This window comes from Cupressus sempervirens, chromosome 11, assembly GCF_028749045.1.
Source record: "Cupressus sempervirens isolate cs-2001-9-10 chromosome 11, ASM2874904v1, whole genome shotgun sequence".
NCBI classification, from domain to species: domain Eukaryota; kingdom Viridiplantae; phylum Streptophyta; class Pinopsida; order Cupressales; family Cupressaceae; genus Cupressus; species Cupressus sempervirens.
The window spans coordinates 72,760,112-73,048,469 of record NC_143128.1 but is presented as its reverse complement, the minus strand read 5'-3'; the positions used below and the strand labels follow the sequence as shown (position 1 = coordinate 73,048,469).

The window sequence follows — 288,358 nt, the reverse complement described above, 5'->3', positions numbered from 1 at the left end:
CCTATGCCTCCTTTGAACTTGTTGTAGATAACTTCAAAGTTCTGTCTTGAATTAGAACTATAAATCTAGAGCTATCTTTTTCTTTTGCAAGTTGTATTTGGGCAATATTGACTAAGGAGTAGACTTTATTGTTTTCTTGTGTGCTCTTAGACTTCAACCATACCCTTAATAAATATAGTGATCAAGGGATATGTCCCTTCCAAATTCTACTTTTCCTCATCTCTAGAAGTCGACGACTTTCCATGTAATTAACACGTTTAACCATAAACTAAATCAAATGAGTTTAGTTAGATCTAAACTAACAGACAAGGATTGGTATCAATATCCTTAAGAGGACGATGCAATGACTTTAGATCAATATGTATCATGCAAGATCAAATCAAATCGATCTGTTATCAGATCAACATGATTGCAAGTTACAGAATTAACACTCCCTCTTAACTTGATAATCATACTAAGAGATATCATATCTAGCAACACCAATAAAGATGAACACGCAAGAATTGATACTCTATATCTATCTAAATCTTCTTAGAATGTAGTATCATAGAAGACATGATACAATGTCATATTACTAAACCTGTGATATGACATATCACTGCTACTAGTGATAATAGTATTGCAAAGAATACAATATACAGGATAAATCTGGAGAATAATTAAATTCTTCATTTATCCAAGTTGTGACTAATAGATATTGGTATTCCTATATCACAACAAGATCCTAAGTTAAGATCTACCAGAACACAAGATAAACTCTAGAGAATAATAAAATTCTTCCTTTATCCAAAATTTTGACTTATAGACATAACAATGTCTTCATCACGATGTGATCTTGAACTCATCTAGATCCTACAATAGAACTCTACTATTTAGCACATTATCTAAGAGATCACCATCTCTCATAATGTCTTTTATACAAGTGTTCATTATCTCAGAAATTATCACCTCTTAAATAATGAATACAAATGATGGAGCCCATAACAGTCAATAGCTTGACAATAAAATTATTTTATTAATAATTTAAAGAATAAAAATGAATTACAATTCAACCATACCAAATATTTTCCTGAAGTGATCTATCTTCACTCTAAAGAGAGGTTTGGTGAGAATATCTGGTATCTGATCTGTAGTGCAAATATATTCTAATTTTATAGTATTCCTATCTACCATATCTCTTACATAATGGTAAGGAATTTCAATATGCTTGGACCTATCATGGAAAACTGGATTCATAGAAAGCTTGATGGAACTTTGATTATCACAATGAGTAATTGTAGGATTCATATATTTCCCAAGTAATCCCACGAGTAACTTTCTAAGCCAAACTACTTCTTGAGAGGCCATCACAGCTGCAATATATTTGATTTATGTGGAACTTTATGCTACTGAAGTCTTCTTTCTACATATCCAATATATCATTGCTGATCCTAAACTAAAACAACATCTTGAAGTACTTTTTCTATCTTTAACACTTCGAGCCCAATCTGAGTCAGTGAATCCATGCAAATCTAAATCAACTTTTTCATATTTGAGCCAAAGATTAAGAGTGCCTTATAAGTATCTCATAATGTGTTTGACTACAACTAGGTGAATCTCCTTTGGCTCACACATAAACTGACTTAAGACATTAACATCATAGCAAATATTAGGTGTTGTATTTACCAAATATATAAAGGACAAAATCATCTATCTGTAGAGAGTAGAATCTTTGGAAGGTGATTTTGCTGCTGCTTCTTTAATTTTATGTAGATTAGTCTCCATTGAAGAAGACATAGACTTGTAATTCTACATTCCAAATCTCTTCAAAATATCTGATGTATATTTCCCTTGATTAAGTATAATGCTGTTAGAATTCTATCATATTTCTAGTCCTAAGAAGTAATGAAGGAGTACCAACTCTTTCATCTCAAATTCTCTAATTAAATCTTTCTTGCATTGATCTATGAGATGATAATCACCTTTTATTAGTAAATCATCAACATATTGTATCAGAATTACCATATCATCTTTATCCCTTTTATAATATAAATTTGGATTGACTTTATTTTTAGAGAATCCTAAGCTGGTGAGATACTTATCAATTCTTTCATACCAAGCCCTTGGAGCTTACTTAAGCCCATAGAGAGCTTTCTTGAGCCTACAAACAAAAATGTTAAGATTATGAGTTTCAAATCCTTTGGGTTGCTCCAAATATACTTCTTCTGTAATCTTTCCATTTAGGAGTGTTGTTTTTACATCCATATAATGTACTTTCCATCCCTTCAATGATGCAATGGCTAGAACTGCTCTTACAAAGGTGTATTTGGCAATAGGAGCAAAAGTTTCTTCATAATCAATCCCTTCTTTCTGAGAGAATCCTCTGGCTACAAATCTGGCTTTATATTTTTAAAATGCTACTATCAACAACATGCTTTATTTTAAATATCTAGTTGGAAGAAACAATGGATTTTACTTTAGGTCTTGGAACAATTTCCCAAACATCATTCTTCATAATAGATTGGTATTCTTTTGTCATATCTTCTTTCCAAGCTATATGTTTAATAACATATGAAGGATTGGTTGGTTTTGTTTTGGACAAATCATTCATGTTTGCTATATAACTAAAAAATCTTTTGGGTCTTTTGCTTTCTTTGACTATTCCAGAAGGTGCAACAAAGTCTTGTGCTTCCTTGATTGTTTCAATGGCCCAAAGTGGTCTTTTCTTAGAATTATGAGTTCCTCCAAGATTAAAATTTTGAATTTCATCTTCAATTTCTTCCATGTTCTCCATCTGAGACTCAGACTTAGTATTTCTTTTAGAACTAGGTAAAGGAAATGGTTCTTTAGAACTTAGGGCTCTTTTGAATACTAGATCTTCTTCAAAAATTACATCCCTACTAAGTTCAATACTTTTCTATCCAGGTATAGAAATCCTATATGCTTTAGATGTTTCACTATACCCTACAAAACTAACTTTCCTCTTGGAGGGTTCTAACTTAGTTCTCTTTTCTTTTGGAACATGGTTATATATAGGACACCCAAAAATCCTAAGATGACTTATATTGGGTTTAACCTTAGTAAAGACTTCTTTAGGAGTTTTATCTCTAAGGTAGGAGTGAGGGATTCTATTTTGAATATAGACATAAGTACAAGAGGCTTCTGCCAAAAGATAATATTCTAGATTTTGATCAAATATCATAGCTCTAGCAACTTCTATAATTATTCTATTCTTTCTTTTTGCCACCCCATTTTGTTATGGATTATAAGGAATAGTATACTCCCTCTTAATTCTCATTTCTTTACAGAACCTTTTAAAAAAAATGAGGTGTATTGCTCTCATTATTAGCTCTAAGAGTTTTAATTTTATGTCCTAATAAGTTTTTAGTTAATGTTTTGAATTCTTTAAATCTTCTTAGGATTTCTTTTGATTCTTTGCACTTTAAGAAGTAAATCTATGTTTTTCTAGAGAAGTCATCTATGAACAAAATATAGTACTAGAATCCTCCAAGAGAAGGAACAAACATAGGTCCACATAAATATGAATGAATTAATTCCAAAACATCGTTGGTTTTTTTAGTGCTATCATGGAGTGGACTTTTGGTGTTCTTACCCAGAGCACACCCTCTTCATATGCTTGAGTGGTCTTTATTTAGTTTAGGTAAACCAATAACCATCTTCTCCATAGTTGATAAGGTTTTGAAATTTAGATGTCCTAACCTTCTATGCCATATTTTATTTATGTCTACAACTTCATGAATTAAAGCTTGAATAGGTTGACTAGGTTCTAAATTTAATTCATTCAGGTACCCTTTTCTCTGACCAATCAACTTCACTTTCTTAATTGAGGAGTTCTTAGCCCAGGTTATTACTTTACCATCCATGAATGCAAAATTATGTCTATCATATTCAAGTGCTGTAATCAAGATTAGATTTCTTTTTATTCCTAGTACGTAGAGTACTTTGAGAAGAAGAGAATTGTTTGATTTTAGTTTCAAGGTGCAATTTCCAATTCCTTCGACAGAATGTGCTGAATTATCACCAATGGTGACTTCACCATTAACCCTTTTTGATATAGAGTCTAGTGCTTCTTTGTATCCTATTATATGTCTAGACGATCCACTATCAATTAACCATGCTTTACTTGAGACTTCATCTGATAGTGATGAATACAATGCACAATTCTCGGGATCATAGTTATCTTCTTCCCTAGTAACATTTGTATAGTTCGCTTGTTGTTTAGAGTACTTAGGGAAATTAGATCTATAGTGTCCAAAATTTTCACATTTGAAGAACTTTATTTTGGATAGATCTTTCTTAGATTTTTCATTATTTTGATTACCCCTTTTCTTCTTGAAATGCTTCTTCTTGCCTTTATAGGAGTTTGTATTAAGAACACTAAGTTCTTCATCTTCCATTTTCAGTTTCCCTCCTTTCTTTAGTTTTGTAGATTCTTCCTGAAGACGATCTCCCTTAAGTCTATTGAAGTCAGGAAGTTTATCTTTGGCACTTACTTCTTGAGCAAAAGTTTCCCATGAATATGGTAATCTGTCTATAGCCATTAGTCTTAGTTCTGTGTCACTAATGATGGTTCCTATACTTGCGAGTTCATCTCTTAGGCTGAAAACTCTTAGGAAGTAAAAATTCATTGATTCTCCCTTTTTTATTTGTATGTGATTTAGTTTCCTTTTTAGTGCTAGAACTATGGTTACATTGTTAACCTCATATACATTTAGTAGTGCATTCATCATAGCAAATGTTGTCTGATGTTTTGTTAGCATAGGTACAGAATCATTTTTCACTCCATCTAATATGATTTGAATGAATTTCCTATTTCCTTTACTCTAGATAGATTTATGAGGTTCAATTGGGGTTGTTCGGATGCTGAATGAACAAATTGTTTTACATCATTTTCTTCAAGAATAATCATGATTCTGGATTTCCAGGCATCAAAGTGTTCTTTCCCATCAAACCTTCCCTCGGGTCTGATTTTGTATGCCATTGAAGATAGCAGAATGATGCTAGATATATATACATATATAAGGTCTGATTACTTAATTTGTAGAGGCTAGGTTTGACTGCCAGAGCTTTGATACCATGTAAAGTTTCTGCAAATTGTTTAACTAAATAAAATTTAGATTATACCTCCTATGCGTCCTTTGAATTTTTTGTAGATAACTTCAAAGTTTTGTCTTGAATAAATTTAGAAATATAAATTTGGAACTTCCTTTTTCTTCTATAAGTTGTATTTGGGCAATATTGACTAAGGAGCAAAATTTATTGTTTTCTTGTGTGCTCTTACACTTCAACCATACCCTTAATAAATATAGAGATCAAGGGACATGTCCTTAGAAAGGACATGTCCCTTCCAAAGTCTACTTTGCCTCATCTCTAGAAGTTGATGACTTTCCATGTAATTAACAAGTTTAACCATAAAATAAATCAAACGAGTTTAGTTAGATCTAAACTAACATACAAGCATTGTCACTAATATCCTTAAGAAGATAATGCAATGACTTTAGATTAGTATTTATCATGCAAGATTAGATCAGACCAATTTTTTAGTAGATCAACATGATTGCAAGTTACAGAATTAACACTTTGTAAGGTTGAAATTCATATATCTATATGTGTTGGAAATTTGTTCAGCACTCCCCTTAGGATTTGTGACAAGGGCTTAATTGCCTCTTGTGTACTATAAGTTGAGTGGTTGTATCAGACGTTGAAAGATTTTTCTTTTGGTGTAATGAAAACCCCACTACAACAAGTGGTATCAGAGCTTGGTCATAGGTTTGAATCCTCAAACCCTCGGGTAACACTGAGGGGGAGATTATTGGAAATTTGTTTAGCGCTCCTCTCAGGATTCGTGACAAGGGCTTAACCACCTCCTGTGTACTATAAGTTGAGTGGTTGTATCAGACGTTCATAAATTGGTCTTTTAGTGTAATGACAACCCCACTCTAACAATATGTCATTTCATTAGTGTTGTGTACATCCTATATTGACAAATGATAGAAATTTTGTATAAGGTTGGATCTCCTCTTTTGTTTCCTATCAATCTATTATGTATATTGCTATATATTTATCTTTTATTTGAATTAAAAAGTAAATGTCTTCCATACATATTGTTTATTTTTATATATGCATCTTTATATATGTTTGGTCATTTGTCATATTTAATTATTTATCACTCTTATTTCATATACATGATTTAATCTCTTTAATGCTTTTTAGACAAGCTAGTGGTTACTTAACTAAAATTCCAAATTAGTTGACTCTTGTCTAATTTATTTTTACCTAAGATTAATTAAACATAAATTTGTGTGATATTTTGTTGTCCTCATCTTTTAATATGACACGAATAAGAACAATTTGCATTACACATAAAAATTAGAGTAGAAAAAAGAATTTAAATTTGCATTAAGCTTTCCTTGTAGCTCATATTTTGAATTGATTTTTTTTTGTGTGTACACTTGTGAGAATGTGTCACTTGGTGACACAATGTTAATCCAAGGTATTTTAAAAATATTGTAATCCTTTAAAGATATTATAAGTAAAAGATAGACATACACATTAATGATGAGCACAAGTTTGACAATTCTATAACACAAGTTTATAGGTGCAAGTCAAATATATAATCACAAATTTATCTTTGATATCCTTGATTAATTCTAAATAGAGTATATGACTTCTTGCTATATTTTTTAGGAGAGTATAAGACTATAATTTGTTTATTTGTTTATTTTGAGACGTACAAAATTTAGATGTACATCAAAGATAATACACTCAATGATCATATGGCATTTGTTTTTGTCAATAATAATTGCACTTTCATATTTAATTTTTGCAAATGATATAAATTACCAATTTGATTTACATCATTAACAAGTTTATATCATTTCTGAGCTTAGCTAGGCTTTAGTGAAATATTATTTTCCTTTACGTGATAGGTGAACAACCTAGCTTTTGTACTAAGATCTCCTTTCACAAACATTAGCTTTTCATATCTAGTAAATTTTGTTTTTCAAATTTTAAGTTTATCTAGGATTTGATTTGTCTTGTTTTGTATTTTACTTAGGATTTGAGAATATACCAATATTTATCTATTATTCCACACTTTGAATCTATGTTATTCCTATTATAATGATAGCTTTAAAGGTTTGTTCCTTGACTGATTTACATTTATTTATTTTTAAATATTGATGTGCTTGTTTCCTTTACCTGATCTTATTCCTATCATCATGATAGCTTTAAAGGTTTGTTCCTTGATTGATCTACATTTATATATTTTGAATATTGATGTGCTTGTTTCCTTTATATACTTATGACCCATGCCATGGATATGCATGTTCTATAGATATAGTTTTCTATTGATCTCGTCTTACATTGAATTAATTTAGTAAAAATCTTATCTAATTCGAGATGCTTAGTTTTCTTTTCTATAGATTTGAATATGATTTCATGACTTATAGAAATAAAGATCATACATAAGAAATAATCTATTGTGTGATTAACCCACGCATGTCACTTGTGCACCTGGTAATAATAATCTCCATAGTGTTGCCTCTATAGAATCATACATAAGAAATGGTCTATTGTGTGATTCACCCACACATGTCACTAGTGTACCTGTTAATAATGTCTCTTGCATGTTATGGTAGTGATGCCTTTATAGATCCATGTGCTTTGAATAAACCATCTTTCTTATTCAAGATGATGCAATAGGGGAGACAAACCAGTTTTCGCCCATGTTTGAATGACTGCCACGTCTACTCTTACATATCCCTCCCCAATTATTGCTCATAACAAGCCCCAAAAAATGATAGCACATGTACTAATAGTCAATCACACATGTACTAATAATTGATCATTTTTTAGCTTTCTTGATTTCCGATTGGTCCATTTGTGCAAAAAATACTATTTTTTGGCAAGTGGCTATTGAAAGGTGAACATAATGGGTTCCAGACGAACTTTTTAAAATGACGATTTTAGACCACCTTGCACTCTACTAGTTCTACAAGAACTTTGTACATGTGGAAAAGCTGAAAGGTTAGCTTTAAGCCCTTCACTCACCTATGGAGATTCACAAAAAAAAAAAGCAAATTTTGACACACAGATTAGAAATTATAGATGTCTTAAGTTGACTTAAACGGCTACTAAGTCATTTCCCCTGTAATGATGATCAATTAGATCTATAGATATTTTCATTTTTCATAATGATAACTTATGTTTTGACAATACTTTTTTAGTTTAGCAGATCTCATTATTTCTGCTTATCGTACACTGTACAATGACATTATAAATCTTGTTGAATAAATTCTACAGAATTAAGACGTGTCTATTAAAATAACGTTACACATAAAATATTCTTGTTGATCACCTACAGATGGACGATGATATTCTTTTGGTTAATAACACAGCTTTATACTAATTTAACTCATCTTACTTGCTCCACTTCTTTTAGTAATTTGAAACACCTTTACTTAATATCTTCTAGTCCTTATCCACGGGCTTAATATGAATAATATTTTGATTCTTTTAACCATCTATCAACATACATATACATTGTATACCTTACTTTCATGACTGTGATCTTGTCGGGCATACACACCATCAGATTCATAAATAATCTTAGATCACCCCAAGACATAAAAGAAAGTTTTGACTGCATATAAAAAATAACATAATAATTGAATCACAAAGATCAAGGAATACTTGTAATTAATTAGATCACAATCATACAAGTTGGGTATATCTTCATGGATAGCGACATCACTTTGACAATATCAGATGGCTTAAATATCACATATTAAGACTTGATTCTTAAGTTAAAAGAGTTAAATACTCAAAATTGACTTATTCTCCAAACTTAATTTATTCATTAATATGTAATATTTAAGAATGGTCCGCAACGCCTTATAAATATATGGTGCATCTTTAGATATGTAGCATCTTCGGTTACATTGTCATCTCAGATTTGAAGTTTCATGGACATATTTCAGATTTTGTTGAAGGTGAGATTTGTGTAGTTGTTATTTTGGGATGACTAATGGTTGAATTCCATTTTTTATAGGCAAGAAAGCGAGGAGGACAGTCGGCAGTTTCATGAGTGATTTCAAAGGAAAACCAAAAGGTCATATAGTGATATCACAAGCAGAGGATTGGTAGAAAATATGGTGACAATTGAGGAGAATCTGCTATTGAAGGATATTATCCATCTTGGGCATATTCAATCTTGTGTCCATTTTTACATTTCAGAGTAGATTCTGTTTTTTTCCTAAGGTTATGAATGAAGATCATGTTAAAAAGAATGGCATCAATTTTTCTAATCATATTCTATAATCTGTTATGAGAATGGAAGATAATATAAAATTTAATGTAGATTACTAATATAATAGAATTAGCTTTGAAATCACCTTCCTAAAGGATTGAATATGACATTATGTAAGAAATACAAAGAGTTAACTCTAGTTATAATGCATGTCACTAACTCACAATTACTTGCATCTTTGGTAGTCTATTGACGACATGGACAATGTTAAATAATATTATGGTGAAATATGATGATTTATTAGTTCAATGAATTTGAGTTGATACTAGATTCCACTTTTTATTTGTAAAATTATGTTTTTATAAATATATGTAATATATTCTAGTTTAATCAACAATTATTATTATTCTCTAATTCACTTATTCTATAATTTTTTAAATTTATTTTTTATAAAACATATTTATATGAATTACTTTAGTGTTCTATAGGACCACTTTTTGCGAAGTCCCACTTTTTGCGGAGTATATTTCCATATTACTTTTTTAAACCAAAATTTTCAAAATGCATTAAAATAAATACTTTTTAACTTTTCAAACAAATATAAGTTAATTTTTTAAAAAAGATTTCAAGGTTAGTAATATTGATAGAGAATGGGAAGTTGATCTCCACTCCCAATCAAATGTGAAATAGTCATATATTTAAATTGTTCTTCCTTGGATCATATGGTTTGCAGTCGTACATACATTGCTTTGGTCTTTACATGTACAAAGCTTATCCCACCTTTCTTATGTTGGTTTTGTCTTCTCTCCTACGGTTCTCTTTCTTTCCCTCACTTATGGGTGAGCTTTTCTTCCCAATTATGGTATTTTTAGGGTTAGGTTTAGTCACTTTTCCATTTATTTATTATTACTTTTATGTATATTTTAAGGTCACCTCTCGTATCTAGTTTCTTTTGTCTATTTAACATGTAGTCTTTACCTCCTGACTCCACTCCCAACACATTAATTCATAAAACCCATTGTCTCTTTTTATAACTTTTCATCTTTGATCCATTTAATGGGCCTGCTAGAGGATTATTATCTCGTGTAGATAATTTTACTACTCCATTTTCTCTAGCTTTCCTCATTTTGTAAGGTCCTAACTAATGAATTCTAAACTTTCCTGGTCAGAGTTCATTACAACCATTATTTTTAAGTGCCAATTGCCCTCACTCAAAAATATTCTTTGCAAGTGTTCATCATGCCAAAACATTCTCCTCCTTTGGGCCACTTCAGTAGCCCATTGTTTTTCCATCATTCTTTCATCAAGTTTTAGTAGTGTGTTGATTTTCTATTTTCAAGCTTTCAACATCTTTGAATCTGTGTTCAATTGCAAGCCTTAGGCTTGGAACACTGTATGCTATTGACATTACTACTTCCTACCTATACATCAATTGGAACAAAGTTTTTCCTATTGTGAATTTATAAATAGTACATTATGTTCACAACACTATCAAAAGTATCTCTTCCTAGTCACCTTGTTCCACACTACGTGTCTTATATAGGAAAAATACCAACACCTTTTTTGTGGCCTTCGCCTATCCATTAGCCCATGGATAGTATAGAATAGCGAGCGCATGAAAAAAAATCCTAAATTCTATAACCATTGTTTAGATGACTTGGTTTAAAAATGTACTCCTTTTTTAGTAGTCATATGGAGATGTATCTATTGGTTCATATAAAAATATTTCTGTGCTTAGCATTGTATTATTTGGAAAAGCCCTTTCTTCCTCCACTTTAAATGTAAGATATTTAGTGGCCACTATTACATATCTACATCTATGCATGTTACTCATTTTATAGGGTCCCACAAAATCTAATCTGACCTCTCAAATAATTTCTGCATGAACTATCAAAATCTAACCCCTCTCACTGGGCTAATTACTATATATTTTATAAATATATATAACTAGTTTAGAGGCTCATGAAAAAAATAACTAGAAAGAAAACTTTGAATCCCAACCTAATTACAATATAGAAGTAGAGAAAGAAGAGAAGAGAAGAGAAGAGAAGGGGAAATATAATCATCAAGATTTAATACAATAACCCCCTTAAGAGAGTCAATACAAAATGTGGTAATTAACCTCCAAGGAAAACTATAAAAAAAATACAATAAATCATACTTCATTATGAGGCCCACTTCACCAAGAAAAAATGTGATGTGTTGGATGAACTTTCAAGTAGGCAATTGAAAAGCATGACCAAGGAGTTGAGATTCCACCAACAACATCTCATCGAGCCAACCAAGGATTAATCCTGCAAAGGGAGAAAAATGGTGGAATGAAAAAATTAAGGCTCGACTAGAAGAATAGTGATGCACCATGGAACTAATCAAAAACCACGAATTTGAGCATCCAAGTCATAGGTGAAGAACGTGAGCCTTCTATAATGTGCCAATTTTTGTCAATCAAAAAATATCCAATATACCATAAGATGGGAACATAAGCTCATGTTTTGATGTGTTGAGTTCCCACTTAAAAGTTGTGACTTTAATTTTTAATGAACAAACTAATGGCCCAATGTTGATGTATTAGCATAAGCATCATCAAATACAAGTCTTTACTGACTATTAGTCAATTGAGGTTTTTCCAATAAAAATGGTTATTCATTTGATTCGAAAATAATCTAGGGTTAAAGTGTAAATTTTACTATTTTATAATTCTAAAATTACTTTCTTCTAAAATTTTATTAGATTAAAACATTTTGGGTTAAAATAGGAATGAATTTGGTTGAAACTAAAAATAAATAGATATTATTTTTAATATATTTTTCAATTCATTAAGCTATAACTATAGTTTTCATGAATTTTTCTCTACATATTTTATTAATCACAAATTATGCAAATATACAATGTATATTATGTTATATAATATTTTCATTATTAAGAGGCAAGAGCCTACAATACAACAGTAAATTGCGAGCCTCTTATTCTAGAGGTCTTCGATTCAACTCTACACAAGCTTAATTAATAATAATTAATCACACCAAATAATGATAATGAATATTGGCTTCGACATCTTACCGATAAAGAAAACAAACATTTTCATTATTAAGTAAATTAATTAAATTTTAGATAACAACACACTTTGGCTCAAAACCTACAAATAGGGGGCCACATCCATGTTAGCCCCAATTTATCATGTTGAAGATAAAGGAGATTATGATGTATGTGAAGTAGTCATATGAGTTGTTATGTTGTCATTGATGTCAAGCCTGGAAAAGTAAGAAATAATGCTAATTTAGTAAGGTGCCAAATTATCTACAAGATGTAGTGTTGATTGATGAAGAGGATTTGTAAAGATAACAACGAAGAAGAAAATGGAGTAAGTATGTGGATTTCAGTGGGTACTTGATGAGTTAGAATTTGGAAATATAATGTTGATTTGATTGTTTTACACAATTTGATTAAGCATTGAAATGATACACATGCAAGATACTTTGGTTGGAAAGAAAGGAAAGAAGTTATGAAGTGAAAAGGAAAATAAACAATGAGTTTCACTGAGCTAGATACTGAGGTCGATAAATGAAAGACCAGTGGTCACCGAGGGATTACAGTAGTCATCGAGCATATGTTAAGTGAATTAAGAAAGAATAGTGTTAACTGAACAAGGGAAATATGATTTTTTTCTAGAAGAATCAATTAGAGGCCAACATTTGATATAAATATAGATTAGTTGAGAAGTTTATAAGATAAGGATGAAGCTTTTTGGGAGATATATGGATGGAGAAATTCAAAGATCTGATGCAAGAGATTTGATGGTCATAAGAGGAGTTCAAAGTTTGAGGTCAACATGTGATACCCAAGTGTCTAGATTCAATGTATCCAAGCTAGAAAATGATTGAATGGTTGTGATTAAGATGCAAAACATGAAAGAATCTAGTTTAGTGGAAATAATCTGTCTATTTAAAGGATGAACATGATGTTCATAGTTGTTGATCAAAATCATTCATGAAGGTGAACATAGAAGGTGAAATCAAGTAGAGCAACATTGTGAAATCCAATAGAAGAAGTGCACAGTTATTGTGTGTGTGTGGATCAACCAAAAGAGAAAGAACTATGACAAAGATGAGAAAACTAGAGATCTAAAACTAAAAGGTAGTTGCATTACTTAACATATCATTTCGCTATTACTCTCTAGCAATTGTACCAAAAAATCTTTTAACTGAGTGGAGTTAACAGTCTTATTTGTAAATCCTTTTAAGGTAACATTTCATTAAATGTTTATAAGTCTTTTTGAGAAAATCACTCAATTGAGAAGTGATAGGGTCTAGATAATCTTTGGTGTAAATCCCCTAATAGGGTCATATTAAAAATGTGCATGTAACCTTTATCCAGGTTGGCTCCTATTTTAGCTCACTTTAGAGGAGTAAAATTTTTGGGTTACTGTTTCCCAGGTGTTTTGACCTTAACAGGGTTTCCACGTTAAAAATCATTGTGTCAAAATGCGCAATAATTGCATTTCATGTTATTTCACATTTATTTAAGGTTTACTATCTAGTGTTGCATATTGGTTAATGAATAATACAATTAATAGGATAAGCTAACAGTTTACTAGTAAAGATCAAATTGGTTATGATTGTGAAAATTGAATCAAGTTATCGAGTTTTCATATTGAAAGTTTAAGTTATTAAGTTACTACAAATTGTAAAAGGACATGTGGATAACTGATTCACCCCCCACTCAATTATCCAACAACCCCCTTATACACAACTAATCACCAAACCTTCAAGCACATTGAATTAATGAAGGTTTAAGCTTGCAAACACAATGTCCCAAAAAAGGTTTGAAATTGGGTTGTACCAACAATGCAAACACTTAATCGACACACTAAGGGGTGTGACCCAATCTTATTATATAATTAGATAGAATATGATCAAAATTGTTAAAAGCATATATTTTGACTATAATAGTGTTTTATATGGATTTTGACTATAATTTTATTAATTTTAAAAATATATAATATAGTCTTAAAATAATAATTTAAAATCAAATTTTACTTTTTCTATCTCTAAATTCATAACAAATACTTTTATTTCAATACATACAATACTATGATGATAAGTATTGGCCACCATGCAATGGAACTAGTTAATAAAAATGTTGACTGTTCACGATCGATTTTTCAAACATCTTGATATAAACCAGTCAACATATGACATAAATGTGGCTACTATTCTTAGATTTTATAGTTTTTTTAGTTGCGATTTGGATGTTCTTTGTAAGGTTGAGATTTATATATCTATATGTGTTGGAAATTTGTTTAGCACTCCCCTTGGGATTCATGATAAGGGCTTAATCGCCTCTTGTGTACTATAGCTTGAGTGGTTGTATCAAACATTGACAAATCAATCTTTTGGTGTAATGAAAACCCCTCTCTAACAAGTGGTATCAAAGCTTGGTCATGGGTTTGAATTCTCAAACCCTCGGGTAACCCTGAGGGGGAGATTTTTGGAAATTTGTTCAGTGCTCCCCTTAGGATTTGTGATAAGGGCTTAACCACCTCATATGTACTATAAGTTGAGTGGTTATATCAGATGTTGATAGATCAATCTTTTGGTGTAACAACAACCCCACTCCAACAATATGTCATTTCATTAGTGTTGTGTACATCCTATATTGACAAATGATAGAAATTTTGTATAAGGTTGGATCTCTTCTCTTTTGTTTCCTATCCATCCATTATGTATATTTCTATATATTTATCTTTTATCTGAATTAAAAACTAAATATCTCCTATACATATCATTTATTTTCATATACGAATCTTTCCATATGTTTGGTCATTTGTCATATTTAATTGTTTATCACTCTTATTTCATATACATGATTTAATCTCTTTAATGCTTTTTAGACAGGCTAGTGGTTACTTAACTAAAATTCCAAATTAGTTGACTCTTGTCTATTTTTTTATACCTAAGATGAATTAAACATAATTTATGTGATATTTTGTTTTCCTCGTCTTTTAATATGACATGAATAAGAATAATTTGTATTAGACATTTAAATTAGAGTAGTACAAATAATTTAAATTTGCATTAAGCTTTCCTTGGAGCACACATTTCAAAGTGATTTTGTTTTTGTGTATACTTGTGAGAATGTGTCACCTAGTGACACAATGCTAACCCAAGGTATTTAAAAAATATTATAATCCTTTAAAGATATTATAAGTAAAAGATAGAAATACACATTAATGATGAGCACAAGTTTGACAATTCTACAACACAAGTTTATAGGTGCAAGTCAAATATATAATCACAAATTTATCCTTGATTAATTATAAATAGAGTATATGACTTCTTGTTATATTTTTTAGGAGAGTATAATACTATTATTTATTTATTTATCTATTTTGAGGCCTACAAAATTTAGTAGTACATCAAATACTGATGCAGGAGCAATCCTAGGTGTAAGAGAACTCTTGCATCACCCAAAAAAATTGTATTTTAGTCTTTTCTATTTTAATAAGGACTAGTAGACAGGGTGGTTACTATTTATGGGAACTTGATATTTTTAGTAAGTTTGTCATATGAGCTTGGAATGTTCTCATTTTCTACATGAAAGTTCATTTTAAAGTTGTAAGCCTATCATAAAAATCTCATTGCTCAAGCATAGGTATCGAAGAAGTTATTGTAGATTTTTGGTTGAAAAATTTGCTGAAAAATTTTCAAGCTCATTATTGGAGGCCTTAGAGTGCTCAGATGAGGTCCGAAAACTTGACGGAAGGGTGCTAGCATAGTCTTGAGCTTGTAGATCAGAAGCTGACATTTTTGAAAAGTGGTTATAATAGCCAATTAGAGCAACGGTTTGTGAGTTATGGCCTTTAGAAGTTGGGCTACCAAAATTATTAAAATAATTTGTCAAAGATGTATTTGGCTGACTCTATGTGTATTGTTAGGGTCTGTCAGCCCTAGGTATGAAGTTTGAGGATCTAGAACCTTCCCGGGTGGCATATAATTGCCTATTTAAGAAAGGCACAAACATTGTCTAGGACAACTTTCGGTGATAGTTGGCAGCTTGTTTTGTAGATTGTGGTAATGAAGGCGCTCATGTGGGTTAGCATATTGTACTTATGAATTCTGTAATTTTGCATTTGTGGTGCAAATAAGAAGTCCACATTTTGTTCTCGCATTTTCTATTATTTCTATGTTTCTATTATAAGTTTATGGTATTAAGGGGAGCAACCTTGCATCAAATACAATACACTCAATGATCATATAGTAAATTTTTTTTGTTAATAATAATTGCACTCTCACATTTAATTTTTGCAAATGATATACATTACTAGTTTGACTTACATGATTAATAAGTTTATATCATTTTTGAGCTTAGCTAGGCTTTAGTGAAATATTATTTTCCTTTACATTATAGGTAAACAACCTAGCTTTTATACTAAGATTTCCTTTCACAAACACTAGCTTTTCATATCTAGTACTTTTTTTTCTTCATAGTTTAAGTTTATCTAGGATTTGATTTGTCTTGTTTTGTCTTTTACTTATGATTTGAGAATATACCAATATTTATCTATTATTCCACACTTTGAACCTATATTATTCCTATAATTGTGATAGCTTTAAAGGTTTGTTCCTTGATTGATCTACGTTTATTTATTTTTAAATATTGATGTGCCTATTTCCTTTAACCTATATTATTCCTATCATCATGATAGTTTTAAAGGCTTGTTCCTTGATTTATTTATTTTAAATATTGATGTGCTTGTTCCTATATATACTTATGACCCATGCCATGGATATGCATGTTCTATATAGATATAGTTTTCTATTAATCTTGTCTTACATTGAATTAGTTTACTAAAAATCTTATCTAATTCAAAATGCGTAGTTTACTTTTCTATAGATTTGGTTATGATTACATGACTTGTAGAAATAAAGATCACACATAAGAAATAATCTATTGCATGATTAACCCACGCATGTCACTAGTACACCTAGTAATAATAATCTCCATAGTGTTGCCTCTATAGAGTCATACATAAGAATGGATCTGTTGTGTGATTCACCCACACATGTTACTAGTGTACTTGGTAATAATATATCTGTTGCATGCTATGATAGTGATGCCTCCATAGATCTGTGATCTTTGAATAAACCATCTTCCTTATTCAAGATGATGCATTAGGGGAGATGAGCTAGTTTTTGCTCATGTTTGAATGACCGCCACGTCTAATGTTACCTATCCCTCTCCAATTATTGCTCATAAAAAGCCCCAAAAAATGATAGCACATGTACTAATAGTCGATCACACATGTACTAATAGTTAATCATTTTTTAGCTTTCTTGGTTCTTGATTAGTCCATTTGTGCAAAAAAGTACTATTTTTTTTTGCGAGTAGCTATTGTAGGGTGAACATAATGGGTTCCAGGAAAACATTTAAAAATGACACATTTAGACCACCTCGCACTCTACAAGTTCTACAGAGAGCTTTGTACATGTGGAAAAGTTGAAAGATCGGCTTTAAGCTCATCACTCACCTTTAAGCTCATCACTCACCTATGGAGGTTCATAGAAAAAATCAGCAAATTTTGACTTACGAATTAAGAGTTCTAGGTGTCCAGAGAGCAAAGGGCTAGTGAGTAGTCTCCCCTATATGAGATCAATCTTTTATGTCTCATGTAGATCTATAGATATTTTCATTCACATAGTTTTCATAATGATTACTTATGTTTTGACAAAAGTTTTTTAGTTTAGCAAACCTCATTATTTGCTGCTTATCGTACAATGTACAATGACATTATAAATCTTGTTGAATAAATTCTACAGAATTAAGACGTGTCTATTGAAATATCCTTACACGTACAATTGTTCTTGCTAATCACCCACACATGGACGATGATATTATTTTGATTAATAACAAAGCTTTATACCGATTCAACTTATCTTACTTGCTCCACTTCTACTTAATATTTTCTAGTCCTCATCCATGGGCTTAATATGAATAATATTTTGATTCTTTTAACCATCTATCAACATACATATATATTGTATACCTTACTTTCATGAGTGTGATCTTGTCAGGCATACAAACCAAAGTTGAAGATAGGGACAATATGTGGATCTACCACCCAGCCTACCTACTTGATGTAGGACCATCACATTCATAAATAATCTTAGATCGCCCCAAGACATATAAAAGAAAGGTTTGATTGCATATAAAAATAACATAATAATTGAATCATAGAGACCAAGTAATACTTGTAACTGATTAGGTCACAATCATACAATTTGGGTATATCTTTATGGGTAGCGACTTCACTTTGGCAATATCAGATGGCTTAAACATCATACATTGAGACTTGATTCGTAAGCTAAAAGAGTTAAATAATCAAAATTAAATTATTTTCCAAACTTAATTTATTCCTTAATATGTAAATAGCCTCCAACAACTTATAAACATATGGTGCATCTTTAGATATGTAGCATCTTCGATCACATTGTCATCTTCAACACTACCCACCTATGATACTTAGTCAACAACTTTGACAGCAAGGAATGAATGAAAGTTGGAGGCAAAGATTTAGAGTTACATGTTTCTCAAATGACTTGAGCGTTACATTTTCAACAAGTTAGTCAATATTACCTTGTCTGCCTACTGTTATGAGTTGCATGTTTCCTTTACTTGGGCATATTCAATCTTGTGTCCATTTTTACATTTCAGAGTAGATTCTATTTTTTTTAAAGGTTATGAATGAAGATCATGTTAAAAAGAATGGCATCAATTTTTCTAATCATACTCTATTTAATCTATTATGAGAATGGAAGATAATATAAAATTTAATGAAGATTAATAATATAATAGAATTAGCTTTGAAATCACCTTCCTAAAGAATTGAATATGACATTATGTAAGAAATACAAAGAGTTAACTCTAGTTATAATGCATGTCACTAACTCAAAATTACTCACATCTTTGGTAGTCTATTGACCACATGGACAATGTTAAATAATATTATAGTGAAATATGATGATCTAATAGTTCAATGAATTTGAGTTGATACTAGATTCCACTTTTTATTTGTAAAATTATGTTTTTATAAATATATGTAATATATTCTAGTTTAATCAACAATTATTATTATTCTCTAATTCACTTATTCTATAATTTTTAAAATTTATTTGTTCAATTTATTTTTTATAAAACATATTTATATGAATTACTTTAGTGTTATAGGACCACTTTTTGCGAAATCACACTTTTTGTGGAGTATATTTCCATTTTACTTTTTTTAACCAAAATTTTGGGAATGCATTAAAATAAATATTTTCTAACTTTTCAAAAAAATATTAGTTAATTTTTAAAAAAAGGTTTCAAAATTAGTAATATTGATAGAGAATGGAGAGTTGATCTCCACTCCCAATCAAATGTAAAATAGTCATATATTTAATTTGTACTTAATATTTTTTATTTAAAATATTTTCATTTTTAAGTTTTCAATGTTTAAATTTCAAAACTTAATTTTTACTTGTATGAGATGGATTTTAACCATATTAATTACATTTAAAAATGTTTCAATTTTACAGTCTCATTTCTCCTTAATCTTAATTGGTTGATGAAATATTTAATTTATAAATAATAATTAAAATGTTAAAACTAACTATTTTATATTATATCAATAATAATTGAAAATGAACATTGATACAATTCTTATATGTATAGTCACTTTTTAACAATATCATCAAACAAATTATGATTTGTTTATCTCAATATTTACTAATTTCTTAAAATTGTTCACTATATTTTAATCTCTACCTAATAATAATATTTGTGAGACATTAATATATCTATACTATTTCTAAAAGAATATATATTAGTCAATTGGTTAATTACCAATAGTCATTCTCACATTTTATAATTCAATTGATACATCATAATTTAAATCAATTTAGATATATACAATAAGATTTCTAATTTAATTTAATTTATTAATTATTATTATCAACTATATGAATTAAATTAATTGTAACTAATCTGATATTGTTAACAATACTCTAATCATTTTTAATATCTCAAACAAAACTAAAATGATATTATAAATTATTTTAAAACTATAATGACAAATACACTTGTTTACATTACAATAGTTTCATCTTCCAAAGAGTTTTTTAAGAGTTATTTCCATTAATAGTGTATTGTTTCCAATCTAGAACAAAAAGTTAAAATGAATTTAATGAATATCTATTTAATTAGAGAAAATATACATTTGACATTTTTTTGTAGAAGAATTATTTTTGTTAATGTTAGTCAAACTTTGTAATAGAGTTTAAATACACACAATAGGATATGTGAATCTACAAGAGAATGTTTGTTAAGCACATATATGTATGTGTGTGTGTGTGTGTGTAACATATATATGTGTGTGTGTGTGTGTGTGTATACATACATACATACATACATACATACATATATATCTATACATATCTACACACACACACACACACACACACACACACACACACACACACACACACACACACACACATGTATATATACACATTTGTGTGTGTGTGTGTGTGTGTGTGTGTGTGTGTGTGTGTGTGTGTGTGTGTGTGTGTGTGTGTTTGTAGCATTTAACTAAAACACACATTGCTAAATATCTAGTTTTACCATTTTCTTTACAGAATGCTTATTTCTAAAACTTCACAAAGTCTTATTTCAAGAGTAAAAGTTTGTTAGTTTGTGGCCCTATTTTATCAGGATTTTGGGCTGACATGTAATTATTAATTATAACCCTAAAGTAACAAAAATATTTGTATAAAAGGGCTCAGGGTTAGAGATTGTTTCAGTGTTGTGATGCAAAAATTGGATCTTGCGATGGTTTTGAGCTGTAAGGGATTACATATTGTAATCAAGTTGTAATCACTAGATTGTAATAATATCAGACTTTTTGTTTGGTGGATGTAGCCCAGGGATTGGGTGAACCACGTTAAATCTTGGTGTCTTGTTTTCTTTTCTGTGTGATCTATTATTTTCTGATATTGTTTATATTTGCATGTAATTGTTATTTCTGTCCTTTTTTTAATCCTAACAAAGTTTCCATATGATGAAGCTAATACTATTTGTATTAATGAAAATATAAATAAGATTTAAAATATAATTCTAATCAATGCAAGTGTAAACAAAATTTGTTAAAGAAAATAGTCATGTATGGTTTGATTGTTGTCAAAAAGTTAATAAAACACAAAATATCAATCACCAAGCAAATATTAAAATAAGTTAGCTACATGTTCATCTCCTTACATAAAGATCAAAAGATGAAATTGAATAAATATGCATCAAGATAAGTGTGACACAACTCAACTCACCTTAAATGCTGACAATAATAAAATCTCTCTAGTTGCTAATATGTCTCTATTACAAAAGTAAGCCTTCTCTTGGGATTAATAATTTTTAACATCATTTTAATATCCATCCTTATGACACTAAAATAAATAAACTAACAATAAAACAAATTAATCTAAAACACATTGAACCATGAATTCATCATTCTTTGAAATAAATTATAAACCATGTGAAACTCCATCAAACTACTTTGTACCCTTGTAGAGGTGTAGCTCTTGAGCTTAATTCTTCACTTGAGACTACCACCTTCTTAAACTCTCAAACAAGGTAATCTTTAAGAAACTATCTTCCAAAAAAAGATATAAATTATTGGTGAATTTTTCATTATTTTTGAGAAAAAAATTCTATTCATGAATCTTTCAATTTTTCAATTTAAATATTATTTATATTGGTGATTATTTTGGAATCATAATTTTCATATAGAGAATATTGGTGAATCTCAATAATAATAATTTTTTTTATTAATCACCATAGAATATTACAAATTATGAAAAATGATTTTTTTAAACTCATGGAATATTATGAAGATCATTACATTATACTTAAAAGCAATAGTAAAACTAAATATTGGTGATATATCCCTAAAGTAACTAATAATTATGATAATTATTGGTGAATTAATTTTAATTTCTTCAATAATATATAATATTTAAGTGAATCAAAGCTAATCATATATCAAATATAATGGCGAATGTTTGAATATAATTTTTTTAATAAAATAAATTATTGAGCAATTTTAAATATTTTAGAGCTAAAATTTATAAAAATATGGCTACTTAGGTTGCATTAAATCTTAAATCATTAGCCAAATTACTAGCCAAAAATTTCTAAAATTAGCCAATTCATGAATATTAGTCACTAAAAAATACCTTGCTCTCAAATCATAAATCTTTTAAGCAAATGAATAGTAATCCATTTTAGGCAACTCTTTGTTAGAAAAATAATCCAAGCACTAGCACATTGAATGCAATTGCATGTAATGTAGGTAAATATACCAAGTTGATGGTAAAAAATTAACCATGAATGATAAAACAAATACAAAGTTTTACAAAAATACACAAATACATCGGATTACTTTTGAAGAACAAAAAGTACTTTTTAAGCTTTCATATTTCATACTGGTTCTTTTGTGTGACCACAACCAAACTCATTTTCAACATTGAGAATGGCTTGACAATGACTTTTAGCATCCAAAATTCCATAGAACTTGGTCATGTTTCACTCTATTTGACATTTTTTTAGTGTTTGAACCTATTTCTAATTTAATGTCACATTGTTGAAGAGGTAAGATTTTTATTTTTATCTTTTTGTTTGAATTTGAACTCGAGTAGGAGTTTTTCAATGAGTCTAAATTTTTCTATTAATTTTAAGTCAAACTGTCAAAACAATCCTCGACAAAAAAAAAAGAATGATCTCTTCCTAAAAAATCACCACAAGCAAACCCTTAAAGCATTGCACATGAAGAACAACAAAAATCTAAAAATGCTACTCCACAACAAAAAAAATGCCACAAATATTTCTCCTTAAAAACCACTACCACCCCAAACCTTTGCCTCCTCCAATAGGACTTGTAAATACCACACAGGAGGATTTAATAAATTGCATGTCACTAAATACTACTCAAATTCACATGATAGTGAATAGGTTGAGGTTCTCTACTCATGAGAACCAATGATACCTCACCACAACCCTAGAATCAATGGACAATAGTGCAAGAGAGGTATCTAGATATGTTACAAGTTGGAGTTCTTATGGATATATATGTAGTATTGAATAGAAATGACATAAATAAAGATGACATATATATTATTTTTATTGAACATAAAACAAATTAGACCCTACTTAGTAATTCAAGGAGATCTCCTATAGATTTGTGTAACCATATTGCAGGGATGGAAAACACCTTTTGGGATAGGTGGTATATGGTCTTTGACCAACCACCTGGTAATAATTTAGAGGTAATATTATGAGTTTATCCTCATATTACAACCAAATTACCCTGACATGTGGTAGTTCTAGGGTAGATGGAGAGGCACTACATAGGATAGACCTAAAGTTTAGAGGGTGATAGACTCCCAACATAAGATTTCTTTAGCTCATAAAACCATGGTTCACATCATGATCCCAATAGCTCTTAAGGAATCTATGGAGGTACAAAATCTTCAAGAGTATACATCATTAATCAATGTCATTGTTCGACATGGAAATCAGTTGGTTAGACCAGAGGATCGATCAATATGTGTGTCACCTGCCTCATCATCAAATGGACCACTTGGCTTAGTTGAGCATGTTGATTGAATGTGTGTCACATATAGAAATATATATTTTGGAAGATATTGACATAAATGAGGATTTTTCCACATACCATTCATGTACACATTAAGAGAGTAGATTTCACAATTCCATTTTATAAGAAGAGGTCCTCACTAACGACTTGATGAGCATTACATTTTTTGATGGAGAGAAGAAGTAGGTGTATTTATTTGTGTTTATTTATGGGGATAAGGGAGATGCTTTAATAAGATTTAGATCTCCACCTTTTGAGCCACTAAGACATTCAAAAGGATAGGATGGGATAACTTGGGAAATAGATAATCCCCAAATATGATTCCTCTTTATGATCCAAATTAGATTAGGAAGGACCTAAAAGAGAAATGGAAAAAATTCTAAATTTGAATTATAAAGGAGAATGTAATATAAGTAAATACACTCTTTGGCCCTTATAGGATAATGTGCATGCAAAATTAAACTAATTGATTGAAAAATGTAGATGTAGTTGCGAAGTGTATACAATTAACCAAATTAAGATATAGATCTGGGATAAAGATATATGAAAGGAAAAAAAGAGACTCACCTTGAAATATGAGTAGAAGATATATTTTAGGCCCAAAAATTGTGGATCTAAGCCATTTTTTGAATATCTAACTATGGATCTTAGAATAAAATGATGAAATGGATGAAACCCATAAATTATTTTTCTAGAAAAGCAATATGGTTCAAGTCAATCTGGATGGTTAGATTGCCATGGGGTTGATGTGTACAAGGGGAACTATATGTTGGAATATTCAAATATGGAAAGAATACTTATGAGAGGGGTGGGGGGTGAATCAGAAGTATCACACTTTAAGCAATAAAACTTTTAACTGAAAGTAAATTGCATGCATGTAAACACATCAAATAAACATGAAACTAATACATGCATCAACAACACATAATACTGGAATTTGATAACCCAGAAACCCTCCAAAAATAAGAAGGTAAAACTGGGGTGGGGATGATACCCACAAAAATCACTGTAGTAATATTGTTCAACCACTTCTGATGGTTTGCTCTGTTAAAGGCCTACCCTGTTAAAGGCTTTACATTGTGTCAATAGTGACCTGGTTAAAGGATTTACAAACACTTAAGATGAAGTGTCACCCTGTTAAAGGATTTAATCACCTTTTGATAAGGATCTACAAATAGTTGTTAAGCCAACCTATCTACATAGGGTTTCCTTTCTAATACAATGGTAAAAGAGTATTAGGTATTATAAACCTGATAGTTTGCAATCCTTGATTGCTGAATGCAGGCACTTGTTCTAGCTCTCTCTCTAATTTTGATCCTCTAAGATCTGATTTCTATTCATCTCCTTTGCTTTGTTCTGATCAATTGAATACTAAATTGCTGCTCTTACTCTCTATGTCTCCTTTCACTAAATTCCATTATGTTTTTCCCTTAACACTATTCTACTTCTCTCATCCCTATTAAAAAGAAACTTTCATCTTCCTTAAAAAGACTTCGAAGACTTAGGGTTGGATATGGATCTACGATCCACATTAAATCTCAATTTCCTGCTCAATACTTCCCTTTTTGCTGATTGGTTGCATGCCTTTCCAATTTTCCAATTGGTTGCATGCAGATTGCATAGGAATGTAAAAGATTCATTCTTATCTCTAGATCTTTCAAGATTTACCTTGTGTCAGCTACAAAGATGGTTTACATCATAGTTTGTGCAATTACAAACTCTTATGTTGATATTCTAAGTTACTCGGCTCATGAAGCATTACTGATGCTCAACACATGCTGTTTCTTGGATAGCTCGGCACCTAAACAAAATTGTATCACTCGGCACCTTATGTTACTTGGCACTTGATATTACTTGGCACTTGATATCACTTGGCACTTGATATCACTCCGCACTTGATCTTTGCTTGGCATGTATAGTGAAAAATGGTTAAGTGTATTGACACTCAGCTATCAAAATTATTCTTTAAACCAACACTATAGTAGAGTCACACCTACTTTTCTAAAAATCTCTCACAGAGTCATTTCCAAATCTATGTGAGAAATGCTCCTATCATTTTCCTACACACAGAAAGAAAAAGGTTTTTTTTTGTTTGGTGGGTGAGGGCTTTCCTTGGTCAAGCACAAGATTGAGAAATCAAGCTTGAAAATGATAAATGTAAATGACTAAAACAAGATGAATTTTAGAATTCACCTTGCTTAAAGCCCTTGTCAATATGATTTTGTTTTGTAGTGTGTTGTAGACCTCGAGTTTGATGTATGCACTTAGGGGAATACAGAGACACTTTAATAGGATTGTAGATTTGCACTTTTTAGAACACTAAGTCATTCAGATATGTATGTGAGAGAAAGAGGGAAAATCTCCATATATGATTCCCATTATAATCTAAATTAGATTATCTAGGACCCAAAGGAAGAAGGTCACCAATACCAAATTCAAATTGCAAGGGAGAATACAATAAATGGAAATGCACTCTTTGGCCCTTATAAGATTACGTGTGTACAAAATTGAACCAATTGCTTAAATAATGTAGATCTAGATGCTAAGTGTATATAATCACCCCAATTAAGATATAGATCTAAGATATGGATGTCAAATAAAATAAAATATAATAAAATATAAAAGACTCACCTTGAAATATTAAGTACAAGATGCATTTTAGCTCTGAAGTCATGGATCCAAGCTTGTTTCTGAATATCCGATTGTGAATTCTTGAATGAAATGACAAAAGGAACAAAATCTAGAAATCATTCATCTAGAAAAGTAGTAAGGACTAGGTCGATATGGAAGGACTGATTCCTACAGAGTTGATGTAGTCTGATGGTATTGTAGACAAGTCAAACTAACTTCTCTAGAAATCTCCCAAAGAATTATTTCTAGATTCACATACAAAATTCTACTCCCCTACTACACACAAAATGTGAAGGATTTTTTTGTTTGTTGGATGAGGGATTGCCTTGGCCAAGCCCTAATTGAGGAATCAACCTTGTAAATGATTTAAAACAAGATAAATGTTAGGATTCACCTTGCTAAAAGCTCTTTTCAATAATGATTTTTCTAGTAATGTGTTGTAGATCTTAAATTAGGTATAGGAATGCAGGGTATCTCTATGATTTAATCTCATCATGGTTCCATGGATGCATGTATGGATCAATGTAGAATATAATGAATGCTTCAATGTAGATATCCCCCCTTCATGGTCAACAATAAACTATATCTTAAAGATGAAATTATCACAAAGGATTCTTCAATGCTTGATAGAAATCTCCCTTTCTTGAATGCTTTAACTCCTTGAATATCTTGCTTGTCATTAAAAAGTGTGGATACTTAATGTGTGTAAATTGAGATATGAATTATGAAAATGAAGCCTCCAAGACTCCTTATATATGAGTTTTCCAATGAAAAAAAAATACAAGCGGATGCAAGAACGAAGTAAAACCAATTAAACTCCTAAGGCCTCTTAAGCCCTAAGCCTTGGAATTTATAAGAACTAGGTTGACTTGGGTCAACCTAGTCCAGTCCAAGTTGACATGGTCCCAAAGATCAGGACAGGGGAGCCATAGAGAGATTAGGAAGTTACTAAAAGGAATATACAATAAAGTGGAAGAAGATGGGGAAAAGAGGATATCAAGCATAGGTTCATCAATGGTCCAAGAAAGATATTTTTAGAAGTACAATTGGAATAATTGTTATGTTGTTATTGATGTCAAACCTTATTAGTGAGACAATTTTTACCTCAGTAGAGTGTCATACCAAGATGATTTGAAAAGAAGAGATAATAGAAGGACCTAGAGGAAAGTTTTATTTATGAGGAACTATAATGGGCATTTGATTAGTTAGAACTTGAAAAGATAATGTAATTGTTTAATCATAACCTAAGTGGAGAAGAAAAGTTATATTAAAGCCTAGAAGGAATGATCAAAGGAAGACCAAATTCTTAGGCTTGGCCAAGAAAAAGAGTAGAAGATTAAGGAACTAGAAGTATATGTTGAGTGATGCTAGTGTTGATCAAGTGACAGTATAAACCAAGTAATTCAACGATGATCGAGCGTCAGAAGACAGTTATGATTGAGTGTCATCATTTGACAATTTGTGAGGAAATCTTGATTTCTACCAACACAATTGAATTCTTGGAATATGTAAAATGTGTTGAAGATAAGGATGGATGACCTGGAGCATTTAATGCATGATAAACCATGTTTAGGAACTCCTAGGCATGGATTCAAAGAAATTTTTGAAGAAGTATCTATAATGGGAGAAGAAGATCAAAATAGTGGAATGTATTGATGAATCTAATGAATCCCTAAGATCTACAGTGGTGTTTGAGCATAAAAAGATCAAAGCTACCTATTTAAGGAGGCATAAGAGCTATTCTAAATGAAGTTAGAAAAGTTGGTGAAGATCTTAGCAAGGTTGTAGATTTTTATTTATTCTATTGACCGAAAAAATTAAGCAAGAGGTTGAGAAGAGTTGTGAAGAGGTGAAGTGTGATCACTTGGAGGCTATTTAATGATTAATTTTGAAGCATTTGAAGCGATTAGAAGTTGAATTGGTACATCTAGACCTAAGGATAACTAATTCACCCACCCTCTTAGTTAATATAAATCACTCTAATAATTGGTATCAGAGATATTGGTGCTTGTAAAGAAAAGTTTGAAGGTACCTGAAGCTAAAGATCAAGATGTACAAAAAGAAATTTATGAGGTTGAACAAGGAAAAATTCTCTACATGGAAAAGTATCATGAACTTACATCTAGAAGGAATTGGAGAAGGATCAATACACTATGGGGAACATGAGTACATAGAGATACCAAGACCTCTGACAACTCAATAGATGAAAGAGAAGCAAGAACACAATTAGGGAATGTTGGAGATTGCATCAGACCTAAGTTATACCAAGTTTGATGATATAAAGGAATGCACTACTACCAAGAAAGTGTGGGATACACTACAAACTATCTATGGAGGAGACAAGTGTTTTAAGAGAAAAAATAGAAAACTTGAGAGGCAAGTTTGATGAGATGAGAATGAGAGAAGGTGAAACTATTGCTCAATACTATGGATGAGTCAAAGAGGTGGAAAATTCTATAAGAGGATCCAATAGAAATATCGATGATGAAATTTTCATTAACAAGGTACTGAGAAGCCTATTTCCTATTTATGCTATTATATTTTATGCAATATAAAAACTAAGATGTACTCCTGGTAACAATTTGACTTTGGAAGGATTAGTTGGTAGTCTTACTACTTTTGAATTGTCAAATTTTGATAATTTTACTCCTACTATTGAATCGGCTTTCAAATCTCAATTAGATCTTAATAAGAATGGAAAAGGAAAGTGTGTGAATAGTGATAGTAATATCTTTAATGATGATCTTGATAAGCTTGAAGCAATAGTGGCCAAGATACTTCAAAGAGGGAAACAAATTCAAAGGTAAACTTCATATAAAATGTTTTCCATTGTAAAAAATTTGGTCACATTACTACAAGTTTCCTGACAAAGAAGACAAGGATGAAAGAAGAGAAAGCAACTATAAAAAAAGAAGAGACGATAAAGAAAGTAGAAGAAACAAGGACTATAAAGATAAAGGCAAGAAATCTTGTTATATTGTTGAAGAACAAATTGACAATGAATTTAATATTAATGTTGAAGAAGTTTCTTGTGTGGCTATGATACAAGGTTATGATGAAGATGAGAAAACTATATTAATTTCATATGTGAGTAAAGGTGATAGATGGATAATTGATAGTGGATGCTCACATCACATGACTAGTGATAAAAGTAAGTTTGAAATTCTAGAACAATATAAGGGAAGCTATGTCAATTTTGGTAATGATGCACCATGTCTTGTGAAAGGTAAAGGATCAACAAAACTAACTAATAAGATTGTGTGTGACAATGCTTATTAGGTTAAAGGACTTAACTATAATTTTTTGAGTGTTGTATAGTTGAAAAAATCAGGATACAGAGTTGAATTCTAGCACAAGAAGGCCAATATATTTTATGCTATTAGTGAAGTAATTAGAAGTGGAGAACAAACAAGAGGTAACTTTTTCTATCTAGATTTATCCGATCAGACATGTTTGTTTACACAATTTGATGATAAATGGTTATGGCATAAGAGGTTATGTCATGTGAACTTTGATAATTTGGTAAGCATTAGCAAGATGAAAAAAGTAAGAGGATTACCAAAATTGAGGAAACATGATAATGTGATGTGTAAACAATGTCAGTTGGGTAAAATGACAAAGTCTAGTTTAAAGAGAAAGACCTACTCATCTAATGATATTTTGGAATTGGTTCATACTGACCTTTGTGGACCTATTGGAGTGAAAAACTATCATGGTGATAAATATTTCATTTTATTTGTTGATGACTATTCTAGAATGATGGTTGTGATGTTTCTAAAAGAAAAATATGACATTTTTCAATTGTTTAAGTAGTATTTGGATAGAGTTGAAAATGAAACATGTAAAAGTTTGAAGTGCTTGATATATGAAAATGGAGGTGAGTTTACCTCTAATAAACTCAACATATTATGAAATGATAGAGGAATCAAGAGATAAATGTCAGCACCCAGATGAAAGAAGAAACATATCAATCATGGATTGTGGTGCTAGAACACTAATGAAGGTGAAGGATGTATCACAAAAATATTGGAGAAAAGATGTAAGTAAAAAAATTTATACTTTGAACTAAATATAAGTCAAGAAAGGTACAAAAATTACACCCTTTGAGTTATGGTATGGGTATGCACCTAATGTGAAATACTTTAATATTTTGAGAAGAAAATGTTATAAACTAAATGATAATAGAAATGGAAAATTTGATGCTAAAAGTGATGAATTTATATTCCTAGAATATTCTACTAAGAGAAAAGCTGATAAGTGTTTAAATTCTAACATTAACAAAGTTGTGGAAAGTGCAAATGTGAGAGTTGAAGAATATGCAGAAAAGAACAAAGTTGAATGCAAGAAAGAACATGCATATTACAAAATATATATATATGCCACTAAAGGTGTTCCTTGTATCTTACCTGAGCCAAAGATCAAGGCTACCGAATGACAACAAATTGTGAATTCATGTTGTAGCAGCAGGCTACTAAGAAATAAACTATACAAGCTGAGAATTAGTAGAATGATGCCGAGAAACAAATAGAGGCTACAAGATTTAGGGAGCCAGTGTTGAGAGGCCAAAAGAACAGGTTGAGATTCATGAATTACTACCTGATAATAATGTACAAGATGAACTTGAACAAGAAGAAAGAAGAAAATATCCTACATTAGCAAAATATGCAAGAAGTCATCATGCACCTAAGAAAATCATTGGAAAAAAAGACTCTCGAGTTATGACAAGAAAAGATTGAGAAGTGACACATGCTTACTTTTTTTTTTTGAGCCTAAATCTATGAAGGATGCTTTGGATAATGAAGATTGGATTCAAGCAATGAAAGAAGAGATTGAACAAATAGAGAAGCACAAAACCTGGTCACTTGTGCCTAGACCAAAAGACATGAATGTTATTAGAACTAAGTGGGTATTTAGGAACAAGCTGAATGAGAAAGGAGAAGTTGCAAGAAATAAAGCTAGATTGGTATGCAAAGGATATGCACAAGAAGAAGGTATTGATAATGGAGAAACATTTTCTCTAGCTGCAAGATTGGAAGGAGTTAGAACTTTGCTTGCACATTATGCTTACACAAGATTTATAGTTTAACAAATGTATGTGAAATTTACATTTTTGAATGGAATAATGGAAGAAGAGGTTTACATTGAACAACCAAAAGAAGTTGTTGATCCAAGTAGGAAGAACATAGTATGTAAACTTCACAAGGAACTATGTGGATTGAAACAAGCCCCTAGAGCATGGTATAAAAGGTTGCACAACTATTTGGTAAAGATTTATTTTTCAAGAACCAATGACAATAGTAATCTATACTTGAAAAATGAAGGTTTTAAAGGTATACTATTAGATGAAATATTTGTGGATGATATCATATTTGGAGGACAAGATGCATTATGCAAATCATTTTCTAATGAGATGCAGAAGGAATTTGAAATGTCTATGTTTGGGGAGATCAAATTCTTTGTTGTTATGCAAGTATATCAGATGAAGAAAGGTATTTACATTACACAATAAAAATATATCAAGGAGATACTGAAAAAATTTGGGATGGAAGATTCAAGGTGAGTCACTATGCCTATGGATACTATACATAAACTATCTAAGAATGATGATTCTATTGATGTGAACTAGACATTGTATAGATCAATGATTGGGAACCTCAATACGTTGTTCATAGTAGACTAGATATTGTATTAGCAGTTGGTTTGTTGCAATATTTTTTGCAAATCCTAAGAAGAATCACATGATGGTAGTGAAAATAATACCGAGATATCTGAAAGGAACAAAAGATTATATGACAAGTTTGAACTAAAAGTGTACATAGATGTCGATTGGGCAAGAAATGTTGATGATAGAAAATGTACAAGTGGTGGAACTTTCTTTCTAAGAAAGATATTGGTTTCATGGACAAGCAAGAAGGAGAATTGCCTTTTACAATCAACAACAGAAGTTGAATATGTAGTGACACTAGTTAAGTGTTCTAACATTGTGTGGATCAAGTAATTATTGAAAGGAATGAATGAAGAGATCATCAATCCAATTGTTATCTATTGTTACAACATAACTACTATAAATATATCAAAGAAACCTATGATGCACACAAATACCAAGCATATTGTTATCAAGTATCATTACTTGACGAAAATCATTCAAGACAAAGAAGTGAGATTGGAGTATGTGAACACTAAGTAGAAAATATATGATGCTTTCACTAAGCCCTTACCTAAGTATGCACATGAGTATCTATGAGGTAAATTAGGGGTGATTTCGCTAGCAGAGGATACTTAAGCTAAGATGGATCTCTGCATCAAATGCATTGATCAAAATAATAGACCAGTTGATGCAGAAAGTCATATTTTAGGAGGTACCTAAAGTAGTGAAGAGAGAAGCACAATATGTTAAATTGGTCATAAGAAAATATGACAGATGGAGAATAAAAAATAGAGCACTAACATGAAGATATCTACATGGTGAAGATGTATGAGAAAGATCAAGTTTCTTTGACATTTTTGTCAAAGAGAGATATTATGCAATTACCATCTAGAGGGAGATGTCATACAATTACCATCAACTATGGAGAGAGAGAGAGAGAAAGAGAGAGAGAGAGAGAGAGAGAGAGAGAGAGAGAGAGAGAGAGAGAGAGAGAGAGAGAGAGAGAGAGAGAGAGAGAGAGAGAGAGAGAGAGAGAGAGAGTAATGTTGCAAAGAGGAAGAGTGCATAAAAGAGACAAATTAGTAAAAAGTGTTTCTAGCAATCAAGGAACTCAAAAGTTGTATATCAAAGAGGGAGTTGATTGATTTTATGATATGATATGATGGAGGGAGTCTATGCATTGCATATCAGAGCTGCATGGATGAGAATCCAAATGAATCTAATAGGGAGATTGTTGGACACTGAGATGTGATTTAGAATGAGAATAAGGATATTAATGAAGATCTAATACTGAACAAAGAGGGAGCTACTTGACGAAATTACATATTTTTTGATTGCATGATAACTAGAGGTCTTGTAATTAATGCCAATGAGGGAGATTATTGTAACTACAATGGGAATAATTGGTATGCTATCAAACCTTATTGGTGAGATAGTTGCTACCTAAGTAGAGTGAAATATCAAGATGATTGATGAAGAGGATTCAAGAATCTAATAGATAACAAAAGGACCTAGAGGAAAGGTTGAGTATTGAGGAATTGCAATGGGCATTTGATCAATTAGACCTTGACAAGATAATGTGATTGTTTAATCGTAACCTAAGTTGAGAAGACAATTCATATTGAAGCCTAGAAGGAATGATCAAAGGATGACCAAATGCATAGACCTGACAGAGAAAAAGAGAAGAAGATTAAGTAACTAGAAGTATATGTTGAGTGATGCTAGTGTTGACAAACTGACAGTATAGGCTGAGTAGAATAAAATGTCAACCAAGCATTAGTATCAACCAAGTATCAGAAATCATGATGAACAAAATAGTTAGTACTGACTGAGTAATTCAGCAATGACCTAGTGTCAGAAGATAGTGATGACTGAGTGTCATCATTTGACAATTAGTGAGGAAATCTTGATTTCAAGCTGACACAATTGAATTCTTAGAATATGTAAAACATGTTGAAGATAAGGATTGATGACCTTGAGCATTTAATGCATGATAAGTTGTCTTTGTGCACTCCTATGCAAGGATTCAAAGAGAAGTTTGAAGAAGTATCTAAAAGGGGAGAATAAGAACAAAACGGTGGAAGAATTTGACGAATCTAACAAAAACTTAAGATCTACAATGGTGTTTAAGTAGAAAAAGATAAATGTTACTTACTTAAGGAGGTGTAAGGGCTAAGCTAAATGAGGTTAGAAGAGTTGGTGAAGACCTTAGCAAGGTTATAGATATTTGTTGATGCTATTGATTGGAAAACTTAAGAAGGAGGTTGGGAAGATTTTTGAAGAGGTGAAGTGTGATCGCTTGAAGGATTTCCAATCATATCAAAGATATAGATGATAACGAAGGTCAATTAGTGGATCAAAATATGATCTACATTATGATCTTTATTTGCAAAGTAAGTTGTATTTATCATATCAACCTATCATTACTTTCTAACCATTGTATGAGTTTCAAATTTTGTAATCAAGGTGATGTCCTCATGGAATTTTCTAAATCACTCTTACCAGGTCACTCCTAATAGGGTGATTAAATCCTTTAACACTGTCACACCTAATAGTGTGTATTATTTGACCTTTAATAGGGTTGGCTCTTCATAGAGCTCACATGATGAAAAAATGGTAGCATGTTACTTGTAGTTTTTCCCCAAATTGTTTTTTCACATTAAATTTAGTGTCATACTTGTGTGGATGTTATTTGAGATTTTTTACTATTAATGTTTTGCATTCTACAAGTTTGTTACTATTAGGACAATGGATTGCAAGTTTTATATTACCAATTATTTTCTATAGAGACCAAGTTACTTAATGATTAGATCTACTGTATTTTAAGTGATTAGAAGTTGAATTGGTGCATCTAGAATTGATGATAGTTGCCCCTCCCCCCCGAGCAAATTATTCTAAATTATTCTAACAATGGAAAGGATGGTAAAAGGTATTAAAAGGAAAGTGCATACATTTTAAGATGACACGTTTAGCCCCCACTTTAGTGGGAGTATGAGTTTCCTCAAAATCAACACAAAGTAGATCATGAGAAAGAGTCAATCTTATCACAATCTAGGAGACAAAGAAATCATCAAGCCCCCAAGAGACTTGAGTCTTCATTACATTTGAAATCACAATAAGAGAGATAAGCACTAAAAAGGAGTTTAGTTACTCACCCAATAAGGTTTGTGTGTCTTATTATGAACCACACAAGAAAAGGGAAATGTATTTGCAAGAGGGGATGGCATTGAAAGTTATATAAAGTGCATGTGTCATGCTAGTTAACCCATAAAAGATGAACTAAATGGTCTAGAAAGTGTGTGTGGCATTCTAGTTAGTCCATCAAAGGGTCCAACTGCAAGGGAGCTCCATGTCCCAAACAAAAGAATGAAAAAAGTTGAACCAAGCATAAGGATGCATGTGTGGCCCTAAGGGATCAAAACAAATTTGGACTTCATAGATTATCAGTAGTCAAAATAGTGGTCCAAAAATAAGGATTGAGCCTCGCAAACTGTCAATAATTTAGAGAGAGATCCAAAAGAGACCAAACCCCTAGGAACTATCAAGAATTCCAAGAAAATAGAAGGAGACTAAGAGGGGGGGACAAGCAAAAATGAGGTGACAATACATAGATTTAGTAATAACTTAGAAATCATACCAAGTGCTTAAAATATGAAGTAATCTAAGCGTATTTGCAACTCCATGATCAAAGGATGAGTGGAGTGTATGCCCCCACGTTAAAGTGATTACAAACACCTTAACATGAGCAATAACTTTAACAGAAAAATACATGCATTCACTAAAGAAAATTTCCACTATGAGATGGCCCCCAAGAAGAGAAACATATCAAGGTAAACGAGCACATTAAAAAAAACACAGATAGATCTACTAACTTTAGGGTCACTATGATCATATGATAATATGTAATATTATATCAAGTCTGAAATATCATCATTCCCTAAAAGAAGTAGAATTACAACACAATGGAGGAAAAGACATATAAGAGTTACAAATAAGAGTCATTTTGGACCAATAACATGGAGACCAACAAGAATCAGTGCTACCATATCACAAGCAACCAAGAAGACTATACAAGATGACTGGTACAAACAATAGCACAAGTATGATATAACATGTAACCACATTTATAAGAAAAAAGATATAAATATAATAATGTATGCAATACAATGATCACCTTATCCTTTTCTACTCAACAAAAAAGAAGGATTATTTAAAGAAATCAACTTTGAACATATAACAAAAGCACAAAGTGTGGGAGAGAACACAACATAAGTATACATAGACTAGCATGCTAAATAAAGTCCATATCAAGCCTTCTGCATGCACCCCCACCCATGCCCCCTCTTGCCCCATCTTGGTCAAAAATTATAGGGGAAGGATGGAGACTGACACAAGGAATGACATCCATCACACTAGAAATCACAACCACTTCTAAGAAAGGACTTTGGGAGTCACTATGCTCATTACTAGAGGTGATTGTAAGATTCACAAAAAGAATGTTAGGTAAATCATTATCCATATCAAGTAATTCTTCATCACTACTAACATGTTCATCACCCAAATTATCTTCCATATTGAGATTAATAGAATCTAAAATATGAATAGAATCATCATGTTTATCCATATGCATAGGGTTACCTTATTTATCTTCCTCCAAAGACTCAGCTATGGTTTGATCAAAGGAAGGTAAAGATTGAGATTAAAATGTAGGTTAAGAAGTAATAGAATGAGCTTTAGCCTTAGCTTAGCTTGACTGCTCTTGCAATGTTGAAGAGCATGTTGGTTATGAATAGTCTTACAAGATATACTAGAAGGATTAAGATTGAAAACCATACATTCTAAAGAGAGAACAACAATGGGTTTAGATATAATAGTTGAAGCAATAGATGTAGAAGGTAAACGAGTTTAGAAGTAAAAGGAATTGACAGAGTAGGCAAGATAGGCACACGAGAATAACCCTTACAAAGATTAAGTTTCACAATCTTGGCTACCTTATATTTTTGATACTTTCTATAAAGATGATTGAGATGAGTAGGCATATTTTTAGGATGAGATGGACAATAAAAATATCTCAATATAATCTCTAGGAAGCGACGACTTATAAAGGGAGTGATTAATGGTGATGATTTCTCCATCACGAAGAAATTTAAGGAATTCATGGATAGGAGAAGCTACATCTTGCATGGAAGAAATCCATAGAATACCAAGCTTAACTTGAAATTGATTAGAAGTAAGAATAACAACAAAGTTAGTATAAAAAACCTTCCCTAAAAGAGTAATAGGTAAAGTGTTAGAACCTTGAGGATGATAAAGAAAACCATGACAAGTTCAAATCCATACATGAGTTGTATTATATGTATCTCTATGGAGACCTTTATTAAAAAAAATTCTCCAGTAATAACGTTAACAATAGAACAAGGACCAAATGAAGTACCATGGAAAGGAATTTGAAAAACTATATTAGTGACATAAAGAGGACCATTAGGTGCCTTAAACATATAAGACTGACTAAAGCTAATAAAAGGTATTTGTTTACGTTTAGGTAGAGAGGAAATCAAAGGTTGAGGTTCTAACTCAACATGATTAACCACATGATTCTCTTCTTCTATCTTATCATCATAGTTAATATGGTGGTCCAAAGAAGAAGGTTAATTAATAACATTCACTAAGTGTGAAGGTAGAGGCTTAGTATAAATCTATAAATTCTGATTAGGTGATGCAAAATATTTATTCATATTATTAACTTGAGCATCAATAGATACAACATTAGATTCAATAAGGTCCTATATAACACTCTTCAAATCATAACACCTTTGAGTATCATGACTAGATTGATAGTGATATTAACAGAAAACATTTGAATCAAAATATTTAGTCATCAATTTACTAGTATCAATAGGACAAATAGGATGAAGTTTAAGAATTTCATCATGAATTTACTTAGTCATCACCTCAGAAAATAGTTAAAATAATTTATTGTACTTATGATTAGGCTGATATACAAAGGAAAAAGTAGCCAAACTTTATATGTAATATCCCCTTGATCAACAACTATATTTGTTGACTTAATTTTGATGAAATTGTTTGGTTTAGAGAACTCTGAGAGAACTTGTTTGAATTTATTGTGGCATCACTCTTATCACTAGAAACAAGAGCTATTGAAGTAAATCTCTCAAGTTGACCCACTTGTAATTGGTAATGGTGAAACACTACACATGGATGTGAAAAGGAGGTATACTTAGTAAGGAGAATCTTGTCTCTAATATCTTTTTGTAAATTAAAAATAAAGATAAATTGAATAGTATGATCAAGCACATGATAATAAATCTGAGCATACAAATGTTTAAATATGCCAATAAAATCAGTAACTTTCTCTTTAACATTTTTCTTACAATGCATTAAATCAATTAAAGAAATTTGTGGACCAAGATTATTCTAAAGTTGTTGAATGAAAAAATTAGCAAGGTTTTCAAAGGAATTAATATAATAAGTAGGTAGAGAGAAGTACCATTACTAGGATCTATCCCTAAAACTACATAGAAACAACTTAGCCATAAGCCTATAGTCGTGAGAAAAATCACTACCTATAGTTGAAAAGTTTTAACATGAATCATTGGATCTCTCTTACCATTATAAGTCTCAAGATGAGGTACCTCAACATGTTGTGTTATAACAAAATGAACAATATCTAAGGAAAGGGGATTAGTAATGTCACATGTAGGAATGTTGTACTTAGTTTGAGTCAAGTGATCCATTTGTTGTTGCAACACAATGATAGTTTGTAAAAAGCTACTAATGGTAGGACCAAAAGATGCGATGGTAGGCATAGGTATAATAGATATATTAAGAAAGTTATAAGAAGTGGAAGGAATATGTAAAGATGTTCACAGATGATTAAACAGAATGTTTAAAGAGTTTCAATAAGTAAAAAGTAACCACATTATATGAAGGAAGTGAATAAGGGGTGGAAGTAGGAGGAACACTCACATGAATTGAAAGGGAAGGAAGACCAACACTTAGAGGAGTGGAAACTTGTGTAGAAGTAGTGATAAGAGGTGGAGCATATAGAAGAAAATTAGGATAGAAAATTCAATGGTTGTGGAAGGAAGAGGATATCCTAACTCTTGAGAAAATTTTGTCAAAGACTTAGCATGATAATTAAAAAGGTAAGATATACCATAGAAGATAGAAATGTTCTTATAACCATTATTAACTATTTTCTTAAGAGCCTCAATAGTAGTAACACTATCAAGATTCTGACTTTCTTGCACAAGCCAAGTTTCCAATTTATCAAATTCATGAGAAAGCTTATCAACTTCTGAAGGAGGAACTCTTAAACCATCATCTTCATAATGAGATGAGTGAGAAGAGTTATGCTCCATTATACGATTAAGATCACGAAAAAAATGTTAGTGTTATCCGCAACTCATAATAGTGTTATTGTATGTAAAAGAGTCATATCAATTGTTATGTTGTCATTGACATCAAGCCTTAGTTGGTTAGACATTATGCTAATTCCGTAGAGTACTTGATCATTTGATTGATTAAGAGGATTTGAAGAAAGTATGATGATGAAAGAGTTGATAAGGATGGTACTCAATAGGTACTTTAATGAGTTGGACTATGAAAATACAATCTTGGTTTGATTGTTTTACAATCATGTAATGTTGTAATTAAGTGACAAAGATCATGTACATGCAAGATAGTTTGGTTGGTGAAAGAAAAGATGTTGTATTAGCCAATGTACTATAGTTTTCACTGAGTACCTAACAAGATGAGTTAAATTTTAGTGTTGACCATGTAAGTTCAGTGTTAACTGAGTGATATATTGCCTGAGTAAATTTTTAATTTTTATCAAGCCTGAACAAAAAAAAGGTTAAGAAAAGGCTAACATTTTATGAAAATTAATAACATTTGAGAAGTTCAAACTAAAGTCAAAGTTAATAATGAGATCTATAGTTGGAGAAATATAATGAAGATCTGATCGAGGATATTTAACAAAATGGAGATGAGCACAAAGTTCAATGTATGACTATTTTTTGAGTGATTATATTCATTGAATATGAGATCTATGATCATGATTGGGAGGCAAAATCTTGAAGAGGTTGGAAGGAAGAAGTTGCCTATTTAAGGAGATGAATGAGACTATTTTTGGTTGTTGATTGTTTGTTGATTACTAGAATTGAAGAAGGAAGAAGAAGATAGAAGGTAAACCAAGTAGAACAAAAAGATGAAGTGCTAAGTTATAGTGTGAGTGTTTGAATTGGACAATAAGAGATCAAAAGGAAAAGATAGAGAGAACCAAAGATCCAAACAAGCAAGGTAGTGCTAAAACTAAGTAGACCATTTGATTGTTACTTTTTGACCATTGTAGTAGATAAATCTCTTAACTAAGTTAGCCTAACGAGTCTTTGATATTATATATAATAGTATCAATTAGTGATGTTTATAAGTCCTTTGGAGCAAGCTACTCTTTAGAAATGTCAAGGAGTGATAAGGTCTAGATGATATTTGGTTAAAATCCTCTAACCAAGTCACACTACAAATGTGCATGTAACCTTTAACAAGGTTGGCTCCTACAAGAGCCCACTTCATAAGAGTGAAATATTTGGGTTGCCAGTTTTCAAGTGGTTTTTCCCTTTATAGGGTTTCCACATTAAATATATGTGTCAAATGTGTGATGCTTATGTGTTGCAAAAAAAAAAAAATCACCTTATTTGCATAATGCTACAACTTAATAAAAGCTAAGTTATTACTTTGATACTTGGTATAAGTAAGAATAGTGAGATAACAGTTTGAAGTGAAGTTGTTATAAGTTTAATTCTAAAAGTTGAATGAGGTCATCAAGTTATTAATATGATTTTTTTTGAAGATTGAATTGGTAATAAATTGTTCTATAGGCCTACAGGATAACTAGATATAAATGATTTAGCCCCTCTTAGTTATCTAACAATTGGTATCAAAGTTGAGTGCTTGAAGTAAAATTATTGAAGGGACTAGAGCTAAAGACTTGAAAATGTATAAGAGAGAGACACCAAAGTTGAACAAGGAGAACTTCTCCTCACAAAAAAAGATGATGAGGATACATTTATCTAGAATTAGAGACAATGCTAAACACTGGCTAGAACATGCATATGTTTATGCTACACCTCCTATGTGTGTGGAAGAGATCACACAAAAGAAAAAGCATAATAGTCTAATGATTGAGATTGCATCTATCTTGAATGATACTCAGTTTGATGATATCAAGAGATGTACCAATGCTAATGAAATGTGGGACAAGTTGGTATTTGTACATGGCAGAGATGAGAATGTACTAAGAGCAAGTGAAAAAGGTTTAAGAGGTAAATATGATGACATGAGAATGAAAGAGTGTGAAGATGTTGTGTAGTATGTGAATCAAATCAAGAAAGTTGTGAGTGCAATGAAAGATACCAGAGAAGCCAACAATGATACTAAATTTGTAAGTAAGGTTCTTAGAACTCTCTTTCCTATCTATGCTATTAATTTTTTTACAACTTGGGAAGTCAGAGCTATGCCTAATAATGCCCTTATCCTTGATGGTTTGGTTGGTCATTTGAATGCATTTGAATTAAGTAATTTTTCCAATAGTGTGCCTACACTTGGGAATTCTTTCAAGAATTCACTAGCCATTGGTAGTTCAAAGAATGAAACAAGTAGTAAAGATGAACCTGGGTTGGAATCTAAAGATGATATGGATGATATTGAAGCATTGCTTGCAAGGAGGTTGTTGAAAGGTAAAGGTAAAATATCTTTGATATATTTTAAATGCAATAAAACAGGTCATATTGTTGCAAGATGTCCTAACAAAAGCAAGAGTGATAGAAATGATAAGAATGATCACAAATTTATAGAAATAAAAAAGGCTACAAGGACAAAGGAAAAAAATTATGCTATATTGTTGAGGAAGAGAACACCGAGTCAGGCACTAAAGATGAGAAAGATGGAGTTGAAGTGGTGTATGTTACTATTAAAGAAGACCCTAATGAGGAAAGGTATGAGGGTGGTAAAGATCTCATTTCATATGTTAGTAATAATGACACATAGATCATTGATAGTGGATGCTCACATCACATGAATGGAAACATTAGTAAGTTTGATAAACTTGAAGAATATTATGGTCGAACTATTAAGTTAGGGAATGATTACTCATAGCTAGTAAAAGGTAGAGGTTCATTAATGTTGAATGATAAAATCAAATTTAATGATGCCTATTGTGTGCAAGGACTAAAATATAATCTGTTGAGTGTTGCCAAATTGAATAACATAGGTCACAAGCTAGAATTTTAGAACAAGAAAGTCAAGATGGAAATCTGATTGGCATTAGAGAGAAAAAAAAAGGTGATCTATTTTAGCTTGATCCTACAAATTATACATGTTTGTTTCAAAAATTTGAAGATGTAAGGTTGTGACACAAAATACTATGTCATGCCAAATTTGAGAACATGGTCAAGGTTGGTAGAAAGAGGAGAGTTAGAGGCTTATTGAATTTGCATAAACCAAAAAATTTATGTGCAAACAATTTCAATTTGGTAAGATGACACATACTTCTAATGACATTCTAGAATTAATGAATGTTGGCCCCAACTGATAATGTAATTGATGATGCTATGGATGTATGTAAAAGAGTCATACCAGTTGTTATGTTTTCATTGATATGAAAGTCCTAGTTGGCTAGACATTATTCTAACTTAGTAAAGTGCTATATCAAGATGATTGATGAAGAGGATTTCATCAATGAAGATGTTTTGAAGAAAGCATGATGAAGACAGAGTTGATAAGTATGGTATTCAATGGGAACTTGAATGAATTGGATAGTGAGAATATAATGTTGGTTTATTTTTTCACAATCATGTAATATTATAATGTATTGAGATACACAAGTCAAATAGGGTGACAAGGTTAAAGAAGGAAGACTGTTAGAAATAGGAATTACTGAGGTGGGGGGTGGGGGGGAAATTTTAGTTGCCAAATGGATATTATTACTTACTTTAAACCATGCATAACGAAGCAATAAAGTAATGATGAACAGTAACAATAGCAATGGACAGAGATAACTCATAACATCATATTTTGTTAACTAGGGAAAAATTTTGTGGGGATGATACCCACTAGATAATATAACAATATATATATTCCTTGCTAAGGATGGACCTTGTTAGGAGTTAATGAGAAAATTCAGTATAAGCAATCCTTGTTAGGAGATCGCAAGTAATCTACAAAATTTAATCAATAATCTAAAAACTAGTTGTCAACTGGATATCATTAATTACTTTAAACCATGCATAACAAAGCAATAAAGTAATGGGGGGTGAATCAGTAATCTACAAACTTTAGTTGCCAACTGGATATTATTACTTACTTTAAACCATGCATAACAAAGAAATAAAGTAAAGTTGAACAGTAATAATAGTAATGCACAAAGATAACACATAACACCATATTTTTTTAACTAGGGAAACCCTAGCCAAGGGAAAATTCTGGTGGGGATGATACCCACTAGATAATATACCGATATATATGTTCCTTGTTAGAGGATGGAACCTATTAGTAGTTAATGAGAAAACTCAATATAACCAATCCCTGTTAGGAGACTTTGAATCCCTATTAGGAGATTCAAACCTTGTTAGGAGTTGTAGTATAATGTATGCAATAAGAGCCCATTACCCAAACATGCAATTTCAACTACAAGAAGAGCTCACTGCTCAAACAAGTAATTAACTGTTATTTTCCCTCCTTCACTAATATTTGATCTTTAGCTTGATCTTGGATCACCAGATAGCTCATATAAAACTTTGCATATATCGCTTTCACAAAAGTTCGCTCACTTCGTAATCTTACAAGATAGCTCTTACAAGCACACTTGTACACTTTCTTATCACAAGATGTCCTTTGCATATACACCATGCCTCTACACAAATTACTACTGGGTCAGCTAAGATCACAATTCACTTTTCAAAGTTAGAGTAAACATCTAGGATGTTGATCCTAATTGGACAAGTAATTGTTTTGTAAACAAAACAATTCTTTTCTTCAGTTTTGCTGTCCTGCTTCATCAAAACATGATTATCTTTGTTCCATATAGTTTGTACAAACTTCTGAGGTTATACACATCCTCACCAACATGTATACTATCTCCATTTAACTTTGTTAGTCATAATATGACGTCTGCAACAAGTTATAAACAAAACAATACACTGTTGTAAACCAAATTCTATATTCAAACAATTTTTTGATTACGAAACACTAAGTATCTTTTTTTCTGAGGTTTCCTATGAACATGTACATCATGTTTTTCCATAAATGACAAAAATTACATATCACTATTAGCCAATTGTCAATAAAGACAATATTCATCAAGTTACTACAATGTTCACTAAGTAGTTAGCTAAGCATGATTATGTTCAATATTTCTTGAGTAAGTTCAATATTGACTTAGTGTTATATTTACCCAAGTGAAATGTTGTTTTTACCAAGTAATAGTAAGAGGAATAAATTTAAAAAATGGAATCTAAGGCAACCTTTTGATGGAATTCAAAAATGTTTGAGAAGTTCAAAGACATGAGTTAAATCTTGTTGCAACTTCAACAACTGGGAAAATGCAAGGAAGATTTGATGATGGGGATTGAAGAAGAATAAGGATGGACATGAAGTTTTATTCTTTGAGTGTTTAGATTCATTGTATTTGGTATAAACCTAAGATCAAAAATTATGATTAAGCGACATTAATTGGAAGAATATGGAATCACATCGACTATTATTTAAGGAGAAGTTGGGAAACTTTTTAATTTTTCGATATTGTTGGATGGATGTTGATACTAACAAAAGAGATCAAAGTGCAAAGTTCATGTAGAGAAAAGTTTAGTTAAGTGAACCAAAGAGAGTTGAAGGAAGAAAGAGAGGAGTGAATCACCCAATCAAGAGAACATAGTAAAGAGATCAGAGGATAGAGATTGGAAAGAGATCAAGGTAGTGTTATACTTAACAGATCATTTGTATTGTTACTTTGTAATCATTGTAGTAGAAAAAATCTCTTAATCAAATGGACCTAACAAGTCTATGAAATAATATATGGTAAAATTGATTAGTGGTGTTTATAATTCCTTTAGAGAAGGTCACTCTCTAGAAAATATCAAGGAGTGATGGGGTCTAGATTATCTTTTGGTGTAAATACTCTAACAAGATCACAATAACAATGTCTATGTAAACCTTCTACAAGGTTGGCTCCTAGAAATGATCACTTTAGAAGAGAGAAAAATTTAGGTTTCTGGTTCAAGGTGGTTCTTCCCATTACAAGGTTTCCACTGTAAAATCTTGGTGTCAAATGTGTGAATATCGTTATGTTGAAAGTTTATTTTCATGTTATTTTCATTTTACTACAACTCGGTAACAACTAAGTTAATGGTTAGTATTAACTAAGTTATATTACTATCATTCAATTATAACATAATAGTAAATGAATAGTTTAGACTTAAGTGATTGAATGAGTTAGTAGATAAGTTGAATGAGTATACTAAGTGAATACTTATGATGACTATGAAGTTTGTTTGGCATTGAAATTTTTGAAGAGAATATAGGATAACTAAACATAATTGATTCACCCTCCCCCCCACCACTCTCAATTATCTAAAAATTGATATCAGAGTACAGTGGTTGGAGAAAGATGTTTAAATGAACTTGATCTAAAGATCAAAAGATGTATAAGAGATAGGTACAAAAGATGAACAAGAAGAATTTTTTATCATGGAAAGATAGAATGCAGCTACACTTATATGGAATTGGAGATATATCACTCACTGGTTCGATCATGAATATTTTGCACCTCCTACTCCTATGACAGTGGAGTGAATGACTAAGAAGAGGAACCATAATAGTTTGATGATTGAGATTGCATCTACTCTTAATGATGTCAAGTTTGATGATATAAAGAACTGTACTAATGCTAAAGAAATGTAAGAAAAATTAGCACCATTACATGATGAAGATCCAAATGTGTTGAGAGTTAAATATGAAATTTTGAGAGGCAAGTATGATGACATGATAATGAAAGAAGGTGAAATTGTTGCACAGTATGTGAACCAAATCAAAGAAGTTGTAAGCACAATCATAACTGTTGGTGGAATTATCAACAATTGTGAAATTGTAAGTGAAGTTCTTAGAACTCTTATGCCTATTTATGCTATCAAATTTTCTATAATTCAAGAAGTGAGAGCCATGTCTAGTAATGTTTTGACATTTGACAGTATAGTTGGTCAGTTGACTGCATTTGACTTGAACAATTTTGACAATAGTATGGTTATAATTAGAAATGATTTAAAACCTCTACTAACCATTGGAAGTTTCATTAAAGAAAACAAAATTAAGGAAGAAAGTGAACTTGAATTAGAGGATGATCTGAATGAGCTTCAAGCATTTTTGACAAGAAGATTGTGAAGAGGTAAAGGTAAACACAAAGGTAATATGCCCTTGATTTTTTGCAAGTGCAATGAAGTTGGCCATTTTGCTACTAAGTGTCCTAACAAAAGTAAGAGTGATAGAAATGACAAGAAATATTACAATTATAGGAAGAACAAGGATTACAAAGACAAAAGGAAGAAGCCATGTTACATTGCCAAAGAAGAGCACACTAAGTCTAGCAGTGATCAAGATAAAGACGTTTTTGAGATGATATATATTTCTATCAAGGAAGGTCCTAATGGTGAAAGGTATGAAAGTGATAATGCCCTTATTTCATATGTTAGCAAGAATGATTCATAGATTATAGATGGAGGATTCTCACATCACATGATTGATGATCTTAGTAAATTTGATGTTGTGATGTGGAGCCTGATCAGACTTGGAGGTTTATTCGGCATGGTTTCCTCCTAGATTATTTCTATGGGGGTTTGAGGGCAACACCCCCAAGATGGGGTCAAGGGGTAGTGCCCCTTGCAGGGTCCTACTATAAGGAGCTTAACATATGCTATGGTATGTACCAGGCTAGATATTGCACATGCAATGAAAGTTGTTAGCAGTTATATGAGTCATCTAGGGGATTGAGCATTGGAATAAAGTTAAATGGATTCTCAGGTTTTTAAGAGGAACATCTAATCATTGTTTACATTTTGGAGGCTCTACTACTTATTTACATGGTTATGTTGACTCAAATTTGGTAGGGGATATTGATACCAGACAAAGTACTATAGGTTATGTATTTAGTATTGGTGGGACAACAATGAGTTAGATTTTTGAGTTGCAAATGTTAATGTTTTATCCACTACAGAGGCAAATATGTTGTTGCTATGGAGGTAGCCAAGGAGATGGTATGATTTCATTTCTTCATGGAATAATTGGGACACCCACAAAGGGATAATTATTTATTTATAAATAGCTAGAGTGCCCTATATTCAAAGACAACACACATATATTTGTTGTACCATTTGATTCAGTTAGTTTTAGATTATGGACAACTAAAGATGGAGAATATACATATAGATGATAATCCAACAAACATGTTTACTAAGGTAGTAACAATGGAGAAGTTGAACTCCTCTTCAACTTTGGTCGGTCTTCTAGACTGAATAGAATAAAAGAACAATAGAGTCCAAGGAGGTTAGATATTCCAGTGGGAGCTACAAGTTTAGCAGTGCTATGACCAGTCTCCAAGTGGGAGGTTATCGTTGTGGAGTTTGATCAGTTTTCAAGTGGGAGATTATTGTGATGTGGATCCTAATTAGATTTAGAGGTTTACCCCTAGATTATTTCTACGAGGGTTTGGGGGTAGCAACCCCAAGACAGGGTCAAGGAGCAATGCACCAGGTGTGCTCCTTGTCACAATATAGGGTGGGGTTGAGGGACAATGCCCCTATAGGGGTTTTTAGGGGTACAAAGACAAAAATGACTCTACTATTGTGCAATGTGTTGACTATTATTTTTCTATTGGATGATGTATTCTAGCCCTAATTTTGTGAGCTTAAAAAGCTTGTATAAAATGGCTTAGGGTTAGGGATTTCAATATGTATGATGATATTGTAGCTTGTTGCGGTGGTATTGAGTTGTAAGGAATTGTAGATTATAATCACTGTATAATAATAATATTAGACTTTCTACTAGTGGACGTAGCCTAGGGATTGGGTGAACCATGTTAAATCTATTTGTATTGTGTTCTCTTCTATGTGATTTATTATTTTTTGATATTAGTTATATTTGCATGTAATTTTTATTTCTCTCTGTGGTTAATCTTAACATTTGATCATTTGAGAAAATTGATGATGGTGGAATTGTTAACCTAGGCAATGGTGTTCCATGTCTGGTGAAAGGTAAATGGTTACTAATGTTGAATGATAAGATCAAATGTGATGATGCATAATGGGTAGAAGGACTAAAGTATAATATTTTGAGTGTTTCTCAGTTGAATAATTTGGGTAACAAGTTGGAATTTCAAAACAAAAAAGTCAAGATCTTTGATGATGAATGTAATCTAATTGAAACTGGAATACAAATAAGAAGTAAATTATTCTACCTCAATCCTATTGTTGAGTCATGCTTATTTTTTAAAGTTGAGGATGTATGGTTATGACATAAAAGGTTGTGTCATGTAAATTGTGAGAACATGGTCAATGTCATTAGAAAGAAAAGAGTTAGAGGCTTACTGAATCTGCAAAAAACTAAGAATGCTATGTGTAAAGAATGTCAACTCGATAAGATGACAAAATCTAGTTTTTCAATCAAAACATACACTTCAAATGATATCCTGGAATTAGTGCACATTGATCTTTGTGGATCAATACGTGTTGATAGTTATTATGGAGACATATACTTTATATTGTTTTTTGATGACTCTTATATTCACGAAGGTCAAATCACATGCTTTTGATATGTTCAAACAATATAAAGATGAAGTTCAAAAATAAATTGATAAATCTTTGAAATGTTTAAGATTTGATAGAGCTTATGAGTTTATGTCTATTGAATTCACTAACTTTTCTACTGAGAATGGTATTAAGAGATAATTATATGCACCGAGGACACTAAAACATAATGGTATTGCTAAGAGAAGAAATAGACCAACTATGGATTGTACAAGGACATTGATGATTGACAAAGAGGTTTCTCAAATATTCTAGAGAGAAGAAATTAACATTGTTGTTAATACTCTCAACCAAGTTTAGTTGAAGAAAGGAACAAACAAGACACACTATGAACTCTACTATGGTCATATACCAAATGCAAGTTATTTCAAAATATTTGGAAATAGGTGTTATATGCATAAGGATGTAAGGAATGGAAAATTTGATTTTAAAGGTGATGAAGGTTTATCCCTTGGCTACTCATCTAAGAGAAAATCTTATAAATATTTGAACAAAGCTACTAACAAGATGATTGAAAGTGCAAATGAAATGATTGATGAGTTTACAAATAAGAATGATATGGAAAGAAAGAAGGAACTAAAGACTACAACAAGTTTGTGTATATGTATGAAGAGACACCAAACACACTACCTGAATTGCAATAGAGAGTGATTGAGCAGCAGATTGTATCACCTGAGTTACAAAATGCTTTACCTGAGCATCAAACAACACTACTCAAGCATGAAGTTGAACCCTTGCCAAGTGGAGAAAATGTTGAAAATCAAAGAATTGAACCTGTATTGGAAAAATATGTGTGAAAGAATCATTCCAAACATATTATTGGTGACAGAAGTGGTGGAGTATAGACAAGAAGTAAGTTGAGAGACAATAACTATTTGATTGTTGATTTTGAACCAATAAAAGTTAAGAATGCACTAGAAAATGAGGATTGGATAAATCCTATGAATGAAAGATTGATTAGATAAATAAAAATAATACATGGATGTTAGTACCATGACCTATAGACAACAATGTGATTGGAACCAAATGAATTTTCATAAATAAGTTGAATGAAAATGGATAAGTAGTAAGAAATAAGGCAAGATTGGTTTGTAAAGGTTCTGCACAAGAAGAGTGAATAGATTATGGTGAGACTTTTGCACATGTGACTAGATTGGAAGGTGTAAGAACATTGTTACCGTATGCTACATACAAGAAATTCAAAGTTTATCAAGTGGATATCAAATCTGCATTTTTGAATGAAATACTTGAAGCGGAAGTCTATATTGAACAACTTGAATGATTCTTTGAACTTGAATAGAGGAACATGGCTTGTGAATTGAACAAAGCATTATATAGACTGAAACAAGCACCGAGAGCCTAGCATGAAAGATAAAATTCTTATTTGAATAATATTGGTTTTTCTAGAACAAGTGAGAACAATAATCTATATATGAAATGTGAATATGAAGATATGGTATTGATTGCTAAAATATTTGTTGAATACATTATATTTGGAGGTAATGACATTTTATGTAAGATATTTGTTGATCAAATGAGTAAAAAATGTGAGATGTCAATGTTTGGTGAGATCAAATTTTTCATTGGATTAGAAGTCCATCGAACAAGGAAATGCATATATGTGACTCAATCTAAATATGTGAAAGAAATCTTGAAGAATTTTGGGATGAATGAGTCTAAGACAGTCGGTACACCTATGGTGATTGGAGTTAAATTTTCAAAGGAAGACACTACTAGAGAGGTAAATGAAACAAAATACAAATCCATGATTGACAAACTACTATATGTTGTACATAGTAGACTAGACATTGCACTTGTTGTTGGTATGGTTGCAAGGTTTTCCTCTAATTCTAGGGAGACATACATGACTGTTGTGAAGATGATATTTAGATATCTTAAAGGAACTGAAGATTATGGGCTATGGCACAAACAAGATGATGACTTTAATTTAAAGTCTATACGATGCTAATTGGGCTGGTAATGTTGATGACATAAAAAGAACAAGTGGTGGAGCTTTCTTTTTAGGAGAAATATTGATAACATGGATAAGTAAGAAATAGAGTTGTGTTTCCTAATCTAATGTTGAAGATGAGTATGTTATTGTTGTAATCAATTGTTCAAATATTGTATGAATTAAGAAACTGTTGGAAGGTATGAAAGAAGAGATAACCAAGCATGTTACTATTTATTGTGATAATACTAGTGTAATAAATATATCAAAGAATCTAATGCTGCATGCAAAAGAAAAACACTTGTCAATCAAGTATCATTATTTGAGGGAGAAAATACAAGAGAAACAAGTGAGGCTTGAATATGTAAAATCTAAAGAACAAATTGCAAGTATATTTACAAAGCAATTGCCTAAGGATTCTTTTGAGTATATAAGAGGTAAACAGGGGGTCATGTCCCTATTCAAAATTCACTAAGATGAAGATGGATGATGCATCAATTCATGGATGAAGATAAATATCTTTGTGGAGTTAATGCAAGAGTTCACACTTTAGGAACTTTTCTAAAGTTGTAAAGAAAATTGTGATGAAATCAATGTATACTATACATGCAAAGTACAAGGATAACTACAAGGTTTTTAAAGTTTCCTATTGAAATTTATAATAACCTTTGGCATTGATGTCAAAGGGGGAGAATATCAGTAGCATACAAAGGGAGAAGATTAAAAAAGGAAGAGATATATCCCAAAGGGGGAGAGAAATAGTAAAGGAGAAAATCAGTAAAAGGAGGAGTTGAGATCTATCAAAGAGATAAAGATGAAGAATACTAGAGAATTCTATGCAAAGGGGGAGCAATTCTAAAAGTCTGCAATGTAAATTTGAACATAAAAATTTCATATCCTAAGGGGGAGAAATGTTGAAGATGATTGTTGTTGCTAAAGACACAAACTGAGTTACAAAGAACTTGGTGATGAAGGAAAATATATGAAAAGTTATATTATTGTCAATGCATACATTTGATTATCTTGTTACAAGCTAGGGTTGTCGTTGCACCAAAAGGTTGACCTATCAATGTTTGATACAACTACTAGATTTGTTAAACACAAGAGGCAGTTAAGCCATGTCACAAATCTTGAAGGGGAACATTGGCAATTAGTCCAACATATCTTATGTAATGTTTTGTAATGTAAAATTATATGTTATGTGTTTCCATCAATGCCAAAGGGGGTGAATGTTATGCCCAATTAATAATGTAACTAATGATGCTATGAATGTATGTAAACGAGTCGTATGAGTTTTTATGTTGTCATTGATGTCAAAGTCTTAGTTGGCTAGACATTATTGGTAACTCAGCAGAGTGCTATGTCAAGTTGATTGATGAAGAGGATTTGAAGAAAGTATGTTGAGATAAAGTTGATAAACATGGTATTCAATAGGCACTTGAATGAGTTGGACAGTGATAATGTAATATTATTTTGATTATTTTACAATCATGTAATATTGTAATGTATTAAGATACACGAGCTAAACTAAATGACAAGGTTAAAGAAGGAATACAATATTCATCGAGTGACTACAATGTTCACCAAGTAGTTGTCAAAGTAAAGTTGGATGTTTAATATTGCTCAAGTAATTTATGTTTTGCCTGAGTGTCATATTACTCGAGTGAAATGTTATGCTCACTGAGTAACAATAAGAAGAAGAAAAAATGGTAAATATGGAATTTGAGGTTTTTGATGGAATTCAAGAATGTTCAAGAAGTTCAAAGGCACGAATCAAAGTTGGTTACAAGATCAACGATTAGAAAATGCAAGCAAGATTTGATGATGGTGTATGATTAAGTAGTAATAATTGGAAGAATCTAGAAGCATCAAGACTACTATTTAAGGAGAAGTTGGATAAGTGTTTTGGTCACTAATTGTGTTGTTGGTTGGATGTTGGTCAAATGCTAAAGAAAAGAAGATAAAAGTGTGAAGTTGATGTAGAGAAAAGTTGAGCCATGTGAATCGAGTAGAGTTGAAGAGGAAGAAAGAGATAAGGAGTGAATTAACCTATCAAGAGAACATAGTAAAGAGATAAGAAAGGGATTGATTAGAAAGGAGATCTGAACAAGCAAGGTAGTGTTATAGCTAATAGATCATTTGTACTATTACTTTTAAATCATTGTAGCAGAAAAATCTCTTAACTGGGTGAACTTAACACCTCTATGAAATCCTATATGGTAACATTGATTAGTGGTGTTTATAAGTCCTTTAAAGCAAGCCACTCTTTAGACAAGATCAAGGAGTGATAAGGTCTAGATGATCTTTTGGTGTAAATCCTCTAACAAGATCACATTAGCAATGTGTATGTAAGCCTTTACCAATGTTGGCTCCATCAGAGCTCACTTCAAAAGAGTGAATTTTTGGGTTGTCAGTCTTAGGTGGTTTTTCCCTTTATAGGGTTTCCATGTTAAAAATCTTGGTGTCAAACATGTGAATGTTATTATGTTGCAAGTTACTTTATATGACATTTTTCATTTTACTGCAAGTCTATATCAACTAACTATGTTATATTATCGTTAATTGGTTATAACTAAACAATGAATGAACAATTTGGAGTTAAGTGATTGAATGAGGTAATCATAAAGTTGAATGAGTATATCGAGTGAATGCTTATGATGATTATGAAGTTTGTTTGGTATTGAAATTGTTTGAAGGGACCCTATGTTATCTAACAGTGCTTACAATCAATAATCATATGACGATGCTTAGTGAATCTTTGGTAGTAGATGGATGCATTTTCATAGACAATGGCTCGAGTCCAAACTCCCCATTTGGATTTTAGAGAGATGAAGTTGAAAAGGGAATTATTAACAACAACATCGACACAGAGCTAGCATACACTAGTTAGATTTTCTGCACTGTAACAAAAATAACAAAGTGTCCAAACATGTTGCCAATCCATTGTAGAATCATGTCATCCTAGAATTCTAAAGGGGGGCCTAGTAAAAAGACCCAGATCAAAGCAAGGTGGTGTAGCTTAGTATTTGGGTTGAAACTAAGTTTCCATTTTGACAAGGCATGATTGTGTTTCTCGTAGTGTTGTCTACCAGAGAAAACATAAACTAGGTGCATTTTTGCGATGAATTTGAAGGAGCAGAGACAACTCATAGTAGTGACCCACACACAAACTTTGACTTTCCAAAGATTAGACCCCCATTTCCTAATCATATCCATAGTAGGTCAGAAGGCCAATATTTTCGCACTACGCATAGGTTTAGGGAAGAAGCAATATTATCCATGATGGCATCACGAAGGCAAATTTACGAACCATTTGCATCCTCAAATATTTTTGGTGGGAAGAGAACCTTAGCAGATTTAGCCTGACCCAACAAAACACCTCTCCAACCACCATCGAGTGGATTGCCTGCAAGCTTCAAGGTTTCCACAACATTAGGACCTGGATTAATATTGATTTCTATTGGTAGCGAAGTAGATATAGTGGGGTCAAAAATGAGGCTAGAACAAGAACCTTGTGGCAAGGGGGCCAAAGAAACATTACCAACTGATTTTTTGGGTCCCAAGACTAGTGCTAAGTTAGAACAAACGTCCTCAAGGGAGTGAGTGGGAGGTGGGTGGGGTTTGGAGGGTTGGGCCCTCCCTTGAAAGCACCACCAATATGTATTATGTATAACAAATGTCTTCAAAGGAGAGAATTGTTATATCATATATATTATGTAAAACATAAAACACAAATTTAACTGAATAACTATTGGACTTTGAGCAAGAGCCATCATTTTCATGTCAATGCAAGTCTAGATTTCCAGTAGATTTTAACTATAAATACACATCAAAACGCTAGCCTTCAATCAAATTTGATTTGATTGGGCCTTCGTCATATAAATGATCAGTTGCTTTTAAATTTATAGAATTGTATAAAAGAACTGACATTCCAAAGGCTTAGTTTTGGAAAGCCTACATGTTTTAAAATTCAAATAACACATGAGTTATGAGAAAATGATTTTTAAAAAAAATGTAGTAATATATTTTTCTTCTACACAACATATAATTCAACTTGCCCTGTTTGTAAAATAAATCATTTCCTATATCCATTGAATAAATCATTTTCTAAGAATGCCTTAAATTCTCATAGACATGATTTTATCTCTTACTTAGATGTATTTCAAACTATCCCAACGAAAAAAAGAGTCCATTATGTAAATCATTTTCTAAGAAATCCCTAACTTTTCCGTAGAATTATTATTCTCACAAATTTATGATGAAGACACGCTTTTCGAACCGCTACAACAAGAATGTAACGTGGTTTCATCTTTCATTCTTGCATCAGTTATCTGACATTGACATCCTTCTTCTCTTGTATTAAATTGTGGGCAATTCATGGTTGCCAAAAAACACAGAAAAATAAATAAAAAAATGATACCAAATATGACTTGACTTGCAATTTAAGATTGGCCAGTGGAGTAGGGTCATTGGTTTCTCCCGTTCTAAGCCATAAATGATAGCAAATTCCTTATAATTCATGCCAACCATTATACAACATCCTCTCAACAGTAATCAAAACCATAATAATCAAATTCTTATATACACCGCAAGACAAATGGAATCATTCGTTGAATTGTTTTGAGAGAGACATTTATAAACATGTCTAAAGCGAGGTTTGCGTATGACAGTGCAACGGCTAAAATATTTGAATAAAACCAACATATTAGGGGTGACACTGAACGCACAACTTAATTCTAGATTGTGCAGGAGTGATTATCTTGAATCCCTCGCACCTAATTTGTTTTTATCAAACAATTGGTTGGAGGGTTGTAATTTTTAGCTTTTGTCTAGCCGATTGAGCTACCCAGTCCCTACCCTACGCAAAACCGTGATTTTGCCATTTCATCTTCCGGGACAGTAACTTGGGCCTTTATAAAATCAATGATCAGTACAACCATTTTAGTGTCCTGTTGTGGGTATTGACTACCCAGAACACATAAGCTTTGCAGCATTCTAGTAGCTTGGATTGAGTGGTTCCAGAGCAATCTAGATTGAAATGATTGGTTTCAGAGAATTCTAGCTTGTAGCTTACTGCACTTTGGTAGTAGAGCTTATAAAGCACAAGATCTCTGAACCTTTTGGAGTGCACTGTTGTGGGCATTGTCTATGAAAGCTCAATAGACATTCTTAGTTGTAAAGCCCATCCAATTTATTGACTTGCCCAATTAATTGTAGAGCAATCTGATTTGAGGGTATTTGAGCTTAGATTCATCGGCTTATTCTAGCATATTGTAGCTAATTACACTGCTCTTTTGTGATTCCCTAGTCAAGCCTATCCAATACATTGCAACATCTATCCAATTCATCAGATTGGAACATACCAGCTTGAGTTATATCAAACCCTGTCCTATACATTTTTTCACAATATCAAACCCTATCTTAACTCAGTAGAGTTAACATGGAGTTTGTGGTGCCAATCTGTATCCTCTTTATGTTGGCCAATGTGGGTACTTGCACACACATTGTTTCTCTGGCCAATGCACCAGTGAGTCCTTCTTCCCTATCTCCTTCCCCTGCCCCTGCTCCTCCCCCTGCGCCACACTACGTCAATATAACAGATGTTCTGCAACAAGCAGGGCAATTTAAGACCTTTCTGAGCCTCTTGAAGGGCAGCCAGGTGGAGAACCAGTTGCAGACACAGGCCAACAATACACAACAGGGCCTTACTCTCTTTGCGCCTTCTGATGCGGCCTTTGCTGCTCTTAGGCCGGAATACAAAGCCATGCTCAGAAAGCTCACTGACCAGAAGAAAACTTCTCTTTTGGAGTATCATGCAGTCCCTACATTTTACAGTTTAGGGCAATTTCAAAGCTTGAGCAGCCCTATTTCCACGATGGGTCCTTATAAGTTCAATGTCAGTGCTTTTGGAGCTCAAGTGAACATGTCTACAGGCTTGGTTAATGCTCCTATAAGTAGCAGCATTTTCTCTCAGAGTCCAGTGGCAGTGTATGAGGTTGATAAGGTGTTGCTTCCTGAAGAAATATTTGGCCTTCCAATTCCTACTCCTGCTCCAAGCCCAGAGCCAGTCTCTGCTCCTGAATCTGCCATGGCTCCTACTGACGAAACATCTGCAAAATCCCCCGACTCTAGTTCTGATCAATCAGATGCTGCTAATGCAAATGCATTTTTCGTTCACTCCATGCTCCTTGTGTTTGGAGTATTTCAAGTTCTACTTGGATAATTCATCATAGTGATTGTTCACCGCCCATTTTTCAGCTGTTGAAAGTTATCCATGTTTGATTTGAACAGCTTAGATGATGACAAGACACCATATAGTTGGAGGAAATATAGGGCACTATCAGTGATGGTGGGAATCAACTATAGATTTATCATGCTTGGCAGCTCTGAATAAAACAATCATTAAACGTACAGAACAATTTGTTTATTTTAATAACTTAATTTATGCATGTGCAGCTTTACACATTTCAAGCATAATCTGTCATACTTGCTATGGTGTAGTTTATACCCATAGTTATTTTAGAAAAAGTGTTTTTAGTAGAATAGAAGAGCATCCAGTTGAATGAGAAACCTCGGGTCACTCCTACTCATCCCAACAAAAGGTTGAACACCAGAATCATAAATATCTCTAAAGAAAAAGTTTAGTGAAAAGAAAACATTAAGAAACAAGGTAGCCTGATAAAGATTAAATAACTACAATAGCAGTTGACGACTAAGTGTGTTACATCAAACTCAAATGCATTATGGAACTCTTGCACTAGATCAATCAAAGACAAGATTCCTCCAACCTCATCAAATTTTACAGCTAAAGAATAGCACATTGTGACCATAAACGGTAGTCACCGTCGCCAACTATAAAGGACTTGGTCTTAGTAGTTTATCCCTAGCACTATATGAACGGATAGATAAGGAAAAGTCCTTTTGAGATCCACATAATTTGGTGCCAGGTGCACCATGGCAACTCACTGTGCTTAGACTGCAGGGTAGCCTATTGACCAGCTAGCCCTATAGACAACTTGATGCATATCCAATATCCCATGCCTTCGCATTTGAAGTGACTCTATTCCTAGCTTGTTAAATGTATAACTTCCATAGGAATTGCTGTGCGTACCAATCTTGAACTGCTTCAATAACCAAAACTACTGCCTCATTTGTATGAAATAACTGTGATTTCTTAAAACGTTTGAAATTGAAACAGTTTCAAAAAAAACTCATTAAATTTGTAGTGTAGTATTTGATTCATTCAATTGTTTAAGAACGTTATTTTTTTTCTATTTAATTCAATTTTTTTAATATATTACATCAAACCAGCATTTCTTATCAGACAATATATGGGTGGGCGTTACTTCATCATTGTGAGAGTCTTGTGCTATAAAATTGTTGTTGACCATTTCATTCTTAATGATAATTTCCAATTTATTTTTCATTATCATTCAGTGGCATTTCCTCTTATTGGTAATCATATACAATTTTAACTAAAATGTGATTGGGTACATGATCATAAAAGTAGTACTCGATGCAAGTAAAAAAGAGGAATAATGTATCTTACTCATTCCGAAGGCAAGTTCCACTCCACACAGTTAAGAATGACCCCACTGCATTCACTTTTGGTTAAATAAAAGCATGGGGAATCAATTAAGCTAGATAACCATTCCTGAGAATTTGTCCTTTGTTGACTTGGTTGAAATAGATGTTGTTGGGATGCCCCTGTTACTGATATTTAGTTTTGGTTTGATGAACTTTTGTTCACACCCCAGCTTACCAGTAGACTACTGACTGTCTGATGGATCGATAATTGTCTCTTTAATACATATTAGAACAAGGTTCACATTATCCATGGATTTCTGTTCATTCTAATGCATATAGCTGTGTGTATATAAAAAATATAATTTTACAAATGATACAAGAAGTATCTAATTTTTAAGAACTGCAAACACCATGCACCAATCGTTACTGTACTATACTAACATATAAGAAGAGATGCTATACAACAATGTGCTCCCTCTAGTCAGGGGTAAAAGGAATATTGACTATTTAACTCTGCATCATATTTGAACATTCTCATAAAGGAAGCCCGACTTGAATTTTTGATAGCATGATGTTTCCAAACAATTTTATCTCCTTTGGAAATTCAAGCTTGTAATAGAGTACGCAAATAATATCGCAAAAAATGCAGGGAAAATTACAAGGACTGTACCAACAACATTTAAAAAATCATGGTCATATCCAAAGTAATCTTTCAAGTATGTATGAATGGGCTTATCTATGCCATCAACTGTAATATTTTTGTCTAGATCTCCATATTGTGAAGTGGTGAGCGCAGTCAATGTCCATGATGTTGGGCAGATCCAGTAGTACCACTGCCACCATTTCGGGAGATCCTGAATAACAAAACAACTTTACATAATGAAATTTTTTGACAGAAGACACTTACCGAATCACTCTTTTTGATGACGACTTTGGTAGCTAACTCAAAATGTTGGACCAAAACTAATATTTATGTTATGTGGAAAAGCTTGTGCAAGGCAACTTTTCTTTTCAAAGATCAATGATATTTCTTATGCAACAGATTATATGATGAGATATATATTTCTACAAGCCTAAATTCAAAGGGGAACAACTGTAATGTTCATTTAAAGCAAAATAGGGAAAGCGACTAAAATTACATTAACCACCAAAACTTACCGGTCTTGGAATGAGGAACCCAGAGAAGAGATTGAAAAGATTGTAGAAAGCTGATGCAACAACTGCAGCAACTTGGAAATTCGGAGTGATCGAGACAGCTAGCATTCCATAAAATGTGAAGTACAAGAAGGTGAAAAACATGGTGAATATGTACCAGAAAAATTTCGCCACAGACAAGTGAAATCCAATCATGAAATAAGTGATCAGTCCATACATCACCGTTTGAAAGAATATGTAGGGAATTTCAATGACAATCTGAAACACACAAAGTGATGCTGCTTAGATTCCATTGTGGTTATTGACCTAACTAAGAAATCAGATATAAAAACTTTATTGGATTGAATATGCTTTCAGTTTCATCATTGTTAGTTTTCGTATAGGTGATGTCATTCGCTGAACCAAACAGGATATTGATTTCCATTTCAAATGCAAAAGACTACTTGCAGTTACTTGCCTGTGACAGAGCATAGGGTAAAGGAGAGTACATTCCAGCTGCTTTCTCCCTATAAAACACAGTACGTTCTACAGCTACGATGGGTTGCACTACAGTGGAATTAGTTATGCCAAGAAACAAAGTTGCACCATATAAAGCTCCCATGACAGTTAATAAGTCATCTCGATCATGTCTGTAACAATGCAGTCATAAACATTAATAGTTTTGTTTAGATCATGTCTGTAACTTTTAAAGCTTTCTAATTTAATATCATGCCCGATAACTGAATACTAATGGTATAATGTATTCATAAAGGGGCCTGTATTCATATACAAACGAATATTTACATACATTTTTGTCCCAAGCTGCCAGTAGATGGTACCGAAAAATACTGCTGATATAAATGTAAAGAATAAGCGTACTAAATTATAATCAGGGCTCCTCCAATATGTCCAGTGTTGCTTCCATAGACATGCAATGAATTGCGCCCAAGGAGGTTGTGAAAACTGAGTTGGGAAGTGAAGATCTCTGGCCCCTTCGACTGGCATGGATAATTGCTTCACTAGGTCTAAATTATGCCTGATAGATTTACCATTAAGACATCAAAAATCAATACATTGATAGATCAAAATTAGAACATACAGGGTTCTTGAAATATGTGCAATCTGTGAAAGGTCAAGTTCCCATAAGGATGTTGTAACTGTAAATGAGACTTCTATTTGGACATAAAAGTGTCAGCTAAAAATGTACTAAATAGTTATAATCCCTTACAGTAGAACAAATCCAACTGGCAACCTCTCATCAAAACAAATCTTGAGGCTTGAATGCTAAAGATCTTGGACTGGATTGAGTTTGTACTTACTCATGAAGAGATGACTTCATATAGATTTCAGCAAAATCTATACCAAGTCGCTGTTCAGCAGATGGTGAGCTAATCTCTAACATCCATGTTGCAGGGTTACACTTATCCTTGATCCTTGCTACACCAGGAATAGCCTGAACAAACAATTAGATAATTGGGGTTGCGAAACAGAAATAAAATGGGAAGATTGATATAGCTTAGACAGCAGCATACTGAACAAATTCATACCTGGAAATATTCTATCACGTTGATCGAATGGCGACCTAAGGGACCGGCATATATGATTTGGCCCCCTTGTTTCATCAACAGCAACTGAATACAAGGTAACAACTTAAGATTGTTAGGGAAAGTAAATTCCAGAAGACGTTTCCGTTAGTGATCTGTTGCACTTCAACCAAAAAAACATATGCTTGCACCGATGATTTTGAAGAATCAAAAAGGTAAAAACCCATTTATTGATGTGAAATTTGTTTTCCTTAGTCTGTATGCTCTGGTAACATGCCCATATTTTCTTTACAGACTAATGTTAGTCTGGATGTAACTAATGATAAAATGGTTTATAACTCAGAAACAACATAACTAAATATACAAGGAAGGCAGGAGGCCCGGAGGTCTAAGATCATGGATTAAAAGTAGGAACTTCATATATAGATTCTGTTCACAACCAACCATGATAATCTGCATAGTGGCTTATTGTTATGTATTTATAACTTGTATGTAGTGGAGTGTGATCCAAAATGCTGATGAAAAAACTCCAATACAGTCAAATCCAGATTCAGTATTGAACAACTTGTACATAGTTTGATATTATAGAGGAAAACAAAATCTTTGACAACTAGGATATAACACTTTGTTTTGAACAAACTTGAAACATTTTGAATGATAGAAATATTTACATCCATCAAACTGTCCAATTAATATAACTCACCTCATCAAATGCCTCAAAAATGTCAATGCTTGGCTGATGGATCGTACAGACAACAGTTCTTCCTGTGTCCACAGTATTCCTAACTGCACGCATCACTATTGCCGCTGCTCGAGCATCTAGGCCAGATGTTGGCTCATCCATAAATATGATAGAAGGATTGGCAACAAGCTCCACAGCAATGGTTAGTCTCTTCCTTTGCTCTGTTGATAGACCACTCACTCCAGGAAGACCCACCATTGTGTCTTTCAAGGTATCCAGCTCTACAAGCTCCATCACTTCATCTACAAACATCTGCCAAAACTGACTACATGTTAGAATTGTGAGTTTTTATCTGCAATGTAGTATCATTGTAGGGTTATTTTTGGATTCAACAGCAAAAGGATTTCTGTTCTGACACTTGGAATCCACAATTAGGCTTATAATCAGGAATAAGAAGCCTATGCTTCAGTTAATGCAATCACAATGTTGGAACAACTACCCGTAATGCAGTTACATGGAAAATAAATGTACCAAAATATCGTTCTATCACGCATCACTTTTTAATTCCTTTCTTACCTGTTTACTCTTGTCGTCTATTTCTGGAGAGAGGCGCATATAGGCAGAAAATAGTACAGATTCTCTTACAGTAATCTGAGGAGAGTGAATGTCAGTTTGTTCACAGTAACCTGAAACTCGAGCAAATGTCTCCTGAACCTTTGGGAAGCCAGAGATGCAAATGTCTCCTTCGATATACCCTCCTGTCTTCCTTCCAGATAGCACATCCATGAGTGTCGTCTTCCCAGCTCCACTGACACCCATCAAGGCAGTGAGAACACCTGGCCTAAAAGCTCCTGTTATGTCTTTCAAGAGTTGAAGTCTCTTCTCTGTAGCTCCAGACGCTTTCATTTCCTTTTACACAAGAACAAAGATCAGAACAGTATTCCATCCAAGAGAAGTTACTATGACTTGCTTAGCTTGTATAATAGAGCCTGTGACTCTTTAAACTTATCCATTGCAAGGTCACATTAAACAATCATCCATAGAAGTTTTCATACCGATGTCATGTCAACAAAGTATTGCACGTCTCTAAAGGATATGGTAAGTGGGTGGAAAGGCAAGACCATCCCTTGCTTGGCTTTCTTTGTACATATATCATGAACCGCATTGTGTCTTCTTGATTCACTTGAGAGGTTATCTACTTGGATGTCCGCTGTTAACGCATAAATTCATTTAAATGGGCACCATTTTAGTCTTTGAATAGCTAATCAAATATAATTCTTAATGCGGGCATATATTGAATTAGCAGGAGGCATTTTGATTCAGCAATAGAGGTAGTATTCTAGACAAGTACAGTTAAAAGAAAATGTACCCTCTGTACAGCTCAGTTGCATGTTTTGATCAGTTGAAACATCTCCCTCTGCCTTTTGTATTTCTGAAAGTTTTTCTTCTGTAATCACTACATGTGCCTTCCCAATAGCTGTATAGGAATAGAAGTTTCAGCTCCATTTATAAGTCACGGGAAATCTAAATTATATATGGTTTCCAGCAGGGATTTTAATTTTGCAGAGTAGAGGACTTACGATTCAAATACGTCAGGGCAATTGTCAACAAAACATTGAAGAGAATTGTGAAGCCAACCAAAGCGCCCACTGAAATCCAATACAGATGAGCTTTGTCCAGGAGACCTCTACTCTCTAGCACATGGAGCCCTATAGTTGTGTTTGAAGAGTATGGCTGTGAACAGCAAGCAACATAGGTATAATAAATTAACTAGCATTGAAGTGGATTGGGGCAAACGAGATCAAGATATATATACTAAATACTGCAATGGACCGGTGGAAGCTAATAAACCCGAAAAAATTATCAGAACAGCAGCATACTATATCTACCTTTTGCCATCGGGGAGCAAGAAATTCATTGACTGAGATTGCTGTTTCTGCATAGGCTAATGGTGAGACCCAGTAACCCCATATCCACCATTTTGGAACGCTATCTGTAAATAAATACTCACAATTCTTAACTACTTCACTACTTCTTCCTTAAAATTATGTAGAAATTTCTTAAATTTTTGAAACTCAATCAAACAATAGAAATCATAAACCAGCTTTACTTTTTGGAACGATAAATCCACTAAGAATGAAAATGATCAATAGACAGAATGAGCCTCCGGTATTAGATATGACCATGGTGCGACAGATCCCCGCGATAAGACGAAATAGTGATGTTGACACTTGATGCAGACAAAAGAGGACTAAGAATTGCCTAAAAAACCTGTGGCAGCCAACATGGTCAATTAATATACGTATATAGCATTGGCTTTGAATCACTTAGCGTGAAGAACAGAGTTTCCCTTAAACTTCTACGCTAAAATCTTTTACCCAAATATTTTGTTAGGCCCTCCAATAGTATCAGGCTGCTCTCCTCAAGTAAATTGAGCCAAACCTTATACAAGGCCTTGGGCGGCTTTGATTTGGTTCGCTAGGAATTTGTATAGAGGATAAAAATGCCATCCATGTAGACATACATCAGAAAACAATTTAGAAATGTTTACACTACCTGCTAGCCTCAGGGGAAAAACCAATAACATAGTAAGATAAGGCAGTCCAAACAAAAGATTCGAACACTGCGAGAGGAATTTTCAGCAAACATGTTGGAATGGTATATGTCCATGCTGGGTAGAGTAGGTGGTCTCTTTGCTTGAAGAAAACAGGAAGCCTAGCCATAGTCATTGCAATCTCAGCATAGCCGTTGAACATGATAATAATGAGTGAGAAGAACAGAGCACCCAAGTAATAATTTCCATGTAGTACATCAATTTTCATTCTCGTTCGAATGAAAACCGACATCGTAATAAAGGCCATCACAACCATCTGCAAATCAAGTGGGGATATGATAGTTGGTTTCTACCTTTCTACAAGAGTAAGAGGAAAACAACTTGAGAATACCAGTTGTGCAAGGGAGGGATAAATCACCTGAACGAACATGAAGACATAAAGGAAAGAGTTTCTCTTCATAAGTAGCCATTCACGGTTAAAACATGCTTTCAGAAGCTCAAACTTGCTTATTGAATACGTTTTGAAGGACAACGCAGCCTTGTGACATGAAGTCTTATCATAGGGTATTGAAAGCTCTTCAACGAGATTTTTTCCTATATAAAACTGGTTAAATTTCTCCGAAAATTGTTTCACATTAACATATTGATATGTCTGTCCCATCTCAGCAATCCAGAACTGTTCTTGGTCCTTTCGGGATGTAACCTGAAATGAAAACAGACATTTAAGCTAAAAGAACAATGTTGTCACAGATTTAATATTTCCAAAGGACACAAGGTTAAGTGATTTTTAACCTCTTGCAGGAAATCTGCAATAGATTTTCGTTCAGGACATCTAAAACCACAGCCCTCAAAGAATTGAAGAACATCTTGTCGAGGCCCTTGATATACTATTCGCCCTTCTGATAGTAAAACAATGTCATCAAAGAGTTCAAAGGTCTCTGGTGCAGGCTGAAGAAGTGACATCAAAACAGTGCCTTCCATTATATGCGCAAACTGCTGAAGGCATTTGACAACCTGAAAGGTCGTTGAGCTATCCAGACCAGTTGATATCTCATCCATAAACAATGTCTTCATTGGACCCACCAGCATTTCACCTATGACACACAAATGAGGATCAGCTACAAGACCAATAATGGAAGACATGGTATATAGGATCTAGAAAATAGTAGTTAGATTTCCTCAACTTCCAACTTCCAAATTTTTCTGATTAGGATGCCAATTCTAAATGGAGCTGTGTCTGAGCATTTTTGAATCACCTCACACGATTCATCATAATGAACAGAACTAGTTTGAGAGTTTTGGCTACTTGTTCAGTCCTGCTAGACTTTAAAAATTCTTTACGGTAAATGATTTTGTAATATTGTTTTCTTTTGATGGTGACGTATTTATTTGACACCTATTTACAGGACAGCGTGCTTAACGCCTAGCCATACTAAAAATTCAACTATTAAATATCCTATTCAAGATAATAAAGCAATTGTTACAGGAAAAGCAATGCTTTAGTCCTACCTGTTGTGACTCTCTTTTTCTGTCCGCCAGAAATTCCCCTTTGCATGGCAGAACCAACTAGGGTGTCTGCGCAGATATCCAAGCCCAGAACCTACAAAATTAATAATATTAGAAAAAGAAACAGTGAAAGCATTCTTTTGAGAAATGTGTAAAGTGCTTAAAATGTTCCTGCTTCTTGTAACTATTCTATGGCAAATTCAATTTACAAAAAGAGGATCGCTTAATTGTTTATGGTTCTTACCTTTAAGATATAGTCTGTTTGAAGGCTTCCTTTCAAACCTTCAATTGAAGTCCCCTACATAAAACTACCAATCAGCTTAAGGTAATCATATACTTCCAATAAAACTGAAAGAAATACTAAAGAAATAAGAGGTTTGTGTTCCCCTACTTTTAAAAATGTGTCAATATCTGCCTCTGGAAGGATGCCTGCTTCTTTCTCTCTTTCAATGAGTTCTAATAGAAGGTCTGCATAAGAATGATAAAAAATTATATTGTTTGTAGAGACAGCCAACAAACTGTCAGAAATATTTATTGTGTTCATGTACTCAAGTTTGCAAGATGAGAAATAAAAGCATAACAAACTTACAGCAAAGAATTACACACCATATCTGGTGCCAACTCCTTGACAGTAAGCTGAGAAATTAAGTGTTTCTCTGGTTGTCATCTCCGGAATATGTTCATCATTCTGACTTATATATGCTGATGTCTTCTGAGGAATAAATTCATGAAGTCGGTATCCATTATAAGTAATATAGCCTTCACACTGTGTAAGCAGATAGTTGTAGTCAGGAAAACCTCTGGGGGTTACTTTGCACAAAATTTTCAGAGCACTAGAATTCCACGTTCGTAGAGATCCCAATGCTACCCCTTACTTTTAGAACTTATCTTTTCTTTATACCACAATGAAACACCCTAGTATTACCATGTTTAAAAGCTAGTGGCGAGCCATTGATTACTTCTATATTTATCAGTGTAACACCGGTACTACAGTACGTCAGGACACTGGGATGAGTTTTTAGGATGGGGGACAAAGGGCCTTAATTTTGGGATGGTGGGGGGATGGTGGCGGGGGGCGGGGGATGTTGTATATTATACATGTAGAACTTGAAACACTAGTGATGAAATGATGTATTCCAAATTGAAATACTTGAACATAGCGAAAACACAACACTAACTAAACCCATTGAACATTTAACATTATAAAATAGTACATACCCAAAAGCAACATTCAAAAATCAAAATTCAAGCAGAAATTCAAGTTCCTGTTCCGGCTGCGGCATGGTTGCAGAATGGTGGAAGTGGAGGTACTTGGGTACACCAAGTACCCAGTGCGGGGATATCCTGGGGATGGGTACTTCAAGGTTTTGAGGGGAATGCGAGTCCTCGTGTTTCATTGATATTTATACCATTTCAAGATTGAAGGAACTAGTTGATAATATAACTGACCTTGAGTGATCTATCCAAATTCCCAGAGAGTGCCTGCAATAAGGTTGACTTTCCAGCACCTGGTGGACCTAGCAAAAGTGCCATTCTGCATAAAACATCACAAATAGTTTTCAGGGGTTCATAAAAGGATCTTTGTTATTTGTATCAATAAATTGTAAATGTTATAATCTTAGAAAAAACTGTATGGCTGATACTTTACTGGTGTATGAATGAAGTGACTTTAACAATGTCTACAGACCAGGCTGTCTAAGAGACCAAGAGCTCAGGAACAACAGTATTTCTTGTACATATATAAAAAAACAGGAACATATGTATACTTCCAGAGGGCTTAAACATTGCACACTAAGGCTTGATTCTTAGGTCAAAAGTGTTAAATAATAGAAGTCGACTTACTTTTACCAAGCTTAATTTTTTTCTTTAGTGTGTGATGTTTAAGGATAGTCATGTACTTGTACCCATGGCCATATTGAATTCGCAAACATTGGCTCCACTCACCTGGAAGGCTTGATGATGCCATTTATGTTTTTCAAAATCGTCAAATTAGTCCTCTTTGTTGGAGAAAAGTATAAAAGTTCCAACAATGTCTGATAACAGAGCATAGAGAAACACAGTTTAGACTACTAGAGGATATATAAACAGTTACTCGCAAAAGTTGTGTTTTGGGTCTAATGTGATCCCAGAGTAAAGAAAGGGGCTTACATCAATAGCATTTCTAGCAGCATTCCAAAGCGTTGGAAGAGCTCTTCCACCAACATAGCACACAGCTTCTACTTTGAGGTTTTCAAACCGGACTTCCACTGCAGGGAGAGAGAGACCTACTCTGAAAACAATATTATACAGGCTTCAGAGAAAAAATCGTATGTGAAGTGCACTGTGCAGGATTACCGATGTACAAAACTGTTGGAAAAAAATATCAAACTAGAAGTTTAGGGACATGAATACAAACCTTGGTGAAATTGATTGAACTCAGTAAGACTATTGAATACAAGTTTTCTTAAACATAGGTTTCGAGAAAAAAAAAGTACAAATAATCTCAAACATTCAATAAATAACTATAAACAATTCTCAGCAATTGCATCTATATTATTGCATTATTTCTTCTTAGAAATTCCAGGGTTCTATATCTTGGGATCGATTGTGTAAATATATTTTGTGGAAATCTCATAGACTTAGTCCTATATCTTTTCAAGATGACGAATGGCTAGTTGAAACTTTAGGACACATGGAGTATAGAAGTACAATGCACACAATTTCTAACTCAAACTAGTGTTTCAGTAGTCCTCGGACTCAATCACTATTTTAGTGTAAACCTCATTGAAAGAGAAATAAACGGAGACATAATATCACCGAAGGAAAGCAGAAGTTACTTAACATTATAATGTACAATAAGTACTATCAAAATGTATCAAAAGAAATTCAATGAAAGATACACCAACAACAGGAACACTCAACACAGAGACCTGTCAATCCGTCTTCTAAGTTTCTGCAGCAACTTCTCATTGTCTTCTTCAGGAAATTGAATCAACCTATCCATTAATCTCTGCCTTTCTTGCGGTTCTAAATCAGAGACATCAACCCTTGAATAAGCCGCACCTCCTTCCCTCTTATTTTCCTCCAAAATGGCAGTTCTCAGGAGGTCACAAGCTGGGAGCTTCTGAATGGCAAATGTTTCATTCACAACTCCGCCATTAACATCATTAACACCAGAATAAATGTCTCCGGATTCATCACAAAGGTGAGGCGCATTTTGTTCAACACTTGCCATGCTTTAACCAAATATTTGACCAATAAATGAACGAAGATCGAAATTGAATCCAGAAAATTTCTTTCACTGTTAATGCATACTATTGAATGGTTCCTTCAGCGTTGGACAAAGATTCTTGATGAAATCCTTGCAGAGCTTAAACTTGATTTATAAAACTATAAAACATTTCAACTAGCGTCTGATCAACACATGCTGGCATGATTCTTCACACTATCGATCAAAATCAACATTAAAACTGGTTTGAATCCTACGCTGAGATACCCAATAACAACAACGACGTTGCGTTCTTTCACTGCAAGTGTGTCTATCAACAAGGCTCATATTTGATAATCCTAATTGATATAGCCATTCTTTCAATATAACTGTATCCTAATTGGTAGTCAATGTTGGGCAAAGCTTCTCAATGGGGATACTGTAAAACTGGATTCCACCCAATTCATATAGCTTTTGATCACTAGAATGATCAAAATCCACTGAATTCGCATAACTTCTAAATACCAGAATGATCAACAAACACTCAATTCATATAACACTTAAAGACTGGAATGATCAACACCTCCATTGTTGGACAAAGCTTACCATTGGGGTGTTCTAATAAACATCTACCCAAATCACAATAACTCTATAAAGCTGAATCAGAACCTTCTGTTTTAACTGCTGGCCATCAAGATTATCATGGAGACTTCCATCTGGTTTGGACAAAGCAGTTGAAATGAAAAGCTCTTATAATGTTGAAATAGACCAAGCTTCAGTGATTTGACTTTTACAGTTTCAGTTTCTATATGCTTTAGGCTTCGATCATATTGCTGAATATATAGTGGATGAAGGTCCAACTGATTTACTCTGTAAATCTTCATTGTTTATTACTTTCAAAATATTTTATTGGAAAGATTTTTTTTGTCTTTTGGTTTTTACTAGTTTTTTCTGTTCATATTATTATTATTATAATTTTTGATTTATTGGGAATCCATTGAATATGTTTTGTTTCTTGTTTCTTATAATAGATGGCATTGAATATAATCTAAAATATCAATGCAAAAATGTAGACATTTAATTTTGAAAATAGTATATTAAATTTTATATAAATTCTGAAAATATTATATTTTGGTTTTTTTTGAAAATTATTTATACTACAGTAATTTCGAACTTAAAAAGGCAGTTCTAATCTATCAAATTTACTGTTTGATTAACAGATTATTATTATAAATGTTTCGAAGTCTTAAAACTGAAGTCATTGTCCTGTTAGAAAGAAAATAATATAAACAGAGCTGTTAGTAGTCCTGTCTACCTGCTAGATTCAAATTATAGTGAAAATGCCAAAAATGTATACTCACATATATTTTTCTAGTATCTCACTTTTTGTTCCTGATTGAATGTCTTGAAGTAATGTGGGATTATATATTCTACACACCTAATCATGGATATATATTATTATTGTAATAAATGGACTCTCCTATGCAAAATAGACAATTAGTTACTTTAGATAAGTAAGGTGGATTAAATAATTCTAATTTTGGAAATTTTTCAAATAATATGAATAAATTTATTGAGTTGGTATTAATTGTTCAAAGATGCTTGTGTTTTGTTTGTTTGATGTTGTTCTGTTTGGCTTTGTCATTTATCATGATTGTGAAGTGTCTGGTTCTTATATTTTAGCTTTCCTAATTTATAGTAATCAAATGTTAATAGAAGTTTTATATTTATTTTAGCTTTCCTAATTTATTGTAATCAAATGTTAATAGAGATCAAATATGTTGATATGAACTGTATAAAAAGAAAGATATTTATTATTATTGAAAGGATACTGATCTAGGTATTTTAAAGACCCAATAATTTATAATGTATAAGAAAACCTATTAAGAATGAATGGAGTAAAATCAAAAACATATCGAAAATAAAATTAGCATCTCTTAATATTAAACTATGCAGTTATACTAAAATTGTTTTGAAAATTATTTAAAACTAATCAACATATCTAGATTCATACTTCATGATCTTAAATCAGAGTGTATGTGAATTCAAAGAGACCTAAGATTACAAATACAGTTGATCTAGATTTCATCATTATAAATATAAATCTTCAATAGAACTTGATATTTATATATTCATAGATATATTGTCAAAGTATTTGATCAATCTGATCACACTCCATGATCCATCAAAAGATAATTCAAGATTATAAATATAATTAAAAGCTCCCCATAACAGATGCAAACTACAATGAAGCTTAATATTTACACATTCTCATATATTACACCAATATTAAATATGTTTCTCACTCTCAACAAATTGAATGGTAAGCCAAGTGCCTGCAATTTTTTTTGGTGAAAAGGCATAAAAAAGTTCATGGAGTATTTATATGTATTGCACCTCCATTCATTAATCATGCTGTAAATGAGAGGATATGAGAATCATGATGTGACAACGTGTATGATACGTGAAAATATTTATGGTCACAGGTTCTTTCTCCATAGAATACTTTATGACAGCAAATAATGCTGGCCTGAGCAGATACATTGAATTTGTTGGGGGGTGGGGAATTGATTATCATTTGATTTATTGGAATGGTTGGTTTGTTTAGTATTTTTAGGTTCCCATATTTCTTGGCAGGATCTGTGGGGGATCCCCCAATCCATGCCACGAGTTATCAGGATTGCCATTAATTTATATGACAAATCCCATCCAGTCGTAAGCTTTGTCCAGTTGACCTTGTGTTCTATATCATTGTATTACGCTTTTTTGGCCTGTGATTGATAGATATTCATGGGCACAGGTTATGGGGATTTTGCTTTCAGTAACCTTTGTTCAATATATGTTATTTCTACAGTATTTTAGGCACTTATTTGTTTAATGATATCTAACTTTCTATTATTTATGATTGTTGTTTTGTAAAACTTTTGAATTTTATTGTGATAGATAGATACACAATTTTTAATGTTCACCAGAGTAAAATTAGTCTGTGGGACATTCTACTCACTAAATCAACTTTACTGATTCGATTTTCTTTTTGGGCAAGTCGATGACGAACCCACCTAAGTGCTCAATGTTCTTCTTATTGAATAGATCGTATCAAGAGATGCCAGATAAAGTGTATAAGTATTTTTAATATCAATATATTTATCATAATGAAGAGTATTCTTCTGATAGTATATCATATAATTTAATCTAAAAATGTTGATATAAAAATATTTATATACTCAAATTTGAAAATTCTGTAAAATAAGAATTATCCAATCAAAAGCTATTTAAAAATTATAGAAAACAATACCTACTAAATTTAAGAGAAAAAAATAAAAGGAGATGCATTAGAATCTATATTTGTTAAAAGATAATGTTTATAATTTTAAATATATCAAGATTAAATAAAGTATAGATACAAACAATTCTAGCAACATAATGTAGATATAAAAACAGAAATATGATAGACAGTAAGACAACAAAAATTATATAAAATTGTTCACAAGCATCATTTTTTTTGTGTTTCCCAAAACTATAGTAGTTGCAGCAATAGGATCAAAAGAATTGTACAAATGTATATATATTTATTTCTCTATTTGTATGAAGTAAAAATTATTTATTTCAAAAATTATAGAAAATAATACCCACTAAGTTTAAGAGATACTAAGAGGAGATGCATTGGAATCCATATTTATTAAAAGATGGTATTTTATAGTTTTAAATAAATCAAAGTTTAAATAAAATATAGATACAACCAACTCTAAAAACATAATGTAGATTTAAAGATATAAATGTGGTGGGTAGTAAGGTAACAAAAAATTATATAAAATAGTTCACAAGCATCATTTTTTGTTCTTCTCAAACCTATAATAGTTGTAGCAATAGGATCATCATTATTATGGTGCAATCTAAAGTAATATGGCTTAAATTAATTGATAGTTTAAAATAAATGTCATTTGATTTAATTAAATTCATTTTTTAAAAAATGAGTTATATTTAATACTTATTTATTATAGTTGTGAAAATTATATTTTTATTAAAGCATCTTTAATATGATTTTATATATATTTAAAATAGATTTAAATTATAATTTAATTTATTTTTAGTATTCAAGTATTTTCTTTTTTTAAAAATAATTTTATATCTATTTATTTCTACATCTAGTTGTTCAACCAAGATTATCATATTTCTTTTGTTAGTAAGAAAAGGAGGAACATATAAACCAAAGGTTTGAGCTCCAAGTAATTTTATGTGTTGTATTTAAAATGGACAAAAAAGGAGGTAGTATATTGCCTAAATAGGGGGGAGGGGGGTTTTCAAGGGTGGGGGATAAGGTTTATATATAACAAGAGGTGTGAAAAGTATTATATGTGTATTGGAGGGAGGCGATACAAGAGGAGTTTGGGTTGATATTTTTTGAAAATAAGAGGATTCTTAGCATGCCACAAATGCATGTCCTATTATTCAGGCTCACTACGTGAATCCCCCATGACTATAAGAAGGACAAGGAGTTAGTATGAAGTGTGCACTTGAAAAACCATAATGCACAATAAACATAACTATAAGTATGTATATAATTTATTTCTTAGGGACTTACCCTTCTTAAACTTCCTTTTTTTCTTCTATATCTATTTACCCATATTCTTTGTATAATTATTTCATCTTGTCCATCCTTATCTCCATTACATTTATATATTGGGCCAACTTATGTTCATCCTTAAGGAGTCTATGATATGTGTGAACCACATATTAACCACCTCCATGGGGTGTCACAATGTATACCTCATTTACTCCCTTTGATCCTATAACTATTGAAATTACTATACAAAAAAGATGTCTACTAGTGCACAGGTATGTCAATCAACATTTGTCAATGCGTCATAAGATGTAGCTATCTAAAGGATATGTAGCTTAGTTTGGACCATATATGCTTTGATATTTGTAGTGATTGGGCAATTGGAGGTAGAAATTTTATACTACACTTATGTCTCCTTCTATGTTCATCAAGGTATTAATGTGTGATTCTAAGGTAAAGTGGGCAATTACACACTCAATTAATTCTTCAACAATCTCACTCTTAGGTATCTCTATATGTATACTCTTGTTAGGTGGGATATAGGGCTTGCTAGTCAATAAATGTACAAACTAGGAATCTTAGCTCTATTTTCTCTCACACTTGAATGATAATGATCCTCTTGGTTCAGTATTGTTTGGGTACAAAGTGGATTTTGTGGTCCTTTATCAGAAGTCAAAAATTATTATGCAATAATGAAAAAATATAATGCAAAATATAGGGCAGAGTATGAAAAAGTGATAGTTTTCAGCATACATAACAATACATAGAAAAAAAAAAGCATATTTAAACAATAAATTTGAAAATTCAGGACAAAGAGGAGCCTTTAGTTGAAATTTGGAGAAAAATGAAGGGGACACAATTGAACAAATTATCATAGTCTCGAGATTTTTCCAATTAGATCAAAATAAACATAACCTTTTTGGATATACAAAATAGGATTTTGTAGGTTTTCTAGAGTAACCTTTTCTCAATATATGTTATTTCTATAGTATTTTAAGCACTTGTTTCTTAATGATATCTAACTTTCTATTATTTATATTATTATTTTTGCGAAACTTTTAAATTTTATTGTGATAGATAGATAGACATTTTTTAACATCCATAGGGTTAAAAATAGTCCATGGGACATCCTACTCACTAAATTCGCTTTATTAATTTGGTTCTCATTTCGTGCAAGCTAATGAGGATCCCACCTAACTGTTCAATGTTCTTGTAAAATAAAATATTTTTAATTATTTTTAATATCAATCTATTTATCAAAATGAAGAGTATAAGTATTTTCAATATCAATGTATTTATGAGAATGAAGAGTATTCTTCTAAGATGAATCATATAATGTAATCTAAAATGTTGATATTAAAACATATATACACATAACCATTTTGTAAATCATATTTTTATGGAATAGTGAATATGGCAGATAAAGCAAAAGTAGAAAATTTTGTGAATAACAAGAAGTTTACATACAATAGCGATCATAGTAACCCTAAATCATGAAGGCCATTCCTAGCAAAGAAACAAAGTTATATAGAAAAATAAGCAAACATTGCAATATAGAAGAAACCTGAATCCGAGAAGCTCCCACTTAAAAACCACTTTGATATCTTAGTAGAGAAACACGATGAACATATCAAATAATTAGTAGAACATTGCTAATATTACAAAAAACTAATCCTCAAATGCATGAATCGATTAATCATGGAAAAAAAATTTGTTGTAGACAAAGGATGGATGCAAGTTCACCTTGAAGATAGAAAGATCTAAAGAAAAACACCAACAAAGGTGACCAAGGTAGAATCTTTCAGAATCATGGCAAAAGAGAGAAAGATAGACAGAAAAAATAAGGCCTTTTCTTTGAGAAGACTAGGTATGCAAAGCAGTCTCAATCTATGAGTATCCTAGCCTTCAAATTACCCACCGAGCCAACATACAATATAAATTTTAGCAATGCATCTAAGGAGAGGCAAACTCTAAATTACTTTGTCTCTCTAGTTTTCCCTAAACCCCCTAAAATCTCAAAAGAAAATAACATCCCTATAAATCCTAACCCTGGTATCAGTTCAAAACCTTCAACAAAGTTTATCCCTACGGATAAATCAATAGCATCTTATCAACCAAAATTTCAATTTGGAAAATTTTATAAATGTCAAACCAGACATTCAGCCACATTCGAACCAAAAAATAGAAACAAAATTGGATAATACTTATTATCATCAACAACAAAAATAGTGAAGATATATTGTTTTAATGTGAAAGAAATAGTTTGTATGTTATATGGACATGACCAAAATTAGAAAGATCAAAAATGGTGAAATGGCTCAAATCAGTGGATTCTAAATAGGTAAGTATATCTTTCCTTTCAAATTCTTTAGTGTATATGAATTGTATAGATTTAAATTTTAGGGTTGTTTTAGTTAAAAATGCTCTAAAACTTATAAATGGATATAATTTAAACTTTTTGAAATGGAAGCCCAATTTTAATGAAATAGCGGTTAGATCACTTAATTTACCAATATGGGTAACATTGAATAACAACCCAGCTTATGTGACGTTAATATCTTCATTTAGATTGGAGAGAAACTAGGAGGAATAAAGGGTTATGAACCACATCATTCCAAATCCTCAACTATTAAACTACTAGTTTTAACCTAATACTAGAACTCTATGATCAAGAACAAATAATAATTATTACAAATAGGTCATTAAATAAAATCAACTTCACCATATACTCAAGAAAAATCAGATATGTAAAATATATAAAAGCAGGAAGAAGGGTGGCTTCAAACAGTTCTAATTTTGAGGAAATCAGGTTGGATAATAACACTGAAGAACATAATATAGAAATGGTTATAAGGGAACATGACAACAACAATAGAAAGTTCAGAATGCAGAACAAAATAGACAACATTGTATTAGTAAATAACAAGGAGGTTGAAGAAGGTGAGATAACATGACTAGAAATCATACATAGTGTACTTAGAAGCATTGAAAATAAATCTAGAAAATTAGGGGAAGAAGATATTAATCAGATTACACAGAGGAGATAAAGGGAAGAAATCAAACTCCTCAATGCATTAAGTAAAAAAGTAGAAAGTTTAAAAGAAGATTCAAAACAACCAAAAATAGAAGTTCTAGAACTAGAGGAGAATATTACAAGTATTAAGAAACTTAATGAAGAGATTACACTCAAAATCAATGATGCCATAGATTAGATAGAGATCCTAAAGTCAACAGAGGATCAGGAAAGATCAAACAAGGAAAAATCTACATCAAAAAGAATAAAGGATAAAAAGAAGAAGTAAGCAAACAGAGCAAAGAAAAGGCAAGACAACAACTACAAAAGGATCATGTCAAGACAAAAGATACCAAGATAGGGTAGAATAAAAATTCAAAGGACTTGGAACAAGAGTAGACAAGGATACATAAAATTTTATGGTTCTTCAATACAAAGGAACTTCAAAAAATGGATGAGAGCACACCAATATAGAATAAAGGGATATCTAGAGTAGCATCATTAGCAGAAGAAAATTGGGAATCAAATATAGAAGTTAATGGTGAATAGAACAAGGAAGGATTAATCCCTCCATCATCTTCAACACAATGGAGCAACATCACCATAAATAAAAGAGCTAAAAAATAGAGTTATAAATTTTGGGAAACTCCAAGAAATGGGTTAGCCCCTTTTGAAGTACAAGATAACACAGAAACAAAAGAGGCAGAAGATCATACAAACAAAGAAATAGACTTGATTTCAGTAGGAATAGGTACATTATCAAAAACTCCAAAATAGATTAATTGTCAGAATACAATAGAATATAATGAGAAAGGTATATGGTAGAATTGGGAAGAATATGGAATCCTGTTGGATACATAATAGAGGAAATTAGATGGAATAGAAAATGAAGAGAATATACAAGTTGAGGATAATATAGAACAATATGAAACATAAATAGATCTAGCAGAATAGATAATAAAAGAGCTAGAAAAAGAAAAAGAAGATGAGGAAGGATAAAACCAAATAGAAAGCATCAACAATGTCCAAGACAATCTAGAACAATTGGGCATATCAATCAATTAGGAAGGCATAAAGACTTCGAAATGTGGTAAGAGAAAACCAAAACAAGGAAGAAAATCACTTAAAGAATTAAGAGAAGTAGATGGTCAAGAAAAAGAACAACAAAAGATTAACCAAATTCTAAAAGCAGGGAAGGGAAAGAGCCTTCCCAGGTTGGCATGAGGATAACAACTTGGAATGCTAGGGTTCTTAATGCTTCTAGTAAAAAATTCTTGCTGAAGCAAAATTCAACACTATTTGAATTAGAAATCATATTATTACAAGAAACTAAACTGAATAGAGAAGAAGGAATAAAATTAGAAAAAAAACTAGGTAGTTGGAATATAATCCTACATGAATCAAGAGGAGCGTCAAGAGGGTTAGGCATGAAATGGAATTCGAGAAAGATAAACCTTGATTTAATAAACTCTAATCATAACTAGATGATTTGCAAAATCAAGAGTGTCAGAAACAATCTCCAAATCATATTAATAAATGCATACATGAGGCAACATAGAATGCATATAAGAAACACTTATGGGAAGAAATTAGTATATTCATTAGTGATTATAGAAATGAATACATAATAATAGGTGGGGATTTTAATGTTATTCTAAGTCTAGATGAAAAATGCAGGGGCATGCAGAAAATTTCACAAGTTACTGTAGACTTCAAAAGTTGGATAGATCTTAACAAATTACTAGATATTCCTAATAAAAATAGAACTTACACATGGAACAACAGAAGGAATTTTTTTACCTATATAGAAAAAAAAATTGGATAGATTTTTTCTTCAAAGGGGAGTTAAGAGATATAGATATGGAACTACAATCAACAATCTTACCAATAGCGGGATTAGACCGTAATCTGGTAAGAGTTGAATTAACTGAATCAAAAAAACCTCTAAGAAATCCCTTTAAATGTGAAAAAATGTGGTTCTTAGATAATAATTTCATGGATCATATTAAATTATGGTGGTCACAAGGTAACTTCCAAGGGTCAAAAATATATTGCTTTGTGTTTAAGATGAAAATGATCAAAGAAAATATACTTAAATGGAACAAAACACACTTTGACAATATATTTAAAGAAAAAATAGATAACGAAGAAAACCTAAAAAAAATAAGTAAAGAAGTAATAAAAAATGGAATGGATACTGAAAAATACATAAAAGGAAAAGAGTTTCTTGCAAAATAGGAGGAGATATTGGCAAAAGAAGAAATCTTTTGGAGACAAAAAATATGAGAAACATGGTTATCAGAAGGAGATCGTAACACAATTTTTTTTTCATAATAGCACTATTTTTAACAAAACTAGAAAGAAAATTTAAAAAATCAAACATACAGTAGATAACATTATTGAAAATTCTTCAAATATAGAAGTATTTGTAGATTATTTCAAAAACATATTAAACAACTTTGATAGTTCAAACAGGTCCACCCAAAATAAAATGTTAGAATCTATTCCAAAATTGGTTTCTATAGAAGACAACAAATTTCTTAATAAACCTATATCCTTAGAAGAGGTTAAGTTAGCACTCTTCAGTATGAATCAAGATAAATCTCTAGGACCAGAGGGATTTCATGCTTTTTTCTATCAAAAGTGTTGGGATATTATCGGGATAGATTTATGGAGACCTATAGAAGCATCTAGAAATGGTGGATCTTTATTAGTGGAAATTAACCATACTTTCTTAATGCTTATACCCAAGAAAGAAGATTTAGAAGCTCTAAAGGATTTTAGACCTATAGCTCTTTGTAATATAGTATATAAAATCCTCTCTAAAACTTTATCTAAACATCTAAAATTGATTCTTCCTAAACTTATATCGGAACAAATAGGTTTTGTACTTGGAAGATGCATTTTAGATGGTATAATTATTATACAAGAAATGATGCATTTAGAAAACAAGAATAAAGAGGCAAGTATGTTTATGAAATTGGATATACAAAAAGCATATGATATGGTGGATTGGAGATTTTTATGCAAAATATTAGAAGCCTTTGGGTTCCCATCTATGGATCAATTTCATTTTCAAATGTATATCAACCCCTAAAATATCAATCCTCATTAATGAGACCCCAGAAGGATAGTTTGATATCTTGAGAGGTATAAGACAAGGAGATCCGTTGTGTCCTTTTCTATTCATAATTATGGTAGAAGCTTTCTGTAGGTTTATAAAAAATCCATAGACTGAAGGTAACATTAAAGGAATCATTGTGACAAATAGCATCCCAAGTATTACGCATCAACAATTTGTTGATGACACAATTGTGCTAGGAGAAAGCTCATTAGAGGAAGCCCATAACTTCAAAACTATAATTTGTCAATATATGGAAGCATCAGGCCAAAAAGTAAATGCTGACAAATCCTGGAAATTTTCTTTATTAATACCAAAGCTAAATTAGAAAACTAGATTTACAATATTATGGGTTACAAAAAAGGATCATTCCCATGTAAATATCTAGGTATAGAGTTCGAAAAAGGTATGGGACATAATAAAGGCTAGAGTAATATACTAGAAAGAATGGATAAGAAAATTGGAAGTTGGAAAGGAAAGTGGCTAACAAAAGTAGGTAATGTAACAAAAATCAAAGTAATACCTTCAGCTCTTCCTACTTATCAACTATCATGCCTTCCACTCACTAAAAAGGTGAATAAAAGGCTTGAAGCAAATCTCAGAAGCTTCTTCTAGAACGATATGGAAGATCATAAGAAAATGGCACTCATAAAATGGGATAATATTTTCAAACCCAAGGAGCAAAGGGGTTTAGGTATAAAAAATTTGAATTGGCATAATGAAGCTCTAGGAGCAAAATTGGTATGGAGAATATATCAAGAAACAGATAAAAAATGGGCGAAAATTCTTTATAAAAATTCTTAAATGTAGCAGATCCCACTTCCCTTTTCAAAATTTACTTAAAGGATTAGAAAGTTGGAATTTCATAGTAAAATGTCGATCTCTAATCAATAAATATATTACATGGGATACAAGTAGGGCAGAAGAAGCACTTTTCTGGGAGGATTCGTGGGATGGTCATCCCTCCCTAGATAGCTTATGTATTCCAGTAAATGTTAAAAATGTATTGGTAAACTTATGGGGGGTTAAAGTAAGTGATTATAAATACTTGAAGGAAGAAAATGAGAAAGAAATATGGTCATGGAAATCTCTAAGAAATATAGATCTGGAATCTAAAGAAAAGGAGACATTTGAGAGTATCCTTTGATAGAAAAAATTAAATCAAATAGAAAGAGGAGATAGACTCATATGGGGAGCCTCCAAAGAGGGTACATACAGTGTCAAAAATAGACACAACCTAATTATTCAATCACAAAGATGGGAAGTTGTTAACATGCCTCTTAAACTATGCTGGGATACTGTTTGCCTTCGTAAAGAGGAAATTTTCCTCTAGGAAGTTCTCCAAAGAGGATATTAACAACAAAAGGACTTAGGAACATAGGTTTTGAGGGACCTTCAAGATGCAATTTATGAAAAAAAGAAAGTGAATCTATAAAACATTTATTATTCCAATATACGTATGCAAAGGAATGTTTAGAATGGCTATAGAAAAAGCTTTCCTAGACACCCCCTCTACCTGGTAGCCTTGTTAGCAACTTGATAGGTTGGCCTAATGGTAACACTCTTAACATTTATAGAAAACTTTGGAACATTTGTCCATCCATCCTTATGTGGGAGATATGGAAAGAAAGAAAGAAAGAAAATTTCTATAAGGAGGAGATGAATATTTCTACATTAATTAACAAAATAGAAGCATGTATAATAGAAGTCATGAATACTCATTTAAGGAAAACAGTAAAAGAGGAAGGTACTTTCACTTTTTGGGATAGGAAGAAGAAAAGAAATTGGAGCAAAGTGATCAATCCTCCACTGGTATATAAGAAGAACAATTAGGAGGCAAGGAATAAGCGCAAATGGAACTGCCTCCACGAGGATGGTCAAAATTGAACTTTGATGGTGCTTCTAGGGGTAATCTAGGAAAATCAGGAATAGGATGCATCATAAATAAGGATGTTGAAAAATGGATCATTAAAAGAGAAAAATTTATGAGAAATATAATAAATAATTTAGCAGAATTAGAAGCCCTACAAGAGGGACTCCAATTAAGTTTAAATCTAGGTATTAGAGAACTTATAATAGAAGGGGATTCTCAAATTGTGCTCAACGCCTTAAGGAAAAGGAATACCCCAAATTGGGTATTGAATTCAAAACTAGAGGAAGTTTTATAATTATTCAATTTCATTAAAGAAACAAAGATTCAACATATATTTCGAGAAGGAAACCAAAAAGAAGATTATTTGGAAAAGAATAGGGTAGATGGTGAGGATATATTAATATATAATAATTAAAATTTTCAACTAATATTAGCATATTTATTTTTTAAGGAAATGGGGAATATATAAACTAAAGATTTGAGCTCCAAGTAATTTTATGTGTTGTATTTATATCTCAAACTCGAAAAAACAAGCATGGGTTCTTCACCATATAGGCAATAGAATACCAGATGCTTCATATTTAGAGTTTTAAAATGGACAAAAAGGGAGGTAGTATATTGCCTAAATAGGGGGAGGGGCTGTTTTAAAGGTTTATATAGAACAAGAGGTGTGAAAAGTATTATATGTGTATTGGAGAAGGTGATAAAAAATGATTTTGGCTTGATATTTTTTGAGAGTAAGAGGATTCTTAGTATGCCACAAACACATGTCCTATTATTCAGGCTCACTAAGTGAATTCCCTATGAATATAACAAGGACAAGGAGTTAGTATGAAGTGTGCACTTAAAAAACCATAATGCACAATAAAAAAAACTGTAAGTATGTATATAATTTATTTCTTAGGGACTTAACCTTCTTAAATTTCCTTTTTTCTTCTGTATCTATCTATCTATATTCTAATTTGTATAATTATTTCATCTTGTCCATCCCTATCTTCGTTACATTTAATATATTGAGCCAACTTGTGCTCATCCTTAAGGAGTCTATGATGTGTGTGAACCACATACTAACCACCTTCCTAGGGTGTCACAATGTATACCTCATTTACTCCCTATGATCCTATAACTATTGAAATTATTACACAAAAAAGACATCTACTAGTGCACATGTATGTTGATTGATGTTTATCAATGCATCATAAGATGTACAACTATCTAAAGGATGTTTGGCTCAATTTGGATCATTTATGCTTTGATATTTGTAGTGATTGGGCAATTGGAGACAGAACTTCTATACTACATTTATGTCTCCTCATATGTTCATCAAGGTATTAATGTGTGATTCTAAGGTAAAGTGGGCAGTTACACACTCATTTAATTCTTCAACAACCTCGCTCTTCTATATCTCTATATGTATACTCTTGTTAGGTGGGATATAGGGCTTTCTAGTTTATAAATGTACAAACTAGGAATCTTATCTCTATTTTCTCTCACATTTTAAGAATAGTGATCCTCTTGGTTCAATATTATTTGGGTACAAAGTGGATTTCGTGGTCCTTTATCATAAGTAAAAAATTATTATGCAATCATGAAAGAATAATGCAAAATATAGGGCAATGTATGAAAAAATGATAGTTTTCAACACACATAACAATGTAGAAAACAAATATGCATATTTAAACAGTAAATTTGAAAATTCAGGACAAAGAGGAACCTTTGGTTGAAACATGGAGAAAAATGAAGGGGACACAAGTGAACAAATTATCATAGTCTAGAGATTTTTCCAATAAGGTCAAAATAAACCTAACCTTTTTGGATCTACAAAATAGGATTTTGTAGGTTTTCTAGAGTAACCTTTGCTCTTGAAATATGTTATTTCTACAATATTTTGAGCGCGTCTTTCTTAATGATATCTAACATTCTATTATTTATGATTTTTGTTTTTGTGAAACTTTTGAATTTTATGGTGATAAATAGATAGACAATTTTTAATGTCCACGAGGTTAAAAATAGTCTATGGGACATCCTACTCACTAAACCAACTTTAGTAATTTTGTTATCTTTTTGTGCAAGCTGATGAGGAGCCCACCTAACTGCTCAATGTTCTTGTCAAATAAAATATTCTTAAGTATTTTTAATATCAATGTATTTATTGGAATGAAGAGTATAAGTATTTTTTAATATCAATGTATTTATGAGAATGAAGAGTATTCTTCTGATGATAAATCATATAATGTAATCTAAAATGTTGATATAAAAACATTTATAGTTGTACTCAAATTTAACAATTCTATAAAATAACAATTATTCAATTAAAATTTATTAAAAATATTATAGTAAACAATACCTACTAAATTTAAGAGACAAAAATAAAAGGAGGTGCATAAGAATGCATATTTGTTAAAAGATAATGAGCTTACAATTTTAAATATACCATGCTTAAATAAAGTATAGATACAAACAATTCCAGAAACATAATGTAGATATAAAAACATAAATGTGGTAGGCAACAAGACAACAAAAATTTATATAAAATTGTGAACACAAGCATCATTTTTTTGTGTTTACAAAAACTATAGTAGTTGCAGCAATAGAATCAAATGAATTTTACAAGTGTATACCTATTTATTTCCCTATTTGTATGAAGTAAAATTTTTTTACTCCAAAAATTATAGGAAAAAATACAATACTAAGAGGAGATGCATTGGAATCCATATTTATTAAAAGATAGGATTTTATAGTTTTAAATATAACAAAGCTTGAATAAAGTATAGATACAAACAACTTCAAACACATCTAGATTTAAAATATAAATGTAGTAGGCAATAAGGCAACAAAAAATTATATAAAATAGTTCACAAGCATCATTTTTGGTTCTTCCCAAAACTATAATAGTTGTAAAAGTAGGATCATCATTATCATGGTACAACCTAAAGTGGCATCCCTTAAATTAATTGATAATTTGAAATAATATTAATTTAATTTAATTTAATTCAATTTTAAAAAATGAAATGCATTTAATAATTAACCAATTATAATTGTGAAAATTATATTTGTACTTTTAGTTTATTTTCATTGGGCTTTCTTATATCTTCAAAAAAAACTCCCCTTTTGTTTGATTTTTCTTTATTTTTTTTCTTTTTTACACTTAATGTTGTATTTGGTAATTCCATTTTGTTATTTTTTAGCTCCCTTTGGATTAAGTGGATTATATCGGCAATGCCCCTATGTGCAATATTCCTAACTTTTTGGGAGCATGCATTTTATTCCTCTAATTATTTCTTAGGCATTAAGTTGAATCTCACATTTTTTTCCATAGCCTCCTTAAAATTCTTCTCTACAATGTTATCCATGTACTTCTAGTAAGTGGCAATTTCTTTTTCTTTTAGATCTTTGGGGAAGATAGGAAATGTTGTTTCAATTGAGTTAACTTCCATATTTGTGAATTCATATGGCAATTTAAGGATGTATGATATTTTTACTTCAATGATTTCCATGAAATTATAGTCTTTATCTACTGGTCAAAAGATTAATATGATCGCTATATCTTTAGACAATCTTGTATGAGAGGCACAACATTCTCTATTTTTCATATTTTGTTGAAGGGTTTTTAAAGAAACCTTAGTGAGTTGCTATGCAGTATGTGACATCTTACAAGTTTTGTGATCCTAAATTTTTGTGGTGACTACCTAGTATTATGCCAAACATTTTTAGCAAACATCAATGATTTATTCAATATAGAGTTTTAGGCAAATGATCAAGGTTCTATACCTAAATTGATATTTTGTGTACTCAATATTTTCTACTAATTCTTATCATGGTACTTCATAGAGGTCAAGATCTTTTCCCTCCACAATTGTTTAATATGCCACATGAATGGAAGTTGTGAAAAACAAATGCTCATGGTAACATATTCTACTATGAAGTTGTTAATTTTTGCATCATATGTGGCCCCCACAAGCTTAGCTTTCTAAACAATTTTTTATTGCATTTTTTGATAGAACAATCCCCTATGCATATAAGGTGGTTATAATTTGAATGACCATTATTATTTTGTAGAGTTGGCTAGTATACTTATTCATCATTTATACGACTTTAAAAGATGATCCATACATACCCCTCCTTTTTAACAAACCCTAGGAACACCTTGCAAACCTCCAAGTATTTTTTTACTATGTAGTTGTATTGGAGAAGATGAAGTTATGTTCCAAACTTTAACAAAGTCATCCTTAGGGCTTCAAATTTTGTGTGATTGATTCCTAATAATGGGGTGCGCATGCGCGCACACACACATATTTCCTTGTATCTTTTGTATATATTACATTCATATATATTTTAAAAAGTCACCCTCAATTGTCTTTATTTTCTTGTAGAGAAACTTTATATACTTTGATCTAAACTTTTACAAAATGTCTACAAGTTTCTTCAAAAAAACTATCTATACTTAATATAAATAATCATAATTATTAATTTATTAAGCAAAAAATTAATTAAAAAAATTAACATGGTACATTATAAACTCCTTTTAAACATCAACTAATCCATCCATAACTCCTATTATATTTGTATGCATTAAAAATATAAATTCTTCACAATACATTATAAGAAATTACAATTTCTAAATATGATGCCAATCTAAGTAATGATTAAAACTCCAAGACTAATAACCATTCAAAATCTTTAAATAATAGCAATATAATGTTCATTTGTAACTTAACTTAGACTATAAACTTGTTATAAACATTAACTAATCCATTCACACATACATTTTTTACGTATTTGTCATTAATAGTAGTTTTACATTATATTATAGGGAAAAAAATGCATTTTGAATGAAAAGATTGTACTAGAAAATGTAAAGTATTTTGTAATGCATATTTAAATCTATTTTAGAATATTAAATTATTTTATTTTATTACATATAAATCAAATAATAATATTATTTATATATATTAAATTACAATAGTTATAGCATGCATATATTAAAGTTAAATTTAAAAAGTATTTAAAAATATATAATTGTTATTTATTATAAATATAAAATAATATGTAATAAAAATATATAAATATAGATAGTAAAATTTGTTATAATATATGAATTTTAATAGATTAGTTTATATATATATATATATATATATGGCAAAACATTATATTTATATTAATAATAAATAGTTCAAAATAGCTATTGGAGAAATGAACCAGAAAGGAAAAACTTTGGTCATTGCCTGATACAAAAAAGATGTAGAAGAAGAAATACTACATCAAGATAGAGTATCTATCAATACTAATGAATCTTGTCCTAAAGATTCCCAAATCGAGAATATAGTGATTACAAAGAACCCAAAACTCATATGAATACAATTCATTGTTTGGTGCCAGAGAAAAAACCAAGAACCTAGCCAAAAACTATCATAAAGATTACCAAAACTCCAATTGAGGCCATGATATTAGAAAGCCATCTAATGCAAGTGCAATCCAAGACCCTGACTTACATACAATATCTCAAAAGAACAAGTGAGATCCATAAAAGAAAAAACATGTGAAATCATAGAGAAGCCATGATTTACTATCAAATAAAATATGAGAGGGACTCAACCCTATTCTAAACATATTGTTTTATCACAATCTTAACCAAGTTGGGGAGATCAAGGAGGTTAAGTGGGAAATGTAAAGAGTTAATATAAACCTCATTAGTACCTAAATTAGCCTTGGGAACAATCAGCTAAAAGATTGCCTTCTCTATAAGTATGCATGATGTAACATTCAGAGATTGAATCAAGAAGAGACCATACTTGATGTAATATATACTATATAGACCAATTATATACATGAAATTTAATACATGCATTAATAATAATGAATGAATCCCCTTCAACATGTAACTTAGATATAGAAAGTGATTTTGCGAGTTCCAAACCAAAAAGCAAGGCCAAGGCCTCAGATTTGTTATTAGTACATTGAGGGAGAGAAGATGATTTTGCTACAACCACATGACCTTTAAAATCTCTAATGACTATGCCATAGCCAGAGTTGCTTGAATTTTCTCTAGAGGCCCCATCAAAACTGAGTTGAAATAACCCTCACTTGGAGGAATCCACTTGGTTTGCGCTTGGATAAGAGGAATCTTGGATGGACACAATGGTGCAAGAAGATGAGGAAAAAGTAAACCCTTCCACCAGTGAATAACATAGCCATCCCAAAGAGAAAAAACATGTTTACCCTTATATTTACTTATTGGAGCATTAAAAAGCTCAACAATTGATCTCTCTAATCCTTCCAAAAATTGAGGGGTTGGAGATGACGTCTGCCAAAATTCTCTTGTTTCTTTCTCACCAAATTTCCCATACTATAGATGCAAGGATGCACTTCCAAAGACATGAAAACATTGATTTAGATTATAATATTGGCCATGCTTGGAATAAATCCCATAGAGAATTAGGTAATGGATATGGAAATTAAGCTTATTAAGGACAAAATGCCAACAATATTGGGCAAAAGGACAGTTTAAGAGGAGGTAATTTTTTGTTTCTACAACTTGTAGACAAAGCACACAGTTAAAGGGATCATAAATGTTCAATCTGTGAAGATGATCACTAGTTAAAATTTGGTTATTTAGTGCAAGCCATGCAAATCATCTTGCTTTTGGCAAAAATGGGTTATTCCAATAGTATTCAAAAGCATGATATGTGGTACGATTAAATTGATTGTGTTGGAGAGCCAAGTATCCTATTTTAATAGAGTATAATTGGAACTTAAAAGAGGCAATCTAGTTGATTAGACATAAAAACATTCCTTTTAGCTAGTACTTGTTTGAAAGAAGCAGCCTGATTGTGGGATATAGGAAGAATTGAGGGGTCTTGCCAAATGACTAGCCTTGTGAATCTATGAATAGCTAAGACATAAGTAGAAAAAGATGTCCCCTAAGATCACTATGTTTGAAAAATCCTTTACAAAATCAATAGTGGCAAGGGGGGGGAGGGGGGGGGGGGGGGGGCGGGGGGGAACCTATTCCATGAATCAAACCAAAAATTGACACTATCCCTGTTGTTCACTTGCCATAATATGAATGAAGTAATAACTTCTCAAGAAGTCATCATGAAATCCCAAATGATAGACCCCTTTGGTGGGTCTAGCACAATAATAACTCTGGAAGGTTCCAAGTTATCTAAATATTTCTCTTGTAAAAGGTGACACCATTTGGTAGAGGATTTTTTGTACATTTTCCAAACAAGTTTAACACCAAAAACCCTATTCCTATTGGTAATGTTGAGAAGTCTAACACCTCCTCTTCTATAAGAGGTTGACATGGCATGAATAGAAATTAGTGATATTTTCTTCTGACCATTCATATTATCTAACCTAAGAAAGGTGTGGATTAAAGTTTCAATTTGATAGATGATACCTTTGGGGACTTGTAGAATGGATAAGTAATAATTAGGAATGGCAGAAAGAACAATTTTGATAAGAAAAATTCTACCTAAGAGGGATAACCAATGAACCTTCCAAGCACTAATTCTATTATTGATACGATCAATCACAGATTTCCAATAAGAGGGTTTTCTTAATCTCGTTAAAAGGGGATACCAAGATAAGTAGAAGGTACATGATCATAGGGAAACCAATAACATAGATTATTCTTTGAGCAACCAATTGGGATGTATTAAAAACACAAATTTTAGATTTAGTTGCATTGATACATTGACCTGAAACTCGTGTATATAGGTCAATGGATTTCTTCATACTTTGTGCTTCTTGATATGAAGATGATCCAAAGAGTAAAGTATCATCAACAAAAAGAGAATGGGTTATGGAAAAAGATGTACCTACAATATTGATACCTTTCCACAACCCTTTTTGATTAGAAGAGTTAATAATTCTGTTGAAGGCCTCTGCCATAATGATATAAACAAGAATTGAGAAAGAGGGTCACCTCGACGAACTCCTTGGGAAGATGCAAAGAAACTTGTTGGTGCACCATTAATGAGAATAGAAAAATGTGCACTTGAAATGCAAGCTTTAATCCATTTACACCACCTAGAAGAAAAACCAAACTAATGAAGGACTAGAAGAAGAAAAGACCAATTCAGTTTATCGTAAGCCTTCATCGTATCTAATTTGGAAACAAAGGCTGAAATATTATGTTCTTTGATGGAATGAAGGGTCTCATGGGCTATTATAGCTCCCTCATTTGTTTCTCAACTAGGAACAAAACCCCCTTGTTCTGACAATAATTTTTTTGGAATAATGGGCTTAACTCACAAATAAATAACCTTTGTGATAATCTTATAGATGGTGTTACATAAAGAAATAGGACGAAAATCAGAATAAGAATATGGATCATTAACTTTTGGGATGAGAGCAATATTGGTGGTATTAAATTTCTTCAAAATGGAAACATTTTTCTTAGATTCTTCAAGAACGTCAAGCAATTCAAAAAAAATGGCATCCCAACATTTTTGAAAAAATAATGTAGTGAACCCATCAGGGCTCGGTGCCTTATCAACAAGCATAGAAAAGACTACAACATAAATCTTAAAAAGAGTAAATGGGGCCATAAGAATTAGATTGTTTTTTTGTGTAATCAAAGAAGGAATGGAATCCAAGATCTCATCCATAAGGTGAGAGGAGGGGGGATCCTATAGTGGAGGGGAAGGTAGATTAGAGAAGAACCTTACACTCTCAATTTGAATTCCCTTAGTGTTAGAAATCAAATTTCCTAGATGGTCATGAATTGTAAAGATTGTGTTATTAGCCTTCTTTTGTTTGGTAGATGCATGAAAAAACTTACTATTTTGATCCCCTCGTTGAAGCCACAATTCTCTAGACTTTTGTCTCCAATACTCTTGTTCTCACTTACATAATTTAGACCATTCCTCTTGCAAATTCTTTTGTCTTGAATGAATTTTGGCATTTAAACCATGGATTAAAATATGTTCATTAATCTCAGTTAGCTTTTCTTCTACCACCTTTTTCTCCTCAAAAATATTTTTAAAAACATTTTTATTCTAGATCTTGATAATCCCTTTGACATACTGCATTTTCTTGTGAAACTGAAACATTTTGGTTCTTGGCTCTAGTGGAGCATTCTTCCAACATTATTTTAAGAAGTTTTCAAAGTGGGGATGATTATATCATACATTTTCAAACTTAAAAGATGGTCTACAAAAACTAGTAAGAGGGGAATCTAATGGAAGAATGGACAATTGAATAGGGAAATGATCGGATTTTGAATATGGTAGTATATCCAATTGGATAGTATAATTCCCCAATTTCCAACATTGTGAACACAAAATTCTATCCAATCTAACTGCAGTCTGGTGGAACCCAAATCTTCTATTAGTCCAAGTGAAAGATCCAGCTTGTGGGGGAACATCAAATAGAGCATTATTGTCAACAAAGTCATTAAAGTACTGGGTAGCTCTAGGAGGGGGAATAATACCTCCATGCTTATCCCTGGGATGAAGAATGACATTAAATTCACTGGAAGTAATAAATTTGGCACCTACTAATTGCTAGATAAAATCTGTAAGAGTAAGCCATAAAATTTGTGTATCTGACGTAGGGGTAGGGCCATAAACATTAATAAAATGGAATGGAAGTTCATAGTGTTGAATGGATATCATTTACCAATTATTTCCTTGATGAAGATGTTGAGCCTTGATAGTCTTAGGATTCCATAATATAGCAAGGCTCCCAGAAGCACCTAAGCTAGGAAGATGTGAGGAATTCCATGTTGACCAACATCCAATAGATTTCTGGAAGTTATTTGTTGATAGTTTAGTCTCCTGAAGCAATACTAGATCACATTGGATAGAATCAAGAAACTTCTTGATTCTATTACATTTTTTAGGGTCATTAATGCCCCTAACATTACATGAGAGGATCTTCATAACTGACAAGGAGCACTCTTAGCACTCCTTGTTGATTGTTTAGAGGTAGGAAAATTACCATCCAAAGTTGACTGGATCCTTGCATCAACTTCTTTTTTAGCTTTTGATTCTTTTGATGGCCTACCCGTAGGCTTAGAAGATTTCTTAGTTATAGGAGATGATGAGAGGGGGGTTTGCAGCACTAACATTAGTAAGAAGTGGATCAACAAAGTGGGACGTAGTCTAACCAGAACTATCTATTTGAGCAGGAGACTTTTTGACTGCCAAACTAAGATCTAGAAACCATTCATAAAGCCCTCATCAAAGAATTTGGGAGGAATTAGTACACTACACTCTATTGCTAAAATTTGGGCATATTCTAAAGATAATGAATGTCGTTAGGAAACTAATGCAACTTCTAATCTAGACAAGAAAGAAATAGATTGATCATTTAAAATGAGTTTATTAACAATAGCATCCATCTGAAAGGGATAAATAACATCTTCTTCATTGGAAACTAGATATGTAATTGCAAGTTTAGAAGATGGTGATGATGTAAAAAGAGACAGACCAAGACTTATACTTATCTTGATGAGTATTCCATTTAGAGAAAAGATGGGTCAAAAATAACATTTTTTTTTTAGCAAAATCAAAGGAAAAAGACCCTAAACTGGGAAAAATGCATAAGAGAAAAATAATTCCCCAAAAATGAACATTGGGAGTTATTAGGACCCAAACAGTCTCCGTGGGATTGATCTTTTTGTGTATAACAATGACCCTTTGGTGAATGGTAAACAATTGGATTTACAAATGAGAAATGATCTGGGTCATTTGATAGTTTATCTTGAGATACACAAGCATCATCAAGGGCAAAAGGAACAAATTATGTCCTAAAAATGCACTTCAATGGGTTAGAGTTATGGTTACTACAAGCTATCAGATTAGAGCAACTTGGATCTTGACATTGATTAGTAAAATGACCCAACCAACCTGCCATCTTAGCCACAGTCTATGCATCTTGAATAATAATTGTTTGGTTCCAACGTCCATATTTAGATGACATAATTAAGGAATAAGGCAATGGTTTATTCATATTTGACAAGGCACACAACCTTATAGAAAGAGATGGTTCATCAAAAGGCACCAGATCATGTCGGATGAATACCCCAAATTTATTTTCTATTAATTCAATAATTTGTAGATCTCTATATTTAGTTGGTAAAGTAGGAAGCTCAATCCAAAATGGCATAAATCATAGGCTGTATGACTAGGTTTAATGTTTGGAGACCAAGTGTTGGTATATATTCCCAACCCTTTACAAAACCAACTCTTAATTCAAAGAACATTATCTTGAGCAAGCTTAGAATCGAATATAGAAATAAAAGAAAAGACTCATGATCAATGTAGAATAAATTAGTAACATCATACCAGTAATGCTTTGCCCAAGAAAGAAGATCTATAGTTGGGAGGAAGGACCAAATCTTACCGATGATTGTTGTGTTGAGCATATAAGAGATCTATGGTTCGAGAAGTCCATCTTCAATCACAAGAAGCTAGGCATCATCATCTATGAGTGTGGCATTTGAACTAACGAGATTATTATTGTGAGCAATTGATCTTAGTGAAGATGTAGACCCCAATTTTTCCTTCCAAACTTTGGTAGGCTAATTTCCCACAAATTTTTTACCTCCAAGTGAAATATTATTGAGATAAAACAAAAGTTTTGGATTAGTAATGGAGATGTTATTTGGCCATGACACATAAGAAGGGAGTTGATAGTTGAAATGTTCGATCTTCTCACCAATTTTTTAAAAAATAGGCATGGGCCATTGAAGTGGCACATGAAAAATGTCAAAAATTGGCTGGATTTGGGATTTGGTAGCCTTGAGACCATATTTCTTCTTCTTTGCACCATGTCCACTATGGCTAGACCCATATGATATGTTGAAATCTCTTACAGCTACTTTTCCACCATAACGAGGAAGAAGAGGAAGACAAGCTTGGTTTGAAAACATCCCACACACATCAAGAGCTCTAGTCCTTCCACCTTGCTCATGCTCAATAGAAAACTCAACCAATTCTCCTACTACCAGAGATCTAAATCCATTATAGCGAATCCATAACCCTTCTGCAAATCAAACCACTTGACCTTTCTGGTCCTTTTCCCACTCTACACCATATTTGTGTTTCAATAATCCAATTACAGACCTTAGTAAATGTATACAAAAGCATAGATTTGTTGAAGGTTGTAGGTTTTGATTTCCTTTCATGTAAATATAGTAGCAAATTAATGATTGATGAAAGTCACAATTTGGTATCTTAGGCTGCAAATCTGATTCTAACTTTCCTTGATCCAACTTAATTTTCTGATGCAATTTTTCAGAAGTTGATATCCAGTGCAAGAAATGGCATGATTTGATTGGAATTGTATCTAACTAAAATCAATGTTAATTTTGCACCTCTGACTCTGCTTCCCAATCTTAAATTATGAAAACCTGTTGAATCCTTCCTAAAACCTACTTCTACAAATATTACAATCCTTTTGTGTGGGGTTTAGAAACCCTTACAATCATTTTATTTTGAGGTGAAAGATCTATTGTTTCAACTCCCACATCTTTACTCAAACATGCTTCCCAATCTAAATTAACCCACTGCTTAGTATTCTAATGCTGACATTGATTGATTAAGGCTTGAATTTCATTAAAAACATAAACTTGACCAGATGGCATAATAATTTTAATTGCAATATTGAAGATCATTGTGATGTGAAATGTGGATGGATCAAAATATGATCAAATGCAACCTTTGCAAATGGTATTCGCATGTCTCTTTCCGAGTTTAGGCTTAAGCTAATAATTTACAACTCATGTGTTGTTGTAAATGGAGGCCATGACAAATTGGAGCGAATTGGAGGCACTTTGTTGAAAATTGTTGTCAATGTTGGAGTTCATTGCCCTTGTTGGAGTTTGTTGCTCCAAATCCATTCGCTTTTTTTGTTTGCTACTGGAGTTTGCTTTTTCCATTCAAATTCTATAGGTAGGCGTTAACTATTTAGATTTTTTTATATTATTGTATAGTTTTATTGAGTTTATTACATATTTGTAATTTCATTATAACAAATTGATAGCAAAAATTTAGAAGGAAAAAGGGTAATCTTTGAAAAAAGGGTCATGATATTGAAAATTAGCAAATAAATATAAAACTTTAGAAATATTAATTTTATAAAAAGAAAAATTATTAGTGATTGGCTGAAAATACATAACTATTGTAGGAATTGTAAAAGTGAATGCAAATAGTATATTGCTTATGACAAGTACAATAACCCTTAAATAATGGTAACGTAATGGTTTATAAGTTTTAAGCAAATAATTTTCGTAACTTAATTATTAATAGAAGAACAATTCAAGTAATCTTAATGTAAGACAAACACTACGATTTCACACTAGACATAAGATAAAATGTGTTTTGGGCTACCTTCATATATATAAAAATCATTTAAACCAATACTCCCCACCAAAACTTGCACTAAAATTAATTTGTTTGAAGATTTCAAATCCCATGAGATATTGTAAACGCTAATACTATTGTAATCACTTGTGCCTAATTATTCATTATGTTTTAATTTTTATGTCATATTTTTATTTTTAAAATTATAAATTTTACTTTAGTTTGATTGGGTCATAAATTTTGGGTCTTAGGAGAGGATTTTTAGGAACCACTACTCATATCCTAAGGTTAATATTTGAGGATGAAATATATATAAAAGTACAAAACTCATAAAATATAATGAACACTTTTTCATTTATAATAGAAACATATGGTAAATTGAAAATTAATTTTAATTATATATAGCTATTTGCATTCTTGCAATGTTTCATAAAGGTTTTATTATTATTATTGTACTTGTCATAGGCAATGTACTATTGTATTCAGTTTGCATAATTACTGAATTAGTTCAAAATCTATCTACCAATCACAAGTAATGATTTTTGAATAATTAAAATATTTCTAATTTTTTTAATTCATTTACAAATTTAATATTTCATACAAATTATATGATTCGGTGCACTTATTTTTTGTTATAGGAGCCTTTTTTTTGGAGGGTCTCCATAATGCAATATTTTTGGCTAGATTCAAGGTTAATGCAAGTTTTAGTTTCTCCCTCAATATGTTTTGGTTAATGTCACAAAATCAAATACTACAACAAATGTTTAATACTTAATAAATTTAATAACATGGTCATTTTTTTTTTACCTGGTAAAGATTATTTTATGAGTATATATAAGTGAAATAGTACAAATGAACTTATAGTTAACCAATGAGGTAATGCGAATATAATGATTTTTTACACTATTTTATTTATTCATTTATAATTATAGTTAAGAATTTATGTATTGTAATTTTTCTTCCACTTTTCACAAAAATATTTTATTGAATTAGATTAAATTAAATTTATTAAAAAAATTATAATTTGTATTTGATGCTTACAAATACAATTAATAACAATAAGGCAAGTACATGCCACTACGTGGCACTTCTTGTATTATTGAATCACTTGCTCTTAGCTCCTAATCAATATTTTCTATTTCAACCAATCAAATGTAATTATTTTTATTTTTTATTTTTTATTTTTCATTTTACTAATGTTTAAATATGAAATTTTTAAGTTCTAAAATCATTAAAATTATTTTGCGTTAATTTGATTGGTTCATATATATGGGGTGGAGTGGATTTCAAGGAAGCACTACCCATGTTGTACAAAAATATTTTAGGATGCACAAATATATATATAAATATCAAACATATAAAACATGTTTAATAATTTCTCAATATAAATAAAAAATTATACACTAAAATACAATTAAATTATAATAGAAACTAATGTGTTTGAAAAGGTCTTGAGATATATAATTTGTATGAATTCAACTTATTATAACTACATGCTTAGTTTTCAAGAATAGAAAATTCAAATCTAGTTCTTCCTCATTTTGAGGGTTACCAAGTTTATCCACCTTAACATTTTATAAAAAACTTACCAACTATTGACTTTTATTCCAATTTCTTTGAAGCATAATGATTGAATAGTGGAACTATTTAACAAGTTGTCTACTATTAGTAATTCAAGGTTTTTAATTGACATTTTGAATTTAAGGTTGTAAGGTATTAAGATTTCAATGTTATGATTTCATAGGATAGTAATGGTGACAAATGCAAATCTTCAATTTTAATGTAAAAATTAATGAATATTTTTTTTATTAATATTATTTATAAATTCTTTTCATTTTTAGTTCATTTATTTTTATGTAGGTTAAATTTATATAAGTAAGAAAGATGATTCTATAATTAAAAAATCGTTACTTGGTTTTTAATATTAAACTTTTTCAACAAGACTATTCAATTGACAATAGCAATTTGACCAAGAGAGGACATGTTATGCCAAATAAAATATCTTTGTATATCAAAACTATAAGTCTTTGACACATGTACTAGATATCAAAAAAACTATAATCCTTGAGAACTTCTCTCTACACAATTTACTTCCATGTGAAGTTTTCAAACCTTCCCCTTGAAATCTCATTATTTTAATCTATCATTTTTACACATAGATTTTACCATAGTCAACATTTGAGAATAACTAAATTTAGACTTTGTACTTGATACTTCTAACACATTATAGAATTAAAATTCAAAATATTATAATCAAAATAGTGAAAAAAGTATCTATGCATAGAAACTAAGTACTTTTACTTTATATTTTCTTTTTCAACCAATCAAATGCAATTATTTTTGTTTCTATTATTCAAAAATTTTTTAAAACTCTTTTTAAAGAAAATTACTATTCATGTTAATTAAACTATATGGCTAATACAACCAATACATGGCACTTGCTATTTTATATGACATTGTTCAAATTCATTAAAATAATTAGAATACAACCAATACAAAAACTTTTGATGTCATATCAATTTAGGATAATCACTTGTGTTTAAATTAGTGATTAGTTTTTGCTACTTCAATGAATCAAATGTGTATATTTTTACTTTTAATTTTTCTAATGTTTACTTTAGTTTGATTAATTAAAAATAAATTTTAATTTTTAATTCCTTACTTTCTCCACTTCATCCTCGTCTTCCCTGATTTGGTTAATATTATCACAAAAGAACATCTTTAGAACCTTTCTAGCTCGGGTCTTCATTTTGGCTCCTCATTATGCTTATTTTGGCGATTGCTAGCATTAAAGGATTTCACAACAATTTTTTTTGGATTTCTCTTTGGTTACATATGTTTTTTTTTATGGGTCTCGCCTATTCTTTTGAGATTTCATATAGAGTTTAGGAACGTAGCAGGCTTGTATCTACATTGGATGAGCTTCTTTCTATCATCACAATCTCATTGTTGTATCGCAGATGAAGAACATTGATGGTAATTTTTGGGCTCTACTTTGTGACATTTACTCTTGCACCAGTTAATTATGACTGGGTTTACTTTTTTCTTCATATGATCTTTGGGCTTTTGAGAAATCATAATGTAATCAACATGTACTCTTTTTAATGTTGTCACTGTTCTATGGGTTAGGTCTTAGCCATGCTTTTGGCATCTTTTTTATCAACTCTCTCCTCTTAGAACATTGATTTAAGGGTTTTTCAAATTTAGATTTGGCGCTCATAGTGTTTAATACTTTCTTGTAATGTAGAATTTTTTCTTCTACATTCCTTTTTTATATCAGTCAATGACCTAAGTTTTTCTTCACTGGTTCTTTTCTTCAGGAGCCCTTTTTGAACTAGTTCATATATATAAAGTTTCATCAAAAAATATATATATTAAAATATTAATAAATGACTTAATTTATTCTCTTATAACTATTAAATTTTTTAATCTTTATACTATACATTACAACTTGTGACAAATACAAGCCAGTACATTACTTGTTAGATCTTGCTTAAAGATACATTAATTTGTATATTGATTCTAAAAGATAGCTTTTAGTTAGCTGGGATAATCTACAATTTAAGATATACTTTGAAAGTTGTTATATACATTATCATTCTAAAAGTATCTTCTTAATATAATATTAATATTGATTATGTGTATTTTATTTTTATTTTATGTATTATTAATTGTTATTATTATTTTTTAAATTGAAGTATAAATATAATCAATGGAGAATATATTTGATTTATATTAAAAAATAGTAAAAAATAGGTTGTTGTTTCTCTTATAATCAATCTAAAACACAAGCAATAAGAGAAAATTAGGAACATGTTAACAACACACTAGAAATATAATAAAGTATCCAAACTATTGCACCATGACAACGTCCAAGTATTAGTACTTGTCGATAGACTAAGTACTATTGTATCATTTTTTGAGTTGCTTATGTTAACTAGTAATTTAAATGGAGTGCAATGTACCATATAAAATTAATTTAATTTGCTACTTTTATATAAATATTATATTTCTTAAAATTACATGCAAATTTTTTAACTTTATAATTTTTATATATTATTTTTCTATGAATTGATTGGATGAATAAATTCGAGTCTTACATATGAATATGTGAGTTATTATTTTTTATAAAATATTTTTTTAGCCCATACTCCATTGTTCTCGCCGTCATTTGTTGAGGACTCCCTAATTTTTTGTACACTTCTTCACCTAGTTTTATGTATCATGGCCATATTGCCACTATGTTATCTATTTCTAGATATTATAAATTTATTGTATGTTTTTACTTCTTTGAACTTTAGTTTGAAACATATTTTTTTATAATAATGATCTATTTGAAATGTGTAACAAAAATTAACTATCATTATTATGTAGCATGCATTACAATTTTTCAATTATAAAAACACTATAATTTTTATATTTATACAAAATATTATAATAATTTAAAAATTACACATTTAATGAAATTATAAATAAACAATACATGACACTTGTTTAATAAAATATATAAAAAAATCCTCTTGAATTTTATATAATAAAGATAAATAATGAAATGAATGAAATTCAAACATTAAAAAATGTAAACTAAGTTCAAATTTATGGATACATAAATTACCTTGAACAAAGCACAACTTAATAACATTTGTTCAATAGAATCGATGGCTTTGATGTAATGGTGAATCAATTAATAACATTTTTCTTTATTAAATCAAGATTAATCTTGGGATAAGTACCTTTATTCTATGCTACTCATTTTTTTCATTTTTGCAATTATTTATGGTCATGTTTCAATAGTATTGGTAGTCTTAGGTTGCTAGAGTAGTTTGATTTTCATATTTTTTAATTATTTATATTTCAATAGTTTTGTAGAAGCATTCCTTTTTTATATATAAATTTGTAAACTTCATATGAATTCAATAGATCAATACAAAGTCACAACTTATTCTTGAGTGGATTTCAATGTTTCAAATTATTAATATAAAATAGTTTCATAGTTTTAAATAATTCTAATTCAATTGATTTTTTTAAATTTTAGATAAAATTTATTTTTGTAGACAATTGAATTTGATTAATTGAATTAACTAAATTTAGACAACCTAGCTATATTTCTTGATTAAATAATTACATCTTATTTAATTAATTCATGTTATCTCTTAGTTTAGTTAATCTAATTAAGTAAGATGTACATTTATTATGAATTAATAGAAAATCATAGTCCAACTAATTAATTGATTATTGTTAGTTGGTGTTTTGAACCCCTAATTTTGAACTCAAGTGAAAATCTAGTCTTCCCAATGGCCTTGCCTTGGTTCTCTTGAATTCTCCTCTGATTTATATTGAAAATGCTTTGTAAAGTTATATTTTGAAAGACTCGGGTTCAAACAAAAGGTCAGGTCAGCTCACCAGTTTTATAGCAATCTTGAACTAATATGAAGTGGTTTTGAACCACTTTGTAATAGTTGAGCTAGTTCAAAGGTTCAACAAGTTCAAGAAGTTTAGTAGTTCTTCAATGCAGTTTTAGATTGTAAGTTTGAGGCTCATATCTAGAATCGATTGATTTCAGACATGGATATCAGCTCATTTGGGTATATTTAGGTTCAAAGAGATCATTAAAAGCTCTATCAATTTTGAACTGGTTAAAGGTTTAGGTGCTCTATTGTGATAGCTTTGAACCCATGACTACAGATTCTCTACAACTAAATTTTTTTCTCTTATTGTGGGGGTCATAACTGTCAATCCAAGCATTGGATTGAGCTAATTTTTGGATGTGTTGTACAAACCCCAGTTATCTACATGATGTTAAAATGGTTTTACAAACTATAATGCGGATAAAAACTTACAGCCTTCTAAGTGGAGAACTGTCAAAATTGCCTAGGATATTTTTGGTGAGGCATGTGACATGTATCTTCAAATAAAATTGCAAGTGGTGAGAGGAAGGAGATAAATAAATGTTATAATATTTGTTAAACATTATAGTGGTCTTCAATTTATTTTTTTATCTTTGAATGATAAAATATCTAATGACATTTAATTAGTCATATAAGGGAAATAAATGTAGAGAAATGGAAATTCATTTCTAAGATTCAGTTATGAAAACTGAATAGTGACATGTCAGACATATTTATTGTAGAGATTTTAGAGGGAGAGGGGAGACACTATTTTGATAGACTAGGTACTACAAATTAGGAAATGGATAGATTGTATAGGGCTTGGCAATTTTTTTATTAACTAGTAACAGGTTTTTGGTGACTCTGTCAAGGAACTAGTAATGAGGATCAGTATCTAATAATTATTTCTTTAGTTTTATGATTATCTCTAGATGCTAGAGATTGGTGACTCTATAGTATAAAAACCATGATGAAAATGAAGTCATGAGAAGACTAAGGAAAAATCCCTCTCTCATGGGGCTTTATTCAATGGAGGATAAAGTGTTATGTAAGTTTGTGGACAGTTATAAAGAAAACATTTCTCAAGCTGTCAAGAATAACATGAGCATAGATGATGACTCCACATCGTGGCTATTTTGGAGAATCCTTTATGCCAAAATCCACAAGTTGAAAGAGATAGAAGAAAAGAATAGAGTGTTGCAAATTAGGAAAAGGGTAGATTGTATAGGGCTAGGTAGTTTGTTCTTGTAATCAAGCTGTTAGCTTTGTTTTGGATTTCATTTTGAGTTTCCTATATGATTTGGATTGTGAGTAATATTCAAAAATTGAATAATTTTTTGTCGAATGAAAATTTTATTGTGTCAAAGATTGTATGCTTTGAATCTCTTTCTTGGTTTCTATGTGTTACCTAGGGATTGGAAACCCTAATTATTTCCCTCCCATTCAACTATGTGAGAAAATATAAAAGGTAAGCTTTTAAAGATAATCTATAAATTATTTTGTATTATATAGTATTTAATTCTTTAAAGAATTAAATATTCAAATATTCAAATGCAAAATAATCAAATACCAAATGAATTTAAATAAATCGCTCAAATAATTAATTCTATAAGAATTATTTATTATTATAATGGAAAAAGAGATAAGAGAGGTAAGATAAAAGTGAAAAAATAATTTAAAAGAATTAATTATTATTGTAACATGAGACATTTGTGGGAAAGTTTGTATGGGTAGAAGCTCTTGGGAAATGGGTTAAATTTGAAAAAAGATGTAAAATAATTAATTCTAAATAGAAGTAATTATTGTTGTAGTATGTTCAAAAGGATAAAAATTTGTGAAAGGGAGATATGGTAGTTGAGAAACTACTCGGGTAGGATTTCTTTAAAAGTAGGAAATTCTATTGTAAATGGGTTCTCCCATTTCATAGGTCTGCACTTCTAAAGGAAAGGGAAAATGATTTTAGGTTTTCAAATTTGTAAGGAGAAATGATTCATCCCTCCATAGATACAAAATCAGAACTACTTTTGTTTTAGTATTTATGCTTTAAACTTTGAATATGTTTTTCATAAGCTACGACAAAGCAATATAAAATTATGCAGTTTTATATGTTGAACATTCTGGAGTAGATACTATAGTTTACTCTGTAGTGATTCATATTCTTGTGGATATCCATCACTTCTGAAAGTTTTGGCTTTTCTTTTGTTGCACATTGGAAACTTGTTTTTTTTGGAGTTTAAAAGTTTCGAGGGAGGAAGTCAAACTATTAATTTACTCCTCATTTTTATATATTCAGTCATGTTGATAAATGGGTGTTAGTGTTCCTTCATTGTCTTCTAGGCTAAAGGCATATCATAAAATCCTTTATTTTTAATCAAAAGGAGGAAGCTTTACCTTTATTTCAAAATATAGAGAGCACCTGACAAGATAATTGCATGTGACTCTATTGTTGGTGTTAGAGTTTGTCTTTCTTTTTTGGGTATTCGAGAGTCATTTGTGAAGGTGTTTTTTAGAGGACAAACTTGTTCACTAACAATTTTTGGTGACTCTATTAGGGAAATCAAAGTGCCTTGTGCAGTCAATTTCTAAAATTTTGAGGTACCTCCCTAAGGATGGAGGTTAATGGGTATATTGAAGATGAATACCGGAAGTTATTTCAGAGATATCTAGTAATCTTGAAGAATTGGATCCCTACAAGAAATGAAGATGGTGTTGATATGTTTATTTTTATTCCTCCATTTAGAAAAAATCAAATCCAAGAAATCATAGAGGATTTGGCAAAGTGAGTAGCATTTTTAAAATCTTTTTATGGTGCTATCCTCATCCAAAGAAAATCTCCTCCGAAAGAGCTAAAAAAAGAAGAGAAAATGTTTGAAGTAAAAGAAATTTGTGAAGTGATACATGAACAAGAAAATGCTCTTGAAAAGGAATCAAGGGAAAATCAAGAAGAAGAAAAGGATTCATGCATCTTTTAGCCCACTACAAATATTTTCCACTATCTTCCTTTGGAGGAATCAATGCAACATTTACGGTAGAAAAATTACATGAGAAATCAAAAGTTGAAGAGAATCAAGGTATGGAAACCTTTATTGGCATTTCATATGCCTTTGTGAAAGATGTTGATTTGAAAAATGTAGAAGGAGATTGCAATTCTATTTTTATTCTCTCCCCCCCCCCCCCCCCATGCATATGTCTTTCATAGATGAGATGAATTTTACTTTGGCCGTGTTACTTTCCCTTCAACCAAATATGCATTCATCTTTCCAAAAATTGATTCAAAAAAAATTCATACTTTTCCTAGCTTGTAAATGGTCACAATTAGTTTTTAGGGTTTTCCCCTCTCCATTGTAAATAACTGCCTTTTCTTTGCAATTTTTGGGTTGGTTGTTTCTATTTTGTTTGGTTTGTTGTTTCAATAAAGGCTTTGTCAGCTTTGAGCCTTCCCCCTTTCCTTGAGGTAATCCATAATCTGAGGAGTTTCAAGAAATAAAGGCCCTCCCATTGATTGGTCATATCCTGTGCTCATCAAGTTTCATTATCAAAGTTGTAAGATTCATTCCTTGTTTGAAATTCATTTTTATTTCTTGCTCGCCATATGTGGAAACATAATGATAACATAGTAAAGGACACCTGACAACATGGAAGTGCAATGGTTCTAGATATTTTTTGCACTTTTATTTCAAGAAATTAGGGTTTTCAAAAATATTCATGGTGGATGGTCTTTAAAATGGAGATGCATTTATCAACAATATTCAATGTTATGACATATGAATGGGGATTACACCCACAATCCCATCTTCTACAACTATGGCAAATAGTGGGTGGACATTTGGCAAATCTAATTTTTTTTTTAAGGGTATAAATTGATGTAAAGAGCATTATGTGCATTTAAAGGTTTGGTCAAATTATCAATATTGGTGCATAGGCAAACTATTGGATACCAAGAAATATGCATGATATCTCTTGCGAGGGTTGAACCATAGGTCTGTGCAAGAAAGGTCTGAATGTTCAAGGAGAATTGAGATCTTCTTTCTTCATCCATTGAACCAAGTTGTTCTTCAATTTGTGGATCAACTCAGGCAACAATTTCCTTGAAAAAAAAATCATTTGAAATTCAAAGAAGTAATCCCACGAGCCATTAGACAATCTCTGGTAGTTGTGTTGATGCAGCAGATGGCTTGCAGTGTGAACTCCCATTTGAATTTTGTGTATTAGATATAGCTCTGGATGTGGTTTGTACAAACATGGATACAAATGTTGCACTACTTGAGTGAGAAGCTTAGTCTTTATTGAATGAACTAGTTACAAAAGTTAGTAAGAAGAATCTTGAGAGTGTAGGAATCTTGAAAATCAATTGTACTTGTCTCGTTGGATGGGTCTAGAAGTTAAGGGATGAGCTTGAACAAATTCTAGATGATGATGAAGATATATCTACTATATATTTAACATAGAAGTATAATCAGACTCTACAACTAGAAGCTTCGGTAACATCTAGTGGTCCAAGTGGTTTAGTTGTTACCAACAAATTGTCTCGCTCAAATTCTCACCCATGAAGCACTTCTAGTTTTATTGACAGTGTTTGTGAGGATGAAAATAAGGTAGATGACCTTGAAATACTACTGGAAGCCTATTTCATTCAAGTTGATAGAACTCAAAAAAATATTTTGTTTGTACATGAATACATTGATGACACAAAAGATTTTGTGAACATTTGGTTGGATAACCATTGTAATGAACTCATTCATTTTCAACTTAGTGTTGCAAATGGAAGCATTGTGATAGTCATTGCTACTGTGTTAGCAAGAATATTTGGGATGAATGTACATATGCCACTTTATGATATTCTTGGCTTATTTTTCCCTTTGTGGGGATCTGTTCCATTAGGGTGTGTCATACTATTCTTTATAATTATAGGATTGGCCACTCTAATAGCCCGTAAACATGCAATAAAACATACAAGTAAAGGGTCCATATAGTAAGTATGGTACCTAGGCAATCAAGCATGAAAACACTTTAGATGTAAAATAACTATTATCACATGTGCAACATAGAGAGTTGCATCCCAAAACATGACATACATGCATGCAAAATATGGAAACTAGGTAAACCATCAAGATTGGTTGGTGAGTAAATGGGATCATAACTGCAAGCCATTACAATGCATATAAATAGATTTGTGAGATCACTGGAAAAGGGATGTAGTTTGGCACATTTTTAGATTGATGGTTTTGATACTTAATTACCAAAATCATGGGAATGAGCTATGTTGTTAGGTTAATGAAAGAGGAGAAATTCCACTTTGTATGGCTGCAACATTGGAGCACCTAGAAGCAATAAAATTATTGATGAAAATGAAGCTAGTTTAATGGAAATGATGAGTTTCCTTGAGCAGAGATATGATGATGGGAGTTTTGAATTTTAGTTTGTGCTATAGTTGGTCATTCCATGCACAAACAATAATTTTGAAGAAAAGTCTTGTTGTTGAAGTGCACAGGATTATGCACATGGTATGATCATTAAATGAGCACAAAGAGGTTCAATGTAGAATGGTAGTGCACCACCAATTCTGCATGTGATTTGAGGTACACATGCATCAATTTTCATTTTTAATACTTATGTCCATAACCATAAAACCATAGGTTTTTGGTTACCAGTACCCTCCAACATCACCAGACTCACTACCTATGACCTTTGTGATATATCATGATAAAATGTGAACCCTAATTTGGTTTATAAGTGCAAGATGATGATTAAATATGATGATAGGTAGTGGAGGCCCAAACCCAAGTGATGACACCAAATTGGTAGGCGCCCAAAGCTAGATTTTTAAGAGGTTTGAGCACTGGGATATGAAGAAGTTGATGCATCTCATCATAATATGGAAATTATATATATATATATATATATATGGAAGACATGTTGTTTAATAAAAAAAAATCATCTTTGATTGATGGGTGAGATTTAGCCAATGGATTTCAACTAGGCCGCGGAGGGGAATGATATCCAATTCGGGTGTTCATAGCTAAACATGTTATTGGTATGATAGTGTTCATGATTGAAATTGTAGGAGTGTGTATGTTATCTATTGATAGTTACTCTAGAAGAAGATCATCGCCTTTATGCTATTGATACTCTACAATTTTTCCCAATAGTGGCATATTTGAGTCAACATAAAATATGAAACTTTGGTAACATAGAGTAATCTAAAAAGGAAGAAGCACTACTTTTATACAAAGTCTTGTGTCATGAGGTGGAAGGATTCTCATTCCTACATTGGGTCTGGCTTCAAGAGCTTCTATTAACCTTTGACGAACATTGGGCAATGCATCAAGAGCTCCATAATATTCCCATTTGTTACACACTACTTCTTTGTTAAAAAGGCCATATAGGTGATAGATAAATGATGAAGAATTGTGTAGAGGAGATCTTATTAGAAGCATAAGGATTTGTTAAGTGGCAAACCCATGGCCCAAAGGATAAACATTGGATTACAATAGACAATAATTCTAGAGTTCTCTGCATCTTGGCACAGAATGTAGCCCCCAATTAGAGCCATTATTACCTAGGGATTGGAAACCCTAAATATTTCCCTCCCATTCAACTATGTGAGAAAATATAAAAGGTAAGATTTTAAAGATAATTTATAAATTATTCTGTATTATATAGTATTTAATTCTTTAAAGAATTAAATATTCAAATATTCAAATGTAAAATAATCAAATACCAAATGAATTTAAATAAATCTCTCAAATAATGAATTCTATAAGGACTAATTATTATTGAAATGGGAAAAGAGATAAAGGAGGTAAGATAAAAGTGAAAAAAGAATTTAAAAGAATGAATTCTTTAAAAAGAATTAACTATTATTGTAACATGAGACATTTGTGGAAAAGTTTGTATGGGTAGAAGCTCTTGGGAAATGGGTTAAATTTGGAAAAAGATGTAAAATAATTAATTCTAAATAGAATTAATTATTGTTGTAGTATGTTCAAAAGGATAAAATTTTTATGAAAGGGAGTTATGGTTGTTGAGAAACTATTTGGGTAGGATTTCTTTAGAAGTAGGAAATTCTATTGTAAAGGGGTTCTTCTCCCATTTCATAGGTTTGCACTTCTGAAGGAAAGGGAAGACAATTTTAGGTTTTCAAATATGTAAGGAGGAAGGGTTCATCCCTCCATAGATACGAAATCAAAACTACTTTTGTGTAAGTATTTATGCTTTAAGCTTTGAACATGTTTTAATTATTAATTTACTCATTAAAATTTTGAACATGTTCCGAGGGAGGAAGTTAAATTATTAATTTACCCCTCATTTTAATATTTAGTCATGTTGATAAATGGATGTTAGCGTTCCTTCATTGCCTTTTGGGTTAAAGGGATATCAAAAAAGTATTTATTTTGAATCAAAAGGAGGGGGATGTAGCTTTATTTCAAAATTCAGAGAGTACTTGACACGATAATTGCAACTGACTCTATTGCTATTTTTAGAGTTTGTGTTTCTTTTTTGGGTATTCGAGAGTCATTTGTGAAGGTGTTTTTGATTGGGCAAACCTGTTCACTAATAGTGTGAATCAAGGTTCAGTAGTGGAGTTGTGTTCTATTATGGAATTCATCTATTGTAGAATCTTTTCCTGTTTAAGTCTTTCTTATATTTTGAGAATGTATATATGAGTGGAAAGATTTTGTGTTTTCCATCATTATATGTAGTAGTTTTTTCATTTCATTTTTGTTTAAGTTAATTCATGCCCTATCCAAGAATAGTGAGGGTAGCCTTCACTTCTAGGTTAAAGTACTTGTTACTATCATTCTTTGCATATCTAATCAGGGAGTTGTACCCTATAAAATTTAGAGGGTGCTTGCACAACCCAATGGAAAAGCGACCCAGCTATTGGTGACTATTTGTGCTTTCATTTTTGGGAAAATAAGGGTTCATTTTGGAAGTTTTGTGTGAAGAAAAATCTATTTACCAACAGATTTTTGTTATCAAGAAGATCTACTACTACATTTACATCAAAATGAAAAGAATCTAGAACATAGCCTTTGTCATCAGACACACAAAAAGGACCATTATTTTTACCATCTTCCATGACATAAAAAAGATTCATATTTTGGCAGGGCATTATCAAAAAACATTTCAATAGAATCTCAAAGGAAAAGATGATCATCATAGCCTTCAAATGTGAAACTTTCTATATGAGGAGAAAAATAAATTTGGGACATCGTTTCATCATTCTTGCTTACCATTTCTCTAGTATTGTCAAGGCTATTCTCATCCTTTAAAACTAGATCAGCAGGAGGTTGAAGAAAATTTGGTTGGACTTCTTGTTCATTCATGACAAGGTGATTGAAATAAATGGATGACGTTAAGATGACCAAAGCTTCTTCTTCATCAACTTTCAGCTCTTCATTTAGCTGCGATACCCTTTTCTCATATAATTACAACCAAGAAAGATAAAATCATTATCGTAAAAATAGACCCTATGGCTAAATTATTTGAAAGTGAACATGCTAGAAGTGACATGTTTGAGAAAGATATGTAAGTGAATTTTTTTTTAAGAAGGGCCACATTTTTTCAGTCAAGTGTTGGAAATGAGGGTGAATGCTTAATATTTCCTATCATTAACTTTGTTATCCAAAAGAATGTAATGATCTGAATGTGGCACTTTCCCATTTTAATGACAAGGTAATGGTGTGTGTACTTGATAAGCGAAATGTCAGAATTTTTCAATTCCAAGGTGGCATAAGTATGTCCTATTCGAAGGACAGGGAGATGGAAAATTAAAAAAATTATACAACACAAATGGTGATAGTCATCTAAAAAATAGAATGTAAATTTTTTATACCATGCTCATTTCATGCTAATATTAATATTGATATCATTGAATATATTTTCCTTGAGCTAGTTAATCAACATGATCCCCTAGATATGATACCCTCATGTGGTTCATTTTGTTATGATGACCATCTTTTTATGAAGAAAACCACCAATGTATCCATTGAAGGGCTATACTTACAAAAAATTAGACACTACTAGTGTCATGAGTTCTATGAAAAGGAAAGGCATCAAATTTGTAGCTAGTCAAGTGAAGGGAAGTTCAATATTTGGGTCAGCAAATTGGGTACCTTACGGTGTATGTCCTGGGGCTACAAAAATAAATGCGTTGTTGTATTTGATTCAGGTATACATGTGATGTGTGTTATACCATTTGGTTTTTACCATGCTACTATTTTGTATAAATAGTTTGTAGTGACATGATATTATCTTTTTGGATGTTGGAGTATGAAACCTTTTAGTTTGAGATTGCTAATGGTGTTAAAAAATTTATGCTGGAAGACTTGGGGAATTTTGAAATTTATGATGAATTGTGGATCTTTGAGAAAACGGTATACTTTTCCAATTTCTTGCACAATATTAGTTTTACTTGCAACAACAAAAGTCTATCCGAATGAAGTGTTGTTGGGTTCTTTCATGTGGACGCAATTCATTATTCAAAAAAGGCTCCTTCTTTTGTTAGCTAGTGAATGGCTTTGTTTAAGTCATTCTTTTATTCATGTTCTTTGTGGTGAGGTATCCTTACTAGTCCATGCCTATATATAGGCTTTCCTTGTTTTGGTTCATTACCACTTTGTTGTTATTTTAGGTGTTTTGGTAATTGCCCTGCCCTCCTTGCAAGCATCCCCTTTTCTTCATTTATGTGTTCTGACTCTACTACCCAACAGACAAGGCACTAGTCTTTTGACCAAAAATATTGGATTAGGTATGTGCCTTTCATGCACATACTCCCCAGTCACAAAGAATGTTAGTTGGGGTTTTGAAACCCCAATTTTGAACTTGAAAATGTAGTCTTCCTAGTGGCCTTTCCTTGGTTCTCTTGAATTCTCCTCTGATTTTATTTGAAAATGCTTTGTAAATTTATATTTTGAAAGACTCAGGTTTAGACAAAAGTTAAAGTCAAGTTAGTCAACTCACTAGTTTTATAATAGTCATGAACTAGTATAAAGTGGTTCTAAACCACTTTGTACCATTTGAATTAGTTCAATGGTTTAGAGGTTCAACAGGTTCAATAAGTTCACTAGTTCCGTAATGCAGTTTCAGATTGTAAGTTTGAGGCTCATATCCAAAATTGATTGATTTCAGAGATGGCTACTAGCTCATTTGGGTATAGTTAGGTTCATAGAGATCATTACAAGCTCTAGAAAGTTTGAACTGGTTCAAGGTTTAGGTGCTTTGTTGTGACAAAAGTGAACCCATGACTACAAATTCTCTACAACTAAATTTTTTCCTCTTATTGTAGGGGTCATAACTTTCAATCTAACTATTGGATTGAGCTGATTTTTGGACATGTTGTACAAACTCCAATTATCTCCATGAGGTAAAAATGGTTTCAAAAAATACCATGTGGATCAAAAATTACAACCTTTTAAATGGAGCACTGTCAAAATTGCCTAGGATATTTTTGATGAGTCATGTGACATGTCTTCAAATAAATTTGCCAATGGTGAGAGGAAGCAGATAAATAAATTTTATAATGTTTGTTAAACATTATAGTGGTCTTTAATTTATTTTTTTATCTTCGAATGATAAAATATCTAATGACATTCAATTAGTCATATGAGGGACATAAATGTAGAGAAATGGAAATTTATTTCTAAGATTCAGTTATGAAAACTGAATAGTGACCTATTGAACCTATTTATTGTAGAGATTTTAGAAGAAAAGTGGAGACAATATTTTGACAAACTAGGTGTTACAAATTAGGAATAGGGGAGATTGTATAGGGCTAGGCAGTTATTGATTGTAATCAAGTTGTTAGTTTTGTTTTGGATTTCATTTTTAGTTTTTTGCAAGATTTGGTTTGTTAGTAATATTCAGAAATTAGATAATTTTTGGTCAAATGAAAATTTCATTGTTTCAAAGAATTTGTGCTTTGAATCTCTTTCTTGGTTTATGTGTGAATCAAAGTTGAGTAGTGGAGTTGTATTCTATTATGGAGTTCATCTATTGTAGAATCTTGTCATGTTTAAGTCTTTATTACATTTTTTAAATGTATTTATGAGTGGAAATATTTTGTGTTTTCCATCATTGTATATCGTAGTTTTTTCATTTCATTTCCATTTAAGTTAATTTTCCCCATATCCAAGAATAGAGAGGGTAGCCTTTTCTTTCAAGTTAAAAGAACTTGTTAATATCATTCTTTGCATATCTAATCGAGGAGTTTTACCCTATAAAATTCAGAGGGCACTTGCACAACCCAATGGCAAAGCGACCCAACTGTTGCTGACTATTTGTGTCTTCATTTCTAGGCAAATAAGGGTTAATTTTGGAAGTTTTGTGCAAAGAAAAATCTGTTTATTGAAAATTACCCAGTTCCTCTATTAAATAAAATAAATTTAATAATTTGAATTATTTAATTCATTTCATCATGTTCCTCTTTGCTCCTAAATGAATTAATTTACATAATTCATTCATTTTTCTCTCATTTCTCCTAATGTTAAGTCTACCCTCAGCTCTTCCTCTAACTAAACCCACTAACTAGCCCTTGATCCCAATTAACATTATCCCTTTAACCGCCATCTAACCTCCAACTAACCCAAGGTTCAAACTAACATTATCCTTCCAAGGTTCATATTAACCAACCCTATCCAAATGTTCCTATTTTAATTAAATAGGAAAATAATTTCTACTTTGTGTGGCTTCTCTAAAAAACTAGAGACCTATTCTTCTCTTAACATGTCATTCTTTGAAATGCCACTTGTCTTTTATAGTGATGCGTGTTACATTTTGAAGACCATTCACCTTGCACTCTTTTCCTATATAAAGTCCCATTCACCTTACACTCTTTTCCTATTTAAAGTCTCATTTCCTTTAGAATCACCCACTTTCATATTGAGTAACATCATAATGTCATTTTTCCTTTAGAATACATGATTCATTTAAATAATTTTAACATCCTTTTCACTCATTTTAGAATAGTTTTGTCATGTTTCACATTGTCAAAATCAATAGTTTCAGCTTCATTTGCATCCTTTTCATTATCAAATCATCATCATTTGTAGTCATTTTCATGATTATGGAGCACATTAAACATTTTTGAAGACCAATATGTGAGCACAAATACCAAACTATCAACTTAAAGGACAAATCTTCAACAAGGAAGATTTTAGGATTTTTAATTATCTTGATCTTATTTACTTAACTAAACTCCTTTTAGCATCCAATCTTGAGTGCTTTCTTTTAATTTGTGTGGCCTAGATTTTTATTTTGCTCTTTTACTCACATTTTATTGTACACATATTTAGCATGCTTGGCAGGACCCACTTCATGGGTCAACTAATAATTAACATTTTAAATCTTAATGTTGCTTTTCTAGACTTTGGTTTGTTTTAGTTAAAAACAAAAAGTAATTGGTTGATTTTCACTTTAGTAGAAGTCAATTTAGCTCTAGATCAAAATTTGTAAAAATGAAAAGATTGCATTCACAAATGATGGGATTGAGTAGTCTTATGGTGGGAGTGCAACTCTACTATTGTGATTATGTTAGGTATATATTTTTTTATTTTTGGAAAACAATGAGATTGTTGAAGTCTTTTCCAATTTTGGTTTTTTTCTCTTTTTTTTGGTAGAGTATTAATTATTTTTGATGAAGGGGTGGGAATGCACTAACAATTGGTAGGATTTCTCTATGTCATTTTACATTTGTTGTTACATTTATGGTCTTTGTTTTTAATCAAACTTTTTTTTTTAATAGAAAAAGGAACGAACTCTTCCAAAATTTGTGAAAATTCTTTTTGTTTAAACATGGTGGGATTGAGCTAATAAGTGGCAAGATTGCATGTTTGATTTTTTTTGGTCATATTTCGATTTCAATTTTCAATCATTCAGTAATAATCTATTAACATATTTGTTGTTGGTATATTCTTTACTAACTAGTTTTGCAGGTTTTCTTGTAGAAGACCTTGTTAATTTGTAAAATGATTATTATTTTGTGTGTAGGCTCTACTAGAGGGGTTATTTTAATTCAAACTTCACATCGTCATGTGGGTTTAAAATACAACGTGCATTTTGTTTCGTGTATTTTCTTTAATTGAGAATTTGGTTTGGACATTAAAATTTAATCCATGTCTTATGTGTTTTGTATACTTGTATAGTTGTGGAGTGGTCCTACTACTAATACCCAATATCATCTCCCCTTTGTTTTGTGGTATTGGGTGTAAGAGAAAAGTGTTAGCGACACTCACTTTTTTTGTATTAGAAGGTATTCTTTCAATAGAAAAATAAGCACTTACAACCAAGGGATAGACCCAAGTAGTAATGGACTAAGGGGAAGCTCTTCCTAATCATTAGACAGAAATGTGGTTGTTGATAAAAATTCAACCAAAGAGATATGGCATATCGTAATTTTCCTTAGTACCCTAGTTAATATAAAACCATTATTCTAAGGGTTCAAAGATCTCTTAATTTATTTTATCATTTTGACTATCAAATGTGTTGCCCTCACTATGAACCATAAGTTAGCAATCAAAATCCCCTATTTATTGGTCAACCAGGTCACACATTTTAAGCCATCCTTGGTTACACTTGTCATTGTTGAGATATAAATATTTAAAAATTATTCAAAATATAAAATCAAGCAATTTATGTGTCGTGCAAGGGGGGGGCAAAGTCATTTGATTTCTACATGCCCATGTTGTTTAATTTTTTGTATAAATCTAAATGGGGATTCAAAAAATAGTGTCCTTAACCTAAGTTGTTGCATTTTATCTTTATGCTCAATCATATATGTGTTTTATGTGTGTACACTTTATATATTTTTCAAACAAACTCTAATCAAGTCACTATTTTGTCAAAATATAAGAACCATTACAAATTTACTATGTACGTATTTTACCTTACTAGTTTAACATCTAGTAGATTTTCTATCTCAATCTACAAGAGTTCCTTTTGTCCTTTTTATATTATATTGGTCTATTATCTATTTAGTCTATTTTTTGATATATGGTGATTGATGAGGAAAACACTTTTCATAATTCTTTGGGGTTATGAAAAAATATTTTGGCCCTATTTTATTGATAATTTTGGGCCAACATATTGTAATTAGTTATAACCCTAAAGAAAAAAAATATCTGATATATAAAAGGCTTAGGGTTAGGGATTTCATAAGGTATGATGTGATAATTACTTCTTGAGGTGGTATTGAGTTGTAAGAGACTACAGATTATAATCAAGTTGTAATCACTAGATAGTAATAATATTGGACTCATTGTTTGGTGGACATAGCCTAAGGATTGGGTGAACCGCATTAAATCTTGGTGTCTTGTGTTCTCTTCTGTGTGATTTATCTTTTTTTCTCTGATATTGATTATATTTTCATGTAATTGTTATTTATGTTTGTGGTTAATCCTAACACTATTGTCACAAACTATGTGATTTCTACAAATCTATTTCATTCCTCATTATTATATCATCTAGCAAGTTCTATATTACAAACTATGGATTTCTTTGTTACATGGTTGGTTGCCATTATTCAAAGAACCTATGAGTTTTCTATCTTAAATGGTGATGTTGCATTGTACTATAGTAGGTTTTATTTTCTTACTATTATTATATCCAAATTATCTTCAAATATAACTATGTTTGATTTTTCTTACAATAGGTTTGATTTTCTTACTATTATTATATCCAAATTTGATTTTCTTACTATGTTCAGTCATCCAATGAGTTTGTGTCTATCTAAGTGGTCAATTCTTTCACTAAAAACTTCAAAAACTACATTATCTATTTCTCACTTACATGTTCCTAAATAGTATCATTATAGTCAAATCCATTCAAACTTTTATATTGTCTAATTGATCAATCCCATTCCTATTTGAATAACTCAAATATATGTTTTTGTTACAGTCAATTTTGTCTGTGATCATTTGCATTATGGAACTAATCAATTTTCATTTCCCATTTTTCCATTCCTAAATGGATTGTCATAATCCTCATTTACTCCATCATTATCACTTCCCTAATTCAATGATCAATCCATTTCATTTGGTCAAATTAAATCCAACCAACCTACCCAAATCAAATCAAATCAAACCATATAAACATCCAATCAAACATCAAACCAAAATTAATTTCAAATCAAAATACACCTTTTCATTCATGAATATTTGTTCTTGCATTATTTAGTTTTTTTAACACACATATTTAGCAACATCATCACTCTTCTTGACTATATCATTTCTAATTAGTACTTTTACATACAATTCTGACCATATTACCATAAGTTAAGGTCTTGGTTATTTTGATTCATCTCATGTTTGAGTATGTCTTCTTAAGAAATCATCCTTGTTGTATTACCTATTGAGATTCCAATCTCACATAGTCATACCAAGTCATAAAACAAATATGATCCCTTTTGATCAAGTTAATTTGCCATCAAATCATGTCGACCTCTTTTGATCAAATCATTACATCATCCAATCAACCAACCAATCAAATTAAATCAATCAAATCCATATATTGAAAGTATATATCCTTAACATAAAAATCTCATTTTCCTTCACTTGCATATCATTATTTCATGCTTATTATGATATGATGTAGTGCTTCTTGTGTTTGCAGTCTGTACCTTGTCTATTTTCTTTCAAGAGATACTTGATACTCTTATTATATGTACTTTGAGATGACATGAGGGTTGAATGTTATATTTTGATTTAGTACCATAGATGTTATACTACTATGTTGTTCAGTTTATCATATTTGCATGTTGATGCTATTTTGAGATGATAGTAGATCTATGATGATATCTAGTTATATGGTTTATTGGACATATTTGTTGATTATGTTATGTGATGGATTTTATGCTATGGTGATTTACTCCATTCTTGTATATATTTACACTTTCTAAAAATGTGAGTGGTGTAAATGGATTAATTAGTTATTTAATGCATTAATTTCTTTGACTATTATATTATATGCAATTGCACTTGATCATGTGTTTTAGTGTGCAGGAATTATATCCCTGGCAGTAGCCTATGGAGTTAGTGATTCAGCTATTCATATTTTACCAATGTTGTCCCTATATGGTCAATGTATCATTATTTCATTATTTAAATTAAACCTTTTGGTGATTAGTAAATCCAAACTCATTTTCATTATGTGACTAGACTAGTGAGCGTGTCTGTACATTTATAGGTTCGCTTTATTGTGAAAGTTGTTTAGTGATTTCCGTGATTTTGGGTTTTTATGCTTTAAATATTTTTGAATTTAATTTCTAGTAGCTTTTCCTTAGGTAAATTCCAATTATGGAGAATAACCTATTTTTTTTTGGGCCTATTCGGAGTCTAGTTGCTATAGTTGGCTATTTACCCTAATCGACTATTCACTTGAAAAGTGAATAAGTTTTGAAAGAGGAATTCAATTCCTCACTTTTTCTAATTTGGATTTTAGAATTTGGAGAACTTTTTTGAGAATCCTCTTCTGAAGGATTTGATTTCTATGTGTTTTGGCAGCTGTGAGCATGGGATCTTTGCGAGGTTGGTCTCATTGGATTCAACTCAAGTAGACCTTGTGTTGCCATGATTTTTGGTAGATTCAGCAAGCATTTTATTTTATTGTGTGAGTTTTAGATTTTTCCCCTTTTGCTGTCAAGTAGGGCTTTCATGTTTTATTGATTTTGCTCCATTTCAGCTTTTGTTTCTTGTAGCAATTTGTTAGAAGGCTAAGAACTAGTGTTCCCCTCCATTTTTGTTTGTTGGTTCTGCCTGATTGGTTGGATATGAAAGTTTTCCCTATTTTTGAGATGGGTGTTTAGGATTTTGAGTTGTTATGATGGTTTTTTTTGCATACAATGTCTAAATTCATCTATTTTTGGATTTTCAAGGTTTTTACACCCAAAGGCCAAATGGGCTTTAATTTGAAAATTTTCCAATTTTGGGGTTTTTAACTTGTTTTGCATGTCACCCTGTTTTCTCGAGTTTTCTTGGCAAAATGTGGTTCGTAGACTTGGATGATCCATTTAGATGTTAGTCAAACCACTGTTGCACTTTTATGTTGCATTGGGATGTGTGTTACATCCAACCTCTTGATTCTATTTTTGGTCGAGGGACTTTCTGCTTTGTATTCTTATCTAGTCCTTGTACTTTGATCTTCATGATGGAGGTGCACCACACACAAGTATGTGCACATACATTTATTAGGTGACCTATAGAGCTTGATCTTCCATGGTATTTCCAAAAGTTATGATCATTAGGGTTGGGTTGGGAATTTGCATGCCTATGGGCACTCATCATTGGATGAGCATGGGTAGGGTAGGGTAGCATATGGAGGGGACTTCTATCTCGTAGCCTGGTGATCATGATACCATAGGTATGGTAGAGGGAGCTTTAATTAAGTGATAAATAAAGAAAATATTGGCTTTTATTTCATCCTTGTTCTAAGGATCTCTAGTCGAGGCATTACATCTAGTATTAGAGCCTAGTTGAAACATTGGGATCTTTGTGTTATGCTTCCACTATGGTTTTATTTTATGTTGTGTATTGGTATATTATGTTTGATTATTTTGATATCTCATTGTTCATGGTTTTGAATCTTATGCTTGTGATCAAATTATTCTAACATTATCTTGTTGCTCCCATAGTGATACCTTCTACACATAGACCTAGTGGCCATGGTGGTGCCCGTAGCATTAACTGTGGAGAAGAACACTATGAAGGGGGATGTCTAGAGGGAGTGGGAGGATACTGTAATGCTAATAAAGCTATCATGGGAGCATTGATGCTAGTGCTTCAAGGGATTCTTTCTCAATTGGGCCCTCATGTTGAGGAGCACCAATGGGATCATGATTAGGAAGAGGGATCTCATCATGGAGATTCCCATCATTCAAAGCATAGAGAGGAGGAACATGAATGTGAGCATTCTTGTACTCCACCAGGTGGAAGAGGGCACCATCAAGGTGGTAGGGACTGCAATAGTGAAGATTTCATCAAATTGGATATCATGAAGTCTCTTCATCAATCCAAACTACCATTATTTGATGGCAAGGGAAGTAGCCTCAAGGCTAAGACTTGGTTGCTATACATGGAGCACTACTTCATCATGTATCCATATTCAACCAACATGATGGCCCATTGTGCCATTATGTAGTTGAGAGACCACACATCCATTTGGTGGAATATTGATAGTCAAAAGATTCAAATTAGTGTTGCTAATCTCACCTGGGAAATCTTTGAGGAGAGGTTCCAAGAGGGATTCTTATCTCCTCAATTCAAAGAGGCCCGTGCTGATGAGTTCCACACAATCCAACAAGGTAACATGACTATGGATCAACACAAAATATGATTCTTTGAGCTTAGGCAGTATGCATGCTATAAAAATGATGATTTACTCTTAGCTCATCATTTCATCTAAGGCCTTAAGGATGCCCTCATTGGAGAAGTCTATATGCATTAGGCTAGGACTCTTGTTCTTGCTGTAAAGAAGGCACATATTGTAGAGGAAAATTTGGCTAGAGGTTTCAGTAGTAGATCTGGTTCTTAGAACCAAAGTGCAAGGAATTTAGGGCAAGATGCACAGTATTATCAATCCTTAGGGAAGGCCCAAACTCAATCAACACCCTCTCAGGGTGGTCCTCACCATAAGAATAAGAGGTTTTGGGGAAAGGGTGGATAGTCTTCTAGTACCTCAGGTAAGAAAGGAGATAACTAGAACCAAGGATAGAAATCATAGTAGGATCATCCTCCATAGAGTGCTCAACACAATTCTAGTAGGGGTAGTGCACCTTATCATAGTACTACGCAGGGTGTCATGGTAGAGGTTCCAATTTTTAGGGAATTATTACTCTTGTGGGTAGTTGAGCCATAGATCTTTTGAGTGTTCTATTAAACCATCTTCAAGACCTAGAAAGGGCACAACGAGATCTAAGCCTACGGTAGGAGATGCAGGTCAGAATTATAGAGTCTTTGCAGTAGTTGACAACCATCAAGTAGATCATCAAAGTACAATAGTCAAGGCTACAGGTACATTGCATGGTATTTCAACTTCAGTTTTGTTTGACTCTAGTGCTTCTAATTCTTTCATTTCACCATCTCTTGTTCAATGATGTGGGCTAGTGGGAATGCATCAGGTTGATAGGTGGTAGGTTGAGTTAGGCATGGGTTCCAAAGTGGCTATAGACTCATTAGTCAGTGGTTGTGTTTTGAATTTGGGAACCTTCACCACCATAGTGGATCTATGCATTCTACCTCTAGGATCATATGAAATTGTGTTGGGCATGGATTGGTTAGCCACCCATCAGGAAAATATCAATTGTCATCATAAGATGGTATATTGTGTTGATGACATAGGGGAATAGGTGGAACTTTTGGGAGCCTGAGACCAATCTCACTTTGTTTGATCTTAGCTAATTAACTAATGTAGAATGTATCGAAAGGTTGCTAGTTGTTTCTTGTGTCTCTTAGTGATCTTGAGGAAACTGAGATCCGTATGATGACACTTGATGATCACCCACTCCTTCATGAGTATGTCCATGTGTTTCCTGATGAGATTCTAGGTATGCTGCCTAGTGTGACATTGACTTTTGGATTGGTCTTGTACCAGGAGTAGAGCCAATTTCATGAGATCCTTACTACATGACTACTCAAGAGTTGAGTGAGCTCAAATTGTAATTAGAGAAATTGTTGGCCAAGGGCCATATTTGTCCTAGTGTATCCTCGTGGGGTGCACCAGTTATCTTTGTGAAGAAGAAGGATGGCTCTTTGCAGTTGTACATTTATTAGTGGCAGTTGAATAAGGTGACAGTGAAGAACTATTATCCTTTTCCAAGGATAGATGACTTGTTCGATCAGATGAAGGGAGCACGAGTGTTCTTGAATATTGAACTTAAGTCAATATACCATTAGCTTTGTATCTAGGAGGTTAATATTCATTGATCAGCTTTGCGCACATGGTATGGGCATTATGAGTTCATGATTGTGCCCTTTGGGTTAACCAATGCACCATTAGTATTTATGAGTTTGATGAATGGTGTATTTTGCACTTACCTCAATCAATATGTCATTGTATTCTTGGATGACATGTTGATCTATTTGAAGAATGTGGAGGAGCATGAAGTCCATTTACATTAGGTATTGCAGTGCTTGAGGGACCATCAGTTGCATGGAAAACTTGAGTAAATGTGGATTCTTCTAGTCAAAGGTGATATATTTGGGACATATCATCACTAGTGATGGAATTGCAATTGATCTAGAGAAGATTTGTCCTATCATGGATTGGTTGATACCCACTAATGTCTCAGAAGTTCATAATTTTATTGGATTGGCAAGCTACTATTGTCGCTTCATGAAGGATTTCTCATGAGTATCTCATCCCGTCACTTTTCTTCAGAGGAAAGCAAAGAAGTTTGTTTGTTCAAACCAATGTGAGGCAACATTTAATACTCTTAAGGAGTGTTTGACTAGTGCACTAGTCCTTGCAGTGCCTAATCCTATAGGTGATTTCATGATTAGCATAGATGCTTCTTTGGAAGGTGTGGGTGTAGTGTTGATGCAGGATGGTCACATTATTGCATATGACTCTAGGAAACTCAAGGACCATGAGCTTAACTACGCCACTCATGATTTGGAACTTGCTATCATAATGCATGCCCTTTTCTGTTGGAGACATTTTCTTTTGGAACACAGGTTTGAGTTGCATAGTGATCATAGGAGTTTGCAATATATCTTTACTTAGCCAAACATGAATGTACAACAGTGTCATTGGATGGAGTTCCTATGTGAGTATGACTTTGATGTTCATTACATTAAAGGGAAGGAGAATTCCATTGTGAATGCTTGGAGTAGGAGGTGACATGAGGTATCAGTGATGTCACTGGGAGTGGATTTGTGAAGTTGTTTCTTGGAGGCCTTGCCTAGTGACACTTGGTATCAAGAGGTGAGGGTGGAGATTGAGTCTAGATGTACCCTTGAGGGGAGATTTTTAGGTTATGTGCTTGAGTCTGATGGACTACTACATCACATGGGGCGTATTGATGTACCTGTGTTAGGTGATCTTCATACCTTGGTTTTGTTTGAAGCACATCGTGTACCATATTCTACACATCCTAGAGTAAAAAAGATGCATGCTAATGTCAAATAGTTGTACAATTGGATAGGGATGAAGCGTGATGTTGCTGATTTTGTTGCTAGATGTCTTGAGTGCTAGAGAGTGAATGTAGAGGCATCAACATCTAGCAGGTCTTTTTGTAGCTACATACCATTCCAAAGTGGAAGTGGGATACAATATCCATTGATTTTATCATAGGGTTGCCTATGTCATCATAGAGACACGATTGTATCATGGTGATAGTGGAAAAATTGTCCAAGGTAGTAGATGTTTCACCCATGAGAGCATCCTATACAACTTCTTCTATAGTGAATGTTTTCTTAGCATATATTGTTTGATTGCATGGGATTCCTCGTTGGATTATTTCAGATAGAGATCCAGTGTTTACTTCTGCACTATGGATGTCTCTCCAACATGATTTGGGCATGCAACTCAATTTCAGTTCAGCTTATTACCTAGAGACAGATGGTCAGACTAAGAGAGTGAGTCAAGTTCTAGAGGATATGCTTTACATGTATGTTATGGATAGGCAGGTGAAGTGAGAGGACTATTTGTGCCTTGTTGAGTTTGCATACAACAACAAGTATCATAGTTCTCTTGGCATGTGACCTTTTTAGGCCTTGTATGGTAAACCATGTTGTACCCATTTGAGTTGGGATTATTTAGAGGACTGAGTTCTTTTGGGTCAAGAGATGCTTCTTGATATGGACCAGGAAGTTATTTGCATTAAGGAGCATTTGGTTACTGCTCAGGATAGGCAAAAGAAGTTTGTAGATGCCCATAGGTTGGATCATCACTTTTCTATTAGTGACAAGGTGGTTTTGCAAGTACATCTAAGGAAGAGCCCCATCCATTATGGGAAAGGCTCTAAGTTGGTGCCATGTTTTTTTAGACCTTTTGAGATCCTTGAGAGGATTGATCCTATTGCTTATTGACTAGCATTGCCACCTAGCCTATCAAACATCCATGATGTTTTTCATGTTTTCCTTTTGAGACAGTATATTCCAGATGTGACCCATGTTCTTGATTGGGATGATTTGTAGATAGCGGATGCGTAGCTTACTTTGGAGCCCATTCATATCCTACAATATTGGAGGCTGACCCTATGAGGTCAGGACATAGAGTAGGTAAGGGTCCAATGGGACCCAAGCAATGAGACCTCTATGACCTGGGAGGATGCTTCACAACTAAGGGGATTGTACCCCTACCTTTTTTTTGGCTTCCAAGAGTAAGCCTATGCTAGTGGGGGAGGATGTAGTGTCTCTCAATACCTTTTCTATTTTTTTTTGAGAGATAATTGATACTCTTATTATATGTACTTTGAGATGACCTGAGGGTCAAATGTTATACTTTGATTCAATACCATAGATGTTATACTGCTATGTTGTTCATTTTATCATATTTTCATGTTGATGCTATTTTGAGATGATAGTAGATATATGATGGTATCTAGTTATATGGTTAATTGGACATATTTGTTGATTATGTTATGTGATGGATTTTATGCTATGGTGATTTACTCCATTCTTGTATATATTTATGTTTTCTGTGAATGTGAGTGGTGTAAATGGATTAATTAGTTATTTAATGCATTAATTGCTTCGACTATTATATTATATTCAATTGCACTTGATCGTGTGTTTTAGTGTGTAGGAATTATATCCCTGGCAATGGCATATGGAGTTAGTGATTTAGTTATTCATATTTTACCAATGTCATCCCTGTATGGTCGATGTATCCTTATTTCATTATTTACATTAAACATTTCAGTGATTAGTAAATCCAAACTCATCTGCATTATGTGACTAGACCAGTGAGTGTGTCTATGCATTTAGAGGTCTACTTTATCACGAAGGTTGTTTAGTGATTTCCATGACTTTGGGTTTTCGAGCTTTAAATCTTTTCAGATTTAATTTATGTTAGCTTTTCCTTAAGTGAATTCCTATTATGAAGAATAACCAATTTTTGTTTGGGTCGATTCAAAGTCTAGTTATTATAGTTGGCTATTTACCCTAATCGACTATTCACTCAAAAAGTGAATAAGTTTTGAAAGAGGAATTTAATTCCTTAATTTTTCTAATTTGGATTTTAGAATTTGGAGATCTTTTTTGAGAATCTTGTTCTAAAGGATTCAATTTTTGTTCATTCAGGGAGCTGTGAGTGTGGGATCTTTATGAGGTTGGTCTCATTGGATTTAGATCAGGTAGACCTTGCTTTGTTGTGATTTTTAGTAGATTTGATAGGCATTTTATTTTATTGTGCGAGTTTCAATTTCTATCCCTTTTTCTGTCGAGTGGGGCTTTCCCATTTTTTTGTTTTCACTTTATTTCAGCTTTCATTTCTTGTAGCAATTTTTTAAGAGGCTGAGAACTAGTGTTCCCCTCCATTTTTGTTTGTTGGTTCTGCCTAGTTGGTTGGGTATGAATGTTTTCCCTATTTTTGGGATTTTGAGCCATTATGCTAGCCATTTTTGCATAGTGTCTGAATTCATTTATTTTTGGATTCATAGGGTTTTTACACCCAAAGGCCAAATGGGTTTTAATTTCAAAGTTTTCCAAATTTTGGAGTTTTTACTTCATTTTGTGTGCCACCCTATTTTCTCAAATTTCTTGGCAGAATGTGGTTCGTGGACCTGGACAATCCATTTGGATGTCATTCAGACCATTGTTGCACTTTTATGTTGCATTGGGATGTGTGTTGCATCCATCCTCTCAATTATATTTTTAGTTGAGGGACTTTCTACTTTGTGTTCTCATCTAGTCCTTGTGCTTTGATCTTCATATGGTGGTGTGCCACACACAAGTACATGTGCATACATTTGTTGGGTGACCCGTGGGGCCCCATCTTTTGTGGTATTTTCGAAAGTTATGATCATTGGAGTTGGGTTGGGAATTTGCATTCCTATGGGCACTCATCATTGGATGAGCATGGGTAGGGTAGGGTAGCATATGGAGGGGGTTTCTATCTCACATTCTAGCAATCATGACGCCACAAGTATGGTAGAGGGAGCTTTAATTAAGTGATAACTAAAGAAAATATTGGCTTGTATTTCATCCCTATTCCAAGGATCTCTAGGTAGGGCATTACATATGATCTTAATCAAGATGTCTAATGGAATAAAAAAAATCCATTATTCTCTAGATCATTTCTAATCCCATCAGACAATATCATTTCTAATATTAAAATTGATGTTTTAGTAAATGAAACCATTCATTTAGATCCACTCAATCAAGTCATTCCCAAAGAGATGATTGCAAACCAACTAAGTTTAAAATATATGTAATTCTATCCTATAGATAACTTCCTTATAGATGTAGATAATGTCCAAATGATGGAAAATATTATCAAAAGTCAAAAAAACATGTTGGAAATCTGATTGAAAAGATCATTGTTGAAGGTCAAAGAGGGAGGTTGGTTGATAAAGAATGTTTCAATCATTATTTTTTCATTGATGTCAAACCTACTATTTGTAGGAATGCAATTTCTTATAAGATCCAAGTACTATCACTTAGTTGATTGATGAAGAGGAATTGATCAACAAGATGTAACAAGAGTACCTAAGGGAAAGGTTGAGTTATGATGTTGTAATGAAGTGCAAGGATCAATCAAGATGATGGTTAAATGATGTATTGATAACATACTTGAAGATATGGAGGCTAGCCACACTTAGAAAAATTGGGAGGAATAAGTTGTAATAAGGTTACCTGCAAAGCTTAAACTAAGTTCATTTGTGGATGCCAAGCAAGCTAGTTGAAGCTGAGAAAATTCTCAGTTGGAGCCGAGAAAATGCAAAATCTAGTGTGTGCTGAGTGAACTTTAGGTGTCGAGTGAAGTTAAAGTGCTGAGTAAAGTAACAGGTGTTGACCATCAAAAAATCATAGTAGGTGTTGAGTGAACTTTAGGTGTCAAGCATTAGTAAAATGTAGTTGATGTCAAGTAACACAGTATGTGTTGAGCACCAGAATTTCAATAGTGCTGAGCTATTGCATTATTGAAAATGTCAAAGATTCACAAAATCTGAGCCAACAAAGTTGTTGCCTTGAATTTTGTGAACTAGTTGGAAGATAAGGATGATGAGCTAGTGGCATAGAATTTTATGTAAATCATTTTTGAGAAAATTCTGGAGGATTCTTCATGATGTTTCTAGAAGGAACATAATATGGGTTAGATTCAATGAATCCTACCTAATCCATATGAATTGAAACTAAAGGAGGGAAGAATCAAGTGGGAAAGGAACCCCAAGACTTCTATTTAAGAAGTCACAAACCAAGAAGCAAGAGCTATTGGAGTGCCAAAATTGTGAAGTGGTTAGAAGGGTGTCAAGGAGAAGACATCTAGGAGAAGGAAGAATAGACCACAAAGACTCTACTTCGACAAGTGGTCAGAGAGAGATGATTGCACTGGCACATTGAGCATGAAGACTCAAGGAAACAAAGCTTGAAAGGAGGGCAAGCTATTAAGAGTTGTAGAGGCTGAAAGCCAAGAAATGATATGAGCTAAGAAGTGATCTGAGATCTACAAGTTGAGTTGTATTCTGTAATCAGGTCAAAACTCCTTATTTTTACTCTCTAGCAATTGTATCAGTTAGGGTATGAGAAAATCCTATGGACTTAGGTTGGCCTAACAGCCATTTGTAAATTCCTTAACAGGGTGGCATTCCAAGTGAATGTTCTAAGGTCCTCTAACTAGGCCTACTTCTACCAAGGTGGTTAAATCTCTTAACCAGGTCACATTTAATAATGTGTTGTAAGCCTTTCATAGGGCATCACTTCATAAAAGTAAGAATTGAGTAGCATGTTACTAGTGGTTTTTCCCAAATTGGATTTCCACATAAATCATTGTGTTATGTGTTGATGTTTTCATGTGTTATGCTTGCATGTTGATTTATAGTAACTTGCTCAATAGGAAAGTTAAAGCTTGGATGAATGAATGCTTAGACAGGCACACTTTACTTACTGAAAAGTATGAATAGGATACTTGGACCTTGAATAATTGATTCACCCTCTCTCAGTTATTCTAAAGCATTTCTAACACAATCTTTATCTTTACAACTATGGTAAAACAAGGAATTACCTTGGAACCTTCCACTGCAATAATGAATCTGGTTCCAACACAACCATCTCAAGTATAAAAACCACCTCAATAACAACTATCTCAACTACAAAAACCACAAAGAGATCATCACTACCATCATTTTTGTCACCATCACCACCTCTTCATTCGTCAATACCACAACCAATATAAAATAACTCACTTCAACATTACTAACATTACCTCTTGGTGCCCTTGAATGATATTATTAAAAAAAAATTACAATAATTTGGGAGGAGCTACAAGTCATGTGCCCCTTATCACACTATCTGCACATGAAATTAAAACTTCAATGCTTATGATTTCATCTACATATATGGCTACCAATGTGGCTCATACCACCCAATTTCCTAACCCACAAACATTCTTGAAACACCTTAATCTATCTATTGCATTTTAATCACAATCATTCACTATAAGTATGACTAACTATCAATCACCTCCTCCCTCAAACTTTGTAACTAGTGGTTTTCACAACATCGTACTTATTTATTTCTCTACCTACACAATATATGACATAATGAATGATAACACATCACTATGTACCACAACTAAGTGTGACACCAATAATGCCCTAACACACTTACTTACAAGAATATTCTTCATTTAATGTGGAAAATCATGCATACAAGCCATTAGGCAATTCTTCTTACAATTCTTCCTCTTACAATAAACCTAAAAATGCTTACCATCCTACACATTTAGGGAATAAATTATCTTTCAAGTGGAAAAAATCCAACTATTCCACTACAAAATCGACCATATAAATTGCATTGCACACAACAACAATAGATAGGCATAAAATACCAAAAAGAAACATTTTCTTTCTATTGCCCTGTTAAAATAAAATTTCGATATTAAGAAAATAGCATGTTGTATCCATATGAGAATTATCATTAAAACAATCTACAATCCAAAGATATCATATGCAAGACTAGAACTATCCTAAATAACCCCTAGTTACCATTTTCATCCTAGCAAGTATAACCACCCTAGATTGTTCTGAAAGGTGTCAACTCTTTGATTTTGTACCATCTAAAAATGGAAGCACCTATCATTTAAGACCTTTTAACTCCCATTCTTTAGTAGCCTTATGGACCATGGATGGTTTTGTGCTCAATCAACTATTTCTCCTATTATATAATGCACCTTCCATTTTCATACATGTTGTATATTAGATTACCTCCTTGTGTGCCCACCTTGGAATAGGTCAACCCATGCCAAATTTTTCTAGAATAGGTCACCTAGATTGACCTATTCCAAACTAGGTCAACCTAGGTTGACTTTTTCCTCAAGGATTTTAAATCTTGAGGCCAATTTTCTCTTGAGATTGCAAATTAAAAACCAAGTGACCTCATTAGCTTTCTCTATTTTTTCACCCAAAAATTAGTATTAAAAAAAATCCTAGGCCCCTCATTTTAACACCCATCAATCACATGGATTAATTACACATGTAAGGACATTCAAGATTTCATATTTATAAGTCATTTCAGTAATTCAAAGTATTCGGGATTCAAGGATCCGTTGTGAGCATTTTCTTTCAAGATCTAGAATTTTGTTGGTCATCAAGGGAGTAGATCTATATTGATGCATTCATTATCTTCTTCATTAATGCACATTTACATACATAAATCCATGATGTGGTTTTGATGGGTCCATTGCATTTGTGGTGATTTCCTACATCCTCATTGTAAATTGAATATCGATAATGTACAAGCATTGCAAATCCTTATTGACAAGGTTCTCTACAAGCAAGGTGAGTACTTACATTTTTATTTCTTTCATTAGATGTTTTACATTTCAATTTCAAGGTTGATTTATCAATCTAGTGCATGACCAAGGTAAGCCCTCATCAAGAAAAAAAAAAAAAAAGCCAAGTTTTACTATGTGCAAGAGTAGGATAGTTGAATTGTGACCATAGATTTGGAAACTACTTGCCAAAACATTTTTGAAGAAGTTGGGTCTGGTTTTCTATTATGTCTTGGAAACATATCCATATTCATATATATTGTCTAGACACTTTACCACTAGGTTGATGTCTTCTTTAAGGTATGAGAAAAACAACATTTTTGGGGTTTTATGTTGTGATTTTGACTTTTCAATCAGAAGTTTTGCTATAGGTTCAGATCCATGATTTTGATAGAGAGAAAAGACGTATTTTCTTCAAAATTTTAAGGTGATTACTTTACCATTAATTTTACTTTTTATTCTAGACCTATTTCCATATCTTATTTGTGTTGATTGCATATTTAGCATCTAGATCTATCTTGTACTACTCATTTAATCAATTAGCTTAGTTCCACATTTAAATTTACATAACCCTAATTAATTTGCATTGAATGAAAGAGAATTTTCTTGCATACTTCATTGATGTAATTTGGGTTTAGAATTGGCATCACTTTATCCTTTTTATTTTTCTAATATAGCTTGGATTATATTAGGAATTATGTTTGGAAGCCCCTCTTTCTCTTGTATTTTGAGTGTTAGTGTGGAAGTGGTTAGTTAATGAATCTATCTCACATAGTTTATATTCTTAAATTTGTTATTCCCCCATTTCACCACTAAAACTTTTGTGAACCCAACGTGTTTCTTCCTTTTGAATTTGGAGTTAGATCCCTTTGTTAGTGTTATAGCTTCAGTCGGATTAGTAATTGATTAAAATATAATTAATCATGAATTATATATAAACTATATTGATTATTATTTGAAATGGATATGAGTATGTATGTGTGTGTGTGTGTGTGTGTGTGTGGGTGTGTGTGGAAATAGTATACATACATATACATATATAATTATAATTATAATGATAAATATAACTATAATTATAATCATAATCAATTTACATCAAAATGGGTCCCATTTTAATGAAAGGTCATTACTAATAAAGTATGCATTTTAAGTGGTTTTTGATATATGTATATATTAGTATGAGGGTTGACTTAGAAAATATATAATAGGAAACAATAGAAGTGTAGCTATTAGCCCTTAGAATAATAATTTATTATTACCAATATATTACATAAATTTAATTTATCTATTAGGGATCGTTTGGCAGCAAGAATTAGACTAGAATAGGCATCTGTAAATTCCAAAAATATCAAATCCTTTATTTGGGTATGCCAAATCATAATTGAGGACAGGAATTTGTGTATTCCAATTTTGGCCTAGAAATGAGCATTTTCTATTCCACATAAATAGGTGGAATTAGAATACTAATTCTTATTCCAATTTTGACTTTTTCATATTTGATTAAAATTTCAAATCCACTTAATCCACTGATTCTTTTGTGTTTGATTTCAAGTTCGCTTAATCCCACAGCTCCTGAACTTTTTATTTGAGACTTGCATGGAATTCATTGCTCTATAGATTCGAACAAAGTACTACCATGGATGATTGTTTAGTATAATGACTTTGTATCCAAGGATTGGACATCCTTCTTATAATGATGTTGCATCTTATCAATTCCAAGTAATGTACTATAATGACATACTTAATTCATTAAATTATCAACCAGGGACATAAACTTGAAATGTGCCCACAAAGTATATGCTCTAATTCATCTGATATGTCATTGTAACCTTGCAATAGAAATGTTGAAAGAAATACTAAGCTAGGGAATGAAATAACAATCTAACCTTGTACTTAGACATAAAGCTACAAGCATTAAATTCAACTATTTACTTATGTTGTAAGAAACCACCACCAATTCTATTACCATATGGTTGCAGAAGCAACGAAGTTCTAAATTTCTTTTATTCTATGGAAAAAAAAGATTGATTCTTACCTAGCTATGAATGAAGTTCACCTCTTGTGTGGGCCCCCATTGAAGAATTAATAAACAACAACTCATAGATTAAGAACTATAAATATCATTTCATTCAAGAGCAACTCATAAGTACATATTGCAGCAACATAGTTGTATGTATCACTACTATTGGATTACAAAAATTTTTCCCACAAATAAAAAATTAAGAATCTAAACTCCAACTTATTTATAACATTTCCATAAAATAGAACTCTTAAAATCTAGGATCCTCCAATGTCAGGGATAGGACAAGATTGAAAACACATAACAACATTTAATACATGAATAGGTTGCACTCCATTTGAACATGAATTTAGGATTTCATGGCTTCTAGATCCAATCAATAATGATTGACAACCACCTTGACTCAGCCCGTAATAATATCTAATAGCTGAAATATCATGGTATCATTATGAACTCAAAACAATCAACTATTTCCTTATCAACACTTTGTCTTCTGATGCTAACTTCTTCTTTCATTGTTGACTTGCCATTTTCCTACAAAATATTAGTGTGCATGTACAAAAATTGTAATATGTATCCAAGATAAAATTCATAATAAGTTTTCTCATATTAGCTTTTCTCTTATCACATTTCTATAGGAAAAACTACCAAACCAATGCAAGATACAAAGATACATCATTTCATTCTATGTAATCAAATAATATATAGCATATTCATCCAATCTTAGAAATATCAAAGTGTGCACATAAATAATAGTATAACTATAAGTAGACTAAATAAGTTCATAAAAAACTCATAAAGTTCTCAAGTCTTAACCATCAAAACATAGAAAAATATGAACCAAATAGGCCTTAAATTGGCTACATCATTTCCCTCAAACTTTGTGTTTTGTTGGTCCTCTAGCAAACATGAAGTTCTTTACCTTGTTCGACATTCTATAGTATTCAACATTTTTTTGTCTTATACTTACTTCTACAAAGCTCCATTAAAAACCCTTTGTGTCTCTGTACTTTTCTCATTTTCTTAATTCCTCTACCATATCATAATCATTTAGATTTTTTAGAGTTAGCCAACAAAGGAGAAATAATCATGGGTGGCTTAAGGAAGAGGAATCCAAGAACTTTTCCAAACTTTGCCTAATATTATATACCAAGGAGCTCTTTAGTTAGCCAAAATGAAGTTAACGAGTGAACGCGACTCTCTATTTCTGAGATCCTCTGTTATACTATCCTATCACCTCTTTATTGCTTTCATGTCCTCAAGTAGCTCTATCTTACATATTTTATTATACCCATTGAATGTTGCATCTCTTAGGGGATAAATTGCACAACTTCCTATATTAAATGGGATAATTTTTAATCAATCATAATATCAAGTCTTAGAATCTCTAGCTTCAAGCCTTAGGTATAGGGGAATTTCTTCCTATAATTCCCTATAAGACTTATCTTATACTTCCCTACTGATTTCATTTTGGATCCATGACATTACAGATCTCAATTAAATATCCCCAACATGCAACAAGGGATTCCATTCTCTATTATCAAGTACTACAAGGTTATGAAGGAAAAATTCACACAAAAAAAATTGTATTATTGTCAAAGAACTATGGAAGAATTGTGAAAACTCAAGGGGTTCAACCAAGGATGAAGATTTGTCCCTCATTACACAAATCATTTGATAATTTAGGAAATGTTCTCTCAAGAATAATGCATGAACAAAAAATGGAGAACAAAAACTCATATTTAGGTTACCTTGTTAAGCTTGGTTTGTAGCTTCTCTACTTCTTCCTCCTTTTCTAAAAGATCCTAATAATGACTATCAATAACTTGATTCAACCCTTTTCTATTGTTGCTTCCATTGTTCTTGTTCCAAATTCAACTAATTGGACAACTAAAAGATAACAAAGAGTAATGATGTAGAATGAGAGGCACCTAACTTGGTATTCATGCTAAGGTCTTCTCCTACTATATTTGGAAGATCAATCTCATTTTTAACTAGAATTTTAACCTCTGAAGGGTGTGTCTCCTTTACTCTCATCTTCTCATATTTGTTAAACTACTGAGCAGATGAGGCTATTGAATCTAAACCTTGCTTAAGGATTTGTTCTGCCACTTTATTCATAAAGCTCATGTCAACCCCAAAATGAGCTTCAAAAAAATTCCCTCTTGATGCTACAGGGGTTGACTCTAGAATTTCTTCTTCCATAAGGAGATCTCCCTTTAACACATTATCATTTTCTAAATTCATACAGTTGTTAAATAACTAAGGATCCTAAGAAGATGAACTCATCCTCTGAAATAAAAAGTTACGCTCATGAGAACTACAATCATCTTCAATTTGTTGATCTTAGATAGGTTTTGACTAATGAGTGTCTACACACTTAAGTCATTACTTAGTTCATGCCAAACAAGTAATACATGCCAAACACAACATGTATATAATACAACATGCCAAGTCTATAGTGAGTGTCGAGCCACCCATGTGTTGAGTCACTCAAGTGTCGAGCAAGCAGTGTATGCTAAGTAATTTAGGAGCCTAGCAAGCAGTGCATGTAGAGTGATACAAATGCCAAGTCATAGAATAGAAATTTGTATATGTCGAGCATTAGAGGCTTCAAATGCCAAGTAAGATAGCTTTTTCATAGTTATTTGTAATGGCACAAATAACTATGTAAACCATTTTTTAGCCAACTTGAAGATCCATTTATGATATTTTGGAGATAACGATGAACCTTAAGTTGGGATCCCTATGAATTGCATGCAACCAATTAGGTAAAGGGAAGGTTTAAGTGAAAATGGATGAATCACAACCGTTGATTCATACCTAACCCTAAGCCACCTAAGTCTTCTTAACGAGGAAAAACCTTAAACTTTCTAAGGTGTATGAAGGAGAAAATAGAGAAGTTTGCATGTGCAAATAGAGCATTCATGGTGGCTAAGGAGTTATGATCTAAGATTGCATTACAAAATCAGTTAAAGGAGAATAGAGGAAGAGAAGAGCATACAAAAAAAAAGACATCTAATCAAGAAGGATCATGAATACATCAATTTAGAGGTGATCTATTATCAAGAAATTAAGTGTTAATCATAGGATCATTGTTGAGTCATTCTAGTAGGGTTAGACCTATCAGTCTTTGTAAGCCTTTAACAGGATAGACCTTTCATAGGGTAGTGTTAGGATTAAACCACAAATAGAAATAAAAATTACATGAAAATATAAAAAAATATTAGAAAATAATAGATCACACAGAAAAGAACACAAGACACAAGATTTAATGTGGTTCACCCAATTCTTGGGGTACATCCACCAAAAAACAAGTTTGATATTATTATGATCTAGTGATTACAACCTGATTACAATCTATAATCCCTTACAACTCAATACCACTACAAGAACCAATTTTGCATCACAACAATAAAATAATCCTAACCCTAAGCCCTTTTATACAAGTAATTTAATGCCACTTTAGGGTTACAAAATGTTGACCATATGTACAATACTTCCCTAACCAGTTACCACAAACTAATAATCTCCCACTTGGGGACTGATCAAACTCCACACTAGACAACAATCTTCCACTTGGAGACTGATCTTGTAGCAATACTGCTACCACATGGGGCTCCCACTAGATCAAACCACCCTAGATTTTGTTGTTCTTTTATTCATATTTAGTCTAGAAGACCAACCAAAGTTGAAGAGGTGTTCAACTTCTCCCTTGTTACTACCTTTGTAAACATATCTATTGGATTGTCCTCTATATGTATCTTGTCCAGCTTTAACTATCCATCCTCCAAAACTAATCGAATGAAATGGTACTGCAACTGTATGTGTTTTGTCTTTGAATGCAGAGCTTAATTCTTTACAATATGAATGACACTTTGACTATCTGTAAACAAATAATTATCCTTTTAAGAATGTCCCAATTCTTCCAAGAAGAACTAAATCCATATCATCTCCTTTACTACCTCTGTAGCAGCAACATACTCTACCTTTGTAGTGGATAAAGCATTAACTTTCTGTAACTAAGAAACCCAGCTCACGGCTGCCCCACTAATAGTAAAGACATAACTTGTAGTACTCCGCATGGTATCAATATCCCCTACCAAATCTAAGTCAACATAGCCTTGTAAATTAGTAGTAGAGCCCCCAAAAAGTAAACACTTATTGGATGTTCCTCTCAAATACTTGAGAATCTATTTGACTACATTCTAATGCTCAATTCCTGGATGAATCATATACATGCTAATGACTGCCACTGCATGTGCAATATCTGGCCTAGTACATACCATAACATACATCAAGATTCCTACTGTTGAGGCATAGGATACCTTGGACATCTTCTCCTCCTCTTCTTGTGTCTTGGGACACATCTCCTTAGTCAATGTCAAATGACCAGGTAAAGGTGTGTTGAAAACTTTAGTATTCTCCATAGAGAAATGTTGCAACACCTTCTCAACATAATCAACTTGAGATAGCAACAATTTCCTATTCTTCCTATCTCTGCAAATCTTCATACCAAGGATTAGTTTTTCTGCCCCTAAATCTTTCATAGCAAATACATGTGATAACTGGTGTTTCAACCCCTTAATGTGATCCATGTTAGACCCAGCTACAAGCATATCATCAACATATAAACATGAAATAATGTAGCTATCATCATCCAACCTCTTAAATAAACACAATGATTTGAATGACATCTACTATATCCATGCTCATGCATAAAACTATCAAATTTTAGTTACCATTACCAAGGTTCTTACTTCAAGCCATATAAACTTTTCCTCAATCCGCACACTAAGTTCTCCTTACCTTTGACCTCAAATCCCTATGACTAAGCCATATATATCTTTTTATCCAAATCACCATGAAGGAAAGATATTTTAACATCAAGCTACTCTAAATGCAAATCTTCAATAGCCACAATACTTAAAACAGTACAGACAATAGTCATTTTAACAACAACAAAGAATATCTCATTAGAATCAATGCCCTATTTTTATGCAAATCCTTTTACATCTAACCTAGCTTTAAATATTTTCTTATCTCCATCCTCTTCTTTTAACCTATAAACCCACTTATTCTGTAAAGCTCTTTTACCTATAGGCAACTTGCATAAATCCCATGTCTTATTCTTCAACAAACAATCCATTTTGTCTTTCATTATAGACTCCCATTGAATCTTAGTATCCACCTACATAGCTTCATCATAACATGCAGGTTCACCAGCATCTTTTAATAAAATAGAATAAAAAGAGGGAGAAAATCTTTTTGGAGGTCTAATTTGCCTTGTTGACTGTCTATGATTCACTGGTGTGTGTGATATTTTTTTGTTGCAGTTGTTGTATGTCATGAGGAATGACTAGAACATCATCTTTTGAAATATGATCCAACACTACATAATCATCTTCTTTCTTCTCATGTTGCTGCAACAGATCTTTGTACAACACATTCTCATTGAATATGACATCCCTGCTTCTTACAATTTTATGATTTTCAAAATCCCAAAGCTTATAACCAAATTTATTAATGCCATATCATACAAATACACATTTCTTTGACTTAGCTTCCAACATGGTTCTATTTTTAGAATCTATGTGAAAAAATGCTTCAAAATCAAAGGTTTTGAGAAAAGAATAACTCACCTTCTTACCAGTCCATGCTTCCTCTAGAATACCACAATCCAAAGGAGTAGAGAGACCTCTATTAATCAAATATATAGTAGTATTGATAGCCTCCACCCACATGTGTAAGGGAAACCTAGCATGCAACCTAATCCTCCTTGCACGCTCCATTATAGTCCTGTTCATGTGTTCAACCTCTCCATTTTCTTGTGGAGTCCTTGGAATAGTTTTCTATCTACAAATACCATTAGTAAAGTAATAATCTTCAAATTCATGACTGCAATACTCACCACCATTATCAGATCTGAGACATTTTAATTTCTTACCAATCTCATTTTCAACCAAGCATTTCCTTTTCTTAAAATTTTGAAATACATCAAATTTCTGTCCAAGGATATAAACCCATACTTTCCTAGTTACATCATCAATAAATGTAACATAATAATGAGAGCCACCAAAAGAAGATACCTGAGTCGGTCCCCATACATCAGTATGCACAAGCTCTAATTTCTCTTTTTTATTTTCCTTCCCAATCTTCACAAAACTCACTCTCTTTTGTTTTCCATACACATTACTTTCATAGAAATCTATATTAACACATTTTAGACCTAGTAAAACTTTCTTTCAATGAAGTAATTTCATACCTTTCTCACTCATGTTCCCAAGTCTATTGTGCCATAGTGTTGTAGCAAAATCTACAACAGCTATTTGTTCTCCCTGCTCAACTGTAGCAATTGTTCTTGAACATTCATTTTTCTCTAAAATAATTAAAGTAGAAGGAACAATATGACCTATAAAAATATATAAGGTGCCTACTTTCACACCTCTTGTTACTACAAGGGAACCTTTTGAAACCTTCCAATTTTTATCATTAAAAGTAACTACACAACCCTCATCACTGAGTTTCCCTGCTAAAATTAAATTCTTACTTAGCCTTAGAACATGTCTTACCTCATGTAGTAGCCAATGATTCTCATTCTAAAACTTAATCTTAAAATTTTCAACAATCTAACAGGGTTCATTATCCCACAAATAAACAAGCCCAAAATCCCCTTGGATATAATCAATGAAATAACCTCGATGAGGTGTAGCATGAAATGAAGCACCAGAATCTAAAACCCATGAATCATCAACACTTTTTAAAGATAAAAGCAAAGCATCCTCTTCAGATTTGTTACTTACCATATTTGCCTCCTTATCTCCATCTAATTTATCTCCTTCATTTTTCTTTTGAGTTTAACAATATTTCTTTTTGTGCCCTGGTTTCCCATAGTACCAATAGTCATTCTGTCCTCTCAATTGAGACCTCCTCCCCTTTGACTTTTCTCTTGTTTTCCCATGATTTCTGAAATTACTTCCTCTCCTAGTTGTTCTGCTTTGACTTTGTGCATTCAAAGCACTTCCAGATGTAGATCCACCTGAGGATTTCCTATGATTTTCCTCACTCAAAATAACACTGATCACATCATCATATTTTAGGGTACTAGATCCAAGAATAAAATTACTCATAGGCATTACCAAGCCATTTTAGCTTTCAGGCAAATAACACAAAATCAAGAGAGCCCTAATTTCTTCATTAAAACTAATACCCACAAAAGATAATTGATTAGTAATAGTATTAAACTCATTTAAATGATCTACAATAGATCCACCTTCTACCATTTTCATATTAAATAAATTTTTGATGAGAAATACCTTGTTTCAAGCAAAGGGTTTGCAATAACTCTTTTGTCATCTTAACTTTTGTAATAGTAAATGCCACTAATGGTGTTAAGCATAATCAAATACTTCCAAGTGCCTTTCTATCCAAAAGATCACATTCATCATTTAACATAGATCCTTGATTCTTGGTTTTTCCTTCCAATGGCTTCCATAAATCCTTCTGATAAAGATAGTCTTCCATTTGGATCTTCCATAACTGAAAGTTCTACCCATTAAACCTGTCAACCCTCAGCATACCCTCATCTACCATTACTCTCACTCAAACGTGAGACCTCACTCTAATACCACTTTTTAGGATTAAACCATGGACATAAATAACAATTATATGCAAATATAAACAATATTAGAAAAGAATAGATCACACAGAAAAGAACACAAGACACCATGATTTAACATGGTTCACCCAATTCTTGGGTTATGTCCACTAAATAGCAAGTCTGATATTATTACAATGCAGTGATTACAACCTAATTACAATTTGTAATCCCTTCCAGCTCAATACCACCATAAGAACCAATTTCACATCACAATAATAAAACAATCCCTAACCATAAGCCCTTTTATACAAGTAATTTTATGCCACTTTAGGGTTACAACATGTTGACCATATGTTGGCCATACATCAACCACAATATCGGCCATGGCCCAAATTTTTTTTTTGGGTTGATGCCTCAAACCCCAAAGAATTTACAAAGTATGTATAGTACTTCCCTGATCAGTCACCATAAACTAACAAGTAGATCATGTCTCATGATCAAAACATTTTAACTTCATTGGATACACTTTATTACTACAATAGTGAAGATTTGTGGGTGTCATCCCCACCCTAGTTTTACCTTCTCATTGGATGGTTTCTAGGTAATCATATCTGGTGTCATATGTGTGTAAATTTTTATATGTTTACATGATTTAGATGTACATGGTATTTTAGTTTGCTTATTGAATGTATGAGATGGATGTGTGGTGAAAGTTTTTATGGGTTAGAGTTTAAACTATTGATTCAACCCCCCACCCCCCCGCCACAAAAAAGTTTACCTTTCCTATTGTGATTCAAACAATTAGTATTAGAGCTTTGTTCTCTAAGAGAGAAGCTTTGCAACTTTGAGGAAAGATCTTGAAAATGGAAGTCTACAAGTTGGGAAAGATAATTGAGAATGATCAAATTGAAATACAACTCATTCTACATGAACTAAATGAAGCAAGAGAAGAATTAAAGAAATCTTTGAAGAGAAGGAAGGAAATTTCTATTGAGGAGAATGACATACAATACAGAGAGATGGATACTACTAAGTTATTTGTTGATGGAGAATCCAATGAATTTGATGCAACAGTTGCAAATCTAATGGAAAAGAATAGAGCCCAAGCTGAGGAAATCAAAAATATCAAGTTAGAGCAAGAATCACAAGCCATACTACTATGTGAGATGACTGAATAGAAGAATAAAACTATGGAAGACAAAGCAATGATTGAAGATGACAAACGAGTCTTAGTGAATAGACTAAAAGAGAAATCATCAAAGCTAACCAAGATTTACAACATGCAATTGGTTACTCTAAGTCAAATGATAAATGCCAACTATGAGCTGAATGTCAAGGACATTGAGATAAAAACATTGAAGTTGTAGAATGAGCAATTGAGTAATGACCTAAAAAAGGAAAAGGAATTTGCTAAAAGTTTCAATAAACCAAGTGAATTCATCAAATAATTTGAGCAATTATTGAGATCCCCTAGATCCAATAATGATACATCTAGATAGACTAGGATACACAAGTACTAAAGAAGGAGAATCATCCAAAAGTGTTGAAGAAAGGAGAAACAAAGGTAATAACTCCAAACCTACTTGTCATAATTGTGGTAAGAAAGGACTTACTACTAATGTGTATAGGAGCAAGACTACAAATCAAAATTTCAAGCATAAGAACATGGTTCACTATCATAAGTGCAATAGAAAAGGACATTAGGCACATGAATGCAAAACCAAGACCATATACACACAAAGATTTGAAGAATATTGCTACAACTATCAAAGTATGGACATAGAGATTTTGAGTGTACATCAAAATCCATGTGGTCATCAAATAGGAAAACAAAGGTAAGGAACAATGACAACTCTTATAACTGGGATTATGATACAAGGTATAGCTATCATTATTGTTAAGAATATGGACATGTTCCTAAGAATTGTATTAGGACACACTTCAGAAGTGACTACAAAAGGTGGTTGAGTAAAACCACATGTTTTAGCTATTTGAAAACTAGTCACATCAGTCGATATTGTCCAACAAGGTAAAAGGCACCAAGTTGTGAATTTGATAAAGGCAAAGGCAAGGAAGATGTTAAAAATGTCAGAAATGAAATGAATAAGACATGAAGGAAGAAAGATGATTGAAACACATCAAATGGAGAAGGGATCACTTCACCCAATGGGTCAGGTGATCAAACCTCATCAAACTAAGCAATCAAGAGGTATGTGGGGCTGATATTCAAAAGTTATATCATACATTAGTTCCAAAGGATTTAGTGCTAAAAAGATTGCATAAGCATAAAAAAATATGCAAGATGTTATTAGGAATCAAAGAAAAATCTTTAAGTTTTTCATGTTGTTGCCAAGCATGAAATTTTTCTTGTATGTGCTAAGTGAAATGCTAGAGAATGTCAAGATAACAAATTGGCTAGTTGAAGTCGAGCTTGTAATGGTTGTCGAGTAAATAAAATGTCAATGGATGTCAAGTGGGCCTAAAATAGGTTGATGCTAAGCTTATAGCTATGTAAGCACTCAACATTAATTACAATGTTTCATAAGGGTATTTGATTCATTTCAACTCATTTTTCATCATTTTGAAATCAAGAAAGAGAAAGGAGAGCAAGAGGTGATATGGAAATTCATACAAAGTGATTGCAAAATATTTGAGCAGAGATTCAACACCATTTTATTAGATTTTGCAAGTTATTTATCAAGTTTTGAGCTATGTTGTTAATATTTTTGTAAACCCTAGTTTTGCATAATGGCATCTAGTTCAAAGAATGTAGAGGGGAAGGAGGTTTTGAATGTTCAACTGGTTAGTAATGAGGTTAAGAAACCTTTATTCAAGTCCATTCCTAATATTGCATACAAGAAAGACCCCTCCAATGTGTTATCCATGATAGCACTGAATGTTTTAATGTTCAAGATGTAAGGAAATGTTATAACTACAAAATTGGAAGCATAGGAGATATGGAGATTAGGAAAGAATATGAAAAAATTTGTGAGAGTGGTGTACTAAGGGAAGAATACAAAATTGTAGAAAAGAAAGGGTTAACACGAGCCCTAGATTTCCTCAATGCATTCAAAACATAATGGATTAGGATTGTGCTAAGAAAAATTCATGATAGTTCATTATGGTTAGACAATGGACCTATCAAAATTACCAAGAGAATAATCCATAGGGTAATAAGGTGTCCAACCCTAGATCAGCCTAAGACATTGAGGAGTGATTCAAAAGAGGTTATTAAGAAGAATACAGGAGCCATATGGAACAAGAGAGGCATGACTATTGACACCATTATTAATCCTTTGTTATACCTTGTAGTCAGGGTTATATCACATAAGTTTTACCAATGAAGTAGATTAAACAGTGTGCCCTGTATTGCAGTAGATGTGAGAGATAAGATTGTCAAGAAAGATCACACATATGATCTTGTAGAGCTATAACTATAGTAATTGATTGAGAACCTAGGAGCCATAAGAAAGAAAAAGAGTGCTCAGTGAAAATTTGGTTCTATTTTGATATGCATTTTCTTTTATGTTCAAAACACTTTTCCTACATTTAGCACAATTGCATGGAAAACAAATAGGTTAGTGGTAGTACAAATTGGTTAGTTCATTAAACAATTAGGTGAAAATTTTGAGTTAGTTATGACCAACTATTTTGAGGACTTTAAGGAATCAATGAAGAAAAGATTGAGAATTCCAATGTCACTAGTGGAAAAATATTATGATGATGTTTATTTCCTGGTGGATGCTAATTGCACATTTTTTCAAGCAACAACTCCAAGGGTAAGATGGTTGAGACCCTTAGGATATGAAATAAATGTAGATGAAGCCTCTATAGCTATTAATGCTTTACTTGCAAAAGAGGTTGATAAATGCCAATCCATTTGGAAATTATGAGATGGCAAAATTCAAAATCACTCTAGAACAAAAGACTATTTCTATTATTAAGAATAAGGAAAAGTTGGTGAAGAAGTTGAAAGAAAAATTTGGTGAAGATGCCAAGTAGGAAGAGATGAAGAGGAAGAGGATGAAGAAGAAGAAGACATCTAGGCACAAGCACCACTTGTACTAACACAAGGTCAAATTGAAGATAAGCCAAAGAAGGAGACAAAAGTTGTTGAAGGTGTTAAAGGAGAAGAAGTCATGGAAGCACCTACACTTATTGATCAAAAGAAGAGGAAGGCCAAGGCATAACCAGTGACAATGGCTAAGAAGACTACAAAACCAAGCTAGCCCAAACCAACTACACCTATTACAAGAGCTACTACATGTGTTACTACACTAAAGGGAAAAAAAAAGAGAAAACCTACAGAACAAGGAGGTGAAGTGCAAAAAAGACCAAGGAGGAAATACATTGCACAAGTTGAATCAGATGAAGAAAGAACTGAATTAGATGACAATACCCAATTTAGGGTGGTAAGTCACAATCCGCTATAAAATCTTGAAAATCTTTGTGAAAATGTCAAGAAAAGTGTAGACTTATTAGGATTTTCTCATGTTGATTTTGATAATCTTGGTAAAGTTGAGAAAAATCAAGTGGAGGAAGCTATATATGCCATTATGAAAAATTTCAAGAAAGCCCCACTAGAAATTTCTAACTCCATGCCTAAAGTTTATATGAGAGAGTTGAGTAAAGGTGGCATTGTTGTTTAAACTTGGAAAGACAAATAAGGGAATTATCACTTGTACAAGTTATGCCTAAACTTAGTAAGGCACAAATTGCTAAGGCTATGAAGAAATATGCAATTAAGTTTGTAACTAAGTATAGAGCCTTCAACATACTATAATATAATATTGAAGATGTTGTGAAGAAGTCCACACAAATGTGGAAAGTAACATATGGGATTGGTACAATGAAGGAAGATGAAAAAGAACCCACTGAGGTCAAATATGATGAGGAAGATGATAATAATGAAGACATTATTGAGGGAGGGACAAAAATGAATGTAGATGACAAAGCAACAACTGAGATAGAGTAGCAAGAAGAACAAAGTGTACAAGATACATAATTGCCTAATGTAAGCCCTCAACATGTAACAAGAGTAAATACTAAAACAATAATAGTTAAGGATGTTTCTAATGTCACAGCTTAGAACACCAATCCCCTTACAGAGGAAGATCTCAAAAAGATACTTGATCAGTTTACACTACAGGCCAAATTATGTGATAATCCTATTTTTGTGAGTGTAGATGAACTAAAGAAATTAGTGACTAAAACTCCAAGGGAAGAGGTAAATACATAAGAACCACCTACTATCACCCCTCAAGTCACTATTATAAAACCTTTGGATAATGTACCTAAAACTACATCAAATAAGGTTGATATAGTTGAAGCAGAAAAAATGGAAACTTAGGCCACTACTGAAGTATAGAGTTAAATAGGTCAAATAATCTTATTTGCAGCTACAACACAAGATCAAGGTGCAAGTCAAGGCATTATGGCAGAACAAGACAAGCCTGAATAGATCGAGTTGACACTAAAGGTGAAGGAGCAAGTAGCAATTCAAGCCCTAGTAACCTTACCAGTATCTGGCACTCTTTCTAGTCACACTCTTGAAAAGCCAAACATAGATGCAACACCATTGTAGATCTCAGTGCCAATTCCAAGCTCATCTAAGGCTAAAGAAGTGCACAATATGGAGAAATAAGACTTTATGAAGAGATTGTGTTACCAAAGTATGACTTTGACACAATGACAATTGAGTAGATGGGCATATTAAAAGAAACCCTAGCAAGAAAGAAGCATCAAGAACTACTGAAAAGGGAGAATAGGCAGAAGCAAGCATTGTTGGATATCAAAGACTTCTTCTTAGATGCATTTAATCTACCAACTCCAGATGAAACCAAGCCACTCATTGAACAACTAGAACAACTAAAAACTATAGTAGAAAAGGTTAGTGATGCAGACCTTGACACAAATGTAAAATTATTAGAATGGTCAGAAAAGAAATTTCAAAATAAAGTAAATGAGAAGATATCAGGTGATATAGCACTCACAAAAGTTGCATTGGCAACTAAAGTTGAAAGTGTGAAGAAGATACTTGAGAACATTTTCTCACTATACACTAAATTGTACAATCCAACACTCTTCACACAAGAGACCAAAAGTCACATTTTGAGTTTGGAAAGTTAGATTAATTCATCAGGTGCAAACTAACTATGAATGCAGCTCAAAGTGAGAAGCACCTTAGAACTTTGCTACAAACCTAGAGTCAGTTAGCAACATTGTCTATAGATGAGGCCAATATAAGGGCCAAACTGATTAGCATCCAAAACCATTGACCCCACACATAGAGATTTTGCACAAGGATTTAGGCTATGCTTAGACTTTTATGCAAAAAGACCCCAATCTTTCAACATTAGATGATCTAGTTCACCTCACTACTAAGCTGGCCATCCAAATCAAGTCTTTGGATGTAGCATGTGCAAATTAGGATGGAGCTCTCAAAATTATACTAGATATCCATAAATCTTTTCTAGAAAAACACACTATTAGGCTATAGCCCATTGACATAAGTGTCAAAAAGGGGAAGATATAGATTTTGGAGAAGATATAGATTTTTTGGAGAGTAATAGTGAGGAGATAGAAAATAATGGGAGAGAATAAGAAAAAGACTGAATAAGCTAAGGGGGAGCAAGCACAAATGGAATTAAGTCAAAGAGTATTAGTTGAGACACATTTACTCTATAGGAGTATAGAATTTTTGGATACAGATTAGACCTATCAACTAAGGGGGAGTTATAAAATTTTGATGTATCTAAGTTGGTGCAAAATTTTAAAATTTTGAAGTTTTTTATATAAGCCAAATAAGAGACATGTTATGCTCATAGGGATAAGGATATCAATGCATGACCAAGTTTTTTTGACACTCATGTCAAAGGGGGAGATTGTTGGTCTTAGATTGGTTTTAACTAATGAGTGTCTACACACTTCAGTCATTTACTTAGTTCATGTCAAATAAGTAATACATGCCAAGCACGACATGTATATAATAGAGCATGTTGAGTCCACAGTGAGTGCTATACTACTTATGTGTTGAGTCACTCAAGTGCCAAGAAAGAAGTGTATGCCAAGTGATTTAGGAGTCGAGAAAGTAGTGCATGTCGAGTGATATACATACTGAGTCACAAAATAGAAATTAGTATATGCCAAGCATCAGAGACTTCAGATGTCGAGTAAGATAGTTTTGTCATAGTTGTTTGTAATGGCACAAACAATAATGTAAACTATTTTTGAGCTGACTTGAAGATTAATTTATGATATTTTGGAGATAAGGATGAATCTTAAGTTGCGATCCCTATGAATTGCATGCAGCCAAAGTAGTAAAATGGATGAATCATAGTCATTGATTCATACCTAACCCTAAGTCACGTACGTCTTCTTAAGGAGGACAAACCCTAAACTTTATAAGGTGTATGATGAAGCAAATAGAGAAGTTTGAATGCACAAATCAAGAATTCATGGTGGCTAATGAGTTATGATCTGAGATTACATTGCAGAATTAGTTAAAGGAGAACAAAGGAAGAGAAAATCATATAAGAAAAAGACATCTGATCAAGAAGGATAAAGAATAGATCAGTTTAGAGTTGATCTATTATCAAGCAATCAAGTGCTAATTGTAAGATCATTGCTAAGTCATTCTAGAAGGGTGAGACCTAACAATCTTTGTAAGCCTTTAACAAGGTAGAAATTTCATAGGGTAGATCATTTCTCATGATCAAAACATTGTAACCTTCATTAGATACTCTTTATAACTATAGCAGTGAAGATTCGTGGGTGTCATCCCCACCCCAGTTTTACTTTCCCATTGGAGGGTTTCTTGGTAATCATATCTAGTGTGTGTGAATGTTTATATGTTTACATGGTATTTCAGTTTGCTTATTGAATGTATAAGGTGGATGTGTCATGAAATTTTTTATGGGTCAAAGTTTAAACTACTGAGTCACACACCCCTCCCCTCACTCATTCAGAAGTTTACCTTTCCTATTGTAATTCCAACACAATTACTATACATTCTTCACCCTTTTCATCTATAAAGGTTTTATATGTTTCAACCTTAGGTGATAAATTATATAGACTTTCTTGATGACTACTACGTTCAATTATCTCTTGCTCAATTGGCTTAGAAGATTCAAGATTAATTGAGGACCTAGTTTTTGATTTATTTGTAGACAAAATTTATTTCTCCCTAAGGCTTCTCCTTACCAATGTCTCCTTTACTTTTACAAGCTTTTTCTACTCCCTCAAAATGAGTGAGACTATAGGAAAATCTTCCTTTGTCTTTTGATAGGAACTAGAGGGCATTTCACTTCCTTTTGTTTCTTCTTCACAGAAGCCCTATTTTTTATGGAAGAGGATGTAATCTTTTCTTCAAAAAATTTAACTTTGTTCTTACCTTTAGCCTAATTTGACCTAGACATAGTGGCTCTAGGAGAATTCTTAGAACTTTTATGCCTAGAACTTCTATATCTCCCAGAGGAAGATGTTGATTCCATCTTATCAATTATCTTCTTAACCCCATGTTCAGTGTGAACCTTTTTTCCTACTTTTTTTCCTATAGGACTTAGGGTTTGATTCTCAAATTTTGCTAAAAGAAAGTCTTCCCATGACATGGTTGTATATTTTGTTAATGCATTTTCCACTATTAGCTTAATAAAACAATGTTGAGCTTACCTCCTTGTATGAATGAAGCTCTCTTCTTCAGAATATGAAATAAGAAATTGGGAACATTCACCAGCCTATTATCATGGCACAAACAACTTTAAAACTTGAAATGAAGAGAATGTAGAAACATTTATCGCCCTTCACAAGTAAAATATTTTATGATATATATCGCACAATCCTTATAGGGCTTTGGAAATGCAATATGTTTGTACCTTGTATCATGTCAATGTCCACTGGTGGGTCTGAATGCAATGTAAATTGAGCTCTAGCTATTATGGGGTCAAATTTTTTTTAAAACTCCTCCCCTTCCTACAACAATCCCATTATTTTTGCTACAATTTATTTTTTGAATGACACCCTTAACCCTTTGACCATAGCTACATTATTTCTCAACGTGCTTAAAAAATGACTAGCCACTTCATTATCCTAGCTGGTAAGCTTATTAATGTAATCAAGCCAACCTCTGGCTTGAAAAATTGGCTTGTGTGCTTGGTCCCCCAAAAAAATGTTATGAATTGTAGGCTCATGAAAAACCAAACCTCCTCCCATCTTCTCATACTATTAAATACACAAAAGAAGAAATTTGTAACAACAAGTGAAATTTAAGATCACAACAAAGGTTTGTATCATAGAAAGATTTAACACATGGAGATGAAAAAACAACAATCGTAAGAGAAAATGAAAAAGATAGAGAAGTTAAGTTTTTATGGAATCATAATTGCAACTCTTTGACACATCTCAAGTTCATTTCTCATAATTTTATCTCTTCAAACTTCATGTACCAACCACCTTAGCAAAATTTGTGAAATAAATAATTTTTTTAGAGTTGTCACATCATAGGCAAAGCTAGATATGTGGCACGATTTGCAAAGATTTGGAAATATAAATAGCATATTAAAAAAACTCTTCCCCTCAACTTAATTGAGCAATTGGTCCCACAATTACACATGTGACAAGAGTGTTTATAATAAAATAAAAAAAATGATGAAGGGCTCTCCAATGCCATTTTTGTCTTGCAATAGAAATAGTTGTAAAGAGCCCTATCGTCAATAGTATGTATGAACCTGCCAATAGTGTTGACGGTGTCAAAATGTTGTCATCTTGTGGTGGAGAATGATGCGGTGGATGAAATGAGATGAAATTTTGAGGTGGAAATGTGGAATTTATTATGAAGAAAGTACTTTTACAAAGAAAGTATATATTATGAAATGATGTGAACTTTAAAGAGAAGGATGGTCATGAGTAGAAGGCTAAGGTCAAGATGCTACATGAGGCTATTCAACATCCTTGGATTGAAACTGCTATAGGAACCCTTGTTTTCTTTGAGGCTTATGATAAAGCCTAAGCCTTTATCTATTTATGAGCAATTTGAATCACACGAGATCAATGGTAGACAATTGACCTACACCATTTGGAAAGATAGAAAGAATCTCATAAGGTCCCAACCATTGTGTTTGAAATTTATCGAGTGTGTGTTGATATCAGGAATCATAAAGAATTGCCTAATCACCAATTGTAAACTATTTATGTAATGCCCCACTTGGAGATACTTGGAACTCAAGGATAAAACATGCACATAATAATTTTTTTCTTAAGATAAGTTACTAAAAAAAGCATAAAGTAACAAAGTGCAAGAGTGAAACACCTATAAAAGGTAATAAAGCAGGGAACATGTCTAAACTCACATGTTCACTTACACTAGAGGAAGTCTTACAAACATTGCCAAAGATCTCTAAGCACTAAACCATAACTTACAAACCAAGGATCACATGAATCATGAGAATACACAAGGAGAGACATTCTTTTTAAGCCCCAAAGAACAAGTTCCTAGCATGGTTAAACATACAAGTCCATTTCCACTAATCATAACATTATCAAGAATTTCAAGCAGAGACCAACATCGGCCACACACAAGGCAAGGGCTCAATGTTACAAATAGTCATCTACTGGACACCATGCTAAAAGATAAATATTGAATCCTAAAATTTGGTTGTTTGAAATCCTAAAGCCCTAAAATTTCCTAGAATCTTTATCTTAACTCGGAGAGATCTAGAACCTATCTCAAATGAATCATCACATATATGAAAATATATCTTATCTATAAGAAACTTATACTTAAATGGTATATTTTATCCACCTTGTAACTGATCTATTTTGAACTAGGAAGGGGTGGAGCCCAATAGAGTGTCCAAAACCAACTTCCAAACTTTCTTTCACCAAGACAAAATGCCCACTATTTTTTGCGTGAGGAAGCTCTCCCTTATAGTCTCATGCGATGATTTGCATTCCTATGTACAAGGATTCACATTGTCGTGTGTGACGATTCGCATTGTCATGCGCAAGGCTTTGCTTCATTGCACATGAAGCTTTATTTCTCCATACAAGGAAGTACATGCTTACACAAGGGAGAATGTATGTCTATGTGAGACAATACATTCATGAGCAAGAAACTTCTCTTCCCATGCAAGAAATGTTGACAATGGATTAACAAGGCAAGAAGAAAATGCATAAAAACATGAAACCTCCACATTGAGGAGTACTAGATCCATGTATGTTGAGGAATTCTCACTCGAGAGCATAAAGGAGATTAAATAAAACAACCTCTAATCGATAGCATCAAATTCAATCATGTAGAAAGCAACGTCACAATGACCAAACATGTGCACAAATCAACTATCACACAAAGGAAAACACAAGTACTAAAGCCACAAAACTAAAAATAACCATGCTCATTTCCTCCCAACCATAATGGCATCATGATACCTCAAAGGCCTTAACCATCCCCTGAGCATGAATCTCAAATTTCCAACAAGATAGTTGGAGGTTTTTCATAACATCATTCTTATCAATACCCAACAAATAACATCATAAGAACAAGTACATCCAACATGTTAATCTAAAAATAGCATCACTAATCCAAAGCAATGGTAAGAAATCTCATCTATCAATATGGTACAACATCTTGAAAAATGAATGCATCAAGTAAACATAGTAAACATCATATAAAACATGATATCAATGCATTCAAAGTAAACCATAAATCACAAGAGAACATATCGTTGGCTTTTAAATTAACAACTTTTGAATAACCTACTGGAATAAAATTTATAGCTAGGGGTAGATAACTCCCATCCTCAATGCACCTATTCAGACACCAGGGCCAACTATAAAGCTATTTAACTCTCCTTCTTCTTCTTTAGGCTTACCAAGACCTAGGCGAGTGGAGATTAGATTCTTTATATGGTACTAGTGTAAAGGCATATAACTAAATCTAGATAACAGATAAAATCCCCTAAATCTTCTATGTTTGTGCAAGCATTCATGGACATGAAATAGCTAATAGTAGAGCACATGAACCTAATAAACCAAGTGAGGGAAACTCTTTCAACTCTTAAACATAAAGGGAAAATATATTTGATTAATGACTAAATCATCAGCACAACCAAAGTATGCAAAAGCAAAACATGTAATCTACAAGCCGATTAGTCCCTTTTCCAGTGGGAAAAAACTAAATCAAAACATTCACATCGACACTTGAATTATACTCATATATTTAGAAATCTAATCTATCTATCTATCTTGCAAATAGACATCAATCTTCAAATGAAATTTATGCTTATCAAATCCTCCTATGATCACTATAGTTCTCCCAATGGCATATCAAGCAAATTACTCAAGACCTTGATCAAACAATAAGACACACAAAGACATACAACTTAAAATAACAAGCCTCAAATGGATAATATGCACTTTGGGCATACATCATAGAAAACCACAAACCAATAGAAAAGGAGATAAACTTCAGAATTAAATTTCAAATAAGGCTCTATATTCATCCCTTGAAATCAATACATCATGTATAAGAAAAAAACTTAAAGAGTACAATAAGGAATGAATGTGTAATATAAATGCTTCAAAAGAAAGTACAATATTGTTGATGATCGTAACAAAGCAATAATAAGGAATGGTTTGGTTTGGAGCAGCTTCATCAAACTAGTTCTAATCTAGTTTACCATGAATTTTCTTCCATTTTCTCATCTACACCTTTTGTTCAACCAGCTCGAGATCATGATTTCAGCCAGATCTTCACCGCTACACTAGTCATAGAACCAATCGACTCCATATCAAACCCTTTCCTATTTCAGAGATGCCCTTTCAAAGATGTTAATTCCAAAAGGGTTCCAAGTACTATTGACAAGTCAATCTTCAAAGGGAAAGCAATTGTTCAACCTGCAAAACCTTTTTTCCTTAATCCTTGTTTTCATGATCGTCAGTTATAGCTAACATCTAAACGCTCTCCAGTTTCTAAACCTAGAACTTCCCCTTACTTTGAAAAGGGTGAATCATCCCATCATCATTAGCAATCTTAGCTACCAAATTCCTTTGGGTGGGACAATCTTTTTCACAATAATCCCTCAATGGTTCGTTCATTTCAGCAGTGTAACATTTCAGATTCAAATTCATTACTACCTATAAAGGTGAATGTGTGACACAAATCTACCTTTGCACAGAGGAGTCACAAAAGAAAGGTGTTCAAAAAACAACCAGTATTTGATAGGAAAATGTGTGACACAAATTTACCTTTGCACGAAGGAGTCAGAACATAAAAGTGTTAAAAAAAACTAGTATTTGATATGTGTGAAGGTGCTCCTCTTGGCTCTTATGTTCAAATGCAATCTATTCAGATCCAAAAAGGTCTGGCTCAACAGAAGTTAGTCTCAACAATTGATAGAGCCTCTTTCATACCAAAAAATATCTGGAAGAAAAAAGATCAGGGTAAGGCAGATCAAGGTCATCAACACTCTGCACATGGTCCACAATTTCAAGATAATACTCAAGAGAAATATCAAAATAATGTGGACCAAAACTTGGAGCAAGATCCTTTGAACTATTCACAAAAATAGTTGCATGTTACTTTTTCAAATCAAATGTTACAAAATTTGATCTCTACTCTTTAGCAGAAAGCTCTTATAGGTAAGTTTTCTTCTGCTTTGTTATCCTTTTTAGATATCAAGAATTGGGCTTTCAACTTCTAGTCTGGCCTGATAGATATTTTTTATCATGATTCAGAATCCAACTTCTTTATAAGAAGAAAGAGATGTTGTAAATAAGAAAAAGGGTTGGTTTTTTTAGGTGTGGGGTTATTTACCATGTTGTGGATTCCAAACTTTAACCCTGAAGATATAAATATCCAATTCTTTCCATATTGGGTTTCTTTTCCTTCTCTGCCTTTGGAATATCATGATCTTGAGATATTGGAAATTATAGCTAACAAGTTGGGAATTTTTTTGAAGCATGATTTGATTCCATATGAATGTCCTCATTTGGAAGTCAGGGTGTTTTTATTGAGTAATATGCATAAATCATTTCCTCAATCTATAGCTCTCATATCCAAATGGGGAAAATGGATACAATCAGTTAAGGTGTAGGATCCTTCTATGATTCTAAAATTCCAAGATAATCTTGGTCATTTCAGTTATATGTGCCAAACTGGTCAACAAGATGTCGTACAAGTTTGTCCAAATCATTCTTTAGACCCTAATGTTTGTTCTCAAAAAATAAAAACGATGAATTGCAATAATTTTAAGGTCAACAACATAGTCTCCATGACAGAGGGCCAAGATTATTCAAAAGATAGCTATATATATGAAGAGAATTCACATGTAGCTCAATTTATGTCAGATTCATTCATGATTTTTCTTCAACAATTTTTTTGGCTCTTCGCTTTATTCAAGAGTGTGTGCTGCAATAGTAAACTTTTTATGTTGGAGTATGCCCCTCCATTTCAAATGGATTCCTCTATAGATGTGAGCTCAAATTTGTCTCCCCTAGTAGACCTTCCATAGTGTGTATCTTCAAAGTCATTAAGTTTGATCACTTTCCAGAATAGAAGTTTTTCACTTTCAATATTAAGGCAGCCCATTTGGTGCGTTTCTATTTATCCTTCTCCTATCATATTGACTTTTATTTGTGATCAAATTTTATCTGAAATTACTACCTCTATCATTTTTGATATTGCCAAAGAGGAAGGTTTGCATGCTTAAGATTATAAGTCACCTGTGATTGATAAATTGCTTCAAGAATTTTAGTTCTGGAATAAATTGATCCCAAGTTAGGCATTTGAAAAATAGATAGTTCTTAACCAATTTGACAATCAGTCAGTTCTTAATAGTTTTCCTTAGGATTCTAGTGTAGGAATTGTAAGCTTAGTGGTAGAAGATTCCTTGGGGTTAGAGACCAATATTTATCAACTAGTGCAAAAGTCTATGGTTTTGTCTCTTCAAGAAACTCAGCCTCAAGATTTTCAAATGTAAGATAGCTTTAAAATTCAGCCTTTATCTATAGTGCAAACCCCGTCTACAATAGCTCCTCTTGCAAAAACACCAAAGGCCACAGGTAAACAAAAAGGTTCCAAAATTAAATCAGAAATTGCAGCAGGTATTCAAACTACATTGGATGATAGTTTTACTATTATCAGAAGATCGACAAGGAGAACTAGGTGTTCTCCTTGTTCCCAATGAAAATCATCTCATGGAATGTCAGAGGTTTAAATGCCTCTGACAAGAGACAAAGAATCAAACAAGCCATTGATTATTTGCAGGCATATATTATTTTATTGCAGGAAACCAAATTATCCCAAAACAATTTTGAGAAAACCATTGCAAGATGGAAAAAATGGAAGGCCTATCATATGCAAGGTTTGGGTGCCTCTGGAGGTTTAGCAATTCTTTGGAATCCCTTTATAGTTAATTCTCAGCTCTCTTGACAAGAAAGTAATTGGGAGTTGATACATATAACTGCATTTGATATTTCTTTTATCCTAATTAATGTATATGGACTTGCTTCAACTTTGGAAAAAGCATGTTTATGGGATTCTATCACACATTCTCTTCAAATGCAAGATCAACAACAAGTAGTTATTGGAGGTAATTTTAATGCTTTATTAGCCCATTTAGAAAAAATGGTGGTATTATCCCCCCCCACCCCCCTAAAATGTTGCAAGATTTTAATGTGTTTGTAGATAATAACAATATGATGGATGTTCATCCTAATAATGGATTATTTACTTGGACTAACAAGAGGTCTGGATTTGCTAATATTGTTGCTCATCTTGACAAATTTTTCTTATCTAAAGATTGGAAGTTGAGTTGCTCAAATATTTCTTCAGAAATCCTTACCTTGCCAAGATCTGATCATTTTCCTATCTTGCTAATTCAAAATTGTAATAACAAATGTTCTGACCAACACTTTCATTCTTCTTTCAAATTTGAAAGCATGTGGTTCAGGCATCCAAAAATTTTACACAATATTCATCAATGGTGGAATGAAGTTCCAATGGAAGGATGAAAAATGCATCAGTTTGCAATGAAATTGAAATATATCAAGTCTCAAATTCAAATTTGGAATCAAAAAGTTTTCAAAAATGTGTTCCAACAAAAGGTTATAGTCAAAGATCAACTAGAAGAAGTGTATAATTAGATCATCCAAAAGGGCATGAATGAAGAAACATACTCTTCTCAAAAGAATCTGCAGGAACAATGGGAGGAACTGTGTTCTAGAGAAGAGATGTACTAGAGACAAAAATCTCGAGAATTATGGCTTCAGGATGGGGATAGAAATACTAAGTTTTTCCACAATTCAGCCAAGTAAAAAAGAACTAATAGTAAAATTTTTCATATCAAAGATGCCTTTGGTAACCTTCTATCTAATGAAAATATTATCATAACTGAAGGCATCAAATTCTTTAAGAATCTTCTTGCACCTGATGTCTTGGCTTCTCCTTCTGCATCATAAGTTGTAGAACTCCTTGACTCCATTCCACAAGTGTTAACAGAATAGGATAATGATATTCTGATGGCTCCCTTTACCATTCAAGAAATTCATAAAGTTGTATTTTCTTTTCCACCTGATAAAACTCCTAGGTCAGATTACCAAAGTTGCTGGAATATAATTGGATGGGATTTATTGGCGACTGTGGAAGAATCTAGAAGATCCAAAACCATGCTGAAATATTTTAACACTACCAATATTTTCATCATTCCAAAAGTGAGGGATCCCCAAACTTTTTCAGATTTTAGGCCAATCTCCTTATGCAATTTATCCTATAAGATTATTACTAAAGCCATATATTTTAGGATTCAACATCTTATTCCACGTATTATTTCCCCAGAGCAAGGTGGATATGTCCCGAGAAGGGAAACCATGGAAAGGGCTCTTGTGGCTCATGAAGTTCTCCACTCTATTAATTTAAATAAGACTTTAAATTTTGTTATCAAACTAGATATGATGAAAACTTATGATAGATTTTGTTGGAAATTCTTGCTGCAAGTACTTGCTAAAATGGATTTTTCAAAACATTAGGGCAAATGGATTAAGGCTTGTATTTTGGGGGCTTGGTTTTCATTGGTCATTAATGGGAAGCTTGAGGGTTTTTTAACTTCCACACATGGGATTTGAGAAGGGGACCCTTTATCTCCAGTTTTGTTTATTATTATGGCTGAAGCTTTTAGTAGGGCCATCTCACATCAACATTTGTTAAATAAATGGAAAGGAGTTCTCATTTTAGGTAAAAACATATCTATCACACACTCTCTTTTTGTGGATGATACTCTCCTATTTGGTTTGTCAAATTTTTAGGAAGCTCACCATATTCTTTATACACTTGATCTTTATTCAGTAGTGTTTGGTCAGATTATCAATGCTCAAAAATCCAAGATCTATTTTTTCAACACTGTTAAAATGTTTTCCAATAAAATTAAATAGATCCTGGGTTTTTTAGAGGACTTCTTAACCTTAGTCTATTTGGGCATTCCTTTATTCATGGGTTCAAATAAATCCTTGTATTGGTCTTCAGTTATTCAGCGTATTCAGAGTCAAATTGCATCTTGGAAAGTTAGATGGTTGTCATTAGCGGGAAAAATTTTGTTGATCAAGTCAGTTTTAGCTGCAATCCCTAACTATTTTATTGTTTTCCTTAAGATCCCACCCAAAGTACTTGCTACAATTTATAAATTTATTAAAGGTTTCCTATGGTCGGGTAATATGGATGAGTCCCAAAAGATTCCACTCATCTCTTTGCAAGATATGTCATACACTCCTAATGCTGGAGGGACAGGAATCCATGATCTTTCCTATAGAAATGAAGCACTTGGTGGGAAATTGATTTGGCACATGTTTTCTAAGTCTCAGTCCACATGGTGCAAAATTATGCAGCAAAAATATTTAGATAACAATTATCTTTCTAGAATCTTAACGATTTCTAATCCTCCAAAAGGCTCAGTTATTTGGGAATTTATGATAGCTTCACGTAAAATCATAGTTGATTATATTTCATTGGAAGTCAATAATGGACTAAGTATTAATTTTTGGAATGATCCCTGGAATGGTCAAATTCCCCTATCTAAGAGTGGGATTTCTTTGAACATTATTCAAGTTGTTGAAACCCATTGGGGGACCCAGTTGAATCAATATGTTAAATATGTTTCTGAATTTTCAAAGAAAATAGTTTGTAAAGATCCAAATATTCTACCTCTTTCATCCCAATAAATTAATCAATTTCAAAATATACTGAGTTCAAGGCAAGTCTACTTCTCTAAAGTCCAAGATCGAATTTTTTGGGCTTCAGCTAAGGATGGTAATTATTCAGTGAAAGAGGGGTTCAAAATTTTGCAGTAGAATGGTTTGAATAAATCTACTTCCAAAGCTTTTTTATTTTTTTGGAATCCGGTAGTTCTTCCTAAAGCAAGTTGTTTCTCATGGCTGGCGCTAAAACACAGGATTTTAACTAGTGACAAATTAAATAGACTACAACTTGCTACACCATTTAAATGTGTTCTTTGTGGGGAATAGGATGAAACTATGGATAATTTGTTCGTTACATGTTCATTTTCTTACCAATGCTGGTGCTTTATTTTGAGTAAGCTTAAGTATTGTACTCCCTTGCCAAATAATCTTTGGGATCTCTTTCAAGCTTGGCCAGTTGTCTACCAAAAATCATTGTTTGCAAAGCTCTGGAAATGTATCCTAGCCTTGGTAGTTTGGGCTATTTGGTGGGAAATAAATAAGCACATTTTTAGAAAGGAATTCCTTCCATTAGAAATTTTTTTGAATGGTATTGAAAGATCTATCTCGAAAGTGACTAATTCCAGCTTGAAAATGATTAAATTTAATCCGATTGTGACCCATTGGGATTCTCAAATTGTCCAAGAATGGAAATTACTAGTTATTCCTAATGGATGGAAAATAAGTCCTTCACCAACACATATCTTATGCCAAAAGAACATTTGGAGACCTCCATCATTTTCTCTTTGGAAACTAAATTTTGATGGAGCCTCTAGAGGAAACCCAGGTCCTTTGGTTTTAGGGGCATGTATTAGAAGTTCTTTTGAAGAGTTTGTAGCAATCATAGTATCCCCTTTACCTATTGACAAAAATAACATTATTGAGGCTCACGCCTTGTTGGCTGGGCTTTTATTAGCTAAGCAAGGCTATGTCAATAGGCTACATATAGAAGATGACTCATCAATTATTATTGATGCTTGTATACAAAGGTGCATCATTTCTTGGAAACTCAAATATGTATTGAATCAAATTTCAAGACTCCTTGATGAATGTTCGGATGTTTTCATTTTGCATATTTATCGAGAAGGGAATAAAGTTGCATATTTTTTATCAAACTTGGGTTGTGATGGGGTTATTGTTTCTACTTTTCACTCTCTACCTTTTATTGAGCAACATAAGGAGCCTCTACTAGTAGTAATGTTTAAAGTGCCAAGCTTAGTAGGTAAAATTTGAATGTTGAGGTAAATTCCAAGTGCGGAGTTGAGACAGTTTATTAAGATGATGAGAAAAGTTCTTCAGGTGTCGAGTGTTCAGGTAGCAGGTACCGAGTTCTTTAGGTGCCGAGTGTTTCAGAATTGTCGAGTTTATAGGAGAGTTTATAAAGATGCCACTATTTCTACTTTTCACTCTCTACCTTTTATTGAGCAACATAAGGCCTTAAAAAATCTTATTCATGATGACATGGAAGCCTCTACTAGTAGTAATGTTTAAAGTACTGAGCTTAGCAGGTAAAATTTGAATGTTGAGGTACATTCCAAGTGCCAAGTTGAGCCAGTTTACTAAGATGCCAAGCAAAGTTCTTCAGGAGCCGAGTGTTTAGGCAGCAAGTACCGAGTTCTTCAGGTGTTGAGTGTTCAGGCAGTAGGTACCAAGTTCTTTAGGTGCTGAGTGTTTTAGAATTGTCAAGTTAATAGGAGATTTTTAGGTGTCGAGTAGGCATAAAGGTAATCGGTGCTAAGTCACTCTGCTTAGTACTAAGTGCCAAGTAATTGAGTCTTAAATTAGATGTTGAGTTATTTAAGGTGCCAAATCTATTAGGTGTTGAGTTGTGTAGTAGAAAGGAGTGCTTAGGCTTGTAAGGTTGGTCAAGTGTTGAGCTGAATAAGCTATTCTCTGGTGCCAAGTAAAGTAGAGGAGGTTGTCAGGTGCCGAGTTGTCCTATTGTCTTAAAGTGAATTTAATGTCGCATGTTTTTCTTAAGTGCATTTATAATGACACGCCTTCTAGAATACATTTTGTATGCTCCAAATATTTTATTCCCTGACAATATTCAATTTTGAAGTCCTATTTTTTGATTGCCTCATGTGAATAAATCCAAGTCTTTAAGGAGTATCATCTTTAGTACCATTTCCAAGCATGATAAAGACAAAATTGGTGATAGTCTACATGGAAAATGACAAGTTGCACTATGATTATTTATTGAAGTTTCCTATATGTATCTTTCATTGCACACTTTTGCAAACATCCTGCAAATGCTTAATTAGGAAAATTTATTTTGTGAGTTGAGTTTGTGCTTCAAGATGAATTGTGGGTGGGATATTGCTTTGGCTTGTAAGATGTGTCATAAAAAACATCGTCTCTTCATGCCAAAAAAATTTTGTATTTGGTTGCCACTGGCATTAGAGGAATCTGTGTTACCCAATCCTGTTACAGATGAGGTGATGACCCAAATGTTCATAATGCATTCACAAACGATCACAACAACCATCCAGCATATCATTGGTGAAGAGCTTCTCTATCCATTGGCACATGTGTTTTTCTATCCTTCTCAGGTCATATCTATATTTCTATCCAATGCCATGGATTTTTTGCAATCTTCGGATAGGCTTCAAACCTTGGCCCGAAAGGTAATCTTGCCACATTTCCTAGTGGATAATAAATTGACTATGGCTATGCAAAAGTATGATTTGTGGAATGGTATGGCTTTAGTTGGTGGTCTATTTTCACATTCTCAACTTTTGCAAAAACATGAATTTTATGTTGTTTTTGAGGCTATGAAGAAATCTATAGATACTTGCAGTTTTATTCATTTGAAGCATACTCTACCATCTGATCCAAGATTAATGGTTGTGTAATTGGTGGAAAGAGTTAAGTTAGTGGGCCTGGCCATGATTGAATTGCAAAAGGATTCTAATGTTTCAAAATCCATATAGTCAAATTCACCATCAGAAAATTTACAACCGATTGAACAGAGTTTTTGGGATTCAATTAGTGCGATTAACTTTGATTGGCTTGTAGATAGTTCAAAATTTTGATTTGGCTTGGGAATTCTTTTTTATGGACTTGGATTTTCTAGTCATGGTCTGGTATTTATTTGGGCAAGATTGAAAGGCAGTGTTTCTAAAGGTCCCTTTCAAGTTATGTCATGATCAACTGGTGTTATCTCTTGTATGTTGCAGCTTTATGTCTAAGTACTTCATGCCAAAGCCATTGTATTCAAATTTTGTAGAAGTTTAGATTTGGTTATCTTCAGGGGTATACTGTTGGGTGATAACCCTTTGTAATTGCTTTCTCATAATATCTAAATATATGTAAAAATTAGGGATGATGTTGGGTTTTCTTCACTGATTCTTTCCCAGTTGACCTCATTGAATCAAATTAATAAATATTATAGTGGATAGCCACTTTTGCCTAAAATAATAATAATAATAAGGAATGGTATCATAGTAACTAGGAAAATTCTCCAGAACTTGAACCTTATTGGTCTCACAATAGTGAGAAATTTTCAAAATTGGAACCCATACAATGAGCAAAGAAGAAAGATATATATAAAATAAAAGACTCAGATTTGTTGGTAAATAGATTTTGTTCTTTTTTAATTATGACTCTTGAATGCAAGAATTATGAACAATATCTAATTACAAGCAGTTGAAAAGCCACTTCTAAATAGATTTTCTTTTCTCTAAATTAATAGGTATAGCTCCCTATGGTAGATTTGTAATGAATTGTGTTTTATTCCTAAGCTAGTATGGGGGTGTGTTCTTGACCTGAGAATAGAAGAGGTAAAATTGGGCCAGCCCTAAATAGGATCTAACTCAGGAAAAAAAAGATTTATGAGGAAATGATTAAGTTTATGAACTCACACATCTTATGAGCTCACAAAGCTTAATAGCATAACAACTAATATTGAACTGAACTAATTAGGATTTGAACTATAGAGAAGAAGAAGTTAACTAAAGGCAAAAACATTTAAGGGATTACTCTTTGAATGTGCAATGAAACTTCTTATCACATCTATTGGCTACCTCAAAAAAGGGGAGTGAAAGTTCATTCTTTCCTTCAATCCAAACAAAAGAGAAAACATATAACTACAACTAACAGAACTGGAACAAAAAATAATTGATACAAAATACCATTCAATTGACTCTACAACATCAAGTACTTCACACAAAAAATCCATTGACCTTTTATTAATCTTTCAATTTCATACATATAAGATTCTGAGATGACCATTATAATAGAAGTTTAATCGGTTCATCTCCTCAATGAATGAAAAATGGCAAGAAACTAGTTTTTTGTATTACAATAATTATATAAGAAAGTGAAAAGGGGGCAGAATGTGAATCACTTTGTCTTCTTCCCCTTTTCTACTTTTGTTCTATAGGCCTTAGTGGAAACTATGATTGGAATTAGCTCTTCATGCCTAGGCATGTGTATGTTGGTGTATCTCAAGCGAGACTTAGAATGTTCCCTGGCCAACTCCTTCACAGTATTCAATTGACTTGGAAATTCCTCCATGACCACATGTATGCATCCACTAAGTTTCTAGAGTTCCACAACTCTTTTTTTATTACTAGAAGACACATCAGTTAGACTATCTAAGAATTTGGAGAAATTCTCTTTCATGATGTTTATCCCAATGAGTGCTTTCCCTTGGCCACTAGTCTGTGAATCTAATGTAGCCCCCTCATGAGTTCAAATCCTCTCTCTTGGGTCTTCTTCACTTTATCCTCTATTTCCTTAAGTCCTTTTTCTACTAATAGGATCATTTCTAACTTGAACTCCATGCTCTAAAGCCATTCGAACAGAGGTTCATCTCCCTTTGGAAAGATTTTTGCTTCAACAGCTGCCTTCATCTTCATTTGAATGATCATCTTCAAAAGAGATATACAATCATCGCACTTCGCTCTTTCTCTGGCCAAAGTACTACAATTTGCTAAGATATTATCCTTCTCTATTTCTAATCTTAAGATAACATTGCCAATTTGTTCTATAATAGCCACTCCCTCTAATTTAAGCTTCCCAATCTAGTCTTTACCAATTTGGCCAAAGTGCTTATCTTCCTAAAGTTGGGAGATAAGGGCTTGAACTTTGGTAGTAGTAGAATTTCTTGTTACTGATACTCTAGAGATAGTTTCCAATGGAGTGAAAATTTGTTTGATGAATCTATTCAATTCTTCTATCTCAACATTCATCCTAGCTTTTGACAACTTTAGGTTTTCCAATCGCCCCTTAATTAATTCATTGGTTGACTTCCACAAGCCAACCTTGGTGTCATGTCTAGCTTCTCCAAGGTCTACCAAGTGCAAAGTAAAATCATCAGTAGTCATATCTTCAATTCTTCCTTTATTGTTGGGCTTGGCTATCTCCATTGTTAGGTGCCCTATTTCTAGATCTTGCCCAAGTATGGACAAAGTTTTCTGCTTCTTTACCTTGGTTAATGTAGATCCATAATGAACTGTAAGGGATATGGTATCCTTGGTGGGGGCACTTTCATCTTTGCTTTTTCTCTTTCTATCCAGAGTATCCTCTAACTAGGAATCAGTGCCTATCACTTTAAAGGTCATCCCAAGTGATTCTATGCTAAACATCTTCTTCTTAACCAAAGTGATTATCATTATAGTTGAAGAGAAGGGATCCTTCAGGGCCTAAGAAATGAGCTTGGAAGAGATCTAGCCTTTCTCCACCTCTGAGGCTTTCTTTGTTGCCTCATCAAATTCAATAGATTCACTGTTGTCATTCTTTCCATCTCCCAAATCTACTATCTGTATTAGGAAGCCACTTGGTTGCAAAAGTGTAGCACTTACTAATAGAACTCAGCTATGATAAGGAGAGGGAACTAGTGTAACATGAGGAGAGGGAATTGGTGTAACATGAGGATAGGGAACTGAGGTAACATGAGTAGAGTGCATTGAGGGAATAGCACTATCCTTTGGCTCCTCCGTGTTCTTCTCCTCAATATTAGTTTAGGTCCCAATAATTGGAAGGGAGCCATCATGACATGTCTTAGCTATGGAAATATTCTTGTCTAGAGGTTTGTCACCTCCTCTTGAAGGTTGAGCTAGTCCTTGAGTGGTAGCTATTGTTAGACCTAGTGTAGTACTTTGGGAGGAAGAGGGCATTGTAGTTGCTGGAGAAGCTTGAGTGGTTGTATCCTTACTCTGGCTTCTTTTGGTTGTCCATTCAACCCACTTCCTAAATCTTTAGATGATTTGGGCCATCATAGTGTCTAAATCTCCCTCAGCATCCACATAAGGCTCTGAACTGATAGGAGTGTTCCTTAACTTAGTTAGATATGTATTACTATACATATATTTCTCATCATCCTCCAATTATTCAACATTAAGATTGATATTATATGTTTTCATTTTCTCCACTATGAGCCTAGCAAAAGCACAATCTTGACTTTCAAATTCATCTTTATAATCTGCCCAATAGTCTTCAATAGTGGTAATGTGTTCGATCACACTCCCAATCTACAACAGATTGCTAGCATATCCATTTGGATCAAACATAGGTTTCAAGACCTTATACATCTCCAATTTTTATTTCATCTCAAACACTTTGAGTATATTCTTTGCATAGAGTAGTACTCACAATTGTAAGCTGTTATTTTCATAGGGAACTCATATCCCTTCTTCTTCAAGCTTTTGCTTAGTACATTCACTTGGACCACCTGCCTCATGATCTCTATCAGCACAATCATGTCACTCGAATACCTGGGTAGCTTTAAGGGGAATCCATTGAAAGCTGCAAGACACAAATATGAGAAAGATGAGAACTAGATAAAATAGCTTCCAAACTAACTAATAACCACCATTTCCTCTAGACTAAATCTCCTCTCTAGGCATCCTTGGAGTTCCCTAAAATTTCTCATTGTGAATGCATCATTAACTTTGACATACTCTGCATAACTATTATGCAATTGCAAACATGGATAAAACTCATAACACTTCACATCATCAGGAAATTTTTCTATCCTTGGAAGGCCCAACCATAATTGTAGAGATGCTAACATGTAACTCCGAAAGGAATACATATAGAAAGTGTTGTAGAACTTCACGGTGCTGAGAGCATTGAAAATATTTTCACTTACCTTATGAGCCCAATCAATATATTGCATATCTAGAAAAATAACTTGTACCAAAAAGAAATATTGTTCAATGAAATTTAGAGCCTCTACCTCACCTTTCAGTGTGTGCAGGAGAACCAAAATGTCTATAATCTTTGGTTTGAGATTAGTACCAAATAGAGTTTTGGGGACCTTACTCTTGGCGCTTCATGGCTTTTGAAACTAAGATTGCATAATTTGTTTCCTCCACACCATCTTCTTTCCAAAGAACTCAAAGACTACTCCTCCTACTATCCAATCCAAAAACTCCTTCCATTCTGGAACCCAAAGGCAATTCACCATAATTTTCCTATCAATGGATATTAATACTATATGATCAAGTAACACTATTTTTCTAGTGTCTAGATTATAGTGATTTATGCATTCATAAATCAATTCTAGAGCTTGAACTACTACTAGGAAACCAGCTACCTCTATTAGTCCACTTCCTTAGAGCTTCTCAATTATGGGATGAGTCAGCTTTGACTTCAACCACCAATGTGGACTTGATTCCATTTAGCCCATCAAACCCCACAAATCTAGTTGTCATTTTGTCTAAGAATGAAGTAAATTGAAATTTTGAATCTAGATGAAGAATAGGATATTGAATTCACAAATATAGACTATTTGAAAGCCTTGTGCAATTTAACAAAATAAAAATTCAAGAAAAAGTGGTAGGTTGAATAACTTATATGTTTCCATCTATATAGGAGTCTCAATTCATTTGTTGATCTTCAGGATTTGTGCCACATGAATGAATTAAAGGATAAATCTATCAAAGTAGTAAATATAGGAGCTCTAACAAATATTTTAGTGTCTTTTCACTGTTTCTATTGGCCCAATGGTAACTTTCCTTTCTTTCATACTTACTTTTCCATTTCCCATTAAGTTTCAGAGAATTATGAATAGAGTACCCTGTAAGGAAATATCTGCCCAATTGATTTCTATTCAGAATACCTTTCTCAGAATGGTTATATTATTTCCATTATCATCTTAAGATGTTTTTTCTATAATTCATGTGCCCAATCCACTTATAAAGTTTATTTTCTCTTGAATGCATAAAATCATCCTAATGGGTTGAAAACCCGTTGAGGAGAAGACGATTCCCATTTTTCTGCCCAAACTTTCCTTTAAACTTTATCGTTTGAGTTAATATTTCCTTTGCGTTTGAAAAATCTTGAAAGGAATATGAAAGTCAAAAAGGGGCCCACTTTATTGTTTCTTTCCTTTACAACTGCCTTTGCCAGAAAAGAGACTTCATGGGTCAAAAGCCCATTGAGGAGAAGTCATTTTTGAATTTTTCGCTTAAGATGATTTTGAGTGTTGTGATGAATCTAGACTATTTCCCAAGTTAGAATATTGTAATGAAAACAAGTATTTCCCATAAAATATCTCATTATCTTCTTATATAGGCTTGTAAACATCATCTATTGCTCTTTGCAAAAAATCACCTTCGTGGGTTGAAAATCTGCCTAGAAGGTGATGCTCAATTTTTTGCAAGCTTCCTTCTTTCACTAAGAACATGATAAGTCACCAACAAGCTCAACTTTGTGAATAAACTTCTCATGTTGCAAGAATCCCCATCTAATTAGGTGCTAAGCTACCCATAAACTCACAACACCAAGGAAAACCACCCGGCCATGAAATGTGGGAGAAGGGAAAGATGGAAAATCTAAGGGAGACTCTTTTCACCTAAGGGGAAATAAAACTAGACCTAGACATACCTAGGCTTAACTAAGACACAAAATTTTCCACATGTACAAAATGGTTATAGGGTGAAAAGTGGGACAATAGCTAGCTCTGACTAGGGACTTGCATATACTATACCCAAGCAAGGAACTCAAAATCTCTGGTTTTACAAATATAAAAGGTGGCAACACAAAAAAACTAAAACAAGAAAAAAAATTAGGAAACAAAGGCAAGGAAGGAAAACTAACTAGGAAAATGTGGAAAGGAACTAAATGTATCTATAATACAATATAGGGGTTGCCTATTCTCAGTTTGAAATTTGATAAAGCTTCAGACCCTGACAATTATAGGTCAAAGGTAACACTTTTCCATCTTGATAAGCCAATTTGAAAGAATTATTCTTGAATGCTTGATGAATTATGAATGGACCTTTCCACAAGGTGTCAAACTTTTTATGCATACCCTTTGGAGCACTTCACTTATCCCAGACTAATGCATTATCTCTTACCATGAATTTTATTGGTCCTTCCTTCTTATTGAATAGATTCTTTACTCACATCTAGTGTTGTGTGATATGATCCATGATTTCTTCTCTTTCCTTTTCAAGCTTGCTCAAGTACAAAATCCTCTTTTCTAAACCATCTTTATAGATATCATCCTCAATCATTGTTCTAAGTTTGTTCGTAGCCAATTCCAAAGGTAATGGGAGATTAGCCTTAGTTCCATAGACTAATTCAAAAGAGATATGATAATTTCCCTCTTAGGTATTACTCTATCCGCCCACAGTGCCTCATGAATTTTCTTGTGCCAAGTCCTTTGATTATCTGACACCAATTTCTCGACAATATTTATCAAATTCTTGTTACTAGACTCGGCTTGACCATTGCCTTGTGGGAAGTAGTCAGACGAATGGTTGACTATGATTCCATGCTCAAAGAAAAAATTGGTAATCTCGATTGAAGAAAAATAGGTTGCATTGTCCATCACTAACTTGATGTGAACGCTAAACCTAACTAGTATGTTTTCTTTAATGAATTTGCATACTACTTCAGAAGTAGTTCTCTTAGTTGCTTTGGCTTTTACCCACTTAGTAAAGTAATTAGTCATAGTTATTACATACTAGTGACTGGCATTGGATGTTAGATTAATCAAACCAATGAAATCAAGACCCTGTTATTGAAAAGATCCCTTGATGTTGATAGGTCTTAATAGTAGAGTGGCTAATTGAGGACGCCCGATGAACATTTTACATTTTTTGCATTTTGTGACCTAGGAATAGGCATTGTTGAACATTCCAAGCTAGTAATGGCACTGTCTTAATATTTTGAAAGCCATGATTGAGGATGAAAAATGACCTCCACAAGCTTCATCATGAAATGTTTTCAATAGCTTTTCTTGTTGTTGTTTGTCTACACATTTGAGGAAAGTGCCATCTATGGCCCTTTAAAATAATTTGCCATCCCAAATTACATACTTAGCTGCTTTCAATTTAAGACCCCTCCTTTGTCTTGTAGTCAGGCCCTCTAGACATTCTCCATATGTTATATTTTCAAACCATAGATCATGAAGACCTACAACCAAAACTAGTTGTTTTTCTCCCAATTCTTCTGATTCTTCAACAATCTTATTTTCTACAATCGCCTTGTACAAGGCATTACCCCTTACTAGCTTGGTAGGTTTAATTTCTATGTCATGCTCTTGTGTCTTTGCTATCCATGTTCCTCTGACATTACACCCTACATCCTATTGTGTTAACACACTTTTTACTGCTACATCCAGGACATAAATGACAGAATGTGAATGCAAGATGTAAAATCAAAAAAATTTAAGTGCTTTGACTACTGCAAAAGCATGTTTCTTGATTTGTGAGTATTTCAATTCATGATTTTTTAGGGGTATTCTCATGAAAGCTATTGGGGCTTGTATCCCTTCATTATTGTCTTGCATAAATCTTGTCAATAAAGTGGATTCAGAAGCATAATAGTAGATGATGAAATCTTGTTTATAATTCAAATGAAATAATATTGGAGCATTAGCAATAGTAGTTTTTATATTCTAAAAGGCCTATTTTCCCACCTCATTCCATTTTAAATTTGAATTTCCTTTCATCATGTTCACAATACACTTTGTGGTTTCTGTAAAATCGAGTACAAACCTTCTAAGGAAATTACCCGAAGAATGATTTAACTCCTCTTTTATTTGATGGCAAGCTCAATCTTTGAATGGCTTCAACTCATTCAGAATCAATTCTAATACCTTCTTGACAAACTATATGGCCAAGGAGCTTTTCCTCTATCACATAGAAAATGGATTTTTTAGGATTAAGTGAGATTCCATGTTCCTGACACCTTTGCAATACTTTTCTCAAATCCTCTATGTGATCTTTTCTTTTTTTGAAAACACGATGAGATCATCTAGGTATATAACTATAATCCAGTCCTTTAGATCAACAAATGTTTTTCTCATACACCTTTGAAATGTAGTTCTTGCATTAATGAGTCCAAAGGGCATTCTATGATATGCAAACGTACCCCATGGGGTGGTGAATGCTATTTTATGTTGACCCTTTTCTTTCACTTCAACTTGATTATAACCTGAGAATCCATTGAGCATGGACATCATTTTGGCTCTAGCCACAATTTTTTCTAAGTAATCCATATTGGGAAGAGAAGAATTATCCTTCAGTGATGTCTAGTTCAAACTTCAAAAATCAACACAAATCCTTATTTCTCCATCTTTCTTTCTGATTGGTACTATATTAGCTACCTAGGTGGATTGATGGATGGGATAAATGATTGTTGCTTTCAAAATTTTATCTACTTCTTGAAATATGGCATCCGCTACCTTAGAATTGTAATTCCTCTATTTCTATTGAAAAGGGACTACATCAGGGTTCAGCAAAATCTAATATTTTATCTTCCCACCTTGATAGCTTTTAAAATCTTTGTAACTCTAGGAAAAAACATCCTAATATTCTATGAAGAGTTGTTTTGTAGTTTCTTTCTCTTTAGGTGAACAATATTTCCCAATATTAATCATTTTGGGATCATGAGTATCTCCAGTATTCACCCCTTTGTACTCACCAATGGTAGGTCCCTTTTCTATCCTCTTTCACTTTATGTAGGCATCATGTTTATTAGACAATTTTTCCAAAGACACAAAGTATGGGGGAATGATATTACCTCGTAACTGGATTTCCCCCATCTAATTTTCTTTTAGCTCATGATTAGAGTCTTCATTATTACCTTCATTAGACTAATTTTTGGAAGTATCCTTATCATTTTCTAAGGACAATTGCAAGCTCTTGTCATCTTCAAAAATTTAGGTTCTCCCTCTGAGGGTATCAACACTACACTTGCGCCAGATCCTAAAGAGGAATAGCTTCCATTAAATTCTAGTGTCCATGTGCTTGTTAAATCTTTTTCCTCATTGGAAATTCCTTCACTTAGATTTTCATTTCTTTGTTCATCCAGAACCTCATTGATAAATAACATGTAATTATCCTACTTTAGCTCTTGATAGAGGATCTAAGCTTTAGGATCATTTGATTTTAAGACAATAATTTTTTCTTTTCTTCAAGTTCTAGTTTGACTTTCTTATTCCCTATACATATGAAAGCTTGGGACCAGTCTAGTTTTATTTCTCCTCCAAAATCCTTGGCAAAAACTCTTACTTAAGAGAAGTCCATAGCTTGCTGGAATATCTACCACTAGAATGGTTAATAAGAGTTTCTTTTCTAGATGTGAGGCTAAGGCTACTTGAGCATCTTTAATTTTTCTGAGCAAACAAACCTGTTTGGCATCCATAGAATAACATCTTTCATGCACCTTAGTGAGATTGAGACCCAAGACCTTAGCTACAAAATAAGGCATAACATTGTCTGATGCACCTAAATCTATTATGCAATTGCCTAATTTGCATCCATTGATATATAATGAAATATATAATGGGTCAATTTTTTGCCCAAGAGAGGTTGCTAAAATAGTAGAATTCTCTTGATTAAACAAGTTAGATGTCAAGGTTTCATCCCCTTCTTCAATAGTCACATTGTGATTTAAATCTAAAGTATTCCCTTTACATCGATCTACTAGTCTTTTCAAATTAGAAGGGTGAGACTTCAAATAATCTATAGGGGAAATTTGGATTTTTGATTCTTCATAGAATTAAATGAAATCAAAATTCATTTTTTCCTTACCTATTTGAGAAGTTGATGCTCCTTGATCAACATAAATATTATTTGCTGAGGGACTAGGATCATTCTTGTGAGGATGACTAGAGGATTGATTCTTTAGCCTTTGACCTCAAGTAAGCACTGTATATAAAGTTCCATCAATGGCCGCATAACATTCACCTTTTGGTTCAGAATTTGACTCATATTCCAAAAATAAATTTCTAGAGTTTCCATTTGAGTATGAATCTGACTCTAAACAAGGAGTTGTAGTGTTCAACTCATTGGTGGATAATAACAACATCATACGAGTAGTTTCTGGATAACTCTCACCATCATGATCCATTGTCAAATAAAAGATGCACATATTTCCTTTCTTCGGAGCCACTTCAATTGGCAACCTAGATTGTGAGTCTATGAGCTACGAAAATCTCCCATCATTGTTCCTTCCTAGAAAATTTTGATAATTCCACTGGTAGGAATTATTGAATCCAGGTAATTGCCTTTGTACTACTACCAACTCATTTGACAATTTTTGAATCGTTTCATTAGATGATGTGGTGTTATTGGAACTTCCTTTAGTTTAAAGTTTTCACCCCCATTTTCCTGTGGAAATCAAGTCATCTTCAAATTCAATTGCCTTCTTTTGTGTGTCTGCTAAATTTGTCGAATGTGCCCTTCTCAAGTCATAATTGATATCTCGAGGCATTACACTTATGAAGAAGGTTTTCAAATTACCGGCCGTGGGCTTGTCAGCATTTGGAATTCTACTAATAATCTTATTGAAATTAGCAATGAAATCCCTCATACTCATGGTAGATTGCTTTTTAATAGATGTCAACTATGTTAACAAGACATGTTCATCTTTCACAATCTTAAATCTTGTCTCAAAGGCCATTCTCATTGTATCCCAATTAGTGATTGAGCCATCATCTAGATGACAGAACTAGTTTGTCACATTTTCTATCAAGGTTTCCACAAACAATCTTATGGCAACATCCTCATGTCCAACTCCTAAGATGTGAGTAGCTACAAAGATGGCCTTGATGTGTTCATCTGTAGTAAGCTTCCCATCAACTAAAAATTTAGGAAAATTCTTCCTTGAACCAGCTGGGAGTTGATGATAAGATGTTAGTGCTAATGGTCCTATTTTTGTATCCCATGGAGTAGCCATAATTGTTCTAGCAAGGTATGGTGGGAAATTGACAACTGGGGGAGCAGTAATTCCATGCAGGGCCAATACCTAGCACGTAGTATGTGAAGCACTTTGATTCCTAGCAGGGGAAGGTGATCTACTTTGGATTTTATTTTTAACTTTCCATTTCAAAATGTCTAGGATGGGAAAACCAAGCTCTATAAGTTTATCAAAAATAGGGTCTTTCCCACCCTATTCCTTGGTACTTCTGAGGAACCTTGTTTGTTCTAGGGTGCTAGGTTACTTTTATCTTTGATCTTCATGTCTCATTTGTCCTTCTAATCTTCAGATGTCCCTCCTTTGAATAGCTCTTTCTAAAGTATCAGCTCTTCTTTCTTCCTCTTCCAATACTTGGCTAGCATTCCTGTAATGTTTAGTGTTCCTCCTATGTCTCCAAACTAATGTATTAAGGGATGAAATTATGTCTTCTTGGTCATCTTGAAAATCAAGGTTAGGTTGGAGCACTGGAAAAATGTTCTCATGAGGTAGTACCATTTTTCCTTATGATATAGGCTTATTAGTCAAGTGACTTTGTATCCCTAGAAAAGTCGCCAAAAAATCTATTGGTAAAAAATTTTTGTTCTTTTTTAATTATGACTCTTGAATGCTTGAATTATGAAAAATATCTAATTACAAGTAGTTGAAAAGCCACTTCTACATAGATTGGCTTTCCTTTGAATTAATAGGTACAACTCCCTATGGTAGATTTATAATGAATTATGTTTTATTCCTAAACTAGTATGGGGGTGTGTTCTTAACCTGAGAATAGAAGAGGTAAAACTAAGCCAGACCTAAATAGGATCTAACTCAGGTAGAAAAAGATTTATGAGGAAATGATTAAGTTTATGAAATCACACATCTTATGAGCTCAGAAAGCTTAATAGCATAATAACTAATATTGCACTGAATTAATTAGGATCTAAACTATAGAGAAGAAGAAGTTAACTACAGGGAAAAATGTTTCAGGAATTCCTCTTTGAACATGCAATGACATTTCTTATCACATCAGTTCACTACCTCAAAAAAGGGGAATGAAACTTTGTTCTTTCCTTACTTCAATCTAGACCAAATACAAAACATATAACTACAACTAATAGAAATGGAACAGAAAATAGTTGATACAAAATACCATTCAAAATACCTTTTATTAATCTTTCAATTTCATACATATAGGGTTTTGAGATGACCATTACAATAGAAGTTCAATCAATTCATCTCCTCAATGAATGACTAAAAGCAAGAAACTAGTTTGTCGTATTACAATAATTACATAAGAAAGTGAAAAGGGGGTAGAATGTGAATCACTTCATCTTCTTCCCCTTTTCTACTTTTTTTCTATAGGCCTTAGAGGCAACTATGATTAGCTATTCATGCCTAGGCACATATATATTGGTGTATCTCAAGAGCCACTTAGAATGTTCCTTGGCCAACTCCTTCACAGCATTCAAATGACTTAGCAATTCCTCCATGGCCACATGTATGCATCTACTAAGTTTCTAGAGTTCCACAACTCTATTTTGATTATTGGAAGACACATCAGTCAGACTAGCTAAGAATTTGGAGAAATTCTCCTTTATGACATTTATCCCAATGAGTGCTTTCCCTTGACCACTAGTCTATAAATTTTTATGTAGGCCCCTCATTTAGTTTAAATCCTCTTTCTTGGGTTTTCTTCACTTTATCATTTATTTCCTTAAGTCTTTTTTCTACTGATAGGATCATTTCTAACTTGAATTGCATGATCTAAAGCCATTTGAATAGAGGTTCATCTCCCTTCGGCAAGATTTTTGCTTCAACAACTTTATTTGTCTTCATTTGAATGATCATCTTTAGAAGAGAGATATAATTGTCGCACTCCACTCTTTCTTTCACCAAAGTACTACTATTTGCTAAGATGTTATCCTTCTCTTTTTCTAATCTTAAGATAAGATTGCCTATTTCTTCTATAATAGTGACTCCGTCTAATTTAAGCTTCCCAATCTAGTCTTTACCAATTTGGCCAAAGTGCCTATCTTCTTGAAGTTGAGAGAGAAGGGCTTGAACTTCGACAGCAATAGGATTTCTTGTTACTAATACTCTAAAGATAGTTTCCAATGAATCTATTTAATTCTTCTATCCCAGCCTTCATCCTAGCTTTTGACAACTTTAGGTTTTCCAATTGTCCCTCAATTACTTCATTGGTTGACTTCCACAAGCCAACCTTGGTGTCATGTCTAGCTTCTCCAAGGTCCATTGAGTGTAGAGTAAAATAATTAGTAGTCATAGCTTCAATTCTTCCTTCTTTGTTGGGCTTGGCTATCTCCATTGTTAGGTGCCCTATTTCTAGTTCTTGCCTAAGTATGGACAAAGTTTTCTACTTCTTTACCTTGGTTAATGTAGATCCAAAAAAGACTACAAGGGATATGGTATCCTTGGCAGGGGCACTTTCATCTTTCCTTTTTCTCTTTCTCTCTAGAGTATCCTCTAACCAAGAATCAATACCTATCAATTTGGAGGCCATTCCAAGTGATTTATGTTAAACATCTTCTTCTTAACTAGAGTGACTATCATCACAGCTATAGAGAAGGGATTCTTCAGGGCCTAAGAAATGAGCTTGGAAGAGCTATGGCCTTTCTCCACCTCTAAGGCTTTCTTCATTGCCTCATTAGATTCAGTAGATTCACTATTGCTACTCTTTCCATCTCCCAAATCTACTATCTATATTGGGGAGCCACTTGGTTGCAAAAGTGTAGTACTTACTAGAGGAACTAGGCTATAATGAGGAGAGGGAATTGGTGTAACATGAGAAGAGGGAATTGGTGTAACATGAGGAGAGGGAATTGAGGTAACATGAGGAGAGGGCACTAAGGTAACAACACTATCCTTTGGCTCCTCTATCTTCTTCTGCTCAACATCACTTTGGGGTCCAATAACTAGGAGGGAGCCATCATAAAATGTCTTAGCTATGTGAATACTCTTGTCTAGAGGTTGGTCACCTCTACCTAAAGGTTGAGCTAGTCCTTGTGTGGTAGTTGTTATTATGCCTAGAGTAGCACTCTGGGAGGAAGACGGCATTGTAGTTATTGGAGAAGCTTGAGTGACCATGCCCTCACTTTGGCTTCTTTTGGTTGTCCATTCAACCCACTTCCCAGTTGCTACTTAGAGACTTCTCCTCCTACTATCAAGTCCAAAAAATCCTCCCATTCTGGAACTTGAAGGGAATTCACCATAGTTTTCCTATCAATGGATATTAATACTATATGATTAGGTAACACAATTTGTTTGGTGTTCAGATTGTAGTGATTTATGCATTCATAAATCAATTCTAGAGCTTGGACTACTATCAGGAAACTAGCTACCTCTAAAAGTCCACTTCCTTCGAGCTTCTTAGTTATAGGATGAATTGGCTCTGACTTCAACGTCCTTTGGAAATCTTGCATATCATAAAAATGGAGTGAAGTATCCATGAAATTTTGCAATGTGGACTTGATTCCATTTAGCCAATCAAACCCTGCAAATCTGGTTGCCATTCTGTCTGAGACTAAAGTAAATTGAAATTTTGAATCTAGATTAAGAATAGGATATTAAATTCACAAATACAGACTATTTGAAAGTGTTGTGCAATTTAATAGAATAATAGTTCAAGAAAAAGTGGTAGTTTGAATAACTATTATGTTTCCATCTATATAGGAGTCTCAATTCATTCGTTGATCTTTACAATTTGCACCACATGATTGAATTAAAGGATAAATCCATTGAAGTAGTAAATGCGGGAGATCTAATGGATATTTCAATTTCTTTTCACTATTTCCATTGCCCCAATGGTAGCTTTCCTTTCTTTCATACTTACTTTTCTATTTCCCATTAAGTTTCAGAGAATTATGAATAGTGTACCCCGTAAGGAAATATCTACCCAATTGAATTTTTCTCAGAATACCTTTCATGCAATGGTTATATTATTGCCATTATCACATTAAGATGTTTTTTCTATTATTTGTGGGCCTAGAAAATCATCCTCATGGGTTGAAAACTCATCAAGGAGAAGACGATTCCAATTTTTCTGCCTTAACTTTCCTTTAAACTTTATCCTTTGAGTTAATATTTCCTTTGGGTTTGGAAAATCTTGAAAGGACTGTGAAACTTGAAAAGGGGACCACTTCCTTGTTTCTTTCCTTTACAATTGCCTTTGGCATAAAATGGACTTCATGGGTCAAAAGCCCACCGAGGAGAAGTCATTTTTGAGTTTTCCACTTAAGATGATTTTGAGCATTGTGACGAATCTAGAATATTTCCCAAGGTAGAATATTGTAATGAAAATAATGATTTTCCATAAAATAGCTCATTATCTTCTTATATAGGTTCATAAAAATCATCCATTGCTCTTCGCACAAAATCACCTTCATGGGTTGAAAACCTTCCAAGGAGAAGGCGATGCTCAATTTTCTCAAAGCTTCCTTCTTTTATTGAAAACATGATAAGTCACGAACAAGCTCGACTTTGTGAATAACCTTTGTATGTTTCAAGAATCTCCATTGAATTAGGTACTAATCTACCCATAAACTCACAACATCAAGGAAAACCACCCAGCCATGAAATGTGGGAGAAGGGAAAGATGGAAAATCCAATGGAGACTCTTTTCACCTAAGGGGAAATAAAACTAGACCTAGACATACCTAGGCTTAACTAAGACACAAAATTTTCCACTTTTGTAAAATGGTTACAGGGTGAAAAGTGGGGCAACAAGATCATAAATCTAATTTTGAAAAGTATCATGCTGAAAACCCTTCATTCCTGTTGCTATAGAAACTGATCTCTTCTCTATCTACCAGAAAATCAAATCCTATTAATACTATTTCAGAGTATCTAATCTCTCCTAAAAAGGTAGTTAGAAAAACCCCTTTCTAAAGGAAACTAATATGTGATAAATGTGCAAAGGTTTCCATTTAGATCTTGGTTTTTCTTGTTTTGGTTTTGCAGTGAAACTCGACTGTATTTGCCAACAAAACACTATCTTCTGCATTTGCAATTACAATACATTCAATTCATCTTTTAAAGTGGCCAGTGAATTTGATCTTATCTAAATATCATCCAAATCTAATTGTATTTTATCTGCAATAGCAAATTTGCATTTATCGCTGAGGATGCCCCAAAATTTTAAAATCTCCTATAGCCTCTCCTGGTGAATACTTGTGCAAAATCTAAATATAGAAATGAAGAATTTATTTTTTGCCAGTTCTGATAGTATATTACAATACATATTTTGGGTAAAAATAATGCCTCTGAGGTCAATTTGAAATTCTAGGCCCTGAGCCATGAACAAAGCAAATAAATGGAAAATTTTAAATGACCATATAGTCAAAACTATATAAAATCATTAAATTTGTTTAAAAATTCAACATTTGAATTTCTAATGCATTAAAAATACCTTTCAACTTTTAAAAAATTTATTCCTCACCTTATCTCTCCAATCCACAATGCACCAAGTGTCAGATTCTGGCTTTCTATAACCATTTGAGTGGGCCCCACACAATTTCATACAATCATTTGAAATTTGAAAATTTCCCCATGATATGACTATATGAATCTTGTAGCATCTTAAGGCTAAATATATCTCTTTACAATCTTACAATTTGATTTTTGGCATAATATCTTAAGCCATAATGTCTTGCCTTCCGATCTCTAGACCACATTGTAGCATGTTAGGCTTACGATCTCATGACCACTTCGTAGTATCATAAGCTTTCTCTCTCTACCCTGTAATGTTGCAAACTACCTCCAACTTAAGCCACATGCCACCCTTTGTTTGGGTGGTCAAAACTTGCTCCTATTGCCTTTAGTTGGGCCCCTTTACTTGAAGGTATGGCACTTTTCAATAAGTGTCTGCTTCAGACACTTAAGACAATGTGTGATTGTGTATGTAAAATACAAAGAGAAATACTACAGGACTCATATGGGACAAACACTCTCAGAAAAATATAAAGAAGATGACTATTGTGAGACCATTTTTGTAATAGGAGCGTACATACTTTAAAATCCAGTCCAACATCCCACTTTTGACGCTCCCTCCAATGGCTAAAGGTGGTTTGAAAAGGATCCAATTATCACTTCTTAAGAGAGCATTAAAATGGGCCTTAACACTTCCAACTGCCTCCATATCCACCCTCTCTGCTATATTCATCATTCATGTTGTTGTGTCTTCTTGGCATCATGTGATGGGCTTCCTTCAAATGTCATCTTCATATATGGGTGGTGGGATGCTCCTTCCCTACCATCTTCTTGGATGTGGAAATTTCCTACACCTTTACTTGTGGTAGAAAACTATGCTCACCATCTCCTCTCCCTTTTAAGAATAGGTGCTACGACCTCCATGTGGAGCCATGTTGTGCCATAGATCTGGTGCTCCATTTACATACTATGGTTTCAAACTTCTGCATGGGGTATGATCCCTGTCATGGATTACCTCTTCTCCTATAAGATTCCCTTGCTTTCTTATGGAGCTCTTAATCATGGATTTCTTGGCCTCATGCCATGGGAAAGGGTTCTCTATCTCTCTTCCCTACGATTTTCCTTACATATGTTGAAGTTTGTTGCAGATCTTCCAATGGCGTGGGTGTCCTAATGCCTTTCTATTGACTTCTTTGGTCCCTCCAATTCTTCCATTTCCATGGAGCTCTGTTCCTTGTGGCACAATATTCTTAAGTGGGCATCAATGTATAGTCTACACTTAAAAACTTCTGCATTGAGCCTCTACACATACTTATCCTACTCTAGGCTCATATTGCTCCCTTCCACACATGTTTTTTCCATCTACCAGAGCTTGTCTCTTTGTCGTTCAAATGGGGGAGGGGCAAGATGTATGAAATTTGACAAGGGAAACAATAAAATATAGAGGAATTAATATAATGATTTGGATAGAGTTCTGGCTATGCCACTAAAATTGTACGGTAGATATACCACAGTATCATCTTGTGCAAGCCTTAGGATCCTCTAAATATATCCACTTCCCTTCATTTCTAACCACATCTTGGAAACACATATCTAATTGAGCCCAAAAAATGAAGCACTCATACTGTAGATTTAAGATTTATTTTATTATAATCATTATAACTTCTTACCTTTAAAATCTCTAAAACCTAGTATGCCTTATCCACTTGATGGAATTAGTCGGGCCCCAAAGTGTGTCTAGCTTAAAAATAAAATTGTTTTCAAACAACTACAATTCAAACTGATCCATTGAACAATTGGTACTAATTGGATTTAAATTTGACCACTAAACAATCATTTAGAACTCGTTTACCCTATTCTTGCAAATTGTGATTTTCTAATAACAAGGCCTGTTAGTTGGATTTAAAAACTAATAGAAACAGATAATAGGGCCCTAAAAGCTGATATGTCAATACTTTGTTATGCATTCTTACACCCTACTAGATCTCGTCTCATGACAACTTTGGGGTCAAAAAATATTGACCATCAAAGTTGCATAGTTAAAACTGTTTGCAACAAAACATGTTAGAAAACAATAAAGTGCATTTGGATTTGGCTTTGAAAATTGGGAATACAGATACTTGAGGACTTGAAAAGTGGGGAATTAGTTCATTTCCATGAGGATAATATAATTTTTTGATTTGGGTTCATGACAAATAACAGGGTGCATTTGGTGAGTGCACAAAGTGGGCTACTCAAAATTGTAGGACTGCAAATATCAGCAGAACAATGGTTTTATCAAAAGGAATGAACCTAGGAAAGTGTGTAGATGGATTGATCAAGACTCAAAAATTGACACTCTTAAAGTATTTTAAGAGTAGAGTGTAGTGGTACAAACCATTTGATCTTATCTATTATAGATTCATAGTTATGACACCCTGAACAAAAGTACCAATCAATCTGGATTTCTTGACACCAGTAAAAGTTATAAATTGCATTTGGAATCGCATTTGAAAACTGATCAAACTGATTTGACATAGGCTCAAATCTGAAACATAGAAAGTGTGTAACCTCTAGAATACAATGAAAAGGAATTTTCTCAATATGGTCAATTGGGTCAAAGTTACAATTAGTCAAATAGCGCTTCCTAGATTTTGTAAGAAATATGCATTAGCATGACAAAGATAAGTAACCAAATTTGAGGGATTAAAAACCTTGTCAAAACATATCAAAATGACATGAAAATTTAAATATAGGTTCATTGATATGCATACTAAATAATCCCAAAGTGATGAGTCATGAAACATTACCAGGTACAAGATATTCAAATGCAAACCAGGCCCTTTTTCGTTGTTTGACACTTAGGCAATAATGCAGAAACCAACATTGCTCAATATGGAACTTCACAAAATGACTCAGAATGACATTTTATAATTATAGGATGCATAGGCATGCTGAATGCAAGGTGTTAGAAACATTAAACACCTCTTAGACCTTTAATAAAAGTTGGGTACATAAGCATGAAAATGCGCTTATAGGGCTCAAAATGACTCAATTTTTTGGAATGGTACTCAAAATGGGAATGCAAATTTGAGTCCCATTAGTGGATTTTTCTAGGGATGCATGCCCCTTGTAGGCATGGAAATTTTTTAGATCTCTAGAGGAAGAAGACCACTCCAACAAAAACTTTCTCCGAACAACTTATTGAAAACATGGAATCTACTCTAATTGTACAAGATGGTGGCCTTGGGCCACCAAAACTTCTTAATACTTCTTACCTCTATCAAAAACATGATTATCATTTAGATCTCTTTGAGGTAATCTATAAGTATCATTTCCATCAATTTCACCACACACATCAAAATTGCTCATTAGCAGATTAGGTGAAACAAAATCATTCTCATAGTGCATACACAAACTAGAATCGCTTTGTTCATCTTGCTCACTATGAAAATGTATATCAAAATGCTCGTGAATATAAAAATCAAACTGAGAACCATTATGAACATATGATGAATGCATGCTATCAAGAGAAAACACAAAGTATTCATATTCCACTTTGTTCACAAAGTTACACATGTCAAGGAAATGCAACTCATGTTGTGTATCCAACTGTGAAGAGTACATAAAACCTAATCCCTACCTACTTGTAGTCATGTTACTCATTAAATCAAATTTACCACTTGTTGAAACTTTTTATCAATGAAAAAACTTTTTACTCACCAAATCCAAAAAATTATTCTTAAAATGTTGATCTAAAATATGTTGATCATAAGCAGTATCTTCATTACAAGATTTTTCAATATAAAAAGGAATCTTAGAATCAACAATATAACTTTCACTATTTTCCTCTTCATCTCCTGAAAGATCAAGACTCATTGTAGTACAATCACCAATATGAGAAAAAATGAGATAGTAGAAAACTTCCCTTCAATCACATCCCCTGCATTTAACAAGTCATCATGTGCACATACATCTGAGGTACTATTATATGCACCTCCAAAGTTTGACAAAGATGATTTAGATTCTATATCTTTTTCTACATCAAACATTAGGGAAGTGACTTGACTAAATGAGGAAACATCATAAGGAAAAATATGAGCATCCTTAGAAGCACTTACATACTTTTCAAAATCATGAGCCAAAAAATCTAAAATTTCATTAGGGCTCAAGAAGACTATCTCACAAATCTTCTCCTAGCTGTGATTACCATCCAAATGATATGAAGAATTTACAACAGAAAAACCATTAGTACAACAATATGAAAAATCAAAATCATCACTACACTCATTTTCAACATAGGAATCATTACCTCAACTGTTGTTATAAACTTCTTCAATCTCATACTTACAATCACAAGACTCATTTTCATTTTTATACCCATCTTCCTTATACTAGTTGCAATCCTCTAATTCACTAAAAGTTGAATCCATCTCTTCACACTCAGAAGATAGAATATCATTGTTTACAAATTCTTTATATTCATTACTACCTTGACTTTCAACACATGTACCATCATCATTAGAAGACATAATATGAACTGTGTTATTATCATTTTCCATTTTCTTAATGAATGCTTCAACTTCCATAAGCTCTTGTAATCTTATAGGGGTTAGCCAATTAACTAAATTAGGAACAATAATATCTAGGGAAACACTGGGTAGGGAAGATTCCTCAAGTCTAGAATTAAAAGGAATCATATTGATCACTGATTTAAACCTTATATAAACTTGTTCAACATTTAGACCCTTAATACTTCCAATTTCCCCTTTTACTATACTACAATCACATTATGGATTTTCTTATTCAACATAGCAATGAAACTAGCCACAACTTCCAAACTTTCAAAACTTGGTAGACTAACCTCAGATCTAATATCTGACTCCATCTTAAAATAAAAACTTCACCTCTTTTTCTAGTGTTGAAAATCATTTAATAGATATAGTAATTTGTAACATTCAACTTTCATGAAAATGAAACTCATGAAAAGTAAAATACCTTCAGTATTGATGCAAAAACTTTCCTCTATTGATTCTAGCATGAGTGCAAACTGATACTCTTTCACTTACTAATCAAAAATTTGTAGAGTGGAAACCTCCTTTAAGAGGAAAAATAAATCACAGTTGTGATTTAATTTGGACATTCAGATTTCTTATAATAGTAGAAGCAACAATACTAAACTTTAATCAAGAAACACTTCTTTTCCAAGAAACTATCAAGAGCTTCAAATCTGCGCTTACAAATTGAAAGTCCTTCAAAATTTACAACATGAAATCAACTAGGATACACTGGTATAGAGACATAGTCATCACTCACAAACATGAGAAACGTTATATAATTTGTCACTTGAAAAAATCTAAAATAGACTTTTGATGGTAGGAAAATGCAAATCATCAAACCACTTTTGTAGATTTACAATCTTGAAAATAGAGAACAAGCAATGTTGTTCATTCTTGAATCTAAACACCACAACACTTTGAAAACATTTCCTAGTTGAACTGACTAATGATGAATCACTAGTAATATTGCAATCTTCATTCAATTGTCAAAGCTATTGTTGTCCTAGCTAAAACATAAATGGGGTGACATGAAACTTCAACATGACCTTCTTGCCAATAACAAGCTTTGCATGTGTCTTTCTTGTAATTGTATTGAATCACCTTTCTAATTCAATACTCCCCAGTAGATTCACCATTTCGTTGGCTTCTAAATTAATAACTTTTAAATAACCTATTGGAAGAACATTTACACCTAGGGCAACTAACTCCCATCCTCAATGCACCTATTTAGACACCAGAGCCAACTATAAGGCTATTTAACTCTCCTCCTTCTTCTTTAGGCTCTAAAAGACCTAGGCAGGTAGACCTTAGATTCTTTATATGGTACCACTGTAAAAGCATACAAATGAATCTAGATAATAGATAAAATTCCCTAAATCTTCTATGTTTACGCAACTATTCATCAAAATGAAATAGCTAATAATAGAGCACATGAACCTGATAAACCAAGTGAGGTAAAATCTTTTAATTCTTAAACATAAAGGGAAAAGATATTCGATTAATGATTGAATCATCAACATAACCTAGGTATGCAACAACAAAACATGTAATCTTCAAGCTGATTAGACCCTTATCCATTAGGTAAAAACTAAATCAAAAAATACAAATGGACACCTGAAGTACACTCATATGTTTAGACATTTAATCTATCTATCTTGGAAATAGACATCAATCTTCAAACAAAATTTGTACTTATTGAATCCTCCTATGATCCATGTAGTTCTATCAATGGCATATCAAGCAAATTACTTAGGTCCTTGACCCAACAACAAGACACACAGTGACATACAACTTTCAATAACTGATAGAAATGCTTTAGAATAACTGAGAGGGAGGGTGAATCATTTATTTAGGGTCCAAATGTCCAATTGAAACTTTTTCATCAAGTAAAGTGAGCCTATTAAAATGTTCATGCATCCAAGCTTATACTTTTTCTACTTATCAAGTTACTATAAATCAACATGCAAGCATAACACATAAAAGATCAACACATAACACTGTGATTAATGTGAAAACCCAATTTGGAAAAAACTACTAGTAACATGCTACTCAATTCTCACTCTTCTGAAGTGATTCCCTATAAAAGGCCTACCCTATTAAAGGCTACAACACATTGTTAAATGTGACCTGGTTAAAGGATTTAACCACCATATTAGAAGTGGGCCTGGTTAGAGGACTTTAGAACATTCACTTCGAATGCCACCCTATTAAAGGATTTACAAATGGTTGTTAAACCAACCTAAGTCCATAGGATTTTACCCTAGCTGACATAATTGTTAGAGAGTAACAAAAAGGGTTTTTGACCTAATACAACTCACAACTTAACTTGCAAATTTCATATCATAGTTCAGCTCATAACATTGCCTGGCTTTTAGTCTCTACAACTCTAACAACTTGTCCTCCTTTCAAGTTTCATCTTGTTGAGTCTTCATGCTCGATATACCAGTGCAATATCCTATATAACCACTTATCGAAGCAGAGTCCCTATGCTCTATTCTTCCTTCACCTTCTCCTTAACATCCTTCAACAACTTCACATTGTGGCACCCCAGCTTACTCTTGCTTCTTAGCCTATGACTCCTTAAATAGAAATCTGTAATTTCTTTTCCTGCTTGATTCTTCCCTCCTTTAATCTTTAATTCAAATGGATTAGATAGGATTCAATGAATCTAACCCATATCTTGTTTCTTCTAGAAACATCATGAAGAATCCTCTTGAATTCACTCAAAAATGGTTTATCTAAAATTCTGTGCCACCAGCTCATCATCCTTATCCTCCATCTGGTTCACAAAATTCAAGGTAACAAACTTGTTGGCTCAGATCTGGTGAATCTTTTACATTTCAAATAATGTAGCAGTTTGACACTATTGAAATTTTGGTGCTCAACACATATTGAATTACTCGACACCAACTAAATTTTACTAATGCTAGGCACCTACTGTGGATTCACTCAGCACATACTAGATTTTTCTAATGCTCAGCACCTAAACGTACTCAGCTCCTTCTGTATCACTTGGCACACACTAGATTTTTTATTTTTACGACACTAACTAAAAATCTACTTTGCTCAAACTAGCTTGCTTGACATTCACTAATGAACTTAGTTTAAGCTTTGTAGACAACCTTGTTACAACTTATTCCTCTAGTGTTTCTAAGTGTGGCCAACCTCTATTTCTTCAAGTATATTATCAATACATCATTTTTCCATTGTCTTAACTGATCCTTGCACTTCATTTACAAACCATAACTCAACCTTTCCCTTAGGTGTTTTTGTTACATCTTGTTGATTCAATCATCTTCATCAATCAACTAAGTGATAATACTTAGATCTTAAAAGAAATTGTAATTCCAACAAGTAGTAGGTTTGACATCAATGACAAAAAAATGATTGAAAACATTCTTCATCAACAATCTTCCTCTTTGCAATCAATCTTCTTTGTTTTTCAACAATGATCTTTTCAATCAGATTTCCAACAATCTCCCTCTTTGGCATTGATGGAAAACCAAACTGATCAACCAAGTTATCAAAATCATAACTAGGTTAAATAGTAAATCAAATGCCAAAAAGAAAACTTTATTCAAAATTATTCATTTCTATCTTTTCCCCTTTTGTTCTATTATTCCTCTAATTGATTCTTGTTTGCACTATTTTCTCCCTCTAAGCTACTATTTCCCTGAACATTCTTTTTCTTTTTCTTTTCTATGGCTTCCCACTATTCACTCCGTTCACTTTTTTCTTGTGCTGCTCTTGCCTCCCTCTTACATTATTTCTCCCTCTGCATGCATTGATCATTTTTTGCTATATTAGCTACTTCTCCCTCTATCCATTTGATCTTGTATATTTGATTAGTTTCTACTATTTCTCCCTCTTTGACAACAATGCCAAAGATATATTATCTCAGCATCTTAACATGAAAGTATAGCATTTATAGGTACTCCAATTTCTCTCTATCACCTTGCGTGTGACTTTTTTGGAATTTCAATATTTTGATTACTTCAGGCATGATCCTAAAGTGAATATCCTCTGCATCAATTTGTAATATGCCAAAAATCAACTCATTTGATGTAGGGAAATCTTTCTTTTTCTCAAGTAGCCTTGGCTAGGGGTATCGCCCCTAATTTACCTTTAAGATACTCAAAAGAATCTTTAGGTAGTGCTTTTGTAAAGATGTCAACAATCTATTCCTTCGAGATGACATATTCCATCCTTACTTGTTTATCTTCCACCAATTCTCTTACATAGTGATACTTAATTGCAATATGCTTTTTTTTTGCATGCATCATAGGTTTCTTTGATATGTTGACGGCACTTGTGTTATCACAATAGAGTATCACAAGTTTAGTTACCTCTTCCTCCATACCTTGTAGCAGATGTTTGATCCATACAATATTGGTGTAGTTGATAGTAGCAGCAATATACTCAACTTTTGTTGTTGACTGTAAGGTGAAACTTTATTTTTTGCTAGTCCAAGTAACCAATCTTTTGCTTAAGAAAATTGCTCCTCCATTGGTGCTCTTTCTGTCATCAATATTACCTCCCCAATTTGCATCAGTGTAGGCTTTCAACTCAAACTTTTCACTCCTCTTGTAGTATAAGCCAAAGTCATAAGTTCCTTTTAGGTACCTTAATATTCATTTTACTACCATCAGATGATTTTCTCTTGGATTAGTAGAAGATCTTGCCACTATTCCAATAGCTAATGAAATATCTAGTCTACTATGTACAACATGATACAACTTTCCAATCATTGATCTATACATTGTCTAGTTTACTTCAGCTAACTCATCATTCTTAGATAACTTATGTCCTATTACCATTGGTGTACTGACTGGTTTTGAGTCTTCTAATCCAAATGTCTTGAGTATCTCCTTCATATATTTTGATTGGGTCACAAATATGCCATTCTTTAGTTGATGTACTTGCAATCCAACAAAGAATTTGATTTCTCCAAATATTAACATCTCAAACTCATGTTTCATTTTATTAGAAAAATCTTTGCATAGGGCATCTTTTCCTCCAAATATTATATCATCAATAAAGATTTTAGATATCAAAATGTCTTTACCTTTTTCTACTTCGATATATTGGTTGTTTTTGTCATCTATTCTCTCAAATTCTATCTTCACAAGATATTTGTGTAGTCTCTCATACCATGCTCTAGGTGCTTGCTTCAGACCATAGAGTGCTTTGTACAATTTGCAAACAATATCCTTGTTGTTGTCATCAACAAATCCCTCTGTTTGTTCTATGTAGACTTCCTCTTCCAGTATACCATTCAAAAAAGAAGACTTTACATCCATTTGGTAAACTTTGAAACCTTTGTGAGTAGCATATGCAAGTAGCGTTCTTACTCCTTCCATTCTTGCAACAGGGGAAAATGTTTCCCCATAGTCTAGTCCTTCTTCTTGTGCATAACCTTTGCAGACTAGTCTGGCCTTATTTCTTGTTATCTCACCATTCTCATCAAGCTTGTTTCTAAAGACCCATTTGCTACCAATTACATTCTTATCAGTTGGTTTAGGATCTAGAGTCCAAGTTTTGTTCTTCTCAATCTAGTCTATCTCTTCTTCCATAGCTTTATGCCAATTATCATCCTGCAGTGCATCTTTCACTATTTTGGGTTTAATCTTGCTCAGTAGACATGATTCATTCCTTAGTATGTTTCTTGTCATTGGTCTTACTTCCTTATCTCCAATGATTTGTTCTATAGGGTGATGTCTTCTCACATACCTGAATAGTCATGGTTTTGTCCTTCTTTCCATATTTGGTTCTTCAACTTTAGAGTCACTTTGTACATCACTATCTGGTATTTCATTATCTCTCCAATGTGTATTGATTTTAGAATCAAAATATGAATTATCTTCGTTATGCAACTCAACTTCTAAATGCAGCTTGGCATTCATTGGCTATGACTCGACTGATACTAAATTTTTTTGTTGATTCCTAACTTGATTGGTAACATCATCTTCAGTAAACATTCCTTCATAGAAGTATACAAAAGATCTATAATCTTTTGGTTTCTTAGATTCATCAACTTGAACTTCTTCATACTCATCAAAATTTACATTTGCACTCTCCACAATCTTTTTAGTGTTGGTATTTAGACACTTATATGCTTTGCTTCTAGTGGAATATCCAAGAAATATTCCTTCATCACTTTTTGCATCAAACTTACCATTTCTAGTATCTTTAAGAATATAGCATTTACAACCAAATACTTTGAAATTTTTTACATTGGGTGAGTGACCATACCATAGTTCAAAAGGTGTTGCAATTGTACCTTTCTTGACTTGTACTCAATTTAGGGTGTACACAATAGTACTTACAGTTTCTCTCCAATACTTCAAAGGAACATTTTTCTCAATCATTAATGTTTTGGTACAATTTATCACTGATCTACTCCTTCTTTCTACAATGCCATTTTGAGGTGGAGTTCTTGGTGTTGATGTTTGTCTCTTGATTCCTTTGTCATTGAAAAATATCTCATACTCTTTTGATGTAAACTCTCCTCCTCTATCTGATCTCAAGCACTTCAGACTCTTTCCTATTTCCTTCTCAACCCTAGCCAAATACCACTTAAACATTTGAAATGCATCAGATTTTTTCTTTAAGAACATGGCAATCATCATCCTAGAGTAGTCATCCACAAACAACATTATGTATATGTCTCCTTGGTAGCTTTGCACTTCTATTGGGCTACATAAGTTAGTATGCACCAACTCTAGTACTTCTTTGGAAGTGTAGACTTTGCTTTTGAAACTTGACTTGGTCATCTTTCCTAGTTGACATTGTTTGCACATTGTATTTTTAGGCTTCTTCAACTTAGGAAAACCTCTGACTTTCTTCTTTTTGCTGATGCTAATTAGATTATAAAAGTTAACATGACATAACCTTTTATGCCATAGCCACACATCATCAAATTTTACAATAAGATAGGTTGCATCTTCTATATTTAGGTAAAACAAGTTGCTCCTAAGTTTGTTCACCTTTTCCTATTGGATTTCCATCAGTATCATAGATTTTGGCAGTTATGTTTCCAAATTCTAATTTGCAACCTACATTTCCTAACTATGATACAGTCAGCAAATTGTAGTTCAGTCCTTCAACATAGTATGCATTGTCACATGAAATTTTCTATGTAAGTTTAATAGAACCTTTTCCTTTGATTTGGCATGGAGCATCATTTCCAAATCTAACACTATTTCCATCATACTGAGTAAAGGTAATGAACTTACTTTTGTCTCATGCATGTAATGTGAACATCCACAGTCTATGATCCACTTATCATTTTTGTTCACATAGGTTACCAATCTTGTTGCTTCATCTTCATCTGATTCATCCTTCATGGCTACATAGACTACCTCATCATCATTTTCATCAGAGTCCTCTTTTTCAACAATGAAGCACTTTTTTCCTTTCTCATTGTAATATCTGCCATCATCTTCTCTTTTGTTCTTGTTCTTATTTCCTTCTCTTTAGTTCTTCTTCTATGTGCATCTTGTAGCAATATGTCCTACTTTATTATAATTTTTTAAAATGATAGGAAGCTTACCCTTGAATTTACCTTTTCCTCTATGAAATCTTCTAGCTAGTAGTGTTTCCAATTGTTCCACATCTTCTTGATCTATGCTACTATCACTTGATGCAAATTTTTCCTTCTTCTTCTTCTTCTTTGATTTCACCTCCTTGGTGTCTTTTAATGATAGCTTGGCCTTGAAATCAGATTCAAGGTTCTCAAGTGTGTAGTTATCAAAGTTGGACAACTCAAATGCAATGAGTCTCCCTACTATTCTTTCAAAAATTAACTGATTTGTTGAGACACACCTTAGCTCTTGGATGGCTAAAACTCTAATAGCATAAATGGGGAGCAAGGTTCTTAAGCATTTTCTATTAATAGTATCATCTTCCAAATGATCACCCAAACTTCTTATTGCACTTACCACTTCTTTCATTCTAGAGGCATATAGAGTAGCATTCTCACCTTCCTCCATTTTCATGTCATCAAACTTTCCATCGAGGCTTTCTCTTTGTGCTCTTTGAACATTCTAATCTCCTCCATAGATATCATTCAAGGCTCTCCACATTTTGAATGCAGTGTCACATGCCTTGATGTCATAAAATTTAGCATAGTTGAGGGTAAAGGCAATCTCTAGCACTGCTTGATTGTGCTCGTTCTTTTTCTTCATATCATCTATAGTAGGCATAGCTAGATTAACATGTTCTACTTCAATTGAGGTTTTTGCATGATCACTTATTGATCCAAGATGCAGCTTCATCAACCTTGGCCATGCAGTGAAGTCATCTTTGTTAAGCTTGGGAACTTCTCTTTTGAACATCTTGATCTTCCTGCTTCTAGTACCTTTAAACTAAATCAATAGATGGCTCTAATATCAATTGTTAGAAATGATTTAGAATAACTAAGAGGGGGGGTTGAATCGTTATTCAGGGTCCAAATGTCCAATTAAAACTTTTTCATCAAGTAAAGTGAGCCTATTAAATTGTTCATGCATCCAAGCTTAAACTTTTCCTACTTAGCAAGTTACTATAAATCAACATGCAAGCATAACACATAAAAGATCAACACATAACATAGTGATTTACATGAAAACCAAATTTGGAAAAAACCACCAGTAACATGTTACTCAATTCTCACTCTTCTAAAGTAATGCCCTGTGAAAGGTCTACCATGTTAAAGGCTACAACACACTGTTAAATGTGACCTTGTTAAAGGATTTAACCACCCTATTAGAAGTGAGCCTGGTTAGAGGACTTTAGAACATTCACTTCGAATGCCACCCTATTAAAGGATTTACAAATGGTTGTTAAACCAACCTAAGTCCATAGGATTTTACCCTAGCTAACACAATTGTTAGAGAGTAACAACAAGGGCTTTTGACCTAATACAACTCACAACTTAACTTGTAGATTTTAGATCATAATTTAGCTCATAACATTGCCTGGCTTTCAATCTCTTCAGCTCTGACAACTTGTTCTCCTTTCAAGCTTCATCTCCTTGAGTCTTCATTCTTGATATACCAGTGCAATCTCCTATATAACCACTTATTGAAGCAGAGCCCCTATGCTTTGTTCTTCCTTCACCTTCTCCATAACATCCTTTAGCAACTTCGCATTATGGCACCCCAGCTTACTCTTTCTTCTTGGCCTATGACTCCTTAAATAGAAGTTTGTAATTATTTTTCCCAGTTGATTCTTCCCCCCTTTATCTTTAATTCAAATGGATTAGGTAGGATTCAATGAATCTAACCCATATCTTATTTCTTTTAGAAACATTATGAAGAATCCTCTTGATTTTTTTCAAAAATGGTTTATCTAAAATTCTGTGCCACCAGCTCATCATCCTTATCCTCCATTTTGTTCACAAAATTCATTGTAAAAAACTTGTTAGCTCAGATTTGGCGAATATTTCACTTTTCAAATAATGCAGCAACTCAGCACTATTGAAATTTTGGTGCTCAACATATACTGCGTTACTCGACACCAACTAAATTTTACTGATGCTCAACACCTACTATGGATTCACTTGGCACATACTAGGTTTTTTTGATGCTCGTCACCTAAACACACTCTGCTCCTTCTATATCACTCGGCACACACTAGATTTTGCATTTGCTTGGCACTAATTGAAAATCTACTTGGCTTGAACTAGCTTGCTCAGCACTCACTAATGAACTTAGTTTAAGCTTTGCAAACAACCCTTTTATAACTTATTCCTTTAGTATTTCTAAGTGTGGCCAACCTCTGTTTCTTCAAGTATATTATCAATACATCATTTTTCCATTGTCTTAATTGATCCTTGCACTTCATTACAAAACCATAACTCAACCTATCCCTTAGGTGCTTTTGTTACATCTTGTTGATTAAATCATCTTCATCAATCAACTAAGTGATAATACTTGGATCTTATAAGCAATTGTCATCCCAACAAGTAGTAGGTTTGACATCAGTGACAAAATAATGATTGAAAACATTCTTCATCGATAATCTTCATCTTTGCAATCAATCTTCTATGTTTTTCAACAATGATATTTTCAATCAGATTTCCAACAATAACAAGTTGCAAATGGACAATATGCACTTTGGGCATATATCATAGAAAAATACAGACCAATAGAAAAGGATATAAACTTTTGAATTAAATTTAAGATATGGCTTTGTATTCATCTCTTGAAATCAATACATCATGTATAAGAAAAAACTCAGAGAGTACACCAAGGAATGACTGTGTAATATAAATGCTTCAAAAGAAAGTACAATATTGTTGCTGATCATAATAGAGGAATACTAAGGAATGGTATCATAGTAACTGGGAAAATTCTCTAGAATTGGAACCCTATTGGTCTCACAATAGTGAGAAATTTTCAAAATTGAAACCTATACAATGAGCTCAAAAGAAAGATATATATAAAAGAAAAGGCTCAGATCAAAAATTTTATTCTGATAAGTGACATGTTGAAAACCCTTCATCCCTATTGTTGTATTAATTGATCTCTTCTCTATCTGCCAGAAAATCAAATCTTATTAATACTATTGCCGAGTATCTGATATCTCCTAAAAGGTAGTTAGAAAAACCTCTTTCTAAAGGAAACTGATACGTGATAGGATGTGTAAAGGTTTCAAATAAGATCTTGGTTTGTCATGTTCTACTTTTTGCCATGAAACTCAACTATATATGTCGAAAAAATACTATTTTCTTCATTTACAATTAAAACATATTCAATTCATCTTTTCAAGTGGCCATTGAATTTGATCTTGTCTAAATATCACCCGAATCTAATTGTATTTCATCTACAATAGCAAATCTGCATTTATCACTAAGGATGCTTTGAAATTATAAAATCTCTTGTAGCCTCTTCTAGTGAATATATGTGCAAAATCTACCTGTAGAAATGAAGAATTCATTTTCTCTCAGTTTTGGCAATATAGTACACTACATATTTTGGGCGAAAATAATGTGTCTAATGTCAATTTGAAATTCCAGGCCCCGGCCATGAACAAAGCAAATAAATGGAAAAATTTAAATGACCATATAGTCAAAACTATATAAAATCATTAAATTTATTTAAAAATTCAACATCTAAATTTTTGATACATTAAATAAACCTTTGAAGTTTAAAAAGTATATTCCTCACCTTATCTCTCCAATCCACAATGTACCAAGTGTCAGATTCTAATTTGCTATCACCATCTGGGTAGGTGCCGCACAATTTCATACAATCATTTGAAATTTGAAATTTTCCCCATGATATGACTATGCAAATCTTGATTTTTGGTGTAATATCTTAAGCCATAATTCCTTGCCCTCCAATCTCCTGACCACATTGTAGCATCTTATCATATAAATTTGAAATTCTTGATCACACGCCAATACCGTAACATTGTAATACTGATTTGGGTGTGATATCTTACACCTCCAATCATAGCCTTATGATCTCATGACCAATTAGTAGTAATTTTAAAATCTAAAAAAGACTACAATCTTGAAAATAGAGAACAAACAATGTTGTTCAATCTTGAATCTGAACACTACAACACTTGGAAAACATTTCCTAGTTGAACTTTTAAAAAACCTCTAAACTTTAAGAAAAATTATTCCTCACCTTATCTCTCCAATCCATAATGTGCCAAGTGTCATATTCTAATTTTCTATCACCATCTAGGTGGGCCCCACATAATTTCATACAATCATTTGAAATTTGAAATTTCCCCATGATATGACCATACAAATCTTGTAGGATCTTAAGGCTAAATACATCTCTTTACGATCTTACAATTTGATTTTTGGCATAATATCTTAAGCCTTAATGTCTTGCCCTCTAATCTCCTGACCACATCATAGCATCTTACCATATAAATTTGAATTCCCGATCACATGCTTATACTGTAACATCGTAATACTCATTTGGGCATAATATCTTATACCTCCAATCTTAGCCTTACAATCTCACAACCACTTCACAGTATTGTAAGCTTTCTCTCTTTACCCTATGATCTTATGAACTCCCTCCAATGTGTGCCATGTGGTGCCCTTTGTTTGGTTGATCAATATTTGTTCTTGCTACTTCTAGTTGGGCCCCTCTACATGAAGGTCTTGCAATTTTCAATAAGTGTCCACTTCAGTCACTTAAGATAATGTGCTATTGTGTATTTAAAATACAAAGAGAAACATAGTAGGACTCATATGGGACTAAAACACTCTGGGAGAAATGTAAAAAAGATGACCATTATGAGACTATTTCCATTATAAGATCATGCATAATTGAAAATCCAGTCCAACATCCCACTTTTGACACTCACTCAAATGGCTAAAGGTGGTTTGAAAAGGATTTAACTATCACTTCCTAAGAGAGCACAAAAATTGGCCTTAACATTTCCAACTGCCTCCATATTCGTCCTCTCTCCCATGTTCATCTTTCATCTTTTTGTGTCTTCTTGGCATCATGTTGTGGGCTTCCTTCAAATGTCATCTTTAGATATGGGTGGTGGGATGCTCCTCCCCTACCATCTTCTTGGATGTGGACATTCCCTGCACCTTTACTTGTCATGGAAAACTTTGCTCACCATCTTGTCTCCCTTTTAAGTGTAGGTGCTCAGCCCTCCATGTGGAGCCATGTTGTGCCTTGGATCTAGCACTCCCTTTACATATTGTGGTTTCAAACTTCTACCTGCACCATGATCCCCATCATGCATTACCTCCTCTCCCATGTGATTCCTTTGCTTTGTTATGGATCTCTTCATCATTGATTTCCTAGCCTCATACCATGGGCAACGGTGCTGCATCTCTCTTCCCAGCAGTTTTCCTCATGTATATTGATGTTTGTTGTAAATCTTCTAATGTTGTGGGTGTCCTAGTGCCTTTCTATTAAATTCTCTGCTCCCTAAAATTCTTCCATTTTTTTGGAGCTCCATTCCTTGTTGCACAATATTCTTAAGTGGTTATCAACATGTACTCTGCACTTAAAAACTTATGCACTGAGCCTCTACACATATTTATCCTGCTCTTGCCTAGGATTGCTCCCTTCCACATATGCTTTTTCCATCTAGTGGAGCTTGCCTCTTTGTCATTCAAATAGGGGAGAGGCAGGAAGTATGAAATTTGACAAGTAAGGAGAACAATGAAAGATAGAGGGATAAATAAAATTCTTTAGATGGAGTTTGGGCTATGCCAATGAAATGGTATAGTAGATATACCATAGTATCATCCTATTCAAGCCTCAGGATCCTTTGAATATATCCAATTCCCTTCATTTCTAACCACATCTTGTGAACACAAATCTAATTGAGCCCAAAAAATGAAGCACTCATATTGTAGATTTAAGATTTATTTGATTACAACCATTATAACTTCTTACCTGAAAAATCTCTAAAACCTAGTATGCCTTATCCACTTGATGGAATTAGTTTGGCCTCAAAATGGGAAATGGGTCTAGCTAAGAAAAATAAAATCAAATAACTAAAAATTCAAACTGATCCATTGAACAATTGGTACTAATTGGATTCAAATTCGACCACTAAACCATCATTTAGAACTCATTTACCCTGTTCTTGCAAACTATAATTTTCTAATAATAGGACATGTCATTTGGCTTAAAAAACTAACAGAAATAGATAATAGGGCCCTAAAAGCTGACATGTTGATACTCTATTTTTCATTTTTACACCCTACCAGATCTCATCTCATGAAAACTTTGGTGTCAAAAGATATTGCCCATCAAAGTTGCCCAATTAAAACTATCTACAACAAAACATGTTAGAAAACAAGAAAGTACATTTGGATTTGGCTTCAAAAACTGGGCAAACAGATACTTAAGGACTTGAAAACTAGGGAACTAGTTCATTCCCATGAAGATAATATAATTTTGTGATTTGAGCTCATGATGAATAATAGGGGGCATTTGGAAAGAATGCAAAGTGGGCTACTCTAAATTGTAGGATTGGAAACATTAGCAGAACAATGGTTTTATCAAATGAAATGGACATTTGAAAGTGTGTAGATTGATTGGTCAAGACTCAAAAACTGGCACACTTAAATTATTTTTAGAGTAGAATGCAATGGTACAAACCATTTTATCTTATCTATTATGGCTTTTTAGTTATGACATCCCAAATAGGGGTACTAATCAATTTGCATTTCTTGACACCAGTAAAAAGCTATAAATTGCATTTGGAATTGAATTTGAAAACTGATCAAATAGATTTTTCATAGGCTCAAATATGAAACATAGAAAGTGTGAAACCTCTAAATACAATTCAAAAGGAATTTTCTTAGTATGGTCAACTGGGTCAAAGTTAAAATCAATCAAATAGGGCTTTCCAGATTTCTGAGAAATATGCATCAACATGACAGATATAAGTAACCAAATTTGAGGGATCCAAAACCTAGTCAAAACACATCAAAATGACATGAAAATTGAAACATAGGTCTATTGATATGTATAATAACTAATCCCAAAGTGTTAAGTCATGAAACATTACCAGTTACAAGATATTCAAATACAAACTAGGCCTTTTGTCATTGTTTAACACTTAGGCAAAAATGTAGAAATGAATATTGCTCAATATAGAACTTCATAGAATGACATTTCATCATTATACAATGCATAGATATGCTAAATGAAAGGTTTAAGAAACATTAAACACCTCTCAGACTTTAAAATCATAGTCAAGTACATAAGTATGTGTAAGAATTTTCCTAACGGCAAAATTCACATAGGAATTAAGAACTCAAACACAAGCACACAGTAGACCAAAGAGAGAGAGAGAGTATGATCAGAATGACAATGTATTAAATTTGACATAATTTAAGAGTACACTAGGAATGCCTGTATATAAAGGCCTCTCAGGAAGCACCTAGAATGTCTCTAGAAACAACCAAAAGATAAGACAACTAAGCACCTTATCCAACATTCTAGATGAATGGATAAGAATGACAAAGTGTCATATGTGTGTAGAAGATTCATGTGTTGTAGACAACATTTTCTCAAAAAGCGGTGTGGACCCTTGTGATGTCATCATGACAATTCACAAGAGTGCACAAACTCCTAAGTGTCTCACAAATAAAATAATGCAAATTAATTAACTAATGCATTAACCTAAGTAAACTTAAGTAAGTGTAATAAGTAAATACTTATTTATGCCAACAGTATGAAAATGCACATATAGGGCTCAAAATGACTCAAAATTTTGGAATAGTACTCAAAATGGGAATGCAAATTTGAGTCCCATCACATACTTTGAATATACTGAAGTACCAAGTGAATATCTAGCACTGGCCTCAAACTTGAAGTAGACCATCTCTATACACTGGTCCCCAGTAATGGCATAGGTAGCTATGCCTCCCAACCACATGGTACTTGTAGGCCCACTCTCATTGTACTCATGGGGATAATGACCTGACCACTATCACATAAGATAATCACCCATGGCAAACACACATGCCAATCAAGAAAATGATACCATCATCTATATGGTCATGAAGATAATGCAATACATCAAGACACTAGTTAGATCCACTATGGATAACTATGTAGGAACTCTAGTGGAGTGTAATTCATTTGGCATCAGAAAGCCCAAGCTATATTGAGTGCGAAATGAATCCCTTAGGAAACCATCACATCATGCCTTTGAACACACCGTCTAGGCATTCACTTATTTGGTATTAATATTTATTACTCATTGATTAATTTAGTTATCACTTGTTAGAACTTCTTCACTCTACTTTGTTGGAATACAACTAGGGTATAAGAGAGAAGTCACTCCACAAATCTACCCTACATGCCCATGTTCATCTCATAATGAGTGCCCAGAGGCAATGCAAGTTCCCAAACTCACCCCAAATGAACAATCCCTCAAGCAACCTATTTATGGGAGTTCAGGTCTCATAAAATATCATCAAATACATATGCACATGCTCATGTTGGATGTAACCAACTACATGAAATCAATACTAAACAAGGGTTGGATGAGAGAACAAAAACCAACAACTATAAAAATAACTCAACCAAGCACATTGTTAGGAATATGGATTCAACATGAATCCCTATGCAAGAAAAATACATCTATGGCTAGATTGGATTCCTCATGGGCAATCTAGATCTATGACCAGCATCAGTGCCAAGAAACACCCAAGAAAATTGGGTGGTACACAAATTGAAGCAAAGCCAAATGCCCAAAGTCCAACGTTGACAACAATCAATGAAATTAAAACCCATTATCCAAATGGTTCCCAAACATCCAAAAATCTAATAAATTCAAGTTTCAAGCATGTATACAAAAACAACTAGCATAACAGCTCAAAACTTCAAAACTCCAAATTGCTCACATACTCCCAACCAGGGCAAATAACATGTGAAAATAGAGGTGAACACTAGTTCTCAACAAAAAACTATAAAGCAATAGAGAATAAAAGTTGAAATGGGCTAAAACTATTTAAATAGAAAAGCCCTCCCTCATAGCCAAAAGGGCCAAGATGAAGAATGGCGCTATAAAATAATATGAATTCTTACACTGACAAAAAGATCAACAAGGGAAGGTTTCCCCACTCTGATTCCAATGCACCTATCCTTGTCGCAACACCATGATCACATCTCACCCAACAAGAAAAACACAAAAAACTCACATGGGGGTTTGGAGGACTTGCTCCAATTCTTTGTTTTCAAAATGTGAGAAGTGAGAATTAACTCACTTTTTGGGATATATATTCACTTTAAAAGTGCAATATAAAATTAGGAAAAGAACTAGCTTACTAGATTAAACCCCTTCTCAACCCAGACAAAATTAGGCAATTCTGATTAAATGGAATTCAACAATGGCAAAGTTGTCAGTAATTAAAAAATAATATCAAATACCATAATACCCTTAAAACATTAACTCACAATATTCCTTAATAATTTCCTTGACCAAGCAGACATCTAAATGCACAAATAAAATATTGGTCTAGTCACAAACACAAATAAATCCAGATTTATTAAATCACCAAAGGGTTTAATTAACAATTAAATAGGATACATCACCCATACAGAGATGACATTTTCTAGGTATAAATAGTCAAATCACTAACTCTATTTGCTACTACCAACGATATAAATCATGCACACTAAACAACATGATCAAGTGCAATTGCATATAATATTATAACTAAAGTGATAAATGCATTAAATCACATAATTAACCATTTATTTAATTATATTACAATAATATATTTGCATCACTCGTTGCATCATAAAACATCTCAAAGCAAGAATGAAGTAAATATATCTAGCATCAAATTATAGTATCCAAAATCCAATAAGTCCATCATATAATCATAAACAAATTATATGTTTAAATAAAAAATAACCAGATATTTTCATAAAGCATCATGTCACATCAATAAGCATTATCATGTATATATGATCAAAATGAATAGTGTAACATCTAACATCTAGCAACTATGATATTGGCAATCAAAATAATGTCTAAACATCAAAGCATCTCAAATACACATAAACAAGAGTATCAAAGTATCCAGCGAACCAAAATAGATCTAGGTATAGAATGCAAACATGAGAGGCATTACATCCTCCCCCACTAGGTATGGGCCTACTTTTGAATGCCTACATCTTTCACAACCATGTGACATTCTCCTAAATAGGAAAAGTCTCATCACTCAGATCTCATAGGACCCTTGCTAGTTCTATGTCCCAAACCTTGAGGGTGTACCTGACAGTCACCAACAAAAAGTCCTATGGGATCTACCTGCATACCCTACTATGGGCTCTGACCTTGCCACAACTCTTCTCAAGCCTAATGATGTCTTTTGAGGACATCATACTGCCTTATGGACAAGTTCACCATAAGAGAAGCATGCACCACTACCATAACTATAACCATAATTGCACCCTCCCTAAGTTGTACTAGGTTGTTGGACACTCCCCTTACTAGAATCTTGCTATCCATACCAAGTTGGGTAACTTTTTCATGTTTTACCATCTTGATGATGATTCTCATGCTCCTTTCCCATAGTACTTGAGCATTGACCACCATGTTGATCACTTTGGAACTCCTATTGAATGTGGTTCCTCCTATTGAACTAATAGTGCCCACCTTTCAAAGGTGCTAACTAATTCTGAGGCACCTGGCCCTGTAGGTTGTGTACTCTAACCTTGTGAATCCACACTACTACTAAACCCTCTTGCCACATTTCCCTAGGAAACCCTTGCCTTCTCAGTAGCAAAGGCAAGTGTTCTTGGTCAATGCATATAGACATCTCCAATGATGGAGTCTTTAAGACCTCGGATAAAATGTTGAGTAAGGAGTACCTCACCATGGTTGCAAAATGAGTATTACTCAAGCTCAAAGAATCTCATCTTATAGTGATCCACCAACATAATCCCTTTTTAATCTCATGGAACTCATCAGCTTGAGCCTCGTAAACTAAGGCAATAGGAACCTCTTTCAAAACCTATCCTCAAAGATCTCCCAAGTGAGATCTTCTATACTAATTTGGAGCTTCTTCCCCTCAATATTCCACCAAATGGATTTGTGGTCTCTCAACTGCATGATAGCACAATGGGCTCTCAGGTTTCTTGCATAAGGATGTATAGAAAAGCAATGCCCCATATAAATTAATCAAGTCTTAGCCTTGACGCCACCTCCTTTACCATCAAAGTATGGTGGTTTAGACTAATGAAGGGCTTTCATCATCTCAATCTGGAGGAAATTCACATTATCATGGTCTCGACCTCTCTTATGGTAACCTCTTCCACCAGGTGGTGTGTGGGAACACTCACACTCATGCTCTTACTCCTCCCTATTCTTGTGCTCTAACATATGGGAGTTTGCACCCTATGATCCCTCTTTATTTCCACCATGTTGTTGAGAACCCTTGACTTGAGCTCCCAACTGAGCTATAAGATTTTGTAGCAAAGGCACCAATGCCTTAATTCCACCTAGATTGTTTCCATGTCTTTCCCTTTCTTCTTGGCGTTCCTCCTCATTGTGTTCCTTGTAGTGCCTACCCCTAGTTTACACTTTGTTATCATTGTTGAATTCTTTTAGGCCAATTTTATGCTCGATGATTAGTAGCATTATTTTTGAGATTATCAACTATTGTTTCATGTTCAGTTCATTTTATGATGAGACTACTTGGTACACTATACTTCATGTATGCATGATGATTATTATAGTGGTTTTAGTTATTGATGATGATTAGTTAGATGGATTATCACACGTGTTTTCTTATGGATACTTACCCCATATTGCATGTGTATGGTGTGCATGTATATTTTCTTTATGTATGACATTTATGATGTGGTTAAGGAAGGGAGTTGTAGTCATTTTCTAGTCGAGATCTACACGATACACCACTTCTTATCATTGTCTATTTAGCTTAGTATATATGTGTTTGTACATGCATGAATTTTATGTAGATTGTAGGTATCAGGTATCGACTTCCCTAAATTGCCAGGATGAGCGTACCCTATCACATTTTCTCAATGGTAAGAGAGTGGAGATAAATTATTAAGTTCAAATCCTAACCTTTAAACCCATTTGTCTTAGAAAATTAGGACAAGTATCTAAATTGATTACTTTCCTAATGCATTGTATGACATAAATTCATGATTATAACCCTTTAATTTGATCTTGTATGTGTTTTTCTATGATGGATTTTTCGTATTTCGTCCTATAGGTCTTTGGTGTTTTTTCTATTAATTAAGTCTAATTAAAAGATTAAATTAATGATTTAATTTAATGGAAATTACTATGATATTTTCAATATTTAAAATTATATTTAATTAATTGGGAAATTATTTAAATAAAAAGAATTAAATTTAAAGATAAAATTATAAGTTTAATTTTAGAGCATAATATTTATTTAATTTAATAATAACATATTTAGGAGATCATTTTTAAATAAGTGTTAAATATTATTATTACTTAATAAATATTTTATCAATTAACACTTCGAAAATAAATTAAAGAATGGAAAAGATATTAATTTATTAAAGAATTTTAAGATTGCATAAAGTATGCATGAGATTAAAATTTAATAAATTAATTAAAAGGAGAAGTCAATTGAATTTAATTAAAGATATTTTATATTGCAATAAAGGTACATGAAAACATAAAAGAAAGATAAAAAGGAGTTAAAGAGTTGTAAGCAAGGAGTCCTCTCGGGTGATCGCATAATTAGTGCCTTATCAACAATTGAGGGTTCATTTTAGAGGGACTGCAAATTTTAGAGAAGGAATTTTCAGAGAGAAGGTTTTGAGAGAAGAAATTTCTCTCACAAATCTTTTGGGTGTTTGTGATTTTAGCATCAGAACCAAGTAGATTTTTGTGTTTTAATTCATCCAGTTAATTACGTTATTAATTATTCATGTCTTCTGCGTGATTGTTGAAATCTTTCTTCCAAAGTTTGTTGTATAAATATTTCAATCTTCCATCTATATGTATTGGTATTCATATTGTTTCTTTGTTTATGTGAGGATCAAATTTATTACAAAATCCTCATTCTGTAGATTTAAGAATTATTAATTTATTTGGGAAAGGGTTTGAGAGGAATCAAAAATTGTAGAAAATAAACTTGGCTGGTTTGTTGTACTTGCCCTATCAAAGTATCGATGGAATTTTATTTTATATATATATATATATATATATATATAATAAAATAAATTGGAAAGGGCTTTTATTTATAAAAATATATTTTTAAAACAAAATTAAACATAAATTTAAAACAATAAATTAAAAAAAAAATGAGAGGGGGTGGGAAATCCCCACACCTCCCCCTTGTACCCTATCTAGCTTTTAAAGCCACGGTAGCAGGCCAGATTGTCGGCTGCAACAGCAGTTAATACTGTTGCTTGTGGCAGCAATCAGACATACCGTTGCAGGTCAAAGGCCAGTGGGCCTTTTAAATAAAAATGCACGCATTTTTTATTACGTGGTTTGTTTTATATTAAAGTTTTTAAATGTTATTTTATTGATATTTAATAATATTTAATATTAAATTATTAATTTTATTAAATATTTTTATTAATATTTATAAATTTAATAAATAATTAAATATTAAATTATTAATAATCATAAATTTAATAAATAATTATATTTTTTAATAATTATTAATTAATTTAATTAATTTTAATCGATAATAGAGGTAAATTAATAGAGTTGTAAATTTATTTAATTATTATTAATAATTCTGATTTTAATGAAATTGTAAATTATTCTATTTAAAATCAATGAGTATTATTTTAATAGTTTAAATAAATAATTACCCTTAAATCATTTGCAACAATGAACTTAAAATCAAATTAGGGTAATTGTACATTTATTCAAATATAAGAATGAGGTAAATTGTAAGGGTTAAATTGTAAATCATAGGTACTCGCAAACTTACATTGAAACAAATATTTAAATCCTACTATTGACTCAACTATGTGCTTTCAAAATCAAACCAAACTATGAAACTACTCTGTTGTATGTATGTTGTATGTGCTTTGGGTTTGGGTTGACTAGAGTGTTGACCAATTTTAGGACATCTACTAAAGGCTTGGGAGTTTTGTGATTGTGGTATTATGCTGATTTGATCTTGATCTTTTAAATTCAACCATGGTAATGTGTTGGTATGCTCTATGATGAGTTAGATTATATTGTTGGTTATTGCTTTCAGTGTTATTGTGGGATAATGGGATGAATGTTATGACATACTTAACTTAACCATTTTGAGTCTTCGATCAGTATTTTTGGGATACTTTAAAATTACTTATAGAGAACTGATGGGTTATTTTTTATTTATCTTTTGATAATTTCTAGTCACTTGTATAGGGCTGATGGAAATATTATGATTATTTGATTTATGATTTATGAGCCTAGGGTAGGTTATTTATATGTAATGTCGAGAAGTGGCATGCAATGGAGGTTGGGGTCATAAGTGGCTGCCACGGTAACCCATTGTTAGTTTTTTAATAAGTGAAAACACTACACTAAATGTGAGTAAAATGAACCTAATAAGAGTCTTTGTATGTTCTCGCCCATGCCTCGAGTGCTAGTACAAACTAGGATGGGAGTAGAGAGAAAACTTGGTTGTGATTATGCATTGTTGGTATGTCTTGTTAGTACAAGAGGATACTAGTGCTGCATAGAGTCACTAGGGGTCTGGGGTCAAGTTAGACTGCTAGGGGAACTCTAGCATTGATTTGTGTGATGATACTTTCTTGCTTACAAAGTAGGTTTCCTACGTGTCTATGTTTGCCTCTAGGTCTAGATGTCAATTTATCTTGGAACCTTTGAGTTAGATTACTTTTATGATTTCTTGGACTTAGAGATTACTTTTGATATTTGATTTGATATCCTATTTGGGACTTGAGACTATCTCCTTAGCATGTTGGGAGTGGGCCTTTTTGGGTTACCATGCGGTCAAGTGGTAGTGCTTTTTACTCCTACCATTGAGCTATGTCTATTGATGTCATGGCTGGAGTTCTTTGTCTGTGTTTCCTTTCATTCTATCTTTGTGTATCATGATGGATGGTTATATCTTTATGATGGATGATGTCACTTTTTGTATTGTACTTCATTTCATGGATCTAACAGGGATGATGTAACCTATTTTAAATGTATAATTTTTTAGCCTTTTATACTCTATGACATGTACAGTGCATGGTTAAGCATTTTGAATTTTATTGCCAAGTGGTATTTGGAACAAATGTATATTATTTAAATCGACTTGGACTTATAATTATTCTTTCATGTGGATGTGGTATTTATTAGACTTAGTATTATTTAAATTTAAATGTGATTCAAGGTCTTGGGATCCTTAAGGAATGTAATCTATTATGTTTGCTTATGTATGATTGTGTTGTATTGCTTCTACTACTTTATGTTTGATGTGTATGTTATTCTTTCTTTTTTTTTTTTAAATGTTTGGAAAACTTAGTTAAACTTTAGGTTAATTTTTTTGGATCCCTTGGTGGGTGTTACATTCCTCGCCATGGTTATTCTGTCAGGTATTCCTCCAACCAACTAGCCTACGTGCAGGAGGCATCCTTTAAGGGATAACATGGCAAGAATAAATACTAAAAAAAGCATACAAGAATATCAAATAAAAAACCATTAAGTATAATATCAACACATAAGTAATTCAATATCCACTATCATAGTGGGAGCATAATATAGAGATCCCAATATTGAAACTGGGCTCTGATACCAGATGTAATGCCCTGCCAAGAGATCCTTGCAACTCAAGCATAAAACATGCACCAAATAAAAGTTTTCTTAAGATAAGTTACTACAACAATATAAATTAACCAAGTGCAAGAGTGAAATATCTATACAAGATAATAAAATAGGGAACATGGCCAAACTCACATGTTCACTTACACCAAAAGAAGTCTTACAAACAATTCCAAAGATCTCCAAGCACTAAACCATAACTTACAAACCAAGGATCACACCAATCATGAGAATACACAAGGAGAGATGTTCTTTTTAAGCCCCAAAGAACAAGATTCTAACATGGTTAAATATACAAGTCCATTTCCACTAATCATGACATAATCAAGAATTACAAGCAGAGACCAACATCGGCCATAGACAAGACGAGGGCTCAAAGTTACAACCACTCATCTACTAGACACCATGCTTAAAGATAAATGTTGAATCCTAAAATTTGGCTAAGTCTAAAATCCTAAAGCCTCGAAATTCCCTAGAAACTTTATCTTAAATCAGAGAGGTATGGAACCTATCTCGAATGAATCATCACGCATATTAAAATATATCTTATATTTAACCACCTTATAATTGATCTATTTTTAACTAGGAAGGGGTGAAACCCAATAGGGTCTCCAAAACCAACTTCCAAACGTTCCTCTACCAAGCCAAAATTCCCATTGTTTTTTACATGAGGAAACTCTCCCTTATAGTCGCGTGTGAGGATTTTCATTCCTATGTGAGAGGATTCACATTGCTAAACATGAGGCTTTGCATCACTGTGTGTGAGGCTTCACTTCATTGCACATGAAGCTTTATTTCTTTATGTGAGGAATTAAATGCTTGCATGAGGAATTATATGCTTGTGCAAGGGAGAATGTATGTCTGTGTTACACAATACATTCTCGTACAAGAAATTTTCTTTCCCATGTGAGAAATGCCAACAAAAAATCAACAAGAAAAGAATAAAATGTATAAAAACATGGAACCTCCACACCAATGAGTACTAGATCCATGTATATCAAGGAATGATCACTCGAGATCATAAAGAAGATCAAATAACACAAATTCTAATCCATAGCATCAAATGTAATCATGCAGAAAGAAACATCATAGTGAACATACATGTGCATAAACCAACTATCACACAAACGAAAACACAAGCAATGAAGCCACCAAACTAAAAAAAATTGTTCTTGTTTCCTCCCAACCATAATGACATCATGAGACCTCAAAGACCCTAGCCGTCCCCTAAGTATGAATCTCAAATTGTCAACAAGATAGTTGGAGTCGTTTCATGAAATCATTCTTACCAATAACTAACAAATAACATCATAAGAACAAAAACATCAAGCATGTTAATCCACCAATTGTAATCACCTAAGAGTGGTCATCTAGACTATTAGCCCCCTTCTCAGTATTTTTTCCTAATTTAATTAATCATTTACCTAGACCAAATTGCTAATAATCAATTAATTTGATTATAACCTATAGTTTGACCATGCTATCTTAAGTTCATAATTTGATTAAAAGAACATGTCTCCTTTTAATTAAATAAGTGACCATGTTCTTCTAACCCACTTAAAGTGCACACATAAAGTCATTTTTCTATTTTACAAATTAAAAGAAAAGGCTTTGTGAGTTTTGTCTTATATGGGAAGTCAACTTATATTCTATTGGTTGACTTGTGTGTGCACATGGATCACTCCTCTTTTCAAACTCCACCATTGATCATCCATCATCTTGACCTTGATCTTTACCATTCGTATGACTTTAAAAGGGAGAGAGCTTTCCTCCTCAAAGGATCCATCCACCTTTTGAATATTTATGTGTTGTAGGTTTTCCAATGGGTTTCTTTGGAGCTTTGAGGAAAACTTCCATTTCTTATCTTCATTCTCTCATTCCACCACATACTAGCATAAGATCATATGGCATTTTTAGCATAATTTCATGTTAATGTAGTTTCTTTGCAATAGCTTAAATCACTTAGTAATTAGCTTGGATTTTGTAACACTTTCATCTTGCTTATCATAGCTGAATTTTGCATTCTCATTCTATCTTAGTCTCCATTTGCATTGCATTCTCAAGGCACCCTTTGTAGACATTTGCACTCTTGCATCTCATCTCTAAGAAAACTTCCCATTTCACGGTTTACTAACAAGAAGAGCATTCCTAAGGCTCAGTTGAGAGCCCTCACATTTGAATAATACTCTCTTGCATGGCATGGATAGGGAGCTCTAAGCCGGTATCCAAGCATTCCAAACTCATGGAATCCCTTGGATAGTAGGGTTTAGAGTGGGACACATTTCTAGTGTACATTTTTGGCGCCCACTATGGGGCAGAATGTCTTATTTTTACTCCATCATGCTGTATTTTTGCATTTTCTGCATTCTGTTAACAAATTTTCTTTTTTTACAATCACAGATTTTGGGATATAATTTTCTAGTATCATGCCATGTTTGTTAGTATTGTAGTGTGACACTTTTCCTATAAAAGTATCACATGCTAATACTAAACTCTGTCACCTTAGTATAGTACGTTTTGTCACCCATCTTAAGAAAAAATATTTCACAAGAAGATTCTGTCACGCGGATATACTTGAGAAGTATCGCACAAAAAACTTCCAACAAAAACTATCACTTGACTTGAATTTGCTTGTTGTTTGGGTGATTTTTTCAGTTTTACAGTTGTTGATGGTTGCTTGTTGGTTTTTTCAGGTCTTTAGCTTTTTTACAGAGGTTTATTTGTAGATTACATATTATTTTGAAGCTAAATTATGGGGCTAATGGTTATGATTGTAGGGTGTTACCTTGAAATATTTACCTAAATTGCCTTAAAAAGAACACATGTCAAAGCTTCAAATGCACAATGGCTACCAACGATTTTTTGTAGAGCTGCCCAACACATAAAAACCAAACTTGCTTGCTTTTTTTGCTTTTATTCCATGTGCAACATCTACTAGTTATTTCGTTTTCAATGGCACATTAAACTTGTGATTGGGGTTCTTTGGTGATAGGAGAGTATCCTCTTCACCTTTATGATGAATCAAAAATCTTGACTTGCCTTTGGATTTCAAAAGCAAGGGGATAATTGGATCTTCTTGGTGTGTTTGGGGGAAGCAATCAAGATAGGAGAGTATACTCTTCACCCTTGTGGTGAATTAGAAATCTTGACCATTGAGAGTGGATCTAATCTATGGTAGTTAGAATCCTTTAGAGGGCCTACTCTTAGACAACCTAAGAGGAACAAGCCAAGTGTGGACAAGCTAGTACCTAGCTCTTCCAACCCACTATAAACTCAAGGCTATCAAGGACACAAAACTTTGGTAGATGTAGTGTTTGTCTTCACTTAGTGTGATCGCTTATGAGATTTTTACCATAAGGAGATCACTAGGCAAGAACACTTAAGGAGCTCTTGTGGCCGTAAAGTCTATTACCTACTGCAAGGTGGGGTGTCCCTTAATTGGGTGCAAGAGGAACATGATGAATGAAATCCCTTTCTAAACACCCTAAGTTGGTAGCTACCCTATTTTTTCACTCAACTTCTTGGTGCAAGGATCAATCCTAGTGGACTACTCGGATCATCCCAAGATTTTACACTCATTATATGTGTTCCCTTGGTTGTGCTTATGGAACTTCCATGACAAAGAAAATATCTCTTGTGGGAAACCACTTGGTGTGCTGCAAATGAGCATCAAGCATGGGCTTAGTTGTTGAGTAATGAGCCGTGACTCTAAGGTAGATTGCTTGGCTATTGTTTTTTAATGTGTTGACCAGTGTTAACATTCTTACAAATCAAACATCTTGATAAACTTGGTAGGAAGGCTATTCTAGTATCATAAATGCGTGTTGGAAAATTTGTTTTTACCCTTGTTCAATTGTCTGAGACATGTTAAAGACCCCTACTATTTACAAACCTTGTTGTTACTCGATGCAAACTAAAATCTCACACTAATTAATCTAAAAACTACCTGATTGTTGAATTAAAACATAAACTTTTGGAGTCAAAAACTTGTCTTTTTGCACAAAACTAGCACTTTATTGCCTGTTCTATAGAGAAATATCACACAACAATTTTTTTGAAAAATTGTGTCACCCTGTTATTATAAATTCCATTGCCTTACTATACTGAAATCTATCGCCTTGCCTTGTACGAACTATCACCTAGGAGAAAAATGTTGCACAGATGTTGTAAACTATGTCACACAACATATTATGATATCCTCCTGTCACCTAGCTTCTGAAAAAATATCACCCAAGCCTTTTTGTTGTCAAAACTGATTTTGTGTTCCACTTTATCTGATCTAGGGTCTTGTCACTTCAGTCTTTCCTAGTCTTGGTTGTGCATTCGTATGTTAGGAGCTGCCCTAAGTTGAAAAGATGGGTTTAGTCCATCAAATGTAAGTCTCAAAAAACCATTGATGAATCATTTTTCAAAATCTGGTTACCATTATATACTAGCTACTCGCTATTGAGCTTCTTGCTCACTCACTCAGCTTGAGTCACCAATGTTGTAAGTTCTTGAGCACTGTTTGACAAGAAATCTACTATATTTTGACAAGTGACTAACTTGATTGTAAGAGCTTCAAATCTAACACACTTTTCTTGTTCTGTTAAGAAAAGATGAATCCTTACATTCCAGTTACAACTAGATTTCAAGTTGGTAACAGTAATCATACCCCTTTTATCTTCAAGCAATTGGAGACACCACCTAGCCACCCTCATGAACTACCTTGTGTGGAAGATCCTAAATCTACTCAAACACAAATAGTCAACATTTGGCATAATGTGCTTTACAGCTTTGAAAATCTATTTTCTACACCGTTTAAGATACCTAAGGGTGAAAATAGTTTGATCACTATGGTGCACACCAATGAAGTCCAATGCCACTTAGAAGAACAAGCATGTGAAAATCAAAAGACCCTGGAAGCAATGCACGCTAGGGAATATGAACATTAACAAGGTGGAACTAATAATCATGCACACTATGAAAGGAATAGAGGAACCTATTCTTGAAATCCTCTTGATGGAAATGATGGAAACAACACACTTCCAATGACTCCTAGAGTCACCATGGTCACATGCCCTTCACCACCTAGAAAATCACACCATGAAAGTGATCAAGAAGTACCTAGCAAAGATGTTGTAAAATTCCAAGAAGATGGTTTTGCTCAAAAACTAATGCTTAGAGCTTTAGAGGAAAATGGAGACCAATACTTCTAATACATGGCAGCAAGGGGATGGAAATGCCCCCAAGGTTTTGATGTTGAAAACATAATCCAAAAACAAGAGCCCACCAAGAATGAAATCTTAAGGGAAGAAATATAAGAACTAAGGAAACAATTTCCACAATTGCAAACTTAAAAAGGGCAACCTAAAACTTCATTTGTTGAATCAATATGTGCTCTTCCATTTGATATGATTTTATACATGCTACCATTTCCTAAGGATATAGAGGTTCCTAAGTATGAAAAATGCGATGGAAATGGTGACCCTCGCGATCATGTGAGGCATTTTTATGCTAATAGCATGGATTTTATGCATGAAGACACCTTTCTTATACATTTGTTTCCTAGAAGTTTAAGAGGACAATTCATGGAGTGGTTCATAAAATTGAGTCCCCCTCTTAAAACATTAGATGAGCTTACACAACACTTTATCCAAAAATACTCTTACAACATTCAACATCCTGTAACTATGGTATACTTATGAAATATCAAAAAAAAAACAAGAGAACTTTTTGCAACATACCTTCAATGATGGAGATCCTTATACTCCTTGTACCCTCAACAAGTTCCTGAGGCTTAAAAAATTAACATTTTTTGTCAACGCGCTTGTACCTAAACTATATTTTGACTTAAGAAAACAATTATTCACATCCTTCAATGCCATGGTTAAGAGTGTATATTTCATTGAATATGTTGCTATCAAAATGGGTGATATTGTTATAAACAAAGACAAAAATAATAATGGAAATGGTAAAGACAAAGGTAAACCTTGGAATAAAAACAAATATGTTGTCAATGACGGAGTAGTTGAAACTCCTAAGACCATGAAACCTACATTTAACCTTTTTAATGCTATCTATGTTACAAAAAAACAAGAGGGTTCGAAACCACAAATATCTAACAAGAGCTCTAATTTTACCAAAAAATGACGTGTTTATATACCAATGGTTGAGCCTTATGAAGTGGTCTTACAAACCTTAATTACAAACAAGCTGGTTACTTTACCAGATAATTCTCATTCCTATGATCCACCCATTCAACCTCCTTGGTGGAGAGAGGATCACATTTGTAATTATCACTGATGCAAGGGTCACAACAGTGAAAATTCTTTCAAACTCAAAGACATAATTCAAGATCTCATTGAAGTTGGTAAAGTTCTCACAGATGGCCTCGTCAAAAATGCTAACCACAAAGCTTTTAAACAACCCTTTCCAGAATATGAGAAAGGGGAGACCTCCAAAGCTACTAAATAGAATCATGATGCCAAAATCAGCTATGCATATGCTGATGCAGAAAACCTTATAGGCATGCTTGATCCCATTGAGTATCTTTGAATGGCTAGCCCTAATGATGACAAGTGACCCAATTATGTTGCTAAGGATGATTAACCTAAGGTTTTCCTAAAAACATGAAATGCTCCTCAACACCATAATGATACTAGACCTAAGGTGGTACTTTGAGTGATTGAATCTTCCTCTTTACAGAGTGAACTCCTTAACATCATCACTAGGGTGCAATCTAAGGTTGTCCTAAAAGTTGCTCATGATCCTAAGAATGCTTCATCTTCTAAACAATCAACTACTTCCAGAATCTCCAATTATGACCTTGTCAGCCAATTGCAATGTACCCCAACTCAAATTTCCATTTTTGAGTTGTTAGAATTGTCCCCTTTGCACAAGGATATCCTCAAAAAGGCTTTATGTTGTGCCAACATTCCCACAGTTATTGATGCAGAATGATTCCAAGGTATGGTCAACCATATATCTTCACCTCACTATCTCACCTTTTCTGAAGAAGATGACCAAGATCTCAGTCATCCCCACAACCTTGCTCTCCACATCAAAATCCAAATCTTCCATGCTAATGTTAATCGAGTCTTGATAGACAATGGTGCAGGGCTAAACATCATTTTATTCAATGTGATCCAACAATTGAGCATGTCTGAATTTTCCATTGACCCTAGACACAAGATCACTATAAAAGCCAATGATGAGGTTGAAAGACCTTCCAAAGGTCTAATTATGCTTCCAATTAGAGTTGGTCCAATTGAGAAGGATGTCATTTTCCAAGTCCTAGACATACCACTTGCATACAATTTTTTATTGGGATGACCATGGATTCATGACATGTAAGTAGTACCCTCTACATATCATCAATGCATCAAGTTTCCTTTTAATGGTACCAAAATAGTTGTTCTCAATGTTTATCACCATGTTATCTACTATAGAAACACTGGTTCCACATAATTGCTCTTCTCATGAGCGGATACCATCCTTTATAAAGTGTGAATAGAAATTAAAAATGATGAGCCTTTGTATGGGTGAATACACTCTAGACTCTATTGCTGCTTTATCAATTTCCCCTCAGTCTTATGGGAAACCTTCTACCAAAATGAAGCCTTCTGCTTCCACCATTACTCTTTTTGGCACTTTTGTATAGTCCTCAATTCCCCTAGAAGCAGAGAAAGAAGAACAAGCAATTAAAAATTGGATCTATAGGGAAGAGGAAGATGAGGAGAAAGTCACAGTCACTACTCCCATTTCTCCTAAACATTATGGAAAAGGATATAAAATACTTGCAAACATGGCCTATCAAGGCCATGGATCCTTAACTAGCAATAAAAAAGCTCTAGTTGAACCTTTAAGTCATACTCAAGGTCGTGATACTCAAAATACTTCTGGCCTGAGTTTTGGGTTAGAAGATGACATACCAACATTTGATTGAATGACACCCATGTCTAGTGAATTAGAGAATGATGATCCTCCCTTTGTTGTTTCCACTTTGCAAGATGAGGACTTTATGCCTATAACTTCTCTCCTTTGGGGAGAAGACACACTAATTACCAATAATGATGCTAAAGCTTCCACTTCTTAATAGCTAGAATAGGAAGAATCTTACCATGAAGACATGAATAGAGGATAGATTAGACAAAATATTGCTTGTCTAATTGCTCAAGATCAAAGTGCAGACTCTCACGAGTATGAATGGGAAAGCCTATCAGATGCATCTTGTGAGCTAGGACTAGATGTTATTCACACCTATACAACCCAACCAAATATAGTTGAAGAGTCTAGCATAAGGTTAGATGAGTTTGGCTTGCAACATGCTTTACTGGATCACATTGATCCCTCTAGGTCTATCCCTAATCTCGACTCCTTTGCAACATTGACTATAGGCTCAACTTTGCATGTCACCAGAGATGACTCTTTTCACATGAACAACCTTGAAGCTTCCACCTCACTCTCATTGATTCACCCTTATCTCATAGATTGTTCAATTCAAAATCAAAGACCTGAAATATAATCTTTCCAAAATGACAATGAGATCACTTGTTACCTAAATGCCATTGAACTTGTCACTTCTTCCACTAGAAAACCCATGGTTAACATGACAAAATTAGATATCAAGTACCTTAGTCATAAAATTTAAAGAAAAAATAAATATTCAAATGGTGAAAGCCACATTATCGCAGTATCTGAACCTCAAAGTAGTAAAAACAAAGATGTATCTAATTGTGAAAACCTCATTGAGGCACCTATGAATGAGGTACTTGGTAGTCTACCAAACTATTTTTAGGATAGATCTTTGGTTCTCATCAAACCAACTTAGCCTATCAACTTAGGGACAAAGGAATCTCCTTAAATTATCCATGTGGCTCAATCACTATCAACTAAGGAAAAGGAGCATTTTGCCAAATTCTTTCAAGAAAAGAAGATCAATTTCGCATGGATGTACTCAAATATGCCAAGGCTTATACAAATATTATCATGCACCATTTATCTATCTCTCTTGGTATAAAACCTATTAAACAAAAACTAAGAAAGATGCATCCACATATAGCATTATTGGTTAAAGAAGAGTTAGAAAAACTCTTGAGGGAAAACCTTATCAGAGTTTTTGAATATGTAAAGTGGATTTCCAACATCGTACCTATGTCTAAACATGATAAATCTATCTCAATTTATACTTATTTCAATGACCTTAACAAAGCATGCCCCAAGGATGACTTTCCACTACCAAACATAGATATGGTAGTGGATATGACTGCAGGTTATGAAATGTACTCCCTCATGGATGGGTTTTTTGTGTATAACCAAATTAAGATAGCTCCAACTAATCAAGAGAAGATAGCTTTTACATGTGCCTAGGGTACTTTTTGTTGGAATTTCATGCCTTTTGGGCTCAAAAATGCTAATACTACCTATCAAAGAGAAATGACCTCCATCTTCCATGATATGATGCATAAAAATATGGAAGACTATGTTGATGACACACTAGAAAAATCTAGAAAATGAGACACACATCTTGAAGATCGTAGTTTGATATTGGACCATACAAAATAGTTTCAACTTAGGCTGAAACTAAAAAAGTGTGCCCTTGGTGTCACATTTAGAGATTTCTTTGGCTACATTATTTCTGCAAAAGGTATTGAGGTTGATCTTGAAAAGGTTTAGGCTATCATGGAAATGCCTCCACCAAGAAATATCAGGCAACTTAGAAGTCTACAATAATGTCTGAAATTCATCAAAAGATTCATTTCCCAGTTGGTTGATAAAGCTCAATCTTTTAACAAGAATTTGCATAAAGGCTCTACTCATCTCTGGAATGACAAATGTCAACAAATTCTAGACCAAATAAAAGGGTACTTGGCTAAACCTCCAGTTTTGATCCCAACCATTCTAGGAAAACCTTTGATCTTGTATATCTAATCTATAGCTTCTTCTCTCAAAGCATTATTAGCCCAAAGTGATGAGACTAGTAAAGAATGGGCTATATATTACATCAGTCAAACTTTGGTTTCTTATGAAATGAACTACACTTGTATCAAGAAAACATGTCTTGTAGTGGTCTTTTCTTCTCAAAAACTTTGACATTACATGTTGGCACATATAGTTCACTTGATTGCTAAAATTGATCCTTTGAAATATTTGTTGAGCAAAGTTGTGCTTATTGGTCATCTAGATAAATAGATGATGATTCTTTCAAAATTTGGCATTTAGTATGTTGAACATAAAGCCATCAAAGGATAGGCTATAGCTAATCAATTGGCTAATTTTCCACTAGAGGATACAACGCCCATGCAAATTGAGTTTCTAGATGCCTCAATTATGTACATCACTGAGAGAACTTGGAAAATATTCTTTGACAGATCTCATACATAGAATGGGCCTACAGAAGGTGTTTTGTTCATTTCCCCTCATGGATATATGATCCCAAAATCCTACAAACTCTTATTCCCTTGTACAAACAACATTATAGAATATGAGGCACTAACAAATGGGATCAGAATGGTGCTTGAATAGAGAATAACTGAATTGCACATCTATGGATATTCTAAACTTGTTATAAACCAAGTGAAAAATGAATATCAAATAAAAGATGACAAGTTGATCCCTTAAAAGAAGTTGATAGATGCTCCAAGGAACTATTTCACTTTTGTGACATTCCAACAAATTCCTAGAGAAAAAAATAAAGTTGTCGATGCTATGGCCACTCTAGCATCTATCCTCCAACTACAAGAACATGAATCACAATTTGAGTTCCTTGTGGAAGAACTATGTCATCCCGCCTATGACTCCTCTGATAACCAGGTGATCTACACTATTGTAGGTCATGATTACTCCTACTACACAGCTATCTTCTCTCACCTATGTGACCAAGTTATTCTTGAAACCCTCACACATAACCAAAAATTCCAACTCCTCTACAATGCTTCACATTACACTTTGGTCTCTAATGACTTGTATAGGAAGAGTCTAGACAGAATGTTGCTTAGATGTTTAGAACTATAAGAGTCTAAAAAGGCACTCACTGAAGTCCACAATGACATTTGTGGGGCACATTCTAATGGCCTTACACTTTCTCAAAAACTACTTAGGGTGAGTTATTACTATCCAAACATGCAAATTGATGTTGTTTGTTATGCCAAGTCCTATCAACAATGTCAACTTCATGGCAACTTAATTCATGCTTCTAGATGTGAGTTGATTCTCTCTATGACATATTGGCCATTTCAAAAATGGGCCTTTGACTTGGTGGGAAAAATTCACCCAATTTCATCTAGTGGTCACAAATTCATCATTACAACAACTGGGTATCTCACCAAATAGGTTGAAACTATGTCACTATCTACTACTATAGGAAAACATGTTGCCCTATTTATATTGAACCATGTCATCCATCATTATGGTATTCCTTCCTCCATTATTATTGATAATGGAGGTTAGTTCAAGAATAAGGACCTCAAACAATTGTATGAGAAATTTTAAATCAAACAACATTGGACCTCTATCTACTAGCCTTAAGGGAATGGCCAATCTAAGGTCTCTAACAAAACATTGCTGAAAATCTTACACTGAATAGTTCATAAGTCTAGGAAAGATTGGCACCTATAGATAACTGGCACTTTGGGACTAAAAAACTACCATTCACACTCCTTCCAGGGCCATGCCCTTCTCTTTATTCTATGGCTTCGAGGTTGTTCTCCCATTAGAACTTGAGATACCTTCCTTGTGAGTCTCCTTAAATGGGTTGATAACTGATGAAGACCATAGAGCCATGTGACTATAGGAATTAGAGACTCTTAATGAATGTCATAAGGTTGATTTTGATCACATGAGGGCTTATTAGAAGCACATGTCTACTTAGTCTAACAAGAAAGTTCACCCTCATGAGTTTCAAGTGGGTGAACTTGTGCTTAGAGAGAATCCAAAAAATAAGCAGCATAGAGAGTAGAAGGGAAAGTTTGAACCTAACTAGTTAGGCCCATACATTATTATAGTAGTATTTGGGTCTAGTGCTTATCAACTATCTACTCCTAAAGGTGAAGAACTTGTAGAGCCTATCAATGTCCTACATTTGAAGAAGTTTTATGCTTAGAGGCTCACTACTCAGTTATCTTGTACATATTTATGATCCTAAAAAAGTCCTAAAAATTAGAAAATGTCTTAAAAAAATGATCGTCCTAGTGAAAACCTAGCATTAGGTGCTTTGATGTAGCACCAAAAAAATTTAAAAATATAAAAAATATAAAAAATTTGAAAAAAGTCCTAAAAAAATTTGCCAAGTGGTGAAAACCTAGAAATAGGCGCTACTTGAGACCCTTGCACCTATGTATCAGTCTCAATCACCCATTTCGCTACACATTTCCTAGCTTGGGATTGTTTCATGTCCTCATCTTAGGGGCATAGCTACTTAGCCTATTTGAGGTTTCCTTGTGCATTAGGGTTTCTTTGGAAACATACAAAACATTTTTTCTCAACACTATCCATAGCTTGACATCAAGTGTTTTTCAACACTTCTCAGATAGTTGACCTACAGTCTTCAAAGTTGCAATATTCCTTGCTATCAGATTCAAGTCTTGAAGAAATGGCCAAGTGACTTACATACATGCGCTTAAAAATTTAAATGATTGAGCTATGTTGATCTTTATTTTGTGTGTTGTCTATGATGATTTCTTTGCTATATGTTCCCTCCCTAATAGTCTTTTGAGGATGTCATTGACTAGAAGACTAGGGGCATGGGACATGTTTTCTTGATTTTTTCTTGTGCATATACTTTGTTTGTCTAAAGGTGTTTTCAAGTATTTAGGCTTGTCCTATTTGAAACTTATACTTACAAACATATCATCCTTGACTATTTTTGCAAGACCACACTCAGGGGTTATACTGGTGCTTATGCCTTGATACAGGTGTAATCTTGCTACATCAAACTTAGAGAATCTAATTGCATAGTCATCCTAACTTACATGTCTTCAATGCTTAGATTCGATCTCCACATACCTATCTGATATTGATCATATTCATAGCCTCATAGTTGTACTAGCAATGGTTGTATGATCTCATAATGTCCCTAAATAAATTCTCAATGATGAAATTAGAGTCTAAATGTTATGTGCTTCTTGTGGGTAAACCAATTTTACATTTTAGCTTGCATTATAGGTTCATCCTCTAGCATAGTGTTGCATTCCTTCATATGGGGAGAGCTCTATCTTCATCTTTTTCAAACATGTCAGCTAATTGCTTTTATATCTTTCTTTCTTTTCTTCTTTATCATGTCTTTTCACCTTCTTGATCTTTCGCTTCATCTCTATTTTGATATCCTATCGTCATAAGTGGTTAATCTAAAAATCACATTTGATCTATCCAAGTGTCACATGTTTCAAAAACATAAGTCTATATTGTACACATAACAACTAAACATCATACATGAGAGAGATACATAAGCATATCCACATAAACATCAAAGCAATGCATACATAAGCAAGAAATAGAAATAGAAACATCACATGTAAACTTAAAATTCTAGAACATCCATCAAAATGAGACAAGTACACAAATTTGTCAATAAAATCCAGTATCTCATATATATATATATATATATATATATATATATCAATGTATCATAGTGCATATACAAATATGGGATCCAAAATCTAGATATCCATCTCAAACACATCTGGAGTACAATCAAAACTATCAAAATTAGGCCTTTGACTAACTAGCACCCTCTACAGCTGGTGGTTGCCCTAGTGGTGAAACTTGTCTCCTATCTAGTGTCTATACCACACCCTCTGATCAACCTTCTCTCTCCAATTACATAAGCACCCATTGGTCTACAAGGACTGCAACAACATAAACCTCATGATAATAAGCTACTCTGGTCATCTGCCACTCCATCTCTTATCGAGGCCTCTGCTAGATCATCCCTTAAGGCTCACTCTCATCTATTTTCCTCTACTTATCCATCCACCAACTGTTGATCTTGCACCGCAAAAGTAACCCAGGCTACTTGTTTATGCTCTGCCTCTAAGGTGTGGATCCTCACATCGTGCTCATCATCTCCCCTAGCCAGTTGCTTTTCTTGCACCTCCACCCACACCACTTGTCATCACCTCAATGGCACCTCCTCCTCCTCCTACCCTCCCTAGTGGCATGTGCCCATGTCCTCCTCCTCCTAGATTGGGAACCCTCCCTAACCTCCATCTATCTCCCTCTACTACCTCTGCCCCCACCTTTGCCTCCCCCATGTCCCCCTACTATGGGTAGCACATCTAGCTCTATAAAATGAGGAAAAGAATGTCTCTACATCTCATATAAATAGGCTATGTCTACCCCTGCATTAGCTACATCTAGACGATAATCCTAGGGAGTTTGCACTAGGTCGTTGTCTCTCAAAGGGCTATCTGGTAATGTAGCATCGGTAGCCATCCTTGTGCCTCATATGAGTGGAAGTGAGCATAGGTAGTGGTCTCTACAAAAATCACATATTTCTCTACAAACTGTCGCCATACCTGGCTGATAACAAATCTCTTTATAATCTCTGAGTGCCTACCTACTAGTGGTTTGCTATATCTCATATACTCTAGCTCCTAGGGATCTGACCATCTGTGGCACTCTTGGTAGGGCCGACATGTAAAATTTGTTGGCTCATCCAAAATTTGTCAATAATAGCCAATGTCCCTTCTATGAGTCTAGGGGAAAAATCCTATATATCCAAAAATGTAAGGCTGGCTTCGCTCCCATGGCTACACCCATGGTCAAATCATAGAAAATGTGCTTCCATGCCTAGATTTATGCTAGTATTGCTCTACATGCCTAGGGATGACCCTCATTGTACATAATCTCATGTAACTCATGATATGTATTTGCTAGAATAGTTGGCCCCCATGCCATCCTATAAGGTTGTGCAATCACATTTGCCACCAGTCTATCCCATCCCAATGGGAAGCCCTTCTAGCTCCTATCAGTCACGAAGGCCTAAGCAACTAATGAACATAACAAGCTCAATAGGGGGTAATCAGCACCATATTCATCAATAGTCACTCCCAACTCAGATGGTGGTCTAGGATGGTAACATCCTAGAACATCTATTGCATTGTTGCTCACCCCTCTATCAAGGTCTGATCATAGTACACCTATGATATATAACCAAACTTGGCATCGGTATACTTCACATCAATATCAAAAAATTTCAAACATAATAGAGCAATCAAATACACAACTCAATGGATTGCCATAGCAAGGTGCTCATGGAATATTATTTACATCCTATAAACTGATTAAAGCCTCTCCAATTAGTAGATGAAATGTGTTATTCTCACTATCCCACCACTCAACAAGTGCAATCAGCAACTCATGGTTCACCCATATATGGGGCATCCGTATAACCCATCTCAAGCCCATACTAGATATAGCAGCAATCTCATCATCTGTCAAATGTTGTACAACCTGCAACCCCACCACTTTGGGGGCTCTAATGAGAAGTGCAAGAAATACTTCCTACAACACAAGACATGCAAACATCAGTAACACATCCAAACATGATCAACACACAAAATTTCATGAAAAAAATACTTCAAAAACAATCTGTGCAACATTTCCTACTATATGTAGGTAATACAACATGTTAATTAAGTATTGTGTGATAGTTTTTTATATGCTAGTGTGATACACTTTTTTTGTATGACATTTTGCACTGGTCTAGGTGACAAATGGGCAATGTCCCATATGAGATAACTTTGATTGCATGTTTGATACAATTTTTCATGCAAAGTATCGTGCAATATTTTCTAAAGTACCCATGCAATAATTTTAAAATATCACATGATATTCCATGTTTTACATCCCAAACGTGTGAAAAAAGGTAAAAAATGCTGAAAATTTTAGGAAAAAAGTACAAACTTACCGGTGCACCATAGCAGTCTAGCCGGTTGTCCAACCACTTGGACTCAAATTAATGTTGATTAGTCAAATTTTCCACTAATGCCAATTCTCTCTCTAAAGTACTCTAAGCTCTTCAAATTCACAAAAGACAAAATGAATTTTAAAATGACACTTGGACCCCTTTTATAGCCTCCAACTACAATTTGACCTAATTTTCAAACTCCTCAAAATTCTGTGAAAATTGTACCTCTGGCTAATTTCAGTATCTTGGATCCATTTTTGGGATTGAAATTGAAATCCAACTTCATCTTGATAGTCAAAATTGTATTTTAGAATTCTACCTTCTTCTGAGTAGTTAGTTGATCTTCTTTGGTCTAAACTTTGAATCATCATCGTGGCATCTTCGTTTATTCATGTCTTCATCACATCTACACTTCATATCTACTTCAGTTCACCTTTTCATGTCTAAAATCATTCTTTTACTTGATTTGACCTAATTTTTATGTTTTATCCTTTATGGTCAACTCTAGTCAAACTGGGGCATTTTATCATTCCTTAATGGTCACTCTTTGGTTCTAATAATCTTTTGGTCATCTTAGACACTGATCTATCTCAATTTTCTCATATCTGACTTGTTTTTGCATCCTCTTACCTCATTTTGATTTTGATCCTGAGGAGGCAAAAATACTCTATCATTAGTTGCTACAACTACCTATTTCTTAGGAGCATTTGTTTCAGCTTTTCATTTGCTCTTGATCTATCTACTTTGCTAAGTGTTATCATTCTTCTTGAATTCTTACATTGTCTTTCTCCTAGTGTTCAATACTACTACTATTAGGCTATTCATTTAGGATTTTCTATCTCTTTTTACATTTTTTTCTTTAGAATCAAATATATATATCTATTGCTATCTACTTAGCTTCTATTTTGTTTGATGTAATGTGTTCCCAAATCAATCACACATTATTCAAAGAGGAGCAAATGTAATCACCTAGAAATGGTCATCTAGACTATTAGCCTCCTTCTTAGTATTTTTTGCTAATTTAATTAATTATTTACCTAGACCAAATTGCTAATAATTAATTAATTTGATTATAACCTATAGTTTGACCATGCTATCCTAAGTTCATTATTTGATTAAAATAATATGTCCTTTTTTAATTAAAATAAAAGACCTCATTCTTATAACCCACTTAAAGTGCACACATAAAGTCCTTTTTTCTATTTTACAAATTAAAAGAAAAGGCTCTGTCACTTTTGTCTTATATGGGAAGTCAACTTATATTATATTAGTTGACTTGTGTGTGCACATGGATCACTCCTCTTTTCAAACTCCACCATTGATCATCCATCATCTTGACCTTGATCTTTACCATCTGTATGACTTCAAAAGGGAGAGAGCTTTCCCCCTCAAAGGATCCATCCACCTTTTGAATATTGTTGTGTTGTAGGTTTTCTAACAGGTTTCTTTGGAGCTTTGAGGAAAACTTCCATTTCTTGTCTTCATTCTCTCATTCCACAACATACTAGCATAAGATCATATGGCATTTTTAGCATAGTTACATGTTAATGTAGTTTCTTTGCAATAGGTTAAATCACTTAGTAATTAGCTTGGATTTTGTAATACTTTCATCTTTCTTATCATAGCTGAATTTTGCATTCTCATTCTATCTTAGTCTCCATTTGCATTGCATTCTTGAGGCATCCTTTGTAGACATTTGCACTCTTACATCTCATCTCTAGAAAAACCTCCTATTGCATGGTTTACTAGCAAGAAGAGAATTCCTAAGGATCAGGTGAGATCCGTTGAATTTGAATAATACTCTCTTGCACTACATGGATAGGGAGCTCTAAGATGGCATCCAAGCATTTTGAACTCATGGAATCCCTTAGATAGAAGGCTTTAGAGTGGGACACATTTCTAGTGTACACATTTAGCATCACTAATCCAAAGTAGTGGTAAGAAACTTCATCTAGAAATATGATACAACATCATGATAAAGGAATGCATCAAGTAAAAATAACAAACATCATATAAAACATGATATCTGTAGACACCTAAATTTGATTACACTATTTTAGTAATCCTATTTAGTTATCTAAAAAGGCATTATTAATTAAATTTCTATTTAATTAATCCTTTGTCATCCCCTAGTTGATTAATTTAATTAATCATCTATAGTCCTAATTGATAAATCAAATAATCTATTATTTATCAATTAAATCCTATTCTTCTATCTAATTCCAAAAATCCCCATTTATTAAATAAATCTATTTGATAAATGAAATCCTCAAATTCAAAAACCCCTAACCTATCTCTAATCCTCCATTTAGCCTAATCCACCCCATCCACCCATACTAACCAAGCTTAGCCACTAACTCACCCACCCTCATTAATGCCATCCACTTGCACATCTCTAACATCTCTAATCTAATCCTAAACCCAAGCCTAATCCACTCCCTAATGTTGTCACATTCCTTAAACAAGTTTAAGACTTTCCTAATCCAAACCAAAGTCTCCCCTCAAAAAACCCAACCACTAAGTCATGAGTGCTCTTAAAAAACATAAAAACTCTTACAAGCCCACTCATGACTCTTACACCCATCTTCCACACTCTTCCCTCTTCCACACTCATTCCTCTTACATCCCTCTTACATACTCAACCCCACTCATCATGCCTTTAACCAACCCTTTACCCTACCCTCTCACACTCATCCTCCTTGTGACAAGTGTCACCTTCCCATTGGTGCTAAAAAAGCACAATCCATGTGCTCTCCTTTGAGTGCATCCTAGCCCTCCTTAATCCTTCATCCATCCTTGCATCTAAGCCCTCCATCCCTCTACCCCTTAGCCTATAAATTGAATCCCATCCCAAGCCATTTCATCAACAATCTTTGAGCTAAAGTTACCATGCTATTTTGAGAACCAAAGCCATCAACCATACCCTTATAATGCCAAATTGAGAGCTCACAAAGCTACCAATTTGCCATTACCCATCTCCATTGAAGCAGCTTTTGAGCATCTTGAGCATACATCCACAGCAAAAGGACACATCTACAGAATTCAGAAAGCATGGAGTGTTTTCTCTTGTGAGGTTTGCACTTCTAGTTTTCTTTCTTTGTCTAAGCATATATGTGAATTTAGTTTTTGGTTTGTGAATGTTTACTTTATTTGTTAATGTTCTTTGCATACTAATTCTTCTTCTACAATATCAATGCATCCAAATTAAAACATAAATCACAAGAGAACATACTATGAATATGTTGAAGTAAAGTGAATATCTAGCACTGGCCTCAAACTAGAAGTAGATCATCTCTATACACTGGTTTCCCAACAGTAGTATAGGTAGCTCCACCTCCCAACCACATAGTACCCATAGGCCCACTCCTGACATGCTCACAGAGATAATGACCCGACCACAATCACATAAGACAATCACCCATGGGTAACACACATTCCAATCAAGAACATGATACCAAAATCTATATGGTCATGAAGATAATGCAATACATTAGATCACTAGTCAGATCCACTATGGATAACTATATAGGGACTCTAGTGGAGTGTAAGTCACTTTGCATTAGAAAGCCCAAGTAATAGTGGGTGTGGAATGAATCCCTCAGGAAACCATCACACCATGCCTTCAAATACACTATACAGGCATTCACTTATTTGATATTAATTTTTATTGCCCACTTATTAATTTAGTTATCACTTTTTAGAACATATTCATGCTACCTTGTCAGAATACAACCAGGGTATACGAGAGAAGCCACTCCATAGGTTTACCCTACATAACCATGCTCATCTCAAAATGAGTGCACAGAGGAAATACAAGTTCCCAACCCAACCCCAAATGAATAATCCCTAAACTGACCTATATCTGGGAGTTTGGGTCTCACAAGATCCCATCAAATGCATGCACATGTGCTCATGTGTGGGCACAACAACTACATGAAATCAATACTAAACAAGGGTTGGATAAGAGAGAAAAAACTAACAAGTATAAAAATCACTCAACCAAGCACATTGTTAGGAGTACGGATTCAACATGAATCCCAATGCAAGCAAAATACATCTATGGGTAGATTGGATTCTTCATAGGCAATCTAAATCCATGACTAGCATCTGTACCAAGAACACCCAAGAAAACTAAGTGAACAAAAATCAAGGCAAAGTGAAATGCCCAAAATCCAACGTTGACAAAAATTAACAAAATTAAAACCCATTATCCAAATCTTTCCCAAACATCCAAAAATCCAATAAAATTCAAGTTCAAGCACATATGCAAAAAAAACTAGCATAACGGCTCAAAAATTCAAAACCCCTAGGCCACAAACCACAAAATACTCAAACACACCCAACCAGGCCAAATAAATATGCAAAAACAAAGGGGAACACTAGTTCTCAACCTCCAACTACAAAAGCAATAAAAAATACAAGTTGAAATGGACTAAAAATATTCAAATAAAAAACCCCTACCTCATAGCCAAAAGGGTCAAAATGGAGAATGGCACTGCAAAATAATCGGAGCACCTATGCTAACAGAAAGCTCGACCAAGGAAGTGTTCCCTGTCTTGAACCCAACACACCTATCCTCACAGCAACATCACGATCACAACTCACCCAACGAGCAAAACACCAAAAACTCACTTGGGGGTTTGGAGGATTTGCTCCAATTCCTTGGTTTCAAAATGTGAGAAGTGAGAATTGATTCACTTTTTGGGATATATATTCACTTTAAAAGAGCAATATAAAATTAGCAAAATAGTTGGCTTACTAGATTGAAACCCTTCTCAACCCAGACAAAATTGGGTAATTCCAATTAAACGGAATTCAACTACAACAAAGCTGTCGGTAATTTAAAAATAAAATAAAATACCAAAATACCCTTAAAACATTAAATCACAATATTCCTTGATAAATTTCATGACCAAGTGAACATCTAAATGCACAGACAAAGTATTGGTCTAGTCACAAATACAAATGAATATGGATTTATTAAATCACTAGAGGGTTTAAGATTTATTAAATCACTAGAGGTTTTAATTAATAATTAAATAGGATATGTCACCCATAAAGGGATGACATTTGCTAGGTATAAATAGTTGAATCACTAACTGCATGTGCCACAACCGAGGATATAAATCTTGCACACTAAACAACACAATCAAGTGCAATTGTGTATAATAATATAGCCAAAGTGATAAATGCATTAAATCACATAATTAACCATTTATTTAGTTACATTAAAATAATATGTTTACATCATAAAATATCTCAAAGAAAGAATGAAGTGAATATACGAAGCATTAAATCATAGTATCCAGAATCCAATAAGTTCATCATATAATCATAAATAGAGTATATGTTTGGATACAAAATAACCAGATATCATCATAAAGTATCATGTCACATCAATAAGCTAATTTATCATGCAAATATCATCAAACTGAATAGTGTAACATCTAACATCTAGCAACTATGATATTGGAAATCAAAATAACGTCTAAACATTGAAGCACCTCAGATGCACATAAACAAGAGTATCAAAGTATCTTGCAAACCAAAACAGATCTAGGTAAAGAATGCAAACACGGGAGGCACTACAGTTTATCCTCTATAAATTTATCATGCAATTGTTTCCTTTGTTGTTGTACCATCTTCATATTATGGAAGGCAGATTTCCTCCATTCATCTAATCCATTGAGTGTTAAAATTTTCTCCCACTACACAATAGTAAGATCCAAATTCAATTTGAATGTTGTCCTTAATATCTTGTTCTCAAATTCCATAGGCATCATAGCTAGCTTACCATAGAAAAGTTGAAAAGGGGTGAATCTAGTGGTGGTTTTCCATGTAGTTCTATAAGCCCACAGTGCTTCAATAAGTGTTGTAGCCCAATCCTTTTTATGAACTGACACTATTTTAGTAAGGATTGCTTCAAGCTCTCTATTGCTGACCTCCACCTAGCCATTAGCTTGTGGATGGTATGGACAATATTTTCCATGTCGAATATTATATTCCTACATCAAATAACCAATAAGATTTGAAGTGAATTGAGCACCTTGGTTAGATATGAATTCCCTAGGAACACCAAATCTGATGAAAATGGATTCATATAAAAATTTAGCAACATTGTTATCCCTAGGGTGCTTCATAGGCTTGGCTTGTACCCACTTGGTGACATAATAAATACAAGCCATAATATAAGATTTACCTTGTGAAGTAGGTTGAATAGGTCCAACAAATTCAATCCCCCATTTGTCAAAGGGTGTTACAACAACCTATGGTTGCAAGGGAATCTAATCTAATTTAATAGGCCTTCTCATGAATTGGCATTTATTACATTTCTTGGTGTACCTAGTTGCATCTTTTTGAAGTGTTGATTAGTTGTATCTTGTGGTCAATATTTTGAAGGTTGTTCTTTTGGTGGAAAAATGACCTCCATGTAGTTTTTCATGACATTCATGAAGGATATCATATGTTTCATCTTCTCTAACACATTTACACATTACTTGATCAGGACTAGTGTAGAACATAAATCCAACTATCCAAGAAAAAATGAAATTTTTCTCTCCTAATAATTTCCTCTTCTTGGAAGAAAAATGAGCTGGTGTCCTCCCCATGACTAGATAATTTGCAATATTAGCATACCATGGATTTTATGTTGATAGTAAGAAAATATGCTCATCTAAAAAATTGTCATCAATGACTACAAGATCCTTACATGTAAATGAGATAGGAAGTCAACTACTATATTGGCTTTGCCAAGTTTTTCCATAATGGTGATATCAAATTCTTGTATGAGCAGCAACCATCTAGCTAGTATACCTAATATGGTAGGTTTATTCATTAAATATTTAATAGCTAAGTGGTTAGTATGGACAAATATCTCATAACTAGTAATGTAATGCCTAAATTTATTCAATGCATAAATAATTGTAAGCAATTCCTTTTCTGCTATTGTGTAATTAAATTATGCTCCCTACAATCTTTTACCGATGAAATAAATTGCATGTTATACCACTCCTTTTTGTCCTAGCACTACCCGTATGGCATAGTCAGAAGCATAAGTGTGAATATGAAATGGAAATCCCCAATCTGGACCTCTCAATATTGGTGTTTTTTTAAGGACCTTTTTAAGCTATAGGAAAGACTTGTTACAATCAGAGTCCCAAGAGAAGTTAGAGTCCTTTTTCAATAAGTTGTAGAGAGGTGTGGAAATTTGATTGAAATCCTCGATAAACCTTCTATAATAACTATCATGCCCCAGAAAACTCATCACATCCTTTTTCTTCTCAAGAGTAGGCAAAGTACTTATTACTTCATTTTTTGTTGGATCTACCTGAATGCCTTGTAATGAAATGAAATGGCCCAAGAAAACACCTTCCTCCATCATCATTAAAAAAATTTTCAATGTTGAGAGAAATATTGTACTCCTACCATTGTTTGAGGACCTTTTTGAAATTCATTTTAGCTTCTTTAAAAGTGGTCACATAGGCAGTAAAATCATCCATATATATTTCCATGCATTCAACAAATATGTCAGAAAAGATATTGATAATAGCTCTTTGGAATGTAGTTGGTGCATTACATAAGCCAAAAGAAAAGTCTGAGAATGTAAAGGTTCCCCATGGGTATGTGAAAGTGGTTTTCTCCTGGTCCTCTAGAACTATTTGGATCTTATTATAGCCACTAAAATCATCTAAGAAAGAAAATACTTTTTGCCAGCTAAATTGTCAAGGAATTGATCAATAAATGGTATTGCAAAATGGTGTTTTTTAGTGGCTAAATTCAATTCTCTATAATGTAAAAAAAAAAAATCTCCATTTTCCACCTTTCTTTGGGATAATTACTAGGGGGAAACCCACTGACTATCAGAGATTGGGTAGATAAAACCAACATTTAACAGTTTTTGCAATTCAATCTTGATTATATCTCTTAAGACATGATTAACCCTTCTTTGAGGTTGTCTCACAAGCTTATATTCTGGGCTAATATAGATCCTATGAGTAGAAAGCTTAGGATCTAGGCCCTTCATGTCTATGTAATTGCAAGAAAATGATTGTTGATTCTCTTGCAACAACTTTAGTATACTTTCCTAATGTGAAGGGGATAGAGCATTACTAATATTCAGTTCTTTTCTTGGACTCACTTCAACCCTATTTAATTTTCCATCATTAGATTTGAATGCATCTCATGTGGGAGTAATGAATGAAGGAATTGAGAGGATTTTGAATATTGAGGTGCATTTGGAGGTGGTAAAATAGTTTCCAAGGTACAGTCCTATTGTGAACACAACTAAGAATTGACTCTATATTCATTTGTGACAATTGATGAGATAACTTCATCATCTTCTTGAGGGATTACAAATGGATCTTTAGTTATCATCATTAGCTGGTGGATTGAATTAAGTTTTGGTTCCTCATCACCTAGATCAGGCTAGACTACTTGATCATCTTATAACAAAGGTTGAGCAGGGGAAAAGAGGGTCAAGTTCTTAGTATGCATCACATTAGATATTGTCATATTTCCAAACCTACAAGCTATATAAGCATCTACAGTAGCTAACCATGGTCTCCCTAGGATGAGAGGATACCCACACATATTGACTTTTAGGGAAAGGACAACAAAGTCTATAGGATATTCCCAAGAGTTTAGTGACACTTTAACATCCTCTACCATTCCATCTAGTTTAATAATAGAACTATCAGAAAGCTACAAAATGGTTGGTGTTTCTCAAGGGCCAATAATATGTAAGTGAGATAAGACTTCCTTTGTCATTACATTGATAGATGCACCTAAATAAACCAAGGTTTTTAGTACTTGAATTTCATGAATAGTGACAGTAACTATAGGACTCTCTAGATCAAAATAATTAGGGAATATCAACTTTCTAGCATAAGGTTCGACAATTTTCGTAAGACACGAATAGTTTTAGGATCTTTCCTTTTCCTCCCTAGTTGTTTTATGCAAGATTCTTTAATGGCCTTATTGTAAATAGTAACTTCTTTTATAGCATCTAGTAATGGTATCTTCATAGTAATATGCTTCAATTGATTAAGAAAATTTATCATAGATTGGTTTTCTATAAGCACAGTTGGGTCTTAAAGCATTTGAGGAAACAGGGGATCCTTTGTTGTAGGGGAGGATTGTTGTGTTGACAAATCCACCTTTTCAGTAGAAGGATCTTCAACCTTTGTGATTATAGGAAGTTGTAGTGAAGCAAGAGTGGTTCCTAACCTTAAATGGATGTCATTCAAAGAGATAGCATAGTTTTGTTAATGAGTTGGTGGCTTGTTATGATTAGGATTAGGATTAGGCTAAGTTGGTAGTTGGGTTTTCTTAGTCTGGTTGCTATTACTGCTTTTGAGGTGGTGGCATTAATGCCTATTGATTGGTTTGGCTAGACCATTGTTAAGGTTGCTACCAACCTTACTGAGGTTTTTACCAATTGTTATTACCACTAAAACCTAGAGGACCTATATTTTGATAATTTTTTCATTGACTATTGTTATCACAATTTTGAAGAGGGCCTTGTGGCATAGTGGTGAGTATTCCTACCTATCACATAGGTGACCTAAGTTTGATCCCTAAAAATGATGCCAAAAATGGTTGGTCAGTATAATGACTTTGTATCTAAGGATTGGACATCCTTCTTACAGTGACTCTACACTTGTCAATGCCAAGTAATGTACTAGAATAACATACTAAACTCATTAACTTATCAACTAGGGATGTAAACTTGAAATGATCCCCGCAAAGTATATGCTCTAATTCATCTAATATGTCATTTTAACCTTGCAATAGAAATACTAAGCTGGGAATGAAGTAAAAATTATAACCTAGTATTCAAAAATAAGGTTACAAGTTGTTGGTCTCAGAATGATTTTGACAATTGAGTGTCAACACACTTAACCAATTTTCACATAGAAGTCGAGTACACTATATATGTTGAGCCATAGGATGTTCCGAGTGACTTTAGGTGCTAAGCATGATATAGGTGTCGAGTGACTTCAGGTGTTAAGTGAACCACATGAGCCAAGTGAGATGTAAGTGTCAAGTCACAGTTAATGCCGAGCAAGCCAGAATGTAATAGGTGCTAAGAAAATCAAAATCATATATGTGTTGAGCACCAATAATCTAGTATGTGCCGAGTAATACAGAATCAACATATGAGTTTGTACCTTCACAAACATAGATGTAAACCATTTTTTTGAGTTGACATAGAAGGATCTCAAAGGATATTAAGGATAAGAAAGAATCTTTTATATTTCCTATGCAATCAACATGTAGCCAATAAGAAAAATGGAGAAAGCATGCAACCAATAAGAAAAGTGCAAGGAATAAGTGGGACATAAAAGATTTAATATGGATCATAGATCCATACCTAACCCTAAGTCTTCAAAATCTTTAAAAGGAGGATGAAACCCCATTGTATGTGTGGAAGAGAGCAGTATATGGGAAAACTATAGCAAAATTCAGAGGGAAGTGTGAAAGACTTAGAGGAACAAAGCAACATTGCAATATTCAGTTGATCAGAATAGAGCAAGGGCATCGAATAGATATCAGATCTCAGAGGATCAAGATCAGAGAGAGCAGATCAAGTGCCTAAATTCAGCAATCAAGAATTGTAAGCTATCAGGTTTATTAGTCTAATACTCTCTAGTAATTGTATTAGAAGGAAAATCCTATGTTGATAGGTTAGCTTAACAACTAGGTTGTAGATCCTTTAAAGAGGTGATAAAATCCTTTAATAGGGTGACACTTCATGTAAAGTGTTTGTAAATCTTTTAAATAGGTTTCTATTGATATAGTGTAAAGCCTTTAATAGGGTAGGCCTTTCACAAGGCAGATCATCAAAAGTGGTCAAACATTATTGCTAGAGTGATTTTGTGGGTATCATCCCCACCCCAGTTTTACCTTCTCATTTTGGAGGGTTTCTGGGTTACCAAATTTGGTGTTATGTGTTGTGATGCATGTTTTTACTTTATGATTGTTTGATATGTTTACATGCATGAAGTTAATTTTTCAGTTAAAATATTTTAAGGTTAAAAGTGTTATACTTTTGATTCACCCCCCCCCCCCCTTCTCAAAATTATTCTTCCCATTTGACTATTCCAACAATTGGTATCAGAGCAAGGTTCTTGCAAGGAGAAGCCTATCAGCTTAGAGAAAAGATCTGAAGATGAAAGTCTTCAAACTTGGGAAGATTATAGAGAATCAAGTGATTGATGTGCACCTTGCCCTACACAACTTGGAGGAAGTCAAAGAAGAATTAAGAAAATCCTTGAAAAGAAGGAAGGATATAACCATAGCTAAAAATGACACACACTACAAGGAGATTGATACCACAAAATTATTTTCCAATGGAGATTCCAAAGAGTTTGATGTAGCAATAGCAGAATTGATGGAGAAGAATAGAGCTCAAGTAGAAGATATCATAATACTCAAGCTTGAACAAGAATCACAAGCCATAATTCTTTGTGGTGTAACTAAATAGAAGAAGAGAGCCATTGAAGACAAGGCCATGATAGAAGATGACAAGAGAAATCTTACCAATAGACTAGAGGAAAAGACAATTGAGTTTGAAAGAATCTCAAACATGCAGTAGACACCTTAAGCCAAATGATAAATGCACATCATGAGTTGAATATGAAGGACATTAAGATCTCTATGCTGAAGATACAAAATGAACAACTACAAAATGACCTAAAAAGAGAGAAGGAAGTTACAAAAAGTTTCAACAAACCCAATGAGGCTATCAAGTACTTTGAGCACCTACAAAAATCACCAAGGGCTAGTAATGATACTTCAGGGCTTGGTTACACCAGCACTGAACAAGGAGAATCATCCAAGACTATAGAAGAAAGGAGCAACAAAGGTAAGAACACTAAACCTACTTTTCATTTATGTGGTAAAAAGGGATAGACTACTAATGTATGCAGGAGCAAGAATTCCTATTAGCATGATAAGCCTAAGAATGCAAGCTACTATCACAAGTACAAAAATCAAGGACATCAAGCACATGAATGTAGGACTAGGACTATTAGTACACCAAAATTTGAAGGTCACTGCTACAATTGCAAGAAGTATGGACATAGGGCCTTTGAGTGCAAAACAAAGCCTATGTGGACATCAAATTGGGAAACAAGAGAAGGTAACGATGGTCATCATCACAATTGGGATTACAACACTAGGTATAGCTGTCATTTCTATCAAGAATATGGACACATTCCTAGAAACTACATAAGAACACATTTCAGAGGGAACTACAGTAGGTGGCTAAGTCAAACCACATGTTTTAGTTGCTTGAAGATTGGTTATATTAGTAGGAATTGCCCAACAAAGTCAAAGGCACCCAAGTTAGAAGTCAACAAAGGAAAAGAGAAGGTAGATGTTGAACACATCAGAGGAAAAATGAACCACACTTGGAAGAAGAAATATGAGTGTAGCTCATCAAATGAAGGGATCACTTCACCTAATAGGTCAAGTGGTCACACCTCATCCAACTAAGCATGAATAGGTTTATGGACTAATATATAAAGCTACATCATACATCGGTCCCAAAACAAACAAGCACTGCAAAGAACAAATCAACATGATTAGAGATGCAAAAGTTAAAATTCAAGGTTTTCACCAGTGTTGTTGAGCTATCCTTAGATGTCGAGTAAAGTTCCAATGCATGCTGAGTAGTCAGTTGTGACCGATTTGATAGTTGATGCTGAGTTGGGAATTTCGATGGAAGCCGAGTAATGGAAATCTAGTTGAAGCCGAGTGAAGGAAAACCAATGGAAGTTGAATTGTGTGGAAATCTTAAAGAGCCAAGTGTACAGCTGTATGCACTAAGCATTTAATGTTATGCTTTGAAAGGTATAAGGTAAAAAATTTTGATCATTTCTCATCATTCAAATGCAGAGCAAACAAAAAAAAGAGCACAGAAGTGATTGAAGAGCAGTATTGAAGCCTTTTACACAAATTTTGACAAGATTCAACGTCATTTTCATCAATCTAAGGTATTCTTCAAGTACCGAGTTGTGCAGTCATAATGTTTTATATCTTTTGAAACCCTAGATTTACAAAATGACATCCAGTTCTAAAAACCCCAAGGAAAAGGAAGGTTTCAAGGTTTAGTTGGTTTTTAATGAGGTGAAACAACTAGAGTTTAGGTCAATTCCATAAGTTTCTTATAAAAATGACCCTGCCAGCACATTATCCATGATTCTACCCAAATTCGTAATGTTGCAAGATGTGAGGAAATGTTAAAACTGTAAGATAGGAGCAATAGGAGACTTGGAAATTTTTCAAGCATATGATAAACTGTGTGAAAATTGAGTGCTTAAGGAAGAATTTCAAATAGTTGAGAAAAAGGGTTTAACCCATGCCCTAGTTTACCCCACAAGTTTCAAAATAGAATGGATAAGAATTTTTCTAAGTAGTGTTTGTGGCTGGAAGGAGGACCTATCAAAATAACAAAGAGGATAGTGCATAGGGTTATAGGTTTTCCAACCCTATATTAGCACAAGACCTTGCATAGTGATCCAAAGGAAGCTATTGAAAAGAACACCGAGGCTAAATGGAATAAGAGGGGCATGACCATTAACACAATCATAGATTCCCTTCTAGACTTTGTTGTGAGAATCATTTCTCACAAGTTTTATCAATCTAGCAGATTGAATAGTCTACCATGTATTGTTGTGGATGTGGCATATAAACTTGTCAAGAAAGATCATACATATGATCTAGCAGAACTGTTATTGCAGCAAGTAATGGAGAATCTTGGAGCAATTAGAAGATCCAAAGTGCTCAATGTAAGTTTGGATCAGTTCTTGTTTGCATATTTTCTATGTTTTGGAAGAGTTTCTTTCTTTGGAAAAGTTAACTGGAAATCAAATAAGTCAGCCATTACTAAAATTAATGAGTATATTGAACAAATGGGAGACAACTTTGACTCTCTTATGACTAGTTACTTTGAGGATTTCAAGAAATCCATGAAGCAAAGACTTAGGATACTAGTTTCCCTAGTGGAATAGCACATCAATGATATTTTCTTCTTAGTTGATATTGATTACACTTATATCCAAGCAGCAATTCCAAAGGTTAGATGACTAAGACCATTAGGTTATGAGATAAACATTGATGAAGCATCAACAGCAATCATAGCATTACTTGTAGAGGAAATTGATAAGGAGGCACCTCACTTTGGAACATATGATGTTGTGCATTCCAAGGTAGATATGGAACTGAAAACTACTTCAACCTTGAAGAACAAAGATAAACTAGTGAGGAAACTAAAGAATAAATTTGGAGAAGGCATTGAAGGGGCAGTTGAGGAAGAAGAAGAAGAAGATGAGAGTGAAGAAGATGAATAGGGGCAAGGCCCATTGGAAATAACTCAAGGCTTAGGTGAGAATGAAGAACAGGAAGAAGGTGTCGAGGAAGAAGAAGCCAAGGAAGCACCATCTCAAGCCAAGTCTAAAAAAAGAAAGGCCAAAGCTCAGCCTACAGCCTATCCCAAAGCCAAGAAGGTTTCCAAGACAATGCAAGACAAGCCAACACCAGTGAAAAGGGCCACTACAAGAGCCTCAACTCAAAAGGCCAAGGGGAAAGTGAAAGAGAAGAAGAAGGCTACTGAGTAGATTGGTGCAATGCAAAAGAAACCAAGAAGAAAATATGTTGCACAACCAGAGTCTAATGATAAGGAAAGAAAAAAAATTAGAGGACATCAGCCAATTTAGAGTGGTAAGTCATCCTCCCATGTCACATATTGATAAAATTTGTGAAAATGTTAAGAATGCAAACTTCTCTGATTTGAAAAGTATTAATTTCAATAAATTAAGTAGAGAAGATCAAAATAAGATAGAAGAAGCAGTATATGCCATGATGGCAAAATTGAAGAACACACCTCTTGAATTAGATAACACTATGCCCAAGGATTTATATGAAATTATTGAAAATAAGTGGCATTATTGTTTGAAAATGGAAAAAGAAATAAGAGAATCCACTTTGGCACAAGTGATTCCAGAATTGACTAGAGACCAAATTGCTAAGGCTAACAAGAAACATGGGGGAAAGTTTGCACCAAAGTATAGAGCCTTTAGAATTTTACAAAATAAAATTGAAGAAGTAGTCAATAAGTCCACAAGATTGTGGAAGTCAATATATAACTTAATAGATGACAAGGATGGAGAAGGTGAGAAGATGCAAGAGCAAATAAGGCTAAGGCTAGTGAGAAGGAGAAGGAAGAAAAACAAAAGGAGGAAAATAAAATAGAGAAAGGAGAAGAAGAGAAGAGAGAAGAAGAGAAGAAAGAGGAAGAGGAGAAAGAAAAAGGTGAGGAGGAAATAGAGAAACAAGATGAAATGGAAACAACTGATGAGCAGCAAACAGATAAGAGTGTGCAAGACACACAATTGCCACCCCCTAGCCCTCCTCATGTCATCACCACATCTGCATACACTATAACTGTGAAAGATGTTCTTGACAAATCTTGTCAGAACATCAATCCACTAACTGTAGAGGATCTCAAGAAGATCCTTCACTAATCAACTCTACAAGCACAATTATGCACAAATCCAATATTGGTGAGTGTGGATGAGTTGAAAAAGAAATAGCATCACCAATTAGAGACAAGGTGAATCCACAAGAACCACCTTCTACAATCTCTATAGCTACTAGTGGTAAACTCCTAATGCTTCCACCACCATTTGCAATAGTTGACACATCTGGAATAGGTGATACCATGCAGCAAAAGTTGAGTGTAGAAGCATATAAAGAAACAACAATAGAGAAAATAGGACAAACACAAGGCATACCCCAAAAAATTTTAATTGATTACGGGAGATCAGATGAGGAAAAGGACACATCAAAAGAAGAGGAGCAGGTTGCCATACAGACATTGGTAAATCTGCCAACTATAGGCACTCCTACACAAGTCCTTCAGAAGCTGAGCACTGATGCAATGCCATTGCAAGTTTTTGCACTAGGCTCAAGCTCAACAAAGGTGACAAGGGTACTTCACTATGGAGACCCTGAGCTAGATGAAGAGATAGTCATACCTAGTTATGACTCAAAGACAATAAGCATTGAGCAAATTACTGAGATGCAGGAAGCCTTGAATAGGAGAAAAAGACAAGAGATACTCAGGAAGGAGTATAAACAAAAGAAAGCATTATATGAGATCAAGGACATCTTTTTGGATGCCTTTAGCTTGCAGTCACCTAATGAGACCAAGCCAGTAATGGAACAATTGTCAAAAATTGTAGAACAGGTGACAAATGAAGACCAAGAAACCAATGTAAAACTTATGGAATGGTCTGAGAAGAAATTCAAGGGAAATTCAATGAGAAAATAGCCAATGAAATAGCACTGTCATAGGTAGAATTGGCTAAAAATATTGAAAAGGTAAAAACTATACTTAAGAATGTATTCTCATTGTACAAAAAGTTGTGTGATTTTTCCTATTTCACACAAGAGACAAGCCAAAGAATATTGAGCCTGGAGCGAAATCTAAAGATTTCTGGCATGCAACTACCAAAAGACCCAATTTAGATTGAGAAGCATTTTTTCCAAATGCTTCACATACAAAAAGAATTAGTTGCACTAACAACTGAAGAGGCCAACATTAAGGCCAAACTGATGCAGATCCAATCTTCGATTACCCCACATTTGGAAGTACTCCATATAGAACAAGCCTATGCTAAGAATGTGCTAAAGAAATATCCTAATCTTTCTACTATGGAAGGGCTTGTACATATTGCTGCAGAGATTGCTATCTAGCATAAATCATTGGAAATTGCTTTGGAGAATTGGGATGCAGCTCTCAAGATGATTATGGAGGTAAATAGTACATTTTTGGCAAAATATGGTCTTAACCCTTAGCACCCTTTGACATAAGTGTCAAAAAGGGGGAGATATGAATAGAAATTGAGATTAATAGCTAAAGGGGGAGAATACTAAGTAATTATTTAAAAAGGGAGAATACTAAGTCATTACATTCTTTCATTATTTTGGAGAATAAAGAGGGAAAGATTATACATATCCCATGATAGTCAAAAAATGGGGAGACATATAAAAGGGGGAGATATGAATGATATGAATAAATCTTTGCAAGTGCAGAACAAGTGAAAATAGACAAAAAAGGTTAGCAAGAAAGCATAGGTTATAGAAATAGGGTAAAGGCAAAGAGTATCAGATACATTAGCATGAGAGAAATTTAGCACAAGAATTTTGGTTACAGAAATAGAAATGGCACATAAGCTCGGGGGGAGTTATAATAATTTTGAGGTATATTGTTCTTTACAAAATTTTGTATATATGCTGAAAAAATTGGATAATGTACTCATAAGACCAAGTATAATGCTTAGTTAAGTGTTTTTGACACTCATGTCAAAGGGGTAGATTGTTGGTCTCGAAATGGTTTTGACAATTGAGTGTCAATACACTTAACCAATTTTCACATAGAAGCCGAGTACACTATATATGTTGAGCCATAGTATGTACTGAGCTAGAATTCCAATAGGTGTTGAGTGACTTCAGGTGTCAAGCATGATATAGGTGTCGAGTTACTTTAGGTGCTGAGTGAACCATATGAGTCGAGTGATATGTAGGTGTCGAGTCACAATTGATGTCAAGCAAGCTCGAATGTAATAGGTGTCGAGCAAACTAGAATCATATATGTGCTGAGCACTAGTAATCCAATATGTGTTGAGTAACACAAAATTAGCATATGAGTTTGTGCCTTCACAAACTCAAATGTAAACCATTTTTTTGGGCTAACATAGAAGGATCTCGAGGGATATTAAGGATAAGAATGAATCTTTTATATTTCCTATACAATCAGCATGCAGCCAATAAGAAAAATGGAGAAAGCATGCAACTAATAAGAAAACTACAAGGAATGAGTGCGAAATAAAATATTTAATATGGATTGTAGATCCATACCTAACCCTAAGTCTTCAAAATCTTTAAAAGGAGGAAAAAACCCCATTGTATGTGTGGAAGAGAGCAGTGTATGGGAAAACTATAGTGAAATTCAAAGGGAAGTGTGAAAGACTTAGAGGAACAAAGCAGCATTTTAGTATTCAGTTGATCAGAACAAAGCAAGGGCATCGAATAGATATTATTCAGTAATCAAGGATTGTAAGCTATTAGGTTTATTAGTCTAATACTCTCTAGCAATTTTATTAGAAGGAAAATCCTATGTTGATAGGTTAGCTTAATAGCTAGGTTGTAGATCCTTTAAAGAGGTGATAAAATCCTTTAATAGGGTGACACTTCATGTAAAGTGTTTGTAAATCCTTTAAATAGGTCACTATTGATACAGTGTAAAGCCTTTAATAGGGTAGGTCTTTCATAGGACAGACCATCAAAAGTGGTCAAACATTATTGCTCCAGTGATTTTGTGATTATCATCCACACCCTAGTTTTACCTTCTCATTTTGGAGGGTTTATGGGTTACCAAATTTGGTGTTATGTGTTGTGATGCATGTGTTTACTTTATGATTGTTTGATATGTTTACATGCATGAAGTTTATTTTTCAGTTAAAAGTGTGACACTTCTTATTCACCCACTCACCCAACACCCCCCCTCTCAGAAGTATTCTTCCCATTTGACTATTTCAACACAGGCATGAAACTAAACTATTTACTTATGCTGCAAGAACAACCAATAGTTATGTTACCATATGGTTGTAGGAGAAATAGAGTTCTAAAATGCTTTTATTATATGGAAACAAAAGCTTGATTCTTACCTAGCTATGAACTAAGTTCACATCCCGTATGGGCCCCCATGGAAGAATGAATAAAAAACTCATAGATACAAAAACTACAAATATCATTTCATTCATGAGCAACTCATAAGTACATATTGCAACAACATAATTGTATTTATCACTACTATTGGATTACAAAAGAGTTTCCCATGGATAAAAACTCAAGAATCTAAGCTTCGGCTTATTTACAGCATTGCCATAAAATAGAACTCCTGAAATCTAGGATTCTCCAATGTCAAGGATATGAAAAAATTTAAGGCACATAACATCATTTAATACAGGAATAGGTTGTGCTCCATTTGCACATGAATTCAAGAGTTCATGGCTTCTAGATCTACTCCATAATTATTGATAACCACTCAACCTATAACAATATCGGATAACTGAAAGGTTATGGGATCATTGTAAACTCAAAACTATCAACCATTTTCTTATCAACACTTTTACTTCTGATGTTGACTTCTTCCATTGTTGACTCACCATTTTCCTACAAAATATTAGCGTGCACATGCAAAAATGACAATACATATCCAAGATAAAATTCATAATAGTTGTTCTCATATTAACTTTTCTCTTATCACATGGCTACAAGAAGAGCTACCCAACCAATGCAAGATAGAAAGATACATCATTTCATTTTATGTAGACATATGATATATAGCATATTCATCCAATCTTAGAAATGTCAAAGTCAACACATATATAATAGTATAACTATAAGCAATCAGAATAAGTTCATCAAAAAATCATAAAGTTATCAATTCTTAACCATCAAAACATATAAAAATATGAACCAAATAGGCCTCAATGAATATTAATATGACAGAGAGAAGAGAAAAGTGTTGGATAGAAGCACATAGAACACTCGAGAATCTCATGAATACAAACATTATTTTTTAGCCTTTGAATACTAGTCATGACTCTTTTTTTGCATGCTAGAAAGAGATATTCCTAGACAATACATGTTTGTTAAATGGTTAGGATAGAGTAGAGCCAAATATCATTTGAAAATAATTGAGATTAAATGTAGAGATAACCCTCAGCAATTTTCAGCAATTTTAAGATATTGAGAATAAGTTTAAAATACATATGAGTAGATGAATCTCCTAAAAATCTCAATAAGCGAAGCAAAGTATGGAAGCAAGAGGATGTATGAAATTGTAGAGATATGATGATGTCCAAGAAAATATACTTTTATACAGCTCATATTCTCTATTCATTAGCCCATGTCGAGTTCAAAGACATGAGAGACATTAGTAATAGTGTTAGAGAAGGTGTCATTTGAGATAAGCAGTAGAGAAGGCATCATTTAAGAAGAAAAACAATGTCTATATAAGGGATGAGGATGAAGGTTAAAGTGGCTAATGATTGTTCATAGATGATGAAAGTCTAGTGAAGAATAAAAGGGCATACCAAGCAGAAAAAAGTGTGAATCAAGTGAAGGAAAGAGTTGGTGTGAAGTGTGTATGTTGATCAACAAATTAAAAAAGAGAGTGAAGAAGATGATTGAAAAAAAAGGAGATCTGAATAGGAAAAGGTAGTCACTATATTCATAGATCATTTCACTGTTACTTTCTAACCATTATAGTAGAAAAACTTTTAACCAAGTGGATCTAACAATCCTATTTATAAATCCTTTGTAAGGTTTCATTCTTGCAAATGTATTAAGTCCTTTAGTAAGGCCACTCATGAATAGGGTGAATAGATCTAGGTGATCCTTGGTGAAAATCCCCTTATAGGGTCACATTTAACAAATGTGCTTGTAACCTTTAACAGGGTTCACTCTTAACTGAGCACACTTCAAAAGAGTGAATTTCTTTGTGGGTGATTATTCCAATGTTCTTTTATACCCAATTTGGGTTTCTATGTTAAATACTAGTGTGAATGTGTGATTGGATGAGTTACATGTTATTTCATGTGTTTATATGAATTAAGTTGTAAATTGTTGTTAGTCAATTGAATGTTTTACCAAGTTATATATTGATAAGTTTTAAAAGATACAAAAAAATTTTAAATGACCTATGATAACTAATTCACCCCCCCCTCCTGATTATCCAATAGTTGTAGACTCGTGTACTCTTTTGATCATGATTCTTATTTTCTTTCTAGGGCCCATGTTGATACCAATATCTTTCCTCAATATCTCAATCCTATCATGGAAAATAACTCTTCTCACTCTTCCCTTGATGAAGGTGAATCCTTAAGCGTTATCCCTTCCAAAGTTGATAAGTTCTCTCATGAGTTTTATAAGTTGGAAACTTGTCTTCTGCAAGAGAACCAAAATCTTGATACACTATTGAGGCTATTAAGAAATTCATTACTCATTGTGATAATAACATCTCCATCTTGCATGGTATATCTTGTTGGAATTCTTTAGAATAACTGAGAGTGTGGTGAATCAGTTATCCAAGGTCTAGATGTACAAATAAAACTTTTCACAACTTAGTGAACCCATATCTATAAAACATATTCATGCATGCATTCATTAGATCATAAAATCACTTAAACTTTGTAGGTTACTATCAAATCAAATTCAATAGCACATTTGACATAATGGTTTTATGTGGAAACCTAATTTGAAAAAACCACCAGTAACATGCTACTCATTCTCACTCTTCTGAAGTGATGCCCTATGAAAGACCAACCCTATTAAAGGTTACAATACACACTGTTAAATATGACCTAGTTAGAGGATTTCAATCACCTTGTTAGGAGTGAGCCTTGTTAGAGGACTTTAGATCATTCACTTGGAATGTCACCCAGTTAAAGGATTTACAAATGACTGTTAAGTCAACCTTAATCCAAAGGATTTAATATACCCTAATACAATGATTAGAAAGTAACAATAAGGCTTGATCTGATAACAAATTACACCAACTCACTTGCAGATTATAGATCTCTATTTATGTCCTCCATTTTTTTTGGCTTTCACACACTTCATCTCTGATAGCTTGCTAACCCTTCAAGCATTCATTCTCTTAGGCCTTCTTTATTTGCTTGCCAATAGCAGTCTCTTTTGTTCAGTCACTGAATGAAGTAATAACTTAGACCTCTAGTCTAACTTAGGTTCTCAAACATGACCAACCTTGCTTCTGACCAACCAACTCTATAAATAGAAAATTAAGATCTTTTGACATTCATCCTCTATCATCCATTTTAGGGTTAGGTAGGATTAGGTAGGATTCAATGAATCTAGCCATCTTTTCATTTGAGTCCCTCTAGAAACTTCTTCTTCAATCCTCTTTGAATTTTCCTCAAAATGGTTTACCATAAATTCTATGCCACCAACTCATCATAGTTATCTTCTACACAATTCACAAATATTCAAGAAAATAAAATAGTCAGCTCAGATTTGTCAAATCCATGATTTAACATGAATACTGTCACTTGGCATCAATATGATGTCACTCGGCTTCCATACTATTCTTCCACTCATCATCCACTAGATAACTTGGTAGACACTAAAGTTTATTAGTGCTTGACATCAACTAAACTTTACTCAACATACACTATATCACTCGGCATACACTAAACTTTCACTTTTCTCATCTCAAACTAATTTTCTGCTCGGCTTGCACTAAATTTTCACGACACCTACTGTCCACTCAGTCAAGTTTGGTAGACTCAATTCTTCTTTCTTGTTCTTCTAGACTTAGTCAGTGTATCCATGCTTTGTAGCCTTAAGTAGATAATTGATGCACTATAACATCATTGTCTTAACTAATCTTTGTACTTCTTTTTCATACCATAACTCAACCTTTCCTCTAGGGACTTTTGTTATCATATTTGATCAAATCTTCTTCAACAATCAAACAAATGACAATACTCAAATCAACTAAGCAGTTGTCTTACCAATAGGTAGTAGGTTTGACATTAGTGACAAAACAATGATTGAAACAAATTCTTATACTTAGGTCAATCTATTTTCAACGCACCTTATTAATACTTTGTAATATTCCCTTTTAGAAATAATATTGAATGATAAATAATAATAAAATTATAATATAAAACTAAATAAATGAATAATAATAAATCAAAAAATAATATGATTTATAACTACAAATAGTTAGAATTGTGTTAAGGAGGTAATATCTATATATATCACACATGTTAAAGAATACAATCTATATCTTGACCAAATTTGAGTTAAATGAATAAGTATCAACCTCCTAAAAAGATACAATACTATTGAAATTATAGGCCATCATTAAAGTATGATTAGATATCTTTGTGCTTAATCCTATTATATGATTCAATAGAAATAGAAATTAGTGGAGGAAAGATAATAATGTCAATCAACTATCTGTTGCCACATAAGAGGCGGTTCAAGAAGTGGAATCAATCCATTGTTAGACTAAATATCATCATTTTGCAAACATATCAATAAACAAGGGCCACATAATGGCATGTATTTGTCGTTATAGTCTTTATAGTAATTAGAAATTTAAATTTAAATAATAAATCGATTACTTTTGTTTTAGTTCAAGTAAAAATAAAACTTTTTTAATATTTGTTAATACTTTGTTAAATATTAAATTTTTTAGTGCAATTATTTATTTATTTTTAGTTTTATTATGAAAATAGAATTAGTTTATTTTAGTTGAAATTGGAATCATTCTAGTTTATTATTTTTAAATATTTTTTACAACAATGATAAGTTTTCGCCCGTTCATGGGTGTATTGGGGCTAATCCAAGCTCGAAAAGGGAGAAGGCGTTATGGATACCTCCAGAGGAGGGATGGATCAAAATTAATTTTGACAGGGCAGCAAGTGGTAACCCAGATGTATTAGGGTGTGGATCTGTGGCAAGAGATCATAAAGGGACCATAATTGTGTTTATAGCCAAACAATTTCCAAATGGTACAAATAATATTGCAAAATGTTTTGTTGCCAACGAAGCTTTGGGGTTAGGAGTAAAAATTGGATGTCAATGTATATATTTGGAAGGAGACTCAAAAATCATTATCAATGGCATTAAGAAAGGAAAGATGGAGGCATGGCATCTGGACCAAAGTATATGACAAATCAAGGAGTTGCTTCTAGACTTGGAGGATTTTAAAGTTTCACACTACTTTAGGGAAGTGAGTAAAGTGGCAGATCGGCTAGCCAATTTAGGTGCCAATTCAACATTGGGTCCTCAATATGAAATTTTTGAGGACTTCTGTCACCTTGGAGAGTAAATAAAGAGATAAAATTTGATGGCCATTAGATTTAATAATCCACTCATGGTACCTCAATTTGAAGTCTGAAAGGAATGGCATTATGATTTCAACTCACGAGGACATTAACCATCCTAGGATAAGTAGAGATTTCCATGATACCAATGTATCCCTCATACGTGTCAAAGGAGTGTTTGGTTTGCTTTGGTATCTTGTTCTAGAGAGTTCTGAGGATGTTAAATTTAGGCAAAAGGTAGGGAAAGGTCATTGTTTTTCTCTGAGATAGAAATGGAGGCAAATTTTGCACTTGGTTCAGATTTGCAAATACAGACCTATGAATGCCAGATATCTACGTGGTGCCTAAAACACATTTTTGTTATCAATGACCCAAGTTTTCTGAAAGGCGTTCAATAGTTATTCAGGCCAAAGTATCTAGATGATTTTTGGAAGAGGAGGTCAAATTTGGATGTGGCATCATTTTGTTTGGTGCTTGCTTTGATAGTGGGGGGATCAAAAGATGAGGTTCGATGGGTTGTGGCTGCAAGCGTCAACAAGCAATGGCTTCTGGGATTGGATGAAATTATTGAGCGAGTTGTTCTAGGTGTGGGAATTGAAATGGGTACTAAACCCTAGCAGCTAATTGGCAATGGGGACTCCTCCATTCAACCGTTGGTGGTGTGGTTTTCTTCAAACCTACAAGGCATTCATATCCCCAAAGCCAAACAAGGATGGGAAACAATCATGGAATACCTGGCTGAGAATATTTGGGTGGCAAAGGAGGAGAGGCGAGGTTTTATGAAGGCCATGCCGAGGAAGAGCACTTTGGCCCCTGGAAAAAAACTTTGCCATCGGATTGTGAAGAAACCTCAACTGAATGAGGGGGCATCCACAATAGAGGGAATGTGGGTTGATGCCTCTCTACTTTCAGAGGAGGGAAAAAGTAGTGGAAAGCATCGTTGGATGGGTCAGGGATTATCGATGGAGGATGATAGCACAACCCCAACCTTAACTCATGAGGGAGCGGCAAAATGGTTCTAGGAGTAGCTAAAAACAGAGGTGGCGGTGCTTCTTTTTGTTACAAAGATTGGATTATGTATGGGTGGGTGTTAGTACTATCAGAGTGTTAATACTCTATTTTTTGTTTTGTTTATCTAATGGTATATGTAAGGGCAAGGGTAGCTTAAAATGTAAGGCTTGAAGCCATATTGCCATAATGTGGTATATGTAAGGGCAAGGGTAGCTTAAAATGTAAGGCTCAAAGCCATATTGTCATAATGTTCTCTATTTATCACTATCAATACAAACAAATATTACCAATCAAAAAAAGAAAAATGATAAGTTTTCCAAAAAAATTATTAAATCTTTATATATAATCTTATTTGGAAGATTTTGATTTTCTAGCTTACATTTCTAAATAATATTAATTATAATTTATTGTTTATATTAATATAATTTATCAATTAAAATAAAAAATAATATTTTTTTAAGAAATTTTTAATTCAAGAATTTAATAAATATTTAGTTGTTTTCATTTATATTATGAAAATAAGTAGAAACTTTGAATAATATATTTGTAATGGTTATAATTGTTTTTTTTAATCTTTTTAAGAGTAGTGATAATAAGTTTATATATATATATATATATATATAATTCATAAAATCATAATTTATTATTTATGTAGATTTGATTGTTTAAATTATAATAGATTTTAGAACTTCTAGCTTCTAGTGTAAGAGTTCAATAATTTTTTATTGTATTAATATTGATTATAGGTCTTGAAGATTTTATTCACAATAAGATCTCCAACAACCTTAAAATCGAATGTTGAGAAATTGACATTACAACTCAGACATTTTTTAATGAGATGCACAAGTTTAAATTGTTAAAAATCTTTTACACTTGATATTGAAATTGTATATGTTAAATCATATTTTCATGCCATAATTGATTCTATGGAGTCAATAAGATTAAGATAAAGGCATTTTTTGAAATGTTAAACAATCAATAGCTTTAAACATATAGTAGGAATATGTGGCAATATACTAAAATGTTTTTTTGACCAATCTAAACATAACAAATAAAAATCTAAACTAATGTTTCAAAATATTTGCCAAAATAAAAAGCAATATGTAGAAAGAAAAGAGGTCCTCAGAATCCCAGGACCGTCGTTTCTTCATTGTTCTTCACGAACTTCAAATCCCTTGCTGTGATTCGAACCCTGATCACTTGTGTAAGACTCCAAATCCCCTGCTGCGACTCGAACCTTGGCCACTTGGCTAAAACTCCTCTGCTTTGGCTCAATACTGAAGAGCAGCAAACAAATTGAAAAGATAAATAGACATTATGCTCAACTCAGCTTGCAGGAGAAGTTTAGTACAAACACCCGGAAGCGGCAAAGGTGAAATTTATTCTTGGGCTATGCAAAACAGGTTTGATTAGTTTTATCAGTTTGTCTTCCAAATTTAATGACGTATTTAACTTTGGATGCCCATTTAATACCTTCATTTATTCCTGTGATGGGAGGTAGTGGGGTATGGATCTTATCGACGGCTCTAAGTTTTCCACTTGGCATGATCGTGCCTCGTGTTTTGATTGCTGTGGTAGTGGAATGCCAAAAATCATGTACATGATTAATGATACAATTATCCTTAGAGCGAACAAATTTAATAATACTAATAGAATTGAAACTTCATTAGTTGTATGAAGCCTCCACAACTTTGTTCATTGTATTCAAAAGAGAATAATAATTAGAACTGCTTTGCATAAGAGAGCAAGGTCATATACAACTACTAATAATAAACAAACATCCGAATGCACTTATTTTGTCAAATACATTTGATATTTATTAAACTTCATTACACTAATTTACAAATAAAATATTATATTTTTTTATTTAGCTATATCAAATTATTTAGAATTCGTTAAATTAATTAGCATTGAAAATGAAATAGCTAGAGGCCAAACATGTATAATGGAATGTAATTTTTTTATTAATAATTCTTAGGTTCTCAACAATTTAGTTTTAATGATATTTACTTTTAAAACTAATAAAATATATGACACTTTTGGATATTTACTTTTAATGATATTACAAATTGCAGGAGCAAGGCATTAGCAGCAAGGTACACCAAAGGCAGCATATGAAGCATCACCAAAGATAAGGTACAGTGCCATGCCCTAAAGAACAAATTCCATTAAGTTTCTGGAATATTCATTGGCCATAGAAGAGGGCTATTATAAATTGCATTCAGCATTCAATTGAAGAGAAAAAAAACCAAGAAGAAATGCATTATACAACTATGAATCTCATTTTCATATGATTTTTGAAAAATATGCTTATGATTGTATTTTTTTATTTTTTTTATTTTAGCAATATTTTTTCAATTGATTTGAGTTTATCATGTTTATTTGATTATAAAAAATAGAAAGATGTAATTAGATTTTTTCTAAAATTTAAATTCTACTTATTATTTGTTATAATATGACTTTAACAAATATAAGTTTATAATCAAATTATTATTTTTTAAAATATAATCATTTAAATGACTAACATTTAATATATATCAATAAATAAATTTGAATCATTTTAACTGATTAAAAGTTTACTTATTATAAGTTGATCTCCTATTCTTCTTACCACCATAGGTAGGGACTCTTCCTCTTAAAAGCTCTTGTTTAGAATATAATTTTAGCTTTTTTATTTAAGATTAGAAATAATTAGAATATTCTTAAAGAAATTTTAATTTTATATTACATTAATTACAATTTAAAGAATTTAATATCAATAATACTTAGAACAAAAGTTATCAAATATGTAAATCATAATATATTTAATTATACAAAAATAAAATTCATAAGTATTTGAATGAAACAATTACCATCAAATTTTATAGATTACTTATACATGTCAAAACTTATTAATAATTAATCTTAGTTACAACTTATTATGTAAAAATATACATCAATACAAATAATAATCAATGATATTATACCAATAATTAAAATAAATAATATCTATTTCTCTATCTTTTCAACTATCTATCACTCACAGTTTAAATTGTTAAAGAAACTAAAATTTACTTCTCCATTCTTATATTTATTATTTTCATCTAATTAAAAAATTAAATTTAAAACTATATTACTCAAGCTCTATATCTAATATGATTTTCTAAACTTTCCTATTATTTTTTAGACAAAGTTTTTATATGACCATATAAAAAATATTTGTTTTAATATCAATATTTTTAATTAAAATTAATATGAAAACTACAAAATCAAAGTAGTAATAAAAGATATATAAGAAGTGTGAGCCAAACTAAATCAATAAAATGAAAATATTTGATAGGAAATAAGTAGAACAACATAAAATATCTATAGAAAAAATAATAATCATCTTAATTCATTACATTTATGTTTTGTTTTGTTTTGTAAAGTTTATTCTGAAAGTTGTGGCAAAATAAGTGTAATAAGGAAATAGCCTCCGCAAAAAGGGGTCCTATAAGACCCAATAGTTTAACCAATCACGTTTTAGATAAATAATTTTTATAATATATAAATTATATCAACAAATATAAAAAGTTTAGAAATATGTGAATTAGAGAAAAATAATGAACTATGATTGGTGGAATCTAATTTAGTTTTAGGAGAAAGTGATGGCAATTACAATAACAAAAAGAGCTCTTGGCGAGCTGGAGTCCATGCCTTTTGGAAGGGAAGGGATTAGAGAGTTGCAAGAAAAGTGGGTTTAACCATGGAGGAAATGTTGTAGTTAAGCATGTTCAAGCTAGAGTAGTATTGGGATGGGTGACCTCCCAAGAAGTCCCCATGTTTGACCTCTGTGAGCATCACCTAGATCCAATGGGTGTGTTCCATTTATTATCATGAGAGATAGATTCATGTGTTGAACCACCTCTCAAGAAATATGGGTCATTGAGTTTGATTCTAGATTTGTTATCTAGTGTGGAAATGTGTGAATGATGTATTTGTAATTTTTTAAACATATATATAAATTTAGTTATGAACTTCCTATTTTTAATTTTAGAAAAATGTTTGGCCATTAAATTTTAAGAATAGCCAATGTAACTATCAATTAATTTTGGCACCTAAATCTAATTTTCAATAGTCATTATCTTATAACTAGATACATGATGATGCTAAAATATGTTCTGTCATACTATTGTCTATAATAAAAATATAAATTCCATGATAATCTAATAAATTAGAAGTTAAGAAAAATCTAAATTTTTTCATTAATAATAAATAAGTCTCCTAACTAATGATACTAGTTTAAAAAAAAAATTCTCAAAACATGTAAAAAATAATTATAATTATATAACATTTATAAAATAATAATCAAATATAATCATTGTGACCTATTTCAATATTTATTATAAAAATAATATTATTATCATATTTTAAAATATTATTATAATTACAAACAACTTATTCAAAAATAGATTAATTCCTCAATCAAAACATTATGAAATTGGTATTCTTCATCGATCTTCCAATTGGAGATGTTAGGGACCAATGAACATAGCATGCCTAGGAATTATTAGTTGGTTAAACGGCCCCACTACTCGCTCATCTACCTATTGTAAATTAAACTGAAATTTATTTTTTTTCGTATAAGTACTCACTCCAGCCTTCAAGTGTTGTTGTATGGTTTAGTTAAATGAATTGTTGTGACACTAGCTACGTTCAAATCTCCTTTTACAGACGACTGTACCTTCATACTTTCACATGACAGCAGTCATCTCATGGTAGTGGAAGGGGTGATGAGAACACATGTCCTCTACACAATGAAATGAATCACGATAATGGCAGAGCACTGCAATTTGGAACGAGCGTGTGTCAATCGTGACAGGTGCATGACTGTGCTTGGCCAAGCTCATTTTATATGTAGAGACTTTTGGAAAAATATATAAAACCTTTGGAAATTTCTAGAAACATATATATTTTTGTAATTTTTGAATTTGAAAAATAATGAAACCTCCACCAAAATTACAACTAGCCAATCAGAAAAAAGATATTGATGATAAGAAATAAATTTAAAAATAAAACAGCTTTCAAACTTTAGAAACTTAATAATTTTGATTGAAAAATTAATAGGTAGGGGCCTACTGAAAATATTAGTTCTCTGCCTATATATAGGCAGGGACTAACAATCATTTTTACAAAACAAGGAGTAGTGGTAATATTAATTAAAGGGGTAGGAAATATACCTCGCACCCTTTTGAATGGTATCTAATATGCTTGGGTTGTATTATGTGGGAGGGAAGATACAAAAAAGCAAAAAAATAAGAAGATAGAAAAAAATTGTCAGAAATAGAAGAGAGTAGATCATAGGCATTCGAATAAAATTAAATACTATACATTTCTAAGGAAGCCCCAGAATTATAGGAGTCAACACTATGTGAGGTAAATGGTGAATTTTAATATTTCTTTTTAACATTATTCATGGGTACAATCATGTATATAAAAACATATAAGTTTATATTTATTTATTCAATTTATTTATGAATATAGGAATATGTTATTCAAGTTTTAATATTTTTGATGTGTTTATGTGTGTGGGTTAGGTATAAAAGTATATATGGAAATCTATAATAACTATTTTTAATTCAATAATGATATTTAATAAATTGATATTATTAAATATAAAGGATTAATTCTTGTGTAGGAAGAGAGATTTTTTGTAGTGTAGAAATGCAACTTTTTAAGGAATTCTTATAGTGTTAATGCATGGAGTGAGATCTTTGTATGAATGGCTATCATGCCAGTGTGAAGGATGAGTAACCCTATATGAATGCCTAGATGAGAAATGGATAATAATGTGTCAGTCCATTGGAGTAACACCATCCAGATTAAGGGAATCTCTATCATGGGGTATGTGAGGCATTAGGGTCTCCATCTAACCACCATGACTAGGATTAATAGACAATCTCCATGTGCCAGAATATTATGATGAAGTCAATGTAGAAGTTGATAAAAAGACAATAGCACAAATCATGGACATAACCTGCAAGAAAATACTTGTTACTAGGAAGATGAAGCAAAGAAGAAAATATTGCTCTCAAAACATAAATAATATATTCATGTCAGTGAAAATGAGAAGTGTTCTCATGAATGAGAAATGAGTTCTTAATATATAAAATACAAGAGAGATGATCTTTATATAAAGGAGATCATGCAATCTCTAAGGATATTAAGGTGATAAGGTAATCCTTGTCATCCGGTCTTGAAGAGATAAGGGGACAATGCAATCCTATCGTGGATTTCCTAAAGTGATAAATCATAAAGGTGAAATCTTAAGAGAGGATCAAAGACAACTTTAATAAAATAATTAAAGTTAAGCCTTTTACTCTTACCGTAAACATATGCATATGTGATTGGTCTTGGATAGAGGATGTCTCTTCCAAGAAGAATCTTAAGGGTTGTGCTTTAGGTAAGACAGTGGAATAACTAAGGGTTAGGAAACTTGATCTAGAGATGCCCTTAAGGTTGGGGATGAAGATAAATGGTAGAATAGTGTAGTTAAATTTATTATCAAAGGTCTAACATTTATTTTGCATGTATTACTTGTCCCAAACTAATCCTATTAGTGGGGACATTACATACTCATGTCAAGCCTTTTAGAAAATGTTCTCAAGAGTTAGGATACACTCCTCCTTCCAAAATTGTTGAAACTTCCATTCATATTTCCACCTTTATTCCTAGCATTCTAACTTATGTTTCACCTCTCATGAGGACTTCTACACAAGTTTCTAATCATCAAGTATTGGCCCTTCTAACCCTTAACTTCATATGAGTATTCCTCCTACCTCCTTAACCTATTCATTACCTTCATATAATGTCATTCCTTTCAAATATTTCAATTGTCTTCTCATTCCTTCCAATCCTCCACCAACATCTTTACATATTCCTTCTACTTCTTACAAAAACTTTTCTAAAACATCCAATATGTCTAGAAGTACTATTGGATCTTCTAATTATACCATTAATATCTTGGTTGAAACTGACACCTCTTAACAACAATAAGTGTTTTCAATTCACTCAATCTAAGTACAACATCCCTATATTTGACATTTCTAATCCTCTTTCCTTAGACATCCCTTGTATTGTTATCCCACAACATGTTGAGATACCCCTTCATGAGACTTATAATAGTAAGGGCGATCTTGTGATTCATGTTAGGATTCTCCAAATCATATGTAGTGATTTTGGTCACGACTATAGGATCATGGCTAAGTTGTTCACGAGAACTCTTAGGGATAAATATTTTTAGTGGTATTTCTCTTTACTCCCTTATTCTATTGATTCCTTCTAAACACTTTCCAATGCTTTCATTCAACATTTTCAAAATAATATTGAACCTCAAATATATTTGACTGATTTGATGCATTGTAATAAAAATGCTAAAGAATAAGTTAATGACTTTATTGGCAGATTCAAATGTTTGTATGCTCAAATATCTTTTCCTATGCCTGATCATGATACTCAATTCATTTTTATTTATAATTTTCAAAAAGACATTGGAGATAAGATTCTCCTTAGTGAGTAAACTTTCTTTTCACATCTCTACAGTACTTCACCATTATCAATTGTAAGTGAACCAACTTGAGAGCACCACTCAAATGACTCATGTTACTATTGTTAAGAGTGATATTGTCATTCATCAAAATAAGTTCTTTGACTAATGCCTACATAAAAATATAAAAATCAAGGAAAACAATTGATAATCTAATGGCTACTACATCTAAAGGCATGACTAATTTTTCCTCCATGTATCATCCTAATCGTAAATACACTACTTTATCATAACCTTAATCTACAGTGATGATAAATTTGATTAATGCTAATAGTCTTAAACTTCCTCCTATTCATTCTATTGACACTAGCAAACCAATACCTAAGTCATTTGATTGGAATTTTTTTTTCAATAGCATCAACAATCTAGTCATGATACTCAAAAGTCTTATGCTTTGAAGAATGTTATTCAAGATCTTATTGATTGCAATGCTATATCTATTAACACTAAGGTTAATAGTATGAATAAATTTATAGCACCTCCTAATCTAAATTTGCAAATTTATACCAACCCTTTTCCTTCACATTCAACTAATTTCATTAATCAACCTTCTTCTCTTGCTACTAATATTAGTTACAATGATAAGGTAGAAGAAGCTAATCATGTGGTTAATTGTGTTGAGTCTCAACTTGAACCTTCAGTTTTACCTTTGCCAGAACCTAAGATTTTTCTTCTGATCACCTTGGATCATTCTAATATGTTCAAAGTGCCTAATGGTCCTCTTTATATCATTTCTAGGATTTATCATATCATTTATCGCAATTTTTTGATTGATCCCTCTTCATTTGTGAATGTATATTACTGAAGAGCATCCTTTTAATAAATGGTTTCATAAGGATACCTATGACACATCTTATGTTTGGATTCAAACTTGTAATGGTTTTCTTTATCGTACTCAAGGTTCTACCAATATTCTTGTGACCCTTTCTAGTAAGGTAGAAAATATGCTTGAAGTGGACTTCTCTAGCATGGTAGTATTTGTGTGTATGTGTTATTTTTTCCCCTATGTTGTGATCTTTGTTATATTTTTTCCTAGATTACTTTAGATATTTCTTGTTGCTTCATTGGCGTAAGATGATAAAGTAATCGAACATGTCATACATATTCTTCTATTTGTGTCTCTCTTCTTCTATATGTTTCTACATATTATGTTGTATATATGTTATTGTTTGTACATGTTCCCTTGTGTAGTTTTCTTGGATGCTTGCAACATGGTAGCACCAATTCTTTTTGGTCTTTGCATTTCCAACTCAAAAAGACTCTTCTTTATATCTCTTATGTGTATTTCCTCCATTTTTTTGTAGTTATACTTCCCTTGGGGAATTATGGCATGGTGAATACTTGATATATTATTACATATTATCGTATGATATTGACCCTAACGTTAGTCGATCCCTTTTGTGCTATCTTTTTTCATGTGTTTATTTCCCTTGAACTGTTCTCTCTTAGGGACACTTCACAATGGAAGCATCTCTAGTGCATTCATGTATAATTTAATTAAAGTATTTTCTTCTATTAAAGAATCTACAATCACTTTAATGTGTGGGCATACACCATGCTCACTTGTGCGCACGCACGTGCGCGCGCGCACACACACACACACACACACATTGACAATTTGATTTCCTCTATTAAAATATTGATAGTTCATGGGGCACTTGATATTTGTTTCTCTTTTGGATTTCTATAGATTGTTAACAATATGGGAGGATCAATCCATGCTTTTTATCCCTCTTTAAAATTACTAACAATCTAGGAGGCTTGGTTGTTGTTTGATCCTTCTTAGGACTATTGACAGTCTAGGATGGTTGATCTTGTTTATGATCCCTTAAGAACACACACATCCTTATGCCTAGGTCATTTTTTTAATTCTTCTTTTGGAACATGTATTTTTCTTTGGGATGAATCTTTTTGATGGATTGACTGGCATGCCACCCACACTTGCTAGAATATTCAATAGATTTCAAGAATCTTTTTGATGGATTGAATAGAATGCCACACACACTTGCTAGAACATTTCTATAGATTGTTAACAATATGGGAGGATATATCCATGATTTTGATCCCTCTTTGGATTACTAATGGTCTAGGAGGTTTGATTGTTGGTTATCCTTCTTTGGACTATTGACAATCTGGGAAGTTTGATCTTGGTTTCTATCCCTTAAGGACACAAACATCCTTATGCCTAGGTCATTTTTTTATTCTTCTTTTAGGACATGTAGTTTCCTTCAGGATGAATCTTTTTGATGGATTGAATGGCATGCCACACACACTTGCAAGAATATTAAATTCATCTTTGATGGTTGACTAGCATGCTACATACACTTACTACACCATTCAATGTCATCTTTTGTTGTTGCAAACCTTTCTTTTTCATGCAGTTCATAGTAAGGAACATAAACCTTTTTGGGCAAATTGGCTACACTTTTTCTTGTCAGTGACATATCTCTTGTTTTGATTCTATATATGATGAAGACTTGGTCTATTGGAGGTTAGATGGTTAATGTGTCTCCTTAGTCATGATAAGATCATCTTTTTCTTTCGATCTATTTTATTATGAGTTAGAGGAAACTCTTACTCCTGCTAAAGTGGGGGATAAATGTGCCATCTTAAAATGGAATCACCCATCATTCAAGAACTTTTAGCTCTCATCCTTTAGAAACTTTATGGACCATGGATGGATTTGTACTCAATCATCAAGCTTTATCATATTCTATCTCACATCTTCCATTTTCATCAATACAATATCTAAGACCTAGGGTGAGCTCCTTTTGGGCCAACCCTAGAATAGGTTGACCCAGGTCAACCTATTCCAAACTAAGCCAACCCAATTCAGCTTTTTTCCCTGGTGATTTTAAATGTCAAACAATTTTTTTCTTGGGATTGTAAATTAGAAAATCGGGTGACCCCATCAGGTTACTTTGTTTTTTTACCTAAAAACTAGTATATACAAAAGCTTAGGGATTTGATATTTATGTCCATCAATCACAAGGATTAATCACACAAGAAAGGACTTTCAAGATAACATATTTTATAAGGTATTTCAAGCATTCATCGAGAATTCAAATAATTCAAGATTCAAGGATCCTTTGAGAGAGTTATCTCTTCACGATCTAGTGTTTTGTTGGCCACCAAGGGATAATATCTACATTGAAGCATTCATCATATCATCTTCTTATTGATTCACATTTACATTAGTAGCTCCATGATGTTGTTTTGGTAGACCCATTACATTTGTAGAGATTTCCTACATCCTTCATTGCAATTTCAACATCTACAATATACAAGCATTGCAAATCCTTACTGACAAGGGTTTCTACAAGCAAGGTGAATAATTTTATTTGTCTTTCTTTCCATCCATGCTTTATATTTAAATTTTAAGGTTAATTCCTTGATCTTGGGCTTGACCAAGGAAAGCCCTCATCAAACAAAAACAAAAACTAAGTTTTATTGTGTAGGAGTAGGATAACTGAGTTGTGAGCACAAATTTGGAAACTACTCGCAAAACATTTCTAAAGAAGTTGGCTAGAATTTACTACTATTTACGAGGAACATGTTGACATCTTCCTGGAGGCCTAAGAAAAATAACATTTCTTAGGTTTTATTTTGTGATCATGTATTTGTAATCAAAAGATATGTTATAGGTTTAGATCCATAATTTTTGGAGCGAAAATACATAATCCCTTGCACATTTTGAGGTGAGTACATCATCATTAATTTCAGATTTTAGTCTAGACCTATTTTCATATCTCAATTGGGTTGATTGCATAAACTTATCGCCTAGGTCTATCTTACACTTCTCATTTAATCAATTAGCTCAATTTCACATTTACATTTACATGTCCTTAATCAAATTTACATTGCATGAAAGATAACTTTCTTACATACTTTGTTGATGTAATTTGGGTTTAACATTGGCATCCCTTTGGGTTTTGCTAATTTAACTTAACTAATATTGAGAGTTATGTTTGGAAGCTCCTCTTCCTCTTGTATTATGAGTGTTAGTGTGGAACTGGATAGTTAATGAGTCTTTCTCACATAAATTATATTGTTAAATTCATTAGTTCCCCATTTCACCACTAAACATATTAATGGTGGACCATTTTTCTCTCCTTTATTCTCTTGCCTTGGAACATACCTAGAATGGGTTATGACATCCTCTAGAGTACTTTGAATATTTCCAATTTTTTCCTTAAAGTAATACAACATCCAAAGGATATAACTCTTACATTGGAAGACCAGTGGAACCCCAATTATTTTTAATTGAATATTTTGAAAAGATATACACTAAATTTTTCTCTAATATCATATGATTATAAATCATTGAGGCCTTCTTTGATCATTTAAAGGTAAAAATTTCAAGTTGAGCATTTTATAGCATTTTCAAACTCTTAAACATTAATATATTGCAAACAATACTTGTTACTAACATAGTTCTTTTGTCTCTTCCGAGACATCCAATAAAATTGGAACGATATAGAGAAGATTAGCATGGCCCCTACACAAGGATGACATGCATAAATTGAGAAATAGTCCAATTTTTTCTATACCAATTCCATCTTGCCCTTTTCCCCCCTAGGGTGGTGGTGGTTGACAACCAGTGCCATCGTCAGAATTCACCCCCGAGCACCAGTACTGGAACCAAAAATTCATACCCCGTGACCCTCCCCTTGCCAAATAAGAAAAAGAAAAAACCTAATATGACTGGGGAACAAAAGGGTAGTAAAAAGATTAAAATGGAAAAACCTGTGGAGGTGGAAGATGAGGACTCGGAGGAGGAGGCCGAGGGAAAGGCAAGGAGAAGATCTAGGAGAATTGCCCAATCCTAGGCAAGGTACAAATAAAAATCCAACAAAGTCAAGGTTGAGGAGGTTGAAGAAGAGAGCGCAGAAAATAATGAAGAAGAAGGGGAGGAGGATTCCAAAAGAGAAGAAGGAAAGGAGAAGGTAGAAAAAAGTGTTAACTTGGTGGACAATTCTGTTGATGATGCCCAGTTGTATGCTGATGATACTCAGGTGTTAGCTGGCAATGTTGCTACCACAGAGACTACCCATGTTTCCACCAGATTCACCCTTTAGCCCATTACCTTCTGTGAGGATAGCAACAAAGTGGACACTTCCCCCATCACTATTTCCTCCCCAGCCAAGGAAAAATTTAAGGTTTTTACTAACCCAAGGGTTTTGCAAGATGATAACCAGGGGTAGAATGCTAAAGGGGAAGCTAAAAAGGTGGAAACGAATAAGAAGGAAGAGACTGAGGAGCAATCGGAGGTGTATGCCAAATTGGAAAAGAGGGTTAAAATCTTAGAAGAAGGGTTCTTCCCCTTCCCTAAATTTTCCCTAAAGGTCACCCATGCTGCTACCACCACCCTCCAACTGCTGGCACAGGAGAAGGAAGATGTTGGAATGGATATGGAGGATCATGAGCTCCTCTTTAAATTCCTTGCTGATGACTGGGCTTAGATTCTGCTGGCTATGAAGGGAAAGGAGAAAATTGAGAATTAAGTTTTTTAGTTTAAGGGGATCTTCGGATCCAATTTTTTTTATATTAAATTTATATTTCTAGGTTTTCTAGTATCCATCTGTTGCTTAGACTTGGGTTGGCCTGGTTATGCCAATAGTTTTTATGATGAACTTGCATAGTATGATAGACATAATAAACTTCTATTATAGTTTAGATGGTTTTGTTCATAGTATTATGCTATTATGTAACATGCATAAGTATTACTATGGTTAAGTGAAACTTTAATTTATTTCATTAATGTCCTCTATTGGTCTCTGCTAGTTACCAGCTTTTTGGTTGTAAGGGCTGACCCCCTTGTTTTTGGTCACTTTTTATTTCAAAAACATGGTTCTTTTGTCAATCATGGTAGTTTTCCATTCTATTCATTTAGGTCATTTTAGGCTCAAGTATGACCAAATGAAAACTTACTATAAATAGTAACCCTATCATTTTTAGACCTTCTTGAAAAAGAAATAATATATTTTGGTGATGCAAGATTACTCTTACACCTAGGATCCTCCTACATTGTTATTATAATTTAATAAATCTCTAAAGGTAATAGCCTTTACTAAGACTTAAAGTTCAAATTCAAGTATTATGTTTAGGTCTATACTCATGAATATCAAGTTAGCATTTACATAGGTGAACTAGGATTCAATCATTTTATGGACTCTTAGACATGTCATCTTTGTAAGGAATCTTAAATAATCATTTAATTAACTCTTAATATTGCAATGGTATGCAATTTATAGATTTCCCATTTCTTTAATTTTTTTTTCCTTTTTTATTATTTAACCTATTTTTTTTATGATTAAGCCATTTTCATTATATATAATTTAAATTATGTATTGTTCACAAAAAAATGTTGGGGGTATGATAGGATCCCTTCCTCTTGTAGGTACTGCTTTAGTTGCCTAGGGTAGATATAGTTTCTGGGGCTTACCCCATGTTTATTTGATGACATTGTTTCTTTCCAAGCTTTGTCCTATGTGAATTCAACCTATTTGAATTTGTTTAATATTTTACCCCAACTCGTTTACATCTAAATCAATTATTTATTTATTTATTTATTTATTTATTTATTTATTTATTTATTTATTTATTTATTTAACAACCAACTTGAATTTTAATTTATAATGAATTATTTTATTTCTTTGAAATTATTTATAATTTCAGTTTAATTCATTAGTCACTATAAAATACACATAGTATTAAGTTTTAAGAAGAGAGAAACATGTTAATATATTTTATCGCTTTATTGAATGATAGAAATCTCTGATATAACCATTTTTTAAAGTAAATTACAATCTTTATAATGAAGAAAGAATGTCAATATAAGAAATGGGAAACGAAAGGGAGAAACACAATCTTTTCTTTTAAGCATATAAAAAGAAATAATGTAAAGATGTTTTGATGATAAATTTGAAAAATAAGATCAAATTTTATATAAAATTTATGTTCAAATAAAAAGTTATATGAAATATAATGTATAATTTAAGAAATTGATAAAAAAATCATATAATTAAATATATAAATATTTTTTATTATATTTTATAACTTTCACAACAATCAATCTCACTAAAAATAATCCACACCCTTTCCTCATATTTTGTATTTTTTATATTTTCTCTCTCAAATCATATATATTTAATTAAAACTTTATTAAAGTCTAAACTTATTCATTTTTATCTATCGAAACTTAGATATGCCTTATCATAGACACTCCACTAATCTATATACTCATACTTTTTATACACATGAAAATATATGAATGTTTAGAATGCCTAATAATAAAGATAATAGTTTTAATAGCCTCTTAGAATCTTTATAGTACTTAACACTTGTTCATAAATTGGTTTTCTAAAGAAGTTTAGATTAAATCATTCTAGTATTTTAATTTAATAAGAAGAATTTAATTGACCCAACTAGGAATTTAAACTTAAATAGTTTTTTGTGCCTCTCATCATATATAAAATCTATATAAACAAGAACTAGATAAGATAAGATTGGGCGAAGGGAAATAGCTTGGAAGTTAAGCATGGTATCATTTAAATACCAAGAAGATAATATCAAATCCCAATATATGCGAATTATCGTTGAAGTGTGAAATATTATCTTTGATTTTAAATTGAAAATGAAATCTCATATGGAAAATCCTTTCCCTATAAGTCAAAACATCCATCACATGCTTCTATGAAAATTAGTCGGAGAGACAATTTCCAAATGGTAATATATAAGTATACGTTAACCCCACATTTTTGGTTGGTTTGTTTTTGAAGTAATCGTTAGTGTAGAAGTAGTATAGTTTTAGATAAAAGTTGACAATTAATTTAAATATATTTTATAATTTTAAGATCTAGATTGATTTTTATGTTCTTTCTATTTTTTAATTATAAGGTAAATATGTGGCACATGAAATAATTGAAGTAATTTAGTAGTGTTTGTTTGATTTTAAATTTATATTCAAAATTCAAAGTAATTTGTATAAGTTTCTTCGATTAGTTTTATATTATCAATTTGATCACATGAGTTGTATCAATTGATATATTTAAGTTTTGTATAAATATCATGATTCATTACAATGATCTAGAATCTAGGATATAACATGTAAGTATTGTTACACATTGCTTCATCATAAAATTACACATTGCTTTATCATAAAATATTATCAATTAGAAATATTGCATGATTGATTTATGAATTTTCAACCTTTATTCCCAAAACTTTATGTATGCATAAGGATTTAAACAAAGGAGAATATACTTGCTTAGAAACATCTTAGAGGTGTCATAAATATTTCTGGTCTTTCATAAGTAAAATCCAAATAGCAAGGTGAACATGTAAATATAAAAAGGTATATATATTGTCTACCCACATCAAATTCTTAATCTCAAACAAGGTTTAGAACAAAGGACATTAAAACAATTTGGAGCAAAGTTTAGTGATTTTTGTAAGTTAATACATGTCATTTGATATAATTTAGAGATCTAATATAACAATGAACAAATTGATAACACTTATCATTGTCAAATTAAAATTAGATCTAAAGATATGTAACTTTAAGTTACATTATTAACTTTTGCATGTGTTCATGGTCATGATTCAATGGTATTATTACTCTCAATTCATTTTTCAAGATCATCTAATGATAATTTTATAATCACACTTATTTGATTGATTCACTCTAATATATTCCTACATAAGTATTGCTTTCCTCTTAAAAAACTAGCAAACTCAACACGAATTAAGAGCACAAACATTTAATCTATAATCCATGCTTTAATCTTGAAAATTGAAGTTTATAATAGCTCTAATGGTATTTGAAGTTTCATAATTGCTATCATAATTGGCTCATAGTTTTAGATGGTTTTAGTAGCTTTTTGATATTTAGGGTGGCTTCAATTTTCACTTGTGTTGCGCAATTGAATGTTTATAGTTTTTTATTATTGTAATTTTAAAGAGATCATTATGTTTTACAAGGGAAATTTAAGATAATTTACATATTCTACATCTCATTATCTTTACCAATTAGTTGATTTTTTTCTTATGTGCGTGTATTGTTATATCATTAATCCTAGGAGACACTAGGTTCCATGTGCTTACCTAAGTTCACTATCCTTGACCTAGGTTGATCTTATACTTCAAGATCTTTCTAGAATTTACATCCATAGTACTTATTTTTGTACTTTAATTCTTTGATTATATCTTTTTTCATAATTATTATATTGCATCGTTGTAAAATATTTATATATGAAGTTGAAGATCAATCATATTTTATTTCAATTATTTGTAGTTTGTTCTTTTTCTATTGTGGCTTGTTTATATTATAAAATTTTAGGAGGATTTTCATGTCGATAATTCAAGACTTACATAACATCTTTGGTTCATACATGTAATCTCCTAAACATGGCTATTACTTTTCATCATCGCTGTCAAGGAGAATAATGAAGAATCCTTTTACACATGACTACGTGTTCCTAAATGTTTATTTATAGCTAATTATGGATTGATTATTTTCTAAAGCTAAAGATAATCTCAAAAGGAATATAAATAAAAACTAAAATATCAAAATCACATATAATAACAACACTCAAGATAACACAAGAAGATAGACCAAGATAAAAAAATAATTCCCAAGAACCCAGAATGATATTATTTACAATGCAAAGATTTTCCCTATGATGGTGAATTCAATGTGTGCTTAATAGTTTGGTAGCACAATAGTACTCTAATGTACTCAAAGATGGAGATTACAATTCTTGGTTGCACAAAAAAAAGATTTTTGTGATAATAGAAATATTGGAGAATTGGAAGGGGGAGCAAGTTGGATGGTCAAGATGGAAGGAAATAAGATTAAGGGTGGAGAGCGATTTGGTTTTCAACTTGTGATGATGGTGATGAAGGAAGATCTAGGTATTCACTAGATTATGCATTTAAACTATAGCAAATGAATCTATTATTGTCTTCTTGGTTGCATTAATGAGAATGGATCCATTTGGGTCAACCTCAAATATAATAAAAAGGGATTGAGCACAAGGTGGAGCCAAAAACCTTTACTTGGTTAAAAATGACAATAGAAAGTTATTGGTAAAGTTCTTGATCTTATAAGGAAAAACATGAGCTATTAACTATGTAATTTGATGTAGTGCGAGGCAGGAGAATCCCTAATGGAGATGTCCTAACCCCCATCAAATAACCATGTATTGGAATATAAACAAAACACGAGATCTGATACCAATTCGCAACTCTTTATTCATAAAATAGCTTATTACATGCAATGTGTCAAGTTGTAAGGCCTTCCTGATTATGGCCAAATACAAAGAAATTACAATATTTCAACAAGATCCCTCAAGATCCAACTCAAATCCTAGCTAGCCTAGATGTATAACACAACAACAATCTAGTAGAATCCTCTAAGATCTCAACTTGTGCTCACAAGCCACCAAGCAACCTCCTTGTTTCTAAACTATAGCCACTAACTCTTCTTACAAACTCCTGTTCTAGATTCCAACTCGAATCTTGCTCTCTAGCTCCCACACTAAACTGAATTTGCTTCTCCTTCTAATTATTATTTAATACACTACCCAAGCCCTCCTTAAATAGCCAGCTAAGCCACAAGTTGACTTATCAAGCATTTAATTACAATATAGGTCCACCTTGGAAGAGTAAACCAAAATTATAACTTTGAATAGGAACAAAATTTAATACAAAGTTATATTTAGGTCCACACATGACCCAATAAAATTTCCCTCTCTTAACAAGATCCCATTCCTCATACAAAATTGTGCAAGATGAAAACTCCACACGTTTCCGCAAAAACTGCCTAAAAAATTGATACGCAAGGAAAATGATGATATCTCCTCACTCTAATTGAATAAAGACTCATTCTCTTAACCACATATATTATTCTAGGTCATCTTTAATACCCCAAGTGTGGAAAGGATGATTCCTCAAGGATAACTACGCATTCATCATGAAATTCACGCACAAAAATTTGATGCGTAAACTAACAAAAAATTGATGTGCTAGGAGAATTTTCATATCTCCCAACTCATAATGAATTAGGACTTGTGCATTTGATCATAGATATTAATATAGGCCCTCTTCAATCCCTAAAGTGCACATCCTCTCATTCATTAAGGATAATTAGATACATGGCCTGCAGCAAGAACCCAGAAACTAGAAAATACAACTCCAATAGCAAGGTAAAAACGGCTCTAACTTCAACATGATAACTCCAATCTCTATGCACTCATGAGGAAAGGTTCCCAAATGTGTCTCCAAAACATCCCTAACTGTGAAAATCATAACTCCACCAAAATTCAAGCTCACTATTGCATCATAATTGTATCAGCTTAAATTTTAAGAATTGGTATGCTCTACAATTTTATGGTTTTTTAGCACCCTCCTTAGTGCATTTTCATTATACATTTACATTATAGTACTTTAAAATTATACTTAATGTACACCTAATCCAAATTAAATTTCTTTCCCTATTTAATTTATGCAAAAAATTGAGGCAATATTTAATCCCTATATATCCTCCTCCATTTTCCCTCTCTAACTTGTGCAAAAATTGAGGTACGATCAAATATTTTTGCATCCCCATTTATTTTTCATCCAATCACAAAATTCATTTCACTTCTATGCCTCATTTTACTTCAAATTTTAAACCAATTTTTAGAATCAACTATAGGTCTATATCCTCAACCATTGGATCTTTCAATGCTCAAATTTTGAGATCTAAAGGACCTTTTGGCTATAGGTGAACTTGATCATGGGTGAGATTTTGAGTGGGTTCTAAGCTTGATGTGAACGTGTTTATTTTCCCACCTAATATGGTTGGCTTTTGTGAATTTGGACTATAAAATCACTATAAAATAACTCATTTTTTTCATTTTGGCATAATGAAATCAAGTGCAAGGTGAACACACCAATTTTATTACATCAAGCAATTAGAAGTCAAAAGCCTTGCTTTCATGGCATCCATTGAAGCAAGCATTGACTATCGAATTATTCATTTAAGCATTCCAGAATATGCAATTTCAAATCAAGAATTCAAGACATCATTTTCTACATCATGGAGTTTCAAATGAAGTGTGAAGATGACAAGGTGTACTTTTTGAGATCTAAGAAAGACCTTTTGGGTATAGGTCAACTTGATCATGGGAAAATTTTTTAGTGGATTCTAAGTCTTATGTGAAGGTGTTTATTTTCCCACCTAGTATGGCTAGCTTTTGTGAATTTGGAATTTTAAATCACTATAAATTATACTTATTTGCTTCATTTTAGCATAATGAAATCAAGTGCAAGGTGAACAACCCAATTTGATTACAACAAACAAGTGCAAGGTAGAAGCCTTGGTTTGATGACTTCCATTGAAGCAAGTGTTTACAATCAAATTCTTGATTCAACCATTCCAATCAAGAATATACAACTTCAAATCAAGCATTTAAGACATCATTTTTGCTAGAAAAAGTAAATTAATTATCTCCAATGAAACATTGTCCACACAATCCAACCAACTTGTCACTAGTCTCCCCACGCTTTTCACATTCTATGCATCGTTTCACCTATCCTTCATAAATGGTACATCTAACTTTGGTTTGTGTTTTTTGGCAGAATTTAATATATTTTTCTATAAATGTAATAGACTGGGCTTTTGTGATGACCCCTAACAAGCTTCTCCTAATTTCTATCAAATTCAATGATAATATCTTTGATCTTCACCTTATATTGTTGAGATAGATAGCCAACAAAGCAAATGTTTAAAATTATAGATGAAGAATAAGTCCACTTTTTTATGATGCTTAGAATATATAATCAATTCTGATTATATATCTTTGAAAGTGGAAGAGTGTGTGCTCTTATGGTGAAGAGACGTGTCTCTTACTTAATCACTTTTCTTTTGATTAATGTAAATGGGCTTGAATATTATTAATACTAATAGTAATTAGATATATTATATTCATTAATTCTCTAATATGTATATTATTACATTATAATCTAATTATAATGTATAAATTTATATTTATAAATGTTTATATTTTAATATTATTATAATTTGTATTTAAATATTATTATTTATTTATTTCTAATATTATTATATTTTAATAATTATTTAATATTAAATATTATTTTAGTGGGGATATCACAACTTGAATTCCTCATAGCCCATATTTGGGTTTATCCTCTTTTGGTTTCATCTATGTTGTATTTTTCAAATTGGTATCAGAGCCAAATGGTAAGAGTATTAAATAATGTTTAAGAGTGAATAACATTTAGCAAAGGGACTGTGTTTGTTGTTTACTCGATTGCATTTTTATGTTGTCATTCATGTAAGATCCTCAAGATCGTAGAAAATTCAAAGGGTGTGTTGACATGAAGCTAAATCCTATTGATTACAATTTGAGGAAGAAGGAGTCGGTAGGTGTAAAAGGAGTTTAATATAAAAAATGATGTTGGAAGAAGAATATGAGTAAGTTGGCAAGTTGAGGAAGCTAAAGAAGTGGAAAATAATCACTTGTGCTAAAGATGGGTATTGTCTAGGAAAATTTTGTCATGGTTAGCATATTATCAAGTACTCATTTATAAGAAATGATTCGTGTTCCTTATTCTTCAATTTTATTTGTTATGGTTTTTAATTTTCTACATCATGGAGTTTCAAATAAATTGTGAAGATGGCTAGGTGTACTTTTTCTCTTGGTGACTTAGTATGATTTCCTTGTTATTTTCAAATCTATGCTTTGATTGTTCATATTCACTTGATCACATTTACATGCATTAAAGTGCATATTATTTTCATTTCATGCTAAAGTTTAATTATATTCACACATAGGGTCAGATATAGGCATTTACTTTCGAATACTATCTCATTTGTGTTCTAGATATATAACTAGATTAACAAACATACCACACTTTCTACATCCTAACGGTTATCGACGTGGGTAGTGTTGGGTGGTCATTTTACACTATGCTAATTGTAGAAATTCTTGCAAATCTCTCTCTCTCGAGAAGCATATCAATGACCAACTCCAAGGTTTTAGATGACTAATTTTCAACCTGGTGGGTAGCTCAATTGAAGATAAATGTGAATGTTTACAAGGTCGCAAGATACTAAGAGGGGAGAGGTAAATTATTGGGAAATAAGATACTAAGATGGGAGGGGTGAATTAGGATCTTACACTTTTACTTACAAGACCAAATTGTTTAACGCATTCCTAATTCATTGCATATCTTAAATCTATCATTAAAACTATAATGTTGAATAATAAATGAGCATATCACATCCATGAAAGATTCAACACATAACACAAATGATTTGGTAACCCAGAAACACTTCAATGTGAAGATAAAACTAGGGTGGGGATGAAACCCATAAATCTTCATTGTTGCAACAATAAAATTAACCTTTTAGGGTTCCAATGTTTGATCATAATATATGCTCTACCCTCTGAGGGGTCTTCTCTATTAACTAAAGCTTTAAGACTGTTAAGTCCTACCTTGTTAAAAGATTTTACACTTACAATTAAGTAAGGACACTGTTAGGAGATTTACATAGAACTATTAGGATCACCCAGTTAAGAGGATTTCTATAACACCCTGCCAAGGGATCCAAAAGAATTAACCTAAAATTTTACTAAATTTTCCAAACATTTTTTTTAAAAACAAGAAAAATGGATCATACACATCAAACACATAGTAGCGGAAGCAATAACATGCAATCAACTATAAGCATACGTAATAGGTTACATCCCTTAAGGATCCCAAGACATTGAGTCACATTTAAATTTAATTAATACTAAGTCTAACAACTACCACATCCAAATGAGAGAATAATTAAAAAGTCTAATGTCCATTTAAATAATATACATTTGTTCCAAATGCCTCTTGGCAAATGAAATTCAGAATGCTCAATCATCCATTGTACATGTCACAGTGTATGAAAGGCTAAAAGAATATACATATGTAGAAATAGAAATACATCATCCTCCTTAGATCCATGATACAAAATACAATAAAATAAATGAAACCAATAACATACATGATACATCCATCCATCATAAAAGATATAAACATTCATCATGAAATATAACCATCCATCAAAATGGTACATAGATAGAATGAAAGGAAATGCAAACAAGAAAGCTCCAACCATGGTGACTACAAATGGATCTCAATGGTAATAGTAAAAAGCACTACCACCTCACCACGTGGAACCCAAATGGCCTACTCCCACCGCACTGAGGTCATAGTCTCAAGTACCAAACAAGTTATCAAACCAAATATCATAAATACTCTCTAAGTCTAGGAAATCCTAAAAGTATTCTAACTCAAGTGTTCCAAAATAGATCGACATCTATACCTAGAGAGGCACACAAACACACGTAGGAAACCTACTATGTAAGCGAGCAAGTGTGATCACATGAATCATGCTAGAGTTACCTTGGAAATCTCTCAGGACCCCGGCCCCCTAGTGATCCCTATGCAACCACTAGTATCCTCTTGTACTGACAAGGCATACTATAGGTGCAAGGTCGCAACCAAGTGTTCTCTCTACTCCCATCCTAATCTATACTAGCACTCAATGCATGGGCGAGAACATACAAAAACTCTTATTAGGTTCATTTTATTCCCATTTAGTGTAGTGTTTTCACTTATTAAACAACTTACAATGGGTTACCCTGGGAACCACTTAGGGCCCCAACCCTCATTGCAAGCCACTTCTCGACATTACATTTAGATTACCTAGCCTGAGCTCATGAAATCACAAATCAAAGAATCATAGTAAAATCACCTCAGTCCTATACAAGTGACTGGAAAGCATCAAAAGTTAAATCACAATAATCACATCAATTCTCTACGAGCAACTAGAAAGCATCCCAAAAATACTGATCGAAGACTCAAAATGGTTAAGTCAAATATGTCACATCATGACATCACCAAGAACAAAGCAAACAAACACCTCAGTCCTATCAAAGCAACTAGAAAGCAAAAACAATCAATGCATCAAAACATCTCATAGAGCATACTAGACACATTACCATGGTTAAGTTTAAAAGATCGAGATCAAACATCATAACATCACAATCACATAACGCTCAAGCCTCTAGTAGACATCCTAAACTGGTCAACAATCTAGTTCAAACCCCAAACCCCAAAACATAAGATACACCTCGCATACAGAGCATATAATGGAGCTTACTCAATACATTACATTTTTGAAGACACAAGGGTGTACCTTTACTACAAATTTCAAGATTACATTTTCGTGTAAATCCAACTAGGAAGTAAAATCTCAAGTTCGCCTATTAATCATTCATATCTTTCATTTCTAATTTATTTTAATAATAATAATCTAATTAATCACTCGAATTAAATATTATTAAATTTTGGAAATCAATTCTTATTCTCTAGGCATATTTTAATAATAGATAATTAAAAGCCTTTAAATAAATACCATTCATTTCTCTAATTACTTATTTTCAAATTATTAATAAAATAACTATTATTTTATTAATAAAAATATAATGACATTAATAATAATTTAATTAATTGTTTGTAACTTTACTTTAAAATAATCTTTTTAAATTTTATTTATCATAAAAAAAAATACATTAATAATTTTCATTAATAAATATATTAATAAAATATTTATTAAATTGACTCTTAATTAAATCACATTTAAACTAAATTAAATTTTAATTAATTTAAAAATTTAATAACTTAAATATTTCAAATTTAAAATTTATTATAATAAACTAATTTTTAATAGTAATAATAAATAAATATATTAAAAAAATGCAATTGCAATGCGATTTTACATTGCAACTAAAAGGTCACAGGATTGCAGTGCACAGAACTAGTGAAAAGTGCAAAAAAATGGGTTGTGGGATAAAAAGTGACAGAGCGATCCCATGAAACAATGATCTCGTGGGTTTTTGGGGAAATGTTCTTGCAGATAGATGGGTTGGCAGGTTTGACTGAGGAGGGAAAATGTGGAGTACCAGGGTTGACTAACTAGGCTAAGCATTCCTATAGGTCTTTTCTAGTGATCTGACTGATAAAAATTGGCATTCCTATGGGAATAGGGTCGGTGGGATACAAGGGGTGTTTTTAATGACACATGATAGTGGTGGTTTGAGGCAGATAGTAATCTCGCCTTTGTGGGTTCGCATTCCCACTGGTTGATGTCTATGATCCCATAGCTACAGGTTTACAATTTCAAGGTGGCGAGCTTGTGAACAAAGCATGTAAGGAAGTGGATTAAGGTGGAAATTGATTTTATGACTAGGAGCATGTTTCCTAACAAGAGACCGGTATACCTGCAAAAATATTAGAAAACCACCTACATATGCATATAAACACAAAATGTCGGTTTGGTTAGTCTAACATATAACAAACAAAAAATGTGATTATAGTGACCCGAATGTGGGCTCCCATCGAGCGTGCCAAATGTACCACCTAATCTAGTAGAGAAAATTTAATACTAACTAATAATGAAAGCATTAACATTACTAAATAAGCTAACACTTCTAATAGGACCAAGGTTATCACCAAGAAAGAAGGCAAACCAAGAATGGTAGGCTCCTTATGGTATAACCCATGATAACGTGGATATGTCCCTAATGGATGGAGATGTGCGTTCACCATGTGCTCAAGCTTCCAATGGATGGGTGATTATCAAGTGTGTGTATAGATGAGGGTTTCAACAATGGAGCTATGGATGGATTTCAACATTATAATGGTGTAAAATAGCTATGATGGAGTAGTAAGTGGAGCATTATAAGTTTGCATAAAAGTGGATGATCAGGATGTAAGGATGAAAAAATGGTGAGGGAGAGTTAGGATGCACTCAAAGGGGAGCACATGGATTTTGCTTATTTAGGGCCAATAGGGGAGTGACACTTGTCATAAGGAGGATGAGCATGAGGGGATGGGCAAGATAGTTGGTCAAAGGGAGTTATGAGGGAGGAAGAGTGTGGAAGAGGGATGTAAGAGGCATTCAATGGCATGTAAGAGGTATTAATGGAATGTAAGAGCCATAAATGCTCTTGGATAGGGATGGAAGAGGATAAGGGAGACTTGTTGACTTGGGTTTGGGTTAGTAAGTCTTAACCTTTGCTTAAAGTTGTGCACATGTTTAGGAAGGGGATTAGACTTAGTTTAGAAAGGGGTTAGGGGGCAAGTGGCTTAGCTTTGATGGGATGGGTTAGTTAGGTGCCTAAGTGAGGTTAGTATGGGTGAATGGGTTGGATTAGGGGTAAAGGTTGAGTTTAGTGATGTTTTAGGGGTTTGGGATAATTTATTAAATGTTTTATTTAATAAATGGGGGATGTCGCATTAAATTAAATAGATTTGAGGATTTATTTAATTTAATAGAGGAATAGGGTTTTAATTGATAAATTGATTTTAGGTTATCATTTGATTTTATCAATTGGACTATAGTTAATTAAACTAATTTAATTAACTAGGGGATGACAAATTAATTAATTAAATAATAAATATTTAACTATTAATGTCCTAGGAGATTACTAAATATGATTACCTATTTGTGTAATTAGATTTAGGTGTCTACATCTATCACTTGGCGATCTGTGAACGATAATCTACCTACGGCCTCTAGGGGCCATGGATACAGTCCCCATACCATGAGTTTTCACCCATGTACCTATTTTTCATCAAACAAAGAAACAACTATGTCAGTTTTCATCCCAAGTGATTATCATAAAATAGTCTACTATCTATATCTAGCCACTTAGCTACTGGTTTTGTCTTGGACCTGTTACCTGTCCTTCTTTATCTTGAGCCAGACCTATTTTTTTCCCTACTCTATATCCTAAGCTAGGTCATGATTCTTTACCTATCTATCATCAGACTAATCCTCCAACATCACTTCATGACTACCTAATTGCTATTGTTTCCTTATTCTGATGAATCCCTCACTGACAGGCCTAGAATCTAGCCTTTTACGTTATCTTACGCTCGAGTAAGGCTTTACAATCTATTTCTCCTCTTCAAAGTTCATTTGCATTGTTTCCTATTGTGGTATTCACAACACACACCCCATTCCTCACTAGGAATGCGGACCCCCTACTTTTTTCAACTCTCGGACTCTCAATTCGAGAGTTGGAAGAAGAAAATTTGTCATTGACATTCAGAAATTGCACTGCTAAGGTGGTGAGTGACTTTTTGGAAGAACACATTGTTACCAAATTTGGAATTCCTTTTTCCCTTGTGTGTGATAATGGGTTCGCATTTGCATCTGCATTCCTGACCCAATGGGCATTTGAAAACAAAGTCATCATCAAGTTTTCTTCAAATTACTACCCACAAGGAAATGGGGTAGCTAAATCTACAAACAAGAACTTGATCACAGTAATAAAATGATTGTTGAAAGAGAATCCTAGGGATTGGCATACATAACTCAAATACACCTTGTGGACAGATCAAGTGAGAGTCAAAAATGCCTTGGGGACTTCTCCATATTTGCTTGTTTATGGACAAGAACCAGTGTTCCCACTCAATCTCATAATTCCAACTTTGAAATTCATGAGTGGGTATGTTGAAGATGCTGACAAAGTTCAAATTAGATTGATGAATCTCCTAGAAATGGATGAGAAACAAATAGTTGCATTGGAGCACATGGCTAAACATCAAGTTGTTGTGAAAAGATGGTTCGACAAGAGGGCCATGATCAAATCATTCAGGATTTTTGAATTTATTCTACTCTAGGATAAGGCAAAAGAAAAGCTAGGCAGTCATACCAAGTTTCAACACTTGTGGATGGGTCCTTATCAAATAGCAAAAATCTTGGGAGAAAACACTTTTAGGCTCAGTTCCTTATAGGGGGAATTACTTCCCTTGCCCATAAATGGGCAGTTTCTGAACAATTATTTTGAAGCATAAAAGACACAAAAAAAAAAAAAAAAATAGTTAGATTTCATTTCCACATTTAGCTTAAATTTTCATTCCTACAAGTATGTTTATTTTTGCAAGTGTTCTTGCTTTCATGTTGTGTGCTTTCTTTCAGCCGTGTTTTTTCCTTTCAAAATTTGCACCAGTCCTGGGGGGTAAGGTGTATTTGACATTTTTTTTCTCTTAGTCACTAACCACTCTTCGGTTCTAATTTCTGGAAGAGGTATTTCTTTGTTAAAACATTTAGACGATTGTGTGTTTCATACCAACTAAGTGATGGATATTTCTCATGGAAATAGAAGATTTTTAGTCTGAAAATCAGAGGCCTAGACCACCAAGTTCTTAACACTTTGCAAATTTAAAGGTTTGATTTTTTTGGGTGTGGTTGATGTGAAGTCAAAGATGGCAAGAGACTATCCAAATTTCAACTAGTTCAAACAAGAGGGGTCTCCTTGAAAGGTTACTAAGATCAATGATTTGGCATGAGAGTTTTTTAAAAGTTCTAAAAGAGGAATGCAAGGGATGTTCATAAGAGATTGAATCCAAGAAATGAAATTGATGTCCTAGCTAAATAGTCTAAGTGTAGTTAGGATATAGAATAAAGAGCAAAAAAAAATAGAGAGAAAAAGGATGGTGTTAAGTCTGAAGGATTCTAAGATCTAGAAAATGGCAAAAGATATGCTCTCAAAATAGAGTATCTTGTATTCAAAGTATTGTTCCATCAAAAGTAACATTTTGAATGAAATGGAGTGATTATTCAAAAGCCAAAAAATTAAAAGAACGTGACATCCTACCAAGAGCCCTCAAACTGGTTCTCTCATCTGGTCAAGTAATTGATTGATAAAAAGCTTTCGTGGAGATCTCGAATGAATGAGCTGGGAGGAGTGGAAGATTGTTTCAAGTTGTTAGAAAACTTTGATTGACTATATCCTGGCACATCAAAAAGGGAATGAATACACAATGCACACACTAAGTTGGAAGGTTTCAAGTTCTAAGATTTTGATTGAATAGTTATCTGAAAGATGCTCAAGATGTTCAAAGTCTGGTTGGTATTTGACACACGTTGGAAGAATTTTTACTGATGAAGAAATGAATGGTCATTTCTTCCTTTTTTTGGGGCTATTTGTTGTGATATTCATAACACATGCCCCATTCCTCACTAGGAATGGGGACCCCCTACTTTTTTCGACTCCTGAACTCTCGATTCGAGAGTTCAAAGAAGAAAATTTGTTTATAAATTTGCATCAAAATTCCAAAAAACAAAAAAAAAATCAAAAAATGAGAAAATTCAAAATATATATATATACATATAAATAGAAAATTCAAAAACACAAAAACATTAGAAAAAATGGAAAAGGTTGAGATGCAAATAAATAAATAAATAAATAAACCCCACCCCTCACTCGCGCACGCGCACATCAAGGTATAGTGCATATAGTTTTTTGCGCATGAGGGGAGGAGGGTTATAAAACCCTCGATCCCCTCCTTCTTCCTCACTTTTTTTCACTAAGTGCTCGAGGAGCGAGACGTAAACTCCACCCCCACTTCTTCTTTCATACTCTTGTGCTATCGCTCTAAACACTGAGCGCATGAGCACGACGGCCTACATCATGGCACCAGGCATCACTCACACTATGTGCATGAGTGAGTGGCCCTCCCTACAATAGCATCAAGTGCCACTTGCGTCGCATGTGTGAGCATGTGGCCCACCTTGCAGCAGCACTGTCTGCCGCACGCTTGACCGCGTGGCCCACCCTATAGTGGCACTGAGCACCGAATGCACGAGCGCATAGCTCACCCTGCAATGGCAACGGTGCCAGCCCCTACGCGCACTGCATCAATGTTAAGCATTCTGGCCACATGTACCAAGTGCGAGCACGTGCACCGGGCGCACGGGGGTTTTACTTACTGCAGGCGCGTGCGTCGGCACGCATGCTCACGCGTTACATTTTTTTAAAAATTTCATTTTTTTTATTATTGGTTTTGAAAAGGGTTTTGAATTTTTTTTTAAAATTATAAAATATTTTTTTAAAAAAATTAAAAATAAATAAATAAATAAGTCACCAAGGGGGACTTTCTTTTTTTTCTTACATCATATGTTTTCTTTTCTCTCTATCTAGTGACTGATGATATTTTCTTCTCTCGTAATGTGCAAGTAGCATGATCAGATGGCATCTACATTCAGAGCAGCAGTGAAACTAGTTGTTTTCAAGTTCCAAGGCGTACCCCCAAAGTTGAGATTACATGATAAGTACGCTGAGATCAAAGATATTGACCTTGGACACATAGACTTGGGAGAATTCCTGAGAGTTTGCAACAATCTAACACAAAGGTCAATCTTGGTGTCTGCTTTGATCCAATCCAGATTAGTGAATGTAGTGTCACATCTTGTGTCAGTACAATCAACTGAATTGGTCATGACCTTGTCTCGACACTTCATTCTTCATGAAAGGGTAGTTAACAACGTCACCAAAGAAGTGGTCTTAAATCTACGTCCTGACAACATCGAGAGGGTCTTACATCTTCCTAGAGTCGATCAGTTCATTCGACTCTCCTATGAAGCAATTGAAAGATGGAATAAAGATCATCACCAGGAAGCCATCGACATCATACATTCCTTGTACTTCATTGAGAAGCCACCTCGGGGAAAGACAATCAGAAAAGTGGATATGACTTGGGGATATATGAAGGATGAAATTAGATACTCTATTATTCTCTTCAGCAGAGTCATGGGCTTACCTACAATAGGCTATCTCACTCCATTCATGGTCAACTTCATTGAGACCATCAAGCATGCAAAGATACCACTGGATTGGGCCACCACAATTAGTGAAAACTTGTGTGAGCAGGTAAGGATAGTAAAGGATAAGAAGAAGTTCTATATGACTTCTTATGTGGTGTACCTACTTGCAGCAAGGGCAATAAACTATCCCAGGTTATACAAGAAAGGTAGTATGCAGGACCCCAATGCTTGGCCATACATTGTCTATCCTCAGTTGGTGAAGAAGAAGCTCTCACCATAGAGCAAAGAGTACATAATTCTAAATGATGCTTTCATCTTTGTGATCATTTGATTCATCAAAGGGGACTATGGGAAGAGATTGTCTAAGGAAGCCAAGGCATCTATCAATCCGAAGAAACTCTCGAGGTACCCAAGTGACAAGTTGGTCCGAATGGAAATATCCTTGTAGATTGAGTCAGCTTATGAGAGGATCAAAAAATAATAGAGACCTTGTTAGAATTGGCCTTTTTTCATAGGAGGATATTAGGTGAAGAGAAAATAGGATATTCTGACATTTGAATGGGAATGCAAGAACTATCCTCTTGAAGAGTATAACTCTCCTTAACCATATTTTGACAATGTGGGCAAAGTGGAAAACCTGGCAGGGAAGGATTTCTATCATGAGGATGCCATTAAAGATCATTAAATGAATGCCACAAATAACTATGATGTCTACATCAGAGACTATTGTAGGATGACTTTGTATCTAGTGAAAAAGGCTCTCCATTTGACATCCCTAATGAGATAAGGATACAGGACTTGAAGGAACTACTGCATCCCCCATTCAATGTAGGTAAAGTTGATGAGAGACCCATTCTAAATGTAGAAGTTGATAGAGGGGAAGGAGATGATATTAATCATTGAGAAAGACATGTCATTCGAATGAAAAAGAGTTGGATTAAAAAACCCTTTCCACTTGATCCAATTCCTGATACTATAATCTTCCATGCACATGCTCACCTAGAAAGGGGAAAGGGAAGCAAAGTTACAGTTCCTATCTTTGTGCTCCAGTCTCCTATTAGGCTAGAGATAGTCTACCAACTTGATTGCCCAGTGGGATATTATCACCCTCCTGAAAGGAAGGGAAAGAGAAAGAGAAAAAAGAATATCAAGGCTAGGATGAATAAGAGGCAAAGAGTCAGTAAAAGATTAGTGCCTAATCCATCAGTTCCTAAAACCATTCCAAAGGAAGAAATAGATGAGGAAGAAATTGAATCAGATGAGGAGGAGGAACAAGCACCTCTACAAAGGAGAACTCGATTGGAAAAAGCCATAGAATTAGAGAGAACGAAGAGTTCCACGAGTACCCCACCAACCACCCAAGCAGAGCCTGTAGAACTCTCTTCTTTAGAAGATGAAGTGCAGCAATGGGTGAATGAATAAAGGGAGCAAAGTGAAGATGTTCTCTCCATTCTAGATTTTGATTTCATGCTTGTGGGTACAAAGTTGGTTGGAGCTAAGATCATGGACACCGCTACAGGTGAACTCCAACACAAAGATTGGATGCAGATGCCACCAGAGACATAGGGTCCTCATCTCACTCCTCCATCTCCACTATAGGTCACAGTGGTAGATAAGGGTTTAGTAACTCCCCCACCTCCAAATTTAGAAGGGGAACATGTTCAAAAGGAGCCATCATTACAAGAGCAACCAGAACTAAGGGTTACTAATGAGCCATCAAAAGAGGCACAAATAGTAGAATATGCACAACAACCTTCTTAGGAAGTTGAGGATCAAACTACAGGATCTACAAAGACTGAGACTACAAAAGAAGAGTCCTCATAGTAGGAGACTCTGAGCAAGAGCAATAAAGGGAAGGAGGTAATTAAACATATCCCTTCATCATCAAGAGAAAAGGTTGTAGAGAGACACATCCCAAGGTGGTTTCGAAAAGAAAAATGAGAAGTCTCAAGCATCAGTTATGTGCTTCAAAGGATGACATTTGTGATATTGTAGAGATCTTGAACAAGCCTGAGTCTGCATTACATGATGTAATTCCATTTGCATTTGTCACTACCATATAGAACCAGGACTTATTTGCACAAGTGGCTCACCCTCCTAAAGGGATAGATGTCGAAGTTGTAAGTCTTGAGGACTATGAAGTGAAAGATATTATGTTGGGAAAGCCTAAACAGGATACATCTCGACATATGATAACTATGGGAGTCAAAGAGTTTCTCAGGGACATGGAAGAGGATGAGATTGAAATTAGAACACTTCAAAGGCAAGTTGAGATCCTAAAGGGATATCTAGCCAAAGTTGTTGGTCCTCTTGATCTTGAATGCCCCGAGGAGACTCTAAATACCATTCTTAGAGAAGGGGAAGGTGTACGACTCAATCCATTTTTGAAAGCTTTTTAGGATTGGCAAGATAGCCTTGAGGATAAAGGTTTCACTATAATCATAGGAAGTTTGAAGTTTTTGCATGCAACACAAGATAATGTTGATAAGATTGTGGCAATTTTGAGGCAGGACTTCAAAATCATGGATGAGGTACAGGCATGGAGCAAAGATTTAAAAACTCTACAAGCCATAAAAGGGAAAAGGTACCATATTCTAATTGATGTATATACCAGAGAAGAGTTAGAAATGATAGATGATTGGATAGAGAAGATTGTAGATGGGAATAAAGTGATAGAAACATTGCATGATGAGATATATAGGCTTAAGGACCAAGCTCAAGAGCAAATTTTGGAAGCAGAAAAGTTGTACAGTGATGCATGCTTGGACATCTTTGAAGATGAAGAATGAGAGAAGTTGTTTCTAGTTGAGGTAATAGTGGAGAATTTCAAGAAGACTTTAGATGAAGCATCAAGTGATGAATACATCAAAAAAGCCTTCAGGATAGAGGAAGCACTGTTAGAGTTGGAAACCAAAATTGGAGATTTTGTAGAGACTCGAATCGACGTGGACAATTATAGACAAAAGGTGAAGGATAAGTATGAGGCTTTAAATCTTCTAGATGCAGCTAAGATTACTGAGATGAAAGAGAAATTCAAGGGCAAACATCCAAACATAGCTTTAAGAAGAAGATGAAGAAAACCCAGATGCCAGAATTTCAATTGTGGCACTTAGCAAATTTTTGAGTTTTTGACCCAGTCGAGGTCCGTAGGTCCCCAACTCTGCATTTTCATGCACATCCACAGGTTTGCAGCTCTACAATTCAGAGGTGTGTTGACAGTTGACTACCAGTTCCAAAAATAGCAGTTTCTATGCATCGAGAATGCATTTTGATGGCAAGTTAACTCTAACACATGCCTAGTGAAGGGCTAGCTTCTATTTTTGGTACCTCCATGTACTTCCACTTTGACTAATGGCTTCCTCCTACTTTCTCTCTCATGATTTCTTTGTTTTTGACATTTAAAGGGCTCATGCATCTAATTAATGAATAAAATATGGATGGAATCCCTCTAAGCTCTAGATTAATGGTTAGTGTGTCTATATTTAGTTTATTTTTATTGTTAAAAGCATTTTTTTGCATGAAAGATATCTCTCACTCTCAACACAAATTGAGGAGACGATTTCTTATGAATACCCCATTGTAAGATGTAATAAAGGCTACTATTATTATGCAATAAAATTATGCTTTTGGTGCTCACATTTGGAGTGTAGTTATTCTTGCCTAAATGTGTCATACTTTTGTGAATTTTATTCATGAGATTGTGATTGAGCCAAAGGTTTATTGTGTTGTTTCTGGTTGTGCGATATTTTAGTTCTGGTGTTTGCTATAGATATACAAATTCTACTAACATAATGAGCTTGAGAAGAGATCACCCGATTGTATCTACATAGCTTTTTGTCTCGCATGAGTGCACTTTCTGTGGCCTTGTGATTTGATGAAGAGTGAAACATCATTCAATTTTTTAAATATTCTCACCAACGATTACATCAGTGGATTCTAGGAAGCATTTCTCCTATTTTCATTGGTTTCCTACCAATTTTTTCGAAGGTTTAACTAGTAGCATGTTGTGTTGTGTAGCTTATGTCCATTTAGGAATTTCAATTTCACATTATTTCAATTTCCACTTTATTTTCTTTCAGTTTCATTATTTTCTTTGCTAACCCCTTGTTAGAATAGGAATGCATTTTAGTTGCATTAGAGTTGCATTCATTGAAAAATGGAGAATACAAAAATATTGTTCTTTTTGGTGTGTTATTTTGAGACAGGGAATAGATTTACTTCGATTCTGAGACAAAAGTGTTTTTTTAGAACCAGCAAAGGCCTCCTTGTGAACACTCACATTTATCTTCTACTGAGTGGATTTTGGTATGTCACAAGACAAATACTAAACTATGGATTGGATCCTTAAAAAGATTTTCTTTTCAAGAGAGGAATTATGCAATGGATTCCTATCATTATCCTCATGCAAAATGAACACCCAATAGAAGTGACGCTAAGAGGGCCACAAACTAAAGAACATACTCCTGAAAATGAAGAAAATTTGACAAAGTTTCAAAAATTTTGCACACCTGTAATAAACTACATTTCGTACAAGTTCAAAAAATACTTCTAAAATTTTCAAAAATTCAGGTACACAAGTCTGCAAGTCCACAGCTTTGCAGGTCCACAAAACTCTATGGTGTACAAAAACTAGAATAGTGAGAAAGTGTACTTCTATAAAGGTGCACTTTTCTCCAAAATTTGATGCAAGCTGAAGGATATTGATCCAAAATCCCCATTTTAGTGAGGGTTAAGGTCTACTCCAACTACACATGAACTTCTTTAGCTTACCCACTTTCGTAAACCACATAGTGACAAGGGAACATCTCGAGTTCAACCACTCCCTTTTGAACTTTCATCATCTTCTTCAACTCCACCTCCACTCCAACCACTTGGTGAACCACCACATACTCTGATAGCTACTCCCCAACAACCACTATTAGGTCCACCAAACTCTCCAATGGCTTTTTTCGCAAACATTGTAGACTCACCAATAAACTTGAGAGGTGCACTCCATGGCCTCCTAAAGAATCTTGAGAAGTTTTTCCCAAGATTCATCTATGGTGAAACACAAACTACCGAAGATCATGTCAAATTTTTCAAAGAAATTTGCAATCGAAAGCAAGTGGCTAATGAGGATGTGGTTCTTCATTTATTCCCCTACTCTCTGGGGGGAAATTATCTTTAATTGGTATGTCAATTTGCAACCTGGCTACATTGGAGATTGGGATACATTCAAAAAATTGTTTTTGGAACAATTCAAAAAATTCATCAATCCAATTGTGATACATCAACAATTGCTATCAATAAAAAGGGACCTAGTTGAGACAATTTCACACTTACCATTGCTTTCATATGGCCTTCCGCAAGTTGGAAACACCATACACCATACCGGTTGAAGCTGTTATTCAGATTTATTTGAATGCAATGGACCCTCTTACTGTGATCTTTCTAAGAAGACTTCTTGTAGAAAATATTGACACATTGGATAAAGTCTTTGCAGAAGCAATCACGTTCATGAAGCAAGCCAATCCTAATGGAGGAGGAATGATGCTTCCAGCACAAGTAGTCCCTATAATGCCTACATACCCCATGGGAGCACCCATAGTGCCTAGCTAGTTCATACCTATGAACCTATTTCCATTGCGGCAAGCACCCACTCCATAAACTCAAGCAATAACATATCCAGGGTATGAGCCTCCAAAAATAGCTTTCTTTGAACAAAAAGCAATGGTTCATGTGGAAGGAGATAACAATCTTCTTTTGGAAGTTGGTCAAACGAAGAAGACCATGTCACAAATGAACAATGAGCTGACATGTCTTAAATTGTCACAAGGACAAAATAACAACTTCCAAAGAAATAATGTTGGCCCCTACAACAACAATTTTGGTCAAAATTACAACAAGAACTTCAACAATAATAGTAACAACAACAATGCAAGAAACAATGGCGGAGGAAATAACTTCAATCCTCCTAATTGCAACAATGGCTTCCAAAGGAAAAACTGACAATGGAACACATGACCAAATAATGGCAGCATTCATGTTGATAACAACAAAAACATTCAATATGTTGATATCAATCAGTATGATGATAGCCAAAATCAGCCTAGCAACGATGGTTTGTACTACAATGGTAATCAAGAAGTGAATCAAAACTCACAAGTAAATGACAATCCTCATCCTATTTAATTCAATGCTATGCTATTGGAATCTTACAATTCTACACAAAATACACAAGTGGAACAACAAGAAAGTGAGGAATTCTCATTCTCGTTTAGTCAAGAACCCAACCTTCAACATGATGAGATGTTTGCCTTTTGAAATGAAAATCAAAATACATACAATCTCATAAATAGAAAGGATCCCTTGATGGATGGGATTCCTCTAGGTCTACAACCAACTCCACCTGATCCAAGAGCAAGTAACAATCTACCACCAGTGAGACCAGTGTAGGGAGGACAATAGTATCAGAATCAAGTTAATGTACCGACAATACTGAAGAATCTCACTTGGTCTACTAAAAAGTACAATGCAGTAGAAGATCTGAAGAAAACTAAAGCCAATATGTCCATGTTTAACATGTTGGAGAATTTTCCACAACAAAGAGAAGCACTCATCAAGACATTGGATAATACAAAGGTTTCCCACAATATGAATGTTGTCCCTCAAAAGATAGTACTGCAACAAGTAAATGTTGTAGAAGTGATGCCCACTATGTTCAAGGATAAAGTTGAGGTACCCCCATTTTTGCTGAGCATAAAGATATATTGGAAGAATCTTCATAATTGCCTCATTGATTTAGGAGCTTCATGTAATGTAATTCCATTATCAATAGCCCAAAGGCTAGGAGTTAGTCCTCAAACCTCTAATCGAGTGGTGATATAGTTGGATAAAATAGAGGTATAAGTCATTGGAGTATTGAAAGATGTGTGGATATAGTTAACAGTTGATCCTCAGATCCAGGACATTATTGACATACATGTGATTGATATCCTGAAGATATATGGATTACTCTTAAGTAGAGAATGGATGAAATGTTTGAGAGGATGGTTCTCTATAGACTTCACTCAATTATGGTTCCCATGGAAAGGATTGATTAATCAAATCAAGATAGATGTTGAGCCCAAATTGAAAATAATGATTATAGATTACAATGCCACAAATGAGATAGTATTCTTACAATCAAATTTAGGTTCATACAAAGTGATGGTATTGGATATGGTTCCAAACCATACACCTCAAGATCAAAATGAAGAACCTAAGGTGCTGGTACCCAAAAATGAAACTATGACACAGTTCATAGACAATATGGTGACTAATTTACAATATTTAGGAGAAGAAGCTAACCCCAAGATCCTCCTCCTTCTAGGATTTTGTCAATTACACAAAGTTAGTCACTTTGAATTTGAATGTTCATCATGTTAAGAAGAAGTTGCAGGTATTGACCCACATGATGGAAAACAAGGATACAAAGACCTCAACAGATGAACTCGTTAAAAGTCAAAATTCAGTGAATTCATCCAACCTTGTTGAGAATACTGAAGAGGAAAGTGAAGATCTAAATGTATCATACAATGATACCTCTTCAGATGGTGGAGGTTTGTCTTCTCCTCCTTTAGGGATGATTAAAGTTCAAAGAAGAAGATGATATGTGAAAGGTAAAGAATGGACTTCAGTAGTCATTCATCATGAACCTAAAGTTGAGGAAGTCAAAGAGCTAATAGGGGAAATTCAAGATAAAAAAGAAAAACCCACACTTCCTCTATCTACAAGTTATGAAGGGGACTCATCAAGTCCTACACAAGGAAATTTACACTGGGTTCCTAAGAAACAGTCATTCAAGGCTCAAGTGAAAGAAAAGTTAAGGACGAATAAGCATAAAATTATAAAACCCAAGGAGAATGCAATTTGGACACTCTGATTCAATGGTTCTAGGTGCAAGATGGGAGTCGGTGCAGGTATCGAATTAATCAACCCAAAAGGTAGATCTTTCTATGCTGCATATTGATTACAATTCAGATGTACTAATAATGGCGCAAAATACAAAGCATTGATTCGAGGACTTCTCTTTACACTCAAAAAAGGAGTCATGGCTCTTAAAATTGAGGGGGATTCCCAATTGGTCATACAACAAGTAAAATTCATATATTCTTGGAACGACAAAAGATTACTTGCTTATAGGAAAAGGGTATGGGACATATTGAATGACTTTGAGGCCTTAAACATCATGTCCATTCCAAGAAGAAAGAACATGGTAGCAGATGCTCTTGCCATCTCAGCTAGTGCATTGTAACTAGTTGAAAGAACCAAGTTGAAAAGATTTTTAGTAGAATTGGTCATCATTCCTTCCATTCCTGACAATATCACCAACTTTCAGGTCTTTCAGGATGATCAACATATGCTCGAGTTTATTATGTGCAGTCACCATTTTCAAGGACAAGAGATTGATGATACGCCTGATGACAAGCCTAAAAATGATGAGCTTGAGGATGAAGATGGAATCCTTAATTTGAAAACCAACACCATTCCAAAAGGAATGGTTGAACTTGAATGAATCTTTGATCATGATGAATTGGCACTCAATAGAAGGGAAACTCAAGAAAAGGGAATCAAAGAATGTGATTCGTACAATTTGGGTACTGACAAAGAACCAAAAATGGTACAAATAGAAAAATCTTGTAACCAACAGGAAAGAGAGGGCATGCTCAAATTACTCACTGAATATAAGGATGTCATTTCCTAGAGCTATGAAGAGTTGAAGACTTATGATCCTAAGATTATCACACATGACATCTTGCTGAAACCTAATGCCAAGCCATTCCAACAAAGACAAAGACCAGTAAATCCTCTCATTGAACCATTGATCATGAAGGAAGTAAAAAATTTACTAGGTGCTAAGATCATATTTCCTATCTTTCATTCCACATGGGTGGCCAATTTGGTTCCTGTGTGGAAGAAGACAAGAGAGATTCATCTTTTTGTTGACTTTCATAACTTGAATCTAGCATCTCAAAAGGATAACTATCCTCTACCCTCACTAGATAAGGTATTGCAAATTGTTAATGGTTCAAAAATGATGTCATTCTTGGATGGTTACTCGAGATATAATCAGGTGATGGTTGATGAAGAAGATAGGCTAAAGACTGCTTTCACAACCAAGTGGGGAACTTTTGCTTATAGAAGGATGCCTTTTAGATTGATTAATGTAGAAGCTACATTTCAATGAGCAATGGATGAAGCTTTCAAAGGATTGATAAATAGGTTTATATTTATCTACATGGATGACTTGACTATCTTCTCAAAAGATCAAAGTACTCATACTACTGATCTAAGGTAGGTATTCAATAGATGTCGTAAATATGGCATATCCCTCAATCCCAAGAAATGTTCATTCGATGTTACTAAAGGAACGCTCCTAGGACATGTCATTTTTTAAGCCAAAATCTCCATTGATCTAGATAGAGTTGAGTCTATTTTGAAGTTAGGACCTCCACATAGTCAAAAGGAATTGAAGTCTTTCTTTAAAAAGATAAACTTTGTGCAACATTCATAAGTGGATTTGAAGAGATAGTTTGTCCCCTCAATGATTTACTCAAAAAGGGGGCTAAGATAGAATGGTTACTAGAGATAAAGAAATCATTCAAAGATATTAAGGTCACCATTTCCATGGCCCTAGTTTTGGTGAGTCCAGATTACGAGTTGTCGTTCAAGATCTATTCCTTTGCTTCTGAACATTCTTGTACAAGGATCCTGACATAGAAAAGAGAGAAGGAAGATGAACAACCAATTGCTTTTATGAGTTTTCCTTTGAAGAACATAGAGTTGAAATATTCAAACCTTGATAAACAGTCCTTTGTGTTGATTAAGGTAGTAAAGAAGTTTTGCCACTACATACTTAGAAGTTAAGATATATGCAATTGTTCCTGATCCAGCAGTAAAGATACTTTTAATGCATAATGAAATTGGTGAAAGGAGAGGAAAGTGGATGGCCATACTTCAAGAATTCAATCTCAAGATTCAATCTATGAGATTAGTCAGAGGTCAAGGGTTGTCAAAAATGATAGCTGATAACCAAGATGGAGATGAAAAGGAATTCAAATTCGATAATGAGACAGATGAAGATGATCAAAAGAAGATGGTTGTATCACAAGTTGATATCAACCAAGGTGTGGTGATAGATGTATGGTACCAAGACATTGTTTATTATCTCTTACAATACCAATGCCCCAAATGGATGAATAGTTCACAATGTAGGGGACTTAAGATGAAATGTGAGTCTTACATGTTACTTGATAACAAGTTGTATAAAAGGAACTACGAAGGGATCTATCTAAAATGTTTAGGACATGAAGAAGCTAAGGATGTCTTGGAACATTTCCATGACAAGTATGGCATAGGACATGGTTCAGCAGAAGCAATATCTCACATGATTCTAAGATTGGGTTACTTTCGGCCATCGATATTCAAGGATACTTTTGAACACGTGCATTTTTGTCATATATGCCAAACTAGTGCTAACAAAGAGAGGCACCCAGCAATGCCATTACAACAGGTGTATGAGATGTGCCCCTTCAAAAAATGGGGACTAGATTTCATAGGTCCATTCAATCCACCATCATCAACTAGACATATAATCATCCTTACAGCTACAGATTATTGTACATAATGGGCGAAGGCAGAGACATTCAAAAATTGCACTACTAAGGTGGTGACTAACTTTTTGGAAGAACACATTGTTAACATATTTGGAATGCCTTTCGCCCTTGTGTGTGATAATGGGTCCACATTTTCATCTGCATTCCTGACCCAATGGGCATTTGAAAACAAAGTCATCATCAATTTTTCTTCAGATTAGTACCTGCAAGGAAATGGGGTAGTGGAATCTACAAGCAAGAACTTGATCACAATAATAAAATGATTGTTAAAAGAGAATCCTAGGGATTGGCATATGCAACTCAAATATGCCTTGTGGACAGATCGAGTGAGAGTCAAAAATTCCTTGGGGACTTCTCCATATTCATTTGTTTACGGACAAGAACAAGTGCTCCCACTCAATCTTAGAATTTTGGTTTTGAAATTCATGAGTTGGTATGTTGAAGATGCTGACAAATTTCAAATCAGATTGATGAATCTTCTAGAAATGGATGAGAAATGAACAGCTACATTGAAGTACATGGCTAAACATCAAGCTGTTGTGAAAAGATGGTTTGACAAGAGGGCCACAATCAAATAATTCAGGATTTTTGACCTTGTTCTACTCTAGAATAAGGCAAAAGAAAAATTGGGTAGTCCTACCAAGTTTCTTGGGAGAAAACACTTTTAGGCTCAATTCCTTATAGGGGGAATTTCTTCCCTTGCTCATAAATGGGTATTTTCTGAAGCATTATTTTGAAGCCTAAAAGACAATAAAAAAAAATTAGTTAGATTTCATTTCTGCATTTGGCTTAAATTTTCATTCCTACAAGTGTGTTTATTTTCACAAGTGTGTTTACTTTCATGTTGCGTGTTTGCTTTCAGTCGTTTGTTTTCCTTTCAAAAGTTGCATCAGTCCTAGGGGTAAGGTGTATCTGAGATTTTTTTTCTCTTAGTCACTAACCACTCTTTGGTTCTAATTTCTGGAAGAGGTATTTCTTTGTTAAAACATTTTAAAATTGTGTGTTTCATACCAACCAAGCGACGGATATTTCTTGTGGAAATAGGAGATTTTTAGTTTGAAAATCCAAGGCCTAGACCACCAAGTTCTCAACACTTTGCAAATTTAAAGGTTTGATTTTTTTGGGTGTGGTTGATGTGAAGTCAAAGATGGCAAGAGACGATCCAAATTTCAACTAGTTCAAACAAGAGGGGTCTCCTTGAAAGGTTACTAAGATCAATGATTTGGCGTGAGAGTTTTTTGAAAGTTCTAAAAGAGGAACACAAGGGATGTTCATAAGAGATCGAATCCAAGAAATGACCCCGATGTCCTGGCTACATAGTCTAAGCATAGTCAGGATACAGAATAGAGAGAGAGAGAGAGAGAGAGAGAGAGAGAGAGAGAGAGAGAGAGAGAGAGAGAGGACAATGTTAAGTCTGAAGGATTCTAAGATCTAGAAAATGCAAAAGATATGCTCTCAAAATAGAGTATCTTGTATTCAAAGTATTGTTCCATCAAAAGTAACATTTTGAACGACATTTAGCAATTATTCAAAAGCCAAAAATTCAAAAGAATGTGGCATCCCACCAAGAGCCCTCAAACTGGTTCCCTCATCTGGTCAAGTAATTGATTGATAAAAGGTTTTCGTGGAGATCCCAAATGAATGAGCTGGGATGAGTGGAAGATTGTTTCAAGTTGTTAGAAAGTTTTGATTAACTGTATCCTAGAACATCAAAAAGGGAATGAATACACAATGTACACACTGAGTTGGAACGTTTCGAGTTCTGAGATTTTGTTTGAATAGTCATCTGAAAGACGCTCAAGATGTTCAAAATCTGGTTGGTATTTGACACACGTTAGAAGAATGTTTACTAATGAAGAAATGCCTTGGTCATTTATTCCTTTTTTTAGGGCTATTTGTTGTGGTATTCACAACACATGCCATATTCCTCACTAGGAATGGGGACCCCCTACTTTTTTTTGACTCTCAGACACTCGATTCAAGAGTCAGAAGAAGAAAATTTGTTATAAGTTTGCATCAAAATTCTAAATAACACCAAAAAAATCAAAAAATGAGAAAATTATATATATATATATATATAGAAAAGTCAAAAACACAAAAATATTAGAAAAAATGGAAAAGGTTGAGATACAAATAAATAAACCCCTCCCCTCACCTACATGCACGTGCATCAAGGCATGGTGCATAATTTTTTTGCACATGAGGAAAGGAGGGTTATAAAACCCTCCCTCCCCTCCTTCCTCATTTTTTTCTCTACACGCTCGAGGAGGGAGAGGTAAACTTCACCCTCCCTTCTTCTTTCATGCTCCCATGCTATGGTGTTGGGAGCCATGCACGCGAGCACTACAGCCCCCATCACGGCACTGGGCACCACTCACACTACATGCATGAGCATGTGGCCCACCCTACAGTGGCACCGAGTGTTGCGTGCACGAGCTCACAGCCTGCCCTACAATGGCATTGGCCACCACATGCTTGAGCATGTGGCCCACCCTACAATGGTGCTAGGCACCGTGTGCACGAGCACGCAACTCGCCCTACAATGGAGTTGGCTGCCCATGCCAAGCACTCTAGCCATGCATGTCAAGCATGCACAGGTTTTACTTACCACACGTGCGCGCCTCGACACGCATGCTTGTACATTACATTTTTCTAAAAATTTATTTTTTTTATTATTGTTTTTGAAAAGGGTTTTGAAATTATTATTTTTTAATTATAAAATATTTTTATAAAAAAACAAAAACACAATAATAAATAAAATTAAAAATAAATAAATAAGTCCTCAAGCGAAACTTTTTTTTGTTTTTTTTTTTTCTTACATTGTTTGTTTTATTTTCTCACTATCTATTGACTGATGATATTTTCTTCTATCGTAATGCGCAGGTAGTGTGATCAGATGGTGTCTACATTTGGAGCAGCAACAAAACCAGTTGTTTTCAAGTTCCAAGGCGTACCCCAAAAGTCAAGATTACATGATGAGTACACTGAGATCAAAGATACTGACCTCGAACACACAAACTTGGGAGAATTCTTGAGAGTTTGCAACAATCTGACATAAAGGTCAACCTTGGTGTCCACTTTGATTTGATCCAGATTAATGAATGTA

At 33.2% G+C, this 288,358-nt stretch overlaps 2 protein-coding genes, 1 non-coding gene and 1 pseudogene across 3 annotated transcripts; 3 read left to right on the top strand and 1 right to left on the bottom strand.

Annotated features, from left to right (window-relative positions):
- The first annotated feature begins 55,765 nt into the window (after window positions 1-55,765).
- LOC149528293 (fasciclin-like arabinogalactan protein 12) lies at window positions 55,766-57,449 on the top strand. Its single transcript, XM_089810245.1, has one exon. It carries the CDS (start codon window positions 56,471-56,473, stop codon window positions 57,251-57,253), a length of 783 nt encoding a protein of 260 aa, XP_089666371.1. The 5' UTR covers window positions 55,766-56,470; the 3' UTR covers window positions 57,254-57,449.
- A 1,577-nt stretch (window positions 57,450-59,026) lies between these two features.
- Window positions 59,027-69,874, bottom strand: LOC149528292 (ABC transporter G family member 36-like). The gene is made up of 24 exons (XM_089809187.1): window positions 68,887-69,874; window positions 68,126-68,246; window positions 67,922-68,010; window positions 67,427-67,511; window positions 66,584-66,743; window positions 66,369-66,445; window positions 66,222-66,275; window positions 65,981-66,071; window positions 65,264-65,565; window positions 64,890-65,174; window positions 64,474-64,787; window positions 64,028-64,188; window positions 63,807-63,910; window positions 63,498-63,651; window positions 63,287-63,394; window positions 62,973-63,127; window positions 62,494-62,826; window positions 61,939-62,229; window positions 61,239-61,322; window positions 61,011-61,144; window positions 60,500-60,727; window positions 60,170-60,341; window positions 59,716-59,970; window positions 59,027-59,411 (listed from the first exon to the last, which is right to left on the bottom strand). The coding sequence occupies exons 1-24, from the start codon at window positions 69,189-69,191 to the stop codon at window positions 59,145-59,147; spliced, it is 4,329 nt and encodes a 1,442-aa protein (XP_089665313.1). The 5' UTR covers window positions 69,192-69,874; the 3' UTR covers window positions 59,027-59,144.
- A 33,170-nt stretch (window positions 69,875-103,044) lies between these two features.
- On the top strand, window positions 103,045-243,994 carry LOC149528291 (magnesium transporter MRS2-4-like; annotated as a pseudogene).
- Window positions 243,995-256,393: 12,399 nt separating this feature from the next.
- LOC149528290 (U6 spliceosomal RNA) lies at window positions 256,394-256,496 on the top strand. The gene has a single exon (XR_016359323.1). It is a non-coding gene; the product is annotated as a U6 spliceosomal RNA (small nuclear RNA).
- Window positions 256,497-288,358: the final 31,862 nt, after the last annotated feature.

Excerpts from the sequence above, each read along its gene's own strand:
- LOC149528292 (XM_089809187.1), bottom strand. The coding sequence starts at position 69,191 with ATGGCAAGTGTTGAACAAAATGCGCCTCACCTTTGTGATGAATCCGGA. Across the intron at positions 66,072-66,221 it reads AAACAGACTATATCTTAAAG|GTTCTGGGCTTGGATATCTG; the intron begins GTAAGAACCATA and ends TTAATTTTGTAG. Across the intron at positions 59,412-59,715 it reads GGTTCCTCATTCCAAGACCG|GATCTCCCGAAATGGTGGCA; the intron begins GTAAGTTTTGGT and ends TTTGTTATTCAG.
- LOC149528293 (XM_089810245.1), top strand. The coding sequence starts at position 56,471 with ATGGAGTTTGTGGTGCCAATCTGTATCCTCTTTATGTTGGCCAATGTG.